The 252,183-nt window shown below is 44.5% G+C and overlaps 2 protein-coding genes and 1 long non-coding RNA gene across 18 annotated transcripts; 1 reads left to right on the top strand and 2 right to left on the bottom strand.

The window, feature by feature from the left end:
• LYVE1 (lymphatic vessel endothelial hyaluronan receptor 1) lies at positions 30,549-47,398 on the bottom strand. 2 transcript variants are annotated; one of them, XM_003480736.4, is made up of 6 exons: positions 47,109-47,398; positions 41,907-42,078; positions 41,657-41,796; positions 34,220-34,534; positions 32,497-32,575; positions 30,549-31,975 (listed from the first exon to the last, which is right to left on the bottom strand). In XM_003480736.4, exons 1-6 carry the CDS (start codon positions 47,194-47,196, stop codon positions 31,789-31,791), a joined length of 981 nt encoding a protein of 326 aa, XP_003480784.2. In that variant the 5' UTR covers positions 47,197-47,398; the 3' UTR covers positions 30,549-31,788. The 2 variants fall into 2 exon arrangements, with proteins under 2 accessions (XP_003480784.2, XP_005661187.1); XM_005661130.3 differs by lacking the exon at positions 30,549-31,975 and having other exon boundaries at positions 32,241-32,575.
• MRVI1 (murine retrovirus integration site 1 homolog) lies at positions 53,870-239,380 on the bottom strand. 15 transcript variants are annotated; one of them, XM_013994558.2, is made up of 23 exons: positions 238,959-239,380; positions 236,772-236,989; positions 149,144-149,301; positions 143,806-143,959; positions 128,184-128,284; positions 125,973-126,043; positions 123,296-123,469; positions 121,869-121,946; positions 120,852-120,904; positions 120,615-120,659; positions 118,267-118,884; positions 115,642-115,720; positions 103,483-103,606; positions 96,343-96,373; positions 92,978-93,118; positions 92,392-92,523; positions 90,213-90,354; positions 83,187-83,236; positions 82,566-82,673; positions 80,035-80,099; positions 68,317-68,436; positions 66,840-66,974; positions 53,870-57,490 (listed from the first exon to the last, which is right to left on the bottom strand). In XM_013994558.2, the coding sequence occupies exons 2-23, from the start codon at positions 236,796-236,798 to the stop codon at positions 57,247-57,249; spliced, it is 2,850 nt and encodes a 949-aa protein (XP_013850012.1). In that variant the 5' UTR covers positions 236,799-236,989; positions 238,959-239,380; the 3' UTR covers positions 53,870-57,246. The 15 variants fall into 15 exon arrangements, with proteins under 15 accessions (XP_013850012.1, XP_003480783.2, XP_013850014.1 ...); XM_003480735.4 differs by lacking the exon at positions 143,806-143,959 and adding an exon at positions 138,257-138,371; XM_013994560.2 differs by lacking the exon at positions 143,806-143,959.
• On the top strand, positions 203,108-209,305 carry LOC110259302. The gene is made up of 3 exons (XR_002341576.1): positions 203,108-203,739; positions 204,401-204,518; positions 208,567-209,305. It is a non-coding gene; the product is annotated as an uncharacterized LOC110259302 (long non-coding RNA).

The following is a 252,183-nucleotide window of genomic DNA, read 5'->3' as shown; positions in this document are numbered from 1 at the left end:
TATTGACCCTGTTGCCTGTATGCTTAGCAGCTAAATTAAACTACTGTTTATGCTTGTTCCTGTTTCCACATTCATCCTCCCCCCTGTCATTTGTTGATTTACCTTGTAAAGAACTAATCCTGCCTTCTGATAATAGACATGTGTAGACAGTTTACTACATGCCTTGCTCTGTTCTAAGTAGTTTGAACGCATGAATTCATTTAATCGTCACAACAATCCCATGAGGTAGGTATTCTTAACACTTATATTTTACAGTTGAAGAAGCAGGAAAGTCAATTACGTTTTCCACGATCAATCAGTAAGGAGCAGAAGCAGATTCAAACCCAAGCTGACTGAACTCTGATCCTGCGCTTTTAACTCTTGTTCTAAATTGCCTGGGTGAGACTTCATTAGGGCCAGGTCCATGTGTCTGTGTACTCCTTTTTATACCTTATGGAAAGGGTACTGAGGATTGTCTCCCTGACAACCAGGGCAAAACCTGACATGCAATAACGGAAGAACAAATCTGACTCCATATTAGGTCTGTTGCCTGTGCTTAGTCATGCTCTGCACCTTTTGTAAAAGAATATTGCCTATAGCTTGAAATATGCAGATAACCTGACCACGACCTGACCTGAACAGAGAAAAACAGGAACATCGTGACCTGACCTACATGGACAGCTACAAAAACAAAGGATCCAGACACCAAGAAGTTTGCAACAACTCATCATGCCCCTCCCTCAGCCTGCTTTTAAAAGGGGGTTGCTGAAAGCCTTGGAAAATTTCCATTTTTTTAAGGCATGAGCTACCCATATCACTGAAAGGCCTTGCAATAAATCTTTCTCTGCTTCAAATTCCGACATTCCGGTTTTGTTTAGCTTCATTGTGCATCCAGCACACGGACTTGCATTCAGTAACAGAAATTGTTCAACATTTGAACATTTGATGAATATTTGAAAGTGGGGAAAACTAAAAGCCTAATAATGAACTATATATAATTATTTAGTAAGTTTTTTAAAATCTGCTTACATTCCACAAGTCCTGTTAGTTGAGCTTAATCTGGGCCAAGAGTCAGGAATAGTTCTCTGAAAAAATTGCCTTCAATTAAATATAATGTTAGAGTTTTTTTTTTTTTTTTTTTTTTAAGGGCCGCATCTGTGGAATATGGAGTTTCCCAGGCTAGGGGTCTAATCAGAGCTGTACTGTAGCTGCCGGCCAATGGCCTACACCACAGCCATAGCAACGCAGGATCCAAGCCTCGTCTTCAACCTACACCGCAGCTCACGGCAACGCCAGATCCTTAACCCACTGAGCAAGGGCAGGGATTGAACCTGCAACCTCATGGTTCCTAAACGGATTCATTTCCGCTGCACCACAACAGGAACTCCAATGTTGGAGGTTCTAATCAGTGTTAGAAAATAAGACAAATGTTGGGAGGGGAAAAAACATATCTATTTAAATTTTAAGAGACTTTATATTTTAGCATAATCTGAGCCTGGGAATTAGGAACGTCACTCTACAAATTGCCTCCAATTCCATAAAATAGGACCAGTACTCTTATATACCTCGTGGAGAGGGTAGTAAAGATTAGGCAAGACTCCAGGACTAAAATATTTTAAAAGTAGTATTAACTTAGTGTTATTATGGACATCTCTAGGTAGTTCTTTCTCATCACTACAGCTTTTTTTTTAGTTTTGCATAAGAATAATGAATTAGCTAAAATGTAAAACAGAATAAGACATTAATAAGGATTATCTTAAAAACCATAATGGAAGAGGTTAGAAATTCTCTCTGGAATAGGACATAGGAAGTTGTTTTGTAGCAAGATAAGGAAAAAGTTTTTTTTTTTTCATATATAGAGTGGAAAAAACATGTTTATAGGAAATCATAAATATAAGTATTGACGGTTATATGGGAGGGATAAATTAGGACTTTGAGATTAGCAGATACAAATTACCATATATAAAACAGACAAGCAACAAGTCCTACTGTATAGCACAGGGAAATATATATTCAATATCTTGTAATAACCTATAATGGAAAAGAATCTAAAAACAAATATGTGTGTGTGTGTATAACTAAGTCACTTTGATGTACACCTGAAACTAACACAACCTTGTAAATCAACTATACTTCAATTAAAAAATTTTTTTAAAGAGAGGAGAGACTTCTAAGTTATTCCTTTTGTAAGATGCATCCTTTTGTAATGAATCTTGCAACTTGTAATATGTATTCAGATTGTCATAATTTATATAAGTATTTTCCATTTAAAAGACAGAGGCTTCAATAAAATTGTAGTAAACACAGTCCTGTAGTCAAGACAGGAAAATTTGAGAGACTTCTGAAATATTTTTCTAGGAAATATGTCCAATGCCTCCTGCTTTTCATAAGGTCACTAAACATCTGTGACAGGACTGTGGGAATATATGAGGAGGGCTTTTAGTGGTTATGAGTTGTAAACATTTTTAACTTCCTGTATGTAATTCATAAAATCATAAATTTGAAAGAACTGTCTAATAAATCATCTGGTCCAACATTCATTTTTTTCATTTTTTAAAGTTTTATTGAGGCATAGTTGATTTACAATGTTGTGATAATTTACGCTGTACAACAAAGGGTTTCAGTGGTACATATACACACATCCATCATTTTTCAGATTCTTTTCCCACATAGGTTATCACAGAATTTTGAGTAGAGTTCCCTGTGCTATACAGCAGGTCCTCATTGACCATCCATTCCATGTACAGTAGTGTACACATGCTAATTCCCACCCCCAATCCATCCCTCCCCAATGTTCATCTTTTACATATGAATAAATTGGGATCCAAAGATGGGAAATTATTCACCTAAGGACTAAAGAGCTGGTTAACTAAACTGGGTTAGAATCTAGAGTTTTCTAGCCACTAGTCTAGTGCTTTCCCTCACAATTACTACTTTTGATTAGATCAGTGTAAAACATGGTGGACGAACAGTGAGTTAAGATTACAGCTTCATCATCTTCAAGGATGCTGCACTTTTAGCTTAGTGATCCCTCCTTTCTGGCTGCTGCTTCTCCAGCTCTGGCCTCAGGGCTCTACTTTTTTTTTTTAAATGTTTGGTGAACTCATGCACTCATAGCTTCAATTATCACCTATATATACCAATGATTCCCAAATCAACATTGCCAAGTGATAACTTTCACTGATGTTTCAATCCTGTACTTCTCTAAATATATAGAATATCTCCCAAAGGAATGAATACCACAGTATTCACCTGAACTCAACAATTTCGGTATCAAAGGAGCTTCAATATTCCTTCTGGTCTCCCAGTTTAAATCATATGAAGAGATTTCCTTCTGTTTCCTAAAACATTCTGTCATGGTCTCCTGTACTTTCTTTAAAATTTCTTATCTTGGAGTTTCCGTCATGGCTCAGTGGTAACAAATCCATGAAGATGCCGGTTTGATCCCTGGCCTTGCTCAGTGGGTTAAGGATTCTGCATTGCCGTGACCTGTGGTGCAGCTTAAAGACACGGCTGAGATCCTGCATTGCCGTGGCTGTGGTGTAGGCCTGCAGCCATAGGTCCGATTCACCTGACCCCTAGCCTGGGAACTTCCATATGCAACAGGTGCAGCCCTAAAATCCTCCCCCCCAAATAAAAGTTTTTTCTTTTTTTTTTTCAATTCCTAGTGTGTGCCAGGCCCCAAAGTGTTCTATATATATCATTTCCTATAAGCCTCACAATGATCCTAAAGGGCAGGTAAGATTAATCCAATTTTACAGAAGAGAAAACAGTCCTGGAGAGGTGAAATAATGTGCCCAAGTTCACGGCAGAGGAAGAATTCAAATCCAATGTTTGATTTCAGAACCTCAGGTTTTACCTTCTGGACTTTACTACTAGGTTTAACCATTCTCGTTTATTCCACACTATCATCTCAGTCCAAGTTCCATGTTATTTCAGAGATAGATTAGTATAATAGCTTAGCTTATCAACTTATACTGAAACACATTTATTCAGTCTATCTTGTATCTTGCTGCTATACCAAGCAACTTAAAATATTATTTTTTAAATTTAATTTATTTAATTTTTAAATTTTTTTATTTTTTCCCGCTGTACAGCATGGGGATCAAGTTATTCTTACATGTATACATTTTTCCCCCACTCTTTGTTCTGTTGCAATATGAGTATCTAGACATAGTTCTCAATGCTACTCATCAGGATCTCCTTGTAAATCTAAGTTGTATCTGATAACCCCAAGCTCCCGATCCCTCCCACTCCTTCCCTCTCCCGTCAGGCAGCCACAAGTCTATTTTCCAAGTCCCTGATTTTCTTTTCTGTGGAGATGTTCATTTGTGCTAGATATTAGATTCCAGTTATAAGTGATAGCATATGGTATTTGTCTTTGTCTTTCTGACTTATTTCACTCAGGATGAGAGTCTCTAGTTCCATCCATGTTGCTGCAAATGGCATTAGGTTGTTCTTTTTTATGGCTGAGTAGTATTCCGTTGTGTATATATACCACATCTTCCGAATCCAATCACTGTTGATGGACATTTGGGTTGTTTCCATGTCCTGGCTATTATGAATAGTGCTGCAATGAACATGCGGGTGCATGTGTCTCTTTTAAGTAGAGTTTTGTCTGGATAGATGCCCAAGAGTGGGTCATGTGGAAGTTCTATGTATAGATTTCTAAGGTATCTCCAAACTGTTCTCCATAGTGGCTGTACCAGTTTACATTCCCACCAACAGTGCAGGAGGGCTCTCTTTTCTCCACAACCCCTCCAGCATTTGTGACTTGTGGACTTATTAATGATGGCCATTCTGACTGGTGTGAGGTGGTATCTCATGGTAGTTTTGATTTGCATTTCTCTTATAATCAGCGATGTTGAGCATTTTTTCATGTGTTTGCTGGCCATCTGTATCTCTTCCTTGGAGAAATGTCTATTCAGGTCTTTTGCCCATTTTTCCATTGGTTGATTGGCTTTTTTGCTGTTGGGTTGTATAAGTTGTTTATATATTCTAGAGATTAAGCCCTTGTCGGTTGCATCATTTGAAACTATTTTCTCCATTCTGTAAGTTGTCTTTTTGTTTTCTTTTTGGTTTCCTTTGCTGTGCAAAAGCTTTTCAGTTTGATGAGGTCCCATGGGTTTATTTTTGCTCTTATTTCTATTGCTTTGGGAGACTGACCTGAGAAAATATTCATGATGTTGATGTCAGAGAGTGTTTTGCCTATGTTTTCTTCTAGGAGTTTGATGGTGTCCTGTCTTCTATTTAAGTCTTTCAGCCATTTGGAGTTTATTTTTGTGCATGGTGTGAGGGTGTGTTCTAGTTTCATTGCTTTGCATGCAGCTGTCCAGGTTTCCCAGCAATGCTTGCTGAATAGACTTTCCTTTTCCCATTTGATGTTCTTGCCTCCCTTGTCAAAGGTTAATTGACCATAGGTATCAGGGTTTATTTCCGGGTTTTCTATTCTGTTCCATTGGTCTGTCTGTCTGTTTTGATACCAGTACCACACTGTCTTGATGACTGTGGCTTTGTAGTATTTCTTGAAGTCTGGGAGAGTTATGCCTCCTGCTTGGTTTTTGTTTCTCGGGATTGCTTTGGCGATTCTGGGTCTTTTGTTGTTCCATATAAATGTTTGGATTGTTTGTTGTAGTTCTGTGAAAAATGTCATGGGTAATTTGATAGGGATTGCATTGAATCTGTAGATTGCTTTGGGTAGTGTGGCCATTTTTACAATATTGATTTTTCCAGTCCAGGAACATGGAATATCTTTCCATTTCTTTACATCTTCTTTGATTTCTTTGATTAAAGTTTTATAGTTCTTGGCATATAAGTCCTTTACTTCCTTGGTCAGGTGTATTCCAAGGCATTTGATTTTGTGAGGTGCAATTTTAAAAGGTATTGTACTTTTGTATTCCTTTTCTAATATTTCATTGCTGGTATACAGAAATGCAACTGACTTCTGAATGTGAATCTTACATCCTGCTACTTTGCTGAATTTATTGATCAGTTCAAGTAGTTTTGGGGTTGAGTCCTTAGGGTTTTCTAGGTATAGTATCATGTCATCTGCATACAGTGACAGTTTTATCTCTTCTCTTCCCATATGGATGCCTTTTATTTCTTTTGTTTGTCTAATTGCTGTGGCTAGGACTTCCAAAACTATGTTGAAGAGCAGTGGTGAGAGTGGGCATCCCTGTCTTGTTCCAGATTTGAGTGAGAAGGCTTTCAGTTTTTCCCCATGGAGTATTACATTTGCTGTGGGTTTATCATAAAGGGCTTTGATTATATTCAGGAATGTTCCCTCTATACCCACTTTGGGGAAGGTCTTGATCATGAATGGATGTTGGACTTTGTCAAATGCTTTTTCTGAATCTATTGAGATGATCATACGATTTTTGACTTTTCTTTTGTTAATGTGGTGTATGACATTGATTGATTTGTGTATGTCGAACCATCCTTGTGAACCTGGGATGAACCCAACCTGGTCATGGTGTATAATTTTTTTGGCATGTTGTTGGATTCGGTTGGTTAAGATTTTGTTGAGAATTTTTGTATCTATGTTCATCAAAGATATTGGGTGATAGTTTTCTTTTTTGGTGTTATCTTTGTCTGGTTTTAGAATTAGGGTGATGGTGGCATCATAGAATGTCTTTGGGAGTATTCCTTCCTCTTCAACCTTTTGAAAAAGTTCAAGGATGATGGGCACCAGTTCTTCTTTATATGTTTGATAGAATTCGTCTGTGAAGCCATCTGGTCCTGGACTTTTATTTGTATGACTTCTTCAGTTTCATTTCTAGTGATCAGTCTGTTCAGTTAGTCTGTTTTGGCAGGCTGTAAGATTCTAGAAAATTGTCCATTTCTTCCAGATTGTCAAATTTGTTGGCATATAATTGTTGATAGCATTCTCTTATGGTTTTTTGTATTTCTGCTGTATCCGTTGTGATTTCTCCTTTTTCATTTATAATTTTGTTTATTTGAGTTCTTTCTCTCCTCTTTTTAGTGAGCCTGGCCAGGGGTTTGTCAATTTTGTTTACCTTTTCAAAGAACCAGCTCTTGGTTTTATTAATTTTCTCTATTGTTTTTTGAGTCTCTATTTTATTGATTTCTTCTTTGATCTTTATAATTTCCTTCTTTCTGCTGACTTTAGGTCTTTTTTGTTCTTCTTTTTCTAATTTGTTTAGGTGGAGGGTTAAGTTGTCAATTTGGGATCTTCTTTTTTGAGAAAGGCCTATATCGCTATAAATTTCCCTCTGAGCACTGCTTTCGCAGCATCCCATAGATTTTGAGAGGTTGTGTCTTCATTATCATTTGTTTCAAGGTATTTTTTAATTTCCTTCTTGATTTCCTCATTGACCCATTGGTTTTTTAGTAGCATGTTGTTTAGTCTTCATGTAGTAGGTTTTTTCTCTTTCCTTTTCCCATGGTTGATTTCTAATTTCATGGCATTTTGGTCAGAGAAGATACTTGAGATAATTTCTACGCTCCTAAATTTATTGAGATTAGCTTTGTGTCCCAATATGTGGTTGATTCTTGAGAATGTTCCATGTGCATTTGAGAATGTGTATTTCTGATTTTTTTTTTGGATATAGTGTCCTGAAGGTATCAATTAAGTCTTACTTTTCTATTGTTTCCTTTAGGATCTCTATTGCTTTATTGGTTTTCTGTCTAGAGGATCTGTCCATTGATATGAGGAGGGTATTAAAGTCTCCTACTATGATTGTATTCCCAACAATTTCTCCCTTTATGTCTGTTGATATTTGTTGTATGTATCTGGGTGCTCCTGTATTTGGGGCATATACGTTGACGATAGTAATATCCTCTCCTTGGATGGATCCCTTAATCATTAAATAGTGACCTTCTTTGTCTTTCTTTATGTCTTTTGTTTTAAAGTCTATTTTGTCTGATATGAGTATTGCAACTCCTGCTTTCCTGTCATGTCTATTGGCGTGAAATATTTTTTCCCACCCCTTCACTTTCAATCTATATGTATCCTTTGTCCTAAGGTGAGTTTCTTGTAGGCAGCATATTGAAGGTTTTTGCCTGTTTATCCACTCAGCCACTCTGTGTCTTTTGATTGGAGCATTCAGTCCACTGACATTTAAGGTGATAATTGGTAGATGATTATTTATTGCCATTTTGAACCTCGTGTTCCAGTTGATTCTATGGTTCTCCATTCTTCCTTTCTTTTTTTGGTTGGATGTTCTCTGGTTATTATCTGCTTGAGTGTTTTTTTGTTGTTTTTTTTTTCATTTTTTGCAAACGCAATGTTTGGTTTTGGCTTGTGGTTGCCCCGTTTTTTAAGTATGCTAACCCCTTCGTATAATTGTGTGTTTTAGCCTGATGGTCCTGTAGGTTCAAACACTTCATTACTATATTAAAATTAAGAAGAGAAACAAACAAACAAACAAAAGGGTCTATTTATTTCCTAACATCCCTTGCCCACATTTTATGATTTTGATGACTCTTTTTTTTTCTTTTTAATTTTATTTTGTTTGAAACATGTTCATGATTAAATCTGTATGCTGGCTTATTTGAGTGACTGCTCTCTGATTTTGGTTTCCTCAATCCTAGTTCTTCCTCTTCTTTCTTTTTCTTTTTTCTCCCTTTCTTTCCTTCCTTTCTTTTTGGTTTAGAGAAGCCCTTTTAGGGTGATTTTGGTTTCCTCAATCCTAGTTCTTCCTCTTCTTTCTTTTTCTTTTTCCTCCCTTTCTTTCCTTCCTTTCTTTTTGGTTTAGAGAAGCCCTTTTAGTATTTCTTTTAGCCTGGGTTTTGTATTGCTGTATTCTTTTAGCTTTTGTTTGTTGGAAAAAAATTTTTATTTCCCCTTCTATTTTAAATGATATTCTTGCTGGATAGAGTATTCTAGGTTGCATATTTTTTCCTTTGAGCACTTTAAATATCTCTTGCCATTCCCTCCTGGCCTGTAGTGTTTCTGTAGAGAAATGAGCTGATAATCTTATGGGGGTTCCCTTGTAGGTAACATTCTGCTTTTCTCTTGCTGCCTTTAGGAGCCTCTCTTTATCAGTAACTTTTGCCATTTTTATTATAATGTGTCTTGGTGTGAGTCTATTTGGGTTCAACTTGTTTGGGGCCCTCTGTGCTTCCTGTATCTTGAACTCAGTATCCTTTATCTTTTTCTCAGTATCCCCTTATATTTTTCTACTCCTTCTGGAATTCCTATTATGCGTAGATTGGCCTGCTTTATATTATCCCATAGGTCTCTTATATTGCTCTCATGTTTTTTCATTTGGTTTTCTGTCTGCTGACCTGATTGGGTGATTTCCAGTATTCTATCTTCCACATCACTGATTCATTCTTCTGCATTATTCATTCCAGTTTTTACTGCCTTTAGTTCAGTTTGTATCTCTGCAAATGAATTTTCTAGTTTTTCTTGGCTCCTCCTTATATTTTCTAGTTCCTTTCTGAGGGTGTCTGCATTACTGCTCATATCTTCTCTTAATTCCTTCAGTATTTTCACTCTTTCTCTTTTGAACTCCAGGTCTGTCAGACTGCAGAGATCTGTTTCATTATTGACTGCTTTAGGTGAGGTCTCCTATTGGTTTAACTGGGGGTGGTTTCTCAACTTCTTCATCTTGCTTGTTGTTTTCTTTTTCCTGGTGGAGTTGTACTCTCCATGGCCGGGCAGTGTTTGCCTTGTCACTGCTGTGGAATGTTTCCTGAGGGCTGGCATTGTTGGTCAGTCTTCTTTGAGGCAGTGTGGCTTTTCTGGAGGGTGGGCGGGGCTGGCAGGGTCTCTCTGAAGCAAAGGAAGACTTCCTGAGGGCAGACAGGACTGGGAGGTCCACACCACGATGGGAGCAGATTTCACTTGGCTGGGCAGAGCTTGCTCTGGTGTTTTTGGGCTGTGGGGCTCTTGCAAGGGGCTGGTGGTGCTGGGCAGCTGGTCCACAGGAGTGCAGCACCCCCCCAAGGGCTGCAGCAGTTATCTGGGTCACTGAGAACCCAAGAGGCTCTTCCCCAGGGCAGCCCTACTCAGAAGGCCTAGACCTCCCAAGCAGTCTCTGCTCCACACCCCCCGCCCCCAGCCCTTTCCCAGGGACTAACTTCCGGAGCCGAGGTCTTGGTGCCCAGCCCCCACCCAAGCATCTCAATTTTTGGTGACTGTGCCAGTAGTTCAGATGATCTGTTCGGTTCTCGATCTGCTTTTCAGAACTCCGACTTACTGCTTCACTCTTCTCTGCATCTGGAGATTCCTCAGGTTTTGTTGATCTTTCCATCGATTAGGTGACTTTCCAGGGTGTGGGATCCCTTTCTCCTCTACAGTTCCCTTTCGGAAGCGCCTCTCCAGCTCAGATTCACCTTCTCTCACTCTCCTCTTTTCTCTTGTTTTACCTAGTAATGTCATGAGATCCTTGCCATTATTAGAGTTTAGGTTCTTCTGCCAGTGATTGGTTGCTGTTCTGTGTGAGTCGTTTATCCTTGTAGATGTGTTTTTTGTTGTTGTTGTTGTGTTTGTGGGAGAGGGCAAGCGTGTCCCCCTACTCTTCTCCCACCTTGCCTCCTCTCCTAAAATATTATCTTTATTAAGCCTATACTATAAAGGTGCTGCTGCTCAGTATTAGGCCAGAGCAGTGTTTGGGAACCTGTTTTAAATGGATGGTTTCACCACCCCATTACCCAGAATGTCTCCCTGGATATTAGGGAGAGTCATCTCTGTATATTCCCTATTCCCATCGTTATCACATCAATCCAAGCCACCTTCCAGCACCCTGCCCCATTATCTTTCATCATGATGTTCTATGATCACTGATCTTAACACACTTCTTCATGGCCCACTTTTCTTTGTCACAACTCATCTTCTCTCACCTTAGGCAAGTTTCCTCTCTGTCTCAGCCATCTCAGTTTGACCTCAGAAATTCCCATTTTCCTGCCAACAGCTCCTCTGCCATTATTTACTTTTTTTTTTTTTGGAACACTTTCTGCTTTATTGAAACCAGAGGAATCCACTTCCCTGACAACCATTTTGGCTAGGAAACAAAGTAATATTCTCTTCTCCAGCTGTCAGATCCTGTCACATCGATGATTTGCTACTATCAACCAGCCATCTCTACTCCTCCAAGCTCTTCCATCTGGAAGTCTGTTTTTTTTCTAAACCAGCTGGGCCTAATAATACTATGGATCAAAGAAGTCAAGTTTATCCTCATGCAAATGCAAGGGCCAAACCTTACCATTATCATGTCTAATGCAAGGAAGTATCAATCTAATGCATATAGACAGGGCAAGGGGAAATAAAGTGAGAAAGTTCAAGAATGACATAGAGACTACTCTCTCCAATCCTGGGAGCTATCCACCCTGGTTTGGGGGGTCTTTGTTTTTATATAGACAGAATAATGGGAAATGACGACGTCTACTCTATTACTCTCTCTACTCCAAGAGAGCAAAAGCTAGGTCAATTTATCACTCTGCTACATGGAAAATAAGGACTAGAAGCAGCTGGTCCATAATTATGTTTCCCAGATTATGTAAAAAATATCTTTTGACAGGTAGTAAGTTTGTACTAATTCGTTTTGAATTAGGATCCAAACAATCCTTGGTTGCTATGTTATATCATCACTGATCTCAGCCCAGAGATCCTATGATGTCTTTATGACCTCTCATTGCATTCAGTTGTTAAAATTTAAGTATTTTATTTATTTATGTTTTTAGCCACACCTATAGCAAGCAGAAGTTTCCAGGCTAGGTACTGAACCAGTGCCACAACAGCAACCAAAACCACAGCAGTGACAATGCTGCATCCTTAACCCACTGAGCCACAGCAGTGACAATGCTGCATCCTTAACCCGCTGAGCCACAGGGAACTCCATAAGTCTTTTAATTTAGCATAGTCTGCCTCTCCTGCTTTTTTCATGCTATCAACTTGTTACAAAAACTGGGTGTGTTAGAGTTTAACCAGAGAAGTAGAATAGGAAATATATACTAAGAAATTTTATTGCAAGGAATTGGCTTACTCAGTTGTGGAGGCTGTTAAGGCAAACTGGAAATTCATAGAGCAAGCCATCAGGAAGCTGTAGTGAGTTGAAACTACTGCTCACAAGCAGAATTTCTCCTTTTGGAAAGGCTCAGTTTTGCTCTTAAATTCTTTCAGCTGATTGAATCAGACCAGCCCAGATTATCTAGAATCATCTCCCTTACCAAAAGTCAATTTATTATGGACTTTAATTACATTTAGAGAAGAGTTAACACCTATCCTTCTAAAATTCTTCCAAAAAATTGCAGAGAAAGAATAGTCCCAAGCTCATTATATGAGGCTATTATCACCCTGATACAAAAACCAAAGACACCACAAAAAAGAGAAGTTTTTAGGGCAGTATCAGTGATGAATATAGACACAAAACCCTCAACAAAACAGCAAACCAAATCCAACAATATATTAAAGGATACACCATAATCAAGTGGGATTTATCCCAGAGATGCAAGGATTCTTCAGTATTTGCCAATAAATCATGCAATAAACCACATTAGCAAACTGAAGAATAAAAATTATATAGTCATCTCAATTGTTGCAGAAAAAGCTTTTAACAAAATTCAACACCCATTTTTGATAAAAACTCTCTAGAAAGTGGATATAGAGGGAAGAAATTCCACTCCTGGGCATATATGCAGAGAAAATCTTAATTTGAAAAGATACATGCACCCCAAGTTCATTGAAGCACTATTCACAATAGCCATGACATGGAAGCAACCTAAATGTCCATCAAAGAGGATTAGATAAAGAAGATTTGGTACATATACACAATGGAATATTACTCAGACATAAAAAGAGTGAAATTATGCCATTTGCAGCAACATGGATGGACCAAGAGATTCTAATACTAAGTGCAGAAGTCAGAGAAAGACAAATATTATATGAGATCACTAATATGCAGAATATAATTAAAATGATATAAAAGAAACTGATTCACAAAACAGAAACAGACTCAAAGTTTCTGAAACCAAAGAGTTCTTGGGGGTATAAGACCTACGTTATAAAGCAAGGGTGTAGATTAAATAAGATAATACATGTCAAAGAGTAACAGAGACTGCCACATGTTAGCCATTTACTGTGAGCCAGGAATTGTGTTTTAAGTTCATTGTGTGGATTATTTCACCAGACCCTTACAGCTGCCCTGTGAAATATGCATATATCCTCAAGTTCAGATGAGGAAATTGAGACTCAGAGAAATCAAAGCACCTACCTGAAATCACACAGCTCATAAGAATCAGAGCTAGAGCACACACCCTGGACAGTCAGACTCCAAAGTCCTAGTCTCTGCTCTGCTGCCTGGTGTCTGATAGGTGCCCAAAATACATTATTTAAAACATTAATGCTGAACTGGGGGCTGCTGGCTCTCCACTCAGGAGGCATATGGAGAAGAGAGGGGGAGTTTTGGCAGAGAGAGTTTAGGAAGGCTTTCTGAAATAGGCAGAGCTTAATCTCGGCCTTAGAGCATGAAGATGGAGAAAGGTCAGAGAGAAAAGGAAAGCACTGCAGACTGGAAAAACCACAGCAAAGAGCTGGAGGCCAAGATGACCCAGGTAGGCAGGCAGAGTATGGCAGTAGCGACTGGTTGGGCTGGAGGAAGAGAGAAAGGGGCACTGGTCTGAGTGAGGGATGGCTACCTGAGCCATCATCTTGGTGGCTGTTCTATCTGGGATCTTCCTTGCCCACACCCCAGAGTTGTTCTTTTGCCTAATCCTTTAGTCATATAGTAATCCCAGAGGGAAATAACCATGACTAGAAAGTCCCAATAACCCTTCTGTCCCCACAGCAGCCCCAGCCATCAGCTAACAGGCTGTTTAAAGACCCCCCCACCCCGGCCAGGCACAGAGCCACCTCTAATCACACCCAGAGACAAAGCTCCACCCACCAGAGGGATAAAAATCAGCAGGTACCAGTCCCTCCCATCAGGAAGCCTGAAGTAAGCCCCCATACTAACTTCAACCACAAGGGGTGGGAGGCAGACATCAGAACCAAGAGAGGCAACAACTCTTTGTCTGTGAAAGGAGACCACACCGAAAATCTACAAAAAATGAAAAGGCAGAGAATTATAACTCAGATAAGGTAACAAGAAAAAACCCCAGAAAAACATCTAAGTGATCTGGAGATTACCAAACACCATGAAAAAGTGTTCAGATTAATGATAGTAGAAATGATTCGAGATCTTGGAAATAACCTGGAGGCAAAGACTGATCAAGTACGAAAAACATTGAACAAAGAAACAGAAGACTTAAAGATTAAGCAAGAAGAAATGAAAAATATAATAACTAAAATAAAAAATTCACTAGAAGGAAACAACAGCAGAATACAAGAGGCAGAAGAACAAATAAGTGAGGCAGAAGACAGACTGGTGGAAATCACTGATGCAGAACAGAAAAGAAATAAGATTGAAAAGAAATGGAGACAGTCTAAGAGAATCTGGAACAATGTTAACCACACCAACATCTGTCTTATAGGGGTACCAGAAGGAGAAGAGAGAGAGAAAGGGCCAGAGAAAATATTTGAAGAGATAATAGCTGAAAACTTCCCTAATGTGGGAAAGGAATCACTTATTCAAATTCAGGAAGCACAGTGAGTACCATATAAAATAAACCTAAGGAAGAACATTCCAAGACACATATTAATCAAACTGACCAAAATTAAAGACAAAGAGAAAGTATTGAAAGCAGCAAGGGAGAAGAAACAAATAATATACAAGGGAATCCCAAATAAGAAGCCTGGGAATCTCCATAATCCATGATTGTGGCCCTAAAAATAAAAAATAAGTTTTACAAACAAGAATAAGCTATTAAAATTCAGCACCACTAAACCAGCTTTACAACAAATACTAAAGGAACTTCTCTAGGTGGAAAAGAAAAGGCCACAACTAGAAACAAAAATATTACGAATGACAAGGTTCACCAGTAAAGGCATACATATAGTAAAGGTAGGAAATCATTCACACAAATATGCTACCAAAACCAGAAATTGTGAGAAGAGTAGGGTACAAATGCAGGATACTGGAGATGCACTTGCAAGTAAGAGAGCAACAACTTAAAACAATATTATATATATATATAATATATATATATAATATATTATATATTATATATATATTATATATAATATATATAATATATTAATATTAATATTAATATTATATTAATATTAATATTAATATTTATATTAATATTAATATTATATTTAATATTATATTTAATATTATATTTAATATTAATATTAATATTAATATTAATATTAATATATATAATATATATATTAATATTAATATTAATATTAATATATATATAATATATATATATATGTATATATATATATATATGTATATAACTTTATCAAAACTTCATGCTAACTGCAAACAAAAAAATCTACAATAGATACACACACAAATAAGAAAAAGTGATCTAAACACAACATTAAGATAGTCATCAAGCCACAAGAAAAGAGGACAAGAGAAGGGAAGAAAAAAGACCAACAAAACAAATCCAAAATAGTTAATAAAATGTCAATAAAAACACACATATCAATAATTACATTAAATGTAAATGGACTAAATTCAACCACAAGATTGGCTGAATGGATACAGAAACAAGACCCATATATCTGCTGTCTTCAAGAGACCCACTTCAGTTCTAGGGACACATAAAAGCTGAAAGTGAGAGGATGGAAGAAAATTATTCCATGCAAATAGAAATCAAAAGAAAAAAAAAAAAAAGGAGTTCCCGTCATGGCACAGTGGTTGACGAATCCGACTAGGAACCATGAGGTTGCGGGTTTGGTCCCTGCCCTTGCTCAGTGGGTTGACGATCCGGCGTTGCCGTGAGCTGTGGTGTTGGTTGCAGACGTAGCTCGGATCCTGCGTTGCTGTGGCTCTGGCGTAGGCCGGAGGCTATGGCTCCGATTCGACCCCTAGCCTGGGAACCTCCATATGCCGCAGGGGTGGCCCAAGAAATAGCAAAAAAGACAAAAAAAAAAAAAAGAAATCAAAAGAAAACTGGAGTAGCAATACTCACATCAGACAAAATAGACCTTAAAATAAAGAATATTATAAAAGACAAAGAAGGACAATACATAATGATCAAAGGATCAGTCCAAGAAGAAGATATATAACAATTAAAAGTATATATGCACCCAACATAGGATCACTTCGATATTTGAGGCGACTGCTGACAACCCTAAAAGGAGAAATTGACAAAAACACAATAATAGCAGAGGATTTTAATACCCCACTTACAGTAATGGAGAGATCATTCAGACAGAAGATCGACAAGGAAACACAGGCCTTAAATGTTGCATTAGACCGGATGTACTTAATAGATATTTACAGAACATTCCACCCCAAAACAGCAGAATACACATTCTTCTCAAGTGCACATGGAACATTCTCTAGGATAGATCACATTCTAGGCCACAAATCAAGCCTTGTTAAATTTAAGAAAACTGAAATCATATCAAGCATGTTTTCTGACCACAAAGGTAAACTGGAAATCAACAACAAGAAAAAAGCTGCAAAAAACCACAAACATGTGGAGACTAAATGACATGCTGCTAAACAACCAATGGATCACTGAAGAAATGAAAGAGGATTAAAAAATACGTAGAAGCAAATGACAACAAATACACAACAATCCAAAACCTATCAGATGGCGCAAAGCAGTTCTAAGAGGGAAGCTTATAGCAGTATAAGCCTACCTCAGGAAAAAAAAAAATCTCAAATAAACAACCTAACTTTACACCTAAAGCAACTAGAGAAAGAAGAACAGACAAAACCCAGAGTTAGAAGGAAAGAAATCATAAAGATCAGAACAAAAATAAATGAAATAGAAATGAAGAAAACCATAGAAAAGTTCAATGAAAGTAAAAGCTGGTTCTTTGAAAAGATCAATAAAATTGATAAACCCTTAGATTCATCAAGAAAAAATAGAGAATTCAAATCAATAAAATTAGAAATGAAAAAGGAGAAATTACAACACACATCACATAAATACAAAGGATCATAAGTGGCTACCACAAGCAACTATATGTCAATAAAATGGACGACCAGGAAGAAATGGACAAATTCTTAGAAAAGCTCAATCTTCTAAGACTAAACCACTACAAAAGAGAAAAGAGTGAACAAACCACTCAGAAGTACTGAAATTGAAACTGTGATTAAAAAAACTTGCAATGAACAAAAGTCCAGGGCCAGATGGCTTCACAGGCAAATTCTATCAAAAATTTAGAGAAGAGTTAACGTCTATCCTTCTGAAACTATTCCAAAATATTGCAAAGGAAGGAGCACTCCCAAACTCATTCTATGAGGCCACCATCACTCAGATACCAAAACCAGACAAAGATATCACAGAAAAGAAAATTATAGACCAATATTACTGATGAACATAGATGTAAAAATCTTCAACGAAATACTAGCAAACTGAATCTAGCAATACATAAAAAGATCATACGCCATGATCAAGTGGAATTTATACCTGGGCTCAAGGATTTTTCAATATCTACAAATCAATCTGTGTGACACACCACATTAACAAACTGAAGAATAAAAACCATATGATCCTCTTGATAGATGCAGAAAAAGCTTTTGACACAATCCAACACTGATTTCTGATAAAAACTCTTCAGAAAGTGGACATAGAGGGAAAACCTCAACATAATTAAGTCCATATATGACAAACCACAGCTAACGTTATTCTCAATGGCGAAAAGCTGAAAGAATTCCCACTAAGGTCAGGAACAAGACAAGGAGGTCTGGTCTCACCACTGCTATTCAACGTAGTGTTGGAAGTCCTAACCGCAGCAATCAGAGAAGAAAAAAATAAAAGGAATCCAAATTGGAAAAGAAGTAAAACTATCACTTTTTATAGATGACATAATACTATACCTAGAAAATCCTACAGATGCTACCAGAAAACTGTTAGAGGTCATCAATGAATTTGGTAAATTTTCAGATTACAAAATTATTACACAGAAATGAACTGCATTTCTATATACTAACAACAAAAGATCAGAAAGAGAAATTAGGGAAACAATTCCATTTACCATCACATCAAAAATAAGAAAATACCTAGGAATAAACCTACCTAAAGAGACAAAAGACCTGTATTCTGAAAACTATAAGATGCTGATTAAAGAAATAAAAGATGACCCAAACCGTTGAAAAGATATGCCATGCTCTTGGATTGGAAGAATTAACATTGTCAAATGACTATGCTACACAAGGCAATCTACAGATTCAAATTACCAATGGGCATTTTTCTCAGAACAAGAATACAATAGAAATGAAGAAAACCATAGAAAAGTTCAATGAAAGTAAAAGCTGGTTCTTTGAAAAGATCAATAAAATTGATAAACCCTTAGATTCATCAAGAAAAAATAGAGAATTCAAATCAATAAAATTAGAAATGAAAAAGGAGAAATTACAACACACATCACATAAATACAAAGGATCATAAGTGGCTGTCAAGAGGGAAATCCCTGTCAAATTACCAATGGGCATTTTTCTCAGAACTAGAATACAATATTTTAAAATTTGTTTGGAAGCATAAAAGACCCAGAATAGCCAAAGCCATCCTGAGAAAGAAAAATGGAGCTGGAGGCATCAGGTTCCCTGACTTCAGAGTATACTATAGAGCTACAATCACCAAAAAAGTATGATACTGGCACAAAAACAGAAGTACAGATCAGTGAAACAGGATAGAAAGCCCAAATTTAAACCCTCGCAACTGTGATCAACTAATCTATGACAAAGGAGGCAAGAAACTATCCCTTTGCTAAGCGGTGCTGGGAAAACTGGACAGCTACATGTAAAAGAATGAAATCAGTACACTCTCTAGCATCAAACACAAAAATAAACTCAAAATGAATTAAGACCCAAATATATGACTGGATACTATAAAACCCTTAGAGGAAAACACAGGCCAAACACTCTCTGACATAAACCACAGCAATGTCTTCTCAGATCCACCTCCTAGAGTAAAACAAATAAACCTCCTAAAATAAAAACAAGAATAAACAAGTGGGACCTAATTAAACTTAAAAGTTTTTGCACAGCAAAGGAAACCCTAAACAAAACAAAAAGACAACCCACTGAATGGAGAAAATATTTGCAAATTAAATGACTGATAAGGGAGTAATCTCCGAAATATATAAACACCTCCCATAGCTCAGTACCAAAAAAAAAAAAAAACAAACAGCACCATCGAAAAATGGGCAGAAGATCTAAACAGACAATTCTCCAAAAAGACGTACAGATGGCCAAAAAACCACATGAAAAGATGTTCAACATCACTAATTGTTACAGGAATGCAAATCAAAAGTACTATGGGGCACCAATTTACACCAGCCAGAATGGCCTTCACCAAAAAGTCTACAAACAATAAATGCTGGAGAGGGTGTGGTGAAAAGGGAAACCTATTATACTGTTGGTGGGAATGTAAATTGGTACAACCACTATGGAAAACAGTGTGGAGAGTCTTCAAAAAACTAAAAATAGGATTGCCATTTGATCCAGCAATCCCACTCCTGGGAATCTATGCAGAGAAAACCATGACTCGAAAAGATATATGTACCCTAGTGTTCATTGCAGGACTATATGCAATAGCCAAGGTTTGAAAGCAACCTAAATGTCCATTGACAGAGGAGTGGATAAAGATGTGGTACATATACACAATGGAATATTCCTCAGCCATAAAAAGGAATGAAATAATGGTATTTGTAGCAACGTGGATTGATCTAGAAATTATCATGCTAAGCAAAGTTAGTCAGACAATAAGACACAAATGTCATATGCTATCATTTATAGGTGTAATCTAAATAAAAGGTGCAATGAACTTATTTTCAGAAGAGAAAATGACTCACAGTCTTTGAAAAACTTATGATTACCAAAGGAGACAGGTTGGGGGTGGGGAGGGATGGGCTGGGGGTTTGGAACAGAAATGTAAAATTAGGTTGTGATGATGGTTGTACAACTATAATAAAATTCATTTAGTTAAAAAAAGAAAAAGCCAAATACATTATGATATCATTTATATGTAGAATGTAAAATATGGCACAAATGAAACTATCTACAAAACAGAAACAGACTCATGGACATAGAGGACAGATTTGTGGTTGCCAAGAAGGAGGGGGTTAGTGGGATGGGCTGGGAGTTTGGGGTTAGTAGATGCAAACTATTACATTTAGAATGGATAAACAAGGTCCTACTATATACACAATCTCCTGGGATAAACTATGATGGAAAATAATATTAAAAAAAGAATGTATATGTATGTATAACTGAGTCGTTTTGCTGTACAGTAGAAATTGGCACAACATTGTAAATAAACTATAGCAAAATGTGGCAAAAATGATCCTACCTACAAAACAGAAAGAGATCACAGACATGGAGAGCAAACTTGTGCGGGCAGGGTGGGGGGGGAAGAAGTGGGATTGATGGAGAGTTTAGGGTTGGTAGATGCAAAATATTACATTTAGAATGGATGAGCAATGAGGTCCTACTGCATAGCATAGGGAATTATGTCCAATCTCTTGAGGCAGAACATATGGAAGATGGTATGAGAGATATTTTATATATATTTTATATATATATATAAAACTGGGTCACTATGCTATACAGCAGAAATTGACACAACATTGTAAATCAACTATACTTTAATTTAAAAAATTACAACATAAATGACCTCTCTGGCACACTTCTCACTCAGGTGGAGGCCCACACCTACACTCACGCTCCTTTTGGGGGAGTATTACTGCTTTGCTTCTGCCTTAGATAAATAGCCTGCTTCTTTGTGTGCTCTCCCACATGTTGTAATGTGTTTCTAACAATAAATTTTATACCTGCTTTTGAAGTCTTTGCCTCCTTGAAGCATTCTTGCTATCAACAGGGGGCAAGAATCAGGGTGATTCTGCTTTTAGCTTCTAGCTAGTCTAGGGGCTAGGATTCCTGGTTTTCAACCAGGCTTCCCAGGTTCAATTCCAGAGCAGAGGCTTAAGATCTTGTCTAAAGGGAGTTCCCATTGTGGCTCAGCAGCTTATGAACACAACTAGTATTCATGAGGTCGTGGGTTCAATCCCTGGCCCCACTAAGTAAAGGATCTGGCATTGCTGTAAGCTGTGGTGTAGGCCTGCAGCTGCAGCTCTCATTCGACCCCTAGCCTAGGATCTTCCATATGATGAGGGTGTGGCCCTAAAAAAAAAGAGAGAGAGAGAGAGAAAAGATCTTGTTTCAAGCCATCCCTCACTGTGTCTCTGAAATCAAAGTCAGTGATGTTTTGTGGATGTGGCAGCTCCTTGAGGAAACAGAAGCAGTGCTTAGTAGAGACCATGGTGCCTGATAGGCTTATTGATACTTAGGGGAAATAATCATGGTGTTTGGTGGGAAAAGGAAGAAACAAGCAAAAGTGGCCAGTGTGCCTGATGGAAGATATGATGGCACTCAGTGGAGTGGAGTTAGTTAGGAAAAACTCAATGCCAAGTGGAAGGTGACCACACTTGCTTGTCAGCACTTTTGTGTTGTCTGCTTCTGGGTAAAACAGAAGGGTTGCCTTTTTTCTCCAGGAGTAGAATTCTGCTTTAAGAGAGCCAGAGAAATGCAGATTACATTGGTGCTTCCCAAGCCCTTATTCTAGGAAAGGAGAATAATGGAAGTATAGCGAGTGTAACAAAAGTAATAATCTCTGCCCCTACCCATATTTTACTGATGTCAGCCAATAACTCCCAATGCAGGGCTCTTTAGGGAAACTGCTTTGAGCATAGGGCTTAAGTCTGGAGGCCTAAACAATATCCAGAAAGAGAAGGATACAATGGAAGCTACAAGTCCACTTATCTACCCACATAGAGAGAGTAGAAGTGCTGGATGAGGATGGCTACCCTGACTTCAGGGACCAGCCCCTGAGGCAGGAAGCAGAGAGTTGGGTGCCAGGATTAAGTACTGAGCTTTAAAGCAGAATAACTCCACCCACCAGCAAAATCAGGCCCAGGAGAGGTCCTGATCTTCATCGATCATGTAAGCAACTACGAGAGGTATTCCATGGCGGACCGGCAGAGATGGGAGTAAGGAGAGGCATATCCTCTTGCTGCCATTAAAATTGATGTGTTCCCCAGTCCTGGCTGCCACCACATGACATTTTCCCCCATGCAGATGCAGGCTCACTGCCCCAAGCTTACTCACTGAAGTATTATTATATCATTTTTCACTGAGCATCTTAGGGCTTTGATTGGCTTACACTGGGGTTTCACACAGAGAAGTCAAGATCTTCTACAGACAAAGCCCTATTTCAGTCCAAATTGGCAGCAGGGCAGTCCAGATTGCCTCTGCTCAGATACTAGTCAAAACCCACCGTAAATTCACAACATCTCTGATGTAATCTGGTGGCATATGCCGCATCCCAACCTCCTTGCCAGATTTATAACCCAAAAATGTTCCCATGCTGGATCTACAGATTTAGACGTCTCCTCCCCATACCTCTACTACCCAGAAGTTCCAACTGATGGTATACCTTTAATAGAATCCTTTAGGAAATCTAGTAATGGAAAAAACAGGACATGACTTTAAGATATTGTATTGTAAGATATTGTAGCTTTATGCTGTTTGTAACATCCAAGTTTTTGTTATTATTACTATTGACAATTTTAGCTTTTTATCAAATGATAATCTTCATTGGTAGAAGAATATGCACAATGGAGTATTCTGTTAATTATTTTTGTATTCATAGAGATTTTACTTTTAATTGATTTTGGCTTGTTAAATTTTAAAAAAATATTTATTTATTTAGTTAGTTAGTTCTATTTAATGGCCACACCCATGGCATATGGAAGTTCCTGGGCCAGGGATTGAATCCAAGCTGCACCTGCAACCTACCTACAGCTGCAGTAATGCTGGACCCTTTTAACTCACTGTGTCGGGCCGGGAATTGAACCGGCACCTCTATAGCAGCTCAGCTGCTGCTGTTGGATTTCTAGTGCACTGTACCACAGCAAGAATTCCAGTTTTTTTCCTTTTTTTTTAATCACAAAAGAATGTCTTCAATTTATCTGAAGATAAAACCCAAACAAAATAACAGTAATGATTAGAGTAGTTAAAAAAAGAGTCTGGGCATTCCCACTGTGGCATGGTGGATTAAGAATCTGACTGCAGCAACTTTGGTCACTGTGGAGGCTCAGATCTGATCCTGGGCCTGGGTGCAGTGGGTTAAAGGATCTAGTGTTGCTCAGCTGTGGCTCAGACTTAATCCCTGGCCTGAGAATTTACATATGCTGTAGGTTCAGCCCCTAAAAAAAAAAAAAAATCCTCGACTTCAAAGAGTAAAGTAAAAATCTGGAGACCAAAGAGCCAAATTTTGCTGATATTTATTGGTTTTGTGGCTTTTGAGCTCAATTTTTTTTTTAACTTGACCATAGTCCAAAACACACTGCAGTTTCCTTGTTAAATAAATATTAATACGAGATTACTCATAGAGGTGAACCAATGGCCAAATAATTGAGTAAAGTTCAAGTACAATAGCCTTTCTGTATTCTTCTGACCTGTTCACAACTGCACTCTATACCAAGAGAAATTCATCAGGAAGAACAATATTTGGGTGGTCAGGAACAACTGGCCCTGTATTAATGACCTTAACATTTAATACAGATAGTTGGATAAAGGTATTGAGTTGGAGCTCATGAAATCCGAAAAAGTGAATTCATTCATCATTTCAGCATTTACTGAGAACCAGCTATGTGTGTGCTAACTTTGGATATATGTATATATAAAGAGAGAAAGTGAGAGAGAGAGAGAGAACGCACATGTGCACACGAGAGAGTGAGCAACATCAGGGTCAGGTTCAGGCACAGAACTCCTAAAACCCTTGCAATTTTCTCAGTGATAAAAGCACTAGGAACATCTTTTGTTCTAATATTTGGTTTTTGACCCTAGTTCCTGATACAGAGTTCCCAAATCAGTTGGAGTTTTCTCCTGGGTGATAGCAATGTTATTTTGTTCTAATGAGGTAACTCTTGGTAGGTTTCTAAATGATGGCTGGTCACTAGAAAGACCAAGGCATGATCAGAAGCTTGGAACTTTTAGCCCCTACCCCCAACCCTCGCCCCAATTCTCCAAAGAGGGACTTGAAATGGATTTAATGCCTATGTGATGAGGCCTCCATAAAAATCCCCAAAATACAGGTTTCTGAGACCTTCCAGGTTGGTGACACCAGTAGATGCTGGGAGAGTGGTACCCTGCAGAAAGTGCAGAAACTCTAAACCCCTTCCCACATACCTTGTCCTGTGTATCTCTTCTATCTGGGTGGGCATCTGTATCCTTAATCATATTCATTTATGATAAACTGGTAAACAGTAAACTTTTCCTGAGTTCTGTGAGCCATTATAGTAGATCATCAAACCCAAGGGGGAGGGATTGTGGGAACCTCTGCTTTATAGCCAATGGTGCAGAAACAAGGGTAACAACCTGGACTGACTGGTGTCTGAAGTGGGAAGGAGGGACTGGCTTGTAGGACTAAACCTTTAACCTGTGGGACCTTACCCTATCCCCAGGCTGATAGTGTCATAATAGAGTTAACTTGTAGGATACCCAGCTGATGTCCCAGAGAATTGCTTGTTGTGGGGAAAATTCCACACACATCTCATGTCAGAAGCGTTGTGAGTGTGGCAATAATGTGAAAGTAAAGGAAAGACACACAGGAGGAAGACTGAGTTTTTCTAACACAAGCAACAATAATGCTATGGTAGCATATACTAACAGGTATAAATAAATTACAAAGAGAGGGAGTGAAAAGAATTGTTAAATGGCTCCGAATGATCCCTTACCTCCTGGTATCCATGCCTTTATATAATCTCCTCCTCTTAAGTGAGAGCTATACATAGTGATCTCCTTATAATGAACAGAATATGGCAAAAGCAATGGGGTGTCATTTCCAAGATTAGGTGTAAAAGATCTTGATTTCCAACTCACCAGCATGCTCTCTCTTTGACTCTTCAACCTTGCTGGCACTGATGAAACAAGTTGCCATTTTGTGAGCAGCCCCAATAGTGAATTTCACATTGGAAAGTCCTGAGAGCCATGTTTGGCCAATAGTAAACAACGAACTAAATCCTGCCAACAACCATGTGAATGAAATTGAAAGTGATTCTTCTCCTAGTAGAGCTTTGAGAAGAATACAGCCCTGGCTGACATTGATTGCACCTTTGCAAGAGCCCTGCAGCGGAGCACCCAGTTGGCCACACCCAGATCCCTGACCCAAAACAACTCCAGATAATAAGTGTTATTATAAACCATTAAGTTTGGGGGAAATTTGTTACACAGCAACAGATATCTAATACAACTGGAAAGAAAAGCAAAGGTAATTGAAACAGAGGAACCGCATTGGCAAAGATGAGAGGGCTTAGTACTGATTACATTCTGGAAAGCCATATGACCTTGTGTAGTTATATCATGAAGCACCCTGTGGGAATGACAGGAGATAGGGTTTGAAGGAAGGATTCAAGGCCACATTGTAAAACATGATCAAGAATCATTTGTATCAGTCAGCACTCTCTCAGAGCCAACAGAAACCTCTTCAACTATTATAAGCAGAAAAACCTTAACATGAGGAATGGGTGTTTACAACATGGTTGGGAGGGCCTAGAACCTATGTCTGAAATCCACTTTGTAGTAATTGTCTCTCACCACCCGTGAAGTTAGGCTAGCATCTGGAACTTCACTACAGAAAACCCAGTATCTCCATGATCATGCTTGCCTATAGCAATAGCTAAAGTAGTATAAAGCCAGTCTCTTCTTCCTTCTGCCTTGCAACTCCTGTGGGTGTGCGTTCATTGGGAGAACCTAATTTGTATCTGGAAACCTAGCTGTAGGGAGTCTGAGAAAAGTAGTTTTAGTTTTCCCTATTCTTCAGTTGATGAAGGCACACTTTTGAAATAACTGCCAAATTACATACAAATTACATACACTGTATCTACTCAGGATAGGAGTGTGTTTGGACTTCTGGAAGAAGAACACTCCAAGGTTGAAGAATGACATAATAAGCTCTGTATTGGAGGAAACTCATGTTGGTAAAAGGAAAGGATGAATTGTAGGTGTGGTGGAGAGGCTGCTGAGTGGTGGAGAGACGCTAAGACTGCAAACTGGGGAGCTCCCGTTGTGGCTCAAGAGTTAATGAACCTGATTAGGATCCATGAGGATGCGGGTTTGATTCCTGGTCTTGCTCAGTGGGTTAAGGATACGGCATTGCCATGAGCTGTGGTGTAGGTCGGATATAGATGCGGCTCGAATCCCAAGTTGCTGTGGCTGTGGTGTAGGCTGGCGGCTACTGCTCTGATTGGACCCCTAGCCTAGGAACCTCCCTATGCTGCAGGTTTCAGTCCTAAAAAGACCCAAAACAAAAAAGATTGCAACCTGGAATGGCAACTGTACAAAGAAAGTGATGACAGCATGAACTTAGGTCTAGGAAATAGCAGGATGAGGTCAGAGAACATGAACATGAAAGGCAAAGTCCTAAATTGAGTTCATGCCAATTCAGTTCATATTTAATGCCATCATTCAAGCATCATTCATGCACCCTGAGCAATATTACACTAGGAACTGTATTTTCTTTTTTTTTTTTTACTCTGATTGTATTATCCAGTCTAATAAATTTTTAATTTTTTAATCTTTTTTTCTTTTTAAAAATTTTATTTCTTGCTTTTTAGGGCCGCACCTGTGGCATATGGAGAGGTTCCCAGGCTAGGGGTCTAATTGGAGCTACAGCTGCCGTCCTACACCACAGCCACAGCAACATCAGATCTGAGCTGCATTTGTGACTTAACACCGCAGCTCACAGCAACTCCGGATCCTTAACCCACTGAGCGAGGCCAGGGATTGAACCCACAACCTCATGGTTCCTAGTCAGATTTGTTTCCACTGCGCCACGATGGGAACTCCAAATTTTTAGTTTTTTATTAGGCTTAGATCTCTGTGGTTCAAGTTTGGAGGGATGCCGAAGTGAAAGAAACAGCACAGCAAGCAAAATTAACTTCAAAATAATCACTTTCTTGCATTTCTCAAAAACCGTGAGAGGAATTTAAATACACATGCCACAGCCTTCAATTGCTCTGGGCACCCTCCGCAAATTCCCCAAATCGACACCTAGTTCCATAAGCTTCTTTCCTGTTCCCGAGCCGTTCCTGCATCTTCTTATTCCTTTATATGTAGGCTCATTTAGACTCTCAACAGCAAGGTACATCCTTCCTTCCCAGGGAACATTGCTGCCTCTTTGACATCTCTGTGCCTTGGCAAGACCAAAAAGCTCATGTGATTGTTCTTTCTCATTTTTTCCTGTCAAAAATCTCACGTATCCCTAAAGATGTTGCTCAAACACCACAACTTGTGTGAAGTCTTTCCAGATAAAATAAATCAGGGGCGGTGTCCCCTCTGAATTCCCAAGCTGTGCATAAATAATAGCACTTAATTTATTTGGGTTCAAAGTCCCGTGAGTTATAAACTGTCTCTCCCTTTCCAGATCCTGAGCGCTGCCTAATGGTAGTGGTATGTGTACATAGGAGGCAAGACGGGTTGGGGAAGGAATGTGGAAAGACAGAAAACTGGGAGGCTAGAAGGAATTAGATCACAATCATTGAACTTGTGTCCTTGCTCTCAGTATGTCCACATTATCCTAAAAGGTCATCTTCATTATAGCTCAGAGGTCTGTTTCCTCCAGTTGGTTAGCAAACACCAGCCTTTGACTGGTTCTTAACAATGAGTGAGTCATCACAGGTTAATAGTAAAATGAGGAAAAAAAAGGTCTGTGTAATGAATTTTTCATCAAACTAAGCTTATTTAGAGGCTTCTCTTTATTCTGGATTTATATTTTATATAAATATCTTTATATAAAATGTTCTGGATTTATAGTTATATTATACTCCTTCCTCTTGGTTATTTTTCAAAAAGTAGTAGAGCTATTAGAGAGTAGTATAATTTTCAGATGTCTTTGTCTGGAAGAATTTAAAAGTTGGAAAGCCTATTTTGTTCACCAAATTTATTATTATTATTATTTTGTCTTTTTAGGGCCGCACCTGCGGCATATGGAGATTCCCAGACTGGGGGTCCAATTGGAGCTGTACGCCACAGCCGCAGCAATGTGGGTTCTGAGCCGCATCTGCAACCTACACCACAGCTCATGGCAATGCCGGATCCTTAGCCCACTGAGCAAGGCCAGGTATTGAACTTGCATCCCCATGGATGCTAGTCGGGTTCGTTAACCACTGAGCCACTATGGGAACACCCGTTCACCATATTTAAAAAAGAATCATTGGTCTATGAAATTGGAAAATATTGAGGCTGCTCTTGGCCAGGTTCCTGGAAGAGGACCTGGAGGCAATGACATCCCAGAAGCAGTGAACACACCTAGGTTGTGGTTACTGATACCATTCTCAAAATAAAATAAAACAATAAAATAAAACAAAAAACCTAGGACCAGGGCTCCCTGGAGAAATGGCTGGTTCTAGCACTGGGACAGGAAATGTGTAATATGGACCTGGATCATTGTATAGTACCAAAAATAAGGAAGAGCTCCACAAAAACACAATGATGGGGGTAGGTCAAAGGGACATAGGAGCAAATGGAAAGAGTTCCTACTGGTCAAAGCTGGAGCAGTTTGAGCAAAAAATAAATAAAATAGCATTGGGTTCATACTGATAGAAATAAGTGATTCAATAAATTAATGATAGAGGTTGATAAATGAATATCCCATGCAAGAGAATTACAAATATCTTCTGTAATCATTCCAATTGCAAGGAGGCAGAGCATAACTTCCCTATTCAAGTATAGGCTGGAGTTCTCATTATGGCTCAGCAGGTTAAGAACCTGACTAGTATCCATGAGGATGTGGGTCCAATCCCTGGCCTCGCACAGGGAGTTAAGGATCCAGCATTGCCATGAGCTGAAGTGTAGGGCAGAGATGCAGCTCAGATCCAGCATTGCTGTGGCTGTGGCTGTGGCATAGGCTGGCAGCTGAAGCTCTAATTCTACCCCTAGGCCGGGAACTTCCTTATGCTGCAAGTATGGCCCCAAAAAGAAAAAAAAAATCCAGTTTTCTAATTAATAAAAGATGGTAGTAATAATCCTTCTCAGAGAAGAAACAGTGATTAAACAGAACATGTGAAAAATGACTGTCACTTATTAGATGCTCAAGAATGATAATTTTCTTCCTTCCTTTCTTCCTTCCTATTTTCTTTCTTCCGTAATGATGAAAGTTACACATTTTCATCCATATTTTTGCAATTGATATTTCGGCTGTCTAGCAATTATATGTGGTGTGGTATGGTTTATTTTTTTCCTCCTTCCTCCTCCTGAATTTGTTCTGCTGACATTTATTCCTGTATAAATTGATAGAAGATGATAGTATCGTAATATATGGCAGATGTTCACAGATGGGAGACCCTGTGTGGGAGATCTGATTATTTTCCAGCTAACACACATAGAAGGAAGACCACTAGTTAGTCTCATTCCCCCTTTTTCCTTCTTCACTCTCTGAGAACTGGTTGAGGCTGAAAAAATTTAAGGACTGACAAACCAGAGTCTGAACTCTAGACCTCAAGGCCAGGCAGGTTGCAAATAGTGAAATGGGCTGGGTGTGGGGAAAAAAAGTGATAGTGTTAGAAAATCCACAGGAAATGGCACCTTTACTTTGGTGTGAGGGTGCGATAGAGAGTAGTGAGGGCTGCGGTAAGATAGAAAGAGCATTGCCCATTTAAATGAGGCAGCCACTGCTCTGTATCAGCAATGATGGCTATGAGGGAATACGGGTCCTCCAGTTCCATATCTTGGTTGTTTTCAGGGGAACAGAAATATAAATAGGTGAAATCTCTTGATGTTAAATTCTTGGCAGTTAAACCAGATTTTATTATTATTATTATTATTTGCTTTTTTTTTTCTTTCTGGGCTGCACCTGTGGCATATGAAGGTTCCCAGGCTAGGGGTCAAAATGGAGCTGCAGCTGCCAGCCTATACCACAGCCACAGCAATGCCAGATCCGAGGTGTCGGCAACCTACACCACAGCTCATGGCAACGCCGAATCCTTAACCCATTGGATGAGGCCAGGGATTGAACCTACATCTTCATGGATACTAGGCACATTTGTTTCTGCTGAGCCACAACAGCAACTCCCTAAACCAGATTTTAAGATAATACTCGAGGCCAGCCATGAAAGACTCTGTCAGCAGGTTATGGCCTCTGAACTGAAAGGCTTATGGAATTGTGGGGTGCCTGATGTGGAGAAGAAGAAATTAGCAGTCTAAGAGGGAAAGGCAAGAGAGAGAGAGAGAAAGCTAGAGAACCAGAACAAATGAGCTATCCTGAATCACCAGCTCCCTGTGAACTCTGAAACAGATTGCAATATAGGACCTGAACCTGAAGTTAAGGACTAATTTATGTGTGTGTACTCGACCTACGTAAATAAGCCTATCTGAAGCAAGAATAGCCCCACTTGATGATGTGATGAATGTACTACTGGGTTTACAAATGTATTTCAGTGATCAAAGTTGTCTCTCTTACTTTGGCAAACAACAGATTACCTCAATTTTGCATGAAAGGTATAATGCATCTATGTAAAAAAGAAAGCAACGAAATTTTCTAAATGCTTTTATTTTTTCAGCACAAATGTTTCTGCATCTCTCAGGCTCCTTTTGCTGGAAAATAGGAAAACTAGTGATACATTTAGTAATGACTTTAAAAAATGTGCTTCAGTGTATAGAGGTAATAAAGTAGTTTTCAGATATGCTAATAATAAATTAAGGTTATAATGGTGGCCATATTAATGAGAAAATAATGAGTAAGTTAGTCTCACCAAAGAAAAATTGGTTTTAGAAGTGGATAAGCTGGGGATATCAACATTGAAGAAAAATTAGCTTCATACTTCATTCCACTATATGCAATTTTTGATGAATAATATTCAATTGCAGAATGTAGTAACTTGCACAGCACCTGACATAGAGTAGGCATTTAGCAAACGTTTATTAAATTTGACTTCTTTTTAACACTAATTTTTTTTTCAGTAATAATTTCTATAACTTGGCAAAAACAGACATTTGTAAGATTTGAGGGGGTTTCATGTGAAAGTATATTCTTCTAAAGAAAATAGCAGCAGGAGAAAGAGAGCACAGTAAGTGTATATAGGTTTTAAAAAAGTGATTCCAACTCAGTTATTCAGAGATGAAGACTTTGACCCTGTCTGTATTTATAATCCTTACTGATAAACACTATCAATATCCTCAGCCTCATCCTTTTTCTCTATTTCTTTTGGCTATTGGGTTGCAAGTCACGGGAATCTCCATGGCCTTCAGGTGCTAAATTTTTCCTTCCTTCTTTTGCTCTTGCCTGGCTCAGAAAGACATGCCAGGTGGTGTAAGTGTTTCCTTTCCAGAGCTGAAGAAAGGATCTGGGCCATGGAGTCAGTCAATAGTCAAAGCCTTGATCTCAATGATTTCTTGGCTCTTGACTCACCTATTCTCAGGCAGCCTAAAGGCCTCTTGACAGACACGTTCTGTTGAGCTGTTATAGGTCCCCGTGCTTTGCACAAGCACCTCTCTCCCACTGAGATTATTTTTAGGACATGACCGGGCTAGAAAGGTAGTGGGAAGCTTTGGAGGTAGCAGAAAGAGGATCCAGAAAGGACTGCAGTGAGAAAAAGGGAATTCCCTTTGGTGAATTCCAGAGTCCAACGGTAGCCCTGAGCTGATGTGATTTAGGACCCAAGGGTGGACTTTCTTGTTTGGGTCCCTGACCCTTTTAGTTTCCCCGGCTGGGACCAGGATGTGTATCAGGAAGGAAATCAGCCTCAAGTGTGTCCTCTCATTTCTTTTTCATTTAAACTTCAGCTTCCAGGCACCTCACTGTGGTTTTGGGTGGACTCTTGAGCTCCTCTGGCTTTTTATCCAGTGTCTTTGATTCCTCATTCAGGTTGTTATCATCGGCCTTCTCCTCCTTCACCACTTTAGTTTCAATCATTTCCTTCTGCTGATTTTTGTTTGTAAAAGGGAACGCCTTCACATACCTGCGGGCACAGACATAAACTGAAAGTGAGGGACTTCTATGGATCACATAGAACAACAGATAACGTGTTGTGATGGCCCGTATTGGTATAATACACAGGGTACGTTTATTTCAGAGAGATGCTAACACACGCACACTCAAATACCTCAATCCATCCCCACCTGAATGGGTTCCTTTAGGGGGGCCGAAAGTTCCCAGGCTAAACTCACAACCCTCTCATCAAAAACGAAGACTTGAAAATCAAATAAAGCAAATACATTTTCCCCTAGATGTTAATGTTTTATTTTTGTTCTTTTACATTCAAAGGAACAGCCATTGATCTGTATCTAAAGGCAGGATAACATACACATGCTGAAATAGTAGGAAAGTCTGGGTGGATCGGTGAGGTAGGGGAGAAAGTCTACAGTATAAGAGGACCACCATCTCCATTTGGACCAAGGAAATGCTACTAACGACCCTGGATAAACACAAGATATGGATGTGAAAAAGATGACAAGACCAACCGTGTGCCAACGACCCCACCTTTTGACGTAGCAAACTGCGAGGCCAGCTGCAGCAGCAAAGAAGAGGAGCGCGAGCACCAGCAGGGCTGTGGGAATACCTAGGGGAAGAGACAGACATAGGGCCTGTTTGTCCTTCAAGTAGATGTTGGTGTGATTCATCCCTACACATGATGGAAAACAGGGACAGAGCAGAAGAAGAGCCTCCTCTGTGGCCACACAGGGGTCATTAGGGTGTTGGGCCCAAATGTGCTTCTTGGCTTCTTGCTCATAGAATCCTTGGCTTTGCCTCTCCTGCTCTATTCTATCTGTTGCAATATGACGGAGTCCATTTCCTCTGTGGCTTTGAGATGACAGGTTTGGAGCAAATTAAGTGTAAGACCCTTCCTTTTAAATAGGAAAACAAATCATAGGCATTTAAGGTGTGTATATATATGGACTTAAAACTTCTACCTAGTAATAGAGAGTAATTTCTTTTTAAAAGTCTTCGCATTTTAAAAGTAAAGTTAGAAAGAGTGTAAAGAAAAGGCAACCTGCCTACACTGTTGGTAGGAATGTAAACTGGTACATCCACTAGGGAAAACATCATGGAGGTTCCTTAAAAAACTAAAAATAGAGTAACAATATGACCCAGCTATTCCACTTCTGGGCATATATCCAGACAAAAGCATAATTCAAAATGATACATGTACCCGCGGTACTATTTACAATAGTCAAGACATGGAAGCAACCTAAATGTCCACTGACAGAGAAATGGATATCGAAGACGTGGTACATATATACAATGGAATATTACTCAGCCCCAAAAATGAAATAACATCATTTGTAGCAACATGGATGGACCTAGAGACTATCACAGTAAGTGAAGTCAGACAGAGAAAGACAAACATCATAGATCATTTATATGTGGAATCTAAAATAATGATACAAATGAACTTATTTATAAAACATAGACACACAGACTTTGAAAACAAACTTGTGGTTATCAAAAGTGAAAGGTGAGGGGTGGGGAGGGATAAACTAGGAGTTTGGGATTAAGGAGTTCCCATCATGGCTCAGCAGAAATGAATATGACTAGCATCCAGGAGGATGCAGTTTTGATCCCTGGCCTTGATCAGTGGGTAAGGGTCTGGTGTTACCATGTGTAGTGGTATAGGCTGGAGACACAGCTCAGATCCCTTAGTTGCTGTGGCTGTGGCATAGGCCAGTGGATGCAGCTCTGATTCGACCCCTAGCCTAGGAACCTCCATATGCCATGGGTGCAGCCCTAAAAAAGATTTACACACACACACACACACACACACACACACACTACTATATAAACTAGATAATCCACAAGGACCTAATGTACAGCACAGGGAACTCTACTCAATATTCTGTAATGACCTATATGGGAAAAGAATATGAAAAGGAATAGATGTATGTGTATGTATAACTGAATCACTTAGCTGTACATTTGAAACTAACATAGCATTGTAAATCAACTATACCCCAATATAAAATAAAATTTTGAAAAAAGTGAAGCCACTTTATACTCATGATTTTTAGTTTAATCATTAAGGTTTTTTAGACACCTCAAGTTCTATGACTTTATAAAATTCAAATTGCATTAAGATTTTATTTGTATTTGGCAGGCCCTGAGCACCCAGTCGGGATATAGATTAGCTTCTCTGTTTTATACACATGTGCACACACACACACACACACACACACACACACACACAATGCAGACAGAAAATTTTTACCTCCAAACCCAATGGCTTCATTCTTGAATGCTGTCCTGTTTTCAATATACAGTTCAGTTTCTGTAGATATGGTGCTAGTTTCCATAAAAGCTTCTGTTATGCAAATTAATTTTCTTTTCCGTGGAGTAGAAGTGGTAGCCAGAGGAAGACTAGTGGTTGCCACAGTGGACATAACAGAGGAAGAAGGCCCATTGGTAGATGATGATGATGTTCTGTCATTGACAGTCATTTCCGTTGTGTATGGTGCAGTGTTGGTGTTGAATGTGGGATCATTGGTGGGGATAATTTCTGGAATGCATGAGTTAGTCCTAGTATCTGTCAAGGGAGGGAAGAGTGAAATAACAAGTAAGTATTGCAACAGCCTCCTAACTCATCTTTCAGCCTCTCGTCTTACTCCTCTCCAACCCCCTTATACTTCAGCTGAAATGGTCTTATAAAAATGCAAATTGATATTGCTGCAAATGGCATTATTTTGTCCTTTTTATGGCTGAGTAGTATTCCATCGTATATATGTGCCACATCTTCTTAATCTATTCATCTGTCAGTGGACATTTATGTTGTTTCCATGTCTTGGCTATTGTGAATAGTGTTGTAATAAAAATAATGCCATTTGCAGCAACATGGATGCAACTAGAGATTCTAATACTAAGTGAAGAAAGTCAGAAAGAGAAAGACAAATATCATATAATATCGCTTATACATGGAATCTAAAATATGGCACAAATGATCCTATCTACAAAACAGAAACAGATCACAAACATAGAGAGCAGACTTGTGGTTACCAGGGAGGAGGGGGGAAGAGAGTGGGATGGACAGAGAGTTTTGAGGTGGTATATGCAAACTATTATGTTTAGAATGGATAATGGGTTCCTATTGTACAGCACAGTGAATTATATCCAATCTCTTGGGTTAGAATGAAAAAAAAGGATGTATATTTATGTGTGACTAGGTCATTTTGCTGTACAGCAGGAATTGAAGGAACATTGTAAATCAACTATATTTTAACAAGAAAATTTTAAAAAATGCAAATCAAATCGTATGGCTTCCTTCTTTAGAATCCGTCTATGCATGGCCTCTACAGCATGGCCTGTAAGTCTCTCCATGATCTGGCCCTGCTGACATGGCCAGCCTCACCTAATAAGTCCTCCTCTCATTCCCCCACCAGACTGCAATTCCATCAGGTCTTTGATATGCTTTCTGTCACATCCCAGCCTTTGACCAGGATGCTTTCTTCACCTGTAAGACTCTTGGCACCCTGTTTATTTAGCTCTCCCTTGTCCTCCAGGTCTCATATTGAACATCTCTTCCTTAGGCAGACTTGATGACTAGACTGGGTCCCTAGACATATGTTCTTGTACCTCTTTGTGTTTCCCCCATCATGATTCTCATTACACTGCTCCCCTCTGGACAGTGAGCTCCCTGGGGGAAGGACCCCTGTCTGTCTTGGTCATTATGGTATATGCCTGGCACATAGTACATGCTCGATAAATTTGATGAATAAAGGAAGGAAGGAAAAATGAAATGAAGAAAGGGGTAGATGGGGAGACCAAATATACACATCTACAACTTCAGGACAAAGATCTATGAAAACCAAATTTTTTCATCAAACATTTTCTCTGTTCTCATCAAAAAAATCTTTTAAAAAAGGAGGGAGGGGGCAGAGGAGGGATGTAGGTTTGTTCTCCAATCTTTTGAATGTGGTAGAAAGGAAACTAACATTGGTTGAACATCTTGCTCTGAGTTAACCATGACACTTCATTCAACAATTTTATACAACCCTCACTGATAGAGGAAGAAAGTGACATTCAGAGAAATTGAATAACTTGCCCAAAGTCACATAGCCAGTAAATGACAGAGCCATGCAATATAATACAATATGCATTTGCATCTATTTTACACCCCTAGTTATGAGTGGCAACGGGTAGCCTCAGCTGGAATGTTAGTTATGAAAAAAAGATTATTCTATTATTTTTGAATATTAAGTAAAAATTACCATTCAAGGCTGTCGTAAATATGATAAAACATTTCGACCATATACACACATTCAGTCAGTATTTTATACTATTCACTTTACTTTGAACAGACCTCCACTCAAATAGACATCATCCTTGACCTCTGCCCTGAATTTTAGCTACATTTCCCATTCTCAAGCATGTGCTTCAAAAAGTGAACATTTTTTTTTTATATCTGGGGAAAAAACATACTGAACACAATATACTGTGCTGGGCACTGACAAGACAGAGGCAAATAAGGCATGATTCCTGTTTCCAGGAGGACAGAAGGACTTTGATGAGGGTAGGGGAAAGTCACTGGGGATTCACAGAGGAAATGGCATTTGAGCAGGTCTGGAGGGCTAACACGCTCCTTCAACAAATATTTGTTGAGCTCCACTCTGTGCCAGGCACTGTGCTAGGTGCAAAAAAGGCCAAGTTCCTGGTCCTAAGGGTCTTCTATGCTACTGAAAGGAAGAATAGGGATGATTAAAAAAAATAAGCCAAGAAATTTCTGAGGATGATAAATGCTGAGAAGATAATGAAACAGGATAAGGATCACACTGGAAGGGGTTGGATGGGATCAGATACTTTGGATAAGGTGGTAAGAGTAGGTCTCTTTGGGGAGATGATACTTAAGCGGAGACCTGAATAATGAAAAGAAGTCAATCATTGAAGATCTAGGGCAAAAACCTTCCAGGTAAAGAGAACAGGAAGTTCAAGAGCCTGCAGTTGAATAATCTCAGCATGTCAGATGAATAAAAGGCCAGAATGGCTGGAATAGAGCTCCAGCTCATATAGTATAGAAAAGAGAATAGGATGTCTCAGTCAATAAGACTAGCACGACCCAGGGATTCCCTCGTGGTCTAGCAGTTAAGCATCCTGTGTTGTCACTACTGTGGCTTGGGTATGAACCCTAGCTGAGAACTTCCACATGCCACAAACGCGGCCAAAAAACAAAAAAAAAAAAACCAAAAAAACAAAAAACCTAGTGTGACTCAAGAATCCAAAAGTTGAAAGTGTAGGTGTGCTCGAAAATGATAAGAAGAAAAATCTGGCTAGAGTGTAGAGTGTGTGTATGGGAGGGAGCAAGAAAGACTGCAAGTAGGAGATGAGTCTGGAAAGATAGGAATTGGAGCCGGAATGTAAAAGAGTCATAATTGCCATGGTCAAGGATTTGGAATTTACGCTGCAGGAGAAGGAATTTTCAGCTGGTGTCCGCAAACCTCCCAACTGATGTACAAAAGTTCTCATACATGCCTAGTTTAATGTGCAAAAGAGCAAAAGGCTTCAGAGTTCCCATCAGATTCTGAAAAAAGGAAGCCCCACAAGGCTGGGGAGCAGAGGAGCAATAGAATCATCAGTGGAGGTATGAAACACTGAGGAGAACACAACCAGGAGTCAAGAAGGAGAATATTGTAATAGCACAGAAATAGGGGAACCTGGAAGTACCTGGAATTCTAAGACTTATGTCATAGAGAGCTTCTAGAGAAAAGTGATTCTCAACTCTGACTGTGGGTTAGAATAATCCAGGGAGCTTTTAAAAATATTCATGCCAAACAACTATAAATATAATAAAATGCATTGAGTTAATAAAAGAAAAAACTCATGCCAAAAACCCATCCTTGGCCTGGTATATTGCTGATGTGTGGTCCTTACCAGGGAAGATGCAACATGAAAGTGGCAGGGCTCGAGATTTATATCCTGGCTCTGTCCCTCACTGACTGCGACCACAGCAAGGTACATTCTAAGCATCAGTTACCTCTCCTGGAAAGTAGAAGTGATACACTTGACTTGTATCATTTTACCAAGGACTGATGCAGCAGTAAATGTGTAGGGCCTAGCCGAACCTATGACATAATATGTAAGATCTGTAAGAATCAGTTCCTTTGCATCTGTGTTCCTTAAGTGTAGCCAAGAAGGATACCATGTGAGAGATCAGCAGCAGTCTGGTCCTGTAGTCCCTAACTGGTTGAGAATACAGGGTGTCTCTTCTGGAAGTGTTAGGACCTGGCTCTCTGTCCCTCCAGACTATAAATACAATTTCTTTGGAATGTGCCAAGTGTGCTGATAAACATGAAACACAGTGTGATTGGAATCCAAGAGGATATATAGGCATCGGGAGTAAGGGAAGGCTTCCTGAAGAAGATGCACTTGAAAGTGAATAAAGAGGACAAATTAGCCAGATGATGAGGAAGAGGGGCATGTAGCAGAGAGAATAGCATGAAACAGATGGTACACACAGAGCATTAAGGGCTCTTTGGTCTGATCCCCAAAGCTCACAAAGATAGCAATAGAAAGATAATTAGGATAAGGTTTAAAGTCAGATATAAGGTTACTCTGTTCACCAGAACTCACAAGATAGCAATAAAAAAGAAAGTAAAGAAAACAAACCAAAAAACCATATAGGGTGAGTTCAGGATTAGTGTTAGGATAAGGGTTAGAGCCGCTCTGATCGTCACGAAGATGGCAGGCAGAAGCAGGTGAATCTAACTTATTTCAAAACAATAACATAACCACACAGAGTAGCAAATTTTCTCAAGTCATTTTTGCACACAATTTTCCGACAGTACATCCTTAGATGGCTATCTTCTGAGTATGAAAAGAAATGCAAAGGAATCTCAAATTCCATTCAGTAGGGTTATTATTCCTAGTAATGGCTTTATAATTTTGAAAATATTGTAGGATAAGAAAATACATTAATATTATTTATTGGGAAGAAAGATTTTCCATATTAGAGAAAAAAAGATGCAAGTATAAAACAAAATAAACAAAGAAAAAACTTGAATTATTAAATTTGAGTTGGAAATATAAATGCAAAATGAATATATATATTTTCTAGCTTACCACTCAAAAGAAGCAATAAAAATGAGAATAGTTATTAAAAAGAACTAAGGACCATTAAAAAGAACTAAGGACCATTCTCCATTCCCCCCTTGGAGAAATAAATGACTGATGCCATGTCTGGAAAAGAGAAAGAACAAAGTGAGCCTGAGAAGTGTTATTATGACTTACTCAAATACTAAAGGGATGAAGGACACAAGAGTAAACTAGAAGGGACTCCCACTTGTTGAACTGGGGCCAATTTGAGCATCAAAAAGAATGCAAGAATAATAACTGTAAAGCTTATTACAACATTGAACACACAGACTAAGTAAAATGCCATGTGCCTATGATAGTATAAGGGGGAAGGGGGAGGGGTGTGTGTGTGTGTGTGAGAGAGAGAGAGAGAGAGAGAGAGAGAGAGAGAAGTGGGGGAGGAAGGGAGGGAGGTAGAGTGATTCTTCTTTATCCAAGATTGCCCGCTAATAAATGTAGAATGAAGAATGGATTTAGAAAAGTATCATTTTAGGAGTTCCTATTGCGGCTCAGTAGTGGTGAATCTGACTAGTATCCATGAGGACATGGGTTTGATCCCTGGCTCTGCTCAGTGGGTTGAGTATCCAGCGTTGCCACGAGTTGTGGAACAGGTCACTGATGTGCCTTGGATCTGGTGTTGCTGTGGCTGTGGTGTAGGCCAGCGGCTGCGGTTCCGATTTGACCCCTAGCCTGGGAAACTCCATGTGCTGCAAGTGCAGACCTGAAAAGACAAAGAAGAAAGAAAGAAAAGAAAATTAGCATTTTGCAGCCCTGTATGTAATAATTGATTCGAGCAGGAATCATCAATATTTGCTTGAACTACTAGGTAAAAAAATGATTGAGGGGTCAGAATCTTTGCATGGTGCCAAAATATCACACTCTAGGTTTGATACTCATTACAAAGGGGAAATAGATATCTTTCGGAGTTAATTAGAACGTCTGGCAGCTGCCATCTTATTTAAATGATCAAAGTTAGCATATTAATAGTGGAATATACTGACATGAAATGCTTTACGATATGATCTAAAGGACATGATATCATCTATGAAGTATTTTTGCCCAGCATAGTGGACAGGAGTCTAATCAAGATTCTGCCCTTCACTTTAAGTATATGGGAAGTAGGGAATGACAGGACAAGTTAAATGAATCCATGAGAAAACATGCAAATCCAGGTCATCTTCCCTGAATCCTTTTTTTTTTTTTTAATAGTGGTGGGTGGTCCTTCACAGTCACTACCAACCAGGCAGCAGATAGGACAGGGTTATCTTTTTTTAAAATTTATTTTCACACACTTTTTATTCCTATACACAGAGTTTATTTTATGCCTCTCCTCTTACTACTAACATGCCCCAACTCCTTTTTGTTGAGCCCAGAGGGCTAGGGGTCCTATCATTTGCACAGATAGCAGGCAGGAAGGTCAGACTGCTAAAAGGCCAGGCCACTTGACAGGCATGGGCTGGCTATGAGATTAGCAGGCAGGCAGACCACCAATTCTCTAGCCAAAAGTGACAGGCAGAAGAGGCAGAGGAGGGGAAAAAGGATGCTGGGGGTGGGGGGGGGATGTGGGAAGAAGCTTTATATTCCAGTCTTGACTCTGCCACTGACTGACTGCAGGACTTTGAATAAGCCAAACCTCCATTCTGAGCTACAATCATTTCATCTGTGAAGCGAGGGAAATGGACAAAGCCTCTTTCAGGGACCTTCGTAGGTCAAGGCCCCCTGATTCAGAGAACTCCTTGGACCTTACGCTGCCTTTAGGCCACAAAAATTGCTGGTATACTTTTATCCCCTGGATCTTAGAGAATGAGCCCTGAGCCATCTGACCTTTAGAAGGTCCGATTTATGAGTACGTGTGAAGAGTACTCAAACAGAGATTTTTACAATCAAGTAAGGGCAAGCATTCAGGCAAAGGAAAACTTTCTGAGAAGTTACCTAGGTAGAGCACTTGGGCGAAGGTGGCTGAGGTCCCAAACACAGTTAAAGGGATGACCATGTGACCTTTGGCAAATCTGTTCTGTTTTCTAGCTTTAATTCCTCCCTTCACAAACTGAAAATTGGGTCTTATTCTTAAAAAACATCAAATGTAGCATCTGAACTTCTACTCCTTAGTGGAATGTGGGATAATGGGAAGAGATCTATGTGTGAATCTTCATAGCAAGGAGACCTCAGACAAACATAGTTATGTCCTCTGAGCTGAGCTTTTTCATCTGCAAAATACATGGATGATAATGCCCATCTCCTAGGGAGACTGTCAAGGTTGGGCGAGATAACTTTGTGCATTGCACTGTCCATTGTGGATGTTTCTTTTCCCTTCTTGTTTCTCTTAGAAGGTGGCAGGGGCTGGGTACCGGACCCTCTGGGCATGCCCTCTTCCTATGTCGCCCATCTGTCATATTTTCCCTGTTTCCTCTGATGGGCACACTGCCACCTCCAGCCTGGTCAAAGAGGCAGTCTTAGGAGGATTCAACAGCCATCACTGTGATTACTTCTGCTGCTGCTCAGGCCAACTCCTCCTAGCCAGGTCACAGAGCTGGAGAAACTTGGAGAAAACATGCCACAAGGGAGAAAACACGTGGATCGGACTTACCAGATGAGTTGTGACAATAGGCCTTGAACTTCTGACTGAGGGAATGTCTCCAAACCAGGACGCCCTTCCCATTCTTCCCACACTTGGGGTTCGGGTAAATCCGAGGGATGACCAAGAACTGATCTTTCACCCATCCATAGCTGTAACAGAGCACACACGAACTGAGTGGAGGCGTTTGCTCTCTATGGCTGAACAAGAACACAGAGCCATAAGAGCTCCCGCTGGGTTTGGGAATCCAGCTGTTTCTCACCTGCAGGTCTCAAAGCCAGATTTCCTTGCTGCTTCAACTTGGTCTTTGCTGGCCAAAGTTAGTCCCACCAGCCTACAGGCCTCCTGGGCTTCTGTGAAATTCAGCTGTGACTGTGTGTTTTTGTTCACCAGGGTGACCCCCATGATTCTGCATGGTCCTGAGATGGAAAGCTCTGCAAAGGAATCACAGAGGCCCTCAGTGTGCCGCTGTCCTAGCCCCAGCCCTCAGGCTCTCCTTCCTAGCGGAATATAATTGTCTCGACATAGCAGCTGGGATTAAGTTTAGAAATAACAAGACAGGGAGTTCCTCTTGTGGCTCAGCAACAGGAACTCGACTAGTATCCATGAGAACCTGGGTTTCAGCCCTGGCCTTGCTTAGTGGGTTAAGGATCCGGCATTGCTGTAGGCTGTGGTATAGATCGCAGATGTGGCTTTGAATCGGCGTTGCTGTGACAGCTGCAGCTCCGATTCATTCAACCCCTAACCTGGGAACATTCATAGGCTACAGGTGTGGGCCTAAAAAGCAAAAAGCAAAAAAAAAAAAAAAAAAAAAAAGCAAAAAGAACCAACAAGACATAGACCAGGCATTTCCCACAAGGACATCCTCCTGAGTTAGGAGGGTGCTTGCCCTGATCTACGCTCTACCTCTCACCAGGCCTGAGTCCATCATCTCTCACTGCATTAAAGTGCCTTGTTCATTACACAGAAACTTCGGCTACTAGTTCCTGGGGCAGAGTCTAGGGGATGCTAGTTACTTCATCTCTTTGAGCCTCAGTTTCCAAATTTAGAAAATGAAAGATAACAGCAGCTATTGTATAGGGTAGTGAAAGCTGAATGAGTTAATTCGAATAAAAATGCTCATCAAAGTGCCTGACACATAGTAGATGCTCAATAAATCACAACATAGTGGCATTACGTTATCTTCAAAGCACTTTGGTTGAACAATTAAGATATGAATAATATCGTACTCAAAAACTAATGAATCTGAGCATTCTTTTGATTTCTTCCCTCTGGGTTCCGGGATTCATATATCTGTATGAAGTTGCAAAGTTGCATTTGCATTCTGCTGCTTTATTTCTGTTGGACTTCATCCACAAAAGCCCATAAAAGAGCATTTCAATCTCCCAAGTAATTGCTTGAACATAAATCTGTGCACTGGATGCCCAGTAAAATGTTTTGACTATTGTCCAAGTTGGTATTTGAAGGAAGTTTCTTATAATTACTAGAATAAAATGATACTTTAAAAAAAACTATTTACCAATTCAGTACTAAAATATACTTATCCTTGGAGTTCCCATCTTGGCGCAGCGGAAACGAATCCGACTAGGAACCATAAGGTTGCGGGTTCAATCCCTGGCCTTGCTCAGTGGGTTAAGGATCCAGTGTTGCCATGAGCTATGGTGTAGGTCACAGACGTGGCTCGGATCTGGCATTGCTGTGGCTTTGGCGTAGGCCAGCAGCAACAGCCCTGATGAGACCCCTAGCCTGGGAACCTCGATATGCTGCGGGTGTGGCCCTAAAAAGACAAAAGACAAAAATAAATAAATAAATAATAAAATATAGTTATCATTTAAAGGAGAAATACCAATACTAGATATCTGTATTAATGTACATCTAATATATTTAGAATAATGGTCCATCTTTTTCACAATTATTTTTCAACTAGTAACTTATACCTCATTATTAAAATGACTTTCAAATAACTGAAGTAGATTATAGCATTAAGATCTACTTGGGGTTAATAGATGCAGATTATTGCCTTTGGAATGGTTTAGCAATGAGATCCTGCTATGTAGCACTGGAAACCATGTCTGGTCACTTGGGATGGAGCCTGATAATGTGAGAAAAAAGAATGTTTATGTGTGTGTAACTGGGTCGCCACGCTGTACAGCAGAAAATTGACAAAACGCTGTAAACCAGCTATAATGGAAAAAAAATTAAAATCATTAAGAAGGATCTAATATTGGAGTTCCTGTTATGGCTCAGCAGGTCAAGAACCCGACCTAGAGTCCATGAGGATGTGGGCTCAATCCCTGGCTTTGTTCAGTGGGTTAGGGATCCAGCATAGCCACAAGCAGATGTGGCCTTGGTGTGGCTGTGGCACAGGCCTGCAGCTGCAGCTCCAATTTGACCCCTAGCCCAGAAACTTCCATATGCTGCAGGTGGGGCCGTTAAAAAAAAAAAAGCTAATATTAAGTAAAATGTACTTACATAAGTGGTAAGCTTTGCTATAAATAAAATATTTATAGTGAAAAAAAAGGAAGTTTCTTTTTACAAACACGGAAGGAACATTTCTAAGTCCTCTGTGCTCTGGAGCAGGGAGTAAGAGAAGCGAAATGAATATGATGTATGGTATTTGTGAATAGCTTTGTTTGCTTCCAGACTCTGCTCACAGCGGCAGAGAGCCAACACCCCAATATGGGTGTTTGTGACAGACCAGCCTCTTACGACTGTGTGCACTAATACTATACCTACACCAACACTGATGTTAATATCAATGCCAATGTTAATTGAAACTTCTATCACCTGTGGATGCTACTCTTTGCCAAAGCCTGTCTCTTTTAATGGAAAATTGAGGCTCGGGGAGATTAAGTAACTTTGCTGAGCCCAAGGATATAGAGCAACGAGGTGGCAGTTTGGGGGCATGAACCCAATTATGATTGAGGCTAAAATCCCAGTTCTTATCTAGGATACTGTTCTGCTGCCCATTGTGCAATGGGAGAAGAGGAACACACAGACACACACAACTAGAACTGACTCTTGGAACACACCCTTTGTCCTGAAATTTGGCTCCTTTAACTCAGAAGCTTGCTATTGCTCAAACCTCTATGGCTGCTTCTTTGGGAAAACCTATAGAGAAGGTATATTAATTACACTGTGATGTGGTCTTGGTACTCTTTTATCATACATCATATATCATTTTGATATATTTACATGTAAATAATGTAAATATTATTGTTATGAGTAATGACAGTCCTATCCCAGGCAACAGATCTAGCTTTAAATATTTCTTTTCTTAACTGGCTCTGGGACTTTGGGCAAGTTAGTGTTCTCACCTGTAAAGGAGGGATGGCTTCATCTTCTTTACAGAATTTTTTTTTTTTTTTTGGTCTTATTGCCATTTCTTGGGCTGCTCCCGCAGCATATGGAGGTTCCCAAGCTAGGGGTCAAATCAGAGCTGTAGCCGCCAGCCTGTGCCACAACCAGAGCAATGCGGGATCTGAGCCACATCTGTGACGTACACCACAGCTCAGGGCAATGCCGGATCCTTAACCCTCTGAGCGAGACCAGGGATTGAACCTGCAACCTCATGATTCCTAGTCAGATTCGTTAACCACTGAGCCACAACAGGAACTCCTTTACAGAATTTTTATCAGCGTTTTAAAATTACATAACTTGTACCTAGAGGAGGCTGGGTCCACAGTAGGCAGTCAAAAAATAGTAGATATTATGCTTTCCTATTTAGGGACAAAAACGGAGAGCTAGAATCCAAGGGCTATTCCAGTAACCCCTTCCTAAAGTTTCCTTAGGAAACAGCCAGCATAATAGAAAGAGTATAATACCTAGAATTCAGACAGTGCTGAAATCTAGCCCAAGCTTTATTATTTACCACCTTTATGACATCCAGCAAGGTACTCGGCCTCACTGAGCCTATTCCTTCATCTATGCATCTACATATGATATCTATCATCTATCTATCTTTCTAATTTTTTTTTTTTGGTCTTTTATCTTTTTAGGGCTGCACCCGTGGCATATGGAGGTTTCCAGGCTAGGGGTTGAATCAGAGCTGAAGCTGCCGGCCTAGGCCACAGCCACAGCAATGCCAGATCCAAGGCACGTCTGCAACCTACACCACAGCCCATGGCAACACTGGATCCTTAACCCACTGGGCGAGGCCAGGGATCGAACCCACATCCTCATGAATGCTAGTCGGGTTCATCAACCACTGAGCCACGATGAGAACTCCCTGTCTTTCTGATCATAAGATGTTATATAATATATATATATATGTGTGTGTGTGTATATGTATATATATATAATATATGTGTATATGTATATAATATATATATCTGCAACACATACACACACACACACATCCTCAAAAATACTAATCTCCATCCTCATTTAACTCATCCTCATCAACCACCTTTTCCACAATCATGGCTCTGTAAAACTGTCAGTTGTTCCCCAAATTTTATTTCCCTCAGAAAAAGTTGGCCATTATTGAGGATGGTCCAAAGAGTGTGAGGAGTCAATATCAAAATCGAGGGTCACAATAGTTTGAGTGATGGCAGTATTTTGGGGAAAAGTGAACAGACCTCCCAGGGGGATTCAAAGAGGGCTAATCTTATTTGAATGTAACAGTTGTGGTATTTGAAAAAAATCAGTCATATAACTCTAACTTCCCTTATAAAAGTGAATACAACAATATTTCAATCAACTCTGGATGTCTGTTCCCAACATATTTTATACCTCAGTATGGGCATCGTCCAGCATGGGAATACATAATTTTCCTTTTAAAGTGCTCAGATTTTCATTTGCTCAGAGCTGTAATGAGTACTTGGTGGTTACAAATTTTTCTGCCTACAATGCAGAATGAGGTTACCATTTAGGCATTTCAAAAGCCCAGAAGTCATTTCAAGTCTTTTTTTTTTTTTTTTTTGGTAGGGAGCTGAAGGCTAATTTTTAAACCTAAATTTTCACAGATTTTTTTTCAGTTAATTTGCTATTTATTGCATATTAAAAACATGCATTCCATGGTAGTAAAACTGAAATTAAAATAATTATACTGATACTTTCAGAAATATAAAACAGGCCAATATTCTGTGAAAGTTAGCCATTACCTCCAGGCTTAGTGATTGTTCAACATTTTTCATCATGTTGAAACATTTTTGTTTATTCAATGAAACATTTTTTTAGAACAAGTGCTCTCTCCTCAACGTTTTGTTTCAAAATATTCCCATTAAAAATATCACATAACCAAACGATAAAAAGCAAGATGATGTAAAGGTAAAGGAGAATCATTTTTGTGAAGTTGACAATCTGGTGAAAACATTTCTGGCAGAGCAGTACTGCCAATGAGATCTTCTGTTGATATTGAGGGCCACCCCCACCCCAGAAATTCAGTCACGGATTTAGCAGGCTTAGGACAGCTTGCAAGATCTTGCCTTGCCTCAGGTTGGCAATCTGGTAAGAAACCTACCTTCAGTGCGGAGAGCACCTTGGACCAGAAGCCGAGTGGTCCAGAGGGAAGCAAGAAGTAACAGCAAGTTGAAGTATTTGGCCATCATGCCTTTAGAGCCAGAGAAGCACCTCAGTGGGGCACCGGTTGTAACAGAGGCAGACAGTCACCCGTCTGGATGGAGAATTCTGAAAATATGTTGGGCACCCCCCCCACTGCTCCACTTCATAACGGAGACAGGCGGATTTCCCTGCTTTCAAACTTCTGACTTGTCAAGGTCACTAGGGGAAATGAGTGACGTCCCTTGAATGCCCAGGCTGTGCTTTGTGGATGGCTTTCTGGAAAATTTAGCTAATGCTGACTCAGAAAACACACAAATGAGGAAGGCAGATAGCACAGGGTGAACTGCTGAAGGTTTCCACAATTCCCATCTTCCCTGTCACCACCTCCTCCCACCACGAGCTCACTCCTGACCCAGTTCATTGCTATTGACTGTGGAGCCCATTCATTAATATACTCCTAGGAATGGCTCTGTCTGAAGGAGACTGAGCATAGGCTGCGATTTTTTTCTTCTTACAATCAGGATGGTTTTTATTCCCTCCAAATGCATATCCTTGTGATCTGTGGGGAATGAGGCTGAGACTTATGAAAACAAATGATACTATTACTATTATTATTGTTGTTGTTGTTGTTGATTTACAATGTTTCATTGAGTTTTGTTGTACAACGAAGTGACCCAATCACACTCATTTCCCTGTGTTGTACAGTAGGATCCATTGCCCATCTATTCCAAATATAACAGTTTGCATCCAAAGAACCCCCAAATGTTACTCATCCATAAAAAAGAGAAACTAATGCCATTTGCAGCAACATGGATGGAGCTAGAGATTCTTACACTAAATATGCTCTTATACTTAGTATATAGAGTCTTAGCATAAGACTTAGTATAAGCTTATAGTAAGCCAGAAAGAAAAAGACAAATACTATATGATGCCACTTATTTGTGGAACCTAAAATATGGAACAAATGATTTTTTAAATACCAAGGACAGAGTCTTCACTCTTCTCTTTGAGGTTTCTTAGTACATTTAAAATTTCTATCCCACTACAGGTGATTCCTTCTTAAACCAGGCACTTTAAAAATTCATACTTAATTCATACTTAAGGAATTCCCTTCATGGCTCAGTGGTTAATGGACCCTACTAGGATCCATGAGGATGCGGGTTTGATCCCTAGCTTCACTCAGTGGGTTAAGGATCCGGCATTGGCGTGAGCTGTGGTGTAGGTCGCAGATGACTCGGATCCTGTATTGCTGTGGCTGTGGCATAGGCCGGCAGCTGTAGCTCCGATTCGACCCCTAGCCTGGAAACTTCCACATGCCGAAGTCGCAGCCCTAAAAAGAAAAAAAAAAAATTCATGCTTACAAAGTCAGATAAAGACAAATATATTACTTACATGTGGAATCTAGTAAAAAAAAAAAGAATGAAAGAAATGAACTTATTTACAAAATAGAAACAGAGTCACAGTCTTCAAAAACAAACTTATGGTTACCAAAGGGGAAATATGGTGGGGAGGGATAAATTAGGAGTTTGGGATTAACATATACACACCTACTATATCTAAAATAAATAATCAACAAGGATCTACTGTATAGCACAGGGAACTACAAAATATTCTGTAACAACCTATATGGGAAAAGAATTTGAAAAGGAATGGTTATATGTATATGCATAACTGAATCACTTTGCTGTACATCTGAAGCCAACACAACATTGTAAACAATTGTATTCCAATAAATGAAAATTAAAAAATTCATACTTACAAAACACAACTAGGGGGACAATTTATAAAATCAGTCAATTTATACTTTATAATAGTAATTGTAAGGGTCCTTTATATAATAGCACCCTCTTTAATAACTTCTTTTGTATTCTGATAGATCAAAACTCCATCTAGACTTCCCCTTTCTTGTTTGATTACAGTAAGATTTATCTGCGCTGTGTATGAGCAGTTTGCATTCTCTGTTTTCCCTGCTGGAGTTTCAGTGGTTTGTGTTCCATGGTAAATACGGTATTCTGGTTTGAGAGTAATACGTTTCACAAAGGTGTGTTAGTTTTTTTTCCGAAAGGAATATCATTTATAAGTACAGTGTATGGATAACTAGTTCTTTCCAATACAAATAGTATTGGTCATAAATTTAGATATTGGGGTGGAAAATACCAATAATGAAAGGAGAATCTGCTCTGCACTTGGAGAGCATCTAAGAAACCAGGGGAGGAGTTCCCATCGTGGCTCAGCCATTAACAAACCCGACTAGCATCCATGAGGATGGGGGTTTGGTTAAGGATCCGGCATTGCCGTGAGCTGTGGTGTAGGTCACAGACGTGGTTCGGATCATGCATTGCTGTAGCTGTGGCATAGGCAGGTGACTACGGCTCCAATTCAACCCCTCCATATGCCACGGGTGTGGCCCTAAAGAGACAAAAAGAAAAAAGAAAAGAAAAGAAAGAAACCAGGGGAATATCCCTTAAGTACCCCTTTAGAACTCATTCCTTGGGTAAGCACAAGACCTAGACTACAGGGACCTCAGTAGCATAGAGAACCTATCACCAGGGAGCCAGATGGACAGGAAAGCAGGAACCATGTCCTCTTCATCATTAACCTTAAAGCTAGCATCACATTGGAAAGCGAGTTAGCCTTCAAGCATTTGCTAAAGTGTGTTTGAAAAGGAAGAAGGAAGGAAGACAGGAAAGGAAAAAAATGAACCATGCAAGCACTTGGAGAAATAGCTTAGGAGAAATGAGAAGCTTAGGAGAAATGAGAAGACTGACCTAAATTTTGGAAACAAATTCCTGGAAGAGAAATTATTAGATAAAAGGAGTCTGCGTGACTGCAGTGGTGTTTAATAAAGAATTTCTGGAAGAGGACACAATTTTATTTTAATGGCTCTCCCCATAGAGAGAAGTCAAGCTACCCCTGGAATGTTCCTGAAAATCTTGCTGGGAACTTGCTGCCTCTCTTGTTAAGTGCAAATATGCTCAGTCCCAGCTTCTAGGCCTTTCCGCCAAGATAAGTGCCTAAAGAGTTCATTGACAAAAGCTAAAAGCTAAAGTGGGGAGATATGAACAAAATATTGCCAGGTAGTCTGTGTTCGGGGTATGGAAAGAGAACCCGCAGCGCTGCCCATTTTTAAAATAATAGCACCAGCTGTAACTCAGGATCCAAGCTGCATCTGCGACCTACACCACAGCTTACAGCAATGCCGGATCCTTAACCCACTGAGCATGGCCAGGGATCAAATCCACAACCTTATGGTTCCTCGTCGAATTCATTTCCACTGCACCACAATGGGAACTCCGCAAATGAAAATTTAAATAGAAAATTTGAAATGTGACATGAAAGAAGGAAATGTGGCCCAACCCAGAGTCCTGGACTGAGGGGAATAGCTAAAATTTAAGTTTAAATATTAATTATCTGTGTGACCTTGAGCAAGTCATGTACCTTCTCTGGGCCTCAGTTTTATCATCTATCAAATAAAGGAACTGAATTATGTGAATTTAAAAGTAACACAGCAGTATAATTCTATGGTCCTGATATTACAGGAATTAGTTGTTTTCTAAAATGTGTAGAGTGTTGTGCCAACACTGTAACTCAACTATAACTTAATTTAAAAAATTTGCAATCAAAAATAAAATAAAATGTGTAGAATGGCAGTTGTATTTGTCAATGTAGTCTAGCTGCTATAATAATCCCAAATCCCAATGCCTTAACAAAATTGCAGTTTGTTTTTCTCATGTTACAATCCAATGGCTGACAATGGTGGTGGCAAAGGGTGGGGGATTTGCCATACACAATGATTCAGAGACCGTGTAGCTTAACCATCACCTAGTACCTCAGAGTCCTCCCCATTGAGCCAGCAACCAAGGGAGGCGAGCATGGAAGCTTGTGGTGGAGGAGGTGGCTTTAGGGGCCAAAAGTGGCCTTTCACTTCTACCATATCTCATTGGCCAGAATATTGTCACATGGTCCCATCTAACTGCAAAGGAGTCTGGGAAATGTAGTTTAGCCATGTGCCCAAGAGCAAAGGGTATAATAATTTGGTGAACACATAGCAGTCTCTGCCAGAGTTTACCCTCTGATCACCCAGTATAGGGTTCACTGTTTCCAAACATAGAATACAGTCACTCTGTTCTCAGTGGAAGGAATGCAAGGTCCATCCAGCTCAAAATCCACCATCTCTAAATTACATTCAGTCTTTCCCATCAGGTCTGGTAATCTCTGAACTAAACAAGTTATATGCTGCCCTCTAAATGTAAAGGAGAAGAAGGGTCTGGATAAGCTCAATTAAAAACTCCCATGTATAAAGGAGAGGAGTGCAAAATACGGCAGCCACCCAGCCACAGAAGTTCTAGAATACCCAGTAAGGAGATATTATAAAGGTTACTCTATCAATTTCCTATCATTGCATTAAAAAAATTACTGCAGATTTTTTAGCTTCCACCAACACTATTTTTATCTCATAGTTGTATGGGTCAGAGGGGCTGTGTGGGTGGGGTACTCACCTGGAGGCTCTGGGGGCCTCATTTCTGTGCTTGTTCAGGTCGGCGGCAGAATTCATTTCCTTAAGGTTGCAGGAAGGAGGTCCCCATTTCCTTTCTGGCTGTCAACCAGGGCCCATTCTCTGTACCTATACCGCTGTCTGCATATCTTCTCACAGGGTTCACTCCATTTTCAAAGCAGCCGTGATTTTGGAGCCCTTCAAACCTCTCTCATCTCTCTGACTTCCACTTCCTCCATCAGCCAGAGAAATCTCTCTGCTTTTAAGGGCTCATGTGATTGCGTTGAGTCCAACCAGATGATACCCCTATTCAAGGCCACCTAAGGCACGTAACACAATAGGAATGAGCAGCATATGCACCTGTTTCAGGGATGGAGGCGCATCTTGAGGGGAGAGGTTTGCAGAGGCATTCTGCCGACCACAGTTACCTACCTTTGATTACATCCTGATCCTGCTTTCTAGGAGAAACTCCCTTGTCCCATGTCCTCTGTAGCCTGTTATTGCATGTGATCTTTCTTGGCCACATTTATAGTAGGAATGAGGGAGTTGCCTCCTTGGGGGTAGCACATCTTGTGCACTCTGCTTTCTACTGAGGTAAGCTTAGGACCCCAAAAGTTATTTTCTTTTTTCTTTTTTTGGTCTTTTGTCTATTTAAGGCTGCACCCATGGCACATGGAGGTTCCCAGGTTAGGGTCCATTCAGAGCTACAGCCCCTGGCCAATACCACAGCCATAGCAACACAGGATCCGAGCATGTCTGCAAACTACACCACAGCTCATGACAATGCCAGATCCTTAACCCACTAAGTAAGGCCAGGGATTGAATCTGCAAACTCATGGATCCTAGTCGGATCCGTTTCCACAGTGCCACAACAGGAAAACCCCAGAAATCATTTTCTAACTTAAAAATTGAAGGAGGTTTTAGTCCTGGCTGGTATTTCTTTGTAAATACAATTCCCTCGCAGACTTAGGTTTCTGAATTATTTGCTTCCATCGAAATCCATGTGCCAATAATCAGACCCTAAATCATCCTTTCCCAGTCACAATTCTCAAAATGTATTTCTTTTTCTCAGCCCCATGCTCCCCATGCCCCCAATTTAGTGGTGACCACACTGAGTTCATTAGAAACCGAAGATGAAAGGGCTGTATCCTTAATCTGGCATTTACCATAGAGCTGAAGTGAAGCTGAATTCCACTGAAACGTCTTATTGGTTTTCACTCAAAGCTCTTTTTAGTCTGGGGTTTAGAAGCAGTCAGGTTTTCTAATGCTTCAATCTAAGCATTCTGTACCCTTTTCCTTTTCTGACTCCAAGTAGCCAATTCTTTCCTGAGCATTTCCTTTTCTTGCAATACCTTTCAAAAGACAGTCAACAAAGGCTCACATACTTCAACATGCTGATTCTTTCCAGCCACTTCTCCTAGAGCTCTAGGCTGACCATGCACCGTCTTTCACATTATCTATCTATAAGACTTTACCAAATGTTTTTCTTTTCTTCATAACCCAGGTCACTGTATTTCCAGCCCTTGAGATCCATTTTCTGATTTCCTGCCATTTGGCTTCTAAGCCCGTGTCTCATAATTTGAAAATTTGTAATTGGTGTACCCCATTTCTGATTCAAACTTATGCACTAGTCAGGGTAGGCTAACTGCTATAACAAACATTCCCAAATTTCAGTGGCTTAATACACAAAAATTTTATTTCTTGCTCATGTCAGCTTGAATCCTGTGAGGGCCCATTCAAAGACATAGCTTCCACCTAGTGGTCCTGCCGTTTTCTTGGGCCTTAGGTCCTCAACTGAATCCTCTGAATCTGATTGGCAGAGAGGGGACTAAAGAGGATGTAAAGTCTGGGCAGGAGAATCTGTGTTTAGGAAACTGAATCTGGAGGATCCACATTCACCTGCCACAAGAAAAGACTGAAAAATATAGTCTAGCTGTGGAAATCAGATTGGTGAAAACATAGCAGTCTCTAGCAAAATGTATTCATTATTATGTTTTTAAAAATCATAGGCAAGGAAGATACAAGAAACTAGGATTGAGGAATGAGGATGAAGAGGAGAAGAACTGATTCAGCTCCGGGAGGGAGCCCATAGGCCAGGGTCCCAGGGGCTGGGGACTTTGGTGGGGATGGGGGGGGCACAGTTATCCAAAGGTGGATTCTAAATTCAGGGTTGGTCAAGGTTGGGGCAGAGCTCCAGAAAATGAGGAGGCATTAGGCTACCACCAGAGGTTTGGAAACGTGCTTTTATTTTCAAACTCAGGTATGTGACACGCTATAGTTCAAGGCTAGCACACCTGTGTGAGGTTTAACACCATTAGGAACTGACAGCCAGTGATACACAAATCCAGCATCTCCCTCTCCATTGACTCGGCCAGACTGTACGTGGGGAGTGACACATCTATGGCATTCAACACATCTGTGGCAGCCAGAAAGTAAAGGTCCTTTTAGGAGGTGACATCAACAATGACACCAACGACAGAGGCCTAGGGCCAAGGAGAAATGTCAGACTTCAGAGGCGTTTTTGAAGGGAACTTTTATTTCTGATCGATATCACTGTTGGGAATACAGGGCCTGTTTCTCTCCATTTCGCTGACATTTTGGCAATAGTACCAATCGCTTCAGGTCCATCTTTGCTTCCAGCAAAGAAATACAAAAAAAAAAAAAAAAAAAAATCCCCTTTTTTCAGGAATGCCCTTGGAAATGTGGTTGGTCTTCGGCACCTTCTGGTCTTCAACCTCCCTTACTCACAGAGTAGTTTGGCTAAGGGCCTGGTCTTAGAAGCTTTCGTGCAGGACTTTCTCACTGGAGAAACTGGAGCTTCAAGAGCTCATTGCAGCCCCTCTCCTGGCCTTTGTCTCAACTGGAAACAAAGATGGGACCCCTATGGCCAAGTGGGCAATGGGTCAGCTCAGCCTCGCCCTTCTTCGAGGGAGGCTGAGGTTGGAGACTTCCAACCTAGAGTTGTCTCCTACAGCCTCCCTCTCTGGACCTCCAGGTGCATCCTGTCTTTGGCTGCAAGAGCCTAAAGCTCCTTCAGTGTGTCTGGTCCTCCTGGAAGAGGCAGAGCAAACCATCCATGCATGCAGCCAATGTCCATCTGCCTTGATCTGCTCCTCTTTACCTTAGTGGCACATCCTTGGTCAACCCTAACTGGGACTTCTCTCAACAGTGGTTTTCTAGCCACTGGGAAGGATGCTCCCCTTAAAACAACGTGCTCTTTTACATTGGGGCTTGATCTAGGTGGGGCTTTCTGAAAGGAGTGATTGCATCAAGCCCATCCCTTGAGCTTGGATGCAGTGTTGGGTCACAGAGTAGACTGAAAAATATTAAGAGTAAGCTGAAGCTGAAAAAGATGTTATTTTTCTCATTGAGATGGTGGTGGTGGTACCGATATGGGGACGTATGCAAATTCGTCAGCTGTTTCCAGACTGCTTTCCACCACCTTAAATGTTCACTTGCTCTTTTTTCTTTTCTTTTCTTTTTTTTTTTTTTTTTTTTTTTGGCTTTTTAGGGCCACACCTGTGGCACATGGATGTTACCAGGCTAGAAGTCTAATTAGAGCTGTAGCCACCAGCCTACACCACAGCCACCGCAATGCAGGATCTGAGCCTTGTCTGTGACCTACACCACAGCTCACGGCAACGTTGGACCCTTAACCCACTGAGCGAGGCCAGGGGTCAAACCTGTGTCCTCATGGATACTAGTGGGTTCGTTAACCACTGAGCCACGACAGGAACTCCTCATTTGCTCTTTTGATCAACATTTAATGATGCCCTCCCAAGCATCAGCCATCATGCTAGGCACTTACCCAGAGAATGGGTAAGATATGGTTCTTGTCTTTGAGGAAAAATGCTAGGGGAGACGGACAGATACATCAATAAGTTATTATGATACACTGTAGTAACTGTCATTGAGAGTAGTAATGAAAACACTTTTAAAAATGTCTAAAAAGTGCCAGAAAGCACAGAGCAGGGTGTAGGGTATGGGGGGAGTTTGAGGAAGGCCCCTAAAGCTGTATGGAGGGGATGATTTTTGCACTTGGTCCTGAAGAGTGATCAGAAGAAAAGAGAGTGGCGGAAGAAAAACTAGTGAGAGAAAACAACTGAGTCTGGGAACCAGAAATGACTCTGAGTGGCTGAAGGGCCACTCAGAGGAGTGGGACTGGAATATGACACGTCCCAGTTAGGAGGCTTTTTGAAGTGGCAGTTTAGGGCAGGGGTTGAGAGTCCAGCTCCTGGTCAGCCTAGCTGGGCTGGACATCCAGTCCCATGATTTACTAACTGGGTTCCTTGGCAAATCACTTGCATTTTTGGCACTTCGTTTTCCTTATCTGCAAATGGGAGGAGGCATCTTTTTTTCTTGTTTCTTGAGGACTCAATGAATGAATTCCTATATAAGACCCAGAACTGTGTTGGGCTCATAGTTTAAGTCCTGTGAGTGTCAGCAACAGAGACAAAATGCCAACAGCCAAACAAAAACAGAGGCAAAGCCACCACCATAACACCCACACAGAAACCAACACCCCCTCCCCAGCCCCCAAGAACTGATGAGACAAGAAGGAAGGCAGCAGCTGTAAAGGTGGAGCAAGGGGTCTGATCAGAGGTGGGATGTGCTCTCAGTTCTCTGTTAAACGATGGGATGCTAGGAGTCCCATTGGAACTGGAGCACTGCACAGCAGCTGCACACCTGCATGGAGGCACGGCAAAGCTGAAAGCACATTGTGTCTCCTCCTTCCCTGGAGAGCACAAAGAGGGCCTAGACAGCAGCTGAGAATTAGCACTGGAAATGAAGACCAGCAAAAGTTTACTGTGGAAGCCATGAATTTTCAGTGTTTCTCAAATATCTTAAGACCATGTGAGAGTTCATTGAGGTGTTTGGTGACCCACGCCTAGTGACAATCTATGGGTTGGCTTTATCTTGAACACACACCCAGAGCACACGTTTGGAGGGTAGTCGGCTTCATGCACGTGGGTGCTGTGTGTGTAGTGTGCAACTAGAGGCATATATACGGTAATTTACACCTTCCCATTTCACTTCAAGCACTGAGCAAAAATCGGCCTAGGGAATGTTTTTCCGAGAAAGCTTTTCAACTTCTGTGAAGAGAAGCTCTGATTCCAAAGCGGAGAAGGGAATGGCTGAAGGAGAGTCAGGAAGAATGAGATGGGAAATGGGAAGATATTCATGCTTCGACTCCAAATTCCAGGTGTGATCCTTGGGGTCAGAGTTAGCCTTTAGGCACAATCCTTCCTCATTTCTAATCAGGGAGAGTGGAAAGGGGGAGAGTGGGCTTTGCACTGTCCCCATAAGGAAGGGGTTTTGTTTCTCCTCAGCTGTCTGGACTAGGCAGGTGCAGGCAACCTCTCCTTCTGCTGGAGTTCACTGCTGAAGGCCACTTCTTTGTCCACTGATGCTTTTTGCTGATCCTCCAAGAACATCAGTTGCTGTGTGTGAAGAGCTCGCAGGGGTGCCGGGGGTTAAAGAACCCCTGCTTGTTCCCTGATGGCAGCAGTGGCGCACCCACCCTGGGGCCTGACATGTCATGCTTGGGGAAAGGGCGGTAGGCTGTGGGCTGGAGCAGGGTGCTGGCTGGGTGTCCGATTTCCTACTGCTCCATAGGCTGCTCATGCTGGAGTCCTGAGCTCCACCAGGAGTCCCGTTGGTCTGCTGAGCAAGTGGATTTTCCAAGGGGCCCATCGGCCTGCTCCACACAAGAGCTATAGGAACCATAGAGCCCCAGCACAACAGTCAGGACCAGCATGGCTGCGGCCATCATCCAGAAGACTTGCCAGTGCTGACACAGCTTGGGATATAAGACTTGTAAGAAGTGAACCAAGTCTTCAAGTTTGCTGTCAAGTGAAAAATACAGGTGAAGGGTTTAGTAGATTGGACACATATAGGATTTCCAGACACCTACTTCTGTCTGGAATACTTTTTATGCTGTTGTGAGCCATGGTTCTCAAACCCAGCTGTGCCTACAGTTAGTTGGCAGCAGTTATTCAAAATACTTCAGGCGTACTGAAGAACAATCTCCAAGGAGTTCCTGTTGTGGCTCAGTGGAAACCGGACTAGTATCCATGAGGATGCAGGTTTGATCTCTGGCCTCGCTCAGTTCGTTAAGGATCCGGTGTTGCTGTGAGCTGTGGTATAGGTTGCAGATGCAGCTTGGATCTGGCACTGCTGTGGCTGTGGCTGTGGCTGGCAGCTGCAGCTCTGATTTGACCCCTGGACTGGAAACTTCTTTAGGCTGCACCTGCTGCCCTAAAAAGCAAAAAAAAAAAAAAAAAAAAAAAAAAAAAAGCATCTCCAAAGGAATGGTCTAAGAATCTGCAGTTTAAAATTTTCCCCAGGTGATTTTGATGTCACCAGTCCGCAGCCCTTACACTGGGAGCTACTGGGCTAGAACACTCCATGTGGGTGATCATTTATCTATTCACACGTCTCCATCTATTCATGAGATGATTGTTGATACCTGAATCCTCCCAAGCCCCAAAGTCCAGGTTGGCTTGACCCACACTGCCATGCATCCAGACAGGACCAGCACCTTTTCTGTACTTGGCAATATTAGTGATCAGTTCCAAGTTCCAACCTACCCCTGCCTCCATGCCCAGATGCACAATATGCTGTCTTCAGTTGCACATCTGGATGTGTCCAGAGTGGAAGGGCTGTGATAAACTCCTAGAAGATTCTTGATGTCAAGTAATAAGTGACAAGGAACAAGACCTTCACTTCAAACCATCCCAGGGGCCTCCAGAGGACCAGCAGCCTCCAGAAACCTCTGGGTGGCTTATGCCAGATATTTATCTCAGTCCTATTCATTCTCATTCTCTAATTTCCCCTCCACCTCCTTCTCTGCTCTGTCCACAGTCTTCTCTCCCTTAACTCTCTCTCTTCTTTCCTCCCTCCTTCCCTTTCATCCCTCCTCCTCTGTTTTTTGCCTGCTGTACTCCTGTTTTCCCTCTTTCCTTCTTCCCAACTGCCTTTCAACTTTTCCACTCTTTTTTGTGGTCGATTGAAAAGACATTTGGTCAGATGGCCTGCTTTGACGAGTTCATTCTTAGCACTCTCTGGGGGAAGCCCTGGACACATTCATTAATCTAGAATTTCTTCCTCTTTCTAATGCCAGATCTATTTTTTAAAAATAATATAAAAATGAGGAGTTCCCATTGTGGCTCAGTAGTAATGAACTTGACTAGTATCCATGAGGACACAGGTTCGATCCCCGGCCTTGCTTGGTGGGCTAAGAATCTGGCGTTGCTGTGAGCTGTGGTGTAGGTCATGGATGCAGCTCTAATCTGGCACTGATGTCGATGTGGCAGAGGCCAGAGGCTGCAGCTCCAGTTTGACCTCTAGCCTGGGAACCTCCATAGCCACAGTGCAGCCCTAGAAAGACAAAATAATAATAATAATAATAAATGAGAATACCAGGGATCACCAAAGGGAGGTGGGAAGAAAAGTGAGGGGAAGGCTTTCAGCAGATCTCGAGGCTCCACAGACACTGAGACATGCAAGCCACTTGCTGAGAAGTAGAGAACTCGAATTCAGAGCTAGATGCCTTATGATGGGTAGAAAGATTCAACAAATACCATCCATAGAAAGGCATCAGATGCTTGGAGCTCCTGCCTTGGATGCTAGAGCACTGGTTGCCTTCTTTTCCGTGTAGGAACCCACTGGTGATTGCTTCGGGAACAATTAAGCAAAACTAAACCATGAGCACATGAGCTGAGTGGAAAATCACTGGCTCTTTTTACAAATAAAGGTTGGGAAGGGAGAATTTGGAAATTGAAGCTTATTTTCTTTCAGCCTTATTTAGATTCTCTTTAGATACAATTAGATGCTAAGATATAGTCTGTCTGTCCTTCCTTCCTTCCTTCCCTCCTTCCCTTTTCCTTCCTTCCTTTCTTCCTTCCTTCCTTTCTTTCTTTCTTTCTTTCTTTCTTTCTTTCTTTCTTTCTTTCTTTCTTTCTTTCCTTCTTTCCTTCTTTCTTCCTTCCTTCCTTCCTTCCTTCCTTCCTTCCTTCCTTCCTTTTTTAAGGGCCACACTCATGGCTCATGGAGGTTCCCAGGCTAGGGGTCAAATTGGAGCTACAGCTGCCGGCCTACACCACAGCCACAGCAATGCGGGATCTGAGCCACATCTGCGGCGACTTACAACACAGCTCACAGCAACGCCAGATCCTTAACTCACTGAGCGAGGCCAGGGATTGAACCCACATCCTCATGGATGCTAGTTGTGTTTGTTAACCACTGAGTCACCAAAGGATGTCCAATATAGACTTTATTTCTGTGCTCCAAAACAAGCTGCCAGAGCGAGGAGGACACTTAAACTGGTCTGCAAAATAAGAAGGCAAATCTGACTTCACGACCCTTAGCTGGTCACCCATTTCCAGTTTGTAGAAGAGGTTAGAAATGGGATTAGATGAGAAATAGAATTCCGGGAGTTCCCGTCGTGGTGCACTAGTTAACAAATCCGACTAGGAACCATGAGGTTTCGGGTTCGATCCCTGCCCTTGCTCAGTGGGTTAAGGATCCAGCGTTGCCGTGAGCTGTTGTGTAGGCTGCAGATGCGGCTCGGATCCCGCATTGTTGTGGCTCTGGTGTAGGCCAGCGGCTATAGCTCTGATTCGACCCCTAGCCTGGGAACCTCCATATGCTGTGGGAAGTGGCCCCAGAGAAAGACAAAAAAAGACAAAAAAAAAAAAAAAAAAAGAATTCCGTTGGGAGTTGATTTTTGGTTGTTCTGCGTTCTCTCCCATGGCCTACTTCCCCAATCACAAGGGGTGGGGTTGCTGGGCTGAAAAGAGGGGCTCAGGGATGCTGCTCTGGAGCTTGATATGTGGCAGTTTGGGGGCTCAGTGAGTAGATTGGTACGTGACTCCCAATTGAGAGGTCTGAACCGTGAGACTCTTATTGAACTGGCTGGTGGCATCAGTGCAGGGGGCCATGGTAAGGAAAACCATATCCCACAACCACTGGCCCAAAAGTACATATTCACCTTAATGAGATATAATCAGGAGGTGAGCTGGCATGGGATGTCATAGGCCCTGCCCAGAAAAGCTACGTAGTGGCTGAGCAAGGAAGGTATACTTCCAGCTGCCCAAGGACTGGGAGGGGGGCTTTAAGTAGCCAGTCAGAAGAGATGCATTCAAGGAGTTCCCTTTGTGGCTCAGTGGTAACAAACCTGACTAGTATCCATGAGGATGCAAGTTCGATCCCTGGCCTTGCTCAGTGGATGAAGGATCCAGCATGGCCATAAGTCACGATGTAGGTTGCAGACATGGCTCGGATGTGGCATTGCTGTGGCTGTGGCATAGGCCAGCCGCTGTAGCTTCGATTCGACCCCTAACCTGGGAACTTCCATAGGCTGCAAGTGTTGCCCTAAAAAGAAAAAAAAAAAAAAGAGAGACATGCATTCAATCTCATAGAGGGACCTGCGGTTGTGAGATTCTCAGTAATGGTGTGAATGTGTGCACACTGGGGGGATGGGAGGGGTGGTTTTCTCTGAAGGTCCCATAAAGTGCCACACCAAACAAAATCCAAAAGTCAGCCTTAAATCCCTGCCAAGGCCTGGAGACCACTCACAACAAGGCCTGTCAAGCAATACCTTTCCTACCCTTAATCTCCATTCCTTTCCCAGGAGTCAACCCTGGAAAGTTCAGGCAGTGCATTAGAAAAGCTGGTGTGGGAGTTCCCGTCATAGCTCAGCAGTTAGCAAACCTGACTAGCATCCATGAGGAGGCAGGTTCAATCCTTGGCCTCGTTCAGTGGGTTAAGGATCAGGCGTTGCTGTGAGCTGTGGTGTAGGTCGCAGATGCGGCTCAGATCTGGTGTTGCAGTGGCTGTGGTGTAGGCCAGCAGCTACAGCTCCGATTCCACCCCTAGCCTGGGAAACTCCATATGCCCCAGATGTGGCCCTAAAAGACAAAAAGACTAAATAAATAAATAAATAATAAAAGCTGGGGTGCAGGGCAAGAGTGACAAGCCAGCTCCATCCCCGCTACAGGCTTCCTCCCTGAAGCAGAGCAGAGCTTGGGGGAGAGGCGTGGGAGTGGGGAGAAGGCTGAAGTTCAGGCTCTTGAGTCTTTCAGGGAACTGGCCATTTTAATTACTGAAATGAGGTTATTCTTGGGACTTAAACTTGACCAGAGTATTTCTATTTTCTGAGAGTTATTAGAAAAGTTAAGGAATCTGCCTAATATCATTTTTTGGGGGGGGTCATTTTGCCTTTCCTGGGGCTGCTCCCGTGGCATATGGAGGTTCCCAGGCTAGGGGTCGAATCAGAGCTTAGGAGCCAGCCTACACCACAGCCACAGCAACTCGGGATTCAAGCCGCGTCTGCAATCTACACCACAGCTCATGGCAATGCCGGGTCCTTAACCCACTAAGCAAGGCCAGGGATCGAACCCGCAACCTCATGGTTCCTAGTCGGATTAGTTAACCACTGCGCCACGACAGGAACTCCGCCTAATAACACTTTAACCCCAAAGAGCAGGTTTGAACAGGTAGTTGGAGAAAAGACAACAGTTTTTTGTCACATCTTAGGCATCTCACTTGTTCAACCTATCAAATAAATGTCAGAAGACCGTGTCCTCTGTTTAACATGGTTAAGATACTGGGTTGACACAGAATGGGAGAAAACATTTGCAAATGAAGTGACCAGAAAGGGATTAATCTTCAAAACATACAAACAACACATGAAGCTCAATATTAAAAAAAAACCCCAATCAAAAATGGCCAGAGGAGTTCCCGTCGTGGCGCAGTGGTTAACGAATCCGACTAGGAACCATGAGGTTGCGGGTTCAGTCCTTGCCCTTGCTCAGTGGGTTAACGATCCGGCGTTGCCGTGAGCTGTGGTGTAGGTTGCAGACGTGGCTCGGATCCCGCATTGCTGTGGCTCTGGTGTAGGCTGGCGGCTACAGCTCCGATTCAACCCCTAGCCTGGGAACCTCCATATGCCGCGGGAGCGGCCCAAGAAATAGCAACAACAACAACAACAAAAGACAAAAGACAAAAGAAAAAAAAAATGGCCAGAAGATCTAAATAAATATTTCTCTGAAGACATAAAGATTGCTAAAAAGTACATGAAAAGATGTTCAATATTGCTAATTATTAGGGAAATGCCAATCAGAACTACAATGAGATACCACCTCACACAAGTCAGAATGGCCACCATCAAAAAGTCTACAAATAATTAATGCTGGAGAGGGTGTGGACAAAGAGGCACCCTCCTGCACTGTTGGTGGGAAGGCAAGTTGGTGCAACTATTATGGAGAACGGTATGGAGATTTCTTAAAAATATATAGAACTACCATATGATCCAGCAATCCCATTCCTGGGTATACACCCAGAGAAAACCATAATTTTAAAAAATATATCCATTCCCCCTCCCTCCCCCCGCCAGGGTTCACTGAAGCACTGTTTACAATAGCCAAGACCTGAAAACAACCTAAATGCCCATCGACACAGGAATGGATAAAGAGGATGTGGTACACATATACAATGGAATATTAGCCATAAAAAAGAATGAAATAAAGCCATTTGCAGCAACGTGGGTGGACCTAGTGAAGTAAGTCAAAGACAAATGTCATATAATATCACTTACATGTGGAATATAAAAAATGACAAAAATGAACTTATTTATAGAACAGAAACAGACTCATGGACTTTGAAAACAAACTTATGGTTACCAAAGGGGAAAGGGAGTGGGAGGGATAAAAGAAGAGTTTGAGATTAAGGTAGACATACTGATACATATAAAATAGATAAACAAGAGGGACCTACTGTATAACACAGAGAACTCTACTCAATATTCTGTAACACCTATATGGAAAAATAATCTGAAAAAGAATGGATATATGTATATGTATAACTGAATCACTATGCTGTATACCTGAAACTAACACAGCATTATAAATCAACTAAACTCAAATATGAAATAAAAATAAAATTGGGTTGATTAAATTAATTTAGGTTGATTTACCCAAAGTTCATTTAAGCTGATCCTCCAGAAAGTAATATTTATAACATTTTTACATATATTATAACAGAGGAAAGATTCAGACAGAAGGACTCTAGTGTTTGAAGTTGAATCTCTCTCTCTCTCTTTTTTTTTTTTTTGTCTTTTCTACGGCCACTCTTGCAGCATATGGAGGTTCCCAGGCTAGGGGTCGAATCGGAGCTATAGCCGACAGCCTACACCAGAGCCACAGCAATGCAGGATCCAAGCCATGTCTGTGACCTACACCACAGCTCACGGCAACGCCGGGTCCTTAACCCACTGAGCAAGGGCAGGGATTGAACCTGCAACCTCATGGTTCCTAGTCGGATTCCTTAACCACTGCGCCACGACGGGAACTCCTGAAGTTGAATCTCTTAAATAAGGGGTCAGCCGCTGGGCTTAGCCTTAGTGTTTTTAAAATGTACTAAGCAAGACATGGAACTGTTTGTCTTTTTTTTTTTTTTTTTTTTTTTTTTTTTTGGTCTTTTGTCTTTTTAGGATCCTTAACCCACTGATCAAGGCCGGGGATTGAATCCGCATCCTCATGGATACTAGCAGGTTTGTTAACCACTGAGCCATGACGGGAACTCTGCAGGACATGGAACTGGTTTTTTGTTTGTTTGTTTGTTTGTTTTTTGTCTTTTTAGGGCCGTACCTGCAGCATATGGAGGTTTGCAGGCTAGGGGTCTAATCGGAGCTGCTGCCATCAGCCTATGCAAGAGCCACAGCAATGCCAGATCTGAGCTGCATCTTCAACCCATACCACTGCTCATGGCAATGCTGGATCCTTAAACCACTGATGGAACTGATGGCCAGGGGTGGAACCCACAACCTCATGGTTCCTAGTCAGATTTGTTTCTGCTGCACCATGATGGGAACTCCAACATGGAACTTTTAATAATTTCAGACGTTGCTTGTTAGTGAGATGCCAAAATTTCATGGGGGCACAGAGGCTGGGATCCTGCTTGAGTGCAGCTGCCTGCAGGCAACTGTGTCCATGAGGGACCTGTGTCCATGAAGGTTGCCTGGCACTGAAGACAATGGCTCTCAGTGCTAGTCTGGCTTGGGTGACAGTGAGGCAGGGACCCTGTAACTGAGTAGGCAGTTTCTAGGTGATCAGTATCAGTCATCACGGAGAAGAGGCCACACTGCTGGGCCTGAAGAGGTAAAGCTGTACCCTGTGCTGAAGGCCAAGGACACTTCTGAGTGCTGAGCTGATGCCTGGTATTTATTACCTGAGGTACAGGCATGTTCTCCAGACCAAAAGGTGAATCTAGAGGAAGCAGAGGTCACAAGAGAGAGAGAACAAGGTGTCTCAGAATCGGCAGGCCAAGAGGACCCTCTCGGACAGTGGATGGGAAGGGCGGCCACTGCCATGCACTGCTGACTGGGAGCTGTTCAGAGAGGGGGCCAGGCACACTTATGTCCTCTGGGGTTGCACAGATTGAGAGGGAGCCGCCAATAGCCTGAGATCAAATTAGCTAGATATGGATTCCAGTCCTGTGCTTTGTGAACCAGATTGTTTATACTCCATGTACACGCTGTTTAGCTATCTTTTGTTCTTTCTCTGTGTTTGGAAGGGTACGAGGTCCCAGCCTGTCTTTGTGTTTTGAAGGGAGACAAAGGAAGGGCTGCTGTCCAGGCCTGAGCTTGACGGCCTTAAAGGGGAGGAGGCCATGTGGCAGCCCGCACAACAAGGGCAAAGGACGCCCGGGAGGGACAGAACTCCAAGGAGGACAGACCGGGTCATTTAGAGTAGGGACTGTGTGTTCCCAGGGGAGGTGCTGCCTCTTTGCACAAGTTTTTTTCCAACAGTGAAGCACGTTCTCTTCCCTTGAGCGCTGGGGTTGACGCATGCAGGCTGAGACCTCTCCCTCTGGTTGAATCTTCTGCCAACTAGGCTCTCCCGGTTATTCCTATGTACTTTGAAATAGCCATCTCATTTTGAAGCTGCATTTTATTACCTTATTCCCTCCATGCCTGTGATTTTCAGAGCCTGCTAGCAACAAGGCACAGGCACATACCCTATCCCAAGGGTAGCAGCTGATTAACTGGTCATTTTTGGCTGAAGCCACCTGTACCCCAAGATAGCCTGGGAGTCTAAAACCAATGATTTCAGTGAAGTGATCCGAGTTTGACGTCATCACATTTAAAAAAAAATCAAAATTCAAGTCTTCCTGTTTGAATGTGCTAATAGAGACAGTAGAGCTGAATACATGAAATCGGGGCCCTTTGTAAAACGCTAGGACATCAATGTATCATCGTGCTATCCCTTACTTGGGAAATCTAAAAAAAGGACACAATGAACTTCTTTGCAGAACAGATGCTGACTCACAGACTTTGAAAAACTTATGGTTTCCAAAGGAGACAGGTTGGGGTGGTGGGGGATGCACTGAGGCTTTAGGGTGGAAATGCTATAAAAATTGGCTGTGATGATCATTGTACAACTATAAATGTAATAAAACTCATTGAGTAATAAAAAAAAGAATTTGAAAGAAAAAAAATCAACCATACTTCAATTAGGTCAAATAAATAAAGTGAATAAAAAATGCATCATCGTATCCATAGCACACAAGTAGGACAAGAGGCAGGATCTACATCACCTTTATCTACATGTTATTTAAATATATATATTTTTTCATGATTTAGTGGGAAAGTCACTTGAAATACAATGTATATTAAAAAGAAAAATCCAAGTGCTTCCAATCCAAAGTGAAAACAATGTCTAGTCAACCAAGTTTGTTTGGTCACCGTGGAAGGAAATTGTTTCTGACTCACCTTTGCCACAAGTTGAGTTTGTCCCTTACCTCCCTGTGTTCTTTTTGCCGCCACCCCCATCTAGGGCTTCAGGCCAGCTCCCATGACCTTGGGCTCTTTCATGGGGATGGCTGGGAAATGAGCTAACTGCGTCTCGGCTGGGAGGGACCCCAGTCAGGGTCCCTTGCTTTTTCTTAGCTCCTGAGAACTTCTGGTTGGTGCCAGCCCCACCCTTGACCACCCCTGACCCCTCAGCTCTTGCAAACATCCCTCTGTTAACTCTTTTGGCTCTTTGAGATGTCTCCTTCTGCCTCCTCCTATACAAGTGCCCTCTTGGTTTCTGTTGGCTGCTCACATGGGCCCCAGACCCACCACCACCCGGGACTGACACCTCCAGGGATGTCGTGCAGTGAAGTAAATTCAGCAATGGTGAGGGTTCCAACCTGCTTCTCTGCTCCTTTTCCTCTTCCCCAGTCTCTTCTGCCTCTTCAGGTTCCTCAGGACTCTCACTCTTCTGTTCTTCTTCCTCCTCTGTCAAGTCTTGAAGCTCCTTGGTCTTCTTTAGAACTTCCTGGTACCTAGAAGGCAAAAACAAGCAAGTGAGGCTGGAAAGGGCAGGCATGGAGCATCCTTTCCTGAGCTGCTAGAGGAGGACACTGAGCACCTCTGATGATCACACACTCACTTCCTGTGCTTCCACACAAGAGGAAAAAGCTGGGAAGCTCCACCGCACCCCACGGTGGCTCATGTCAGGACAATTTCCCCTCACCCCTCAGCCGTTCTTCCTGTTTATGTGAAAGTGGGACAGAACAGGCAGGGGGAAAATGTGGGTGCAGTCTCCTGGCTGGATTCTTCTCCCAACCATTCAGGAGGGCAAAGGACTACACCTGCTCTCTGTGTGTCCTTGGAATGGCAGCTCCTCCCCTGTAAAATGGAGAGGCTGGCACCCATTGTATGGGTGTTGGAAGTGCCAGGCACATGACTTGACCTGGGGAAGGTGACACTCATCACACAGACTTGGGGAAGCTTTGCGGGAGTGAAAGCCACACGACTTGGCGCAGTAAGGTACTTCACAAATGTTCACAAAACCAGTGGAAGCATTCGCTCCCCTGTATTCTAAGAACTGAGGACAGATGTGGATGGAAAGGCAGGCTTTCCAAGAGAAACCCTCTGACTTCCTTCTCCCAGGATGAATATTATGCTGAACACATTTTTGTTTATCCCACAACTGAATGTTTAAGGCCAGCACGGTTCAGCTAGGGCAAGCCCACTGCAGTGCAGGTGGCCACCACACCAAAGCCCAGTCCACAGGCTCGGTGTCTCCCTCAGGAGCTTCAGGGGAGGAAGCTCAGGATGTGGTGTCCGGTCAAAGGTAATTCCCTACCTGGCTGTGCTAGGGCCCTGCTCAGCATTCTGTCTCATCAGTGACTGACTAATCATGGCCACAGGTACTATGGAAGCTCCATTAGAGAAGGGGATACTGGAAGCTGAGGGAACTCCTTTACAGGAAGAAGGGATGGCCCAGGCAGTTCCAGGAAGTGGGGTTACAGCTACCCCTGAGCACTGTTGGCAGCAAGAGGACTGCGCTCTGGGCATGTGTCAGGAAGCCTCAGGCACCACCAAGAGGAACCTATGCAGGGCCTGGTGATTTCCAGACCATTCTGGGCAGTGGCGTCCTCGTGGCTTTTTGCCCAAAAAGAGGGCAGTCTAGTTACTATCTAACCACACCCTCTTGTCCCGTGTCCCCCTGCCCTTCCTGTGGAACAGTACTGCTCTTTCCTATGTAGTTCCTTACTGAGGCAAGGAGGTCCCGGGGCCACGAGGTGCTTCCCTAAATCCTCTAAGAGACAGGAAAGGCCTGTGGGAAGGTATCTTTTGAGTCATGCCAGGTGACCTCAGGGCACCTCAAGTCTGACTCACCCCTTGTTGTAGGCTTCTTCCTCCATCCTGGCCTTGGTCTCCTGGCTAATCCCCTCCAGGCAGCTTGGAGGCGGCACGGGAGCAGAAACTTCACCATCTGGGTCCCCGTTCGTCTTTCCACTATGAGAAGGGGGAAGTACAGGACGTCCTTTCAGGGACAGATGGGGCATCTGAAAACCAAACCATGCCTTTGGCCTGTTCCTGGCCGGAAGTGGGGACACTCGTTCTAAATTGAACTTATTTCAATCATTCTACCTTGAGATGAGATATTATAAAGCCCTAGTCCATGAATCCTTCTGCGATCACCCCCTTAACATCATGTACTGCACCAGCTCTCCCTTCTATCATTCTCTCATATCCATTTTTATTCTTATTCCAGGAGATGCTGTAAGTGGACAGACAGCTACTGGGAGATTCAGAGCATTAAGAAGAGGAAGATGGAGATGAACCAAACATTCAGAGTCATTCCATTCCTTCAGTCCAACTTCTGCTTCATTCATTTAAATATCTACCAAATGCTAAGTCATCACAAGCATCTTTTATTGGGCTGGGGGTACATTAATAAACAAAAGAAATGGTCTTTGCCAACATGGAGCTCAGCAGGAGAGAATGCTCCCAAAAGGAAAGCAAAAAAAAAAAAAAAACCCCAATGAGGGGCAGAGATTCCTTGCCTGCCTGCTCACATCTTTCACAAGCATCCTATCCTAATCTATTTATTGCCCAGCAACCCCCCACAAAAAAAAACCAACAAGGGAGTTTCTGTCATGGCTCAGTGGTGATGAACCCAACTAGTACCCATGAGGACGCAGGTTCGATCCCTGACCTGACTCAGTGGGTTAATGATTGGGCATTGCCGTGAGCTGTGATGTAGACCATAGATGCAGCTCAGATCTGGTGTTGCTGTGGCCATGGTGTAGGCTGGCAGCTGCAGCTCCAATTCGACCCTAGCCTGGGAACTTCATATTCCATGGGTGCAGCCCTAAAAAAAAGACAAACCAACAAACAAAACAAACAATAAGGTTAATTACAAATTGTGATAACTTTTGTGAGAGAAACAAATTCTGTGCAATGACAGAAAACAAGGGGATGGAGTTCCCACTGTAGCTCAGTAGGCTAAGAACCCAACATAGTCTCTGAGAGGATGTGGGCTCAATCCCTGGCCTCGCTCAATGGGTTAAGGATCCAGTGTTGCTGCAAGCTGCAGCATAGGTTCGGATGTGGTGCAGATCCAGTGTTGCTGTGGCTGTGGCTGTGGCTGTGGCCAGCAGCTGTGGTTCTGATTTGATCCCTTGCCTGGGAACTTCCATATGCTGCAGGTACAGCCATAGAGAAAGGGGGGGAATCTGCTTAGATTGAGTAGTCAGAAAAGACCTCTCTCTGAGATGGAGTAACTGAAGCAGAGACCTGAAAGATGAGGCCAGCCTCATCAATAGCAAAGGGAAGATCATCCCAAGTAGAGGAAGCAGGATGTGTGAAGACCCCGGGGCACAAAAGATGTGGAGATGTTTGAGGAACAGAAGAAAGGCAACGAGCTAAGAGATAACGTCTAGACAAGATAAATTTTTGCTGCTGTGAAGTGTCCAGGTGGAGATATCAAGTCGGTAGCTGGACATACTAAACTGAGTTAGGAAAGAGCTCTAGGCTGGAGACATTCAGAATAGAGATGGTATTTAAAGCCAGGGTAATGGAGAAGACTGTCTAGAGACATGGTATGAGGAAAGATGAGAAGAGGACCCAGGACCAAACCATGGGCATCACCACCTTTAGCTCAGGTAGAAAAGGAGGAGCCTGAAGAGGAGGCTGAGAAGTAGCAGCCAGAGATAAGAGGAGAACCAGGAGAGCATGGAGTCCTGGGAGCCTGGAGAGGAGAGAATGTCTCAGAGGGAACGTTACGTGTGTCGCACATACAATTCTGAGCGCCAGGTCGGATGAGTACAGAAAAGCCACTATTAGATTTGACAACATGGAGGTCAAGAGGAGCTTTGGTGACATGGTAGGAACCAAAGATAGACTGGAACGGGCTGAGTCAGAAATGGGAAGAGAGAAAGAGGAAGACATAGACATGGGAATGTGACAAGGACAGGAGGAGAAGACTGTGTTGGGGGAATGGGTGGCTGAAAAAGTAGGTTAAGGAATGAAAGCACATTTGAATGTAGATAGAAATGGTCCAGTAGAGGGAATGAGAGAAAGGGGTTGACCAAAGGAATCAACTCTTTGAAAAGGAAAGAAGAGACAGACCTTAGAAAGGCGGAGAAACTTCTCCATGGTTATAACAAAGGGAGGAAGGAGATGGAGATGGTGGGTTGGGAATCTGGCAAAGGAAGATGATGAGATGGATCCTCCTGTGTGACAGCTTAAGTTTTCCTCCATAAAATGGAAGACAAGATCATCTGTTCAGAGTGAGAGGTAGGGAAGCCTAGGCATTTTTGAGAAAGGAAAAGAAGGCAGAAGAATCATGGGGGGAGGGGGCGGGTGAAGGAACAAACCTGCTAGATCACGGTATGATGGCTGACAGTGCTGGGAGCCTGTTTGAGGGATGAAATCACAAGTTTAAAGGAAGTAACCTGGATAAGCAATGCAATTCTGCTACATAGCACAAGGAACTATATCTGATCACTTGTGATGGAACATGATGGAGGATAATGTGAAAAAAGAATATATGTATATGTGTAACTAGATCACTTTGCTGTACAGCAGAAATTGACAACATTGTAAATCAACTATAATAAAACAATTTTAAAAAAGGAAGTATCCTAATGGCCATGCCTTCTTTATAAATCCTACAGCCCACCTAGGTGTCCAGAATCCCAATGGGAACCTTGTCATGGAGGAGTCTTTGAACAAGGCAGAACAGCAAGCAGAGTTTTTAGCCAGGACTCTGCAGGATCACAGCTGCCACACTCCCCGTCCTCTCAGGCCACAGCAACACAGGATCCGAGCCACATCTGCGACCTGCATCACAGCTCACGGCAATGCCGGATCCTTAACCCACTGAGCGAGGCCAGGGAGCGAACCTGTGTCCTCATGGATGCTAGTAGGGTTTGTTACTGCTGAGCCACACCGGGAACTCCTTCTCCTCAATCTTGACATCAGTTTCCCATCTCTTGGTTTTCCTCAGACCTTGTAAAATTTATATTTCATTGGGTTGGAAACCAAGACCCATTGTGAACAAGGACGATAACATTCTAAAAATATCAGCTATTCATAACATTTCTCCTTTTTAAAATTACATTATACACTCCCATCCATGTGACCTTCGCCTAATGTGCAGTTTCCTATTTGTCTGAACAACTGGAACAAGAGCAGAAAAACAGAGCTACAGCCAAGAGCAGGGAAAGCCATTCTTTTATGAAATAGGGTAGGGTGTAAAATGTTTACTGTTATTTCCTGACCTCTAGACTGAGCTTATAGTTCCTTAAAAATCTTCTCCAACTATCTGGATGTTCCTCCCTGTGCACTTTAAAGACTCAGTTCAAATACCATTTCCTCTGTGGAATCACTGCCAATATTTTCCTCTCTTTCACACCCTCGGATTAAAATTGATCTCTCCCTCCCCAAACACCCTCATCACCCTTCTTTTATAGCATAACTCAGAGCTAGGGCACTTTTATGTTTTATACACACATCCATCCCTCCATGACGACTGTGATTGCCGGGAGAGAGACTGGGTTTCAGTTCGAATGGTGCTTGGCACATAGTAAGGGCTCTAAATATTTGCTGAGTTGTACTGACTTCCCTGTGGCTCATCTAGTCCCTGCCTGTCAATCCTACAAACTGAGCAGGTCCTCTATGTAAAAAACTATCTCCTGAGAACTCAGTGTTTGGATTGAATTGAAGGAATCACTATGCATGGCTGTGAACTTGGGGTTGAGCACAGCCTGTGCCCATACTAGGGATTTCTGGGCCAGATGCTCCTGGGGCTTGGCATCTGTTCCGGGTCCCAAACCTCACATGCTTTCTTCCTGGGATGATTGATTAGAATGAGGCTCATTGTTCTCTGATGTCCACTGGGTCAAAATGTTTGTCATTAGGCTCAGTTCTCAGTAACACGAGGGCCTATTTAGTCAAAATGTGTTCTTTGACTTGCAGATCTATTCAAGTCTATTTTTCCACATGGTCAACAATATTTGAAGGTGATTCCAGTTCTTTGCAATGGACAGATCTTACCTTCTCAGGCTTAGCTATGTCCCTAAGCCACCCCCACTGCAAAGGCTCCCTCAGACAAGCCTGGCCCAGGGGACCCATGCTGCAAGAGCTTCCTTACTCTCTGTTACTCGGTCCCAGATTCCTGGGATCCACTAGTAGTTGATGGAGGACTAATGCACCCCAGAATGCCATCTGCAAAGGGGAGTGGTTTACTATAAATATTTAATGTCATATAAAACCTTTATACAATGTATCCTGTTTCAAAAGTGTAGACAATGGTTATTTTACAGATTATAGTGAAAATGTGCAGAGTTTCCATCGTGGCTCAGCAGAAACGAATCTGACTAGCATCCATGAGGACCCAGGTTTGATCCCTGGCCTTGCTCAGTGGGTTAAGGATCTGGTGTTGCTGTGAGCTGTGGTGTAGGTCACAGATGCACCCCAGGTCCCACGTTCCTGTGACTGTGGTATAGGCTAGCAGCTATGGCTCTGATTTGACCCCTAGCCTGGGAACCTCCACATGCTGCAGGTGTGGCCTAAAAAGACAAAGGAAAAAAAAGAAAAAGAAAAAGTAAATGTGCTCTGTGGTTGACCAGTATAATGGGTCCTTTTATGAAACCTGCCCTGTGTATCATCCACAGCACAGAATGGCTGTGCTAATCCCTTAGTGAATGGCTCTGTGTGCAACCCTCTGCTCCCACCCCATTCCACCCTCTACTCCAGGCCCAGGCAGTTACCACGTAATTTCATAATGGCTTACAGGAGATTTTTTTTTTTAACTAGGTCTTAAATACATACTCTTCTTATCAGTCATACTGAACTTCTTTCTGTTCTTCCAGTTGGAATGTCTATTAATAGGTTAAGAGCATGAGTTCTGATATCTACTAGCTGTGTAACCTCAGGCAATTGATGATTTCTCTGAGTTTCAGTTTCTTCCTCTATAAGATATTAATCCCATGTCTTGTTCCCGATCTCAGCAGGAATTTGCTCAGCTTTTCATCATTTAGAATAATGTTAGCTGTGGGTTTGTCATATATGGCCCTTATTATGTTGAGGTAGGTTCTCTCTATGCCCACTTTCTGAAGGGTTTTTAATTGGAAAGGGGTGTTGGATTTTGCCAAAGGCTTCTTATGCATCTATTGAGAGGATTATACGGTTTTTAGTCTTCAGTTTTTTAATGTGGTGTATCACACTGATTTGCGGATGTTGAAGAATCCTTGCATCCCTGGGGTAAATCCCCCTTGATTATGATGTACAATCCTTTTAATGTATTGTTGGATTCAGTTTGCTAGTATTTTGTTAAGGATTTTTGCATCTATGTTCATCAGTGAAATTGGCCTATAATTTTCTTTTTTTGTGGTATCTTTGTCTGGTTTTGGTATCAGGGTAGTGGCCTCATAGAATGAGTTTGGGAGTGTTTCTTCCTCTGTAATTTTTTCCTCCTGGGATTGTTGTAAGGATTAAATGAGAGTGTTAATGTAATAAATTCCAAGTGCAATTAGAATAGCACTTGGCATAAAGTATGCAATAAATAATGAGTAATTCTCAGTATCATCATTATCATTCCTTGACTGGAATGTTTTAACTTCCTATTCACTTGGTTAACTATATAACCTTTGGGTTTCACTTTCAAAGTAAATTCTTAGAAGAAACATTTTCTAAGCCTCACCCTCTCCCATTTTCTTGTGTGTTGTACCCTTAGCAATCTGCCCTTCCTTCTGATATCACTCACCACATTGTGTTAGAATAGGCTGTTTTCCATCTGTCTTTCCCATTATACTGTCAGCTCCTTGAGTGCATTCTAGGTGCCCGGGCCGTGGCAATTAATCATCGAATGAAAGACTGTGAATAAACAGCTCTACCTACATGTGGCACTCTTATTGGGCTTTGTACTATTTTAAGACTAACTTTAATAACACTCTATTTTTTCTCTAAATCTATAGGTTCCTAGACCCTCATTGAGTGAAGAGCAGGTTACTATGAAGTGACCTACAAGAACAAAGCTCAGAATTCTCTTAAGTCATACTGGGAGTGCTGTCTGTGGTCAGGTATTTGCTTGTGGACTATCCACAGGCAATATAACCTTCTCATCTTTCACATGCTTATCCAATTCTCTTCCTGCTTAGTCACTGCATGCTTATGGAAATGTTTCATTTTAACATCAAACTAAATACAACAATCTTGAAAGCCATCCATATTAACCCGTAATGCATTGTTTCTCTTTGATAGTATGGGAAAAGGTAGCTTCTAGCTGTATTTCTGTTGAAATGGAAGATATGAGTTCATTTTCACTCACATATTGTCTTATTGTAAGCCTTGTGGCAATCTATTACATGTTCCCAGTTTCACAAATTTAGATAAAAATTACTCAGCACATTTTAGAAATGCAGAAGGAGAAGCTGTTGTTAGTCAGAATCCCTTGTCCTTTGAACATCCCCTTCCCTTTGCAACTACCTTTATAGGTTGGGTGTATTCCCAACAGGCAAGTCAGCCACAGCATGGATAATGTATCATGGATGTCTCTTGGAATAGCTCATGAGAATGAGTAGCAGACATCTTCTTGGGAGCTTCTTACTTGACTCACCTAAATCCTCACTCTCGCCCTATCTCTCCTGGTTCTAAACCCTCAGAATGGTGACACCCCCACTGACCCTCACTCATTGTCACCCAGATTTGGGGTTGCTGCCTGCTATCCCAAATTTTGCACCTCACTTTATCCTACCAAGGATGGATAGTTCAGGTTCTTGATGATTTCCACTGCCTTAGATGGAAGCCCTCAGTTGGCCTAAGCATTTGTCCTACAGAGTCCAGGCCCCACCCCTTCATGAGAGTCTGTTGTGGACAAAGGTATGTATCTCTTCTGCCTTGGCTGGCTCTGCAGGTAGAGAGTTGGAATGGAGTCTTGTTGGGGCCCTCCTGCAAAATGGGTTAGTGTGTTCAGAGGCAGGATTGGAAGGGAGCATTTTAGTGAGCTTCTCACTCAGGGCATCACCATTTCTGGAGAGATTCAGAGACCAGGGGCTAGATATTGTGATTCTAGGGACTTGGTAAGATCCTGTAGCCTCAGTTACATCCACATAGTTGTTAGTTTATCACCACTTTATAATTTCCCTGTAGTGATCAAGAAAACAAGGAAACAGGAGTTCCCATTGTGGTACAGTGGAAATTAACCCAAATAGTATCCATCAAGATGTGGGTTCAATCTGTGGGTCAGGGATCTTGTATTGCAGTGAGCTGTGTTGTAGGTCACAGACAAACCTCGGATCTTGCATTGATGTCACTGTGGCATAGGCCAGCAACTGTAGCTCCGATTCAGCCTCTAGCCTGGGAACTTCCATATGCCACAGGTGTGGCCCTAGGAAAAAAAAAAGCAAAAGAAAGAAAGAAAACAAGGAAACAGGCAAAAACACCAGACACAACATAAAGGACCTGTAAGCCTTCTGGGGATAAGTGGCAAAGTGAGTAATTTCAGGGAAAACTACAACATTAATGGGCAGATACAAAAAACTAAGAGGCTACTATGAACAATCATATGTCAATAAATTTGACAACCTAGAAGAAATGGACAACTTTCTAGAAACATACATCCCATCAACACTGAATCCAAAAAAAATAGATAATTTGAACAGATTAATCACTAGAAATGAAATTGAATATGTCATTAAAAAAAACTTCCTACAAACAAAAGTTCAGGGCCAGGTGGTTTCACAGGTAAATTCTATCAAACATATGAAGAACTTAATACTTATCCATCTTAAACTCTTCCAAAAGACTGAAGAGGAAGGAACACTGCCAAAGACATTCTATGAAGCCACCATCACCCTAGTACCAAAATCATACAAAGATACTACCAAAAGAGAAAACTGTAGGCCAATATATTTAATGAGTATAGATGCAAAAATTCTAAACAAAACTTTACCAACCAAATCCAACAATACTTTAAAAAGATCATACACCACAACCAAGTGGGATTCATCCCAAGTTCACAAGGATGGTTCAACACGTATAAATCAATCAATGTAATGCACCACATTAACAAAAGAAAACTCAAAAACCACATGATCATCTCAATAGATGTATAAAAAGCATTTGACAAAATTCAACATCCATTCATGATAAAAACTCTTACCAAAGTGGGTAAAGAGGGAACATATTTCAACATAACAAAGTCCACTTATGACAAACCTATAGCCAACATAATAGTCAATGGAGAAAAGCTGATAGCCTTCCTGCTAAAACTGGAACAAGACAAGGATGCCCACTCTCACCACTTTTATTCAACATAGTATTGGAAATTATAGCCACAGCAATCAGACAAACAAAAGAAATAAAATTTATCCAAACTGGAAGAAAAGAGGTAAAATTGTCACTATATGCAGATGACATGATCCTGTATAAAGAAAACCCTAAGGACACCACACAAAATCTACTTGAACTGATCAGCAAATTCAGCAAAGTAGCAGGATACAAGATTAACATTCAGAAATTGGCTGCACTTCTGTATACTAACAGTGAAATATTACAAAAGGAATATTTTTTAAAATGCCTTTTAAAATCACATCCTCAAACATAAAATACCTAGGAATAAACCTGACCAAGGAAATGAAAGACTTATATGCTGAGAACTATGAAACATTAATCAAGGAAATTAAAGAGGATTCAAATAAATGGAAACATATTCCATGCTCCTGAATTAGAATAATGAATATCATTAAAACGGCCATATTACCCAAAGCAATCCACAGATTCAATGCAATCCTTATCAAATTACCCATGACATTTTCCACAGAACTAGAATAATACAGAAGTATATATGGAACCATAAAAGACCCGGAATTGCCAAAGCAATCCTGAGGGAAAAAAAAATCAAGTAGGAAGTACAACTCTACCAGACTTAAGACAATACTACAAAGCTACAGTCATCAAGACAGTGTGGTACTGGTTAAAAAAAAAACAGACATATGGCCCAATGGAATGGAATAGGGAATGCAGAAATAAACTCAGACACCTATGGTCATTTAATCTTTGACAAAGGAGGCAAGAATATAAAATGGGAAAAAGACAGCCTTTTCAGCAAGTGGTGTTAGCAAAAATGGACAGCTGATGTAAATCAGTGAAACTGGAACACACCCTCACACCATGCACAAAAATAAACTCAAAATGGCTTAAAGACTTAAACATAAGACAAGACACCATAAAACTCCTAGAAGAGAACATAGGCAAAACATTCTCTGACATCAACCTTACAAATGTTTCCTTAGGTCAATCTCTCAAGGCAGTAGAAATAAAAACAGAAATAAACCAATGGGACCTACTCAAACTTACAAGCTTTGCACAGTAAAGGAAACAATAAAAAAATCCAAAAAGACAACCTATGGAATGGGAGAAAATGGTTGCAAACTATGCAACCAACAAGGGATTAATCTCCAAAATATACAAACAACTCATACAACTCAACAGCAAAAAACCAAACAACCCAGTTGAAAAATGGGCTAAAGACCTAAATAGACATTTCTCCAACAAAGACATACGGACGGCTAACAGGCACATGAAAAAATGTTCAACATCACTAATAGAAAAATGCAAATCAAAATTACACTCCGATCAGAATGGCTATCATTAATAAGTCTACAAATAACAAATGCTAGAGAGGGTGTGGAGAAAAGGAAACCCTTCTACACTGTTGATGGGAATGTAAATTGGTACAACCACGGTGGAAAATAGTATGATGGGTTCCTCAGAAAACTCAGTATAGAACTACCATATGATCCAGCAATGTCACTCCTTGGAAAACATTCAGACAAAACTTTCATTGAAAAAGATACATGCACCCCTATGTACATTCCAACACTATTCACAATAGCCAAGACATGGAAACAACCTAAATGTCAATTGACAGATGATTGGATTAAGAAGATGTGCATATTTACAATGGAATACTACTCAGCCATAAAAAAGAATAAAATAATGCAATTTGCAGCAACGTGGATAGAACTAGAGATTCCCATACTAAGTAAGTCAGAAAGAGAAAGACAAATACCATGTGATATAATTCGTACGTGGAATCCAAAATATGGCACAAATAAACCTATCTACAGAACAGAAAGAAACTCATGGACTTGAAGAACAGACTTGTGGTTGCCAACGGGGAGGGGAAGGGAGTGGGATGGACTGGAAGTTTGGGGTTAGTAGATGAAAACTGTTGCATTTGGAATGGATAAACAATGAGGTCCTGATGCATAGCACGAGGGACTATATCTAATCACTTGTGATGGAACTTGATGGAAAACATGAACAAGAATATGTATATATGAATATCTGGGTCACCTGCTGTAGAGCAGAAATTAACAGAACATTGTAAATCAACCATAATAAAAAATAAATAAATAAATAAATAAATTTTTAAAAAGATTAATGAGCAGAGAGTCACAGAGCAGTATGTTGGTTGCTACATATACTGAGAGGCGAGGAAAACAGGATGAGTCTGGGGGTGGGGAGCTTGGAGCTTGTCTGTACTGAAAAGGGGGCCCAACATAGACAGTCCTTGCCAGGTCAAGCAAAACTATTCTAACAGCAATGAAAAATGAAGGACCAAAGCTGTCTCAAGAAAAAGAAGAAGAAAGAATAGAGGGTGTATGTTCTACCAATTGAGGAAAGACACAAGGGGAAAGTCCTGAGAGGTGGCAGCTGTGATCCAGATGTTTCTCGGCAAGCAAATGAAGGAACTGGAAAAGCAAATAATAAACTCCTATGAGTGCACAAAAACAGTCTGTCTTGCTCTGGCTGAGGATGAAAAGACCTGCAAATTGCACAGATGCCTAGAAATGTTAGGCGCAAGAGACACTGTTGCCAATCCAATCCTCACTCTCCTTCTTACTTCCCAATAGGCATGAATTTGTTTGGGAATTTACACTTCCTCGTGGAGCCATTTTGCCCCATGGGAAGCCAACTCTTCCCATCACCAGGGCATAGGTTAAACCCATTATTCCCAAAGCCTTAAGCCTCCAAATTTGTTTAAGTAAGAAGGAAAATGGAAGAAAAGCTTTGAGGTTTATTCCTAAGAAAGAAACATGGGAAGAGATGGTCCCTTTCTTCCTCTAGATACTGTCTTGTCCGGATGAGATACATGGAACTAGTAGCCAAGTGCCACAAATGAGCTGATGCAGTCAATATACAAAGTGGGAAGAGACCAGGAAATTGCAGAGGCCGAGCTGGGGCCCTGCTGTACCACACCTGGAAGAGCCTTACCTGTGGTCTTACTATTTAAACCCCTTTGAGTTGGGGCTTTCTTGTACCTGTAGGCTAAAGAATCTCAATGAACAAAGAAGGCTTTTATCTCTTCTGGGCTCTTCTGAGATTGAGGCACGCTTGGACTCAGCCCCAGGAATTTCCTGTGGTCCAAGAATTTTGCAAACTGGGTCTGAAATCTCTGTGGATCATAGGGTCCCATTCATTCTCCTCAGAACTGAATTTGCTTTCCATGGCATTTGAGAGTGAGGATGGGAGGAAAGGTGAGTTGGGGAAATCTTCCTCAGAGATCCTCAAAGTTAAAAGGAAAACGGACAGACTTACTTTTCCAAAAGTGCAGGCAGTGCTGAGGTGACAGGTGGGTTGCCTTTCCCATTGGGCGATTCTGCCTGAATGGAGAACAGGAGACAGAGAATTGAGGGTCAGCTAGGAAGGATGAAGCCAGGACCAACAGGTCTCTGATGATGCTGAGGAGGTGCTGCTGCTTCTCTTTCCCCTTCTCCCTCCCCAGGCTTTCTAATCTGCCTCTGAGCCCAGGCACTGGCCCTTCCTCAGGCCTTCTCTGTCCTCCTTTCCAAGGTGTTTTTCCTTCTGGGGCACAGGCAGTGTGCACATTTTCTTTCTCATCCTGCACGTTTCCTTGAGTGAAGAGTGTACATCTTGAGGCTCCGTTCTGGAGTGGAGCCATTGGTTTCTCTCTGTCACCCATTCACTGGTTTGGACTCAATTCCAGGGGGCCTCCTACCAAATGCAGGCCCCGAGGCCCCTGGGATAGATCTATGCAAACCCATCAATGCCCTAGAGATGCAGTTCCAGAATCCGATGCCTTATCCATTAGGCCACGTGGCCATCTTAAAGATGCAGTTCTAGGCACAACACTCAGGAGATGCCTGCTATTACTGAAAACTCAGGGCATCAGAAATTTTTCTTTCTTCCTTCCTTCCTTTCTCCCCCCCCCTTCCTTCCTTCTTTCTTTCTTTCTTTCTTTCTTTCTTTCTTTCTTTCTTTCTTTCTCTCTCTCTCTTTCTTTTTCTTCCTTCCTTCCTTCCTTCCTTCCTTCCTTCCTTCCTTCCTTCCTTCCTTTCCTTCCTTCCTTCCTTCCTTCCTTCCTTCCTTCTTCTCTTCTCTTCTCTTCTCTTCTCTTTTCTTCTCTTCTCTTCTTTCTTCTCTTCCTTTTTTTCTCAGAGCTACTCCCACAGCATATGGAAGTTCCCAGGCTAGGAGTAGAATCAGAGCTATAGCAGCCAACCTCCGCCACAACCACAGCAATGCAGGATCCAAGCTCAGTGTGCAACCTACACTGCAGCTTACAGCAATGCCGGATCCTTAACCCACTTATAGAGGCCAGGGATCAAACCCATGTCCTTATGGATCCCAGTCAGGTTCGCCACCACTGAATCACAATGGGAACTTCAGAAATTTCTGTATAATAAATTCCCCAGGACTACCACGTGGTTTCGTGCAATAGATTTGGTTTAAACCATGGGTCTCAACTCTGGCTGCATGTTAGAATTGCCTGGGGGAGATTATTTTTAAAGTACTGATCCAATCCAGAATCTTGGGGTGAGTCCTAGGCATTGAATGTTTAAGAAGTGCCCCGTGTGACTTTAATGGATAGCCCTGATCGCCAAACCCTAGTCTAAAGAAATATATATTTTTGAAACCACTTTTATATATTTAGAATAGTATGGGAGATAGGCCTGGTAAAACATAATAATTAGCTCTCTCCTAGCTCCTTTTCAAAAAAATTTTTTTTCAAGTTGCTTTATTTTAGTGAGTAATTTGTTTTTTGTGGACTTCATAGATAATTGAAATGCTCAGGGAAGGAAGAGGCGAAAGAAGTTTAAAAGTTATTGCTACCTATTGGTACTACAATAGAATTTGAAGCCATTTTATCTATTGCTTACAGATTAGATCCTTATAGAATAGTGCTGGTCACAGACGGGGCATAGAGAAGTAACTAGAGAAATAATTAAAAGAGTTTTAGATAGAATTAACCAGATTCAGAAAGTTCTGGGAACTAGAACATACTTGGTTTATAGGAACAGTCTTTGTTTAAAAAATTGAAATAGAGTTTTATTCTTGATTATAATACATTCTTACTATAGAAATACAAAAAGGCATCAAGGAAATTAAAATTTTACCATTGCCCAGAGATCACTGTCATTAATAGTTTTGCACATATTCTTTTAGAATTTTTTGTCTGCACATAGAAAAATACTCTTTTTAAAAAATATATAAAACAGAGTTACATTGTATATACTAGGGTTTTGCTTTTTGTTAATAATAAATTACAGATTTTTTCATCTCGATATATAAAGATTCATATTGTAATAATTATAATTAGCAGCTGCATAGAAACCCCTTATAGAGATATTCATTATTTATTAAAGCAATATCTTATTAATGGAAATTTTGGCTATTTCCAATTTTTAGTGTTGCAAACAAGGCTGTAATGGATCAAGACAGTTTAACATTTGGTTTAGGAACTCAGGCCCAGGAATCAGAATGCCTAGGGTTCAAAGCTCAGGTTACCACTTATCCTACAATACAATCTTCAGATGCTTAAATCTGCTGCGGAGTGAAAAAAAATCACCCCCTCTTGGAAGGCTCTATTTAAGCATGAAAAGAGATATGCTTTGCAAGGAACACTCTCTGAGCTGCTAGCCTTTTGCTCAAGGATGCTGAGTCTTCCTTTCAGAGCAGGGCAAGACATGGGGCCTTGTCTATACTGAGCTTTCTGAGCCTGCAGCCCAACATCTGTGCTGGGAACTTCCTCTCCTCAGTGACCCGGCACCATCCAGGTCACCCCCCCAGTTGTGAGCCTGAGGAAAGTCAGGCACCCTTATACTCACCAGGGTTGGTAAGGAGGGGGTGGGGGATGAGCTGGGTGATTGGCCAGGCAGGTTCAAGATATTAAACTTGGGAACCACAGCAACGCTGACCCTTCGGCGAGGCATATTCTGTGGGAAGAGAAGGAACCAGGCTTACTGTCGTGGAGGGAGCAGGACTCCAGTTCAGAAAGACTTGAAAAACACCTACTAATTCCTAATGCTGTATTCACTCAATATTCTGGCTGTAGGGTACTGATGGTAGTGGAGTTGGTACAGAGAGAGTGGCCAAAATTAACATCAATTTTTTTTATTAGTGATGAGTGATTTCTCAATCTGTTCTGATTTTAATTGATCAGATCCTGAAGAGATGGAACAGAAATGGACCCCAGTCATTGGATAGTGTTTGAAAACTACCTATGGTGATACCAAAGTTTGTGCTTCCTTTCATGTTCATTAAAGAGATGGTACAGTCTGAGAAGGTGTGAGCAAGGGAAGGTTGGAGGATGAAATAGCATGGGTGGGAAGCTAAATGAGACACTGTCCAGAGGTTTTCTGGAATCTGTGGATCCAAGAATGAATGATTTCCTGGGTGACTGTGGAAACTTCTGTCTTGCTTGCCCAGTAATCCTTGAACACACATACCTTTCCCAGAGTGAGGGACATGGATCTTGATGTGCGAGGGACCCCATCTTCTGTAGAAGGAGGGAACAAAGAATAAAAGTCAAGTAAGTTTCAGAGTAGGCTCCAGCAGGAAGCAGACAGCAGAAACTAAGTCATGGTATCTATGGGCCAGAACTAGCCCTCAAGGGGTGCCCTAAGGGCCTAGGCACTGAGGTTACTGATTTTGACATTTCACCTTTTGAGACAATCATCCACAGAGTGGGGGCTTTCTTGGACAGAACCTTCACCCTAACTCCTCTGGGCACTTTGAGAAGCCCCAGTCTTGCACCTCTGGTCTCCACAGGATGCTGCTACACAATCTCTGGGTGAGGCCCTGGAGAGTGTGTGAAGATTCCTCATAGTGGAGTTCCCGTTGTGGTGCAATGGAAATGAGCCCAACTAGTATCCGTGAGGATGTGGGTTCAACTCCTGGCCTTGCTCAGTGGGTTAAGTATCCAGTGTTGCCGTGAGCTGTGGTGTAGGTCACAGATGTGACTTGGATCTGGTGTTGCAGTGGCTGTGGTGTAGGCCAGCAGCTATAACTCCAATTCAACCCTAGCCTGGGAATTTCCATATGCCGCAGGTGTGGCCCTAAAAAGCCAAAAAAAAAAAAAAAAGATTCCTCATATCAACACCAAGGCTTATGGGGTCATTTCCTGCTCATTCAAGGAATTTACAGTCACGGAAATCATGAGCCAGGAAGTGTAGTGTCGATTAAAAAATGGAAACTGGAGTTCCCGTCATGGTGCAGTGGAAATGAATCTGACTAGGATCCATGAGTTTGCGGGTTTGATCCCTGGCCTTGCTCAGTGGGTTAACAATCAGGTGTTGCCATGAGCTTTGGTGTAGGTTGCAGATGCGGCTCAGATCTGGCATTGCTATGGCTCTGGCATAGGCTGGCAGCAACAGCTCCAATTAGACCCCTAACCTGGGAACCTCCATATGCTGAAGGTGAGGCCCTAAAAAAAAAAAAAAAAAAAAAAAAAAAGGAAACTTGTTAACAACAGTAATATCAATATGTCATCTACAAAATAATTTGGAACAAAGGAAACTAGCAGCCCTAGATTTTCTTCTCCTTAGGATACATATTAAGTGATAAAAATTCATGGAAAATATTTAGCACCACACCTGGATAATACTGCCACCAGAAAACACCAATGTGTACAGAGAAAGTCTTTTGAAACCTCAATTCAGATTGATTCCGTTTGACCAATACCATCTAGTCTACATAGCTGTCTATGCTTCATATTCATGTATTTTAGGTGTGTCTCTTGAAAAGCACGTAATATTTTTTCTTAATTTAATTTGAAGTTTTTTATTAATAAGTCTAAGTTGTTTATATTCCTTGTGACATATATTTCTATCATCTTATTTTGTATTTTCTATTTATCTTGCTTCATCAATTGATTTTTTTAACCCCCTCCCAAAATTGGTTTGGAATTTATGTATTTTAATTCTAATCTTCAGTGTTCCCCATTAAATTTTTTTTTTGTCTTTTTGTCTTTTTTTGTTGTTGTTGTTGCTATTTCTTGGGCTGCTCCCGCGGCATATGGAGGTTCCCAGGCTAGGGGTCCAATCGGAGCTGTAGCCACCGGCCTACGCCAGAGCCACAGCAACGCGGGATCCGAGCCATGTCTGCAACCTACACCACAGCTCACGGCAACGCTGGATCGTTTAACCCGCTGAGCAAGGGCAGGGACTGAACCCGCAACCTCTTGGTTCCTAGTCGGATTCGTTAATCACTGCGCCACGACGGGAACCCCCCCCCATTAAATTTTTAACATGTTACATGATTTTAAATTTTAAGTGAATCGAGCTCTCTGTTCTTTTTCTGAATCAGTCTTAAAATAATGATCATCCCATTGAATCTCAAATTATATTGCTTTTCAGTACTTTTATTTCACCTTGTTTTTGTAATTCCAAATTATTACAATTGTTGTTTTACACAGGGGATGTTTGTTTAGATTCACCTGCATGTATAAATGTCTTTGATCATCATCCCTCTTGCATCCTAATTCCTTTTGATCTCAATTTTATTTTTCCCTAAGCACATCCTTTAGTTGCTCTTTTGGCAAGGGTCTGTGAGAGGCCAACCTTCTCAGTTGTCATAAAATGCCTTTACCTAGGTTTCAAGCTCACATGATAGTTTAGCTGGTAGTATTATCTCCAGGTTGACAGTTATTTTTCTCTCAGTATTTTGAACACTATATTTCATTGCTTCCTGGTACTGGTATTGAGAATTGCCATTCCTCTCTGAAGAATCTGTCTTCTCTCTCTCGTTACTTTTATTTATTTTTTTAATGATTTTTTTCCATTATAGCTGGTTTACAGTGTTCTGTCAATTTTCTACTGTACAGCATGGTGACCCAGTTACACATACATCTATACATTCTTTTTTCTCACATTATCATGTTCCATCATAAGTGACAAGACATAGTTTTCAGTGCTACACGGCAGGATCTCATTGCTAATCCATTCTCTCTAGTTACTTTTAAGATCTTCACCTTGTCCTTGGTGTTCTAAAGTTTCTCTTTGATGTGTTTTTATTTTTCCTGCTTGGGATTCACTGCATTTTCTTAATGCAATGATTTATGTCTTTAATGCTGGCAAATTCTCAGATCCTGGGAAATCCCTTTGAATATTTTCACTCCCTCATTCTCTCTTTATCGCTCTCCTAAAAAAGGTACATCAAAGTTTCTCATTCTGTATTCCATATCACTTATCTTACTTCTTTCATATTTAAAATTAATGTACCCCTCTGAACTGCAGAGGGAACTTCCTCAAATCTATCTATGGGTTAACAAATTTTTCCTCAACTGTTCCTAATACGAGTAAATGTTATACCAATCAGGATAAGCTAGTTATGCTACAATAATAAACAATCCCAAAGTTGTAGTGGCTTATAACAACTAAAATATATTTCCTGCTTTTGCTACAGGTCCATTTGCTTATGAGTTGGCAGTAGGCTCTGCTCTGCATTTCATCATTCAGGACTAAGGCTGATGGAGCTTCTACTATTCTGGAGCAGTTGTTATCATGTTCAGAGGAAGAAACATAGGCAAATTGCACAGTGGTTCTATGGACCATAGCTCAAATGTGACACCTATCCTTTGGTTCAGATTTAATGCCAAATCACATGGCCTCACCTAACTTTGAGGAGATGGAGAAGTGTGCCTAGAAGAAAGAGATATGGAATATTGAGGAACAGCTTCAACTATGGTAACAACAATTCCCAAACACCTTTTTGAATTTCCATGCCTCTATTCTTCATTTTTAAGACTCTTTTACTTTTTGATAATTATTGTATTCTTTTAGTCTCATATTTCCAATTTCTTCTTCTATGCCTCTAATAATTTTACATTTATATTTTCAAAAAATTATCAGATTGTTTATTATTTGCTATCCTTAGGATACAATCCTGTTGTTTGGGTGTCTAATGATTCTTGCTCATGATAGATTGTTTTCTTGTTTATTTTAAAATTCTATATTGTAAACTCATCTTCTGTAAAGCATTACTTAGAGGAATCCTGTGTATCCTGGGCACAGGGTGTGTCTCTCTGGAGTGGTTTGTATTTGTTTCCTACAGTATTCTTAGGAGCATCACTGTTATGTTCTTTTCAGAGTCTGCATACTGCATCAGCCCTTCTGTTGTGGCATGTGCTTTGTGGGCATGCACTTTTCCAATGAGGAAGGAGAAAGTGGTTTTTCCTACTAGAGCCCAGGGTGAAACAAACAAACTTCCTTGATTTGTTCCATAGGGGGTTGGTGATTCTTCCAAAGGTGCAGTTCTTGGAAAGTCTTAACTCTATACAGGAGGCTCAGAGTCAGCTCTCCGCCTTGGGTACTTGAGGCCTCATCTCAGATTGCATGTGAGTGCAAAAGCCCTGAGCCCAGATCGCTGAGGCTGACTCTTATCCCTAAGGAAGCTGCAGGGTCAGCTTGGTTTCAGTTCTCTTTTCTTTTCTTGGATCTGAGTATTTCCATTTCTTTTCTTGTGGAATCAGCTATTCTTTTAGACTAATGTTTGCTTCACTTTATCCAGCAGAAATTTCTAAGTATTTGTAGTCAAAGGACTTTCAAGTGTTCCAGTCAGCCAAAATAGGAGAACCAGAAAATATTCTTTATATAGGAAAAGTTCAGACAATTCATAAAATACCAATCTCCTAAGCTGGCAAAGGATATCGTTAGAGAATTTATACAAGTGGAAATACAAATGCCCAAGAAACATTTGAAAAGGTCAAGAAATATAAATTAAAACTATGAGAAGAGATACAATTTTCATTCCTCAAAGGCAAAAATATTTTTAAAAAGAAAAGACAAGTCCGTTGCACACTGAATTGAGCATTATTGTTACCCATTAAGTGGACATATCAATGGGTTATTTGGAAATAATGTGCTTTAAGAGCCTTATAAATATTCCTTTCCCTTGAGCTAGTATGTACCCTCCTAGAAATCTACCTGAAGGAAATAATCCAAAATGCAGGCAATCGGCATGTTTCATATTAAAAAAAAAAAAAAAGCTGTTTTTGTTTTTGTTTTGCTTTTAAATGTGTATCCCTTTCTTGAAATTGGAGGCATTTTTCTTGCACTGTGGTCTTCAGAGTCTCAGGCATAAACAAAGATTGCATATGTGACAAAGAAGTCACATAAAACCTTAAAGAAGCAGCACCAGCAGGGAGTGGTCACAGAGTATACGAGGGCTACGTCAGGTTCCACTGCACCAGCCCAAGCTGAGGTGTTGCTTAGAAGAAAGCAGATTGGGAACCAGTATGTAAAAACCACTCATTCATCATCCAACATGCAGTTACCATCTCCTGGCTTCCCGTGAGCACTTTCTCATGCCCCAAGACTGAATATGGGCTCCTTCAGTGTGCACCCTACAAAGTGTGCTTACTTCTGTCCTGCCAGTTACACCTCCTTGTCCTCACCACAGGTTGGGTGCTCCCTTGGGTCAGGGGCTGGGTACCCCTCCCCCCTCTATTCTACTATCACATGGGGCACACCAGAGGTGCTCAATACATGTCTGTGGAATGAATGAAAGAGACTCATGGGCACCCATAAATTGTGGGTAAGGTGGTTTGCAGAAGACCCTGCACCTTGCAGGACAATGATTCAAGAGCCAGTGTGTTAGTATTACTTTGATGGCAGCTTCTCCAGCTTCCAGAACTGACAGAGAGAGGTTTGTTCGCAGCCCAGATGCATGTAGGTCAGAAGCCTTGCTGCCAAGATCCAAAGCAGACCGTCTGGAGCGTGTGTATGCTGCCTTCAGACTCTGGGACGTGTCACTGATATTCCCCAGGAAACTTGTGAAACCTCCTGTTTATAAAGGTTTCTCCATCTGTTATACTTTCTGTACTTTCCCTCCTCCTGCTCTTGGTAACACGGATGTTTGCATTCCACAGGGATTCCTGTCACTAAAAGGCCTGGTTTCTCCTGCTAACACCTCCCTCACTAGCCAGAGCCCAGACCCTGGCAGCTGCCAAGGAGCATTCCTGGTCCAAAGCACTGTCCTCCTTCTCTGGCGTGTGGCCAGCCTCCTAACTCCCGTCTCCATCCCCCAGTGTCTACACTCTCCTAATGCATCATGCACGCTGAAGTCAGAGCAGTTCTTCTAAAAATAAAATCAGACCATGGCAGCCGTTGTAAACTCACCAGTGCCTTTTCATTGTCTGCAGGACAAAAGCCCAGTTTGTTTGCATGGCCTGGCATGTAGCCCTGGTTTAACAAGCCTCACCTTCAACCTGTCATGGTCACGCTCCAATGCTATAGCCACATGAGACTGTTTGTTTCCTAGTCTTCTCTGCCCAAGCTCCACATCTTTGCATATGCTGTTTCTTCTACCTGGGATGTATTTCTGCCTCTAGCCCAGAAAACTGCTAATTTTTTTTCTTTTTTTTTGGTCTTTTTAGGGACACACCAGAGGCATATGGAAGTTCCCAGGCTACAGCTGCTGGCCAACGCCACAGCCACGGCAGTGCTGGATCTGAGCCATGTGTGTGACCTACATCACAGCTCACAGCAATGCCAGATCCTTAATCCACTGAGAAAGGCCAGGGATCGAACCCACATCCTCATGGATACTAGTCGGAATCATTACCACTGAGCCACAACAGGAACTCCTGAGAACTCCTATTTAAAAAAAAAAAAAATGTTGGCCACAGCCCCGGTATGAGGAAGTTCCTGGGCCAGGGATAGAACCCATACCACAGCAGTGACAACACTGGATCCCCAATCCACTGCAGCACTGGGAAACTCCAAGAATGCATATTTTTTACTTTAAAACCCCACAACTCATTATCAGGCAGAATCAGGGGGCTCTTTCTCTGTCTCCATAGCAATTTGTATAGAACTTGTTTAAAAAAGAATATTTCTTTAAAACATTTGTCTTTCTCACGAGTCTGCTAGCTATCTCAGCAGTCTCTGCTTTGCCAGGCTTTCACTCCACCCCACCCCACTCCCACTGCCCAGACTCCATCTCTCACCTGGATTATTGTAGTAGCAGCTTTGTGGGTTTTCCTGCCCCTGGCTTTGCCCCAGTAATGTAGCTGGCACATCACTGTCAGAGGGAACCTTCAAAACTATATATGATCATGCCATTTCCCTGATTAGAATCATTAGTTGGATTCCTAATGCTTTCCAAGAAAAATTGCAAATTTCTTAGCATGTGCTATGCAAAAGGGAGACCCCAAAACACAAAGACCATAAAATCTGGGGTCTGTCACTCTCACAAAGGAGGTTGAATTCTTGCAGCCTAAGGGTTTTGCATCAGTAATCAGCCACTCTGGGTAACTGTATCAGGGGTCACTTGAGAGCCATTCATGTTTTCTGGTTCCAGGTCCCCTGGCTGCAATGTCCCTGTAGGCAGCATTGTTAGCAGAGGGAAGGGGGCTGTGAGCTTGGTTGCCCTGATACAGGACCTGGGGCTGCCCCATAGGTGAGATCCTAGCCTGGATCCATTAGGGACCCAGATCCCGGGACCAAGGAGGGGGCAGGAGCCCAGTTTCTTACCAGAGGGGCCACAGCTGCGGCTTGAATTCTGATTGGCAAGTTTTTTAAACTCCATGAGCTCTGCGTGGTCCTTTTCATACGTCCTCTTTAGGTTCTCCACATACTGCATCATCACTTCTGTTGCTTTGGACATGCGCTTTTCCTGCAGGGATGAAGAGCGTGAACACACAGGGCCTTCGGAGGAGAGGCTTATTGGCGCTGTTTGCTCCGAGCCAGGCTCTGGGTTGGAGGATTCCAAAGGATATAGAGACCCATCAGACATAGCTCTGCCCTCTAAGAGTCTGCTGTCTGGGACATGAGCCAACACAGGGTCTCAGGCACCTGTCCTCAAGGAGAATAAGAACAAGCCCAGTCACAAAGCCTCAGGAGATGAGAGAGGGCAGAGTCCTCTCTGCGTGCAGAGAATGGGTCGGGCAAGGCTTCATGAGATGGAGCAAAGTACTGTAGGGTGTGGGCAACATCTGGGCATGTGGATATGGGCAGGAGGGACTAAGAGCATCCAGGCCAGGGAACTCCAAGAGCCAAGGTCCACAGGCAGGAGAGCACAAGGCTTGTATCTAGGAGAGGATTTCCTTCCAGACAGGATACTATGGAGAGAGAAATGGGGTGCCACCAAGAATTAAGCTGAGACAATAGGCATATACCGGGACTGTCTGCAAAATCAGGACAGTACAGGTCATCTTATATGTGGGAATCAGCATGTGGTTGGGTTTGTTTACAGGAAGAAAAGGGGAGCCGGGGCTGGGGTGTGAAGAGCCTTCAATGCTAGACTAAGGCATGTGGACTCATTCTAAAGAAAAAGAGCAGCTGTTGAATGTTTTAAAGTAAGGGAATGACATAATCAGGTGGCCAGTGGAGACTGGACTGAGGGAGTAAGACTGGTGGTAGCCAGAACGACAAGGGAAGAGAGGATGAGTGCCTGAACCAGCCCCGTGGAACCAGAGAGAATGATGTGGACCGAGACACAGAAGCCCTTGGGAGAAGGGTGAAGGCTGGGCTGAGCCGCACATGGTCTGAGAAACACATTTCGGAGAACTGTGTGAGGAGGAGTCTTCTCTGCTGACATCCCCAGGATCCCTCAGGGGGACTTACCCAGGGTCCGTCTGTTCATAGAGGGACACACTTAGTGACCGTCCCCTGGACAAAGTTCTCACAGCCATAAGCAGAGACCAGACACTTCCCTAAAGCTCTCCCCTTGTTCTGCTCCCAGCTGGAGTGGCTTCCTAGGTGCTGCTGCTGATTTAGGTGCCCTTTTCCCAGAAGCAGGGGTGAGACAGACCAGCCACTTGTCTTCTTTTGTTCTATAAGAAATGCCCAAGGCTGGGCCCCAGGAACACCCCTGTCATGCAACCCTTGATCTCAGTGCAGGAGAACACAGGCCCGTGGTAACAGCAACAGTGATAATGACATCTAGGTGCTTTACAAGTATTACAGCAGCTGTGTACAGCAGACACTGTCAGCATCCCCATTTTATGGTTGGAAAAGCTGGAGCACAGACAGCTTGGTAATTGGCCCAAGGTCAGACAGTGAATCTTGATAGAGCCAGGATGAGAACTAGGGCAGTCTGATCCAGCAACACCATGCTGGATCAGAGAAGCACCCTGTGTGCCTCAGGATTTCAAAGTGGCTGCAAGGGAGCCAAACTTGGACCTTCATCCCAGTTTTGTCCCTCACTAGTGCTATTACCTTTCTGAGACTTCATGTCTTCATTGGGAGATCAGGATATTTACTTTATAGTGCTGCTGGGAGGATTAATTAAACAAAATGGTTTTTCCTAAAGCATGTTTTGCCACAGACCAGCTCCATGGGAGTTGAACAAGTATTTTGTGAAAAAATAAAAGAGGGGGTGGGTCTTTATTCAAAGACATGAGAAATACATGGGTGGGTAACATTAAATAGGCTTTTTCATTATAGGATTTCTTAAAACCTTGATTGTGCCAACATGCATTGGAAATTTCCAAGAAAGAGAGGTTCCCAAAGCAGAAAGATTCCCAAATAGAAATGTCCACAAAAAGTTTTTCCCAGGGAGCAACTCAAACATTTCATGGTCCACCAAAACTACTCTGAAGAACAATTAGGAATGTAGACTGCCTGGCACAGAGGAGCCATCAATAAGCGGTATCTTAGCTGTCACTGCTTACGTTGCTGCTCTAGTTACTGCGGGCGGAGCACAGCTCACCTGGCGGACAGCCCCTACCATCTCAGCTCGGCTCGAGAGGCGGGCAGCCAGACGGTGCAGGACTGCGATGTCCTCCAGCAGCTTCTGGTAGGTCTCCCGGTGCTCACAGTGGTGCCAGAGTGAAGCTGAGGACTGAGGAGGGAGAGGGAGCATCACCTGGGGTCCTCTCGGACCAGGACTTGACTCAGGCTGTCACAGGGTGGGCACTGGTCCCATCCTGGCTGAGAGAAGGGGCCTTTGCAGGGCCCGGGCTTCTGATGCTTCTGGGATTAAATAAGCGCAATGCAGATGCTCTATACCTGGCTGGCCCGAAGGAAGGGAATCATGTCTGGGCCTCTGGTCCCCAAGGTGCTCCTTAGCCATTCCAGGGAAACCCCCAACCCCCACCCCAAGAAGCCTCCACATAGCCCTGATGTAACCAGGCCTTCGGATCTCTGCCTCAGCTCTTCCCAGCTCTGCGGAAGACAGCCTGGCTCAAGGCCTTGGCCCCATATCTCATTTCAGCAGGCTCAACGTGGTGACTAAGAAATGTGGGACACCTAGCATGGGCCTTGGGGACAGTCCATCCTGCAGGCTCCACAATTACCGTAATGGAAGCTTTGAAGTTTTCCAGTTCCTTCTCTGTGTTCTCCTCTGTCAGGTTGCGTTCCCTTTCTGCCTGGTGAATTCTAGATTCCAGGGTGTAGCTGTCATTTCTAAAGGCCAAGGACAGTTGTACAAACACGTTCTGTTGGGAACAAGAGTGTGGGAGAGCTGCTAAGAGGAGTCACTGCAGGGAGCAAGGCTGCAGGTGGGTTTTTTGCACGAGCATTTCACATCAGCTCCTGGAACCAGTCCCCAAAGCAGCCATGTATAGACGAAACTCTCTCTTTGTGAAGAAAACTGCACAAAAGATGGTGAAATAGTAACCTGAGGTCTTGTGCTAGGTCCTTCTCAGGACCAGAAGACTAAATGCATTTTACCAAAAAATAATGAGGGACTAACACTTTGCTTACCCCTGAATGTCAAGAAAATAACATCCTGTATTTGGGTTTAGATAACCTTTAGGCCAACACAGTTGATTATGTAAGCAGTTTGGATTCATGCTAGGATTTACAGCATGTGGGTTTTGGAGGTTTCACATGAAACCACTGTATTTAAAGAAAGCCCACTTGAGATGTAAGCCTGTTGACTCAAAGCAAATTTCAACTAGCAGCTTACCTGAGTATTCCAAATCCTACATTAAAAGCAGCTTTTATGTACCTAAATTTTTTTTATCGTTTATTTATATATGTATTTTTTCCCTACTGTACAACTGAAGAAATCGGGAAAAAGAGTCCTCACCAGCAATTCACAATTTCATAGATAAAGATAATTCTAAAAAAAAGTAAAATTATGTGTTCAATCCAATTGCATTGCTTTCTGAAACAAATTGAATGTAATTTAAAAATTAAATAAATTTATTCAATTAAAAAAAGCAGCTTTTAGAAGCTCCCGGGAGGTTTCCCTTGTGGCAGAGAAGGTTAAGGACCCAGCATTGTCACTATAGCAGCTCAGGTCACTGCTGTGGCATGGGTTTGATCCCTGGTCTGGAAACTTCCACATGTCAAGGGCATGGCCACAAAATACCCCTACCACCACCAAAAAAAAAAAAAAAAAAAAAAAAAAGACAAACAACAACCCAAGCAACAACAACACACACACGCTCAAAAAAATCCCATAAAGGAGCTGCCAGGAGATTAAATAAGGCCAGGTATGATTCTGTTAGGAGAAGCTTTCTGGAACAAATATTCCATGCCAAAAATGCAGTCTGCATGAATGAACTTTGAAAGGTGGTGTTGATCAGACACGGAATTCCTGGCCTAATAGGAAACTCCTGGAGAGGAGAAATAGATGGGCTCTTACACAGGAAGGAAGCAATGGCCTTCATTTGTACAGCCCTCATTCACCTTGCCTGCATCAAGCGGTAGCAGATTTACACTTTTGGTGAGAACTGATTCTGGCCAAGCTCCTGAAGTTTATGTAACATGGCCCACAATGGGCCAACATATCCAGATGGAGAACCGAAGACCCTGAACTGCTCAATAACAATGATGACGGCAATGTGAAAAGCAACCCCTTATGGAGCATCTATTATATGCCAGCACTGGCAGGAGTTTCATGCACCGTAGTTCATTTAATGCCTCAACAACCCTGTGTGTTAGGAACTATTATATCCACATTATGGGGAAAGAGATAGAGACCAGAGAGGTCGCTGACTGGTTCAAGCTGACCCCTGGGAGCAGGAGAGCCAGGATCCAGTCTCACACTATCGCATTCCAAAGCCTGCATTCCTTTCACAATGTGAGCATGGACTGCAGGGCACACACCTGAGGACGGAAGTGCTCCATTATCCACACCGCCCACGGCATCTTCAGCAGTGTTGATGGGTGAGGATGTTCTGTCCTGCCCAAGTCTCAGTCCAGTTTATTAATAATTCCCACTGCTTATTTCTCTATACCTGAGCTATCCCTTTAAAGGCTGAATGCAGAGCCCTGGATTCAGTCAGAACACGTGGATCCAAATGTTGGTTCTGCAAAGCACTGGGTCTAGGATCTCAGGTAAGTTATTTCCATCTCTCAGTTTCTTCCTTTGTTCTGCTTCCTGCTCTACCTGTTTCTCAGAGCTGATGTGAGAGTCAGATGAAAGGATGGATACGTGTGCCCTAATGGCCAGTAAGTACCATGTCTATGGCAAACCCATGCTATTAAAACTTCAGCTTTGCAGTTTTTTTTGTTTGTTTGTTTGTTTGTTTTTTTAAGGGCTGCACCTGCAGCATATGGAGGTTCCCAGGCTAGGGGTCAAATCAGAGCTGCAGCTGCTGGTGGGATCCGAGCCACATCTGTGACCTACACCACAGCTCACGGCAATGCTGGATCCTTAACCCACTGAGCAAGGCTAGGGATCGAACCTGCGTCCTAGTCAGATCCATTTCCACTGAGCCACGATGGGAACTCCCCTTCCATCCTTCCATCATGCCAACTTGGAGTGAAAAGATTCTGGAATTGTCCATGTTCTTGCTTCCTTCCGTCAATACCAACATGACTATCATGGAAACAAACTGCTGCTGCTGGTGGAGGTCCTTTCTGTCTCACTTTGGAAGCATTCTCTCTGTCCATCTCCTCGTTCACCAGAATGAAGTGCCAACAAATCCCTCTCAGTTCACTCGCCACCCTCATCAGGACAACATCTCTACAGAGACAAGGAGGCCCCATAAGGGGACAAATGGGGGAGATTGAGGAAGGTGGGAGAACAGACGGCATCACCTCCTGCCTTGGCTGAGCTGACTTTCTTATGTCTGAAACCCTCAGAAGGCAGGCACCTTCTTCCTCCAGGCCAAAGTTTGAAATGTGAAATCTGACCACCTATCAGTCACTTTGAAAAAACTTGATTCAGTTCTATAGCCTCTCAACTGACTTTGCATATCACCTAAGTCATATATATACATTTTTTTTTTTTATTTTTAGGGCTGCACCTACAGCAGACGGAGGTTCCCGGGCTAGGGGTCCAATCGGAGCTGCAGCCACTGGCCTACACCATAGTCACAGCAACATAGAATCCTTAACCCACTGAGTGAGGGCAGGGATCGAACCTGTGTCCTCATGGATGCTAGTCAGATTCATTTTTGTTGAGCCATGATGAGAACTTCACCTAAATCATACTTTTAAAGAACACAAACAATCCTTAAAAAAAAATGTGGAATTTCCACCTACCTTCTCCTCTCTGACCAAATGTGTCAAAATCTTTCATTCATTGGGGTGGGGTGGCCTCAGCAGTCCAATAGGGCTGATTGCAAGGCCCATATTCTCCCCATGGTCACTCATTCTCCTTCTTGTGTAAAAACATCAGGAGCAGAGGCTGGAGAAGGGAATGCTGTGAATAAACCCACTCAAACCCAGACGTTCAACTTCTTAAAGCAATGGAAGTACTTACCTCAACTTCCTTTTCAGTGAGTGGAGGGGCGCTGTGAAAAGAGAAAAGACACGCAAATGAACTTTATCCGACCTACAAGCTAAACTGAAAGGTGCCTTTGAACAACCAGCAACCAGGTGTTTTCAGGCATAGAGTCAGCGGGGTTGGTGAGTCTGTAACCCATGAGATGTTCGCCCAGACAGTGACTCCGACAGAGGAAATGTGATAGAAAATATTAGATCCTAGGGTCAGCACTCCACGAGAACCTCTACTACCTATGACTTCTTTCTAAGTGTGTTCATCTGTAACATGTGAGTGGTATCTCTACCTTGAAGGAGTCTTATAAGGAATAGATGTATGTATGTCTATATTCATATATATGGCACCCACCTATGTATTTATGTGTGCATATGTATACATGTATATACATGTGGTACAGATGTGTATATACATATGATATCCACACTCGGGAGATGTTAGCCATTATTAGGACCAACACACAGGCTTGTTGTGAGGACTTAAGAGAATACATAAACTGTGGGCTTTATAAACTGTGTACATCTGAACAACTGTTCTAATTTTTCCAAGGTTGCCCAGGTCGGCAAAGCCTATCCCTTCTCCTGCCTCTGAGGGTTATGACAAGAGGGCATGTGAGCCAGAGGATAAATGGTAGGAAAGAGTGGCCAGCATTCCTCTCCGCCGCAAGGACCTCCTCTCATAGCTGGAATCAGAGATCCGGCAAGAGAGTCCCAGCTGGTGCAGAGGGTGTGGTTCCCACAGCCAGCATCCTCTGCACCCCATGCTTGCTCGGCTGCTCCTGCCTCTCTGGTTGGTGACTAAAGCGAGACACGCTCTGAAACCTCGACAACGTAAATAATGCACAGGCCCTTTCCTGTGCTGGGGTGGGAGAATGGGGAGGGGTTCTACCTGCATCACAAGACTTGGCAACAGAGCGTGCCATCAATAAGATTCTCAGGAAACACAGCTTCCTCCCTTTGACGGGTGTGGAGGGACCCTGAGAGCAAAGGTAGGGGTCAGTTCTTTCTGCAAGGGGCTGGTTCTCACCCCTGACAAGGGACTATGAGAAGCTTCCTGTCAGGATGAGTCAACAAGACCCCACGGCCATCAAGTCAGCAGAGGACAGAGCACGGGATAAACAAGTGCAAAGATGTTTGATGCTTAGAATTCTTGCCACAACCCCACCCATCAGGCCCTTTCCTCTGTGGTTCAGCCAGCACAATCTCAAACATCATAAAGAACACGTACATTTTTCTTAGGCGACTTAGCAAAACTTGCTGAGCTTGCCTTTAACTCCTGACTTTGTTTGGCTATTATGTGAAAACTGCATATTTTCATCAATTATTAACCACAGTTTTCTATTTTGATTACTCTCTTTCTTCCTTTTTTTGTTTTGTTTGTTTGTTTGTTTTTTACTATAGAACACACGTGTTATAAATGCACAAGGGCCCAAGGACTCAAGGAGGTGTGGTTTAGATAAAGAAGCCACATGACAGGACCAGCTCCCAAAGCAGAGAGCTATGCCTCCTGAACTGGCACAGGCAGCTTGGGGGCAGAGCCAGTGCCCTCCAGAAAGACAGAGGCCTAGCAGGTGACTGACAAAGGGACCACTCTGTCACTGCATGCCTCAGAATACAAACTGCCTTAATTGGCCTTAGAATAAAATCAAGGCCCTCTGTGTGGCCCCTACCAGACTCTCTTCCCAATCTTTAGCCACTTGGCCATTTTGCTCTTCGAACATTCTTAACTCACTGTGGCCCCAGGACCTTTGCATATACAAAGGTTCTTTTTCTCTTTCTCTTCTGTAACAATTTTATTGAAATATAATTCACATACCATAAAATTTACCCTTTTACATTTGCAAATCAGTAGTTTTTAGTATATTCATAGAACTGTACAACCATCATTACAGTCAACCTTAGAACTTTTTAATCATCTCCAAAAGGAACCCTGTACCAATTAGTAGTAACTTGTTCAATCAGCAGCCCCAGCCTTAGGCAGCCACCAATTCATCTCTATGGAGTTCCCAATTCTGGATATTTCATATAAATGACATCGTACGACATGTGATCTTTTGTGACTGCCTTTTTTCACTTAGCATAATGTTTCCAAGGTTCATCCATGTAGTAGTGTATACAAGTGTTTAATTTTCATGGCTGAATAGTAATCCATTTATGGATATCTCATTTTATTTCTCTATTTATCAGTTGATGGACATTTGACTTTTAGCTATTTTGAAAAATGCTATTATTGAACATTTATGTATAAGTCTGTGTGTGGACATATATTTTTATTTCTCTTTGTTACATAGCTAGGAGTGGACTAGTTGGGCCATATGGTAACTGTATGTTTATATTGTTTGTTTGTTTTTTTCCATTTTTCACAGCCACATGGCACATGGAGCTCCCAGGCCAGGGATCAGATCCAAGCCACAGCCGCAAACTAAGCCACAGCTGTGGCAACACCGGATTGTTAACTCATTGTGCTGGGCTGGGGATCCAACCTTCATCTCAGTGCTCCCAAGATGCTGCCGATCTCATTGCACCACAACAGGAACTCCTGTATGTTTGAATTTTTGATGAACTGCCAAACTGTTGTTCTAAAGTGGGTGCACCATTTTACTGAGAATTTCAATTCTTCCACATCCTCACCAACATTAATTACTGTCCCTCTTTTTCATTGTAACCACTTTAGGGATATAAAATGATATCTCATTTTAGTCATTTATGATAAATGAGAAGTCATTCATTTAATAAGTTTATCACTTATTATTCATGATAAATCATTTAAATTTGCATTTCCTTAGTGACCAATGATGGCGGGCATCCTTTCATGTGCTTATTGATCCCTCATGTACATTCTTTGAAGAAATGTCTTTTAAATCCTTTGCATATTTAAAAAAAATTAGTTGGAGTTCCTGTCATGGCTCAGCAGAAATGAATCTGACTAGCATCCATGCGGACGCAGGTTTGATCCCTGGCCTAACTCAGTGGGTTAAGGATCCAGCATTGCCGTGAGCTGCGGTCAGTGTAGGTCGCAGATGTGGCTCGGATCCAGCACTGCTGTGGCTGTGGCATAGGCCAGCGGCTATAGCTCTAACTTGGCCTCCATATGCTGAGAATGTGGCCCTAAAAAAAAAAAAAAAAAAAAAAAAAAAAAAAAAAAAGAAAGAAAGAAAGAAAAAAAAAGAAAGGAAGAAAGAAAGAAGGAAAAAAAAAGAGAAGAAAGCAAAATTAAAAAAAATTAGTTAATATTACTCAGCCATAAAAAAGAATGAAATTTTGCCATTTTCAAGAATATAGCTGGAGCTGGAGGATATTATGCTAAGTGAAGTAAGTCAGAAAGAGAAAGATGGCGTTCCCGTCGTGGCGCAGTGGTTAACGAATCCGACTAGGAACCATGAGGTTGTGGGTTCGGTCCCTGCCCTTGCTCAGTGGGTTAACGATCCGGCGTTGACGTGAGCTGTGGTGTAGGTTGCAGACGCGGCTCCGATCCAGCGTTGCTGTGGCTCTGGCGTAGGCTGGAGGCTAGAGCTCCGATTCAACCCCTAGCCTAGGAACCTCCATATGCCATGGGAGCGGCCCAAGAAATGGCGAAAAAGACAAAAAAATAGACGACAAAAAAAAAAGAAAAAGACAAATACTGTATTGAAGTCATTTATACGTGGAATCTAAAAAGACAGCAAACTAGTGAATATGACCAAAAAAATTATGTGAAAAATAAGCTACAAGGATATACAGGACGACACAGGGAATATAGCCAATATTTTATAACAACTAAAAATGGAGGGAGTATAACCTTTAAAAATTGTGGCTCACTATACACCTGTAACATATAATATTGTACATCAACTACAATAAAAATATTTAAAAATTAGTTGTCTTTTTATCAAATTATGAGTTCTTTATATATTATATATTATATTCTAGAAACACATCCCTTATTATATATATGATTTGCAAATATTTCCTTCCATTCTGTGGGCTGTCTTTTTTACTTTCTTGATAGCACGGTTTATATCATGAAAGGTTTTAATTTTGATGACATGCTATTTATCTATTTTTCTCTCTTATTGCTTGTGCTTTCGGTGTCATATTTAAGAAAACATGGACTAGCTGGAAGTCACCAGGACTTGCTCCTATGTTTTCCTCTGACAATTTTATAGCATTAGCTTTTACATTTAGACCTATGATCCATTTTGAGTTTATGTTTGTGTGTTGTGGGAGGTAGCAGTCCAATTTTACTCTTTTGCATGTGATTTTGCATGTATCCCATCATCCAAGCACTATCTATTGAAATAACTGCTTTATTTTATTTATTTATTTATTTATTTTTGCTTTTTAGGGCTGTACTTGCGGCATATGGAGGTTCCTGGGCCAGGGGTTGAATCAGAGCTGTAGCTGCTGCCCTATGCCACAGCCACAGCCACACAGGATCCGAGCTGTGTCTATGACCTACACCCCAGCTCACGGCAACACCGGATCTCCGACCCACGGAGCGAGGTCAGGGATAGAAATCACATCCTCACAGATTCTAGTTGGATTTATTTCCACTGCACCACGAAGAGAACTCCCAATAACTGCACTTTTAGTCTAGAAATCTCTGCACCAAAATCTTTGCATGGATGTCTTCTTTTGGTCATTGGCTTGTCTCAAATTAATTACTACTTTATCATGGAGGCCTTCCTTGACCCCTACCCAATGTTCTATTCCCATGTCAATTCTCTACATGTGCCCATTTTGTGGTTTTCCTGGCATCTTGGCCATCTGAAATCATTCATTTGTTACCTGAATGTCATTTATCTCCCCATCTGTCATGAGAACAGATAGTGTGTCTTCTTTTTCATCCTAATGTTGGCACATAATACTCAATGAATATTTGTTGATTAAATGCGTATGTGTTGCTTCCATTGGTGTTTGACCCTGGGCTACCTCATTCAGGGTCATCTACTCTTTGCACTCTTGTTAACCAACCACTGACCGTTGGTGTCTATTCCGTGTCCCTATTTTGATTCCAGACCTGGTTTTTCTACTGAACCCATTCAACTTGCAGACCCTATGAACTTCATCTTGGTATGGTCTAATCCTGATTCACATATTCAACAGAGAACACGAGGAGTTCCCATTGTGGCACAGTGGTAACAAATCCAACTAGAAACCACGAGGTTGTGGGTTTGATTCCTGGCCTCGCTCAGTGGGTTAAGAATCTGGCATTGCCATGAGCTGTGGTGTAGGTGGCAGGAGTGGCTCAGATCCTGTTGCTGTGGCTGTGGCTGAGGCTGGCAGCTACAGCTCTGATTTGACCCCTAGCCTGGGAACCTCCATATACCATGGGTGTGGCCCTAAAAAGCAAAAAACAAACAAACAAAAACCCAAAAAACAAAACAAAACCCCCAAAAAACAAAAAACAAAAACCACCAGAGAACATGAAACCAACTCCTCCTTTATATTAAAATTCAAGTGTTGTCTTCCCATATTTCTGCTGGGGGAAGGAATCCTGAAGCTCTGACCTACTCTTGTTGGAGAGCATCTTAGGATACATCTATCCCAAGCCCCAAACTAGGGCTAGAAAGTTCTGGGCCCAATGGCGGGTCCAGGCTGGAAGTAGCCTCTATTAAGGCCAAGAGCAGGGAGGTTGGGAACAGGCATTGTAGCTACTGACACAGTGCATGGCAGCATGGACCTCAATCCGAGAGTCTAGACCACATGCTCCAGAGGTGAATCCTATTCATTGACCATGCAGGTCCAATATAGCCTCATGGTTGGTAATTAGGAGTTTTCAACTTACTCAAGGAAGATATAACTGCCCAGTCACCCTCTTGGGGAAGCTGGGGGAATTTAATTAGCTGGGGCTCTAATCACACTAATTATCTTCCACTTTGAGGAAAAAGAAGCCAATCACATTCCTGACCAGCCCTGTTCCTTGCAGGCTGAAGCAGCCCCATGATTGTTGGGGTATTTATGATAGGCCTTTGGTATAGATGGAGAGGCATTAGGTCTGGAATCACGTTGCTTTGCTTCTCTGGTCCCTCACTAAAGATAAACAAAATAAAATCTCCCTTTTCTGCCTCACTGGCTTGTTACAAACACTAAAAGACACACAGCATGTCAATTTGCTCTGGAACCTGCAGTGTACTTGGGGTGCTTCTCCTTTGGTTTCCTGCCTCTGGACACCCTGCTCTGCCTTCCAGAAGGTGAAGTGATTTACCCATGTCCTCCTCCAGCAGTGGATGCAGATGGCTTCTGACTTGTCTCCAGCACTTTTCCTGATGTTGGTTTAGTTGCTAGGTCCCTGAGTGTGGCTCTCTCTGTTTTAGCTGATTACAGTGTGGAATTTGAATACATCACACCCACTGGCAAAACTTATCTTCCTTTCATATTTACCACCAAGTTGGGGAGCTCTGTTATGTCTGATTGTTCCTCCTCAAGGCCCTTCCCCCTACCTCCCCCAGTGGTTCAGTCTCTAGTTGCAGAGCCTGGGAGGACCCCTGTCACTTGTGGGCACTCAGCCTATTCCTATTGCTTGGCGATACCCTCTCTTCTTTCCTTTGTACACCAAACACTGTTCAATCCAATGATCAAGGGCCGCCATGTGCTGACAGGGTCCTGAGTTACTGCTCACTTGTGATCTCCGCTAGCTAGAGCAGCTCCCTATCACTGACAGAGCACTTAGGCCCCTCTTACACAGGTAAGGAGGCTGAGGCTCAGGAAGCAAAAGCACCTTCTCCCCATGTGTGAAAGAGCCTGGCAGGTTTTCCAAGCAGTCCCGCCTCATCTGCTTCCCAATATTCTACATCTCTATCCATACAGATATCTCACCTACAGCCTCCCAGTTAGAGGTAAATGGCAGATCTGAGATTGAAACCATTTCCCCTGGCCCAACGCCCCCTCCCCACTGCTATGAGCCTCTGGGACCCTCATACCCACCTATGAACCCCACCTGCTCTTTGAGTGGAAACCACCTCACCTGGCCCTTTATTATTCTTTTTGTTTTCAGTGCATTAGCCCTGGCTGCACTATTAGATTTTTGATTCTTCTGGGGTCAAAAATCGAGCCTGGTGCTCCTGTGTCCTACCAAGAATCAAACACAGGGCCACACGCCCTCCCCAAGGTGGGTCTTGTGCAACCCATGCCCCGATTTTACCTTCCAGGGAGAGACTTGTGGACCCGAAGTTTGCGAAGCAGCACATCAGAAATATTGGGCATGACATCCAAACCACACTTGGACTCTTCTTCCTCAATAGCTGGGGAGAGTACAGAAGAGGGCCCTGGAAAAAAGTGTTTGGCTTATAAGATGTCTCTTTGAAATCACAGCAGTAATCTTGGCAACTTCCGTCAGGGAGGTAAGGAAGGGCTTTAACATTGATTAGAACCTAGTTACATGCAGGGGCTTTATAATTATTCTTTTACCCTGGCAATGACCCAAAGGCTAGATCTTAATCATCCCATTTTACAGGTTGGTAAACCAAGCAAGGCTAATAACTCACTTAAGGTCACAGAACTAGTAAATGGTATAGACTTAAAAAAATTCTTTCTGCTCCATATTCTATGTTCTTCCCATTGCTCTCCACAGTACCGAGCAAGCTCTTGTGTCTGGAATCTGACATTGGTTTTTTACCAACTGAAAGCTGCTTGGCTCTTTGGCTATAATGTTTGGAAAAGTCCCTTCTCTTTGGTAGGCTTCTTGGGAGGCCTGCTGCCCAACTATGCTTCCTCAAATGAATTCAACAATTTCATCATCTGTCCTGTGTGGAAATCAGCATCTGGTTCCAGATCCCTATAGATAGGAGTGCAAGCAGGGTTTTTCCAGAGTAAAGCTAAGGCCACTATACTTTGTACAGATTTCAGAAATAGATGCCTCCTAGTCAACAGAACCAATGAGCAGCCTTAAAAAAAATCTCCTAAAACTACCCTGGGTCTGTGCTCTGAAGGCAGAAAGAACAAACTAAGGGTTCTCTTTCCCACCCATCTTTCTCCTGTTTGAAGACCATTTGTGTATCTCTCCAAAGCTTCCTTTCTTCAGGCTGTAGCCCCATTTTCCCACCTGTTCATGTGGCTTCTAGATACCATCCCCTGCCTGCACACATTTTGGTCGTTGCTCTCCCAGAGGCCCAGATGTGTTCTATCAAACTCCTAGCTCAGGAGAACATTGGCAAATGTCTTTGGCATTGACCTTATTCATTTGGCATAGACTTGCTGTGCCTTACCATGGGCCCATAGCACATTTAGGATTAAAAGTCTCAAATCTCGGAGTTCCCGTCGTGGCACAGTGGTTAACGAATCCGACTAGGAACCATGAGGTTGCGGGTTTGATCCCTGCCCTTGCTCAGTGGGTTAACGATCCGGCGTTGCCGTGAGCTGTGGTGTAGGTCGCAGACGCGGCTCGGATCCCGCGTTGCTGTGGCTCTGGCGTAGGCCGGTGGCTACAGCTCCGATTCAACCCCTAGCCTGGGAACCTCCATATGCCGCGGGAGCGGCCCAAGAAATAGCAACAACAGCAACAACAACAACAACGGACAAAAAAAAAAAAAAAAAAAAAAAAAAAAAAAAAAAAAAAAAAAAAAAAAAAAAAAAAAAAAAAGTCTCAAATCTCTTTTACTTGAGCCAAATTGGGCATCTTCATCCCAAACAATGGTTACTTTCCATTTGCACACAGGACTTTATCGTTATCCCTGGCTTACCATCTTTCATGGGTTTTGACCCAGCAGATTTCCAAAACTGTAGTCCAAGCCACAGATCAGAACTATGGGCAAGTTGTGGTGGTCATCTAAATGGAGCTAAGATTGGAAGTCATGTGAATTAGAAGCCTCCCAAGGGAGACCATGCAGAAAGAAGAGGAGGTATAGTCAGGCTAAGGTAAAGAATGTTTAAATACTTTGAGCTTTCCAATAACCAAACGGTGTTCATGAGTTTCCTGGTACTCAAGGCATCCAGAAAAGTCCTGAGGGCCATCTGTCAGAGATGGTGCAGTCAGCAATCCTTCTTTGGAAATGAGTTTGGATTGGATGTTCTCTTAGCTACCTGTCACCTGTCGGGTTCTATCCTGGCACTGACTGCCCTCTGACACTTCCATGTGATGGATGGCAAACCCCAAGGCGCCTCTGGCCTCACTCTACCTTTAGATAACCCCACTGCACCCAGAAGAGAGATTGTGAAGCAGGGGGCTCCTGAGAAATCTATATGATTGACTGAAACATACAAGTCTAATAATCATGGGAAAGTCATATGAGGGGCTTTTGCCTAGAAAAATATCCTAGGTTGACCCCTACCCCCTAAAAGGGAACTAGTTAGGGCTTCTAGTCCTGCTAAAATGTCTGTCTTAAGAGTGATCCCAGAACAAATAGATCCCAGAATCAGCCATCCTCCCCCTGAATGCAACCAAATTAACAATAACAACGACAACATTTTAAACCATCCGAAAATACATTGACAACTCCCAAACACAGGAAAAGGCAATAATCAGTTAAAATAATGGCCAGAGAAAGACAGAACTTACTAGGAATAAGTGTAGAGCTCCCACCCTTCATAACTTTCTCTTCTTCCTTCAGAGAATCAGTACTGAGAGGAAGAGGTGAGAGGAAAGTTGTGGCAAATGTTTGTAGCCATTTTTGTCGCTACAGAACCAGATGAAAACTGGATAGAGGGGTGAGAAAGCTGCCTGTGGATGTGGTTCAGAAAGTTTCTCTAGAGTAGAAGGCTCTCCAGTCCACCAGAACCATACTCCAGCAAGACCAAAAAACTGCCTATGCTGCTATTTGCTTTTCGTACTGAAGAGGAAGGAAGAGGAAAGGCAGAATGATAGCACAGTGTCCTACCAGGGCTGATTATCTCCAGTAATATAAAGGGATTTACCAGGAAGGAAGATAAAAGAGAAAACAAATAAAACAAGCCCCTTTCATGGATTAAGTGGCAGGAGACATATGGAAAGCCCCAACTCAAGCTGTCACTCCCTCTACCCTGCACTTCTGAGAAACAGCAGAGTGGCCCAACTCCTTGGATTTTGTCCATACTTTCTTCCTCTTTTCGGCAGGGGAGTGATAATAGGTGCTGGGAATAGTTGGGTTAGGCCGGAAAATAAACACCTGGGCAGATTGTCCCTGTGATTCTACCTAGAACTGGTGAAAGATTCTATGCCCTACATCTACCTGCCCAAGGGAATAAAAATATGCCCCTACTTGGGTATAATAAACTCAAGTGTTGGACTATGAGCAAAGTTATAGAAAAAAAGCAGAAACCAATCCCCCAAGCACCACTACCCACAGCTCCAGCTGAACTTCCCCTTTTCCCTACCACCTAAGCAGTAACAAAGCAGACACAAAGTATCCAGTTCTCAACTAAGCACAGAAGAGAAGACAGAGATCTTGGGACAAGATAGGAAAAACAATGAACACTGACCTACACAATGTATTTAGGTAAAGAGAAAATCCTGGTAGAAATTTCTGTATCAAAAAGAAGCTAAATGAAAACAAAGGGCATGGCAACTACACAAAAATAGTGTAGTCAAAAGAGGAAGGAAAGAGGGGAGGGAAGGTACAAAGGAAAGAAGAAAGGAAATATGCAGGAGACAGATGTTAGCATGGAAATATAGATGCAAGAAACACATCAAAAATGCATTTTTGTGCAAAATGTATACCACAAATGCTTTGACTCAAGGAAAAATTAGAATCCAAAAAAAAAAAAATGAAAATAGGAATCAGAGGTGAGATGAGAGGATTGCACAAAATGAAAGATTACAATCTAAGGAAATAAATTGAAGACCAAAATAATAGAATTAAGCACAAAATTATAAAAAATATAGAACGAACAAATATGTTGGAAATATGAAGAAAAAAACAGAAAAAACCTCAAATTGATTTAGTGGGGATAGACTGAGATGCGAACAAGAAGGTAAAAAGAAGGAAAGAAAACCAGACAGCTACATGCAAAAGAATGAAATTAGAACACTCTAACACTATAAAAATAAACTCAAAATGGATTAAAGCCCTAAACATATGACTGCATACTACAAAACTCTTAGAGGAAAACAGGCAAAACACTCTTGACATAGATCACAGCAATATCATGTTGGATCCACCTAGAGTAACGAAAATAAAAACAAAAATAAACAAATGGGACCTAATTAAACTAAAAACTTTTGCATAGCAAAGGAAATCCTAAACAAAACGAAAAGACAACTCACAGAATGGGAGAAAATCTTTGCAAACAAAGCAACTGACAAAGGATTAATCTCCAAAATATACAAACATCTCATACAGCTTTATATCAAAAAAACAAACAACCCAGTTTTAAAATGATCAGAACAGACATTTCTCCAAAGAAGACTGATGACCAAAACACACAGGAAAAGATGTTCAACCTCACTAATTATTAGAGAAATGCAAATCAAAACTACAATGAGTTATCACATTACCGCAGTCAGAATGGCCATCATCAAAAAGTCTACAAACAATAAATGCTGGAGAAGTGTGGAGAATGTTGGTCATGGGTCGCACTGTTGTGGCAATGTAAGCTGGTGCAACCACTATGAAGAACAGTATGGAGGTTCTTTAAAAACCTAAATAGTAGAACTACCTTATGATCCAGCAATCTCACTCTTAGGCATATATCCAGAGAAAACCATAATTCAAAAAGATACATGCATCCCAATGTTCACTGCAGCACTATTTACAATAGCCAAGACATGGAAGCAACCTAAATGTCCATCAAAAAGGATTAAAGAAGATGTGATACATATATACAATGGACTCTTACTCAACGGTAAAAAAAAGAATGAGACCATTCCATTTGCAGCAACATGGATGGACCTAGAGATTCTCATACTAAGTGAAATAAGTCAGAGAAAGACAAATATCTTATTAGATCACTAATACATGGACTCATAAAAATTATACAAAAAAACTTATTTACAAAACAGAAACAGACTCAAAGAATTCAAAACCAAACTTAGGGTTAGCAAAGGGGAAACACAGCAGAGAGCAATAAATTGGGAGGTTGGGACTGGTATATACATACTGCTATATACAAAATCAGTAAGTAGCAAGGACTTAGCGGATAGCACAGGAAAATTTACACAATATTCCATAATAAGCTATATGGCAAAAGAATCTGAAAAAGAATGGATATATGTATATGTATAACTGATTCACTTTGCTATGCATCTGAAACTAACACAACATTAAACACATTAATGTTTCTAATTAAACACATTAATTAATCAAACACTCAAGTAAGTCAACTGTACATACTTCAATGAATTTTTTTTATTTGTTTGGTTTTTTTTGGGGTTTTTTTGGTTTTTTGGGGTTGTTTTTGTTTTTGTTTTTTTTGTTCTTTTTAGGTCCACACTTGTGACATATGGAAGTTCCCAGGCTAGGGGTTGAATGGGAGCTATACAAGTTGGTCTATGCCACAGCCACAGCAATGAAGGATTCAGGCCATGTCTGTGACCTACATCACAGCTCACAGCAACCTGGATCCTTAATCCAATGAGCAAGGCCAGGGATTGAATCTGCATCCTCATGGATACTAGTTGGTTTTGTTAACTTCTAAGTCACAACAGGAACTCCTCAATACATTTTTTTTTAAGAGAGGGACAGAAAGATTGAAGTATTTAGAGGTAGAATAATGGACCTGTAGTTGAGAGATTGATGAAAAATTTACAATCACGGTGTCTCTGAAGTAGTGAAAAAACAAAGGAACAAAGAACCAATTCGAAGATATGAGAAGAAAAATTTTTCTCTACTGAAGGAAGAACTGAACTTGTAGAATGGAAAAGAATACCATGTTAAGAATACATATATATATGATCTATATACACACACACACACATATATGATAAATGATATGTAAGTATACATATATGTATATATCATATATATAAAAGGAGATATATATCTATGATATATATTATGGATATGTAATATATATAAGAAGATATATATATATCTCTATGTATGTATATATATCTTATAGAGATCTATATATGGTTATAGAAATGCTTCTCCAACCACCTGATAGGAAGAGTAAGTAACCTACAGGGGAAGGGGAGGGTTGAGGGGTGCTGAAATTTGGCCAGTGTCTGACTTCTCCACAACACTGTATAGTGTAGCATCTACAAGTTCTAAGGAAAAGAGTGATACAGAATTTATAACCATTCAACATGTCCTTCAAGAATAAGAACAGGAGTTCCCATCGTGGCTCAGTGGAAATGCCATTCTCATCTTTCCCTGCAGGAAGTTAATCCAAACCTCAAACACGTATTATAAAAAAGTACCTCAATGACTCCAAACCCTTACTACATTTCATAATGTATATTTAAAAACTTTAAAAAGACTGATCTCTTTTTTGGAGGAAGCAATTACCAAAATTCAACAAATCCTGTGGTTTCATTTCACTTTAGTTCAAGTTAAATTAAATTTTAATACTTTTTATTTTTAGAAAAAGTATATTGAACAATCTACAATCTCCCTCCTTCTGAATTTGTGGGGAAGGGGATATTTGGTGTAAATAGGTGGGGGGTTTTTTTGTCTTTTTTTAGAGACAAAAAGGTGCTCATTGCCTGGAGCATAGTAAGCACTCAGTAAGTATTGAATAAATGAATGTGCAAAATGAATGTGTCACTGTCCTCTTGGAGTTTATCTAGCAGGACAGAGAATAATTAGAGAAATACCCAAACATGACTTTTCATGCTGGGTAATAGATTTTATTTTTTTTAATATATTTTGCTTTTTTAGGACCCCACCTGCAACATATGGAGGTCCCTAGGCTAAGGGCTGAATTGGAGCTGTAGCCACCAGCCTACACCACAGTCACAGCAATGCCAGATCCAAGCCATGTCTGCGACCTACATCATAGCTCACGGCAGCACCAGATCCTTAACCCACTGAACAATGCCAAGGATTGAACCTGCATCCTCATAGATCTTAGTCAGATTCGTTTCCACTGTGCCATGTCGGGAACTCCTGTGATAGATTTTATAAGGGAGAATGTGGAGATGCTGGAAAAATCTTTCCTAGGAAAGTCACACTGAGACAGATATCTAGAGACTGAATGGGAGTTCATTAGGCAAAGAGGAAGAGAGGAGGGACATTCTAGGTAGAGGACACAGTATGTGCCAAGCCTAAGAAGGAGGAGGACTAAGTTGAAGGAATGCCAAGGTGTTGAGAGGGAAGAGGACAGTGGTCTTAGAAGATCCTGGGGAAGTGAGCATAGTTAACCTCTGAGGGCCTTGTAAGATCTACCAAGGATTTCAAGGACTCATCCTAAAAGCAGAATGAAGCCTCTGGGGATGCTGAGCCAGATTTGCATGTCAGAGATTCCTCTGGCTCTGTGTGAACAGTGGATTGAACTGGGGAGGAGGTCAGGAGTGCAGGCAGAGGGACAGGATAGAAGGTTGTTGAGGGAGACAAGGGACTGATAATGACAGCAGGACCTGAGATTTTTTCACCTCTACATCCCCAACATGCAGCCCAGGAACTGATCCACAGTCAGCCTCATGTCTTTAGCTGTAAATAATTTGCAAATGACCAAGACCCAAACATCCTACAAATGATGTCAAGAGAACTCATTGGCTTGTTGGAAAGATCAGATGCAATAGGGAAGAGAGCCTCCCAGTCCTCAGAAACTGAAAAACAGCCTAAGTTCTTAAGATTTCAGAATGTTCTAGATTTTCCCCATCTCCCAAAGGAACAGCCAGAAATCATTAGGAGAGCTGAGTTTTCCCCAGTGAGCTCATATGTACTGTTAAGGGGATCAGCCTCTCCAGCTCCCAGGGAGGGCTCAAAACACCTTTGGTCCATGAGGACGAAGCTCTTTGATGGTGCTTTCAGAATGTAGGAAAAGGCAGACACAACTCTGCCGTCAAACACATGCGGTTGCCCACCATATCCTCAGCCCTACACTATATACTGTGGAGCAAGAGTACAACATCCCCATTTAGCTGGCAAGGAATAGTTCCCCAACCTCAATGACAAGAATTAAAACATATGCCAGGTTCTTGCTAGAATAAAGACCAGGATCACGTAAAAATATCCTATCAGCTCAGTGAAGTAGGAGCTGTTATTACCCCATCTTAGAGATGAGCAAATTGAGGCATCTAGAGAATAAGAAACTTCCCCAAGGCTATGCAACTGGTAAGTGGGGAAGCTTGAGATCTTTTCCACTCAGATTCTGGAAATGAATGACAGAAGAAGAGTACACTATGTTTAATTTTTCATTTTTCGATTTGGTATTTTCAGGAGTCAAATTCATTTACTTGGTAATTTTATTTCTAGGATCCATTTTGTTCCCTGTTCGTATTAGATAGTAGGGTTCACTCTGTGTAGTGGATGTCTACGTTGATATAATTTTTTGTAAGTTAATTTTGTTGTATATATATATATATACACACACACACACACATACACCTTTTAAACAAGCAATTCCACTTCTAAGATACTATCCTATAGAAAATCTTATGCATTTCTAAAGATATATCATAGAGAATATTCATTACAACACTGCTTATAGTAGAGAAAGAGTATAAACAACCTAAATGGTAATCAATAAGAGATGAGTCAAACAAATAATATAGCTCCTCTTACCACAGAATACTACAAAGCAATATTAAATTTTATTTAAAAACTAAAAGATCCATATGTATTAAATGAGAAACTGTCCAAAGTATATTGTTATATAAAAAAGACAATATGATAGAGGCCCCTGGTCATCCACCCAAATCTGCCCCTCCTCTGCTTTCATGTGAATGGGGTTTAATCTGGGCTTATGGCCAGCAACCCAGCGAGTACAAACACCACTTGCTGCTAGGTATGGCCACAACCACATCATCACCAATGAATTTGGACCTAAAAAGATGTGTGCAACTCCCACTGTATTTATTTTTTTTAAAATCTGCTCTGGACTTTCATTATTTCCTCTTCCTACAAACTGGAACACAGATCATGATTCAGCTTCAAGCATGTAGACAAGTAAAATACCTCAGGTGATGGCAAAATGACAACATAGAAGAAACCAGGTCTCTGAAAGGAGCCACCTGCTAACCTGAAAGCTCACTTTCAGGATTGTTACTTGAGTATGAAAAATCTCTCTCCTATAGGCTATCATAATTGGGGCCTAATGTCACAGCAACTTAGATTTTATCTTAATTAAAGCAGGAAGGTTGTGGAATACTTTTAAAAGATAATTACATGGAAAATTTGGTACCATATATAAGAGAAAGTTCATCATGACCAAATGTGTTTTATTGCAGGACCACAAGGGTTTATTTCTATATATGGAAAATTATTAATTAATATATGAAGTCATATAATTTATATGATTCTTTCAGTAGCTATCCAAAGCAAATTGATAAAATTCAACACAAATCTTGAAACTTGGATGAGAAGAATATTTCCTTAAAGTAATAAAAAATAAAAATATAAAATATTATATGAAATAATACATTTTTATATTTTACATATTTTTATCTTTTCACATATTATGTCTTTTTATATTTAATAATAATATACATATGAAATAATAATAAAAATTTAAAATAGTGCTTCTATTTGATAATCAGGTACAACATGGTCCTTGAAAGAAAAACACAGAAAGCAATTCAATTAAACACAGAAAAAAAGCCAAGAGTTCTTACTGCTATCATCCTATTAGAGAACATTGCCAAAGTAATAAAACATGCTCAGATATATGAGAAACACACATACACATGCATAGGTACACTAAGACAAATAGTGAGTTTGATAAAATAGCAGATTGTGAATTGGAAAAACAAGAGGCATTCTGCAAAGCAGTCAAGAACGCTTGGATTTAGACACATCTGGGTTCCAATCTTGGCTTCAACAATTAATAATCATATTAACTTAACACCCCCAAGCTTCAATTTCCTCATTCACAAAATGGGTATAATAAGGCCTACCTCCCAGGGTTGTTATAAACATTCAGTGAAATATTGTCAAATGCTTAGAATAGTACCTGGTACATAGTAATCAGTGCAGTTACAATAATCATGCTAATCGCTATATCACTCTACCATTTGTTAATAGTAATATTTATTTATACAAGAAACATGTATCATACAAACAGCATGCATCTATGCCACTTATTATCAGTTAGGAAAAGCTAAAAAAAAAAGAATCTTCTTCATAAATAATTGAAGATATAAATCATGTAGAATTTTCCCCAGTAAGAGATATGGAAAGCTTATACAAAGAGCCTGAGCAGCAGAAACGAATGCGACAAGGATCCATGAGGATGCAGGTTCGACCCCTGGCCTTGCTCAGTGGGTTAAGCATCCAGCATTGCCATGAACTGTGGTGTAGGTCTCAGAAATGGCTTGGATCTGGCATTGCTGTGGCTGTGGTGTAGGCCGACAGCTGCAGCTCCAATTTGTCTCCTAGCCTGGGAAACTCCATATGCCGTGGGCGCAGCCCTAGAAAAACGAAAACAGAACAAAACAAAACACAATGTCTAGTGCAGTAGTGCTTGGGGGGAGACCTCTCACTCAGTCTTCTGGGGGTTAAGACCCATTGGAGGCCATTTGGTAAATGCAAATACTCCTACACTTTGACCCAGTGACCCTCAAAAGCCTGAAAATTTATCCCAAGGCAATAACTTAAAGGAAGAAAGAAAAAAAAAAGAAGCCTACAAAGTTGTTTACAGTAGGGTTGTTAATCATAGTGAAAAGAAATGTAAACACCTGAAATACTCAACAATAGATACATCAATACAAAAGGAAACCATGCCCCCATTAAATGATGAATTTGAGGCCAAGTCAAAGTATATGGAATTAGTCATGAAATAAGTATTTTAAAAGTGGAAACAGGAAGTTATATCTATACCACCAAATCCATTGTGAAAAAATTGTAAATAAGGCTAAATACCGGAGAGAATAAAAATTGTTGCTTTTTCAGAATTTATGAGGCTGTGGGTGAAATTTTGAGATAAATATTTTCCTAGTGTTCGAAATCGGCTTTAATAAACAAATTAGAAATTAGAGAAGTATATCATATTTTTCCAAAGATTTCATATAAAGATGACTTTTTTTTTAATTAGGGCTTTTAAAAATTATTAGAAATTTTACTTCTGGGAATCTTCTTGTCAGTGTTGAACAGGTAGGTGTTAGTTACCTCATTTCAGACCAGGGGCTTTGAATGTGGTTAGTGGTACCCTAGACACAGCCACCCAATAATCCTTAAGCAGAAGGCTTCTGTGCTTAAGACTGACCACAAGTAGTGTAAGCCATCAGGAGAGGGGAGTCAGGAGATGGGGGTTAGGATGGAAGGGAGGGGAGAGACCTCAAATCCTGTTTTTTTTTTCAGAGGAATGGTTTTTGTTCTTATTTTTAAAAAATGTTTGGAGTTCCCGTTGTGGCACAGTGGTTAATGCATCCGACTAGGAACCATGAGTTTGCAGGTTCGATCCTTGGCCTTGCTCAGTGGGTTAAGGATCCGGCGTTGCCATGAGCTGTGGTGTAGGCTGCAGATGCGGCTCGGATCTGGCGTGGCTGTGGCTCTGGAGTAGGCCGGCGGCTACAGCTCCAATTAGACCCCTAGCCTGGGAACCTCCATATGCTGTAGGAGTGGCCCTAGAAATGGCAAAAAGACAAAAAAAAAAAAAAAAAAAAAAAAAAAAGAAAGAAAAGAAAAAGTTTATTATAGTTGATTTACAAGGTTCTATCAATTTCTGCTGTACAGCACAGGGACCCAGTTATACATATACATACATTCTTTTTCATGTTCTATCACAAGTGATGGGATATAGATCCCTGTGCTTACAGCAGGACATTGTTGCTTACCCCAAATCCTACTTTCTCAAGATGAATCTGGCAAGTGGGTGGGTAGGGCCTTGTGGTCACCAGAGGGGAAGGGCTGGGGTCTGGACTTTGTGGTGACAGCAGATTAGAAAGCAAGAGATGACTCGGATGTCTCAGAAAGAGGAACTGCTCTATTTGGGTGACTTCCTGGGTGTGAGAGGAAAAGGAAGCAGCAGAAGTTCAGGCCCGGGTTACCCTTCCAGATCCTCTAGGTGCTAACAAGGCTGACGGAGGGATGGCCGGGTCCAGAAGAGGGGCTGGTTGAAAGGAGACACATTTAGAGGTTCTTTGAGTGAGCAGGAAACACGATCTGATTCATTCATTCATCCATCTGCAAATATTTACCTAGGGCCTGCTCTGCGTCCGGCCCACGCTCGCCACTGGACGGACAAAAGTCCTGCCAGGAAGTCCAGTGTTTACACGTTCATCTTCTTTGATCTGGAGAAAATGAATCCAGCCAGAGCCTGAGGAGAGCATCTCCTGGCTCCTACCTACCTTTTTCCTGCTCAGCCGCTTCACTGAGGTCTGGAAGCTTGAGCCCCACTAAGTTCTGGTTTCTTAACAGGATATGTTCCTTTTTGCAAGAGAAAGACAGAATTTTAGATGGTGACCTCCGGCTGGACTCTTCTCTCGCTTCTGTCTATGGCTCTGTGAACACTCAGTCCCGGGGGAGGCACTGGGGGGCGTGGACAGTCACCGACATAGGAGGAGGACCACTCCTCTCCCAGCCTGTAAAGGTGCATAAACCCCACGACTGAACCGTGCCCCATTCCTCAGGTCAGGAATGGCCCTGGGCATGACTGGCTTTTTAAACGGGCCTCAGGGCTGCGGACTGGAGGACAAACAGAAGCAGAGCCCGGGGCTCTGAGGACAGGAGGGTCCCCTGGGTGTGTACGGAGCAGCCAAAGATGGAAACAATCTTTGGGATCTCATGGCTGTGCTCCGAGCTGGCTGGAGCTTCCTGCCTTGGAGTTCTGGGCAGTGAGCACCCACTTTCGGGATGTGTGACCTCCCCTGTCCCCAGTTGCTCAGTGACCCGTGATGGCAACCTCTTGAGTAATTAAAGTCTCCAGACAAATGAGACCCGAAGATTGCTACCCCAAGGCAGCCAGCCAGTGGCCTGGGGCCTCAGCTGGCAGAGCTGCGGGGAGATGGGGACACGGACCGCAGGCTTGTGGCACAGGGAGGCTCACGCCTGCTCCAAGCCTCCCATCAGCACCAGACCAGCTCCCCCAAGTGGAAATGCCTGACAGACCTCCCAGTCCCTGTGACTTGCGTTTCTAAGGGGATTTTCAGTATCCCTGTAAGCAGAGGCCACTTGGGTGTTTTACCACCTGGGTAATGGTGGAAAGGGACCAGCAGAGGGAGCTCTGGCTCACAAGGAAGTCACAGCCAGAGTCCTTTACCTGTTTCCTTAGCAAGCCAGAGGCCCACAGCCAGGCAACTCTCAGCACCCTGACTTGGGAGAGAGGTAGGGAGGGTTACGGTCAGATGCGGGGCAGTGGCTAGTGGGATGGAGCCTCCAGGCCTCTAGGTTCTCTGTGACATTTTTTTTTTTTTTTTTTTTTGCTGCAGAAAGAAACTTGCAGGGGTCTGGGTGTGACCTGTCACCCGGGCTGGACCTCCTACACCAGAGGCCCTTGAAGGCAAATGTCTGATCCCCTTGGCATCACTTCCTCCAGGGGTCTGGGGCTGTGGCCCAGCAGGGGTGGCCCTGGCTCCCTAGTTAGTGAGGTCTTCCTGGCTGGGTGGGCTTTTTATGTAAAATGATGTTAAGCTCAGCAGCCACCAGGCCCCAGCTCTCCCAGAGCCTCTAACTCAGAATGTTTCTGAACAGGACAATGGCCAGCATTGGAATTTCCGGCTGGTGTAGACCCCCCTGCACTTGCTCTTCACTCTCAAGTGCCTCTTTTCCTTCCCTGTCCCACGCCCCTCTGGAGGAGAGCCTTGTCCAGCTCCAGCTGTGGGGGCACCAGGCTGCACCCTGCGGTGTCCCGGCTGCCTTGACCCACGGCCTGGGTTCACCCTCTGGGGAAAGACAAAGATTTCTTTGTCCTGTTAACCTCTTTGTTTCCTCACCCCCTGGGCTCTCTCTCCAACATCCCTGAACCCTCCCCAGTCATGCCCTGTGCAGGGGAGCAGCCCTATAAGACAACACGGGGCTGGGTTTGATGGCCAGTGAAAGCTGGGAATATCATGAATGCTGGAAGAAATTTACCCCAAGGGGAGCAGCCTCTCATGGCTGCTTGGATGGACTGGTTAAAACTTGGATGTTTAAACTTGGATGGACTTGAGGCTCTTTGTTAACAGGCATTAGGAAGGAAAGCTCAGGGCATGACAGAAGGAAAAGCCATTCCATTCTTGCCCCATCCTTGACACAACAAGGTGCTCCATCAAAGGCTTCTTGTTAGGGAGTTCCCGTGGTGGCTCAGCGGTAACGAACCCAACTAGTATCCATGAGGATGAGGGTTCAATCCCTGGCCTTTCCCAGTGGGTTAAGGATCCAGCGTTGCTGTGGCTGTGGTGTACACTGGCAGCTGCAGCTCCAATTCGACACCTAACCCGACTAGTATCCATGAGGACGAGGGTTTGATCCCTGGCCTTGCTCAGTGGGTTAAGAATCTTGGGTTGCTGTGAGCTGTGGTAGGTCACAGATGTGGCTTGAATCTGGCATTGTGGTGTAGGCCAGCAGCTGCAGCTCTGATTCAACCCCTAGCCTGGGAACTTCCGTATGCTGCGGGTGTGGCCCTAAAAAAGAAAAAAAGCAAAAAAAAAAAAAAAAGGCTTCTTGTTCATAACCCACCAGCACTGGCTGGGGGTTGAGGGGAAACAGCCAGGACTGAAGGCCCACATGCCCTCCACATACCCACATTCCCCTTGAAATGTGACTTTGCATGGCAGCTACATCCCAGGTGGCCCCACTCAAGTTAGCAGAGTAAAAGGATCCAAAGATGATGTTTACGAAGGACATGCAGCCCAGTGGGCCTGGTTTATCAGGGTGGGGAATTTCAGGGTGCCTCAAGGCCCACATTCGGGCCAGAGATGCCCTCACCCAGAGATCCTCAGTCCAGGTTGGGGACCCGATTGCACGCCCCACCCAGCAGGCCCCCAGGAACCCACCTCACGGAGTTTGGTGAGCTTCTGCATCCTCACAGGCTGCACTTGTATCTGAAAGTCTTTGAGTCCAGGCGCCTTGGCCAGCTTGCTGCCAGCTTTGCCTGAAAAACGCTTCTCTTCCTCTGCCAGCGGCAGCTTGGCAAGCACTTTCTGCAGCCGGGGGCCGGGTTCTTCGGGGCCGCTGTCCCAGGAGACTCCCCGAAGCAGGGGTGGCCGGGACACTGGGGGCCACAGCTCAGCTTTGGAGCCAACCTTGGACCCTGTGGGCTCTCCAACTGTACTTTTTCCCTGGGGGGCCTGGGGAGCTGGCCCTCCAGAGCCCTGGGCTGGACTTCTGGGCAGAGGGCTGCCTTCCTTGGCTGTCTTCGGAAGCGGCTTCCCCAGCTCACTCTCAGCAGGGCCAGGCTGGGGACTGTTCAGGGCCATTTTCCCACCACTGCCTGTGCCAGAAGTCGGGCCCTTGGGTATGGCCTCAGGGCGCTGGAGGGGATCGAAGTTTTCCTTTTGTTCTATTGCAAGCTCTTTGGACTTCTCAACTGTGGGAGAGCAAGGGGTCAGCCTGCCTTGAGACACTTTCCTCTGGTCATTCTGCTTCCAGTCAGCTAGCCCTTTGAGGACATTCTGAAAGAGATAAGGTAGAGCTAGGACCCCAGAAGCAGGCTGGGGAGAAGATAGGAGATGCTGCTTCCACTGTGGGAAGCCTCTGCCCCCACGGACACTGTGTGTGTGGGGGGGGGGTGAAGGCTTGGAGGGGTGTGGACTAGATGGAAGGGGAGTTATTCTCAGTTAAGCCTGAGCCAGGAAAGGGGGCCCACAAACAAGCCCGAGCATCGTGAAACAGGCCAAGAGGACCTCCCATTCAAAACCTGCTAAAAGGAGTTCCCATCATGGCTCAGTGGAAATGAATCTGACTAGCATCCATGAGGATACAGGTTCACTCCCTGGCCTCGCTCCATGGTTTAAGGATCCGGCGTTGCCGTGAGCTGTACTGTTGCAGATGTGGCTCGGATCTGGTGTTGTTGTGGCTGTGGCATAAGCCCAAGGCTACAGCTCCAGTGCAACCCCTAGCCTGGGAATCTCCATATGCCTTGGATATGGCCCTAAAAAGACCAAAAAGAAAACAAACAAACAAACAAAAAAACCTGCCAAGAACTTCCCATGGGCTTGGAGCTGCAGAGGACAGAGGAATAGAGGGCAGCTTTGGGGGCAGTCACAAGTTTGGCTTTGACTCAGTTGCCCCAGAGTCTAATCCTGGCTCTTCCGGGCACAGCCCTTAACTCTTAGGGACTCAGATCTCCCATCAGGTTTGTGAACTCTCTGAAATTATATGCAAATGTGCATGTGTGTTTCATGTTGTATATACTTTTCTGAGAAGAGAATTTATACCTTTCAACAATTTCTCAGAGAGTTCCTTGATCCATAAGAGGCTATGGGAGTTCCGGTCATGGCGCAGTGGAAACGAATCCAACTAGGAACCATGAGGTTGAGGGTTTGATCCCTGGCCTCGCTCAATGGGTTAAGGATCTGGCGGTGCCGTGAACTATGGTGTAGGTCACAGATGCAGCTCAGATCCGGGTTGCTATGGCTGTGGTATAGGCCAGCAGCTGTAGCTTTGATTCGGCCCCTAGCCTGAAACTTCCATGTGCCACAGGAGCGGCCCTAAAAAGCCAAAATAATAATAATAATAACAACAACAGATCACTGAACAAGGTGATTCTTGCAAAGCTAATATCTTACCAATCCAGAAATGCTAAGATCCTGCACTCTTCTTTCATTTTCCAGAGAAAATCTGCTTTGTGAGGGACAGGTGGACTTCTCTGGGTGTTTGTGTGGCTGTCTTGTGCATGAGCTGAAACTCTCCCAGAGGACTCTAGACCCAGTTCTAGAGGACACTGTTTTCTATGCAGCCCTTGATACCACCTTGAGCTGTTGGCTCTGAGCAGATATGGGGCCCTTCTTTTGCTTTTCAGCAAAGACGTGGCTTTTCCAGGCTGACCCTAAGAAGAGTCTCACCTAGGGGCTGGAGCTTTCCTGCAGTTTTCACAAGAGCAGCAGTCTTGCCTGGTGTTTGCTGGGCCCAGATGTCCCCCTGGTCTCTGGCAGTAGCCTGACTATGGGTGTAGAGCTATGGACAGGTCCACCCTGGTGGTCATCCTCACTGAACCCCACCTCCTCATCCCCCCCCACCTCAGATGTCCAGTCACCTTAGGGCAGAGGAAGCTTCCAGCTTCCTCAGCCTCTATCCTCCACTCACGTGCACCCACTCACAGGCTGCGCAGGGCAGCCTAGGCTTCTGGGACACTGTGTCTCCTTCACTCAAATCATTCAACCTGGGAAGAGCTCAAACTCACAGGCTCGCCAAGGTGAGGTGAAGAGACTTCGGCCTCATCCCCCTTCTGTTGGAAAAAGTAAATATGAGTCAGTCAGTAACATGACGAGCCCCCATCTCTTACTGAAATACCCCTATAGTGGTGTCAATGCCTCCCCCACCCAACCCCCTCACCTCCTGTGGATCATGGAGGGGCCTCTAGGTGTGGAGGGGTAAGAGGGACTGGTTGGCATAGAAACCCTACGCAGGGCCCTGTTACCTGTGGTGATGCTCCGGGCAGAGGGGACTGTGGGCCACCGCATGCATCCAAACCTAAAATGGCCCGGACACTGGTGAGCGATGCCCAGACCCCAGACGCACAGCTGTCCCTTTAGAAAAAACACATCTACCTCCCCAGAATGTTCTCCTCTGCTCTCTTGGGCCTGGGGGCCAATAAAGGCAGAGTTTGTTGAATACCTCTCACATGCCAGGTTCTGGAGTGAGCTGTTATTTAACCATCACAGAAACCATATGAGGGAGTTCCCGTCATGGCTTAGTGGTAACAAATCTGACTAGTATCCATGAGGACACGGGTTCGATCCCTGGCCTCACTCAGTGGGTTAAGGATCCGGGGTTGCCATGGGCTGTGGTGTAGGTCACAGATGTGGCTCAGATCTGGCATTGCTGTGGCTGTGGCACAGGCCGGCAGCTGCAGGTCCAATTGACCCCTAGCCTGGGAATTTCCATATGCTGCAGGAGCGGCCCTAAAAAGACAAACACAAATGAACGAAAAAGGAAACCACATAAGGAGGCCAGGCAGCTAGGAGTGTCCATGGTGAGATTTGAACCCAGCCTGCTTGGTCCAAGCCTGAGCCTGCCCTGTAGCTCTGACTAGAGCAGGTGGCTCTCTCTGCCCCTTCCCCAACTGAGCTGAGGGTATGGCCCTCAATACAGCCTAAGAAAGGGAAGCAATCAAAACACAAGGAGTGGCCAAATAAAGGCCTTTGCAACTAAGCTCCCAGGGGTCCTCTTTCCAGGTCCTCTCTGGGCAGAGGGCCCCAGGCATAGCCTGCTTCCCACAACTGTGCCCCTGTCCTCACCAGGGACACCCCAAAACCCCCAAAGAAAGCACATCCTCCTCCTCTGAGGCACCCCAGCCAGGCCCCCAGGGAGGGGACCAAACAGGGGTCCTGAAGGGGAAGACAGCCGGATGGGAGTCCTCAGGACCAGGGGAGGGGCTGAGCCACCACCCAAGCAGAGAAGACAGGGCAGGAAATGCTGGGGGGCTGGACCTCACCAGGCGTTGTGGGGACAGTCAGTGAGTTGCTCTGAGAGGAGGCGGAAGACACTCCGGGGCCAAGGTTGGAGGAAACAGCTGTGGAGACAGACAAATTGGCCAGCCTTCAGGAAGGTTCGGGACTTCAGCCTAATAGACATCCTTTCAGGTATCTCTGAGCCCTGGATACCGCCTCCTTGGGGTCAAGGGTGGATTCTGGACACCACATAAGGTTCCTACCACAAGCCAACCCCTCCCTGCTGCCAGTGCAACAGAAGGAGCACCAGGGTTATTTGGGAGAGACCTGCCTGGCTTGACCCCAAAGCATCTTCTAGAAACAGAGGACCTGGTATTGTTTGGTAGGTGCAGCTCCAATGCTGTACCTCCTGGACTTGCCAGGATGGCCCTGATTTCAAATGCGCCCCTTGCCTCCTAAGTACATTTAGACTTAATGTCTAACTACCCCCAATTTTTCGCTCAGGAAAAAGAGTGACTTTTGGAGTTCCCAGGTGACTCAGTGGGTTAAGGATCGGGTGTTGCACTGCTGTGGCTCTAGTTGCTACCGTGGTGCAGGTTTAGTCCCTGGCCTGAGAACTGAGAACTTCTACATGCCACAGGCATGGCCAAAAAAATAAAGTGGAGTTCCCGTTGTGGCACAGCAGAAACGAATCCAACTAGGAACCATGAGGCTGTGGGTTTGATCCCTTGCCTTGCTCAGTGGCTTAAGGATCCAGCATTGCTGTGAGCTATGGTGTAGGTCCCAGATGACTCAGATCCTGCATTGCTGTGACCGGGGTGTAGGCTGGCAGCTGTAGCTCTGATTAGACCCCTATCCTGGGAACCTCCATATGCCTAGCCAATCCAGAAATTCCATAAAGACACCAAAACCCACCTTCCCTTCCCTGTAATACCTAGATCCTTCCCGGGGCCCAAAGCTGGAGCTCAGGGATGGGGAGTCCAGGGCCGGCCTCTCCTGACCTTTGCAGAGGAGGTGCCCATTGAGCAGGGCCTCCTGGGGACAGTGGGAGGCCACACACATCCCGACCATGCAGGGTGACCTGGGAGTCTGTGCACAACAGCATCACACAGGGTTCCTCTCCATGCAGGGTTCAGGGCCAGGGGAGCCCAGGTCAAGTTCATGGGTATCCTTATGGGCTGGCACTTCTTGGCAAATCAGGAAGACGCAATGGTCACATACACAGGCCCAAAACATGAAAAGCAGAGTTTTCTGGGCTAGACTTGGGTCCATAATTCAGAACTTCTGAAATGGGGCGAGATGTACTCTTGTCACAGGATCCTTTTCCAAGAGGCTTTGTCCTCCTGGGGCCTGGAGGCCTGGGGACAGGTGCATCGAGGGTCACCCCTTGGAAGCAGGGTTCCCACTGCAGCTGGGGCCGGGCCCTCCCCACCCCCTTGGAGAGGCTCAGGGCGGCCCCCCTGTGTCCTACCTGATGGGGAGTCTCCAGGGCTGCTCCTGGACTTCCTTCCACGGCGGGTCAGGAACCGCTCACTCACCGACTTGGCTTCCTCCAGCAGCGCCAGGTTTTTCTTCTTGTCCTCCTCTGAGATGCTGATGTCTGGCAGCTGATCATTTACTAGGTCAATGACGTGCCCTGCAGGGTCTGCAGAGGGAGGGTGAGCTCAGGGTCCCCCGCCTCAGCCCTGTCCCCAACCCCCACAGCTCAGCCCAGGGATGCTGCCCAGAGTGGACTCAGCCAGTTAAACCTTGTCCCTGGAGAGGGCTTCCTGGGGAGAGACAAGGCTTCCTCAGCAGGGCTGGCACCTCCAGCTTGTAGCTGGTGCCTATGGCAGGTCCTCTGTCACAAATGGTCATGAAGTCACCGAGGTTCCCAGTACTGTCCTAAATGCTGCTGTTAGGGAGGGCCATCAGAGCTCCCCCACTCCTGCCCCCCTCACACCTTCCCCCTCCAACATGCACCCCCCCACCCTTGCTATCTGCTCCCCTAGTGTTCTTCTCTCAAGTCTCTATTTCCTCAATGAGCTAGTGAGCTTAACAGGTGTGGATAAAGGGAGTTGCCCAGAGACCATGGGCCAAAGGCAGAATCCCCTGGCCACTTTACCTCCTGGTCCCCTCTACTCACAGTGTGCCTTCACCCCCCCCCTCCCCGCCAGACTGCCCCTTCTCCAGGGAGCTTTACCTGGATGAGTGATACCACCTCTCACCCAGCTGCTCAGAAAACTGGGAGCACTCCCCCCTTCTCCCTCTTCCTCACCCCCGCCCCCCACATCCAACCAATGCCTCATCAAGTCCTGATCATCACTTACCTTGTAAATATCTCTGGCACTTGTGCCTCATCTCCATTCTTGCTCATCAGCTATAACGCATCTGCACAATTACATCAACCACCTCGTAGGTCCTCCACCTCCAGGCTATCAGCTCCATCCCATCTTCCATGGCCTATCAGATTGACCCTCCTAGGAGCCATATCTGACCATGCAGTTCTCCTGCCTCACCTCCCCAAGATGCCTCATGGTCCCCAATGTGAGGTCCAGATGCCAAACTAGGCTCAGCCACTTTTGCTGATCCCACAGGCTCTTCTCCTTACAGCTCCGGTGATGAATGGCCCCCACTATGCAGCCTTCTTTCCTGCTGCTTCTGGTCTTAGCTCCCCAAGTTGCACTGGGTGAAACTCATCTGAGTCCCAATCACGTTAGTGAGGACAGGGTTATCCCTACCACCACCTCCTCTCTGGTGCCAGTAACGGAACCATGTACCATCCTTGGCCAGTCAGTGAGTTCAATACCTCTGGGTAATTGGCTCAGCAATGGCCATGCGAGGCCAGTGAGAGGCAGTTCTGAGAATTATGCTGGGTCGATGGGGAGGAGAAATTCTCTTCCCACTGAAGGGATATAAGGTGCCGGTAGCCATTTGCCAGGAAGAAAGCCAGGCACAGAAGTAGAGATTCAGGAGATGGGGTGGGATAATTGTAACAACCCAAACTGAGTACCTGGATTTAGCACTCCCTGAAAACACAGACCCTGGCTTTTGTGGGGGGTTTTTTGCGGTTTTTTTGTTTGTTTGTTTTTAGGGCTGCACCCACAGCATATGGAAATTCCCAGGCTAGGGGATGAATTGGAGCTGCAGCTGCCAGGCTATGCCGCAGCCACAGCAGCACAGGATCTGAGCCACATCTATGACATACACCACAGCTCATGGCACTGCCGGATCTTTAACCCACAGAGCAAGGCCAGGGATCAAACTCATGTCCTCATGGATACTAGTCAGATTCGTTTCCACTGAGCCATGATGGGAACTCTTTGGCATGCATGCAAGTATGTATGTATGTATTTTGGCATAAGCTAGTTTAAACTGTGTTTCCATCATTTGAAAGAGTCCTGACTGATACACACAGCAAAGCATTCAGTTGCTTTGTTATGGTTCCTGCTCCCCAGCAATATTGCTTCTTCCACCTAGATGGCCCTTCCTCGCTCTTGTCTATCTGTCTAGCTCTCTAAGGCACAACTCAAAACATTCTCTTGTCTGGAAGGCCTACCCAACAATCCCCATCTCTAGCCAGAACTGGTCCCCTTCTTGCCTCAGTTTCCTTAACACTCTTGTGAAGGGCCTTACAATCCAGTGTCCTGATTCTGTTCCCTTCTCAGTCTCCTCATAGACTATGCAACATGAAGACAGAGCCCAAGCCTGTACCACATCCATATTCTAATGGTCCAGAGCAGATGCTGAGATACCCCTGGGAAAAGAGTAGAGTATTGGGGTAGCCAGCCTTACAGCCAAGCCCACCAAGCCTACCTGGATGTGGGCCTCTCTAGAGGGGGCAGAAGGTTCTGCCCCCTGAGCCCTGGAATTGAGCCTCATCCAGCTGTTCTGTCTCTCTTTGACTGCCTCATTTTCCTCTTCATGCCCTGGACCTGTCTTTTTACCAAAGCAAATTAAATCAGATATTTTACCTCTTCTGTGCTCAAACACAGAGGGCTGGTCAACTTTGCCCTATTGACCTTGTAGGGATGGCCTTATCTGAGAAGAAGAAGGAAAGGGGCCAAGCCTGGCCCAGCTGCCAGACCCCAGTCTTCCTACTCAAACACACCTTCAGCTGGACCCCTACCTTTGGTTGGAGAAATAAGATAAATCAGCCTGGCCCTTACCCACAGAAGTCAGTGAAGCAGTGGAAACTTTCAAGTGTCGGTGAGAAAGCCTCCTGTGGGGACTGTGGGCTCTGAAAGACAGAACAGAGTCATCTTGTTAAGAAAATTTATCCACAGCTTGCAAGTAGGCAAAGGATGTCTCTATATCCTTTTTTTTTTTTTTTCTTTAGGGCCACACAGAGATTCCCAGTCTAGGGGTCCAATCAGAGCTGTAGCCTCAGGCCTATGCCTCAGCCACAGCAATGCCAGATCTGAGCCACATCTGTAACCTACACCATAGCTCACGGCAACGCCAGATCCTTAACCCACTGAGCAAGGCCAGGGATCGAACCTGGGTCCTCATGAATGCTAGTCAGATTCATTTCCGCTGCGCCATAATGGGAACTCTATTTCCTTTCAAAGTCATTCTAGAGCATCATCTTAGAAGCTTGTCTATGCTTGGGAATTTGTTAGAAATGCAAATTCTCAGGCTCTACCCACCAACAGGATCAGAAACCCTGGGGCTGGGGCCCAACTGGCTGTGACTGAACAAGCCCCCCCGCCCCCGGCCCTAGGTGATTCTGATGCTTGCTAAAGTTTTCCAACTACTGCCCTTTGTAACTTTGACTATTTACTATGGATTAGGGCTCAGGCTCTGAGGGACCATCTAACATGCAGAAAACTCATAAAATGTGAATAATTGCCTGATAGAGAGGCAGATGATTTCTGTTAGGGAGCAAAGATAAAATATAAGGTTTCATTGCCCCATGAAACATAAAACTATTTTATATCTAACTGAATCTCATTCCAGCATTCTTTTCCTCCTCAATGATTCTATATCCATTTCTTGAATCCTCTGTTGAACTGGTTTTGTTATCCTGATGGTCCTCTCGTTAATGAGTGAAATAAGCCTTGACACAGGCTCACTTTATATCTATGTTAGAATTATCTTCATAACCTTTTGGAAATTACACTCAGGCAACCTCATTCCAGCTAGACCAATGCAGAGGCTAGTGGTGTGTCAAACCAAGACAGCCAAACAAGGGCACCATGAATGTCAGTATAGACATTGTCTGTAAGGCAAACTTCTAGAGAATTGCTGAGACCAATGGTATACAAATTAAAAGTTCCCCAAATACTGTAACATTGCAAAATGAGAGACTGTTATCATGTGTGATCCCACTGATTATGTATGGAAGTTTACAAGGACACCTGGCCAAAATGGGTGTTTTCAAAATTTTTGACATTTATCAGACTGGTAGGTGAGAAAAGGCTAATTTATCCATGTATTTTTTTTTTTTTTGTCTTTTTAGGGCCACACCCGCAGGTTCCCAGGCTAGGGGTCTAACCAGAGCTGTAGCTGCTGGCCTACACCCAGCCACAGCAACACCAGATCCTTTACCCACTGAGCAAGGCCAGGGATCGAACCCGCAACCTCATTGTTCCTAGTCAGATTTGTTTCTGCTGAGCCACGACAGGAACTCCAAAAAAAAAAAAAAAAAAGAAAGGCTAATTTATATCTCTTTAACTGTTAAGCAGGTTTTCCTATACTTACTGGGGATTTTTATTTCATTGTCTTTTCTTGTTTACCTGTTTTTCTTTCTTTTTTTTTTTTTTTTTTCATCTATTTCTAGTTGACTTTCAGGAGTACTTACTATGCTAAGGGAATTTGACTATTATCACAAATGTCATAAATTATTTTCCATTTTGTTATTTGCAGTTTTAGTCATCAAATATATTTTTCTACATAAACTACTTCCTTTTTATGTCAAACACACACATACACACACACACACACACACACACACACACACAAAACAAAAAACCAAGGCAGCAACATCTCCGTGTGTGTGAGCTGGGTCCTTCCAACAGACCATCTTCCACACAGGACCCATGGTGGCCAGAGGCAGGAATCTACAGTCAAAGACTCATATCTTTCAGGTTGGTTTGCAAACATCTTGGCAGCTATTATAGGAAACTCCGCTGCCATGACTTGCGCTTTTCTTAAAGGTCAGCAAAATGCAAAGAGCCAAATCCAGGAGCGAAAAAATAATGTAGGAGAGGGAAAGATAGTGGAAAATTCCAAGCGCTCTCTCTTCCATTTTGAAAAACTGCTTGATTGTATTTCATCAACAAAATGATCCAGAAAGAAGAAAAGATGTATCAAAGAGCTGTCGAATCCCCACATGCTAGGAAATACTGCTCTTTACAGCACAGAGATGTCGGATGTACCTGTTGACCAGGTTTTTGTCGGTCTCTCCTTCTGGTGAACTGGCATCCCCAGTCAGGATGATGGTAGGTGGACTGCAAGATATTCCTGCGGTGGGAGAGCCCTGGTGGTTTAGCACAAAAACATAGATGCAGTTAAGCTTCCATATGGGTGTGTGCTTTTCAGGCCCTCTGTGAATATGCTACCCTTCCTGACAAAGGTCTGTCTCCCCTTGTTCCTGAGCTTGTTGCACCACCTCCCACTATTGGGGCAGCCTCCTGATGCTTGAGAGTAGTGGGTTCCCATGGCCACTTTCCCTGGAAGTCTCATAAGCCCCTGGGCATTAGATGCTTTTATCTGTACTGGGCCCCCGAAGCCATGGCCTGGGGGTTGCCCTCACAGAGCCAGGCTGAACTATGTTCTTGAGCCCTTGATAGGCAGGTATCAGCTTCTTGCAAGACAGGGAGGAGGTCCTCTCTCCTTTTCACAACATTCCCTGTTGTTAAGTGGGTACTATATGATGCTGCCTGGACTTCATAAATCCCACACCTTCTAGTGAAACAAGATCTTCCCATTTTTATTTGCATTTCTTTCCTCCCTTGGCCTTAAACATAAGGCCAGATGAGCTGGGGAAGGGTCTCTGAACCTAGCCAGGGAACACCACTTCCCTGTATTCTGGGCCTTTCTGTTGGAGGTAGCTATAGTGATGGGAGGAGGGGGACACTCAGAAGCCCTGCGTACAGGGGAGGGAGGTTTGGGAAGGGCCTTTGGCTGGGAAGGAGGTGGAGGAAGCAGCATTGCCTATTGGAAGAATCACAGACCTGCACTCAAATTTCTGCTCGTCATCTACCAGTTGTGTGTCCCCGGGCCATTTATTTAACCCCTCTGTGTCTTATGATCATAAAATCTAACTTAACATGGTTGACGTGAGGATTACAAATAATGTGGAGAAAGCACCTAGCTTTTTTCAAGAAATGGTTTAAGTACCGTTAGATTACTTTTCTCTCTCATTCAATAAGCACATTTTAGTTATCCATTATGTGCCAGGAACAGCTTGAGATACAAAGACCCTCAAGAGCTCACAGTCAAGCAAGGGATACAGAGAAGTAATTAAAACTTATAATAAGTGTAAGGTGATAAGGGATGGACCACCTCCTGTGAAAGGTTAAAGGAAAGGAAACTCCTTCATGAGGAGAGTTGGAGAAGACCCTCCAAAGAAAGGGACATTTGAGCTGTTTAAATAGGAGTTTTTGAGCATTTAAGGGAGAGGTTTTGGCAGAGGTAAGAGTAATAACAAAAGGCATACCTGGCCATCAGGGATTCATCAGTGCAGCTGGAGCATGGACTATGGAGTATGTGAGATAGGAGGACCCAGGGATAGGGGACTGCGATATTATGACTTATAAGTTCCCGTCGTGGTGCAGCAGAAACGAATTTGACTAGAAACCATGAGATTGTGGGTTTGATCCCTGGCCTAGCTAGTGGGTTAAGGATCTGGCTTTGCCATGAGCTGTGGTGTAGGTCACAGATGCAGCTTGGATCTGATGTTGCTGGGGCTGTGGTGTAGCTCCAATTGGACCCCTAGCCTGGGAACCTCCATATGCCATGGCTGCGGCCCTAAAAAGCAAAAAAAGAACAAAGGGTATATATTTGGTCATTCAGATGACCAAAATATATTCCTCATATATATTTGGTCTTTATCCATAGTTCCTGGCTCCCAAAGCTCTTGGAATTTCCTGAGCGATAAAAGCATTAAGAACAACTTTTTGTAATATTTGTCCTTGGTTCCTGAAAATGTTTCAGAGACATCAAGGTGAAATGAGTGTCTTGTTGTTCATAACAAGCCCCTTTCCACCATAACTGGGTTTATGTCTACAAGGTGACTTTTGGGAAAAAAACCTAAGAATGGGCACTGGCTGCCAGGGGAACGAATCCTGAACAGACAGTTGGAACTTTTAGTCCCACCTCTTGAGAGGAGGGGAGAAGGGCTGGAGAAAGAGTTGAATCACCAATGGCTAGTGAGTTCATCAATCATGCCTATGTAATGAAGACTCCATAAAAACCTGAAAGGAAGGGGCTGGGAGAGCACTGGGGAACCAGAACACTTCTACGTGCCACCATATCAGGTCTCAAGCTCCACAAGGACAGACGCTTCTTTATTTGGGATGTTGCCCCAGGTATCTCTTCATCCAATTGTTGATTCATATCCGTCCTTTAATATTCTTTGTAAAGAATCAGTAATCTGGAGTTCCTGTCGTGGCGCAGTGGTTAACGAATCCGACTAGGAACCATGAGGTTGCGGGTTCGGTCCCTGCCCTTGCTCAGTGGGTTAACAATCCGGCGTTGCCGTGAGCTGTGGTGTAGGTTGCAGACGCGGCTCAGATCCCGTGTTGCTGTGGCTCTGGCGTAGGCCGGTGGCTATAGCTCCGATTCAACCCCTAGCCTGGGAACCTCCATATGCCACAGGAGCAGCCCAAGAAATAGCAACAACAACAACAACAACAACAACAAAGACAAAAGACAAAAAAAAAAAAAAAAGAATCAGTAATCTAGTGAGTAAGAGGGTTTTCCTTGAGTTCTGTGAGCCATTCTAGCAAACTAAACAAACTCAAAGAGAGGAATGTGGAAACTCTGCGTTTAGCCAGTTGATCAGAAGCACAGGTAACAACCTGGGCTTGCAAGTGGCATCTGAAATAGAGGACAGCCTTGTGGGACTGAGCTCTTTACCTGTGGATCTGATTCTACCCCTGGTAGAAAGTGTCAGAATTGAGTTGAATTCTCAGACAACCTTATGGAATTGCTTGTTGGTGTGGGGAAGCTTCCACACATAAACATGTTATAACTGGGTCCAGGAACCTAGTTTAGGGGCAAAATATGAAACCAGAATAAGAGATTGAGCCAGCTTTTGAAGGACCTTAGGTGGTACTTCAGTGACTTTGGTTTTAGTGGTTTGGGAGATGGGGGACATTGAGGATTAGACTTGGGAATAACTTGACTGCCCAAAGCGAAAACATAGAAACGTTGACAGCAGATCCATCCATGGATCCTCATAATTCCCACTGGTTGAGATGCTAGAAGCAGCCCTATTATTAAAGCACCCCCCCACCTCATAGGAGTATTGAGGAGCTCCTTAGTAAACTGGATCTGTGTCACTCTCCAGTTGGACACCCACAATTGGCCAAGATAGATTGACAGGGAGTTAGCATGATGCTTGTGGCTGGAACCAGAACTGGCCAACCTGTCCTCATGACCCCAGAGCTCCATTCCCTCCAAGAACATGGCTATCCATCCTTCTGTCAAGGACTCCTCTCCTAAGAGTTGCTCAGGGATTTTCCCAAAATGCAATCACTCCTTCTCTGGATAGTTCTGCTTTGCTGGGCTGATGGTGAGCTAGTTACTTGCTCTGTCCTCTTATTGCATTGTGCCCCAGTTCCCACAACTCCAAAAATAAATAGTCAAAGGCCTGCTGTCTCAGAAGAAGTTAGTTCAAATAAAATACTATTCACAACAGCTAAGACATGGAAACCACCTAAATGTCCATTGACAGATGAATGGATTAAGAAGATGTATATACACACAGTGGAATACTACTCAGCCATAAAAAAGAACAAAATAATGCCATTTGCAGCAACATGGGTGGAACTAGAGACCCTCATACTAAGTAAAGTAAGTCAGAAACAGAAAGACAAATACCATATAATATCATTTGTATCTGGGATCTAACATATGGCACAAATGAACCTTTCCACAGAAAAGAAACTCATGGACTTGGAGAACAGATGTGTGGTTGCCAAGGGGGAGGGGGAGGGAGTGGGACAGACTGGAAGTCTGGGGTTAATAGATGCAAACTATTGCATTTGAAGTGGATAAGTAATGAGATCCTGCTGTATAGCACAGGGAACTATATTTAGTACTTATAATGGAATATGATGGAGGATAACATGAGGAAAAGAATGTATATATGTATGTGTGACTGTGTCACTTTGCTGTACAGTAGAAATTGACAGAACACTGTAAGCCAAATATAATGGGGAAAAAATCATTTAAAAAAAAGAAGTTTGTGCAAATAAAATGAAATAAGGAACACGTATGCCCTTTGATAAGTGTCACATGGTCTATAAATACCCATTCATCATGTTTACCACTCAAATGAACAGTAATTCTCTCCACCTTTTTGTCCACCAGGCTCCCCTGGTGGGAGGCCAGCAGGCAGTACAGGGGCTGGGGACTTCCTAGGGGCCAGGAAGGAATCAGGGGTCAGTTGGGTTGTGGGGTGGGGCCTGAGGACACACAGTGGAACAGCATCTCAGGGGAGATGCTGAGGTCAAGAAAGGGAAGCAGTGTGTCAAAGTGGCAAATGAAGGAATGGAGCTGGGTCAGGTCAAGCTAAATGGGAGAGTCAGTGAGGAGGAAGGAGTGGGGGGATGTTCTATTGTGTGGAGCAGGAAGGGCTGAAGTTTTTCCAAAGGCTTCCCTCCACGTCACCAGAAGGGTTTCTTGCTGATGTGGCCTCTTGGATCTCAGAGAAACAGCATCCTCTGAAGCCTAGTCTCTGAGCTAAAAGGAGCAAATTAGAAATTGGGGTGGGGGTGGGGCTTGTTTGCTGTGAGTCGTGTTTATAAGTTTTCATGTTAGTTCCCAATTTTTTTTGTCTTTTGTCTTTTTAGGGCCCACCCATGGCATATGGAGGTTCCCAGTCTAGGGGTCGAATTGGAGCTGTAGCTGCTGGCTACACCACAGCTTCAGCAATGCCAGATCTGAGCCATGTCTAAGACTTAGACCACAGTTCATGGCAATGCCAGATCCCTAACCCACTAAGCAAGGCCAGGGATAGAACCCGCAACCTCATGGTTCCTAGCGGGATTTGTTTCTACTGCGCCATGATGGGAACTCCAATTACCAATATTTCTTAAGTGGAAGAATTCCCATAAAAGCGTGAATTTTCTGCTTTTCCTGAAAAAGCAAGAGGTCAAGCAATCTTGGGTCCATAGTTCTGCAGAGTAACATTTGGTGGGAGTCAGCTTCTGCTGGCCTGCTTCACTCATTTAAGCTTCCTCTCTGGCCCCAAAGACATCTGATTTACTGCCCTGTGACCCATGATTCTTAGCCTGCCTTGGTTTTGTGGAGCATAGGTTTGTGCCTAAAGTCTCTTCCACCCATGTTATTTTTGTTATTCAAACCACTTTATTAAGGTATGTTTGATATGTGAAAAGCTATATATATATATATATATCTTTTATTTATTTAATTTTTAAATTTTTTTTAAATTGTTTGTCTTTTTTAAGGCTGCACCCATGGCATATGGAGGTTCCCAGGCCAGGAGTCAAATCGGAGCTGTAGCTGCTAGCCTACACCACAGCCTCAGCAATGCTAGATCCAAGCCAAGTCTGTGACCTACACCACAGCTCACAGCAATGCCAGATGCTTAACCCACTGAGCAAGGCCATGGATCAAACCTGTGTCCCCATGGATCCTAGTCAGATTCTTTTCCACTGAGGAACTCCAAAATATATTTCACAGAAATAACTTGATGAGTTTAGAGATATATATGTACTGGGAAACTCTCACCACACTCTGTAAACCCATCTGTCATTTCCAAAAGTTTCCTCCTGCCTTCTTACTTAGTATTAATGTTATCATTGTTATGATGATGATGATGATGATAAGAACACTTGCAAGATCTACCCGCTTAGCAAATTTGGGGTACCCAATATGGTCTTGTTTCCTCTGGGCCCTCTGCTGTACAAGAAATCTCTGAGAATTTGTGAACATGTAACTTCCATGACCTCTGGATGGGGCTTCTTGCCATACGGCCTCATGGGTGACTGTTACCATGGAAATGCCGATCAAAACACCAACTGTGCTTACAGTATGTGTGAAGTTTCTTCCCTGGCTGGAGTTTGCCTCAACAGTGAAAATTTAAGCTCCGAAAATTACCTTTTCCAAGTTTGTCATATTTAGAGAATTTCTCTCTTGGGTAAATCCTCTGGTGAACGAGAAGAAATGCACTTTGGCTACAATATCATTTTCATATTTGTTATATCATATGGCTCCTGCCCTCCCTGAGTGGGGGCCACTTTACAAATTCCCAGCATGCACTGGTGCAGATAAGCTCAGTCTACATAAGGAGGCAGGAGGGGCCAAACATTAATTTCTCCATGATGTGTTCCAGAAATACAACTGTGGTGATGATGCTGGAGTTATACTCTATGCCCATTTCCAAGAGTTCCCTACATTCTGGCTGCCACATACATAGACTACAGTCCATTTATGGATTGATTTTTGTTGACACACTACTTATTTCCCAAAGCAATCTGAAGTCACCAACAATAAAATATATGATATAAAAACACGATAGTGTAAAAATGGGGGAACAGTTTGTTTAATTAAACATCCCTAGCAGATAATGAGAAATACATGCTCCTTCTAACCACATATGATTTGACTCTGAAGTTAAATTCTTTGATATGAAAGCTAATGAAGCTGTGATCCTCCTGGTCCAGGATCTGAGAAAGGCTGCCTTAAAGAATTACTCAGCAGAAGAAAAACCAACGTATTCAGAGCTCCCTTTGTGGCTCAGTGATAATGAACTCAACCAGTATCCATGAGGATGTGGGTTCAATCCCCGGACTTGTTCAGTGGGTTAAGGATCTGGTATTGCCGAAAGCTGAGGTGTAGGTCACAGACACGGCTTGGATCCCACGTTGCTGTGGCTGTGGTGTAGGCCAGCAGCTGTAGCTCCCATTTGACCCCTAGTCTGGGATCCATATGCAGCAGGTATGGCCCAAAAAAGACAAAAAAGAAGAAGATGGAGGAGAAGGAGAAAGAAGAAGAAAGGAGAAGGAAGAAGGAAAAAGGAAGAGGGGAGAAGGAGGAGAAGGAGAAGGAGAAAAAGGACAAGGAGAAAGAGGAGAAGGAGAAGGAGGAGAAGGAGGAGGAGGAGGAGGAGGAGAAGAAGAAGAAGAAGACGATGACGAAGACGACGATGACGACGACGAAGAGGAAGAAGAGGCAGAAGAAGAAGAACCAACATACAGAGAGCTCCCTGCTTCACTCTTACCTCAGAGGACACAAAAGGGCAACCAGCCTTAACTCCCACCCTCACCTCTCCTCTCCCCTTTGACTCCTCTCTTGCTTATCCCCCTCATCTCCTCTCTCTCCCTCCCTCCCTCCTTCCCTCCCTCCTCAGCTGACTCCTCCAGCTCCATCCAATTCTTTATTGTGCAGAATGTCCTACCCTTTCTTTTTATGATTGACAGCAAACTTTTCAAAAGTCCTAGAGTCTAAGAGAAGGGCCAGTCTACAAACATGCACACATTATTAGGCTTTATTTTACCCATTCACCCAGCAAACTCTTATTGAATACCTATTGCCTGCTATGGTTTATTCTAGTGCCCAGGCAGACAAAATTGAACTAGGTGGGACTCTGCAATGCTTCAGATCACATTAGGATATGCTCTGTGTGATATAGCGCAATGGGATAGGGGAGGGAGTGAAAGTACCCTCTTCCCCATCCCCTCCCATCCCAGGTAGCTCCTGGGCCTGATACACTCAGTGTTGACACTGTGGGGTAAACCCTCCGCAAAGCATTGGGGGAGCTGCTTTCTGGTAGACGTTTCCCTGCCTCCTGGCAAAAGGCCACTGTCAGCAAAGCTCTCCCGAGATGACTGTCATGCATGGGGCCGCAGGCACCCTCACTCACAGGAAGGTTGGGGCAGAGGTGCCCACACAGACAGGCAGAAACAAGCCGGGGATGGCATAGTGCCAAGCATATAACCACGGACACACACAGTTTAAAACTGCTTGAAAAAACAGGAGGCCTGGAGCAAGTGGGGAGAAATCTTCTAATCCCCTGTTGAAATATCCTGGCATGTCCTCACTCTCTCCTTCCAATGTGTACAAAGTATACGGCAATAAAATCAAATTGTCCTCTCCCTAATCAGCTCACAGAAAGCTCTGGGAAACATCTAATTTTCTGAAAAGCTGTCTTCATGGGGAATATTCAGTCTTGCACTGCCTGTTTCGCTTTAATAGGCACTGGGATATGGGAAGATTCCAGGGGCCCTGTGGGCTGAATTTGGCCAGGTTTTATTTTATTACTTATTTATTTTTTGCTTTTTAGGGCTGCACCCATGGCATACGGAGGTTCCCAGGCTAGGGCTCGAATCGGAGCTGTAGCTGCTGGCCTACACCACAGCCATAGCAACACAGGATCTGAGCCACATCTGTGACCTATACCACGCTCATGGCAATGCCAGATCCTTAACCTACTGGACGAGGCCAGGGATCAAACACGCAACCTCATGGTTCCTAGTTGGATGTGTTAACCACTGAGCCACAATGGGAACTCCCCTCAGCCAGGTTTTAAAGCAGTATAAATACTTCTGCTCCCATTCTGAGCTGCAAAAACAGAAGGCCGGGCCTTAAGAACACCGGCGGCCACTGCATTCAAACAGAGTCTGCCAGGCAAGTGACTGACTTTGTGACTTCAAGGGCCTCAGACTCTAAAGCCACATTAATTCACAATATAGCTTTTCACTTACTAGCTGTGTGACCTTGGGCAAGTGACCTTACCTCTCTGTGCCTTGCTTACCTCCTCTGTGAAATAACCATCTCACAGGGTAGTTCTAAGAATTCAACAGATTGATATAGAAGTAGGATTTCCAGATAAAACACAGGATACCCAGGTATATTTGAGCTTCAAATAAACCACACATAATTTTTTAGTATAAGTATGTCCCAAACATTGTGCAGATATAACTGTATTTTGTCTTTTTTTTTAGAGCTGCACCCACCGCACATGGAGATTCCCAGGCTAGGGGTCGGATCAGAGCTATAACCACTGGCCTACACCACAGCCACAGCAATGCCAGATCCAAGCCACTCCTGTGACCTACACCACAGCTCACAGCAACATCTGATCCTCAACCCACTGAGCAAGGCCTGGAATCAAACCCACGTCCTCATGGATACTAGTCAGATTCATTACTGCTGAGGCATGATGGGAACTCCAGATATAACTGTGTTTTCATTTGTAATCTGGCAGCTCTAGATGGAAAGCTCATGGAAGGGCCCTTGACAGCTTGTAAATAAATGCTCAGTGAGTGTCAGATATTATATTCAGTTATTGGCAACTTTGGGGCTAAATTAACGACTTTGCAATTACTTTTGAGGGGGTTGTTTTTAGTTTTGAGTTGAACAACCTTTGGAGTTAAACTGGGAGGCCCTCGCTCTTCTGGTCACGAAGCCACAGCGGATGTTCACTGGGGCATCCAGCCACACAAGCCCACGTTATCAGTGAGCCCCAAGGAAGCCTACCTGTGGGACCACCTTCATTTCCCCTGGATCCACTCCCTCTCTCCCCATCTGCTTCTCAGACCAGGTAGAGATGCTTTTCACACACAGAAGCCCAGAAACGAATGTGGGAAGGGGGAGTGACATTGGCTCGGACCTACTGCATGAGGGGCCTGGCCCAGGTGCTTCTGCTGTCTTTTCTCATAATCCTCCCAGCAACTCCTCGAATGAACCTCGGGCCACCCATGTATAAAGGAGAGATGGTACCTCCTGACCTCAGAGAGCCCGGCAGAGGAAGCGAGAAGGTGAGAGCAAAAGCCCTGCATATGGAGTAGAAGTTTAACTCATTTCTTCTCTCTCCCGTCTTTTCCCATTCAATCTCCACTTTACCACCACCACCAACAAAAAAACCCCAGACTTGTCCAGGGCTGCACAACTGGTAAATAGGAAAAGGGCTTAAACACCAGGCCTGGGAGTTCCCATTGTGGTTCAGCGGTAATGAACCTGACCAGTATCCATGAGGACGCAGGTTCGATCCCAGGCCTCACTCAGTGGGTTGAGAATCCAGTGTTGCCATGAGCTGTGGTGTAGGTCGCAGACATGGCTCGGATCTGGCGTTGCTGTGGCTGTGGTGTAGGCCAGAGGCTTCAGCTCTGATTCGACCACTAGCCTGGAAACTTCCATGTGCCATGGGTGTGGCCCTAAAAAGACCAAAAATAAATAAATAAATAAAACTCAGACCCATTGGCCTACCCACTGCACACGCTGCCCGTAAGAGTTGTCACGAGGTCTTGGGTCTCACCTCCCCTGGTTCCTGGTGCCCTGCAGGCCTCTTGACATTCCTCTCTGATTCTTCCAAGTTGCACCCTCCTTCACAAGCCCTTTCCTCCAGGAAGCCCTCCAGGCTGAACACACAGCTGCAAGAAAGACAGCAAGGGCACCGCTCTGACCCTGCCAGGGGCCCAGCCTCCCCAAGGATCCATTTTCCTTCCCTGGAGTCAGCCAAGCACTGGGAGTGGCAGGGGGTGGTGGTAAGGGGAGGGCAGGCCATCTCCCGGCAAACTGTCCCTATAATAAGCCAGGGGTCACATTTTGTCCGCCTTAAATAAACCTTATAGAAACATTTAAATGTTTATTTCGCTCATAAATTCCCAGGAATGCACAACAGTTTCCTAGCTGCCTGGGTGCAGGGATAAATATAGGCCAGTGTCACAGACGGGAATATGGGCTTCCTTTCCCCAATGTCACGTGACTGGGTCTGGCCAGGAAGCGCTGAGCAACAGCCCAGCCGCAGCTCCAGTCCAGCCGGGAGTCAGGAGACGGGAGTTTAGCTCCTGCCCTTGGGGCTTGGCAGATGGCCTGGGAGAGGGCTGTGCAGGAAGGCCATGCCAGGCGGCCAAGCAGGGAGGTCTAGACTAGAATCTCACCTGGGTGACCTTGGGCGAGTTACTAAATGTCTGAGTTTCATATTCTCAAACACCATGAAGTGCTAATAATGCTCATTTTCCAGGCTTGCTTTAAGGGTTAGATGAAACAACACAATCATGATAATAATAATAACAGTAATAATAATGATGATGGTGAGGGTGGTATTGGAGGGTTGGCACTGTTGCTGTATCCCCAGGTCCCTCTCCCACAGCCTGGAGGGCAAACAGGGACTGCCTTTGTAGCGGGGGTTGGGCGGGGGCGGTCTGGCTGCAAAGAGGACTTAGCGCTCTCAGGACAGACTAAAGGACTCTCTGGGGACTGGCAAGAAAATGACTATCCCAGCAGCGAGTCCAAAGAGCATGGGAGAGAGTGGAAGTGACTCCCCTGAGCTCGGCTGGACCTGGGGTTCCTTCCTGCCAGGCACTGAGGACCAGTTCCTGGCTCCCCAGTGCTGCTGTGTGGCTCTCCCTAGGCACACATGGCCTGCCCTGCCTCTGGTGGACTCTCTTTCCTGCCATTGTCCACTCTACTGCCAGCAGTTGGGGACCAACCACCCCCAGATTATCCTGCCGTCTTCATCACACTTCATCACACTTCATCACACAGCAACTGCAGGAGTGTGAGAATACACACTGTGTCTGTTGGACTCAATCTGGGGTGGGTGGAGGATACACTTAGCCAGCTGGCCATTTGTCCATCATCATCTTCTATCCTCTCCTCCCCGCTTAAGCGCAGGCATTTAAGCATCCATACAGCCAATTATCCACCCAACCTATCACACAACCATCCATGCATCCATCCATCTATCCATCTCTCCCTAAGCTCCTACCACATGCTAGAGCCTATGCTATGGGTTGGAAGATACACACATGAAAGACATAGCCCCTGACCCTAAGTAGCTGGCATGCAATCTGACAGGGGACTCAAAAGAAACAAAAAACAAGCTACAAGCTACTCCATTGCTCACAATAGGAAGGCGGCAAAGGTGGCAGGAACACCCCAGCAGAAATGGCTTAGAATCTCCACTCAACCCTGACCCAACCATGTAGCCTTCAGCAATGACCCAACCTCCCAGAGACTCTGTTTCTTCTTCGATAAAATGGAGATAATATCTACCTTGAGGGGATGAGACCCCATAGCAGGTGCCCAAGAGATGTCTCCAGCATCTCGTACTTCAGATCCTAAGGCTTTCCTGATAAGTTATGGGAAGATAGTTCACTGAATATCTGAATGGAGGCTATTCTTGCAAAGAATGGGGTGAGGTGAGGATGAATTCAAAATCCTCAAGGGGAGCATTCAAGGTGCTGCCTGGAGTCTAGTGATTAGAGTATACTTCCTTGCCTCAGTTTTCTCATCTGTAAAACAGGATAACAATCATACCGTCTTCCTGGAGTTGTTGCGGGGTTACAAGGTGTAAAGTGCTTAGAGTGGCACCTGCCACATAGGAAGCATGGTCTGAGGGCTCTCACTGGGAAGGGAGGGGGTCTCCCCTCTTTGCAAAGTCCTCACCAGGTTCCAAGTATTTTGCATGCATTATCTAGTTTGTCTTCATCTGATTCCTGACAGAAGATTGACTGAGTCCTAAACCCTCCTCCCCCACTGAAGGGCACACTTTTCTCCAGACGGCTTCCACAGAGGTGTAGACTGGACCCCAGTTCACTGGCCAGTGAAGACAAGCCCTGTCCAACCAAGGGGAAGTGAACTAGAGAGTACAGCTGGTGATCCAGTTTATATAGTAAAGCGTGTTGTTAAGCTCTAGATATTCTGGATATAAGTGAAATCATATGGTATTTATCTTTCTCTTTCTGATTTACTTCACTTAGTATGAGAGTCTCTAGTTCCATCCATATTCTAATATAGGACATAAATGAACCTTTCCACAGAAAAGAAAATCAGGGACATGGAGAACAGACTTGTCGTTGCCAAGGGGGAGGGGGAGGAAGTGAGAAGGACTGGGGATTTGGGGTTAATAGACGCAAATTATAGCCTTTGGAATGGATAAGCAGTGGGATCCTGCTGTATAGCACTGGGAACTGTCTGGTCACTTGTGATGGAGCATGATAATGGGGGAAAATAGAATGTGTACATGTATGTGTGACTGGGTCACCTTGCTGTGCTGCACACTGTAAATCAGCTATAATGGAAAATTTTTTTTAAAAGTTTAAAAATAAACAAACAAACCAAAAAAGGCTCTAGATATTCCTGGGGAGAGAACAGAACACAGCTACTCTGGTTCCTTATCAGAGAAGGTCATGCAGGCCAATCAGAGGAGAAAGAACCTGTCATTCAACTGTAAACCCACAAGGAAGTAAACTCCCTGAGAGGGAGGCCTTGGTTGGTGCTCAATGAACACTTGTTGAATGAATTCAATAGATGCTTATTGAGTAAACTCGATTCAACCCCATATTTATTGATTTGATTCAAATTCAATTCAACCCCATATTATGATTATTATGTATTACTGACCACATGTAAGGGAACGGTCATCCTTTTCCTGTGAGTTCAAACTCCACTGCGGTACAATGGAGGTAATTTTGAACTAGAAAGAAGAAAAACAAGAATTCTAGGCCTATTTCTTCAGCTTAGAGTCATAAGGCAGTGGAATCCAGGCCTTGTTACTTCCTTGTTTTGTGACTTGGGACAATTGGCTTAACTTCCCCAGATTTTGGTTTCTTAATATATAAAATGGGTATAGTCATTGCTAATCTACAGGGCATTAGGAAGGTCATCTGAGACAATGTAGCCTAGAACACAGAAGGAGCCCCATATGTTTCTTTCCTTGCATCTGGATACAGTACCTCGTGGGCTTTGAACCTCCTGGTTCCCTGAGGATGATAATCTCTGTCCTCACAGGGGTGTTAGGGCACCAATTGCAAAGATCCCTGTGAAAGCTTTTTATAAACCCTTGTGTGCTGTATTGGGGACTGAGCTCCTACTGTGAGCTGAGGATGTGGCTTAGACCGTGTATACATAGGATCCTGATAATAAAGCCAAGCTGCCTGGGTTTGAATCCAGGCTCTTTCAATCTAACCACTTTGCTGTGTTACCTAGTGCACATTTCTTTTCTGTGCTTAAATTCTCCACCTGTAAATGGAAGACCAATAGGACCTACGTTGCAGGGTAGGTCAAATGGGAAAACATAGGCACCAAACCTAGCATGGTGCCTGGAACATGGTAAAGGTACCTTAAAGGTCAGCTGTTTGGGAGTTCCTGTTGTGGCACAAAGGAAACAAATCCGACTAGGAACCACAAGGTTTTGGGTTTGATCCCTGGCCTTGCTCAGTGGGTTAAGGATCCAGCGTTGCCATGAGCTGTGGTATAGATCACAGATGCAGCTTGGATCCTGTGTTGCTCTGGCTGTGGCATAGGCTGGCAGCTACAGCTCTGATTGGACCCCTAGCCTGGGAACCTCCATATGCCACAGGCGTGACCCTAAAAAGACAAAAGACAAAAAAAAAAAAAAGTTAGCTGTTTTGTTAGCAGCCATTACTGTAACACTGGGCTTATAGATGAAGAAACGAAGGCCCAGTGAATAGCTTACCTGGGGTCGCACTCAGGGGTGTGAAGCCCAGACCCCTTCCTCTCTGCCACACAGCTTACATCACCTGTTCCTTTGAAACAGAAGCTTCCCAAACTCTCTAGCTGTTTGGGAAACCCCGCTTGGAACTCTTCTTTTCTTTTCTTTTTCTTTTTCTTTTTCTTAAGAGCCGCCTGCACCTGCAACATTTGGAAGTTCCCAGGCTAGGGGTCAAATTGGAGCTGTAGCTGCTGGCCTACACCACAGCCACAGCAATGCTGGATCCAAACCACATCTGCCACCTATGCTGCAACTTGCAGCAACACCGGATCCTTAACCCGCTGAGTGAGGCACACACCCACATCCTCACAAAGACGACCTTGGGTCCTTAGCCTGCTGAGCCACAATGGGAACTCCAGAAATATTCTCATCTAAAAGGACAACCAAGGAGGACAGCCTGGATGGGTCTCTTCCTACGCTGACCCAAGCAGGGAGAGAGCTCCCGATTGGTTTTACAGTGGCAGCTACCGTGCTCTCCAGTTCTGGGCTTAAAGAGGGGGGAGACCCACAGCTCCAGGGTCAGAGCTTCTAGAGGCTCCATAAGCAGATCACTTGCTGTTGGAGCTACCTGCAGAGGGCTGCTTCAACAGAGCACACTCCAACCTCATTTTTAGTTAACTAGCCATTGGGGATAGGCGTTGGGATGGGAGCCAGGATGCCACGGGGGAGATGAGCACTGATGTGATCTTGTCACACAGATGCTGCTAAATATGAGGGTTAAGCATCAATTTCTGTCTAGAGGATTGGAAAGCGTGGTACTACGTAGGTGGTCTGGGAGGCCTGGGGTGAGAGTTACGAGTGTGTGTAGCCTCAAGCAGGAACAGCGTGGTGGCCTGGGTTTCTAGGGGTCAATGTGCCTCCAAGTCTATTTCATCATCAGCTGAAGGAGAATGAGGAGGGGGATTGCACAGGATGGGGCACAGACAGCTTGGGTCCTTGGGAGGATCTGTGACATGGAGCTTCATTCCCTGGCCCCATGGGCTTGCACACCTGAGAGAACGGCAGGAATAAGGCATCTGGTGAGACCCAGGGCTGCAAGCTGTGGTGCTTCGGGGTTTACGTGGCAGTGATTTCTGCAGGGTCCCAGTCGGCCCTCTCAGACCAGTAGCTTTGGGAGCAGGGACCTCTTGTCCCTTTGGTTCGGGCACCTTCTCACAGAGGGCCCCAGAGCCAAAGCCTATAGTGCTCAGTGCAGGGCAGAGACTAAGACTACAGGCTCTGGGGCTGGGCTGCCTGAGTTCAAATCTTGGGCCTGTCACTTACAAGCTGTGTGGCCTTGGAGGAAGGTGCTTAACTTCTCTGTGCCTCAGTGTGCTCAGCTGTGAAATGGGGATGAGGATACCTACCTCATAAGGTGGCTTGGAAGTGTTGATAGAATAGTACCTGGCAGCACGAGGTTGGCTGTTATTAGTGGCTTTGTGGATAATGGAGATCGGGGTGAGGGGGTGGTCAGGGAGTGGACCCCTGACCAGGGAGCAGAAGGATGCTGGCGCAGATGATCTGAAAGATAGAGGTCCACTTATGAGCTCACACTGACCTGCCTCTGAGGGCTTCCAGAAACCCTCAGAGGAGGAAGGAGGTTGTCCAGGGAGAAGCGAACACCAGTGAAAATTGGGCTCTTCGAGCTACTATGAATGTCTTCACACCTTCAGGTTTATCCGGCCCCTCTGAGGAGGCCATGCTGTCCCAGGGAGTGGAGTTTCTGAGATGGCTGCTGGCCACAGGCCTGTAAAGAGCTCGTGTCCTGGTCACACTGCCTCCAGGGACCCCAAGGCTGGGTCTGGTGCCCCACAGCGAGGCAGAGACAGGCTGCTATGTGGCCAGGGCAGGGTTTGGAGGAAGCTGTGAAAACTGTCATGGCAGCAAAGCCTGGAAAAACTGGAGGAAAAGAGGCTCTGGCAAGATGCAGTAACTGCCTTCCTGCATCGGTGGGTCTTCCCCCAGGACAGGCTGTTGGGAGGGCAGCACGGAGGGAGAGTCAGGGGGAGGCAGGCTCCCGCTTGGCCAGGAAGCAGAGCTGCCAATCATAGGCGGGGATGGGGGCGGGGAGGGGGGGAGGTCCCGGGCATGGAACTCCTCCCACGCATTCCCAGACCCACCCCAGGGGATCTGGTTCCAGGGCCTTAGGCTGGAGGAATCTGGGGTTAACGAGTTCCCAGGTGCCCGGGGGCTCACACTATGCAGAATTTTGCCTGCCCTTTGGAGGAAGGGGCTTCGATGTGACCTCAGATCCCTTCTAACTCGGACAGTCTGTCATTCTGTGGTTCCCTAAGGTCCCAGGCTTGTGTCCTGACTGCTTCTCTTCCTGCCAGAATCTCAGCGAGACGCTCATTCCTTTGAGCCCCTTCCTTGTTCAAGGGCCAACCCAGCAAACACGGCTCAGGACTCAGCCTCTTAGAGCGCATTGCCAGGAAGCCTTATTTCTTGCTGGGTTTTGATTACAGTTTCTGATTAGGGTCCTAAAGTGCGTGTCTGTCTGCGTGAGTGGGTCTGTGTGGGTCTGTGTGTATGCATGAAATGAAAGTCTCTTTATAGAGTCTGAGTGTATGAGCGTGTGTGTATGCATGAGCAGAAAGAAAAACAGGATCTAGGCCTGCAGCTTTTGTGTTTTTGTGTGAGAAGGCTCCGCGAGTGCTTGTGTCAGTGATGGGAAATGGGGGCTGGGGCCTGAGGAATAAGAAGTAGAGCTGGGCCCGGGGGAGCTGTAAAGTCAGAAGGATGCTCTGTTCTTTGCCTGCTTCACAAAGTGGGATTTCACACGGCACCCAGAGTTCCAGCCCCGTCCTCCTGGCCAGCCCTGCTTCCCTGGCCTCTGTGGCTCCCAGGGACTCTAGCTTTAGCCCCTGGAGGCTCCAGTCCAGCTCCCAAGGCCTGACCCTCCCCTGAGGCCGTGGCTGCCTGAGAAGTCCAATGTGGGATGTCTGATGAGTACAATAGAGGGCGGGGCTTATCCCTGATGATGCTGATGGATGCACAGTGGAGAACTGGGGAACTCTGGGAGGCCCAGTGCCTGTCTGTCAGGGCAGAGAACAAAGGGATGCTGAGTCTGATGTGGCCTTCCCTCTAGGGTCTAACCTGCCCCAGTTCCATGGTCCCTCAGGCCAAGGGAGGTCCTCAAGGACTGGGTTGAGAAAAGTCCAGGAGGCAGTGGCTCATACTTGCTCTGGGAGGAGAGGAGGAATCAGAAGCACAGGAAAGTTAAGAGATTCAACCTCAGGTCTCTTGGCCAGGATGTGGAGGAGCTGTGCCTTGAGCTCAGCTTGGTCTGACCCTAGAGTCCACGTTCTTAAATCCTGTGCTAATGGGCTTCCCTTTATAGGACCTGGGCATCCTGGCTTCCACTCTCCTGAATTTCTCCTGGGTCCTTCTCCTGCTGGACTCTGGTGATGCAAAGGCTCTCAGGGCCCGCAGACAGTCTCTTTATTGTCTTGCCTTCTCATGAGCATTTGAAGGACTTTTAGAGACCATGGGGGTCCATCCCCTCATGTTAAAGAAGCCAGGTTCTGGCTCAAGGACACAGGGAGAGTAAGCTTGCAGGGCTCTGGAATCTAGTGTTTCTGCTCTTCAACTCGGGTTCTCTGACCCTCGGCTGTGAGCTTCTAGGGTCCTCCCCCTGCTTAGCTGCCACTGGAAACTCACCCTCACCTCTGACCCAGTGAAGTTACACCTAGGTGTAGTTTCAAGCCCTGATGGTTGAAAGGGCCAGCAGGTTTTTGTGCTGTCTAGCTCTGTGCCTCTTGAAGAGAAGGTTTGAAGGGTCTTGAAACTGGAGAGGTTTGGAACCAAGAACTGAACCCAGTGTAAAAGGATCTCTTCACAGAGGGCGAGTTACACTTTTTAGTTTTATTTTTTTTTTTGTCCTTTATTTAAGGGCCACTCTCTAAATTAATTTACTTTCATCATCTTCTTTTTTAGAAATAAAATCTCCCTGTGGCATATGGAAGTTTCCAGGCTAGGGGTCAAATCAGAGCTGTAGCCACCGGCCTCCACCACAGCCACAGCAATGCCAAATCTGAGCCAAGTCTGCGACCTACACCACAGCTCACAACAATGCTGGATCCTTAACCCACTGAGCAAGGCCAGGGATTGAACCCACAACCTCATGGTTCCTAGTTGGATTCGTTTCCTCTGCACCACAACGGGAACTCCGGAGGGTGAGTTATATCTTTGCCCATCTTTCACTTATTTATTTCTTAGTAACACTTGTATTCTTCTTCTTGAGCAGGGGCATGGCAGGTGTTTGGGGTCATTGCCCAAGATTCAGGAGCCAGATTTTGCATCAGAATCTTGCTTAAAGGCTCTATCACTGTGAGTAAAGCAGAGGGGATCAAGGTTGGCCATAGCCAGAGGTGGTCCAGGGCTCGGGGGTATAGATGCTATAGAGACAGAACCTGGGAATGTTGTGACCTGAGGATGGGAGCCGTGACATTGGAATCCAGACGGGAGTGCTGTGCTCTGTGCTCTCCTCCCCTTCTTTATTTTATTTATTTATTCATTGTCTTTTTGTCTATTTAGGGCTGCATCCATGGCATATGGAGGTTCTCAGGCTAGGGGTCGAATTGGAGGTGTAGCCACCGGCCTACGCCACAGCCACAGCAAGGCCAGATCCAAGCTTCGTCTGCAATCTACACCACAGTTCATGGCAATGCCAGATCCTTAACTCATGAGTGAGGCCAGGGATGGAACCCGCAACCTCATGGTTCCTAGTCAGATTTGTTTCCGCTGCACCACGACGGGAACTCCAGTCCTTCCCTTCTTCAATCTCCAAGCTTCCGGTAGAGTAGCAAATTTTTTGTTGGTTAAACATTGCAGTCAACTGTCGGCAACTCTTTGGGGAACTGTCCACACGTGGCAAGGAGTAGCAGCAGGAAAGGGGCATCGGCAGAGCACACAGCTTGGGGAAGGCTAGATGTCACCATGGAGGAGCAGAGGAATAACCCAGAGCCACTGAAAGCAACTGGCAAGCAGCACCCACAGTGGCCCAGGATGTTCCTGGGAGGGGGGCTCAATAAATAAATCCCTGAGCTGGTGTCTGGGGGCTTGAATTTGTCATTTAGAAATTCAAGGGCTCTCAAGGCTGCCAAGTTCTGCAACATCTCAATCCCACGAGCCTGGGATGTGGAGATCCAAGAGGCCATTCTTTTCTAAGTATTTATTATCTTCGTTCCCACGGTTATGATGTGTAAGAAAACAAATGTCATCATAACTTGAAACTGTTCACTAGGAATCTGCCCACTTGTCAAATTTATGCTCACTCAAACAACCTTCCTTCGCTTAAGAAGTGTCTGTCCCTCTGGCTCAGAGCAGTTGGGAGAACTATCAGACACAACAGGATGATATAAGTGCAAAGGTCATGAAGTTTGGAAAACCATGTCTGAGACTTTCATGGGCAAGGTTTTTAACCAATGAGGAGCAGATGGAGCTGATCAGTTAATAAATGAAGACAAAATTACGAGGATGGAGTTCCCATCATGGCTCAGTGGTTATCGAGCCTGACTAGTATCCATGAGGATGCGGGTTTGATCCCTGGCCTTGCTCAGTGGGTTAAGGATCCTGTGTTGCCGTGAGCTGTGGTGTAGGTCACAGACATGGCTCAGATCCTGAGTGGCTGTGGCTGTGGTATAGGCTGGCAGCTATAGCTCCAATTCAACCCCTAGCCTGGGAACCTCCATATGCCGTGGGTATGGCCCTAAAAAGACAAAAGACAAAAAAAAAAAAAAATTACAAGGATGATGGGCAAGACAGGTTCTTCATGAGGGAATGATTTGAATATGGAGAGACTGAAAGAGGTCCTTTGGAAAATGAACAAAACCCTTAAACATTAAACATTTCTTAATGAAGGTGCTATATGGCAAAATGTGAAGGTTATGATATCATGTGAACAGGTCTTTTTGCTAGCATAAAAAAAAGTACCCACACCCAAATCAACCACTTGATGAATTCTTTGTTCATTCTAAAAATAAGCACATAAGCTATATTTTGTGATATGAATGGCTAAAAATAACTTGTCTACCCAATTTCATTTGTACAATACATCCTCAATGAGACCCTTTAAATTCATTTACTTTCATCACCTCCTTTTTTAGAAAAATAAAATCTCCCTGTGGCATATGGAGGTTCCCAGGCTAGGGATCCAATCAGAGCTATAGCTGCCAGCCTATACCACAGCCACAGCAACGTGGGATCCAAGCCAAGTCTGCAACCTACACCACAGATCACAGCAATGCCAAATCCTTAACCCACTGAGCGAGGCCAGGGATCGAACCCGCAACCTCATGGTTCCTAGTCAGATTTGTTTCTGCTGCACCACAACGGGAACTCCCTGATCTTCATTCTAAGTGGATTCACTTTAAGTGACCTTGTGCTGATGCCCTTGACCCCAACCTGATGAAGCCCTCTGTACTGATAGTTTTCCTCCAAGTCTCTCTCCATCCTAGGGGGGCGGTGTGACTTCCCACGAGGCCTCAATCAGACATACAGCCTAGGAAGTTCCACTCTCAGGGCATGCGGGGATCTTGGTCAATTCAAACACCCTTTGGGTATTTATTCCTCGGTGTGGAAGCCACACACCTTCCCCAGGCCCACGGTAGCCTATTCAGGCTGTTGGCAAATCCCGTGGCCTCAGCCCAGGGTGCTTGGCATGGCCCGGGCCAGGCTGGTTGCAGGCAGGGAGGGGGCACTTACTTGGCTGGCGGGGCTCTGGGCTGCCTGTGGCTCTCCGGGGGGCTCCTCGTCCTCGGGAATGTGGGGCATGGCAGCCTCCTGGCGGGAGTGGCTGCGTGTGCCCGGAACCTCCGCTGCGTCAGCCCCAAAGATGCTCCAAAAGGCCTGGGCTCCACAGGCTGAGGAGACGCCAAAAGGACAAGTCAAATCCACTCCCATCCCTGACTCATGCTGGGTCCCGTTTCCAGGAGCCACATGCTGCAGAGAGAGCCTGCTCGAGTTTGCATCAACAAGGGCTAAAATAGGCGAACTGAGGGCATTTGGAATTGCATTTCCTCCTGCTCTCTGGCTCTGTTTATGAAGTCAGAGGTGACCTTAGAGATTTTGCCTCTAATTTGGGCCGTACAGTAAACACAGCCATCCCAGGAGGGAAATGAGTACTTCAAACTCCTCAAAACCATAGCCCATGGAGGACACTCCATTGGGAACCAGTCTTGTATCTGTCAACCATTTATTGAGCAGCTACTGGGTGCCAGGGACCCTCCTAGGAGCATTTCCGACATGGACTAATTTAATCCCCACGATGACCTCTGAAGCAGGCATTGATATTCATATTTTCTAGAGAAGAGAACTGCTTCAGAGTGTAGAAGCCGCTTTGCCGAAATCATACAAAGAACCAAACATTTTAATCCAGATCTTTCTGATTTGGAGGCCACTGGACAACATAGCCTTGCTTGGCCTTGGCTAGGTGGTGGAGGAGAAAGGGATGGTGGGTCCTGACTTCCTGCCCCATGGCTCATCCTATGCTTTTCAGCAGCTCTTCTGACCGTCAGGCGGGGCTCTCTGTCTTGGCAACAGCCCTCATTGGGCCTGTCAGGCCTGCTACCATGACAATTCTGGATGTGGGTCTTGTGTGCCTCGTGCACTGATTGCCCCCAGCAACCTTGGGTTGCTTTCCCTAAAGCCACACTTAACCCCTTCCCGTGGTATAGCACCCTTGAGGCCTGGCTGGGGTTGACCCCAGTCAGCACAATCTCATCCATCTCACGAAGATCCAGCCTAAGCCAACCAGCGCATGGCAGTATCTGGGACCTTGATGCTCTCTCTTGCTCTGAGTGATGGAACATACAGATGTGAGACCCGGTGCTGTGGACACCACTTTGTGGCCATGAGGAAGGCAAGACTGAGGAGGAAAGAAGCACACCCAGAGGAGAGCATAGCCAGAAGACCTGCAGACAAATGGAGCTGGAGCCCTACTCAAAGCTGACCTGAAGCCAGAACTCTTTCTGGACTAGCCAGTTACACAAACAACTACATCTCTTAGCATTTAAGTCAGTTTGGATTGGGTTTAGTACTAACTTGTAACTACTGACTACTTGTAACTACCAACTACACTTTCATGTTTCTTGTCAGTCAAGAGGCATAGAACCAAAATCTCTCCAATAAACCTCTACCAATGGGTCTGGCTCCTCTGCTTCCTCTTAGAAAAGGGGCCATTCTTGTCAGGTCTCCATCTGGAAAGGCAGGATAGCAAGATAGGAAGACCATAGGTTTGGGAAACAGACACCTGGATTTGAGTCCCTACTCTGCCATTCACTGGCTGTGGGGCCTTGAACATTGGCTTCACCTCTGAGCCTTGATTTCCTCATCAGGGAGCAGAGATAAGACTGTCTACCATGCAGGACTGTCCTAAGGATAAAAAGAGAGGGAGCACCCAGCGTGGAGTAGGTGCTCCCAGAGACAACTACAGGCTGGTCTGCAGCCCAGATGCTTGGCCAGAGTCCAGACGGCTCTTCCCACCCCTAACCTCCCTCAGGCCCCCTGCCCTAGGGAGGTGGGGGACACCTCCAGAGACCCGAAGAACCAACCACCAGCCTGGTTCTGACTCCTCAGAGGTTTCCTGAAGAAGCTGCTCTGGGGGGCAGCAGACGAAAGCCACCAGAGGCAGATGTCATGCTAAGACCCTGTGCTTTGCCAAGGTCAGGGCACTACTGGGACACACATACAGAGCAAGCAGAGGACACTGTTCTGTACTGAGTACGTCCTGGTCCTAGGCGAGGCGCTATCTGTTGGAGGCTGCAGAAGGAGGAGCCAGAAATCCCTGCCACCACCCACGACACCAAGTGTTGGTCCCACAGAAGGGGCTCAGGAGGGCCCCCGAGACTGAGTGCCCTGGGGAGGCTCGATGAGGTGTCAGCCACATCTCTGACAGACGCTCCACCAGACACACTCCTCTGCCTGAGCTCCCTGAGGAGGCAAGGGGTCCGACTGCTCATGGATACCCAGCCTGTTCATCCAAAAGTGCTTATTGACTTGTAAAGAACTAGAGAAGCTTAGCCCCAAGGTTAGTTTCTGGGGCCACCATTTTTGTCATTGTCTGCAGTGGAAAGGCAGCCCCATCGAGCTCAGAAACAGCTGGGGTGACCCCTGCTGGTCAGCTCAGGAAATCTCATCTCAAGCAGATGATCACGAACAGAGTCCTGCATTCCCTCACCATAAAGGCTCACACCTACTCTACCATGAAAATGATGAAGATGTGGTCTTGGCTCTCGAGGAGTGTGGAGTCCAGTGAGAGGAGGCAGATGGAAAACAAGATGGGGGATAAAGACTTTGAAAGTGAGAAGCTGCAGGAGCCCAGCAAAGAGTCCCTACCTCTGGAGATTAGAACAAGTGGAAGATGGTTTTAGAAACGATTCCGCACTAGAAATTGTGGTTAGACTGAGCCATGAACCCTGAAATGCTGAATGAGTTTCTTTGAAGAGAAGAGCTGGAGGCTTAATGAAGGAGGTGAGACAGGAAGTTGGGTCATTGCCAAGAAGACAGATTTAACCTGGCTCTTAGGAATGAGAGGGTATGGCTCCCAGTCCAAATGGTTTCTTTTTCTTTCTTTCTTAGGGCTATACCCACGGCATACGGACATTCCCAGGCTAGCGGTCCAATCGGAGCTGTAGCCACCGGCCTACACCACAGCCACAGTAACTCAGGATCCAAGCCATGTCTGCGATCTACACCACAGCTTACGGCAACACCAGATCCTTAACCCACTGAGAGAGGCCAGGGATTGAACCTGTGTCCTCATGGATGCTAATCAGGTTTATTAACCGCTGAGCCACAACGGGAACTCCCCCAAATGGTTTCTATATGAGTAAACTGAACAACAGGTTTGCCCAAAGGTGGGCTCTATGATTAATTTCTATCACATTTACTCGGATTTCAGCAGCAGTGACAACCATGGTGCAGGACAAAGTATGTCATAGAAGGGTTTGAGGGCAGCAAAAGAACATCCACAAATCCCAATTCTACCAGCAAAGTTGACTACGCCTCCCAAGAAAATTCTTAAAATGATGTGGGATGTGTGTGCAGGTACAGGCTGTCTTAAATGGAGTGAGGTTTCCAGAGTTCCTGCTGTGGCTCAACAGAAACAAATCTGACTAGAATCCATGAGGATGCAGGTTCAATCCCTGGCCTTGCTCAGTGGGTTAAGGATTTGATATTGCCATGGGCTGTGGTGTAGGTCGCAGATGCAGCTCAGATCTGGCATTGCTGTGGCTAAGGTATAGACTGGTAGCTGTAGCCCCAGTTCAACTCCTAGCCTGGGAACCTCTATATGCTGTGGGTGGGACCCTAAAAGCCAAAAAAAAAAAAAAAAAAAAAAAAAAAAAAGAGTATGGTTTCCAAACATGGGAACTTTTTCTTTTGTGTCTTAATCTATATGAAGTATATTGTACTCTGCATGCTAAGAGGGATTCAGACAAACTGGGGCATGTTCAAAAAAGGGGGAGCGGGACAAGAATTTGTGCTTAAAGAATTAAAGCCCTTTAGGCTAGAAACGAGAATGTGCAGGAAGAAATACAATCTCTTTGCAGATGTTTGAAAGGCATGCATATATATCTATTGTCCCCAAGGACAGATGCATGGCCAGTGACTGAAAGGTCAGATCAGGGCAAGGGAAAACTTTCTAGTGATCTAGTGATTGGAACCATCAGATAATGAAATGGGCTGCTCTGTGAGGTAGGGAGTTCCCCATTCCTGGGATAGTTTCATCAAAGGCAGGGTCAAGGGTCATAAGATTCCTAACCCACTTCAGGGGCCTTTGCCAACCCTGGGCATCCCTGATCCTGAACTTCTAGTTGTAACAAGCCACAGGTGTGAGGGCCCCATCCCATAGGATTCTGGGATCACGGTTTTCCAAAGTGGCATCAGAAATATCTCCACCTCATTTTCTCCACCTCCTGTTCCTCAGGAAAAGACCTTTAGTCAGTCCCTGGGTCAGAAAGCAAAGTAAAACAGAAATGAGTTAAGTCAGACACACGCGAAGAGGTGTCAGCTGTTGCAAGATAGAGCAGAGTGGAGGCTGGCTGAGGACCCACCCTCAACAGGACAGAACCCCGAGGTCCTCAGGGGGAGCCCCAGCAGTCCAGGCCATTCCCACGCTGCTCCTGCCCCATCGCTTTCTCTCCCTTCCATTATTATAAACTCACTGCTTAAAATAGCAAGGTAAAAGCCGAGTCCCTCCCCCAGGGTGACATCTGAGTTCCGCTGGAGCTCGTGGGCACGCGGACCTCGCATCCATCATGGCAAAGTTTAGAACACAATCTCCAGGAAGTGGTGATCTAGAGCACCGATCCAAAAAAGGAAAAAATATTTAGTAATGCTTGGTCTCTGAGCTGCTCCTTCTTCAACTCATTTTCAGGGCCCTCTCACTGCCTCTCCAACCTGGTCAGTAAAGGGTTAGGTGGGTCACTTCCAAGAGCCAGCAGCACTTTGAACTGTCCTCTGCCCCCAGCCAGTGCTTAAGCATACAGCTTGGCCCATTTTACAGAAAGGAAAACTGAGGTGCAAAGATGAGAAGCAGCTTGACTGGTCCAGTTACCTTGGTACCTAGTGCAAATTACCTAAGCCTCTGCTGGAATAGCTGTCCAATCATTTGTGTAACCAAAAAGTCCCAAAGTCTCTAAACCGCATTTAAATATTTTTTTATCTGCCCCTGGCTATGCAATTAGGAAAGCAAACTCATATGCTTTTATTCTTTTTTTTTTTTTTTTGTCTTTTTAGGGCCATACCAGCAGCATGTGGAGGTTCCCAGGCTAGGGGTCCAATCGGAGCTGAAGCTGCTGGCGCACGCCACAGCCACAGCAATGCGAGATCTAAGCCAAGTATGCAACCTACACCACAGCTTATGGCAACTCCAGATGCTTAACCCAATGAATGAAGCCAGGGATAGAACCCACATCCTCACGGATCCTAGTCGGGTTCGTTAACCACTGAGCCATGATGGGAACTCCTCATTCGTTGTTTACATTAGATATTTCTAGGTTGCCTACTGAGTATCGGACACTATGCGAGGTGCATTTCAGGTGATATCTTGTTATTTGCATTTTATACCTTAAGGCACTAAGGATCCGAGAGGTATAGCAACTTGCTCGGGATCACACAGCTAATAAGCAGCAGGCCAAGGATTATAACTGAGGCTAGTTTGATTCAAGGCCCCTCATCTCTCCCCTCCTCTACTGGGCCTCCTCCACCAGGAGTTCTGCTGGAATGTAGCAGCTGAACCCAGCATGGGGATCCTGCCCTGCACAGGAGCATCAGAACATGCATTCCCAGGGTGATAAGGATAGTGGTGGGCAAGGGAGAGGAAGCAACAGGTTGCCAGGCCAGGAGTCTTAGCAGGACAAAAGAAAAGAGTGAGCCACCTGTTTGGGGCTGCATGGCCCCTGCTGTGTGTAAGACAAATGTACCCATTCATCCATCCATCGGTCGGTGGGTCCATGCGTTCGCCCCCATGCCTTCTGACTCTTCCACTCATACAACAGCCTGTTGGAAGTGTATACATCTGACCTTTCACCCCAGAAAGACCCACACTTGTTAGGTGAGCAGCGCAGGCTCTGCCCCTGGGAATAGCTGCTGCAGGACCCTGTGGGCTGTGGGGAGAGGGCAGGAGGGGGCTGCTCTGGCAGAGGGCTATACAAACATAGGCATGCCCATCCACAACTGGCAGGACACCTCCAGCCTGCACACCTCAGCCACGGGAGGGGGGTGGCTTCTTGTGGGGCTGCCTACATCCCTTAGGCATGGGGGCCATCATGCAAGAGTCAGGAGTTCACAAGGGCCTTTACAGAGACCATTCCCTTCGGTGCTCTCAGCAACCCTTGAGGTGGGTAACGAAAGTACTATTATTAACAATGTTATGATTAGTCCCATTTTCCAGATGAGAAAACAGAGGCTCAAAGGCTTGCCCAAAGTCACATCACCCATGAGCAGTAGGGCTGGAAGTCAACCACAGGTCTGACTCCCCAGCTCCCTGCAGGGTGAAGTCCACTAGCTCATGGGTAGTGTTCTTGGCAAGCAATGGCCCCTTAGTAGGGTCCCAAGGATGCCTCTCTCAAAGCCTTGCAACCAGTTCAGAAAAGACCAAAGCCCTCTGAAACCAGAGTCCCAGAAGCACAGCCTACAGCCACTCAGCAGCTCTCCTGCTCCCTCTGTTAATCTTTGGGTGTCGGAAGAGCCAGAGGCCCTTCTGGGAAACAGCGGGTTAACCCAGACTCCACTGACCTTTCTGGAGTGACTCAGAATTCTCAGAAGGGAGGTTTTTTTTGTCTTTTTTGGGTTTTTTTTTGTTCTCCCAGCTTTGAATTTTTGCTTTCATTTTAGCAGCACAAAGAATTTGAAAGAGATTAGCTTGCTATTAATACCACTGTTCTATCTCTAGATGAAGAATTTGATGGAGGGAATTGTTTAGGCTGACTGCACACATAGGCCTCTCAGCCCCTTTGCAAACTCAGAGGATGACAGGGAGGCCAGTGTAGAAGAGCCAGTCCTGACCCCGGCTCCCATCCTATAGGCCCGGACAGGGACAGGGACTCCACCAAGGCCACACCTGTGAGTGAGGAGCAGCCAAAGTCCCAGAACCCCTGCCTCCCAGCCCCACTACACACATCAGCCTTCTGGCATCTTACTTTGAAAAGTTTGCTTTTAGGAAATAATAAGCTGGTGTGTCCTGCTGTGAAAGCAGGCGTCCATTGGCAGTGCCCCTGATCTTGGGCAAGTGAAGATGCTCCCAACTTCCAGGCACCTTGGGACACACTTGGAAAATCTCCTTGGGCATCAGAGATCAGCTCCAAGTGCTGAGTGGTATGTTCGTGGGACCCTGGGCCTGGCCCGCTGAAGAGCTGGATTCTGTACCCCCAGAAGTGAGCCCAATGGGAGTCTCCCTCAGGATAGCCCCATCCTACTTCCCAACCTTGGGATGCTGCGAGAGGGCTGTGGACCTTGGCAGACTGGGTTCTAATTCTTCCTTGCCTCTTTCTTGCAGGATTAGTCTCTTCCTGGCCTCAGTTTTCTCATCTGTAAAATGGAAGGAATAGCGCCAATTTTTCAAGTTGCCATAAGGGTTAAATTAGCAACTACACACAGGGCACCTGCACAGAGTATACACTCAACAAGCTCCTTTCCCATCCTCTGAATCAGGCAGCTGAGTTCTTGGAGCCACAGCAACACCAAAACCCAGAGTTTGGTGTTCATTCTGGGTGGCAGAGTTCTGGGCTTTGTCTCTTGCAAGTTAAGGAGACACAGTCCTGGCCTGGCCGGGGCTTCTCCTCTGTACTGACAAACAGATAAAAGAGCACCCAACAAGCCTGGAATTAAACCCATGAGGGGTCACGCGCTCTGGCGATGCTGGTATTCATTCTGCTGCTGAGCAGCCAGAGGCTGCAGCAGTGGGTTTAGAGAGAGAGGGTACAGTGCTGCGGTAGCCCCAGGTTCGGGCTGTGGCCATCCTAGGTCTGGGCTGTGGTCAGTCCCAGATCTGTCTAGTTCCAAAGCCCCAGACCTTTCTGCCACAGTGTGCTGACTCCCAAAGGACAGAGGTTTTCATTCTGTGAGGGAGGTTTCATCTAACCCTAACCTGACGCCCATAGCTGCACAATAAATGGGAGAATGAATGACTGAAGAAGGGAGCACAGCCCTCGGCATATCAGGGGGAGCCCCACATTTCCATCCTGAAAGCAGATCTGGATTGAAAGGGGGAAGTGAGTAGCCAGGGGGGTTTATAAAAGATGAAAGGAAAAGGCCTTGGGGGCAATGAAGAGGGGAGGCACTGGAAGAGACTCCCTCAGTGACTTCTCACCCTCATCAGGCCTTCTGGGCCCCTGCCTGGAAGCACAGAGGCTGTCAGCAGGGCTGGCCCTGAGCACTCCTGACACTCTCTGGGGTCTGGACCCTCTGGCCATGCTCTTCAGCCCTGAGGCTCTCTTACAGGCTCTGTTGGCTGGGGGTGGTGTCCTCCTCGGATTCAGAACCCCTTTGAGCCCTGAAAGAGGCAGCGTCTGCTGAGACCAGTGGCAGGACAACATCTAGGAGGGGAGGCAGGGCCAGGACCCAGGGCAGGAGTACAAGAGTGGGCACGAGGCTTGGCTGTGGGTTGAGGGGGGAGGCTACGCCAGATAGACGGCATGTCTGGAACTGCAGGAGACTCCTATCTGTCACATCTCCTTTCCCCCACAGGCAAACAGCAAAGCCATCTCACTGTCTGGGAGGGTGAGAGGAGCACTCGTAGCAGCTGGAGGTAGAGAAAAATGAGCCCAGCTCTGCCTTATGTATCACAAAGGGCTAGCCCTGTAAGGAGATGGGAAGGGTTCTTGGCACAGAAAAAAAAAAAAAGGTGTGGGGAGTTCCTGTCATGGCTCAGAGGTAATGAACCCAACTAGGATCCATGAGGATGTGGGTTCGATCCCTGGCCTCGCTCAGTGGATTAAGGATCTGGCGTTGCCATGGGCTGTGGTGTAGGTCTCAGACGGCATTGCTGTAGGCTGGCAGCTGCAACTCCAATTCGACTCCTAGCCTCCTAAAACTTCCATCTGCCACAGGTATGGTTCTAAAAACCAAAAAAAAAAAAAAAAAAAGATTTGGGCAAAGACATCCTAAGTGTAGGTCAGTCTCCCCTCCCCCCTTCCAAGACCAGCCAGGATTATGGTGCAAAAGAGAAGTGAGAGAGGTGGAGTGGAAGCAGTGAGAAGGAAGATGCTAGTTGAGTCCTGAGAAAGGGGCCTGTGCCCTGTCCCCTGAGAAGGTGGGAAAAGATCCCCCAGTTTGAGAGCAGAGAGGTCTTGGGCCCCATTTCCCAGGTAGAACCCAGAGGAGAAGACCCCAAAGAGAAGAAATGTCTCTCTTTGGTACAACTTGATGGATGAGGCCCATTAAGACACCCATCTAGGGTTTCTCACATCCTTGGGGGCGAGTGGGGGCACAGGGCAAGAGCGCAGTGACTTCTGTGTGCCTGGGAGTGACTTCTGTGTGCCTGGGAGCAGAGAGCTGCCAGACCTAAGGCGCCTTGAGAAGGTGGATTCAGAGGTTACCTACCAAGCAAGGACTGATAGAAACATGAAAGATGACTTGTCACCTGCTGGGCACACTCCGCACCCCACTGTCCGGCCTTTGGGAAGCCCTGTGGCTTAGATGGCACTCTGGAAGAAGGGGAGGACTGGAGAGACCCTGAAGTGCCAGGGATCCAGGATCTATACCCCCTGAAAAACAGCCAAGCCCCAGCCAGACCTCCACCCACCCCAGCGCCAGCCCCAGCCAGGACAGGAAGGATGCCAACATCTCCCCAGCTTTCCTTGCCAGCTTGTTCAGTTCAGCAAGTCTTTTTTTAAAAATCAGTCCACTTGAAAAACTTTTTTTCTTCTTGGAAATATGTGCAATTGCTTAATCGGAAGCAGTTCAAAGGCACCGGGAACAGCAGAAAAGGATCTGAGCCTCCCATTTAGTTCCCAGGAGAAAGAAATCTCGCCCGGGTCTTTGTTCCAGGCCGCCCAGCAGCCTCTTCCCTGAGTCACTCACTCCAGGGTGACATGAGTCATCATCCTGGGGTCAAGGACCACACGGTGTCCCCCAGGGTCTGTGAGGATGGCCAGGGCACCAAGGGACCATCAGGAAAGAATGAAGGACCGCACACTGCCTCCTAGAGATGCCAGGGCTGGCTCTGCCCTCCTAGGTGTGTGACCTCAGGGAGTCACGAAGCTCTCTGGGAACGAGGTGGATTTTTCTGGCCCCTTCCATCTTGTACTTTGTGGGAACTTCTCCAGTGGTGTGCTGGCACCTGCTCATACAGGCTCATGAGAGCCCAATGTAAAATTGTCAAGTTGTTTCATGGGCTGGTCATTAAACACAGACAGTACTAAAAATTACATTAGAAACGAAGGAGATAAATACCCACAGTAACGATGTCCCTTTTTTGTACTACATTCTATTATTACCTCGCTCTTGAGGTGATTTATTTCTAGTGTATCATATGGAGGGAACACCATCTATGATGCTCTTCCCAATTCCACGTTCAGTGATGTTGAGTCAGTAGCTTAAAATTGGTCATGATGGGAGTATTTATACCACAGGAATCAGTAAATGCAATATATATATAAAAATCTTTTTTCCCCCAGAGAGCTGGCTGTTAAACATTGACTAGTGCACCACTGCCTCTCAGGGCCAGGCACCCTGCTCCTCAGCTCTGCCAGGGAAGAGAAGGAATGCAGGTGGCTGGCACGTCACCCCAGATGGCAGGGCTATGGAGATGGGATTGACAACTGCCTTTGGACCACTCTTCCCAGGTGCATCATGAGCCCTTCACACTCACCATGTCCCAAACAGAACCCACCATTTCTTCCTGAACCCCAGCTCTGCTCTCCCGCAAGCCCACTGCTATGCCTTAATGAACACACTCAAGCTAAAACCCCAGTGGTCAGCATCCCTCCCCATGTTCAGTTAGACTCCGAATCCTGTCAATCCTAGTTCAGATGTCTTTGGTCACTTTCCTCCTTCCCATGACCATCCTTGCCATGGCTCTGATCTGAGTCACTGCAACGGTCTCATGGGTCTCCTTATCTCTGGTCTGGCCCCTTCCAACCACCTTCCACAAGATGCCAGAGCATCCAAAACATATATTGGATCATCCTTGCCTTTCTTATCATCTTTGAGGACTCCCTTTTCCCATGGGACCAGTTCTAAGTCATGATCCCAGCCCTTCTCCCTGGCCCCATCTCTTATTTCAGCCTTCATACACCTTATGGTCCAACCACCATGGACCAACAGCCAACCTCCAAATATGCCCTGCTTTCTTACATCTTGTGCACAATCCTCTTCCTTACGCCTGGGCTGCCTTCCACCCCCTTTCTATACCTGATGAACTCCAATTCATCCCATTCAAATATTTCCTCCTTCATAAACCCATTCCTTCTCTTCAGCCCAAGCAAAAATGTCTCCCTTCCCATATTAGTTCTATATAGCTGCTGTGATAAATTACCACAAACTTGGTCTCTGAAAACAATTCGGATTTATCATCTTACTGTTCTGGGGATCTGAAGTCCAAAATCAGTCTTGGTGAGCTAAGATCAGCATCAGCAGGCTGTGTTCCTTCTGCAGAGTCTAAGGGAGAATCCATCTCCCTGCTTTTCCAGCTCTAAGAGGTTGCCCACGTTCCTTGGCTAGTGGCCCTTTCTTCATCTTCTAAGCCTGTAGTGTAGTGTCTTTTCTCTTCTCTCACCTCTGCTTCCATCCTTGTATTTCCTTCTTGTCTGACTTTGTCCTGCCTCCTTCTTATAAGGACCTGTGGGATTTCACCGGCCCCACGCAGATAATGCAAGATGATCTCCAAATCTAAGTAGCCTTAACCTAATCATATTTGCAAAGGTCCTTTTTCCATTTAAGGTAACATATTCACAGGTCCAGGGATTAGGACACAGGCATCTTGGCGGGGAGCAAGGGAGGATTATTCAGTTTCTGTTCTCCCGGAGCAATTTGCACAGACCTCAACTCAGCTAGAATTTGAGCACCTCAACAGCAGGGAAGATTCATATTTTTATGACTGTTTTAAGAAGTATCCTTTTTTTTCTTTTTATGAATGCACCTACAACATATGGAAGTTCCCAGACTAGGGGTCAAATCAGAGCTACAGCTGCCAGCCTATGCCACATCCACAGCAACACCAGATCTGAGCTGCATCTGTGACCTATGCCACAGCTTGTGGAAACACTGGATGGTTAACCCGCTGAGAGAGACCAGAAATTGAACCTGCATCCTCACAGATACTATGTCGGCTTCTTAACCCATTGAGCCACAACAGGAACTCTGAGAAATACTCATATTTTTATGATGCACATCCAGTACAGGGTGAAATGCAAAATGACCCACTCAATAAATGCTGGTTGAATTAATGATGACTAAAACCATGTCACTAATAAACAGAGTTAAGAAGCCTTTGGTTTACCTGGCAACCAGCTTCTATAAAAACAGGATTCATGCAAAGGTGGCAAGTTCAAATCCTTCAGGGTCCAGGCAGGTGAGATGAATGACAGCTTTTATGGAATATGGCTGACCACAGAGCACAGGCACCATCTAACGGGAGTGGTTATATTCAATTTGGGGGTCATAGAAGTATACCAAGCTTTGTTGGCTAGAGCTCCCAATTTTTTCAAGAAAAGCCAAAATCCCAAATGCTTAAGTATGAAATCCCCCAACTGATAAATGTTAAATCTAATTCAAAAAGTTAGAGAAATAGCATGCTGGCCAAACAAACACATTGCTGGTCAAGATTTAGTCTGCAGTCACCAACTGTCACCTCTAATTTAAACCATGAGAAAATGTTCCCTTGGGCTTTTTGTGCTAATTACGCTAATCCAAATCAAGTCCAATAAGCAGCGCCGACTACGAGCACTATTTGAGGCCAGTGGGCTAAGCAGAGTCTTCCCCTCCCCACCCCTCCATGCCCAAGACTGATAAGGCCCCATCCCACGTGTTCTCTGGGTTATTTGCAATGCTATGAATCTCTCCTTGCAGTCCAGGCCCTTTGCCTGGCCTCACAGCTTCGTGGGAGGCTGAGCCCTGCTCCATGCAGAAGCATCTCCCCAGCCCAGTGGCCCTGCCTCTGGCCACGTCATCAAACTAATTCCAGCCCAAGCTTGGCAGCCAGCATGAGACATGGTAGTGAGAGGGGCGGGGATTTGGGAGTGAAACAAACCAGGTTCCATCACAGTGCTGGCACTTACAGCTCAGCGGCCCTTGACAAAGTCATGAACTTCTCTGGGATCAGGCTGCTGTTTGTCACCCAGGGTTAAGATACTTCTCTCAGAGCACTGTTGTGAGATACAAATAAAATAGGCCTGTAGGAGTTCCCATCATAGCTCAGTGGAAACAAATCTGACTAGCATCCAGGAGGACAAAGGTTCAATCCCTGCCCTTGCTCAGTGGGTTAAGGATCCAGCATTGCCATGAGTTGTGGTGTAGATCGCAGACACAGCTCGGATCTGGCATTGGCCGGTGGCTATAGCTCTGATTTGACCCCTAACTTGGGAATCTCCATATGCTGCAGGTGTGGCTCCAAAAAGACAAATAAAATAAAATAAAATAAAACAAAACAGGCCTGTAAAATATCCAGCACACAGTAAATACATAAATAAAATAAAATAAAATAAAATAAAATAAAATAAAATAAAATAAAACAAAACAGGCCTGTAAAATATCCAGCACACAGTAAATACATAAGAAGTATTTTACTCACATCTGAGAAAAAGAATATTGATAACACAAGTCGCCTGGGCCTCATATGACAGAGGTGTACTCCCCTTCAGGCTTGGTTTCCTGGTTTTGGTTTTCTGGTTTTCCAGCCCACAGCAGATTAAAAGCAGTGAGAAGTGGAGTTCCTATCGTGGCTCATTGGAAATGAATCTGACTAGTATCCATGAGGACGTGGGTTCGATCCCTGGCCATGCTCAGTGGGTTAAGGATCTGGTGTTGCCGTGAGCTGTGGTATAGGCCACAGACATGGCTCGGATCTGGCATGGCTGTGGCTGTGGCACAGGCCAGCAGCTACAGCTCTGATTGAACCCCTAACCTTGGAACTTCCATAGGCCGCAAGTGCGGCTCTAAAAAAGACCCAAAAAAAAAAAAAAAAGTTATCTTCAAATGGAATTAGGAATAAATTCAATCTAGCATCTTTTAAATATTTATGTCTATATTTTCCCTTTTTCCAACAATACACCTGACTTACTTGCATAACAAATAATGGAGTTGTTAAAGGGGAGAAAAAGTCTCCTTGGTGTCCTGAAAAATTAAAGGGAACCATCAGGAGCAGGCTGTCTGAAAAGCCAGGATCAGCACCCTATCACCTTGGGAACTTTGTTCCAAACAAAAACAAAATTTCTTCCTTGACTCAGCGACACCCTTACCCCCAAAGAAAAAAAATAAAATGAATGAAATCCAGTTCTCAGTGTGTCTCTCTTTGCCATTCCTTCCCTCTTGACCCCTCCTTCTCCCCTTCCCTTCCCAGCTTTGTTCTGGGGCGTGACCATCAGGGTTTACATGTGGGAACTGGTTTGGGAAAGTCGGAAAGAAAAGATGGCCTGCAGGGTGCCCAACTCAATCACCCATTCGTCCCAAAAATGCTTGTGTCTGCTCAGTGTCAGTGGTGTGCAGGGTGCCTGGGTTCCGAGTGTCTCCTTCAAGGCTGCCTCCTCAGGAAACCTTCCCTGACCTCTTCCGGATGCTATGTGCTCTCGGGTCCATGATAGCACCCTGTAGCTGCCCCCATCTGCCAAGTAGCAGTTTCCTGGACACTAACCACATCTGCCAAGCCTGAAGGCAGAGAGCTTCTGTCTAGTGCCCCAGCTGTGGGAACAAATCATGGGTCCAGAACTTAGTACCTGCGAGCCCCTCCTTTTGAAAGAAAGGATTCTAGGAATCAAATCTTGCTTTTCATCTGGCCGGCTACAAACACAGTGCACTACATATGATGTTATTGATCAGCATGTGAACCCTCTCAGCTCTGTGAAGAAGGTATTATCTTTCCATTGCACCAATGAGAAAGGCAAGTCTCACATGGGTAAAATGACTTGTTCAAGGTTACACAGTCAAGGACAGAGTCAGGACCAAAACTTGGGTCTCCTGTGCCCAAATGGGGTCTTGGTTCTTTCTCAGGAGCAGAGTCACTCCTGTTCTTCTCTCACCTCAGGGGACCCAGAACGAGAGTTATCGGGAGAGGTTTCCAGATGGGGGATCTGGATTGTTCCAGATGACAGCCCTACCTCAGGTCCAGCCAGGGCTGTCCTAGCTGAGGTGCAGAACTGAAAGTCCTTCCCACAGCATCCCCTGGGGCAGATAGGAAGCAGCTGCAGCATTTAAGACAAACAGAGAAGATAGCTTTTCCCTCTGGGTGGGAGCACCCAGCTCAAGCTCCGCCCCCTGTTTATCTCTGCGTGCTGGGAATCCCGGTTCTCAAGCTGTGGAAATAGGTCCAGTAACCTGGGCTGGGTGGCGGGAAAGTGTAAGGCCCAATGTGTCCTTCAGGAGACCAAAGGAAGGATTGCAAGGAGTTGGTGACAGGGGACTCTTCGAGGAGTGGAGAGAAGACTGTGACATTAGCAGCCTGAGGGGGGATGAGTTCCTTCGCCAGTCGGCCCTCAGTCTCCCCATCTTTACAGTACAGAGTCGGGCTAAGTTGCCAGCCTGTGCCCTGCTTTCTGTTCCATGAGTCTAGGGTCCACATGGCCTATTGAGAGCAGTCATACAATCAGTAGTCTGTCAACCCCAGGGCTGGAGGCAGCCTGTGGCCATCTTTGCATCACTTTCCCCACTACAGTGATTGGCTCAAGGGTGAGCATGTGAACGACCAGAGCCAATGAAATACAATCAGACTTTTGCTGGGCATCCTGGGAATAAGAGTCTTATGCTTAAGGGTTGACCTTTTACTAATGTAAGAGGATGAAAACAGAACACTCGTTGTGATGGTAAAGAATTTGTCTAAGAATGGAATCAATGTGAAAGAGAACACAGCAAAGAGCCAGAAAGAAACTAGGTTCTGAGGCTATCATCTAAGGCCCTGATCAAGCTGTGCCTGATATCCCTGGCCTTTTATGGTTCGAGAACCAATGGATACCCCTTTCTGCTTAAACTGGCTTATGTTGGCTTTTTTGCCTCTTGCAGTATAGAGTTCCAACTGGGACACACAGCTGAGTCTTTGTAAAGCAGGCTGTCCAGGGTCTTTCTCAACACCAAAGACTTCGCTCCCCTCACCAGTCTGCTGCCTAAATGAAAGCTTGATCTGGAAAACAGACCTGAAGCAAATGCACTTGCCCTAAGTTTTTCCCTCATTAAACATCACCATGTCTGTTTCCTCAGGACCTGCTCCTCATTCTGCTTTCCCTGCTCCCATTGATGGGCTCAGCATCCTCCCAGAATCCCCAGCCCAAACCCCACCCCCACAATGCCCATCCTCCACCCTTTGCCATACCCCCCACACACTCTTTTAAACTCAGGCTCCAGAAGCAAGACTAGGTTTGAACAGCCTGCATGTTCCTGCCTAAAAGACAGCATGGTGAAACACAGAAACATGTTTGTTGAGTCAAATTTCAACCTTCAAATGATTTTCAAATGTTGTTGCCTCCAGCACATTCATGCCACCTACTCTGCAGCTCAAAGTCAGACTGTTCACCCTCCCCAGGATAGCAGACATGAGGCTGTGTGGACATGATCGCCGCTCTCTGTCCTGGACCCCAGCCCCAGAGTTTTGGGTGAGGACTCCAGTTGACAGGACCAGGAGGAAGCTCACACCTTGTCTGCCGAGGCCTGGAGAGGGACAAGAGCAGTCGTGGATCTCGGCTGGGATCTTTTTTTCACCCAGGAATCTGAATAGAACTGCACTTGTAGAGTTCCCGTCGTGGCTCAGGGGAAACAAATCTGACTAGCATCCATGAGGATGCAGGTTTGAGCCCTGGCCTCGCTCAGTGGGTTGAGGATCTGGCATTGCTGTGAGCTGTGGTGCAGGCAGCAGATGTGGCTTGCATCCTGCATGGCTGTGGCTGTAGTGTAGGCCAGCGGCTACAGCTCCAATTTGACCCCTAGCTTGGGAATCTCCATATGCAGCAAGTGTGCCCCCCCCCCCACGCAAAGGCACTGCATTTGCAGTTTGGTCAACTCAAAAGATGCTCCTTGGGCAGAGGCTGTGGCCACAGGAAGCCATATGCCAAAGTAAAATGGAGCAATTCCCTTGGTGTTCAGATCTATGCAAATAGCTCCAGGACTTGAGTGTTTAAGCGCAGCTTGGGAACAAGGTAAACGGTGATGTAAAAAGGCCTGGGAGGCTGGGGATGGGGAGGGCAAAAGCAGGAGCTTGGGGAGTTCCCGTCATGGCTCAGCAGTTAACGAACTGGACGAGCATCCATGAGGACATGGGTTCCATCCCTGCCCTCGCTCAGTGGGTGAAGGATCCAGCGTTGCCCTGAGCTTGTGGTGTATGTCACAGATGCAGTTCAGATCCTGCCTTGCTATGGATGTGGCGTAGACCGGCGGCAGTAGCTCCAATTAGACCCCTTGCCTGGGAACCTCCATATGCCTTGGGTGCGGCCCTAAAAAGACAAAAGACCAAAAAAAAAAAAAGCAGGCACTTGGAAAAGGCTGTCCCAACAGCAAACTCTGGTGGCCTGAGGCATTTGACTTTCAGTGTGCTGCTACTTGAAGAGGCATGAGCAACCACAGCTGCTTTATGGTCTGAGACTGGAAATAACCATAGAGACTCCCTCTCCGGGACAGTTGTCATCTTCCCCCAGTTGAAAGATGGCAAGTGCGTGGAAACAATTCTGAGGCATCAGCAGAACAGAACCTATATTTCTTGGACCAGGTACTCTGTCCGGCTCCTTACATGCTTTTATCTTATTCAGTCCTTACAACAGCCCTGCCTGGTACTATGATTCCCATTCTACAGATGAGAAGCTGAGAAAGGCTGAGTAATTTGCTCCAGGCACTACAATGACTAAGCACTGTAAACAGAGGTTGAGTTCAGGGTAGTCTGGCTCCAAACCCAGGATTCTGTTCAACACACCATAATGAGGCTTCTAGGGCCAAAGAGAACCCAGGAGCAGTGGTGGCATAAAAGAAACACCAACACAGGACCAGGAGAGATTTTTCTGGCTAAGTATTCACTGATTCACTCTGGAGAAGATATCTTTAACATCAGATTCACAAATGTTCTGTCTGCTAAATTGCAGTTTGTTGTATGTATAATATTTCTCCTTAAGTTAACTCTTTGGTAAACAGCATAGAGTTCAATCTAGGGTTTAAGTTGAGTTGTTCTTAAGACTTCTGGTGGAGTTCCTGTTGTGGCTCAGTAGGTTAAGAACCTGACTAGTATCCATGAGGATGCAGGTTCGATCCCTGGCCTCACTCAGTGGGTTCAGGATCTGGTGTTGACTCAAGCCGTGGGTTACATGTGGCTGGGTCCACAAGTGTGACTCTAAACAGCAAAAAAAAAAAAAAAAGCTTCTGGAAATTCTTTTTTTTGGGGGGGCCCCACACCCACAGCATATGGAGGTTCCCAGGCTAGGGGTCAAATCGGAACTTGTAGCTGCCAGCCTACGCCACAGCCACAGCAATGCCAGATCCCAGCCACATCTTCAGCCTACACCAGAGCTCACGGCAATGTTGGATCCCTAACCCACTGAGCAAGGTCGGTCAGATTTGTTTCCACTGAGCCATGATGGGAACTCCCAAGAAATTCTGAAGCTTTGGAAACGTCTTATCTGCACTTGCAGGTGAGAGAAGCTAATAAATGCCCCAGGAAATGGACCCCCAGGAGGGTTGGTTCACTAAAGAAGTAATCCATCTTCCAAGTGGAAGTGGTCTTCCTAAAACCTAGCCTTGGTTAAATGTCTCCCTTGATTAAAATCACTTCAATGGCTTTCCATGCACCAATCCTCGACTTGGGAATGTTTACCAGAATCATCTGCAGTGCTTGATAAGATGCATATTCTCAGACCCATCCCAGATCTACCAAATGAAAAATATCTGGTGTTGGGGCCCTGGGAATCTACACGGTTAGTAGTCCCTCAGGCAATTCTGGTGAAGCATATCTAAGAACCAGAGCTGGAGAAACCCTGATCCATAATAAAGTCCAGGTTCCTTGGCACCCAGGCCAGACTTTTTGCCCTGAGCTTACCCACCTCTCGTTTCTTCCCCAGCCTCTACCATCAAGATGTCCCCTGCCCCACCCCACCCCCAATCCACACATATTGCCCCAGTTTCCAGAATATTCCCTGAACTTCCAAATCTCTGTGCCACTCCTTCTGCCTCGAAGGCCCACATCTGGCACCTGTCTCCATATTCCTCATGCTTTAAGAGCCCTGACACAACCTTCACCAGAGTAACCCCTCTGCCCATTTCCCATCAGAATTTTTAATTGTTTAGTTGGCAACATATACTGTAGAGCCAAACAGGGTTGGATTTTATCTTGAACTGCACTTCCTAGCTCTGCGACTTTGACTCTTGAATCTCAGAGTCTCCACAAGTTGTTGTGAAAGATAAGGATGCATATATACATAAAATGTGTATACAGTGTCATGTAAGGGGATGGCATAGAGTAAGCTATCTGAATGGCAGCTTTCGTTATTATCCTTAGTAATATCAATATTCCCATATTATGACATTCCTCAAACACAGGGCTCAGCAAACTATTTGGCCTATGGGCTAAATCTGACCCACTGACTCTACTTATAAATAAAGTTTTACTGAAACACAGACATAGCCATTCATTTATACATTGCCTACAGCTATTTTTGCACTAAAAGAGTGGATACTATTAGACTCACAAAGCCTAAAATATTTACTAGCTAGCTTTTTTATATAAAAGCTAGCCAACCCTACTCTAACACAGAAAGGTTATTTATGTTGAGACTGATCTCCCCTACTCAGCTGATAGCAACTCAGTGGACTTCACAGCAGACTCCTATTCATCCTTCAAAACCCAGTCTTTCTCATCTTTGTATCCCTAGTGCTACATATATAAATAGGGTTTGGTAAATGCTGAACTCAATCGAATAATTATATAACTCAAATTCAATACAAATGTCTCCTGAAAGCCACTAAGGGGAGAACAGACAAGATTTCTTGGAGGGCCAAAGATGCACAACTTGACAAAACCAGGACTACCTGGGAAGTAAAATCAGGCCTCCAAGGGATCTGAGTCCTGCTTCTGAGCCTGATTCTCCCTCCTGCTCTCAAGGGCAACATGGACGGTCTCATTGCTTCCCACCACCCAACTCCAACACCCTCGGCCTTGCAGTAGAATATTGGCAGGGAAAGGGATAGCCCTTTCTAGGAAATTCTCTTTTCAGTGGTTAGTATACTCCCATTATCCAACAGGACATAAAGAGTTGATCTGAACGGTTGAATGCTCCTTACAATAGACAATTTGATGTATTCCTTTTAAATAAATGGACTAGCTGGAGTCCCTGTCGTGGTTCGGCAGAAATGAATCTGACTAGCATCCATGAGGATGCAAGTTCAATCCCTGGCCTCACTCAGTGGGTTAAGTTTCCAGCATTGCTGTGAGCTGTGGTGTAGGTCACAGACACGGCTCGGATCTGGCATTGCTGCAGCTGTGGTGTAGGCTGCCAGCTACAGCTCTGATTCAACCCCTAGCCTGGGGAACCTCCATATGCTGTGGGTGTGGCCTTAAAAAGACAAAAAAATAACTAAATAAAAAAATAAATGGACTAGCTAATTGGTATTTTTTTCCCTGTAGTTTTACCTTTTTTTTTTTTTTCAGTTCTGACTACCCATGAATTTGCATTTCCTGAGCAAAGCTCCTTTGGGGAGGAAAACTAGGATTTCAAAGCTGAGGCCATTTCTTTGTGACCTCGTTACGATACCACTCTGTGACCTTGGGCCAGTCTTGCCTTTCTCTGGGCCTAGCTTTCAGCTTCTGTACAATAAAGTTCAGACTTTTGACTCCCTGGAGCAGAGTGAAAGCAGTGGCCTGACAGTAGATAGCTTGATAGAGCCTCTTTTCTCTTCCAGGCCTCTGTGCTATAGAAACACACTCTGCCAGCATCTCCCCCTGACCCCACCCCAGCAAATCCGGCAATTCATCCCTCCAGCCTTTTCTTGAGACTCAAAGAAGATACTTTAGGTCTGAAGCAGATCCTTAGAAGATAAGAAAATGCCACTGATGTAGTTGGAAAAAATCTGAGCTGGATGAAATGGAAACACAGAGCTGTCCCCAGAGGCCAGAGGAGAAGAGCATGAACGGAGGCCAAAGCCCATCTCTTCCCTGAGCTTCTGGGAGCTGGCAGCCCACCTCGTCTTTCCAAACACGATGCCTCCTTACCCTTCACTCTCCTTGCAGATAGCCCTATGGGCATAACTTCTGAGCTGTAGGATCCCAGTTATCTGGGAGTAAATCAGTCTTTCTGTGGATTGAACTGGCTTCTATTGATTTCCCTGTGGGTGATTTAGAACTGCATGCTTCCTAAAAGGGTTTGTGGCCAGATGTCAATAAAAACACTCAGAGGATAAGAAAGTTAAAAATAAAAGACTGAAAAAAGGAGCAGAGAGCATGCAGAGGAAAGAGGGAGATAATTTTACCAGCCGAGGTGGGATGTGTCCTCAGCCCAGATGACTTGGAGAGAATCTTGATTTTCGGTTTCTATTGACCTAACTAATTTTGCTTTTGGCTATTGTAAGAATTAAAGAAAAAAAAAATAGCTAGCATCTTGAGCGTCCGAAGCTGACTCTTTGCTTTAAAAAGTGCAAAATTAGAGTCAGCTTTTGCATTTAAGAACTTTAACGTTCATTTTACAGGAATCTTTCCATTTAAGAACTTCAAATCCTCCTTCATAGAAGGTCCCTTCATGCAAGTATGTCACCATACTGTTTACGCAAGGTCTGGAATTACTTTTATTTTTAAGCAGGTCGTATACATAGAGGTTCTAGGTATTATATGCATGCCTGAGTCTGATGGCTGGTCACTGACCCTCCTCCATGTGGCTCTAGCATAGATTGGCTAAAATGAGCTCAAGGAACATAGAAACCACAGGTGAGGATCCCTTAGTTCAGGAACTAGAGACAGTGGCTACAGGTCACTGTCATTTGCTGGTCTCGTGAATGGGTTATTTAAATAAATTCTGGGAGTTCCCATCATGGCGCAGAGGAAACAAATCTGACTAGGAACCATGAGGTTGTGGGTTCGATCCCTGGCCTTGCTCAATGCGTTAAGGATCTGGCATTGCCGTGAACTGTGGTATAGGGTGGCAGCTGTAGCTCTGATTGGACCCCTAGCCTGAGAATCTCCATATGCCACGGGTGCAGCCCAAAAAACCAAAAATTAATTAATTAATTAATTAATTAATTCTGGCTTTGCTAGTTGCAACCAACCAGAAATCAGATCTCTCAGAGGAAAACCAATAAGGCTATTGCTATGGGCTGAACTATGTCCTCCAAAAATTCTTATACTGAAGCCCCAGCACCCAGGACCTTAGAATGTGAGTGTAATCAGAGATAGGGTCTTAAAAGAGGTGATTTTGCTAAAATGAAGCCGTTAGCCCTTAATTCAACCTGCCTCACGTCCTTACAAAAGGAAATTTGGACACATGGAGAGAGACGAGGGATGTGCAGGCACAGAGGAAAGGCCATATAAGGACAAAGCAAGAAGGTGGCCATCTGCGTGCCAAGGAGAGAGACCTCAGAAGAAACCAGACCTTCTGACACCTTGATCTCGGACTTTCCCAAAACTATGAGAAAATAAATTTCTGTTGTTTAAGCCACTCAGGCTATGGTATTTTGTTATGGCAACCCTAGCAAACTAATACGGCTATTGATAGAATTTCTTAGCCATATTAGGTTTAAATTCAATTCTTTTTCAAATGCTAATCTTTGGAATTGGAGTCAACGAATTTGGGGGAATAATTGTTTTAGTATTTTTCTAAGCCATCCACAAAGCTCCTTTTAGGAACTTCTAATGAAATAAAAATGCTCTGGAGTAGGCCTCAAGAATTCTAGTTTTGAAGAAGTAAAACCATCATGATTTACATAATCTTGTGTATAGAAAATCCTGAGGAATCCACTAAAAATCTACTAGAACTAATAAACAAGTTCAGTAAGGTTGCAGGATACAAGATTGATATACAAAATTCAACTATATTTCTATACACTAGCGGTTACCAATCCAAAAATGAAATTAAGAAAACAATTCCACTTAAAATAGCATCAAAAAGCACAAAATAATTAGGAATACACTCAACAAAACAAATGAAAAACTTACACTCTGAAAACAATGAAACTGTTGAAAAAAATCAAAGAAGATTAAGTAGATGGAATGCCATCCCATGTTCATAGATCAGAAAACTTAATATTAAGATGGAATATTCCCCAAATTTATCTACATGTTGAACACAATCCCTATCAAAATCCTATTTGTCTTTTTTGGCAAAAATTGACAAGCAGATCTTAAATTTCATACGGAAATGCAATAGACCAAGAATAACCAAAATGATCTTGAAAAGAGGGAGAATGGGTGATTCACACCTCTCAGTTTCAAAACTTAAATATATAAAACTACAGTAAGATAGCATGAATCTGGACACTGTACAAGGACAGACATATAGATCAATGGAATGGAATTGAGAGGCCATAAATAAATCTTTACATATATAGCCAATTGATTTCAACAAGGGTGCCAAGATAATTCAATGGGAGAAAGAATGGTCTTTTCAAAAAAGAGCTCTGAGACAACTGGATATCCACATCCAAAAGAATAAAGTTGGACCCCTTCCTTCTACCATATACAAAAAAGTTAACTCAAAATGGATAAAATTCCTAAATGGAAGAGCTAAAACTATAAAACTCTTAGATGAAAATGTAGTTCTTGGGCTAGTCAATACCTTTTTAGATACAGCACCAAAAGCATAGGCAACAAAAGAAAAAATAAGTAAATTGGACTTCATCAAAACTAAAAACTTTTGCACTGCAAATGATACAACTAGAAAGTGAAAATATAACCAAGAGAATAGGAAAAATATTTGCAGATAATAAGGGACTTGTATTGAGAATATATAAAGAACTCTAACAAATCAATAACAAAAAGACAACATTTTTAAATTTTTTATTTATTTTCTTCCTTTTTGGCTGCCCCATGACATATGGAGTTCCCAGGTGAGGGATCGGATCCGAGCTGCAGTTGTGATCTACAACAGCAACACTGGGTCCTTTAACCCAGTGGGTTAAAGGGGATCAAACTTGTGTCCTGGTGCTGCAGAGACACTGCTGATCCTATTGCACCACAGTGGAACTCCAAAACACAATTTTTAAATGGACAAAATACATTTCTCCAAAGAAGATAGACAAATGACCAAAAAACATGTGAAAAGATACTCAATATCATTAACCATCAGGGAGTACAAACCAAAACAGCAATGAAATACCACTCCATAGTCATTAAGATGGCTAAAATACAAGAGACAGATAAGGACAAGTTTTGGCAAAGATGTGGAGAAATTGGAATGGTTATGCATGCTGACAGAAATGTAAAATGATACAGCCACTTTGGAAAACACATTAGCAGTTCCTCTAAAGGTTAAACATAGATTTCTCATATGATCTGCCAAATCCCCTCCTACAGATATACCCAAAAGAAATGAAAACATACATCCACACAAAAACATGTACACAATGTTCACAGCAGCACTATTCATAATAGCCAAAATGTGGAGACAAACCATATGTCCAACTAATAAACAGATTAATAAAATATGGTCTATCCATACAATGGAATAGTATTCAGCCATAAAAAGGAATAAAGTACTGATACATGCTAAAATATGGATGAACCTTGAAAATTTTAGGCTAAGTGAAAGAAGCCAGTCACAGGAGTTCCCACTGTGGCTCAGCAGTAACAAACCTGACTAGTGTTCTCAAGGATGTATGTTCGATCCCTGGCCTTGCTCAGTGGGTTGAGGATCCAGCATTGATGTGAGTTGTGGTGTAGGTCACAGACATAGCTTGGATCCTGAGTTGCTGTGGCTTTGGTGTAAGCCAGCAGCAGCAGCTCCAAATTGACCCCTAGACTGGGAACTACTATATATTGTGGGTGCAACCCTAAAAAAAAAAAAAAGAAGCAGCCAGTCACAAAAGACCATATATTACTATATTGCATGATTGCATTCATATGAATTGTCAAGAATAGAGAAATCTTTAGAGACAGAAAGCAGTGGTTGCTTAGGGCTGGAGGGATACTAAGGAATGGGAGTAACTATTAATAGGTACAGTTTTCTTTTTGGGTGATAAAAATGTCGAAATTAAATAGTGGTGATGGATGCACAATATTCTGAATGTACTAAAAAACACTGCATTGTGTATTTTATTTAGTTTAGTGTAGTTTTAGAGCTGCACCTGCAGCATATGGAAGTTCCCAGGCTAGGATTAAATCAGAGCTGCAGCTGCTGGCCTACACCACAGCCACAGCATCATCAGATCCGAGTCACATCTGTGACCTATGCCACCGCTTGTAGCAACACCAGATCCTTAACCTGCATGCTTGTGGATAGCCTGGTTCTTAACCCGCAGAGCCACAGGGGAACTCCTTATTTATTTTTTGAACTGTACATTTTAATTGGGTGAAATGTATAATATATGAATTCTACCCTATGATATATGAATTCTGTCTTAAAACTGTTTAAAAGACAAAACTTTTGGAGTTCCTGTCGTGGCTCAGTGGTTAATGAGGTTGCTGGTTCGATCCCTGGCCTTGCTCAGTGGGTTAAGGATCTGGCGTTGCCATGAGCTGTGGTGTAGGTTGCAGACACGGCTCCGATCCTGTGTTCCTGTGGCTCTGGTGTAGGCCGGTGGCTACAGCTCTGATTCGACCCCTAGTCTGGGAATCTCCCTATGCCACGGGAGCGGCCCTAGAAATGGCAAAGAGACAAAAACAAAAACAAAATTTTGCCTAGAAAAAAACAACAACAAGGAAATTTTGGTCCTTACTACATTGTGAGCTCTCTGGACAGTTTCTTCAAACTTCAGGGGTAGAAATTAAGTTAGATGATTTCTTAGAGGATTTCTATGTTTCCTTCTATCTCTCAAATTCCAGAGAGTAGGTAACTTAAGAAAACAGGTTGAAGAAAGGAGGTGGAATATATGTACATATGGGGTTATGTGGGGAGAAAAGCAGGAGGAAGAAACAACAAAAGATGAATAGAAAGAGGAAGAGATGAAGGGACAAGGGACATGAGTTCAGGGAGACAGACACTTAGAGACATGGAGACAAGACTATGCCCCAAAGAAAGAGAAACTCAGCAAGAAGCATGTGTGGATCATAAATTTAAGTTAGATGATTTCTGGAATTCCCAGCGTGGCACAGCAGAAACAAATCCAACTAGGAGCCATGAGGTTGTGGGTTCAATCCCTGGCCTCACTCAGTGGGTTGAGAATCTGGCATTGCCATGAGCTGTGGTGTAGGTTACAGATGTGGCTCGGATCCCGCATTGCTGTGGCTGTGGTGTAGGCCAGCAGCTGTAGCTCTGATTTGCCCCCTAGCCTGGGAACTTCCACATGCTGAGTGTGGCCCTAAAAAGCGGGAAAAAAAAAAAAAAGATGATTTCTCAGTTTCTTTCTATCTCTCAAATTCCAGAGTGTAGGTAACTTAAGAAAACAGGTTGAAGAAAGGAGGTGGAATATATGTACACATGGGGTTATGTGGGGAGAAATGTAGGAGGAAGAGACCACAAAAAGATGAAAAGAAAGAGGAAGAGATGAAGGGACAAGAGACATGAGCTCAGGGAGACAGACACATAAAGACAGGGAGACAAGACTATGCCCCAAAGAAAGAGAAACTCAGCAAGCTGCATGTGCGGATCACTCATCCATTCTTCCATTTAGCAGATGTTTATGGAGCATCTACAGAATCTTGCTCTGTGTGCACTAGTGAGCCCGGTAGAGCAAGCCCTGAGCTCCACGATAAGAAACAGCCATCACGGAGCCCTCGCAGGCATGGACAGTTGACAGCTGGGGTTCCGCAGCTGTTGATGCCCCAGAAGTACACAGGGCACATGCCCACCCACAGACATACCTGCGTGCAAACACACATATTCCTCCAGACCACACGCAATGCATGCACCATTCCCCAAAGTCAAATCATCTCTGCAGGGTGCACCATTTCTCACCTGAGGCATTTAGAATTCTGCTATCAAGGATGTTCAATTATACCTTGTAATTTTACAAGTACAGGCACAAATGGGAATGACGGTCCCCCAACGTCGCTACGAAACGAGGCTCAAGGACAGGATTCTTCCTCGGGAGAGCCTGTGCCCTTTCCCCTTCCTCAGTAAGGACTGGCCTTGGAAACAGAGAGGAACTTGAGCTACCACAAGCACACTAGCGCCGCTCCTCTGGCCTTTCAGCTATGAAGTTCCCAGAACCCATTCTGTTCCTCTCTCCTTTCATCCATCCAGATCTAGACCCGATGAAGCCATCCTGTGTCGCCCACTCCCCTGTCCTGTGGCCCCTCTACTGCTGACCAGCACGTGAGGCACTCTCAACTCAACGGGAAAAGTGACTCTGTTCCCTGCAGTGTTGACTCCCTGCCCGATTCGGCCAACTCTAGAGGGGAAGGCCAGTGAAGTTTCTGGACGTCTCTTGCTCTGATCCCTATTCTCCTAACTCAGCCAGAGTCCAAGCTGCACAAGAGCCCTGAAATCGCCTCGAATCACATCCTAAGATGGTGGTTTACCCCTTTGTGTTAATGTGGGAAGGATTCTCTTTGGAGAAGTTGGTATCAGGTGCTTTGGGCGCTGTGTACCAGCATATAACTAGGAGATGCACAAACCCCTGAGTGGGGCGGGTGGGGTGGGCTCTGGTCTGCAGACTCTGGGCAGGCTGAGCCAGAGCCATGCTGGGAAACAGAGTTTGGGCTCCCTGCAGGCTTCATCGGCTGCTCACCATTTAGAGCAGTAGTGAACTAAAGTGATCCAGGCTCCAAAAATAGTAGTCAGAGCATCTAAAATTGCCTTCCACCCTGGGCCGGGCCCATCCCCTGGGAGTGTCAACATTTCTAAAATGTCCCCATTCACCCAGAGTGCCTTGTGTCAGACCCAGTGGGGATCCGGGCAACAGCTAAGTCCCGCTGGCTGTGTTCGCTCTTGCCCGGGGCCCTCTGGACACTGCACCACTCACCCAGTTTCCCAAACAGGAAATGCTCAAGATTTATGCCGCTTGCTTTAACCATGTCAAAGGCCTTTAACCTGGCACATGGCTTGGGAGGGCGGAGAATGACCTGGGTGACCTCGGTTATAAATTAATTCCTCAAACTGAAGACAGGGGAAGTGGAATCACCTGAGAGGCCTGAGCTTCCAGCCTGGTGCTGATGCCAAAGGAAGCCGTTTCCACAGCAGCCTGGGCCTCTCTGATAAAATTATTCTAGAGTCCCAGGGAATTTATCATCATAAAGACTTGCCACTCCAAACCTGCCTCAGTGCCTTTGCACATCCTGGGCTCTATACATGGGTGCTCTTTCTTTTCTTCCTTTTCTTTTTTTTTTTTTTTTGCTTTTTAGGGTGGGACCCATGGTGTATGGAAGTTCCCAGGGTAGGGGTAGAATCAGAGCTGCAGCTGCCGGCCTACACCACAGCCGCAACAACACAGGATCTGAGCTGTGTCTGTGACCTACACTGACTTTTAACCCACTGAGCGAGGCCCCCTGGCCTGTGTCCTCATGGATACTAGTCAGGTTCGTTACCACTGAGCCATGATGGGAACCCTGTGTGGATGCTCTTTGCTCCCTCTTCCCTGCCTGACAAATGCCCCATCACCCTCTTCTGCCATGGGGTGCTAGGGGCAGGGAAGCTGTGGTGGTCTTGAAGTTTGTCTGCAATGAAAGCTTTTCAAGCACCACCAGGTTGTAGTCGGTGTCTAGAGGGCACACCCTCTGCTCTCACATCCCTGCACCAATCAACAGGGGACTTGTCCATGGGACCAGTGATGCAGGGAAGAAGTAGCTCCCCTACCTCATGGAGACTGACCTCCAGTCCTTCAGCAACTATGAGGTCAGGATCTCCGGCCGCTGCAGGAAATGTCTGACTGAATGAAGTGTGTCTCTCTCAGCTTAAAGATGAGGCACTGTCATTCTCCTTTTCTTGGCTGTGACCCTCTTTAGCGGCTCCACTTTGCCTCCCGAGGAGATGCCCATGCAGCATAGAACAGAGAACGTGCTGGAGGGCAGAGAGGGAGGAAAAGTTAGCCTGTACCTCTGTTTCCTCCTCAGTAAAAGGGAAATAACTGATTCCATCTCAGGGGGTTGAAAGGATGAAATGGCATGTGTCAATGACCCAGAGACATCTTCAATGTGTGCCCCTTTGGCACCCGGTCCCCTTTCTTCTGGTAACAACAGCATCTTCATCATCCCAGTGCTTGGGGTGGGGTGCTTGACCCCACTGTGGGGTCGGGCCTGGCCCATCAGAACACACCTCTCCCCTGGCCTTGGTGATTAATTGAAGGATGAGCAGGACTCAGAATGGGCTGGCTAATAAATTCAACTTGGCAACTTTCATTGGAGTTCTTGCTGCCAGGGGTTCTGAGAGGGGAGGATGTAAGCTGGGAACTATGAGCGAACCAGGGTGCCACTGTGAGGCAGAGGCTGCCCAAGGAGAGACCCGACACCAAGGAAGTTGAGAGATGCAGCAAATGAGTCCCATGGAGCCAGCCATTTCTGGAGTGGCCCTAGACTTCTCAATTACGTGACCCAGAAAATTCTGGTTACTGTCTAATCTAATTCGAATGAATTTCTGTTCCATGCAAGAGAGAATCTTGGCTAATGCAAAGCTCACCAGATTTGGTTACCCTTCCTGCTGCCATTGCTGGGGGGTGGTGTGGGGGGTCCTTGACTCCTGCAGAGACGATGCCACAGCTCACCTCCCTGTGCTTGGCCTCCATCTCTTCCATTCATCTTCCACCACACTGACCATTCAAACATGGGCCCAGTCATGTAACTCATTCAGAAGACTCCTTGGCTCCCCCTACCTGGAAAGCAAGTCCCTGTTCCCCAGCTCCACCTTCCATGCCCTCCACAATCTCCTCCCAAACCCCTTGAAGCCTATCTCTCAGGACTCTCCTCTCCAGCTCCATAGATACTGCACCCAATTCATAAGAACCTGTTCCCCATTCCCCTACCCCGTGTCTTTCCCTGGAAATCCTCCCGCTTCTTACCAGCCTGCCCAAATACCCCTCTTCAACCATCTTCTCTTCCCAGAAGCCTACACAGATGGCCAAGGCAGAATGAATGTCTGCTCCCCCTGCACTGGCTCCCTTGTTCTGTATAGTGCTTGTCAGTCTGTCCTCAAGTGAGAATAATAGATACACATTTTGAGAGCAGGAAGCATGTCACACTCCATCTTGGATCCCCCTGGGGCCACTGCACGAGGACTGACTGCCATAGGCTCTTGGTCAGTCCGTTGACACAAGACCTCAGCTTCTAGCTGACAAGCTCTGAAGCATCCACCCCACCCCTCAGCCACTCTCGAGGAAAGGGGATCCTAACCTTGGGGTCAGGTTTCCTCTTCACCAGGAAACTTTTTCAAAAATTGTGGCAAAATACACATAACATAAAATGTCCAATTCAAACCATGTTAAAATGTACAGATCAATGGCCTAAAGTGACTTCACAGTATTGGGCATCGATCATCATGATCCAGTTCTAGAACTTTCTTATCACCTCAAATGGAAACCTGACACCTGTGAGTCATTTCCCATTCCTCCCAGGACCCATCAGCCACTCATCGGCTGTCTCTATGGATTTGCTTGGTCTGGATATTTCACATCAATGGAATCACACAATATGTGGCCTTTGTGTCTAGCTTCTTTCACTTAGCATCATGTTTTCAAGATTCATCACTGTTGAAGTATGTGTCAGTGCTTTGTTCCTTTTAATGCCTGGATGATACTCCACTTCGTGGATATATCACATTTGGTTCATCTCTTCAACAGCTGATGACTATTAAGTTGTTTCCACCTTTAAGCTATTGCAAACAGTATAAATGTTATTGTACAAGTTTTTGTTTGAACACTTGTATTCAATTCTCTTGGGTATGTACCTCAGAGAGAAATGGGTCATATGGTGATTCTGTATCAACTGGGAAGCCTCTTACCTTGCTGTCTTTAATCTTCACCAACATCCTCAGTCTACTTGGCTACTGGGTCTACTTTCATCTTGGGAGAGTCCATTAGGTTTTCTTTTTTTCCTTTTTGGCTGTGCCCATGGCATGCAGAAGTGCCCAGCCAGGGATCGAGCCTGCACCACAGCAGCAACCTGAGCCACAGCAGTGACAACCTTAACACACTGCACCACAGAAGGATGCTATTTCAACCTGATGGTTGTCTCCAGATGGTAATTCTTTTTTCTTTGTTTTATTTATTTATTTATTTATTTTTGTCTTTTTAGGGCCACACCCGCTGCATACGGAGGTTCCCAGGCTAGGGGTCTAATTGGAGCTGTAGCTGCTGGCCTACACCAGAGCCACAGCAACACCAGATCCGGGCCACATCTGCAACCTACACCACAGCTCAGGGCAACACTGGATCCTTAACCCACTGAGCGAAACCAGGGATCAAACCCACAACTTCATGGCTCCTAGTCAGATTTGTTTCTGCTGCTCCACAACGGGAACTCCTGGATGGCAATTCTTAAGGGGGTGTTCATAGTTTTTAATAGTAACCTCTTGCTGTTTAGAGCTTTCCATTGTCTACGATATTTCAGATCCATCTACCAAATTTGTCCCTCACAGAAATACTACAGGATAGACACTATTCTGTCTGTTTTTCAGATGAAGAGACTGAGCTTCAGTGGTGTGATATGACTTGACAAGGTCACAGCCATTAGGGGCCCTACTGAGATCAATCCCCAGTCTGGTGCCCTTTCCACACAACCAAGTGGCCCTTTCTGTCCAAGGTGTTTTTTTTTTTTTTAAATAATCACTCTCTGAAATGTATTCTCAGATCCAGTATTGTTTAGAAATGCCCCTTGCTTGGTGACTGGTCAGTGCTGGCGCAGACTTCTGCACACATCTGCCAGCTGGCACCTCATTTATAATCAAAACTTTTTTCCTGGGGCAGATTCTGCCTGTAGCAAGGAGCTCAACTTTTTCCTTTTCTGGATCTTCTGGGACCTTCTGGCATCCTGGGTTAATGCTCCCCTTTGATGCTGAGCTGAAACTAAATCTGAGTGTGTCCTACAAGCTCAATCTTACCTCCCTATTCTTTGGTCCAACCCAAGTTCAACCCAAGAGCATCTCCCTTCTAACTTCTCAGGAGGAAACAATCTCTTGCAATGGGGAGTCCCCTGATCTCTTCTGAGCAGAAAAGAGGTACAATGACCTCCAGCCTATCAGGGTGGAATCAGGCCCAGTCTGTTCCTTGGAAGCTCCCAACCTTATACCCTAGTTCCACGTGGAACCACATGGAAGACTGTAAGAACAAGACAAGCAAAACAGCCAGAGGATGACAATGACAGAATTCACCATTCATCATGGCCCTGACGCTTTCTCACTCAATTCCCCTGACTGTGCTAGCAGGAGAATGTTATTTTTCAGAAAAGGATATATTGTGCAGGATCGTGACTTCTCCAGAGTAACAGAGCTGAGGGTGGCCAGGCAGGACTGGAAACCAGCAGATCCCAGGCCGTCCCCACTCTGACCACCTCCTGCCTCCTAGGGAGAAGCTTCCTCGGCTGACCCTGCCCACTGAGAGCCTGCTGGAGCAGTCCCGCCAGTGGCGAGGGAATCCAAGATGCCACATGATCTACATTGCACCCACTCGAGCACAAATGTCCTTAGCCAGCTTTCCCCAGTGTATGTCCTTGGCAACCCTCCTCCTGGGTGATGGTAGGAGCTCTGAAAAAAGTCCTTGTTTTGAAACACTTGGGCATATCAGTGTGAGGCAGGGTTCTGTCCTCCAGATCTTCTCAGCCCTTAGAAAGCAAAAATGAGATATAAATCCCTGAAAGGGAGAAAAAATAGAGATAATTTCCCAAACTTACTTAACTATGGAATGTCAAATGGAATGACTAGGGAATGACTGCTTCTTCAAGGAGTATCTCAGTGTGTCCTCTTCAAAGCACTGATCAGTGAGTTCCCTTCATGGCTCAGCAGTTAATGAACCCAACTAGGATCCATGAGGATGCAGTTTGATCCCTGGCCTCACTCAGTGGGGTAAAGATCCGACATTGCCATGAGCTGTGGTGTAGGTCACAGACGTGGCTCAGATCCCATGTTGCTGTGGCTATGGTGAAGGCCAGCAACTGTAGCTTCAATTCAATCCCTAGCCTGGGAACTTCCATATTGCTGCAGGTTCGACACTAAAAAGCAAAAAAGAAGCACTGGTCAGAGATGCCCCCATGTCCTCTGATTAGTGGGTATCCAGAGCTAAGGGAGCATGGCAGTTGGGCACAGGGGCTCTGGAGCCAGGCTGCCGGGATAACATCCCCTCCCTGCTGACTAGTAGCTGTGTGACCTCAGCCAAGTTCCTTCATCTATCTGTGCCCCGGCTTCCTCCTTTGAAAAACATGGATGATGATAACAATGTGGGTTATATTCTACCCATAAGTTTCTTAGAGCAATGTTCAGCACATAGTCAGTGCTCACTAGATGTTCAATGGCATTTTCAACCCTACCTGAGCCTTGCAAGTAGGAGCAGGAGTCTATACATCACACTCCCCACCCCCAGGCCAACAGCAGCCTCTTTTTTTTTTCTTTTTTTTGGGGGGGAGGGGGGAAGTACACCCATGGCATATGGAAGTTCCCAGGCTAGGGGTCGCATTGGAGCTCACATGACACAACCACAGCAACACCAGATCCGAGCCACATCTGTGACCTACACCACAGCTTGCAGCAATACCAGATCCTTAACCCACTGAGCAAAGCCAGGGATCAAACCTGCACCCTCACAGACACTACATCAGGTTCGTAATCTACTGAGCCACAACGGGAACTCCCTATAGCCTCTTCTTTGGTAAAACCTCTCAGTGAAGATGGGAGGAAGCCCATGAAAAGACAGCCACAACTCCCTAGGAATAACCCTTCCTGTCCTTGACGGCTGTAAACGCCTCCTTCTATTTCACTTCATTTTTTCACCTTCACAGACACATACTAGTCAGAAGGCCAAGATTCTGCACCCTACTTATTTTCCAGTAGGATCTCGAGTTTCCCTCCCTATAACGTGGAATGTATCAGGCTATGTATCCAGGCGCATGGCACAAAGGGGGTGGGGATAGAGGCAGAGGCCACTAAGCAGGCAGAGGCCGGATGGCCAAGCCACAGGGGGAAGCCAGCACAGGTGACAGGTGCCATTCCCTATTGGGGAAATGGGACAGGGTACCTATGATGAGGGCGTTTGGGGAGTAAATTAAGATAATTCACAGCAGCTGCAGCAACATACCTACAATCTCAATGGCTCTACAGGTACATCTTAGGGGCTAAGTCTAATGCACATTGGGATGCCTATCTCAATCTTTTGGCAAGAAGTTCCAGAAGAGTGGGGAGGTGAGGGGCAGATAAGGGAGAGGGACATGGTGGGAGGGAGCCAGCAATGTTTTGCTCTGGAGTCCGTGCCCCAAAAAGAAAAAAAAAAAAAGGAGTTCCCGTCGTGGCGCAGTGGTTAATGAATACGACTAGGAACCATAAGGTTGCGGGTTCGGTCCCTGCCCTTGCTCAGTGGGTTAACGATCCGGCGTTGCCGTGAGCTGTGGTGTAGGTTGCAGACGCGGCTCGGATCCCGCGTTGCTGTGGCTCTGGCGTAGGCCGGTGGCTACAGCTCCGATTCAACCCCTAGCCTGGGAACCTCCATATGCCGCGGGAGCGGCCGAAGAAGTAGCAACAACAACAACAACAACAACAACAAAAAAAAGGAAGTTCTAGAAGAGACCATCTTATATGGAATATGCAACCATCATTAAGTGGGCATATGGATGCCAAGAATTCCTGGATGACCTTGGCTGCAAAAGCCCTTCTCTCTTGCCCAGTTGACGCTCCCCTTCCCCTTCCTGGAGCAGACCTTGGAGGAGGGCATGTGTTTGCCTCTGAGTTAATTCTTTCAGTTTTTAAGGACCTCTCTGTAACCTCTGAGTCTCCAGCTGTCCACATTCCAGTTCTTAATCTTTTGCCTCTGGGAGGTCTCAGGATCTGCAGGAGCTGTTGCTTATCTCATAGATTCTCCCCCGGGGCAGGAATGGCTGGTCCTCCCTGAATATCCTGTGTTGCCCTGAATTTACCAGCCTCCCTTGCAGCTGGCTGGGCCATATAACCAGCTCTGCCCAAGAGACTCTGTGTCACTTCTGAGTTGAGGCACCAAGGGCCATCCTTCCAGCATCTGTCCATGTTAAGATGGCTCTAGAGGCTTCATAGAAAAACTGGAAGAACCAACTCAGAAGCAAATGCATCCCCTCCCAGGAGTTCCCTTTGTGGCTCAGTGGTTAACGATTAGGATCCATGAGGATGCGGGTTCAATCCCTGGCCTTGCTCAGTGGGCTAAGGATCTGAGTTTGCCATGAGCTATGGTGTAGGTCACAGATGTGCCTCCGATCCTGCGTGGCTGTGGCTCTGGCTGTGGCTGGCAGGTGTGTGGCTCTGATTCAACCCCTGGCCTAGGAATTTCCATATTGCCACAGGTGTGGCCCTAAAAAGCAAAAAAAAAATAAAATAAAATAAAAAAATAAATAAAAAATGCATCCCCTCCCCCTGGGTCTGACTTCTCCACTGAGTGTGTGAATGGAGTGAGGGCAGGGGATGGGAAAAGAAGGTGGACATCAGTTGGCTAAGAGAGGAGAACGGCATTGGCACCCAGGGTGGCCCAGGAATTCTTGGCATTTGCATAGCCATTTAATGCTAGATGTGTCTTCCCTACGGGGTTTTGTTTTGTTTTGTTTTTTTTTTTTGATAGGCAAGAAATGGATTTATTAAGATAGCACACCTGTGAGAAATGCAAGTGGGCAGGCAAGGAGGCTCTTGGATTTTCTGTTACCAAACATCCTGCTGTAATTTGGGGTAACAGTGTGACTGTAATAACGATATACCCAGTGGTAGTATGGGACAGTGTGTCAGACAGCATGTCTCAGACTTTAATGGACACACACAAATTACCCAGGGGGCGGGGGGGTCTCATTAAGCTGAAGATTCTGACTCAGTAGTTCTGAGGCGGTACTCGAGGGGCTGCATTTCTAACAAGTTCCCAGGTGATGTTGACGTGGCTGGTCCCTAGACCATGACCTGAACAGTAAGGCGATGGGCCAGGGCTACCTTGTCCATTTTATGGTAGGAACAGTGCCTAGTGCCCATGAAAGTGTTTTAATTGCTTTTAAAAATCAGAAGGAAAAAAATGAACTTTGAGGTCAAAGAAAATATTTTAAGAGATAAAGTTAACATATTTACCCTTGTACCAACAGAGTTATAAATTTTGTAAGCAATAAGGCACTTGAAGGCAAAAAAAAAAAAAAAAAAAAAAATCCTGGAATTCCTGTTGTGCTGCAGCGGAAACGAATCTGACTAGGAACCATGAGGTTACAGGTTCGATTCCTGACCTTGCTCAGTGGGTTAAGGATCCAGTGTTGCCGTGAGCTGTGGTGTGGATTGCAGACACAGCTCAGATCCTGTGTTGTTGTGGCTATGGCATAGGCTGGCAGCTATAACTCTGCCTGGACCCCTAGCCTGGGAACCTCCATATGCTGCGGGTGTGGCCCTAAAAAGCAAAGCAAAGCAAAACAAAAAATCCTAATGTATCCCTGGGGGTAGGGCAGGGGGGGCAGTGGAAGGGGCTATGCAATCTATCATGCTTGAGACTGTGAAATCTGGAAGATTCATGAACGGTGACACAGACAGCAGGGCTCCACAGTCCTCTGAGAGGATCACATAAGACACAGTATGAGAATGTCCTCCTGGGCAATAGAGAATGGCTTTGGCAGCCAAGGTCAACCAGGAATTCTTGGCATCCATACACCCACTTAATGCTGGCTATATATTCCATATAGGATGGTCTCTTCTAGAACGTCTTACACCCGATGGACGTGGGCATCCCAACTTGCATTAGACTCAGTCCCCAAGATGTAGTTGACTGCTCAAACCATTTTTCAGAGTCTCTTCAAGATCCCCAGATCACCACCTAGGAGCTCTGAGGAGTACCCAATGCTTCTTGGAGGCCCCCAAATTCTGGTGCCTCAAATCTCTTCCAAGAGACTTCCCTGCTTTTTGTCCTGGCTCCCCACCCATAGGACACACCCATCTTCTCCCAAAGCTGGAGAGTGGAGAGCAACTGGCCCTTCAGTGTAAGGAAAGAGGGACCAGGATGCAGATGCTGCTTTTGTTAGTGATGAACACAAGACTGTCGTCTCTGATCTCAGCAGCAAATGTCCAAAGCATGAGTCAAATGCCTTGTTAACAAGAAAGAATGAATAAGCATTCTCTTCAGCATCAATGTTTTCTTAAAAATGCAGACAGCCATTCACCTTGGACCTGATGCCAGTTCTGACTGCCTCCAAGATCACTGCATGGGCTTTTAGAAAATGGACAAGAATAGCTGACTCTTCTAACACACTTGCAACCCTCCTCTGTCACAGATGCAGTAACTGACACAATTATCGCTCTGGGTTCATCTCAATCATACAACTACTGGGGTGAACCATTGGACCTGGGAGGATAAACGGTTCACAGATGAGAAAACCAAGGTCTCGAAAGGGAGACGTGATCTACTCAAGGGCACAAAATAAGGTGGAAGCAGAGCCAAGCCTAGGACCTGTGACCATTGCTCAGATGCTGTCTTCATGTCAGCACCAGGGATGGATATAGAAAGTCCTTCACCGTTTTCAAACCTGAGATGCTTTGTTCATTCATTCAGTCACTGAATGTCTATCTACCAAGAACCACCTTGAACTTGCCATGGTTCTAGCCTCCCTTAATATCTCTCAACAAACCCATAATGATCTAACATTAAAAAAAAAAAAATCTTACTGGCTCAGCCTCTACCTCCTCCTGGACTGAGAGCTCCAAGTGTGAGATTCTGTCTGTTGACAGGTTGCATGTACTTCACATCAAGGGCAATCGAGGAGTTCCTGTCATGGCTCAGTGGTTAATGAACCCAACTAGCATCCATGAGGATGTGGATTTGATCCCTGGCCTCACTCAGTGGGTTAAGGATCTGGTGTTGCCGTGAGCTGTGGTGTAGGAAGCAGATGTAGCTCAGATCCTGTGTTGCTGTGGCCCTGGTATAGGTGCTACAGCTCCGATTGGACCCCTGGCCTGGGAACTCCCACATGCTGTAGGTATGGCCCTAAAAAGACAAAAACAAAACAAACAAACAAACCACTATGTAGCTGATGCTCAATAAACAATAGCTACTATAGCAAGTGGAAACTCTGAAACCTATGAAAAATCAGGCTTTCTTTGTTCACATGCCTAAGCAACTTCTGTGGTTTATAGACTGTAGGGCTCATGATTGAGAGACAACTTGCAAGTGTTTCTGGATCTAATGCACCATATCCTTGAGGTCATCACCACATCCATCTTTCTCTGCTGAACTAGCTGAACAGAGAAACAATCCGCTCTATCAGCATAAGGCCCTGTGAAACTTAGAATTGTTGGGAATGTTTGCTGGCCATGGGGACAAGAGCAAGGAAACATGGCTGCCCCCTGATGTACAACCATGGGAAAAACCACATGCAAGGGACATGATTCCAAGAGTCCTCTATGAAAGTAACTCAAGAAATTGTCTGTAAATGCAGCTAAAGAGTTGGAAAGCTTGACCAGGATCTCCACAAGGCAGGACAGGAAGACATGATAAGTCAGCAGGTAACAACATCCTTTGGAAAGACTTATGCTTTCAACAATTTCCCCATCTCTAGGAGGAAGCCCTATATACAAGGGATGGTTCCCATGGCCACATCTATACCCCCACAATCCTGTCATCCAACCATGGCTGATTGATACTGATGCAAGCTGGGCCCATTGAGGTCTCTCTCCCAAGACCTTGGACAGAGTCTAGGAGACACTGGAGCCTCGCCGAGCTAGGAGCTGAGCCCTAGCACACTGGTCTTCAGGGTGGAGTATGTGTGCCCAGGAAATGTGTGAGATGATCCAGGGGAATAAGGGAGGAAATTGGAAAGTGTTATTTATTTTCACTTCCTTGTATTAAAGAAGCAGACTGGCAATGGTGCCTTCATTCAGTCATATGTTGAAAAGTCACTGTCACATCCAGTTGGTGAGATGTCCTGAGGGAACAGGGACATTCTCCAAAGCTCAGGGACGGACATCACACCCTCAAGGACTCATTTGCTTCCTGTGAAGTATGACACAGTTTGTATGTGCCCAGTTGGATTTGTGAAATACATTTATCTAGTTTTAACCAAACCAACCATCATAAAATGGGCAAGCGGCTTAAAAGTCCATTTGCAAAAGTGGGGAGTGAGTATACGATGACTCCTAATACCACAAGCACTTCTCAAATGGTTTTGCCTAAAAAAGGAGAAATAAAGAAGGAGAGAGAGAAAGAGAAAGAAAGAAAAATGAAATTGGGTCAAATTGAAAATTTCACTTATAATTCTGTAAGTAAGGATGCCTTTCTTCAACGTGAGCTCTGAGCTGGTTATCCTTTGCCTGCCCTCCCTCTCCTTGTCTCCCTGTCCTGGCCCAGGATCCATTCTCTGCTCTGTGCTCCCAGATGACACCTTTGGGGCACATCATTTGGGCTTCCATACTTGCTGGCTGAGTTTGGCCAATGGACCAGCAGGAGGTGGAGGACAGGTTGGGCATTTCCTTCCCTGCCCTCTCCTTGCTTCAGTGCTACATCTCCGGCAGTGGCTGTATCCCTCCCCTAAATACAGCTCATCCTGGGGGATGCCTCTTCCCTGGCTCCCGATGTCCCTGGCCACCAATCACACTCTTTCCTTCTCTCGCCCCTCCTGCCTAGGACTGGTAACAGCTGCCGGCTGGTGACTGTCTACCTGGGCACCATCTCTTGTGGTTCCCACAACTCCATGACTAATCCTTCTGTTAAAGTCTCTTGAGCAGGGAGTTCCCATTGTGGCGCAGTGGAAACAAATCCAACTAGGAACCATAAGGTTGCAGGTTTGACCCCTGGCCCTCGCTCAGTGAGTTAAGGATCTGGCATTGCCCTGAGCTGTGGTATAGGTCGCAGAAATGGCTTGGATCTGGCATTGCTGTGGCTGTGGTGTAGCCTGGCAGCTATAGCTCCGATGAGACCCCTAGCCTGGGAACCTCCATATGCCACAGGTGCAGCCCTTAAAATAATAATAATAATAATAAGTCTCTTGAGCAGATTGAGTTGTATTTGGTTCCTTGCTGGGAGACTGACTGGTATAGTGTCTCCTTTAGCCATGATAGTCAAAGCCAAGGATTATCCAAAGTGCTGAGATCTTGAAACATAATGAGGCATAATTAATCTCATTTCTCTCACTAAAGAATACTCTTTTAAAGAAAGAAAAAAAAAGCTGGTAATGCTGTTAAAAACAATTTTCAAATGGCATTTTATCTTTCTCAGCCTTTAAAACATAGCTATTTTTATGTGTTTTATAAAATAACTCTCATATTAATACAATAGCTCATGAATATAATTTAAAATAAGGAAATATACATAAATTAGAGTTGCGTGCTAATTTTTTTTTTTTTTTTTTTTTTGCTTCTTAGGGCCCTACCTGAGGCATATGAAAATTCCCAGGCTAGGGGTTGAATCAGAGTCACAGCTGCTGATCTACACCATAGCCACAGCAACATGGGATCCAAGCTGCATCTGTGACCTACACCATAGCTCATGGCAACACCAGACTCCTGACCCCATGAACAAGGCCAGGGATCGAACCTGCATCTTCATGGATACTAGTTGGATTCATTTCTACTGCTCCACGAAGGGAACTCAAAAGAAATTTTTTTAATTGATGCAATGAACCACCAAAAACCCTTTGCCAAGTTCCTGCTGTGGCACAGTGGGCTAAGGATCTGACTGCAGTTACTTGGGCCCCTGGAGAGGCACAGGTTCAAGCTCTAGCCCTGACTCAGTGGGCTAAATGATCTGGTGTTGCTACCCCTGCAGCTCTGATTCAGTCCCTGGCCTGGGAACTTCCAAATACTATGGATGCAGCCATTAAAAAAAAAAAAAACATAACAACCTTTTGCCCTAGAAAAGACCTCTGCTCTGAAGAAAGCAATGGCAAGTTCCCGCTGCCAGGTCCCTAGCACTGCCTGTCATCCTGGGGCCGGTCTACCTCTTCCTTTGAGTCACTGAACTATCTTCCAACAAATTCCATATTTCTACAGAAGACAAAGGGAACTCCAAAGGGAAAAGCTTATCTAAACTTTCCAGAGGAGAGACCCCTCCTGGGCTCTGGGGGACTCTTTTACAGGCAAAGATGGCCATCAGGCCACTTTATGGCCTCTGTGAAATATCCCCTCAGAAGTTTCTACCTCTGAACAAAAAAATCCCCATCTCCCTGGCATTTTGGTCACTGGAAAGGGTAATCCCTCACCATACAGGAGCACACAGACATTCAGAATTATATACATTAGTCTCTTATGAGTTTGTTTATCATGAGTCAGTCTCCATGTATATAATCAACTCCAGGCCACTGACCAGACTTAGAGATAGGTGCAGGATCCCAGAATATCCCCCCCCCAGTAATGCTCTTTAGGGAGTCCTCCTGGCATCCAGCCATCTAGATTCCTCCTGACAATACTTAGCCTCATCATCATCACCTTCCATCAGGGACCAGGTGGACCTTGGCTGGGAAACAGGAAAGATATCTTAGGTAAGAAGTCCAGGAGAACATTACAGTCTTCCTACCAGAGAACCAATCCCCAAACAAGTGGTAAATATCATGGCAAAGGCAGCCCTTAGGGAAATCTGACCATTTGGAACCACAAAATAGAGGTGTTCCAATTGCTTGATGTTAATCTGAGCTTAAACCATAGTTATTATTTATTGAGCACGTATAAGAACTTACAAGAACTTTAACTACAGCAATCTAGTTCATCTTTATAACAACTCCTTGAGCAAGTTATATGGTTTCCATCATCAGCTTCATTTTCTAGGTAAGAAAAGTCAGATGAAAGTTCAATCATCTCCCCCAACTCACACAGTAAGCTGCAGAGCCAGGACCTGAATTCAGGTCATTTTGATTTGAGAACCTGAGGTCCCAACCACTACTCCATGCAGCCTCTGAGACAGACTGGGTGACCATGGCAATGTCGATGAACTTTTGGGACACAAGCCTTGGTGAGTCAGAGAGAGTGACTCAAGATTCCCAACGTAGGACATGGTATTTCCTGCCAATAGAAAGCTCGTGGTTCTAGACTTTATTTCCCTACTAAACAAAGGAACATGTTTATGGACAAGATTATGAGACCTAATAAAGATTGTTACAGACCAAAAGGAGACAAAATAGATGCAAAGTAGAGCTGGCCAAGCAGAACAGCTTCCCCAGACCTCGGCCCCCAAATCTCAGGGCCTCTGCTCTGTGCAGCAGTGCTGGGGCCTCCTGGGCTCCAACCACAGAAGCAGGGACAAGAACTGGGCATTCTCACTCTGCCCTGTGGCCTGATACATTAGCCACAGAGTGATGGGAATCACTGCAGTTTGGGGTATGTTGGTTTTTATTTGATGCCTCATTCTTCACCAACTAGTTACGTGTTGGTCGTCTTGAGTAAATGGCCTGACCTCCCTGAATCATTTGTTCAAAAGTATCTCCCTTTGGAGTTCTCTTGTGGCTCAGCGGGTTAAGGATCTGGCATTGTCACTGCTATGGCATGGGTTTAATGCCAGGCCCAGGAATTTTGCCATTGAGTACAGCCAAAAAAAAAAAAAAAAATATATATATATATATATATATATATATCTCCCTTAGATAGCTGCAGGATGGATTTAATGAGATATTACATGAAAAATGCCTGGCAAGTGCATCATGGTCAAACCAAGGTGGTTCCCTTACCTCTTTTCTCGTGTCTCTCTGTATGAAATATCCCAGGGAAGGGGGGAGTTGAAAGGTCATTTGCTCCCTGGCTGGAGCTGCCTAAATGCAACTTCCATTAAAAAAAAAAAAAAATCACACCGGTTACTTCTAGTTGGAAATTTAACTTGTTCAAGGAAGGATGTGACTTTGAACAGATGCCCCTTAGGCATCTCAGGAGGAGAAAGGCTGAGGTTCCATCAAGCACAAAAGAGAGCTGGGTGCCAGCCTTGTGGGACTACTTGGCAGCCTTCAGCCTGAGTGCTGGCTGTCTCTCACGAGGACACCATGTCTCCTAGGTCCCCACCTGCCACAAGACCAGCTTGGCAATAGGACTTGGGCCAGGCCTTTGCTTCAATTCCATTGGAAGCACAACACTGCTTCTCTATACGCGATTGTTTCCCTCTGTATGGAAGGAACCCCAAGAGTGTAAGACTCCTGGCTCCACCCCAGGGGAATGGCTGTCTGATGGTGAGCTCAAGAAGCATTAACGTAGCAGTTCCCATCGTGGCTGGGTGGTTGATGAACCCGACTAGCATTCATGAGGATGCTGGTTCGATCCCTGGCCTCACTCAGTGGGATAAGGATCTGGAGTTGCTGTGAACTGTGGTGTAGTTCACAGATGCGGCTCGGATCCCTCATTGCTATGGCTCTGGCAGAGGCTTGTGGCTATAGCTCTGATTCGACTCCTAGCCTGGGAACCTCCATATGCTGTGGGTGCGGCCCTAAAAAGACAAAAAAAAAAAAAAAAAAAAAAAGAAGAAGAAGAAGAAGCATTAACATAATTATCAGCCCTTTCCTCCTCCCCTCCTCTTGGGTTCTGTGTTCCTTCAGCTCTGCTCCTCCAGGCTCTAAGATTTAAAGGGGTCTGCCTCTACCAGAGGACATGACATAGGGCTGGGAGGGGATTAAGTTTGCTTAATTCAATATTAGAAAGTCTGCTCGCCTGCCAACGTAACCACATTCTCCACTATTAGCTTTATCCGTCATAAGGGTGATATTAGACTGATTTCCCGAACTTAAGTGAAGGAAGAAAGTGTTTTTACTGAGCCTCCTTAAAGACCCCACCAGGGACCAATGGCCAGTCATCTAGAGCTTAGTCTGCCACTCTCCTTGATATACTAATGGAAGTAAGACTGGGACCCAGAATTATGGGCCCTCAGAGCCTCACACCCAGTGCAGGAATGTCCTTGGTGGAATCTCTGAGCTGGGGGGAAGAGGTTAGAAATAATAATAGTTAATATCTGCTGGGTGCAAAGGACAGACACCAGGCTGAGGGATTTAATTATACAAAGTGGGCACCATCATTATCTCTATTTTACAGGCGAGGAAGCTGAGGCTCAGAGGAGTTGGGTGTGGCTCAAGGTGTATAGCCGGTCAGTGGTGGAGCTGCATGGTTACATCAGGGCCTGAGCTCCCCACCAGGGCAAAAGGCTGCCTCAAGCCCCAGGCGCCAGCTCCCTCTATGATCAGAGGGAGGAGCTGGTCCAGGCTAAGCCCCGCCTCCTGACTCAGAGCCAGCGCTCTTTTGGCCACACCCGTATAAGCAAAGTCAAGGGTGTCTTCAGGCCTTCCTCTGATGAGCCAGGAGCTTCGGGCTCTCTGGAAACATCCTGTGGGTTAGCCTATCAGGGGCAGACTGCCGGCAGCCTCTGTGTATCCCTTCCCTAGGCGACCACCGTGCCCTCTGCACCGCATGCCAGCCCTGCAGCCTTGCAGCCCTACTAAGATCACTGGGTGACCCCATCCCTTTCAGCCCCTCCTGCTGGCCCACAGGTTCCTAAGTCTCCCTTGGTTTTGCTAAGGAGACTCAGCTTCCTCCTTGCCCCCACCATCCTCTACTCACTAATACACCTGCTCACAGAACCTGTTCCCTCCAAGCTAACATTTCCTAAACCTGAGTCATCTGCACGCCACCCTCATATTTTCAGACGCATGCCACCTGCACATTCATTCCTTGAGTCTTCTTTCATTTGACCGGCAGTGAGCCAGAAAGCCAGGACTACCATCCTGTCTGGGCCATTTACCAGCTTTGTGTTGCTGGGCAAGTCCTTGACCCTCTCTGTGCCACAGTTCCTTCATCTGTACAACAAAGATAACAATAGTAACTTCTTCAGGGGGCTAAAGTGGGTACTGCAGGAAAAGCATTAGAACAGCGCCTAGCACACCATAAGCACTCAGTAAGTGTTAGCTACCCCCGTCATCACATTTATTCAAAAAGGAATCTTTAGATCCCTACCATCCGTGGAAACATCAGTTCCACTTATACCACAAATAGAGAGGAGTCCGTCATAAAAATAAATTTAGTGGAAACCGTTATTAAATTCTAGCTATTCCTGGAGTTCCCGTCGTGGCGCAGTGGTTAACGAATCCGACTAGGAACCATGAGGTTGCGGGTTTGATCCCTGCCCTTGCTCAGTGGGTTAACGATCCGGCGTTGCCGTGAGCTGTGGTGTAGGTTGCAGACGCGGCTCGGATCCCGCGTTGCTGTGGCTCTGGCGTAGGCCGGTGGCTACAGCTCCGATTCAACCCCTAGCCTGGGAACCTCCATATGCTGCGGGAGCGGCCCACGAAATAGCAACAACAACAAAAAAGACAAAAAAAAAAAAAAAAATTCTAGCTATTCCTGACCAAGGCTCCAAGCCCAAGACTTGCTTTGATTTTGTCAAGAAGAAAGACAAGGAAGCAACTGAAAAATATTGAAAGCGCCCTAGGTCCAAACCTGGGAAAACAACTTTCCCTGATTTGCCTGGAATGTCTGGTTTTAGTACTGAACGTCCCTCAGCACCCGCCCTCCTCGGCTACTGCAGATGGACAGAAAAGAACTTAAAAGGCAATTCCGACATGAGTTTGTGTGTCCAGGGCTGAGTCAGTATCCCCCTTACTGTCCTCTCACAGACCAAGCCCACACCCCAGGGCGCACCGGCACAAGCCCACTTGGGAACAGTGAGCTTCCAACCACCACAACAGATGGAAAAACTGTCATGTGTGTGCCCCTGAGATTGCCACCCCCCCAAGAAAAACCACATTTGGAAATGCCCAACGAGAGGAATGATGATTAAACTGTTGCATAGCTAAAATTATTCGGTAGCATACAACCGCTGAAAAACCAAGATTTAAAGTATCTTTAATGGCATGAGAAAACAATCATGATAGAATATTCAGTTTAAAAAAGCAAGCTACTATTCAGTCATAAAAAAAAAAATGAAATTTCACCACTTGCAACAACCTGGGTGGACTTGGAGGGTGTTATTCTAAGTGAAATAAATCAAAGACTGTATCACATCATGTATATGTGGAATCTGAAAAATAAAACAAACTAGTGACTATAACAAAAAAAGAAATAGACTCATAGATATAGAGAACAAACTAGTGGTTACCAGTGGGAAGAGAGAACTGGAGAGAGGCCGTACAGGGGTAGGGGGTTAAGAGGTACAGACTATTACATGTAAAATTAATAAGTTACGAGGATATAATTTACAACACAGGGAATAAAGCCAATAGTTTATAATAACTATGAATGGAATATAACCTTTACAAATTATGAATCACTACATCATACAATATTACATGAGTTATAAGTATACATCAACTACACTTCAATTTTTAAAATATCAAAACAAAAAACCCAGGAGTTCCCATCATGGCTCAGTGGAAATGAATCTGACTAGCATCCATGAGGACACAGGTTCGATCCCTGACCTCACTCAGTGCGTTAAGGATCCGGCTTGGATCTGGTGTTGCTGTGGCTGTGGTGTAGGCTAGCAGCTATAGCTCTGATTCAACCCCTAGCCTGTGAACTTCCATATTGCCACAGGTGCGGCCCTAAAAAGTCAAAAAAAATTAAAAAAATTAAAAACCAGACTAAGATGTCCTTCAGTGGGTGAATGGATAAATAAGCTGTGGTGCTCGATACTGGAATATGATTCAGGGCTAAGAAGAGATGAGCTCTCAAGCCATGAAAAGACATGGAGAAATCTTAAATGCATATCACTAAGTGAAAGAGGCCAGTCTAAAAAGGCTACCTAGTGTTTGACTGCAACCGTATGTCATTCTGGAAAAGGGAAAATTATAGAGACAGTAAAAAGATCTGTTAGGGGTTGGGGGGAAAAATGAATAGGAGGAACACGGAGGATTTTTAAGGCAGTGAAATTACTCTGTATGGTATAATGGTGAATACACGTCATTATACAAGTTGTCCAAACCCACAGAATGAACGATACCAAGAGTGAACCCTAAGGGAAACCACGGACTCTGGGTGATTATGATGTGTCAGCATAGGTCCATCAATTGTAACAAATGTTCCACTCCAGTCCACCTGTTATACTGGGGGAGGCTTTTGCGTATAGGGGGCAGAGAGTACATGGGAAATCGCTATGCGTATCTTCCTCTTAATTTTTTTAGAGCAGTTTAAGTTCACAGTAAAATTAAGTCTTTAAAAAAATGTAAAGCAGGCAGAGCTTCCTTGCCTACCACCTTGCATTTTTCACAAGGGTCCTATTTTAATAAATTGATTTCTTGCTTATCAAAAAAAATTTTAAAGCAGACTACAAAACCATATGGTAAGGTGCTAGTTTTATAAAATATAAACACACCATAATATTAACAATATTTATCTCTGAGTAATAGGATTCCAGAGGGATCTTTCATTTCTTTATATGTATATCTGAATTTCTTATTTATACTTATTTCTGTATTTTCCAAGAAAGATTAGCAAAGACTATACATAACTTTTATTACAAAGAAAAAAAATGTGGATAAGAATTATAAATTTAAAAGGTACTGGGAAGAAATTCACCTGAGCTGATTAAGCCCAGCTTCCCTCACTCTGTTTTACATCTGTGGCCAGCTAGCAGAGAGGTTTTCTGTTTGTTTGACCGACTGTCATCTGTTTTCCTTCTCCCCTGGGGAAAGGCCCTCGCAGAGAAGGGAGGGCTTGTCCAAGGTCACGGACTCATGTTGCCTCTGTTTCATCCACTGAGGCTGCCCTGGATGTCACCTGAACTCAGGGTCTGCCCTCCAAGGTCCATGGGGCAAATGCGATCCCCTCGATTTTCCCATCATTTGGACGGTAACACTCAATAACTGTCCTGAGACCCAGGCTACTAACTCAAAGCAGGGTGGCATCAAACCCCAGAGGTCCCCATGTTGGACCAGGCTGGGCTGAGCTGGAATCCCCACTCACCAACAGCCAACTGTGTGCCCTTGGGCATATTGCATCACCTCTTCCAGCTATAACGTCCTCATGTCTATCACAATGATTAAATTAAATAACAGTTCTAGAACAGACCCCAGCACAAAGGCAATTCATATCCATTTTCCCTCCTCCCTTTTACATTTACTGTAAGAGAACTCGGATCTCTGTCTCCCACCCCCTGACTCAAAGGGCAGAGTCTGAGGGTGCCTACATCTCTCCGCCCCATCCATCCAGACCCCATCCCTCCTTGGTGACCAAACAGTCCCTCTGCTGACTGCCCAACCACAGAGAGGACGGCTGAGGGGCAGCCCAGAGGCTCCATGGGATGGGGATGGGGGGTACCCAGGATAGGTGGCGGGGGTGGGGTGGGGAGAGGTGGATGACTTAAGAACCACCCCCGCCAACCTCGCATCCTCTTAATCCAGACTAGAAGAATCTGATCATCAGGCACATATACTTAGTAAACCCAGGATCCTGTTTAACCAGAACATGCATTATGAGCATTACATCCATTTCTTCAAAAGAAAAAGAAAATTGATGCTGAGCACTTCATACACTCCCTGCATCATTCTGGGTGCCAGACACACAGTGGAGAAGGAGACGGGGTCTCTGCCCTCACAGGGCTCAGCCTCCACTCCCGCTGGAGGCGTGGGTGCACCCACCCACCTTTACCCCCAGGATGTAGAGGAAAGAGGTTCAGACTGTTTGGGAAGCTGAGAACCCGCAAGGGTAGCTCAGCCCATCCAGCAGGGAATCTAGCATCCTCTCACTGGGATTCACAGAGCCCCTCACCTTGAAATTACGTGCCCACGGGTCCCCCCGAGTGAGTGTGTCAAGTAAAAGGCATTCCATGGCCCTAACGATCCACATCCAAGATAGTGAGTCCCCTGCTCTGTCACTTGGTGGCTGGGTGACCTTGGACAAGTCCTGTAACATCCCCTGGTCCTAGTGTCCTCCTCTGAAACTGAAGTAAAGACACATCCCTTGTAGCCTTGCTGAAAAGAGTGCATGAAATCACAAGTGCAAAGCCTTAGGCGCAGCCCTGGAAGAGTGGCCGCTTCCTCCTCTGCCCTCTCAGAAACAGCACCAATCAGAGACAAACAGTGTATCATGGGTAAGGGAAGAGCCTCAGAGGTGGGCTTCCTGGGGTCAAATGCCAGCACAGCTGTGTAACCTCTCTGTGCTAAAATGTCCCACCTACAAGATAAGGGTAGAATCGTAACAACCCCAGCTTTGCAGAGTTGTAGACGTTTGAATGACAACGTGGGAAGTGCTTAGAACAGTATTCCATGCATAGTAAGAATGGCTTGTGTGCTTTTTTTTTTTTCTTCTAGAAAACATGTTTATGGGGATCATTGATCATGTGGTAGCAATTAGCACATGATTACAGCTCCCAGACCGTCTTGGACGGTATGCGGGAACATCCCACTTACTACCAAGCACAGAGGAAGGTACATCATCTGTGAATACAAACAACCACCCCCAACACACACACACACCAAATCATGGACCGAATGCAACTATGACAATTGTACTGTCCACCAAGTCAAAAAAAAATATATATATATATATATATATCACAAGACACTACCCAAGGCAGGAGTGTACCAGCATACTCGCAGCTCTGTTGAGGGCCAGGAGTCCTGGGGCCCTGGAGTCATGCACACTTGAATTTGATGCCTCGCTCTGCCCATTCTCTTTTTTTTTTTTTTTTTTTTTGTCTTTTTGCCTTTTCTAGAGCCACTCCCTCAGCATAGGGAGGTTCCCAGGCTAGGGGTCGAATCGGAGCTGTAGCCACCGGCCTATGCCAGAGCCACAGCAACATGGGATCCGAGCCGCGTCTGCAACCTACGCCACAGCTCACGGCAATGCCGGATCCTTAACCCGCTGAGCAAGGCCAGGGATTGAACCCGCAACCTCATGGTTCCTAGTCAGATTCGTTAACCACTGTGCCACGAGGGGAGCTCCTCTGCCCATTCTTAGTGGTCTGACCTTAAGCAAGTCATTTAACTTGAGTTTCCTCCCCCCTAAAAATGTGAAGGTGAGGTTGGGGGTAGTTAACGCCACCTGTCTCACCAGCATGTCACTGCCCCCTGGTGGGGACAGTGGAACCATCCACAGGCTCTGGCTTCCCAGAGCTCCCAGCCTAACAGCCCCTGGAAGCTGCCTCCTTTTTCCTGCAGGAGACCCAACTCAGACAAGCCCATGGGCTGCTTTATTTCCCCTGAGACCGCCCCCCGCCCCCAAAGAGCAGCCTGAAGAGTGAATGTTAAGAGCACAGCTGCTGCCACGCTCTGGGACGCGAAAGCTGTTGCCCCAGATCCTAAACTCTGTTTACTCAGTCTGCAGAGCATCTCCAGGCTTTTATAACCATTTACTAGGCAGGAGGGAGCGACAGCTGGGCCCCTCTCTGGCCTCTGGCTTCCACTGGCCTTTCCTCTGGAGATAGGCAGCCTGAGTGCCGCTCACTCTAAGAATAGCTCTGACCCCGAGCTCCTGGAGGTGAGCAGGCTTGGGGCTCACACAGGGTACATGCAACCCCTCCAGGGTGCAACGAAAGGGTGGCATGGAGCGGAGGAACAAAGCTGGAGGCAACAGAGATGGGGACAGGATCAACAGCAGGGGCTGCAGCCAGAGCATAGGATAGGGGGTGCAGGCACAGAAAGAGAGGCAGGTCAAGAGCGGAGACGGGGCTGGGCCAGCGCAAGGTCCAAGCTGGACAAGGTGGGCAGTATGGGGTGGGAGTGGGGAGCAGAGTGAGGCACAAGTGAGCACACAGCAGGGCTGGGGAAGGGGAAGCCTCGGTGGGCGGGGGAGGGGGAAGAAGCCCTGCCAGGCGGGCTTATGGAATCTGGGGACCCTCTATAGCTCCAAAGGAGCCCACACGAAATCTGGCGGTGGAGGTCGCCAGGCAGAACGCACACTGTCACCTTCACCTGTGTGTGTTTTCCAACAGCCAGCAAAAGGAACACAATTTAGTTAAGTCAGGACGGGCACGATTCACTTCTTATTTTAAAACTGTGACAGCAACAATAAAAATACTCAGCTGAAATGCCACCCGACAGAGCCAACTCTCTTGGAAAGTTAAATTCAGGCGCCCCCATCCCAGCACCCTGTACCTTTAAGGAGAAGAAGGGTTCCCTTGCTCCCGGCTGAAGAAGCAGGTTATTCTTGGAGACAGCGATGACTTACCTAAAACTGAGTTATTCCCCTTTCCTCCTCCGGCCAGCCTCTCTTCACTCTGGGGAGCTTTTACCATTTAAGGTCAATGTTACATCTGGCTCCGGAGCTCAGGGCTGAGAAGCCTCTGGCTGCCGAGCCTAGCCGCCCGCCTCCTCAGAGAGGGGCTGGAACTTAGAGCCCAGAGCTCCTCGGGGACCCCTCTGGCCCTGCTCAGGGGGCCAACGGCAGGGAAGCTGGCCAGGCCACCAGGGGCTCAGCTCAGGCTGGGCCTGGGAGGCAGCAGCTCGCCCGGGGCCCCTCCCACGGGCACCCGCAGAGCAAGGGCACTGGCAGCTCGTGCCACTGGGCAGTCCTGGCCAGCTGGGGACTGAGGGAACTCGGCAGATCTGCCTCCCAGCCTGGAAACTTCAGCAAGCATGGGAGCCTGGACAAGACGCTGGCCCAGCGCCAGAGAAACCAGGAATATTTCCTGTGCCGCGGATTCGGAGGCAGGGGCTGCTCCCACCTTAAGCCCTTGGGATTAACAGAGAGAAGGGCCTGGAAGATTCAGCTAATCCCAGACCTGGCACCAGCCCCAGGGACTTCAATCCCTGCTCCTCCACTCAATAGCCCTGGGTTCTTTGTGAAGCTTCAGTCTCCAGTAAGTGGGAAGCATAGCGATCACACCTGCCTAATGCCTAGGCTCGCAGGATGATTCAATGAGATAACTTGGAAGGGCTGCGCACAGTGCCAGCGTCTCATACCTGCTGATCAGCACAGATTACTTTCCTGCCCCTGCCAGACACAGGTGAGGAAGGGCTGCCTCTCTCCTGGAGGTCCACACCCTGCCCTGCCCCCACTCTCTCCTCACCCACCTTGGGTGCAGGGCCCCCAAGAGAAAGCTCCGAGTCAGTCACATGGAGGTTCCAGGCCCACTTCTTCAGTTAGAGGCAGCTCAGAGAGGCCCTGAGTAGGATTGCCAGTAAAATGCAGGCCACTCACTTAAATCTGAATTTCAGAGTAACAACATATATCTTTTTTTTTTTTTTTTTTGCTATAAGTATGTCCCAAATATTGCATGGGATATACTTGCATTAAAAAATTTTTTTTTAATCTGAAATAATTTAACTGCTTATCCTGCTTTTTTTTTTTTTTTGCTTTTTAGGGCCACACCCACGGTATATGGAGGTTCCCAGGCTAGGGGTCTGATCAAAGCTACAGCTGCCAGCCTACGCCACAGCCACAGCAACACCAGATCCAAGCTGCATCTGTGACCTACACCACAGCTCATGGAAATGCCGGATCCCTAACCCACTGAGCGAGGCCAGGGATCGAACCTGCATCCTCATAGACACTAGTTGAGTTTGTTTCCCCTGAGCCATGATGGGAACTCCTATCCTATAGTTTTGTTTGCTAAATCGGGCAACTCTAGCCCTGGACCATCATTTGCCACCTCAGAAAGTATTCGTCAGTCATGCTGAGAGCTCTAGAGAGTGGTGCTTCAAGGCTTGTGGCCTCAAGGCCTCCTTATGTCAGCTGCCTGGCTGTGCACAGTCCTTATGCCCAACTCCTGGCCAAGGGTCAGTCAACCCAGCAACAGCAGACTTTCTCCACTGAATCTGGCCCACCGGGCCTCCATCCCAGCCCCTTCCGCTGGCATCCAGCCCTGGATTGTCTATCCTCCCTGTTTGAGTTGAGGAAGAGTCCAGATGAGACTGCAGGCCATGCTGTCTGTTACACCCATAAATATCTGTATTGTTGCAAATGGAACCAGAGGAAACTCTCCTGGATAAGAGCCATGCTTTGTCTCAGGTGTGGACACCTCTCCATCTGCTAGAAACAGGCTCCCACTGGCAAAACCACAAGGTGGTAACATTACAACTGCAGGTATAGGGACTAAAAGGAATTTGACAAACTCTTTAGCACTGTTTCTTCAGCTTCATTGGGCATGAGAATCCCCAAGTGCGAAGCTCTCTGGACCCCTCTTCCAGAAATTCTAATTCCATGGATCTAAAATGGGACCCAGGAATCTACATTAATGAAGACCCTCCGGCAATTCTTATGTAGTTGGTCCAAGAACCTCAACTTTAGGCAATGATGCTCCGAAGGTTAATTTTGTGAATCCAGCAGCAATTACTACAGAGACAACTAGAAACACAGGGTGAAATGAAACCAAAGGTTTCATGTGCATGTGAGAGAAGGTGTGTGTCTGTGTATTAACCCTGCATTAAGCACCTACTGTATTCCAACCACTGTATCAGATGCTCTACATAAAAACGTGTATGTATCCTAAGCACCCTATGAAATAGAATTATTTTAAACATAAAATAGATAACCAACAAGGTCCTACTGTATACCAGAGGGATAAATATTTTGTAACAACCTATAAGGGAAACGAATCTGAAAAAGAATGGATATATATATATATACATTCTGAAACATTGAATCCAAACTGAATCACTTTGCTGTACACCTGCAATTAATACAACATTGTAAATTAGCTCTTCAGCAATTTAAAAAAAAAGAATCTCAAGAGTTCCCTTATGGAGCAGTGGGTTAAGGATCCAGCATTGTCACTGCAGCAGTTTGGGTCACTGCTGTGGTGTGGGTTTGATCCCTGGTGTAGGCCTCGGACACAGCTTGGATCTGGTGTTGCTGTGGCTGTGGCGTAGGCCGGCAGCAACAGCTCCAATTCGACCCCTAGCCTGGGGACCTCCATATGCCGTGGGTGTGACCCTAAAAAGACAAAAGACAATAAATAAATAAAATATAAAAAATTTTTTAAAGAATTTCAATGCCTCAAAAAAGAATTATTTTACCATTCTTACAAAAAGGAAACTGAGGCTTGAAGAGGCTGACTTGTCTGATGTTCCACAGCTGGTAAGTGGTAGGATTAAGGGGCAAATTTAGGTAGTTTGGCCCTAAAGCTCTTCCCCCTTACCATACTTCCTTCCCTTCAGCCAGGGTTTCTTAAATTAGGGTTCATGGAGAGCCTTTGGGGATCTCTGAGCCAACTAAAATTATATGCAAAACTGTGTGTGATTTCTGTTTTTTTTCTTGGGCCCATAGCTTTTACCAGACTTGCGACGGTGTCACCTAATAACTTTTAAAATCATTGCATGAATACAAGCATTTCCTAAAGAACAGTACTGACAGGTGTGTGAAATGGAACACACTCTAGAGAAGACAATTTAGCACAAACAAAATTATAAGGCTCGTATCCTTTGACCCAATTCCACGTCTAGGAATTTCATTCTACAAACACACTCCCACACTTGGGAAATGACAGATGATCATGATTATTCATTGCAGCTTTGTCTACAAAGGCAAAAGGATTGGAAACAACATAAACGTCCACCAACTGGGGGCCATAAAAGATGATGGGTATAGCCACAGCGAAGGATGAGAAAGCCCTTTGTGCAGCGATATGAAAAGCCTCCAAGATCACATGGTTAAGCGAAAGAGGTAAGATAGCAGAACAGACATAGATACACACAGAAAAGAATATATTTATATCGACACATACACATTCACAAGTATGCACGTGTGTGTGCCCATAATCTCAGTAAAATTAGAAGACACAAATAACATCAACATTAGTTGCCTGTGGGGAGAGAATCTAAGTGGCTAAGGCCAGGTAGTATCCACTGTATGCCTATTTATACACGTAAAGTTTTGTTGTTGTTGTTGTTTCACTTTTTATGGCCACACTTGCAGCATATGGAAGTTTCCAGACGAGGGGTTGAATCAGAGCTGCCGCTGCCCACCTACACCACAGACACAGCAATGCAGGATCTGAGCTGCATCTGCAACCTACACCACAGCTTGTGGCAACGCCAGATTCTTAACCCACTAAGCAAGGCCAGGGGTGGAACCTGCATCCTCATGGATACCCGTCGGGTTCTTAACCCACTGAGCCGCACTGGGAACTCCATTAAATTGTTGAAGCATATGAATAAGTCATGTGTTTACATTCAGAAATAATAATGAAACAAAAGCATTGCTGTGAACAGGGATTTAACCAATTCATCTTCCAGCACTGCCTCCCCCAAGTGTCAGAGTATTGGCATGGGCCCAACTAAAGGTTATTTTTGGCTTTTCATTTTTTATTTTGGAATAATTACAGACACACAGGAAGCGGCAGGAATAGTCCAAAGGGTCTCATGAACACTTCACCCAGCTTCCCCCAGTGGTGATGTCGTATATGGCTGCTGTACGATGTGAAAACCAGGAAGTGGACATTGGTACGTTATTGTTAACCGGACTACAGATCTTATCCTAAAGGTTATTTTTAAAATATTGCCTTCAGGGGAGGGAGGAGGAAGTGGGATGGATGGGGAGCTTGGGGTTAGTAGATGCAAACTATTACATTTAGAATAGATAAGCAATGAGATCCTACTGTACAGCACAGGGAACTATATCCAATCTCCTGGGATACACCATGAAGGAAGATAATATTTACAAAAGAATATATATATGTGTATATATATATATACACATACACGACTGGGTCACTTTGCCGTATAGCAGAAATTGGCACAACACTGTAAATCAACTATAATTTAAATATATGGGAGTTCCCATTGTGGTGTAGCAGAAACAAATCCAACCATGGGGTTTCGGGTTCAATCCCTGGCCTCACTCAGTGGGTCAAGCATCCAGCGTTGCAGTGAGCTGTGGTGTAGGTCGCAAATGCGGCTCAGATCCTGTGTTGCTGTGGCTGTGGTGTAGGCCAGCAGCTGCAGTTCTGATTCGACCCCTAGCCTGGGAACCTCCATATGCCGTGGTGCGGCCCTAAAAAGCAATATAGGTATTTCTCACCTACATGGGGAAAGAATCTGAAAAAGAATGGATATATGTAGAAGTATGATTCACTCTGTTGTACCCAAAATTAACACAACATTGTAGAGAATTCCTGCTGTGGCCCAGTAGGTTAAGAATCCTACTGCAGCCACTCGGGTGGCTGCAGAGGCGCGGCTTTGATTGCTGGCCTGGCACAACAGGTTAAGGGGTCTGGCGTTGCTGCACCTGCAGCATAGGTCACGGCTATGGCTTGGATTTCAATCCCTGGCCCTGGGGATTCCATATGCCATGGGTGCAGCCACTGGAAAACACACACACATACACACATACACACACACAACAATAACAACAACATTGATTATAAGTCAACCATACGCCAACAAATTTTTTTAAAAGGGCCGTAAGTCCAAAGTGTATATATACATGTATATATGTACACATATATACATATATATATAGCCTTCTCACAGCTAGGCTATTCATTTAAGATGTTTATTGAGTGTGCCAGACTAGGGCTGTATGATGGGATGTGGTAGGGACACTTCAGACCCAACCCTGCCCTCATGGGGTGTAGACTAGTGAAGGTGACCCCTGTGTAAATGGGAATAGCATTTGGAGGCCCGGGATCCAGCAGTGCACAAGGAGTGCTGACCATAGCTCTAAAAAAGGCATTGTGTCCCTTGCTGTCCTGGTCATGGAGCTTCACAGCTTGCCTGAAAGCTGACTTTTAATCCTTAAAAGAGCATGAGCAATTACTCGGGCTATATTTATCCCTGTTCCTGGAGCCACACAGGGATTTGGCCTCACTCTACCCAAATCTCCAGCTCATAGCTCATTTCCATCAGAGATGATCCCGTATCCTCGGCATCAAAGCAGTGGGCTGGTGGAGGCGCACAGGCACACAGCTTGGGGGAAGCTCTCCCCACAGGCCCTTAGACTCAAGGCCGGGGAAGAAGTTGAAAAATCTCAGGCCAAAAGCATGACCTGGGGCCGAGGGAAGCCAAGCCAAGAGAAGCAGCAGCTTGCCAAGAACACTGCCAGCTCAGGGACTGGCTGCCGGGATGACCACACTGGGGGCATCAGTCTCCCTGTTCCTTTTATACTTAGGGACTCTGTGTCATGCCTGGTACTCAGGAGGCCCCAGAGGAGAACATGAACAGATAAGTGGCCAAACCAGCAGAATGGCACCCAGGCGTCAATGCAGGTGATACAGCAGGTGTCACTTACCGAACATGGTGCCAGGCACTGTGTCAGCTACTTTATATAGAAGGTCTAGTTAGTCCTCACCAAATCCATGTGATGTAGGGCTTCTCACCACTGCATCCTAGATGAGGAATCTGGGACATAGAGAGGTCAAGGAGCCTGCCAATGCCTCACAATCTGCAAACCCAGATCTTTGTGATTCTAGAGTCCCTTTGTGATTCAAGAGAGCTGACGGGTTAACATAAGGTGTTTCCTCTCCCTCCCAGGATCCAGTTTAAATGATAGCAAAGGGGAGTTCCCATGATGGCTCAGCTGAAATGAATCTCACTAGCATCCATGAGGACATAGGTTCAATCCCTGGCCTTGCTCAGTGGGTTAAGGAACCGGCATTGCCATGCACTGTGATATAAGTCGCAAATGCGGCTCATATCTGGCATTTCTGTGGTTGTGGTATAGGCCAGCGGCTACAGCTCCAATTTGACCCCTAGCCTGGGAACTTCCATATGCTGCAGGTGCAGTCCTAAAAAAAAATTAATAATAATAATAATAATAGCAAAGTACTCCTTAGAAAGGAGTAAATCCTTAGCCACAAAGGGGATGGGAAGAGGCAGGTAGGGGATAAAATGAGACTTGGGCTCTTCCCCTAAGCAGATCACCACCTGGCCACTCACAGGAAGACAGGGCAGAGCTGGGACGTCTAGTGGCCCCATAGAAGCTCAGGGGAGGAAAAGAAACCTGTGGGGCCTGGGTTGGTCGGCAAGAGCTCAATGAGAAAGGTAAGAACTTCAGCTGGGCCTCGAGTGCTGAGTAGAACAGGGGAAAGAATTGCAGGTTAGGCCAAGAGGGGAGCAGAGCACAGGGAGCAGAGCCTAAAGGCCAGAACGGATGGGCCAAGACTTCCCGTCGTGGCTCAGTAGTTAACGAATCCAACTAGGAACCACGAGGTTGTAGGTTCAATCCCTGGCCATGATCAGTGGTTTTAGGATCCCACATTGCCGTGAGCTGTGGTGTAGGTTGTAGACACGGCTTGGATTCTGCATTGCTATGGCTGTGGTGTAGGCTGGTGGCTACAGCTCCGATTTGACCCCTAGCTGGGAAACCTCCATATGTTGTGGGAGCAGCCCAAGAAATGGCAAAAAAAAAAAAAAAAAGAATGGATGGGGCAAGTGGCAAGTGTAGACCTTTTTAAGTTTCAAAGAACAGACACCCAATGTGGCTGGCTCAAGTGTAAATGGGACTGCGCCAGTGATCACTGAACCCCCCCACAGAACCTAAGGACAGGAAAGGAAGCATACCCAGACCTCAAAGGAGCAGAGAGCTGTCAGGACCCAAGGGCCCTGCTCTGTCTTATGTCTCTATCCGTCTGTCTCCCACAGGCCACATAATCCTCTCTGTCTGCCTGTCTCTGACTGTCTGTCTGTCTCTGTCTCCCTCCCGCGCCCCTCTCTCCTTCTCCTTCCTCTCTGTGCATCTCCTTCTCCTCTCTCCACTCCTGCTTTTGCTGACACCTGGCTGTGGTTCACATGGCCTCTCATCTCCAGCTGTCTCCTTCCCCCAGCCACCTGACAAGTGTCTTGTTTCAGACTTTCAAAGGCATCTGACTGGCCCAGCTTAACCGTTTGTCTTTTTATGGCTGCGCCTGCGGCATATGGAAGTTCCCAGACTAGGGGTTAAATTGGAGCTCCAGCTGCTTGCCTGAGCTGCAGCTGCTGGCCTACGCCACAGCCACAGCAATGCCAGATCCGAGCCGCATCTGCAACCTATGCAGCAGCTCGAGGCAGTGCCAGATCCTTAACCCTCTGAGTGAGGCCAGGGTTTGAATCCGCATCCTCACGGATACTAGGCAGGTTCTTATCCCGCTGAGCCACAACAGGAGCTCCCATGGCCTAGCTTATCTGTTAAAGCCAAGTCTCCAAAGTCATTTGCTACCTTTGGAGCAGGTATCTCTCTCTAGGGGTCACAGTGGGGGTGGGAGGTGGGGGGGGGAGAAGGCATGTGTTAAATACAGTGGCCTTTTTTAGAGGCCAGCAATCTCAGAAACTGTATGTCCACTAACCAGCAGCCTCTTTATTCAGTGGATTCTGATTTTCTATGGCCAGGACCTCTTTGAATTCAACCTACAATTGCATCGGCTTTTATAACAACCAAGACATTCCTGGTTCATCGAAAACCTTTGGTCCACTGAGACCCCCAGATCTGTATCACAAAAATTGAGGTATCCCTACCTTTCCCTTCCCTAAACTCTCCTGAGTAACACTATAATCTCAACCTGTTCTTCACACACAGGATTTCGGTGCTGGCGCCTTGACACAACAGATTGTTCATCTCACCAAAAGAAGAGTCAAACCTTTCTCAGATTCTCCCTCCTGGCTTCACATAGGCTTTTGGATGTTGCTGGGAGGCGGGAGGTTGGCTTTTTTTTTTTTATGAAAAAGGGAAAGAGATGTGAAGCATAAAAGGATTTTTGCGGTTTGCAAGTTGACATTCCATCATTAACTTAATGCTAACACAAGCTCGATTTCACTAATCCTGAGAGGAACTTGATCTCCAGAGACACTGACTTGCTGGTTCAATGCCTGCACCATGAGGCCTCTTCCACAGCCCAGAGTTGGGTGTTTTTCCCTTTTAAAAGACTTTGAAGTTGCAAAAAGTACATATCGCTTTTAAAAAGCAAACCCCAAAGAGATCTTGCAAACAGTTTTGCTCAAGTGAGGTTGAGTTAAATAGAGCAGTCCCCTTTTCATCACAATAAGAGAAGAGGAAGGGGGGGTGCATTTGTTCCTCCTCCTCTCCCCAGTATGGAACACTGGGCTGCTCCAGGGCTTGGTTCTCAGACCTAGATTCTTCTCTATCCACCACTCACTTCCAAGAGGATCTTATTTGAGCTCATTATTTTACTTATTTGGAGGTGGGAGTGGGGTAAGGCGAGATCTTATTCAAAGGTATCATTAAAATAAGGAGAAGAGAGCGTTCCCATCGTGGCTCAGTGGTTAACGGATCCAACTAGGAACCATGAGGTGGCGGGTTCGATCCTTGGCCTTGCTCATTGGGTTAAGGATCTGGCGTTGCCGTGAGCTGTGATGTAGGTTGCAGAGGTGGCTCAGATCCTGCATTGCTGTGGCTGGGGCTGGGGCCGGTGGCTACAGCTCTGATTAGACCCCTAGCCTGGGAACCTCCATATGCCGTGGTGCAGCCCTAAAAAGACAAAAAATAAATAGATAGATAGATAATAAAATGAGAAGAAAATGATTTCAGGAGGGAAAAAGCCCCTGTTACAATAGGGGCATCACCTCGACCATAATATCTCCATGCATCTCAAAGTTTAGGTAGGAATAAAGCTTTTCTTTTATAGCGAGGAGTAAACAAGACTAGAAAGAACCCACTGTGGGGGAATGAGGTAAACAGGTAAGGTGGAGCTCATGATTTTATTTTATTTTATTTTATTTTATTTTATTTTACTTTATTTTATTTTGTTGTCTTTTTAGGGCCACACCTGTGCCATATGGAGGTTCCCAGGCTAGAGGTCTAATCAGAGCTACAGCTGCTGCCCTGAACCACAGCCACAGCAACGCCAGATCTGAGCTGTGTCTGCAAACTACACCGCAGCTCATGGCAACGCTGGATCCCTGACCCACTGAGCAAGGCCAGGGATCAAACCCGTATCCTCATGGATGCCAGTCAGATTCTTTTCCACTGAGCCACAACGGGAACTCCAGAGCTCATGATTTTAAATACCATCTATTGGAATTCCCATTGTAGTGCAGCAGAAACAAATCCCACTAGTAACCATGAGGTTGCCAGCTCGATTCCTGGCCTCGCTTAGTGGGATAAGGTGAGCTGTGGTTCAGGTCACAGATGCGGCTCAAATCCTGCGTTGCTGTGGCTGTGGTGTAGGCCAGCAGCTGTAGCTCCGATTGGACCCCTAGCCTGGGAACCTCCATATGCCGTAAGTGTGGCCCTAAAAAGTAAAAAAAATAAATAAATAAAAATTTTAAAAAATCTATTTAAATCTCTGAAGACTAGAATATTCATGTCCAAACTCAAGCTCAACCTCTCACCCCAAATCCAAAGACATACAGACATATGTCCAACTGCCCACTCAATACCTCTTCTTGAGTGTCGCACAGACAGTGCCAAGTTAACTCATCCAACCCCCAAGACCTATTTTGTCCTCAGTTTTCTCCATCTCGGTAAATAGCAAGTCCATTCTTCAAGCTGCTCAAGCACAAAACATGACTCATTCATAAGTCCCCACGCACCCCACAGGGAATCCATCAGAAAGTCCTGTTGGCTCTATCTTCAAAATACCTCCAGAATCTGACAGTTTCTTGCTATTTTTACCACTACTACTCCTGCCTAGGCCTCCATAATTTCTTGCTATGTCATCAACACAATTGCCTCCTAACTGCTCCTCTGCACAAGGCAAGCAGAGTGAATCTTTTCCATCATGAGTTATATCATGTCTTACAAGACTTACTCTGTACCACGTACCATACATGGCAATTTATATCCATCACTTATTCTTAAAATGTATTCCTCCCAAATGTTCGGTCTGCATTTTCCAGTTAAGGCAGTGAAATGAAATACCTTATCCAAGATCACACAGCTGTTCTTGGAAAGATCTGGACCTGAACACCGCAAGGCCCAGCCAGGCTCTTTCCTTCAATCCAGTCGCTGGAGCATAATTCAATTTTCACCCCCAGGCAATCCCTTTCTCAAAGCTGCCTGAGGAAGTCAATGCACCCTAAAGTCAAATTCAGAAGTTCCTGTTGTGGCTTAGCAGATTAAAAACCCGACATAGGGTCTGAGAAGATGCAGTTTCAATCCCTGGCCTTGATCAGTGGCTTAGGATCCGGCGTTGCTGCAAGCTGTGGTGTAAGTCACAGATGCAGCTGGGATCAGTGTTGAAGGGTCATGGTGTAGGCCGGCAGCTGCAGCTCCAATTTGACCCCCTGGGAACTTCCATATGCCTCAGATGTGGCTGTAAAAAAGAAAAAAAAATGTCAAGTCCATAAAAAGAGACTTTAACAAAATCGGGTAGGTAAAAAATAGAAGAAAAGCAGGAAAACCATTTCTGTAGGTCAATTTTCTTGACTGCAGTTTACCTGCCCAGTTTATTCCATTCAATCAATAAATCTATCCAACCTATGATGTGCTATATCAGAAAGAGGCTTTTCAAACAGGTACCCAGAGGCTGTGTGAGGATAATACCAACCAAGGCCAAGTTTACTCTCCTTCCCTTCCTTGGGATTCGGGGCCCTGTACCCTCATTTATTTATTTTTCACATCATTCTGGAGGCAATGTTCCTTGGGCTCAGTACCTCTTTTATTTCAACAATCACAAAATTTGCACAAACAAATATCTGAGCACATCCTCCAAACATGGTGAAATGTCTATGCCTCAGAATTCACAAATGCCCCCATCCAATCCATTTGTTTTTGTAACCTTGAACTTTCACATTTAAAATAAACCATGTACTAGACAAAAGAATTCACTTTGGATCTGAGCCTTCCTTTGTGACCATCCTTCCTTCTTCTGGATTAAAAGCAAAAGACATCTTCTTAAAGCATCTCGGCCTGTTTTGGATTCTCCGAAAACTAGTTTTGAGGGTGCTAGGGACCTCCGCTATCTTTCTTGGGTGGGAATGCTGATCAGTTTTTGCTTTTTTGTTTTTTTTTTTTTTCCCCGTATGTTGAAAGCATTCTGGGAATGAAAAAATTCAAGGAAGGACCCTGAGGACAGGGCGCTTGGGTGATGGGTTCCCAAGAGCAAAAAGGGCCTGATTGGAGAAGGCATCTCCTGAAGAAGCATAGCTTTGGGCACCACCTTGGCTCTACATGGAAGCTGTCACCCCATGGCCCACAGGAACCTGCTTTTGTTTTAAATGTGCATACAGGGAGTGGGTGAGGATTCTGGTGGGCTAAAAATGTGATGTGAACCAGAAAGGCTCTCAGAAGAAGCAGTGCCTGCTATTAAGCAAGATACAGCTGGGAGTTCCCATTGTGGCACAGCAGAAATGAATTCAACTAGGAACCATGAGGTTGTGGGTTCGATCCCTGGCCTTGCTCAGTGGGTTAAGGATCCTGTGTCACCATGAGCTGTGGTGTAGGTCACAGACGTGGCTAGGATCCCAGGTTGCTGTGGCTGTGGCATGGGCCAACAGCTGTAGCTCCGATACCCCCTGCCTGGGAAACTCAATATGCCATGGGTGTGGCCCTAAAAAGAAAAAAAGAAAAAAAAAAGCAAGACATAGCTAAAAACTATGAGAGGTGAAGAAGGGAAGTACATCAAAGCCCAGAACCAGACTTAATACCAGCTTGTGATCAAGCTCCAAAAACACCCAATTTCTCAAAGGAAAACAGGATAGGATCTCAGAGACTACAGCCAAAGGAACCTGCCAGGAAGGGAGAGAGTGAGGATCCATAGGGTCAGTGGAAGAAAGCAGTAAGGGCAGGGTTTTACTCTTCCAGAAGTCTGAAAGCTCACATCATCCTTAGGGAACATGATGCACACTACAGAGAATGGCCTTTGGCCACAGGACTCAAAGCCACAATTTAAAATCCACAGTTTAACATTCATTCATTCATTCATTCATTCAATAAATATGGATCTTTTCTACTTCATCTAAATGAATCTCCTTGTCTTTACTCTTGCCTTTATCCAACCCAATCCAGTCCCTCTAGAGCAGCCAGAGAGACCCTTCTAAAATGCTACTCTGTTGCTTACACCCTCTGGCAGAGGGAAACCAGACACCAGAGACTGAAAGGAGTCTGCTCTCTGTATCAAAAGCTCCTCTCCCTGAGCTCAGCTAAGTCTGCCCTCCTCCTTCCTGCTTTAAAAGACCCACTGCTGACCTTGGACCCTTCATATACCTCCTCCAGTTGTGTTAATATGAAAGCCTGAGCAATGGCTCCTTTCATGTTGTATTAGAGTAATTCTTTGAACTCTCAGAGCTCAATGTTATTTTTCGGAGTGTTTAAAAGAAAAAGGAGGATGGGGTAGAACAAATGATACTGCCTCATTAGGAGTCATTTACCTCCTCTGCTCCCAGGCCCTCTTTTTTTTTTTTTTTTTTTTTTTGGTCTTTTTGCCTTTCCTAGGGCTGCTCTCGTGGCATATGGAGGTTCCCAGGCTAGGGGTCCAACCAGAGCTGTAGCCAGAAGCCTACAACAGAGCCACAGCAATGAGGGATGGGAGCCGCATCTACAACCTACACCACAGCTCACTGCAACACCAGGTCCTTAACCCACTGAGCAAGGCCAGGGATTGAACCACAAACCTCATGGTTCCTAGTCAGATTCATTAACCGCTGCACCACCACGGGAACTCCCCAGGCCCTCTCATTAAGACCGCCATAAAAACATCACCATATAACAGAGGGACTGCTAATATAGACTTCAGAAAATGCCCTGTAATTTTTGCTATGGTTAGAAATGGGGATGGCAAACCACATTGGAATAGATTCTACTGTGGGGGAAAAAAAATCAATGGAGTGACCTCCTCTAACAACTATAAGGTAAATAAGTGCTTGCATGCAGGAAAGAAACATAAGAGAAACTCCTGTAGCCTGACAAAGACTACTTTACCCAAATATCTATGATATGCCTACTATGGTAAATCATCATAGGAGGCAAGGTCCCTACCTCTCTCCTTTTGCAAGAATATTATTACAACCTCACTGATGTATTGGAAGGGCCCCAGTTGGAATCTGTGAGCAGAAAGGCATACCAAGGGCCCCAGAGGGCAACACACCATTAGGGTCTATGCTGGCAATCCAGCTGATGCTAAGATCCTAAATGTTCACAGAGGAGCAGGGGTTGCTCTAGCGCACAGCTATGACTGCGGGTCCCTCCCAACCAAGCTGCCCTGACATGGAGGTGTGCTTTGGGTGTAATCCCCACATCCAATGTATGAGCTAAAGGAGCGATAATTTCATTTATTTTTTATTTTATTTTTTGCTTTTTAGGTCCATACCTGTGGCATATGAAATTCCCAGGCTAGGGGTCGAATCAGAACTGCAGCTTCTGGCCTACACCACAGCCACAGCAATGAGGGATCCAAGCAGCATCTGCAACCTATACCATAGCTCATGGCAATACTGGATCCTGAACCCACCAGCGAGGTCAGGGATCGAACCTGCATCCTCACGGATACTAGTCAGAGTCATTTCTACTGCACCACATTGGGAACTCCAAGGAACAGTAACTTTAGAACCTAAATAAGAGTCACTCCAGTGACCCAAGGAAGTATATCAGTCACCTAGAGAAGGTTATGCCACAGTAACCAAAAACTCCCAAACCTCAGTGGCTTACAACAATAAAGGTTTGCATCATAGTCATGTCACATGCCGACTGTGATTTGGCTACAGTTCTGCTCCATGAACTCTTCACTCCAGGACTCAAACTGAAGGAACAACCTTTATGGCAGAGGGAAAAGACAGATAGTGATGGCTCTGGAAGGTTCTCATTGGAAGCAGCATGTGTTACTTCCATCTCATTGGCCAAAAGCAAATGATAGGGTCAAGTTAGACAGCAGAGAGAGAAAGACAGTCCTTTCATAAGGCAGGCTTAGTTAGGATAATCTACCACAGAGAGTTGTAGACTAATGAGGGCCTTATCATAGCCACACTCCACAACTACATGAGACCTGTTTTCAACTCTGACACCATACAATGGCAATAGAAAGAGTGGCACTAACATCATCATTGGACCAATGAGACTCAAGAGTCCTCTCTGCCTGGCATTTGACAGCAGGATTGTCCCTCTGGACTGCGTAAGCCTCTGAGGTTATTAAAAAATTCAAGGGACGGGATACTTCAAGTGGAAGATACTTCAGGATGGACTTTCTGCTAAAAGACAAACATGTGGGAGCTTGGAAATTTTAAGGGAGATGATTTTGGTTGTACTCCAAGATGGGAAGGCAATTCATAACAACTAAATGCAAAATCAAGAAGATGGCCAATGGGAGTTCCCACTGAGGCTCAGCAAATTCAGAACCTGACATAGTGTCCCTGAGGATGTGGGTTCAATCCCTGGCCTCACTTGGTGGGTTAAGGGATCCAGCATTGACATAAGCTGTGGTATATAGGATGCGGCTCAGATTTCAGTGTTTCTGTGACTGTAGGCCTCAGCTGCACCTCCGATTTGACCCCTAGCCTGGGAACTTCCATATGCTGCAGGTGCAGCCCTACAAAGAAGAAAAATTAAAAAGGTGGCCTATGGTTGTTAGAGTTAGCACCAATCAATGGTAACCATATGCCAGATAAGCTGTGTTAAGCACTTTGTGCAAACTACTTGAATTCACACAAGAATTTATTTATAGGTAATATTATCACCCTTATTCTGCATAAACTAAGACTTAGAAAGGTGAAGTATCCTCCAAGGATATACAGCTAGCAGGGGCAGAGTTTTGATTCAAACCCAAACCTCCCTAACTCAAGAATTGTCTCTGTAAACCACATCTGCTTGCCTCCCTCCAATGCCTTTGCTCTGACACTCGCCTCAGTAGTCCCTTTTTCTCTTCTAATGTGATTTCACTTCCTTTTTCATGTCTTTCCCTGTTTTCCTATGGGACACTCCCTCTGCTACTGCAGTGCCAGAAGCCTCTCTAAAGAAGGACCCCCACTCGCTAACTCCACATCCTGAAAGTCAAAATTTAAACCTGCCCAGGAATAGCCCTAAAGGTCAAGGTTGTTCTAGAAGGTCCTGAATTCCATGCCCCTTCCTCATCTGTCAAGAATGGCCACCTCCCTGCCTCAAGGCCATCTCTGGCTGCAACTCTCTGCCACCAACCCCACCCTGGGAGCTTCCAGTTCTGGCTAGAAGAGCGGCAAGAGGGGCAGAGTCCCAAAGCAGACCCTGCAGCAAGTACTCAGCAAGCACAAGGCTAATTTGTCCTAATTCACAGGGAGAGTGAATTTCTAGAAGAAGCAAATCTATTCAGGAAAGAACAAATCAGGAATTTGAAAGCACTGAAAATACTCCAAGTGCCAGAGTCTTTCTTTTGCAGGCCCAGACTGTTCAAGGCCTTAAGCAGCCCCACACTTGGCATTTGGAGGGTCAGCAATTACCATTTCATCTGAACAAATGACATGCAAAATTTACCCTCAGAAGAGTGACCATAGGCTTTGAACCAAAACCTAGGAGAATACTTTGGTGAGAAAGATTTCTTTCCTGATTTGTGAATGTACTTAAAGGGAAAGTGACCTAAATAGCCTATTGTATTTGTTTTTTGGTTTTGGTGTTTTGTTTTGTTGAGGGGTTTTGTTTCATTTTTTTGTTTGTTTGTTTTGTTATTCATTTAATGTCCACACCCCCAGCACATGGAATTTCGTGAGCCAGGAAGTGAATCCAAGTCACAGCTGCAACCTACTCCACAGCTGCAGCAATGCAGATCCTTTAAGCCACTGCACTGGGCCAGAGACCCAAGCTGTTGCTACTGGATTCTTAACCCATTGCACCACAGCAGGGAACTCCTGGATTTGGTTTTGCATTCAACAAAATCCCTTGTATAAACAGAAATAAAATTGTATGAAATTGGAATCGTGTACCCTCCCCTCATTACTGTCAAGGCAAGTTTACATCTAGAAGCCTATCCTAACATAGTACTTCTCAACATGTGATCACCAACTATGCACACTTTATTTTTTTTTTCCTTTTCTTTTTAGGGCCACACCTTCAGCATATGGAAGTTCCCTAGGTCACAGCAACATGGGATCTGGGCCACATCTGCAACATACACAGCAGCTTGCAGCAATACCAGATTCTTACCCCACTGAGAGAGGCCAGGGATTGAACCCATGTCCTCAGTGACACTGTGTCAGGTTAACCCACTGAGCTACAGCCAAAACTCCTACTATGCATGCTTTAAATTGAGGTTCCTGGATTCTACCCCAGACTGGGGGTGGTAGAGCAGGGAATTCTGTCATTTCTTTTTATATATATATATTTTTTTTTTTGGTCTTTTTGCCTTTTTTTCTGGGGCTGCTCCTGCGGCATATGGAGGTTCCCAGGCTAGGGGTCTAATCAGAGTTATAGCCGCCGGCCTACAGCAGAGCCACAGCAATGCAGGATCTGAGGCATGTCTGTGACCTACACTACAGCTCATGGCAATGCCAGATCCTTATCCCACTGAGCAAGGTCAGGGATCGAACCTGCAACCTCATGGTTCCTAGTTGGATTCGTTAACCACTGAGCCACAACGGGAACTCCTCTGTCATTTCTAATGCAAGCTTTCTCAGAAATTCCCACTGAAATTTGAGAACAATTGCCCTAAGGAAAGGCAAAAAAAACAAACAAAAAACAAAAAGAGAGACTAATGCACTCAAGTGAAATAGAAGTTTTGGAATCCTCCAAATGCTTCTAATTATCCATGTCATTACTTGCAAAAGATTGCTAGTAAGTGGCCAAGGTGGTGGAACAGGAAGATACTGAGCCCACCTCCTATCACGGGCACATGAAAATCCCAACAACTTACAGAAGGGAACTCATACAACTCAACATCAAACAACCAATCTGATTAACAAATGGACTGAGGACCCCAAGAGTCATTTGTCCAAAGAAGATATACAAATGGCCAACAGACACATGAAAAGATGCCCAAAGGACACAGAACACTTGGGTTGGAGGTAGAAGGAAAAAGAGGTGAACAGAGTCAGGATTTGGGCTCAGCCCTCAGTCCTAGGGCTCCGACATGGACACCATGCTCAGGTATAGCTTGTCTGATCCTTGGAAGTCCACACTCAACATCACCACCCCACCACTACTGCCACCTCTGTAAGATAAACTCCTATATGTGCACTCAGAGGCTTGTGGGGTCCCATAGACCTGCCACTACCAGTGTGTGGTGGATACAACAGGTATCTCACTAGAATGTAATTCATTTAGAATGGTTACCATTTTTTTTCCTTATCTTTTTAGGGCTGCACCTGTGGCATATGGAAGTTCCCAGGTGAGGGGGTTGAATCAGAGCTGCAGCTGCTGGTCTATGCCACAGCTATAGCAACTGCAGGATCCTTAACCCACTGAGCAAGGCCAGGGATCGAACCCACGTCCTCATGGATGTTAGCCGGATTCATAACCGCTGGCACAATGGGAACTCCTAGAATGGTTATCATTTAATTTCACTAAAATTTCATTGATTTTCATTGATTATAAGAGCTTCTGACAAATAATGATAGTTTACTTGCTATAATGGGTTGAATTGCATCATCCCAAAATTCCTCCCCTAGTACCTCAGAATGTGACCCTAATGGAAATAGGACCATTGCAGGTGTAATTAGTTAAGATGAGGTCAGTGGAGGGGAGGGGCACTAATCCAATGACTAGGGCCTTTTTAAAAAAAGGAAATGTGGGAATAAGAATCTGACTAGTATCCATGAGGATGCGGGTTTGAACCCTGGCCTCACTCAGTGGCTTAAGGATCCAACCTTGCTGTGAGCTGGAATAAGGACAAGACAGGGGTAGAAATGTAGATTCTGGGACCCACAGAGACCAAAGTGGCTGAAATTCAAGGCCAGAAGGTGGGTAGAGGCCACAGGATCCCCTTGGGGAAGATGCTGCCCAAGGTCAGGAGCAACTGGTCTCTGAGGCTGATGCCCTTGGACCTGACATTGGTGGGAACAAGGAAGAGAAGAGAAGAGAAGAGACTTCTTGTCAAACTGCCCAAGAAATAATGCCCCTTGGGCACATGAGGCAAACGGGGAAAATCCCACGTAAGGCAGTTCACCCAACTGCAGGTTTAGAGTTGGGTTTAGTTGAAGTTTAGAGGCTTACATGTGGGGTTCCTCAGCCCCTACTATATCTGGTTCAAGTCCAAGGGTCATGAAAGGCCTTTAACAGCTCTGGACAGGACATGCCTTCCACATTGCTCTTCTGATTCTGAGCCCTGACTTCCTATCAGAGAGGGTACAAAGGCCAGCAGATGTGCCCCAGCCACTTCCCAAGTGTTTCCCAGGCACTATCAGCCGGCCACCATTGCTTCTCCAAGGGTCTGGGGTCTCAGATATGAGCTTATGGACCCACCAATTGGGACCAAGGCCAGCCTTCCAGAAAGTGATGGCAGAGGACTTGCTTCACTTCTGAGCTCTGCTCACCCATCTTCTCACCAGGGCAGGACCTCCTCAAGTGCACAACCTACCTTCTGAGAGACATGGATTAGCATTTTAAATGTCATTAGTTGTATATTCTAATCTCACATATATTGTGAAAGGGCAAAATTTTATTTATTTATTTTTGCTTTATTTTTTTTAGGGCCACACCCACAGCATATGGAGGTTCCCAGGCTAGGGGTCGAACTGGAGCTGTAGCTTCTGGCCTACTCCACAACCACAGCAACATGGGATCTGAGCTGTGTCTGTGACCTACACTGTAGCTCACAATGCCAGATCCTTAACCCACTGATTGTGGCCAGGGATTGAACCCTCAAAGTTATGGTTACTAGTTGGATGCATTTCCACTGCACCACAAGGGGAATTCTGGCAAAATTTTAGAGTCCCACTTTAGGTTGAGCCTACAAAAGGGAAGGTAAATATGTCCCATTCAATTCAATTCCAATCTACTGGTAGTGGCTGCCTGGAGCACTGTATTGAGAAAGATTCTGATGTGACATCTGGGCCCAGCAAGGAAAAATCCTAAAATCTATCAGTGGATGAAAGTGTGGACATGGGTAGTGGGGCATATGCCATATATCTGCTACATCTGGCCTATGGCTTCACTAGTGCTTCTGGCTACTCTCTGCGCACATGCCCTGATCCCCAGGCTTTTCAGCTCCATGGGGCTCGGAGCTGAGTTGGATACACTGAGCCAGCTTGGCCTCTCTGGCATCAGAATGTAGCACAGGGACTGGTACACAGCAGGCATCCATATTTATGTGTTCATCTGCAGACCTTGTGGAGATCATCTCAACTGTCAGATTCTAGAAATGAACACACCAAACTGGGATTCCTTTCAATCTCCCCACACAGGGAAACATTATTTGTCAATGTCACAAAGCTATAAGTCATTCATCACTTCTGCCACAATCTATTCATTAGAAGCAAGTCAGTAAGCCTAACCCAGACTTAAAAGGAGGAGAACGAGGCTCTACTTTTTGAAGAAAGAAGAAACGATGTGTGGGCATATTCTAAAATCATCACGGTTATTACCTACCAGGCCACATATAGCTGCAAGAGACAGAGAAATGAGTCATATAAAATCCCTGTGGTCAACCACAAATCAGTCAATGAGATACACCACAGTAAGAAATTGAAGAATAAAAATCATACGATCATCTCAATAGATGCAGAAAAAGCTTTTGACAAAATTCAACATTGAAATATGATAAAACAGAGTTCCTGTTGTGGCTCAGCAGATTAAGAAACTGACTAGTATCATTGAGGATATGGGTTCAATCTCTGGCATTGCTCAGTAGGTTAAGGACATGGCGTTGCTGCGAGCTGTGGTGTAGGTCGCAGATGTGGCTTGGATCCCACGTTGTTGAGGCTGTGGTGTAGGCTGGCAGCTACAGCTCCAATTTGACTCCTAGCCCAGGAACTTCCATATGCTGCAGATGTGGCCCTTAAAAAAAAAAATATATATATATATATATATAAAACTCTCCACAAAGTGAGTATAGAGGAAAACTATCTTAACATAAGGTTATATATGATAAACCCACAGCTAACTTCATATTCAGTGGTGAAAAACTGAGAGCATTTCCTCTAAGATCAAGAACAAGACAAGGTACACACTCTCAGTTTTCCCAACATAGTATTGGAAGTCCTAGCTATAGCAGTCAGACAAGAAAAAGAAATAAAAGACATCTGAATTAGAAAGGAAGAGGTAAAAGTATCACTGTTTGAAGATGACATGATACGATACATAGAAAATCGAAAAGATGACTCCAGAAAATTACTTGAGTTCATCAATGAATTCAGTGAGCTGCAGGATACAAAATTAATATATAGAAATCTGTCACACTTATATACACTAACAATGAACTATATAAAGAGAAATTAAATGGGAAACAACCCCATTTACAATCATGTCGAAAAGAATAAAATATCTAGGAATAAATCTAACTAAGTAGGTAAAAGACCTATACTTGGAAAACTATAAGACAATGATGAAAGAAATTAAACACAGATGGAAAGATATACTCATTTTTGAGAGAATTAATATTGTTAAAATAATCACAAGATCACTCAAGGCAATCTACAGTTTCAATGAGATCCGTGTCAAAACACCAATGGCATTTTTCATAGAACTAGAATAAATAATTATAAAATTTACAAGAAAATACAAAAGTCGCTTAATAGCCAAAATAGTTTTAAGAAAGAAAAGAGCTTGGAGTTCCCATTGTGGCACAGTGGTTAATGAATCCGACTAGGAAACATGAGGTTGCGGGTTCGATCCCTGCCCTTGTTCAGTGGGTTAAGAACCCGGCATTGCTATGAGCTGTGGTGTAGGTCGCAGATGCGGCTCGGATCTGGCATTGCTGTGGCTCTGGTGTAGGCTGGCAGCTAAAGCTCTGATTCGACCCCTAGCCCAGGAACCTCCATATGCCGCACGTGCGGCCCTAGAAAAGGCAAAAAGACAAAAAGAAAAAAAGAAAGAAAAGAGCTGGAGGTAACACACTCTTTGCCTTTAAATCATACAACAAAGCTACAGTCATCAAAACAGTATGGTATTGCCACAAAAATAGGCACATAGATTAATAGAACAGGATAGAGAGCACAAAAATAAACTCATGCACTTGTCAGTTAATCTAAGGCAAAGGAGGCAAGAAAATACAATGAGGAAAAGACAGTTTCTTCAATAAGTTGTGCTGGGAAAACTGTACAGTTACGTGTAAAAGAATGAAATTAGAACATTTTCTCAATCATATATAAAAATAGGAGTTCCCGTCGTGGCGCAGTGGTTAACGAATCCGACTAGGAACCATGAGGTTGCGGGTTCGGTCCCCGCCCTTGCTAGGTGGGTTAACAATCCAGTGTTGCCGTGAGCTGTGGTGTAGGTTGCAGACGTGGCTCGGATCCCACGTTGCTGTGGCTCTGGCGTAGGCTGGTGGCTACAGCTCCAATTCGACCCCTAGCCTGGGAACTTCCATATGCCGCGGGAGCGGCCCAAGAAATAGCAAAAAGACTAAAAATAAAAATAAAAATAAAAAATAAATAAACTCAACATGACAAAAAATCAAATACCTGGAAATACACCTGACCATGGAGGTAAAGGATTTATATGCCAAGAACTACAAAACATTAATCAAAGAAATCAAAGAAGATGTAAAGAAATGGAAATATATTCCATGCTCCTGGATTTGAAAAATTAATAGTGTAAAAATGGCCATACTATCCAAAGCAATCTACAGATTCAATGCAATCCCTATCAAATTACCCATGACATTTTTCACAGAGCTAGAACAAACAATCCAAACATTTATATGGAACCACGAAAGACCCAGAATTGCCAAAGCAATCCTGAGAAACAAAAACCAAGCAGGAGTCATAACTCTTCCAGACTTTAAGCAATATTACAAAGCCACAGTCATCAAGACAGTGTGGTACCAGTACCAAAACAGACATACAGACCAATGGAACAGAATAGAGAACCCAGAAATAAACCCTGACACCCATGGTCAATTAATCTTTGACAAAGGAGGCAAGAACATAAAATGGGAAAAAGAAAGTCTATTCAGCAAGAATTGCTGGGAAACCTGGACAGCTGCATGCAAATCAATGAAACTAGAACACCCTCACACCAGGCATGAAAATAAACTCAAAATGGCTTAAAGACTTAAATATAAAACAAGACACCATCAAACTCCTGGAAGAGAATATAGGCAAAACATTCTCTGACATCAACCTTATGAATATTTTCTCAGGTCAGTCTCCCAAAGCAACAGAAATAAAAGCAAAAATAAACCAATGGGACCTAATCAAACTGACAAGATTTGCACAGCAAAGGAAACCAAAAAGAAAACAAAAATACAACTTACAGAATGGGAGAAAATAGTCAAATGATGCAACTGACAAAGGCTTAATCTCTAGAATATACAAGCGGCTTATACAACTCAACAACAAAAAAGCCAACAACCCAATGGAAAAATGGGCAAAAAACCTGAATAGACTTTTCTCCAAGAAAGATATACAGACGGCCAACAAGCACGTGAAACAATGCTCAACATCCCTGATTATTAGAGAAATGCCAATCAAAACTACTATGAGATACCACCTCACACCAGTCAGAATGGCCATAATTAATAAGTCCACAAATAACAAGTGCTAGGGGTTATGGAGAAAAGGGAACCCTCCTACACTGTTTGTGGGAATGTAAGCTGGTACGGCCACTATGGAGAACAGTATGGAGGTACTTTAGAAATCTATACATAGAATTACCATATGATCCAGCAATCCCACTCCTGGGCATATATCTGTACAAAACCTTCCTTAAAAAAGACACATGCAGGAATTCCCGTTGTGGCTCACTGGTTAACAAATCCAACTAGGAACCATGAGGTTGTGGGTTCGATCTCTGGCCTTGCTCAGATGCAGCTCAGATCCCGAGTTACTGTGGCTCTGGCATAGGCCGACGGCTACAGCTCCGATTGGACCCCTAGCTTGGGAACCTCCTATGCAGCGGGTGTGGCCCTAGAAAAAAAAAATATATATATATAAAAAAGACAAAACTACTGAATGAGAAAATATTTGCAAATAATATGACTGATAAGAGTTATTAGCCAAAATATATAAATAGCTCATGAAAGTCAGCATTTAAAAAAATCTGATTTTAAAAATGGGCAGAAGATCAGAAAGGACGTTTTCTTCAAAGAAGAGATACAGATGGCCAATAGGCACTGAAAAGATGGTCAACATCATCAGTTGTCAAGAGAAATGCTAATCAAAACCATAACATCACTTCACATTGATCAGAATAGGCTATCATGAAAAGGACCACAAATAGGGAGCTCCCCTTGTGGCTCAGTAGGTTAAGAACCCAGCATAGTGTCTATGAGAATACAGGTTTGATTCCTGGCCTTGCTCAGTGGGTTAAGAATTCGGCATTGCCACAAGCTACAGTGTAGGTCATAGATGTGGCTCAGATCCAGCTTTGTTGTGTCTGTGGCTGCAGCTGGCTGCAGCTCCGATTCTACCCCTAGCCCAGGAACTTCCATGAGCCATGGGTGCAGCCCTAAAAAGACCAAAAAAACAAAAAACAAAACAAAAAAAAAAATTGCAAATCAACCATATCACCATTTAAAAAAAAAAAAAATCCTTGCCCTCAAAAAACTTTCTGCTTAACAAAGGAAACTGACATGTCACATAAGCTGTGGGAGCACAGAGGAGAAAGTTTTCTCCTGTGTCAGGGGGGCGGTGGAGGAGGTGGGAGAGGAGTCTAAGAGGAGGCAGCATCTGATGTGGGCCTCCAAGTAGGAGTAGGAAGGAGTTGCATAAGGTGAACTGATGCTCGAAGTTCCCATTGTGGCACAGCAAAAATGAATCCAACTCACTCAGTGGGTTAAAAGATCCAGCGTTGCCGTGAGCTGTGGTGTGGGTCGAAGATGTGGCTTGGATCCCATGCTTCTGTGGCTGTGGTGTAGGCTGGCAGCTGTAGCTCTGATTTGACCCCTACTCTGGGAAGCGGAAGGCACAGCCCAAAAAAAAAAAAAAAAAAAGATTAATTATGCTTAATGCCCATCCCAACCTCCTTGGGGTGTTTCCTGTACTACAGCAGCTAAGATAAAACTACATTTCCCAGACTTCCTTGCTGGCTACATTCCGGATAGGATTGAGGTTAGAGGCACAGGAGCAAGATTTGGGGGCAGGAGTCAGGCATGAGCCAAGTTCTCATCCTTTCTGCTATTTCTGCTGACAAGTCCCCATGGAGGGGTTTGCTTTTTCTACGCCCCATGAAAAAGCAGTGGCCCCAGGTTTTGCTCATTGGTATCCAGAGAAAGGAGGAAGGGATATTCTTTTGCTAGTGAGACTGTGGTCAGTGTGGCATGCTTCTGGAGCGGCAGCTGTGTGCTTCCTGAAAATGCTCAGGCCTTCCAGAACCTCTTCTCCAGTTGTAGCAAGAGGACTCAGAACAGGGACAGCTTTTCTCAAACTTACCCTCCCATGCGTGCTCCTCTGGGGGCTCCCTCAACTTCAGCTCTTTCATATCCTTAAATGAGCAAGGGTCCACCCTTTTGCAAAGACTCAGAGGTGATCTTACTTTGGAAAGTGCCAGAATCTTGGAGCCTGAACTACAACTGGGAGTGAAGCCATTTCATTTTAACAACCAATCATTCCAAGTTAAAAACCATAAAATGGCAAGAAAAACTTAAGCTGGTCCTCTCCAGTCTTTTCCCATCTCCCTCACTGAAACCATCCCTATATGCAAAGTTGTCAGCCAAATGGATGTGTCACTGGATGCATTCAAAAGATAAATGTGGGATCTTTAGAAAGTCTATAAACTCAACAGTTCTCAGGAAGCGGCTTTACTTCACTGATGTTCATCTGTGGTTTTTTTTTTTCTTTTGTCTTTTTAGGGCCTCATTTGTGGCATATGGAGGTTCCCAGGCTAGGGGCCTACACCACAGCTACAGCAATGCCAGATCCTTAACCCACTGAGTGAAGCCAGGGATCAAACCCACGTCCTCGTGGATGTTAGTCGGGTTCGTTAACCACTGAGCCATGATGGTAACTCCTACCCATGGTGTCTGGGCTTAGGTGTGCAGTTAGAGAAGAGCTGATCTTCCCCTATCATGGGCTGCAGAGACACTTACTGTGAGGCAATTTTTTTTAATCTTTATTTTTTATAATGATTTATATTTTTTCTACTATAGTTGGTTTACAGTGTTCTGCCAATTTTCTACTGTACAGAAAAGTGACCCAGTCATACATACATACATTCTTTTTCTCATATTATCCACCATCATGCTCCATCACAGGTGACTATAGTTCCCAGTGCTAGACAGCAGGATTTCATTGCTTATCCACTCCAAATGCAATAGTTCGCATCTATTAACCCCAGATTCCCGATCCATCCCACTCCCTCCCCCACCCCCTTGGCAACCACAAGTCTGTTCTCCAAGTCCATGAGTTTCTTTTCTGCTGAATTGTTCATTTATGGCATATATTAGCTTCCAGATATAAGTAATATCATACAGTATTTGTCTTTCTCTCTCTGACTTACTTCACTCAGTATGAGAGTCTCTAGTTCCATCCATGTTGGGGCAAATGGCATTATTTTGTTCTTTTTTATGGCCTAATATTATTCCATTGTGTATATATACCATATCTTCTTAATTCATTCATCTGTTGATGGACATTTAGGTTGTTTCTATGTCTCGGCTATTGTGAATAGCACTGCAATGAACATACGCACGTGTCTTTTGCAAAAAGTTTTGCAGAAAGTTTTGTGCAGATATGTGCCCAAGAGTGGAATTGCTGGGTCATATGGTAGTTCTATATTTAGTTTTCTGAGGTACCTCCATACTGTTTTCCATAGTGGCTGTACCAATTTACATTCCCACCAACAGTGTAGTAGGAGGGTTCCCTTTTCTCCACAACCCCTCCAGCACTTGTTATTTGTGGACTCATTAATGATGGCCATTCTGACTGGTGTAAGGTGGTATCTCATAGTAGTTTTGATTGGCATTTCTCTAATAACCAGTGATGTTGAGCACTTTTCATGTGCTTGTTGTCCATCTGTTGCTGGTTTTTTGCTGTTGAGTTGTATAAGTTGTTTGTATATTTTGGAGATTAAACCCTTGTCAGTTTCATCTCTTGAAACTATTTTCTCCCATTCTGTGTGATAGAGTTTTTACTGATCTTGTCTTCATTCATTAATGCACCAACATCACCTGCCAGTTTAGGAGAGAGCTGATCTTCCCCCAGTCCTGGGCTGCAGAGACACTGACTTGTGATGGAGTTTTTATTGCTCTTGTCCTCTATCATTAATGCACCAACATCACATTCCAGTTTCCACAGGGCTCTCGCATCCCCACAGTCTCTCCCACTGTTCACGCGTGCGTGCGCACACACCCACAAACACCCACAAACACACACAAACACACCACTCCAGATACTCTTCAGAGACTGACATCCCCACGCTCATTTGATAAATATTTATAGCTTAAGAGACAATAGGCTGGAAAGCCCACAGTGGCCATGGATCCTACCCACAGTGGGACTCGCCTGATATCAGCTTGGCTGGTGAACCTCTCCGACAGCAGGGCAAGGCATTCTGGGCAAGAGGCAATAAACACACACTGCTTGCCTAAGCCCTTAATTGACAGAATCATGAAACCAGAAACTGAGTCTAGGTGTCCTGTGTAGCCTGTGAGCCTTAGATCTCCATGGGTGCTCAGCCTCAGTGGGAGACAAGCATGAGGATAACAGGGATTTCACTTTCAAAAAAAATGGTGCCTTTTAAAAAAAATTTTTAGGGCCATACCCATGGTATATGGAGGTTCCCAAGCTAGGGGTCGAACTGGAGCTGCAGCTGCTGGCCTATGCCACAGTCACAGCAACACCAGATCTGAGCCGTGTCTGTGACCTACCCTGCAGCTCATAGCAATGCCAGATCCTTTAACCCACTGAGCAAGGCCAGGGATCGAACCTGCATCCTCATGGATACTAGTTGGGTTCCTAACCTGCTGAGCCCTAAAAAAGACTCTTTTTTGAACTGCAGTAAAGAGTCTGTGTCCTGGACTTCCCATTGTGGCTCAGTGGTAACCGAACCCAACTAGTATCCATGAGATGTGGGTTTGATCCCTGGCCTTGCTCAGTGAGTTAAGGATCCAGCACTGTCATGAACTGCAATGTAGGTCACAGATGCAGCTTGGATTGGCAGCTGCAGCTCTGATTCGACCCCCAGCCTGGTAAGTTCCATATGCTGTGGGTAAGGCCCTAAAAGACAAAAAAAAAAAAGAGTTAGTGTCCAGATGATCCCAAAAGACCTCCTTATGCAGCTTCTAAACACTTTCTAGATCCTGGGCACCTTTCAGAATGTGATTAAAGTTCTGGCTACTCTCCCCAGAAAAAAATGCATACTGGCCCATACATACAACACTGTGCATGTAGTAACTTCAAAGACAGGTCTTCCAGAAGCTAAGAGTCTCACAAAGAAAGTAAACAAATAAAAATGCATATAAATATAGATGACCAAGTGACAGATGCTCTGAAGGATTGTGGCACTTAAGTGTTTTGAGAGTTCATGGGGAGAGCTATAAGGTAAAGAGCCACGCCGGATACGAAGGAACCAGTCCAAAATAAATTCCTGCATCCTCCAGACTCTGCTGAGGGCCCCTGCACCTTGATGTCCAAGTGAGGAGGCCTGGGCTAAGGAGTCCCACACCTTCCCCAGGATTTCTGCTGGGTCCCTGTGGGGGCCTCGGTCTCCCAGCCCTCAAAATTCTAGCTTCCAGAGTTTCCATCATGGCTCAGTGGTTAACAAACCCAACTAACATCCATGAGAACTCAGGTTCCAGCCCTGGTCTCACTCAGTGGGTTAAGGATCTGGCATTGCCATGAGCCAGATGCAGTTTGATTCCCGCATTGCTGCGTCTGTGGCGTAGGCTGGCAGCTATAGCTCCAATTCGACCTCTAGCCTTGGAACTTCCATATGCTGTGGGTGCAGCCCTCAAAAGACAAAACAAAACAAAACAAAACAAACAAAAAACCCCACAATTCTCGCTTCCCCATGCGCCACTTCTGTTCCCGTACAACATCCTCCCCAACATGAAGTTCCGTCACTCCTTTGGCTTTCACAATAGAAAAATTTGATCTCACCAAGCATACATACATACAGGTATTGCTTTGAGGGTGGGTTATTCCCCATGGTATACAGAGGTCCTCAGCCCAGGGATGGACCCCACGCCACAGCAGTAACAAGAGCCACAGCAGGAGTTCCCGTCGTGGCGCAGTGGTTAACGAATCCGACTAGGAACCGTGAGGTTTGGGGTTTGATCCCTGCCCTTGCTCAGGGGGTTTAGGATCTGGTGTTGCCGTGAGCTGTGGTATAGGTCGCAGACATGGCTTGGATCCCTCATTGCTGTGGCTCTGGCGTAGGCCAGTGGCTACAGCTCCGATTAGACCCCTAGCCTGGGAACCTCCATATGCCATGGGAGCAGCCCTAGAAAAAGGTAAAAAGACCAAAAAAAAAAAAAAAAAAATGAGCCACGGCAATGATAACATTGGATCCTTAACCCACAGAGCCACCTGGGAACTCCATATACACAGAGATTTTACAAAATATGGGAGAACTGGTCCTGGTAAAAGGTCATGTGACAAAGCACTTGGCCTTCTGCCATCCACTGAGTACCTGGGCCTTCTCTCTACACTTTGGTCTCTTTCCCACTCTTTTTCAAAAGCAGCTTGGAAGGTTCCGAGCCTTTGCGTCAGCTGACTCCTAGGGTGGGTCGAGGGTTGGTGAGGGAGGAGAACTATCCCGGCTCCAAGGACTGACCAAGGCAGTCTTCCAAAGCACACCCACAGCGCCTTCTCCAAGAGCAATTCGGCAATAAAAGTCTCTCTGTCCCATTTGCATTGGTGAGTTGCAGAGCAGAAAATCCACTCCAGGCCCATGAAGCAAGAAAGGATTTATGACAGGATATTAAGTGTCATCCAAAGCTACTAGGAGGAATTTAGAAACGACTTTAGGTTGAGCTTTCAGAAAAGCTTTCCAAAGAAGATCTGGGCCACCAAGGAAGCTGCTCACACACAAACCATCACTGTTCCTACGACCAGGGCCACCAGCAAAATGCATGATCTTGGCCTCCCAATATCCATGAGGCTCGTAACGGGACAGCAGATATCCGCTTGTGCCACCAGAGAAGGTCAGTCAGTCCCTCAAATGCCAGCACGAAGAGCAGGAGCAGCGGAAAGGTCACTTTGCTGTACAGCAGAAATTGACAGATATTATAAGTCAACTATACTTTGGAGCTCTTGTTGTGGTGCAGTGGAGATGAATCCGACTAGTATCCATGAGGATTCGGGTTCAATCACTGGCCTCGCTCAGTGGGTCGGGGATCTGGTGTTACTGTGAGCTGTGGTGTAGGTCGCAGTCTCAGCTCAGATCTGGCATTGCTGTGACTGTGGTGTAGGCCAGCAGCTGCATCTCTGATTCGACCCCTACACTAGGAACCTCCATATGCTGCAGGTGTGGCCCTAAAAAGCAAAATTTTAAAAAAGTCAACTATAGTTTTAAAAATTTAGGAGATCTCCTGGTGGCTCAGTGGGTTAAGAATCCAACTAGTATCCATGAGGATGAGGGTTTGATCCCTGGCCTTGCTCAGTGAGTTAAGGATCCGGTGTTGCCATGAGCTATAGTGTAGGTCACAGACATGGCTCAGCTCTCATGCTGCTGTGGCTATGGCATAGACTGGCAGCTAAAGCTCCCATTCAACCCCTAGCCTGGGAACCTCCATATGCCGTGGGTGCGGCCCTAAAAAGCCAAAAAAAAAGGATCCAGCATTGCTGCAAGCTGCGACATAGGTGTTGCAGCTCAGATCTGGCTTTGCTGTGGCTGAGGCATAGGCTAGCAGCTGCACTCTGATTCGACCACTAGCCTGGGACCATCCATATGCTTCATGAAGGGCCCTAAAAAGACAAAAAATAAAATAATAATAATAATAAACTATCATAATTAAAAACTGTCTTACCCAATTAAAAAAAAAAAAAAAAAAAAAAGACAGCGTCTGCCTGGCTTCTGCCCAGATTGCCCACAAGTGCACCTGAGGGCTGAGCCTTAATTACCTCCCGATTGCATGGGCCTCTGGGAAATGCAGTTGTTAGCATTCCAACCTTTGTAATAGTGGACAGTCCACTGGAAAGCAGATGGAATGAAGGTTGAATGGCAATCGACTGTGTGTATATATACCATGGCGGGTTATTTTGATTGAGGGGAGAGAGGAAGGCCTCTATTATATACTAGGTAATTTATATCCATCGCTTATTTAATTCCTACACCACACTACGAGTAGGTATTATCGTCACATTAAAGGTCTGAGAACTGAGGTTAATAGTGGATACTTTAGTTGCCCAGTTCACATCAGCACAGATGTCTCCTGGGATAGTAGGAAAAATCACACCCCCACTCTCAGAGCTCATACAAGTTAAGGAAAGGTCAACAGAAGGGTTCATCCATCAGAAATCCCACATGTCCTCCTGCCCAGTCTCCCCTTGATGTCCTCTGTGCACAAGCTCCTCCTATCTTGATCAGCATTCACTGCCACCCATGACCCCAGGAACTCCCTCATCTGCTGGCTTTAGCCTGGGGCTGTCATTCCAGGCAATGCTCTGCTGGACTGATGTAGCCGCTGCCCCCTTCTGGAAGTACATAGGCTATGTTTAAGCTCCCTTTCTCTTGAAGAAATCTTTCACTACCTCTTCCAACATCAAGGTCAATTCTGGAGCAGGGGGGCACTCTGACTCGAACTCTCATCCTTGCAATGTGAGCCACACACCCTGTGTGCCCTTCTCCTTGGCCTGGAGGTCACTGGGGGCACAAGTCGAAGGAGGCACTCGCTCTATGACTCATTCAAGGACAAGGTCAATACCCAGCACATGTGTCTCCCTAAACATTTGAACAGTCAGTGCCTTACTTGCCTCACCTTAGCTCCAGCCGGCTCCCAGGGAGACCAGTCTACACTCCTCCCCACCCTTGGCAATCTGGAAACAGCTCCTGACCAGACACAAAGGTAAAATGTCCTACCATCTCCAGCTTGATTCCCAGGTAGATGTCAGAGGGGGAACCAGGCTCTCTGAAAGCCAACCCTTCTCTGCCCTGCTTCCTTAATTCCATAGTCTTAAATAAACAGAAGTAGTTTGTATTGTGTACTTCTTAATCCCCTAAGCCTATCTTGCCCCTCTTAAGTATAAAACAGGGAAGCGATAAGGATATATTGTGCAACACAGAAAATATAGTCCACATTTTATAATAACTTTTTTTAAAAAAATGGAAGTTGTAGTTCTTTTTTAAAATAAATTGTTAACCTTTAAAAATTGTCAGTCACTGCACTGGGAGCTATATCTAGTCAGTCATGATGGAGCATGGTAGAGGATAACGTAAGAAAAAGAATGTATATACGCATGTGTGACTGGGTCACTTTGCTGTACACTAGAAAATTGACAGAACACTGTAAACCAACTATAATGGAAAAAAATAAAAATCCTTTTTTTGTGTGTGAATGTTTTTAGGGCCGCACCCATGGCACATGGAGGTTCCCAGGCTAGGGGTCTAATTGGAGTTGTAGCCGCCAGCCTACACCACAGCCACAGCAACATGGGATCCGAGCCACATCTGCAACCTACACCACAGCTCACGGTGGCACCGGATCCTTAACCCACTGAGTGAGGCCAGGGATCAAACCTGCATCCTCATGGATGCTAGTCAGGTTGGTTAACCGCTGAGCCACGACAGGAACTCCTAAGAATCATTTTTAAAAAGTTGTCCATCACTATGTTGTACATCTGAAACTTACATCATATTGTACATTTCACTATACCTCAATTTTTAAAAAATGAAATCAAAAATAAACAGCTGTATTAAAATCCCTCTGTGCTGATGTTTAAAGTTAACTGTTTTTTTTTTAATCTTTTTTTTGATAGGCAAGAAATAGATTTATTAAGATAGGATGCTTGTGAGAGATGCAAGCACGGGCAGAGATGCTGCTCTTTGGTCTTATGGAGTTAGAAGCTCCTCGTTTTCACACCAGTAGGCAGTGCAAGAGGGAGACAGGGCTAAGCTCAACCTACTTTCCACCAACTTGCTCGCAAAGGGGGCAAAGGAAGAAAAGCACGTGGCAAAAATAGATTAGATGGCATCAAAAGTTAAAATGTCTGTGCATCAAAGGACACAATTAACAGAGTGAAAAAGCAACCCACAGAATGGAAGAAACTATTTGTAAATCACATACTATCTGATAGAGTTAATAAACAGAATATATAAAGCACTCATACAGCCTGACAACAACAAAGATAAACAACCTCATTTAAAAGTCAGCAAAGGGGAGTTCCCATTGTGGCTCAGGGGGGTAAGAACCTGACTGGTATCCATGAGGATACCAGTTGATCCCTGGCCCTGCTCAGAGTGTTAAGGATCCAGTATTGCTGGGCTGTGGTGTAGGCCCATAGCTGTATTTCTGATTCTACCCCTAGCTTGGGGACTTCCATATGCCATGGGTGTAACCTTAAAAAAATAATAACAAATAAATAAATAAAATAAAAGTGGGCAAAGGACTTGAATAGATATTTATGCAAAGATACGTAATTGGCCAATAGTCACATGTAAGGATGCACAACACCACTAATCCTTAGGGAAATACAAATCAAAACCACAATGAGACACCATCTCATATCCATTAAGATAATTAACTTTAGGCAGAGCTTCTGTGCCTGCCCGCTTGCATCTCTCACAAGCGTCCTATCTGAATAAATCTATTTCTTGCCTATCAAAAAAAAGGATTAAAAAAAAGACAGTTAACTTTAAAAAAACGAACAACAAAAAAGCCACAAAAAATAAGTGTTTAGCAAAGGGGCAGAGAAATTAGAATCCTTGTGCACTGCTCATGGGAAGGTAAAAGAGCACAGCCACTATAGTAACAGTATGGCAGGTCCTCAAAAAATTACAAATAGAATTACCATATGATCCAGTAATTCCACTTCCAGGTATATACACAAAGGAATTAAAAGCAGGGTCTTGAAGAGACATTTGCATTTGCACACCCATGTTCATAGTGGCATTACTCACAATAGCCAAAAAGTGGAAGCAACCCAAGTCTCCGCTGATGCATGAACGGATAAACAAAATGTGGTGTATTCATACAGTAGAATATTATTTAGTCTTTTTTTTCTAATTCTTGTTAGGGCTGCACTCGCAACATATGGAGGTTCCCAGGCTAGGGAGCTTTAGCTGCTGGCCTACACCATAGCCACAGCAACAGCTGGATCCTTAACCCACTGAGCAAGGCCAGAGATCGAACCTGCGTCCTCACGGATGCTAGTCAGATTCCTTAACTGCCGAGCCACTATGGGATCTCCTATTCAGCCTTTAAAAGGAATGAAATTCTGAAACAGGCTACAACGTGGACGGACCTTGAGGATGTTATGCTAAGCGAAATAAGCCAGTCACAAAAAGACAAATTCTGGGAGTTCCCGTCATGGCGCAGTGGTTAACGAATCCGACTAGGAACCATGAGGTTGCGGGTTTGGTTCCTGGCCTTGCTCAGTGGGTTAAAGGATCCGGCGTTGCCGTGAGCTGTGGTGTAGGTTGCAGACGCGGCTCAGATCCCGCATTGCTATGACTCTGGCAGAGGCCAGTGGCTACAGCTGTGATTAGACCCCTAGCCTGGGAACCTCCATATGCCGAGGGAGCGGACCTAGAAAAGGCAAAAAGACAAAAAAAAAAAAAAAAAAAAAGACAAATTCTGTATGATTCTACCTACCTAGAGTGATCAAACTCATAGAGACAGGATGCATAGAGACTCAAAGAAGGGTGGCTCAGGAGCTTGTGAGGGGGGTAGTGGAGAATGAGGAGTTTAATGGGTAGAGAGTTTCAGTTTTAAGAGATGAAAAGAATTCTGGAGATTTTTTTGTTTTGTTTTGCTTCTTAGAGCCGAACCCAAGGCATATGGAGGTTCCCAGGCTAGGGGTCAAATTAGAGAGAGCTATAGCTGCCAGCCTAAGCCACAGCAACAGCAACGCCAGATCTGAGCTGCTTCTGTGACTTAGACCACAGCTCACGGCAACCCCAGATCCCCAATCCACTGAGCAAAACCAGGGATCAAACCCAAATCCTCATGGATACTAGTCAGATTTTTTTCTGCTGCGCCACGACAGAAACTCCTGAAGATTTTTTTTGCACAACAAATAATGAATATACCTAACACTATTCAACTATACACTTAAAAATTGTGAAGACAATAGATTTTATGTCATGTACGTCTTACCACAATTAAAACTTAAAAAAAAATTTTTTTTGTCTTTCGTCTTTTTAGGCCACCCCCTCGGCATGTGGAGATTCCAGGCTAGAGGTCTAATCAGAGCTGCAGTCGCCGGCATACACCACAGCCACAGTAATGCGTAATCTGAGCCACTTCTGCGACCTACACCACAGCTCAGGGCAACGCTGGATCCTTAATCCACTGAGCAAGGTCAGGGATCAAACCCACAATCTCATGGTTACTAGTCAGATTCATTAACCACTGAGCCACGATAGGAACTCCTTTTTTAATTTTCAAATAAGAAAAGCATTGTGGCTGAGCTGCCTTCCTCTCCTCTATATTATACAGTGTTTGAACACAACAACTTGGATGAGAAGTGGCCTTTAGAAGATATGCCTAAGTCTGCAGAGCACTATGTATTTTAATATAGAATGGTAACTGCTACCATTGGGGGGGGGTGGAAAGCAAGCACTGCGCTAAGTGCTATTCTTGCGTTTTCTTTCTTTCTTTTTTTTTTTTTTTTTTCTTTTTAAGGCTGCACCTGCAGCTTATGGAAGTTCCCCGGCTAGGGGTTAAATCAGAGCTGCAATGAGGCCCATGCCACAGCCACAGCAATGCCAGATCCTTAACCCTTAACCCACTAAGTGAGGCCAGGGATTGAATCCACATCCTCGCAGAGACTACGTTGGGTCCTTAAACCTGCTGAGCCACAAGGGGAACCCTCTTGTGGTTTCTTATTTAACTCACATGAACACTCTTGGGAGTAGGTCTCAGTATTAGGAATGAAACTCAGCTTCAGTGCCTTAGGAAACTCAACAAGAGTTCATGGAGCAAGCACATCAGTGGCCCTGAGACCTGACCCTGGGTCCAGCTGTGCTCCAAGGCTGTGTGCCCAGCCACCCCTGCCTCCTGGCAGAGGCTGACTTTTCTTTCTTTCTTTTTTTTTTTTTTTTTTTTTTGTCTTTTTATCTTTTTAGGGCCACACCCGCAGCACATGGAAGTTCCCAGGCTAGGGGTCCAATCAGAGTTGTAGCCACTGGCCTACACCACAGCCATAGCAACACGGGATCCGAGCCACATCTTCCACCTACACCACAGCTTACGGCAACCCTGGATCCTTAACCCACTGAGTGAGGCCAGGGATCGAACCCAAGTCCTCATGGATGCTAGTCGGATTGATTAAACCCTGAGCCACGAGGGGAACTCCTGAGATTGACTTTTCAAGGTCCATTTTGGCGCTCCTTCTCAGCATGATCAGAACTCTGGTGTAAGAGGTTCTCTCTCCTCCCCCTTCCCACTGCCCGCCCTATGAAATGTTAAATAAAAATATGAGGATATCTTCCCTCTCATCCCTTACAACACCCTCCCCAAGAGGCCCACTGAGACTGAACCACACAGATGAGGTAGCCAGGAGTGTGGTGGGTGTGTGCTGCCCTAAAAGGGAGACCCTGATCTTCAGAGCTAAAGGCCCTGGGTTGGAAGCCCAGCGTCCTCCCTACGTAGGTAGCTCTTTGACACCGAGCAGGTGACACCCTCTCTGAGCCTCATGCATTATCTGCGAGATGGGGTAAGGGATACTCACCTCTTTGAGGGGCCAAAGGGATGACATGAGTATGTATACAGTGCTTCCTCAGCATCCACAGGAAGTTCCGGGAGCTTCCACAGACACCAAGACCCACAGATGCTCCAGTTGCTTATATAAAATGGTGCAGTACTGGAGTTCCCTGGAAGCCTAGCAATTAAGGATCCAGAGCTGTCACTGCTATGGCTCAGGTTGATGCTGTGGGGCAGGTTTGATCTCTGGCCAAAAAAAAAAAAAAAATGGTGCAGTACATGAATACAGCCAGTCCTTCATATCCATGGATTTCTCATCTATGGATTCATCTAATGTAGGATTATCTGAAGATGCAAAATCCAGTGGATTCAGAGGGCAAACTGAGCATATAAAATTGTTGTCAGCCAAGGTAGCCTGCCCTTTGATATTCAGAAACACTGGCTTGAATCTCATCTCAACCTCTGCCAGGAATGAGGTCCATTTAGAGATTTATTCCTGCACAAATCAGGATTGTGTCACTTTCCTTCAAAGGCAGAGAAGCTCCAATTGGTCTTGGGTTTAATTACTGTTGTCTTCTCTGTTATCCATGAAAATCTCTAAGAACCATTGTGGTCTATCATGGTCATTTTGAGACAAAGGCCACTGGAGGGGCAGAAAGGAACAGTCTCCCTTAGTAAAGCAGAGGCTAGACCTCTCCCAGGTCTCCCACAGATGACTTCCAGAAGGAGTTGAGCTGTTCTGAGGTGTTTTTTTGTTTGTTTGTTTTTAGGGCCTATGGAGGTTCCCAGAGTAGGGGTCGAATCAGAGCTGTAGCTGCCAGCCTACACCACAGCCACAGCAATGCCAGATCCAAGCCTTATCTGTGACCTACACCACAGCTCACAGCAACACCGGATCCTTAACCTACTGAGCGAGGCCAGGAATCAAACCTGCATCCTCATGGATACTAGTCAGATTCTTAACAACTGAGCCACAATGGGATCTCCTGTTTGAGGTTTTCTTATCTAAGAAACAGAAAACCCAACCTGAAGGCCTTTAAACACCAAGACAACAACTTATCACTTCACAAATCTGAAGTTCAGAGGCAATGTGGTATTTCAGTATGGGTTGTTCAGAGGCTCCCAAAGTTTGAAGGGCTACACCTCTGTTTGCCTGTGAGTCTCTCCCCTCCCCTTCCCCGTCCCCCTCTCCCTGTCAGCCCTTTCCAAACTTGCCTTTTCTTGGGGTAGCCAGACAGCTGCTGGCAGCTTTCAGGGTGACATGTTTCCTCAATCACAGCTAGTGGACCGATATGCTTGAATGCCCACTCCTAACCATCACTCTGGCCAAGCGAATGCCAAGGGGGTTGGGATTATATTGATGACTTAGACCAGTTGGAAGCTACCCCTAAAACCTAAAGTTGATTTGATCCTTGGCTTAAATCCACATTGGTTTTATACACAGTGGGAAGGCTACTGGAGAGGCAACAAAATTATCTGCTACAAAAACCCTTTATCTGAGTTCCCTGGTGGCTCAGCAGGTTAAGGATCTGGTGTTGTCACTGCTGTGCTCGGGTTTGATCCCTGGACCTGGGAACTTCTGTGTGCTGCAGGTGCAGCCAAAAAAACAAAAAACCCTTTGTCATTGTGGATGCAGGTATGCGGTGTTATGTGTGTGTGTGTGTTGATATGTCAGTGTGAGTAAAATGTGCATATGTATGAGTGTGATATGTGTATGTGATGTGTCTGTGTAAGCATGTGTGTGAGATGTGCGTATATAAGCGTATGAGTTCTTGGTAATCACTTTGCAATATAAAGTCAAATCACCCTACTGTGCCCCTTAAACTTATACAATGCTGTATGTCAATCATATCTCAATAAAACTGGAAAAATTAAAAAGCATATGTATTCTGTATGATTGTGTGTATGTATGTGTGTGTAAAATGTGTGTGTGTGTGTGTGTAGAGCTGAGAAGACCTAGGGCCCAGATTATCATTTGTATTTGGGGGCCTTTCCCTCGGATCTCTGATGCTACCACCTTCATGGCCACTAGGGGGCACTGTGCTCCCCTTTGACACTGACCAATGTTCGTGCAAAATCCTCTCCTCTGAGTACAGTTGAGAGGTTGGGAATTTTAAACACAACGATACTAACCAAAAATGACAGCAAAGAAATCAATTCAGAGAGCGTAAGAAACATTCAAAGTTACTTCTGACAATGCACATCGAATAATTACCTCCTGTTTTTCCCCAAAGCGCTGCCTGCCTTTGAGCCTTCCCAGCTCCTGCCTGGCTGTGACTGAGGAACACCGCCTTATTCCCTGCTTTGCAGAAGAGTCTCCAGGAAACTTGTTCCATTGAAGCCACGGCCAAAATTCCCATCTGTGCTCACCATTTCACCGCCACGCCCTTCCTCCTCACCCCTGCCTCTCCCCCTGCCCCCATCACTGTTCCAGGAGACTCAGCCCTTCCCAACAGCAAGGGCCTCAGTAAAACAGCTTCATTAAACTCTGCGTGGTGGGAAGCAGAGCAATTTAAACAGGTAGAAAGGTGGTCTCGCGCTCTTCATCAGCGCATTTCAGACTCCCAGGAAGGACCAGAAGGTCACCTTCTCCCCAAGCCTAGCCTAGTGCCTGTTTAGTCGCCAGGCCTGCTGCCCAGCCCCTCCCCCTTGTACCCCCGCCCTGGCCGGAACCAATCGAGGGCCAGTCAAGAGGAACCAGTCCTGTGCATCCCTCTACTGCCATCTGCTGGGGTCCTGCTTACACAGCCCTGGGTTTACCAGCAGCTGGGGTCCCCAACTTTTTCACAGTTCCGCTTTGATAGGCCGCTGCCGTAACTTACCTATATTTTAACCCAACCATGGGTACTCGGATGTTTAAACAATTTTTTAACTTGCAAGGAATTTGAAACTCTCACTTTACAGGACCTGGATGAAAATTGAAAGGGCTTATTCATTCATTCATTCATGATGAAAATGTTTATTGCAGAGTTCCCTGGTAGCCTAGTGGTTAGGGATCCAGCATTGTCATTGCTGTGATGCAGGTTCAGCCCCTGACCTGGGAACTTCCCCATGCCATGGGCACGGCCAATAAATAAATAAAATGTTTATTGCATGCCGTTTGCTAGACTCCATGTTGGCACTAAGATACAAAAAGGAATTAAAAAGAAACTATCTCAAAAAAGAATAAATAAGATGCTGGGTCACTTTGCTGTACAGTAGAGATAGGCACAACATTGTAAATCAACTGTACTTGAATAAAAATATATATGTAAATTAAAAATAGAACAACTGGAGTTCCCCTCGTGGTTCAGAGGTTAGTGACCCGACTAGCATCCATGAGGATGGGTTCGATCCCTGGCCTTACTCAGTGGGTTAAGGATCTGGCGTTGCTGTGAGCCATGGTGTAGGTCACAGATGCAGCTTGGTTCCTGTGTTACTGTGGCTGTGGCATAAGCCACAGCACATACAGCTCCAATTCGACCCCTGGTCTGGGAACTTCCATGTGGCACAGGTCTAGCCCTAAAAGAAAAAAGAGAGAGAGAAAAAAAAAATAAGGTGAGAGAAGAAGAAGTATGATTCTCCTTTTTGGTTTTGTATTTCTCTGCAGTAAATTTGAAGGATGTGGAAATTTTTTAATACTCTTTTTTAAAACTTGGCACTCAACTGTTTGTAATCAAATTATGGTCTCTCAGCTCTGAATGCACCTTTCAATATGTGTTCTATGCCACAGAACAGATTTCTCTAAGTATGTCTCCCTTAAAGTAAGATGTGGAGTTCCCGTCGTGGCTCAATGGTTAACGAACCAACTAGGAACCATGAGTTTCGGGTTCAATCCCTGGCCTCGCTCAGTGGGTTAAGGATCTGGTGTTTTCATGAGCTGTGGTGTCGGTTGCAGATGCGGCTCGGATCCCGCATTGTTGTGGCTCTGGTGTAGGCCGGTGCCTACAGCTCCAATTGGACCCCTAGCCTGGGAACCTCCATATGCCGCAGGAATGGCCCAAGAACTGGCAAAAAGACAAAAAATAAAAATTAAAAAAATTTTAAAAAATAAAGTAAGCAAGATGTGAAAACTTTCTTAATTGAGTGCCCTGGATGGATGTTGCAGGAGAAAAAGTCTTCCTTGCCATTTTCGGGTGGGTGGAAGGGTGAGTGTGAGGGTGTATGCTGGAGCCATGGCTCAGAGTACTGTCATCTGAACCCTTCAGCCGTGGCCTTACAGATAACCTTTCCGCAAAACTCAGAAACTGAGCCTTGGTGCAGCCACATGTTCGGAAGGCCTCCTGCCCAAGCCAGGGTCCCAGATCATCCACTCTGATACTCTGTGTCCCCTTCTGCATCCCTGAAGGTGGGCTGTGCTTGTCCAGCGTCTCCAGAACAGCTCTAGTCTGCCCCAATCAGCCAACTTCTCTGCTACCCTCTGGCAGAGCCACACTACTATGGACTGAGTTGTCTTCCCCCCAGTTTTATATATGAAGCCCTAAACCTCAATGGGATGGTCTGTGGAGGTGAAGCCTTTGGGCGGTAATTAGGGTTACATGAGGTCATGGGGGTGGGGTCCTCCAGAGGCTTGCTTTCCTTTCTTTCTCTGTCATGTGAGGACACAGCCACAAGGTGGCAATCTGCAAGCCAGAAAGAAAGCCCTCATCGTGTAACCTAATCAGTAGACACCTCAATCTTGGACTTCCAGCCTCCAGAACTGTGAGATAAATTCCTGTTGTTTAAGGCCCCCCATCTTGGAATTTTGTTATGGCATCCTAAGCTGATAATAGACACACACCACTTCCCCAATGAAAGCTGAATCCCTCCCAGGTTCATTGGTACATTCTTTGGGTACGTTCCCTCAGCCCTAGGGTATCAAATAGAGTCTCCCTACATCATAGAGTTATTCATGTATCACAGTTTAAAATTCTTTGTTATACTTCCTCTGTGTAACCTACTGTGTAGTTTCTTTTTTGTTTCTTTTTCCTTTTTTTTTTTTTTTTTTTTTTTTTTGTCCCTTTGTCTTTTTGTACTCATGGCATATGGAGGTTCCCAGTCTAGGGGTCCAATCGGAGCTGAAGACACTGGCCTACACCACAGCCACAGAACATGGTATCCAAGCCTCATCTTTGACCTACACTGCAGTTCAAGGCAACCTGGATCCTTAACCCACTGAGCAAAGCCAGGGTTCGAACCTGAGTCCTTATGGATGCTAATCTGGTTCGTTAACCACTGAGCCATGTCAGGAACTCTGACCTGTGTGGTTTCTGTCTCTTGATTGAACCCAAAGTGCTTCACCAATATTTTCTACCTTAGCACCTATTTATTTCATAGCATTTATCCTAATTCGTAATTTTTTTTCTTTTACTTAATTACTTGTTCCTGTGTCTCCCACTAGACCATACACTCCATGATGGGAAGGACCGTGTCTCTTTTTACTCAGTGCATAGCACATACTTAGTAGAGCCTCATTGACTGAGTGGAAAGCAGTAAAGTGTAGGGATTAAGAGTGTGGATTCTGGAGTTTCCACTATGGCTCAGTGGTAACGAACCCGTCTAGTATCCATGAGGATATGAGTTCAATCCCTGCCCTCGCTCAGTGGGTTAAGGATCCAGCGTTGCTATGAGCTGTGGTGTGGCTGGCAGCTGTAGCTCCCATTCGACCCCTAGCCTGGGAACTTCCATAGGCTGCAAGTGCAGCCTTCAAAAAAAAAAAAAAAAGAGTGTGGATTCTGGAGCCATAATCTGTGGGTTAAAATCCAGGCTCAGCCTCTTAAAAACTGTGACCTTGAGCAGAATACCTAACTATGCCACAGTTTCCCCATCTGAAGATAATATGGAGATAATAATAATACCCACTTCATAGGACTCTTACAAAGTCCTATGTAGGACTAATATAGTATTATGTATATTAATTAATATACATAAAACACTTAGAAAAGTTCCTGACACAATAATAAGTACTATATACACTACATTATGTGAAGAAAGGTCAAAAGGAATGATGACAGCCTGGAGATTGATGGAATGATCATTGTCTTCAAATATCTGCAGGACTATTACATACTCGACCCTACAAAACTACAACAGAGATAGAAATGTATAGGAAGGAAGGTGGGCTCATTATAAAGCATTTGAAATGATTGAGCCATCCTCGAGTGCCCAGTCATTCCAGCTCACTACAATTAGCCCAGCACTGTCCAGGCTTTAAAATTGAAAGTCCTTGGAGTTCCCATCATGGCGCAGTGGAAACAAATCTGACTAGGAATAGTGAGGTTGCAGGTTTGATCCCTGGCCTCACTCAGTGGGCTAAGGATCCGGTGTTGCCATGAGCTGTGGTGTAGGTCACAGACGTGGGCTCGGATCTGGCACTGCTGTGACTGTGATGTAGGCCGGCAGCTGTAGCTCCGATGAGACCCCTAGCCTGGGAACCTCCATATGCCGTGGGTGCAGCCCTGGAAGAAAAAAGTCCTAGTAGTACTATTTACAATAGTTAAGACATGGAAGCAACCTAAATGTCCATCAACAGATGAATGGACAAAGAAAATGTAGTGTGTGTGTGTGTACATATACAATGGAATATAACTCAGCCATACAAAAGAATGAAATAATGCCATTTGCAGCAACACAGATGGACCTAGAGATTATCAAACTAAGTGAAGTATGTCAGACAGAGAAACAAATATCATATGATTCACTTATATGTGAAGTCCTTTTTAGGAAAAGGATAAGGAGTTCCCATCATGGCTCAGTGGAAACAATCTGACTAGCATCCATGAGGATGCGGGTTCAATCCCTCGCCTTGCTCAGTGGATTGAGAATCTGGCTTTGCCGTGAGCTGTGGTGTAGGTCGCAGGCACAGTTCAGATCCTGCGTTGCTCTGGCTGTGGTGTAGGCCAGCAGCTACAGCTCTGATTTGACCCCCACCTTGGGAACCTCCATATGCCATGGGTGTGGCCCTAAAAAGACAAAAAATAAAAATAAAGGACATGAAGGAATTTATTTACAAAACAGAAATAGACTCACAGACACAGAAAACTAAGTTATGGTTACCAAATGGGATAGATGCGGTGGGGGATAGGATAAATCATGAGTCTGGGATTGACATAACACGATACTAGATTTCCCGTTGTGGCGCACCAGAAACCAATCTGACTAGGATCCATGAGGATCAGTGGGTTGGGAATCTGGTATTGCTGTGAGAGCTGTGGTGTACATTGCAGATGTGGCTCGGATCCCTTGTTGATGTGGCTGTGGTGTAGGCAGGTAGCTGTAACTCCAATTTGATCCCTAGCCTGGGAACTTCCACATGCTCAGGTGTGGCCCTAAAAAAATAAAATAAAATAAACACTATATCAAATAGGTAAACAACAATGATCTATTGTATAGCACAGGGAACTATACTCAGTATCGTGATAACTTATAATGGAAAAGACTCTGAAAAAAAGAATATATATATGTATACATATATCTGAATCACTTTGCTGTACACTTGAAACTAACACAACACTGTAAATTAACTATACCTCAGAAAAAACAAATACAAAAACCTGAAAGCCCTACCCTGGGAGACCACTTGGCCCAAAGCAAAATGAGTGGTTAATCCCTCTAGCTGTCCCCAACAAGACCTCCTTCATGAAGTAACGAGTACCCCTCTCCAACAGGCTTGAGCAGAAGTCAAAGAACCATAGTCGAGGGATGTTGGAGAAATTGTTCCTGCATGAGAAAGAAACTGGGGCTAGAAGGACTTTAACCTAGATTAAAAATGCCTATTTAAACAGAAGCAGCATGCATCTGAAGACAAAAAAATCCCTGGTTCAAATTCTGGCTCTGCCACTCACTAGCTGTGTGATCTGGATAACTGATAAACTTTCTGAGTCTCAGTTCCTTGACCTATGAAATAGGAATAATCCTTCACAACTTGTAAGGTTGTCATCTGGAGTAGACATATTGGCTCTAATGACACACACAGCGTCTGGCACAATATAGTGTTCAAGAAACTAAAACTTTTCGGGAGTTCCCATCGTGGCTCAATGGTTAACGAATCCAACTAGGAACCATGAGTTTGCGGGTTCGATCCCTGGCCTCGCTCAGTGGGTTAAGGATCTGGCGTTGCTGTGAGCTGTGGTGTAGGTTGCAGACTTGGCTTGGATCCTGAGTTGCTGTGGCTGTGGTGTAGTCCTGAGACTATAGCTCCGATTAGACCCCTAGCCTGGGAACCTCCACAGACCACGGGAGTGGCCCTAGAAATGGCAAAAAGAAAAAAAGAAACTAAAACTTTTCTTTCAGAGGTCCGACTCTAGGATTCTCTAATTCTGGTTTCTGAGCAGTGGTTTTTCAAAGTGAGGCTCTTCGACCAATAGCATCAGCAGCACCAGGAACTTATTAGAAATGAAAATTCTCCATCCCACTTACACCTACTGAGTCAGAAACGGGTGGAACCTGAAAATCCGAGTTTTAACTAGCTCTCCAGATGATACTTGTTAGACTAAAGAGCTTAAAAAAGCACTGCTCGAGTTCCCATTGTGGCTCAGTGGTTAGCCAATCCGACTAGGAACCATGAGGTTGCAGGTTTGATCCCTGGCCTTGCTCAGTGAGTTAAAAGATCTGGCGTTGCCGTGAGCCGTGGTATAGGTTGCAGACGCGGCTCAGATCCTGCGTTGCTGTGACTCTGGCGTAGGCCGGCAGCTATGGCTCCAATTCAACCCCTAGCCTGGGAACTTCCATATGCCGCGGGAGCGGCCCAAAAAATGGCAAAAAAAAAAAAAAGCACTGCTCTAAGCAACAGTCCTATCTCTGAAAGAGAAGAATGGAAAATTTCTCCAGGCATTCCTGCCATGGCTCAGCAGAAACAAATCTGACTAGCATCCATGAGGACACAGGTTCAATCCCTGGCCTCGCTCAGTGGATGAAGGATCCGGTGTTGCCCTGAGCTGTGGTATAGGTCACAGATGCGGCTTGGATCTGGCATCTCTGTGGCTGTGGGGTAGGCTGGCAGCTACAGCTCCCATTCAATCCCTAGCCTGGGCAACTTCCATATGCCAAGGGTGTGGCCCTAAAAAGAAAGTACATACATACATACATACATACATACATAAACTACATGGTTGAGTTGATTCTCTGCACTCATAGAGGGAGTCAGTAGGATAACTGGAAAAGAATTTCTTGAATTATGACATACTTCTTTAGATAGAAAGTCACCCCAAGAGAAAATCAGTAAAAAGAATTCTCATGGGAGTCCCCATTAATTTTTATCTCTGCCTTAACAAGTCTCAGAATACAGTGAAATGTTTATCTCATACATAAAGATGGACAGAGAATCAGGTAAGAGTATTTTAAACAGTTCTAACAGTCATTTTATAAACAAAAAAAATTCTAATATATAAAAATCTAAGATAATCCAGTTAAAATAACCCATTTTTTCTTGAATTTGAAATGCTTCTCATGATTTGGGGGATGAATGAGCTTCACTTTTCAAGGTTCTGAGAATGTCTCCAAAATACTTATTCAAATATTCAAACAGAAAGATTCATCTACCCCAAGCAATAATCTGCAAATTCCCTGTATACATTTGTCTTTGGGAGCAGTATCTTTTGCTCTCTTTCCAACTATGGTTTTTATCAAGCAATTCAAAAATCTATGTATTGAGAACTTCTGGTTTCCTTACACTGGGAGAGGGGAGTATTCAAAAATTCTTCTGACCTTCAGGAAGGTCAAGAGTCAAAGGGGAGCAAAGACTACATTCAAAATAGGGTATTTAAAATATGCTATCCAAGTTCCTGTCATGGCTCAGCAGGTTAAGAACCCAACATAGACTCTGTGAGGATGTGGCTTCAATCTCTGGCCTTGGGGCTCTGATCTGGGGTTGCTAATCGGTGAGGATACAGGTTTGGTCCCTGGCCTTGCTCAGTGGGTTAAGGATCACTTTACACTTCAATTCCAGGAGACAGATATGACCAACCCATTGGCCTTACACCAAGGACAGATCACTGCACCTGAGTCATAGGGCTATTTTGAAGATTAAATAAGTTTCAGCAGGTAAAGTGCTGGCACACAATACCTATTAGTTACTATTATTGAATTCCCACTAGTGCTAAGTAAGGAGCAATTAATCAAAAATACTCAGTCAGGAGTTTCCTTCATGGCTCAGTGATTAACAAACCTAACTAGGATCCATCAGGATTCGGGTTCAATCCCTGCCCTGGCTCAGTGGGTTAAGGATCCGGCATTGCTGTGAGCTGTGATGTGGGTCACAGACCATGGCTCGGATCCTTGTTGTTGAGGCTGTGGTGTAGGCCAGCAGCTACAGCTCCAATTTGACCCCTAGCCTGGGAACTTTCATATGTCATGGGTGAGGCCCTAAAAAGCAAAAAAAAAAAAAAAAAAATTTCACTTGCCCAGGTGTGCCAGGGATACCACAAACTTAGAAATAATTATTATGCTAATTTCTTGCCTTGGGAATTCCCAGATTGAGTGGGAAATGTCAAATATCCAATCTACCTGAAATACAGATGTGTGGTTGCAACTTCTCCAGGGAGACCCTCCTACCCATCTCCCAACTGGTCTCTACCACCAGTTGCAACTTTTTTTTTTTTTGCCTTTTTAGGGCCACACCTGAGGCATATTGAGGTTACCAGGCTAGGGGTCGAACCAGAGCTGTAGCCGCCAGCCTATGCCACAGCCACAGCAACATAGGATCTCAGCTACGGCCTGCGATTTACACCACAGCTCACAGCAACGCCGGATCTTTAACCCACTGAGTGAGGCCAGGGATCGAACCTGCATCCTCATGGATACCAGTCAGATTCATTTCCCCTGAGCCACATATGGGAACTCCAAAACTTTTATACCCAGAGGCTAGATTATTATCTGTATTGGTGAGATTTTTATACCCTTTAGGGATTTTTTCCCTTCCCCCTCTTACTTAGGGAGTAGCCATGTAAGGATTCTAGCATATACCAAAGCCTCTAATTCTATCTCCTGTGTGAGCACTAAACCTCCACACACACATCAACCCTTTCCCCCCTCCCCAAAGTAATGGAAAACAGAATCTAGCTTGTCCTCATCAGTAACTGGGTAGTTAGCACAAGTTTCAATTTCTTTTATTCAAATTCATAGGTCTCTCAGCCAGACATTTACTTATTTATTTATTTGGATGCACCAATGACATTTGAAAGCTCCCAGGGCAGGGATAAACCTGAGCCACAGCAGTGACCTAAGCTGCTGCAGTGACAATGTCGGATCCTTAACCCACTCTACCACAAGAGAACTTCATTGATTGATTGATTGATTTGGCCATGCTTGCCATATGCACAAGTTCCAGAGCCGGAATATAACATACGCCACAGCAGTGAGAACACCAGATCCTTAATCTGCTGAGCCACCAGGGAATTCCATAAAGTTAAAAATTTTTTTTTTGGCCATGCCCACAGCATGTGGAAGTTCCCAGGCCAGAGATCGAGCCCAAACCACAACAGCAGCTCAGTGACTACACCAGATCCCTAACCATTGCACTGCAAGAGAACCCTTTCAGCTGTGCATTTAAAAGAACATTCACTATGCTGTTCTTTTTGATTTTTAGTTCAGCATACCCAGGCAAACACTTTTTTATTTTTATTTTTTTACTGACAATCAACTTAGTTCTGTTAATCTTTACATTCTCAACTCTTACCTAAGGGAGCTTTTTTTTTTTTTTTTTTTTTTTTTGTCTTTATGCCTTTTCTAAGGGAGCATTTTATATAGATTCACATTCCTAAAAATAAGCTCAGGAAAAAAAAGATAAAAGAAAAAAAACTCACATTAAAAAAAAAAAAACTATTGGAATGGATAAGCAATGAGACCCTGCTATAGAGCACTGGGAACTATATCTAGTCACTTATGATGGAGCATGATAATGTAACAAAAAAAATGTATACATGTATGTGTGATGGGTCACCTTGCTGTACAGTAGAAAATTGACAGAACACTGTAAACCAGCTATAATGGAAAAACAATAAAAATCATTATTAAAAAAACAAAGGGAAACTATGACATAGATTATAGAAAAACTGCCCAGACAGATGTAATGGCAAATTACAACTTTAGAATATTTTACTAATCATCATATGTCCTACTGCTTCAGTAACACGATTTATTTTAACAAACGACAGGGGAAAGCATAATTTAAAAATTCAGCTTCAGGAGCTCCCGTCATGGCGTAGGGGAAACGAATCCGACTAGGAATCATGAGGTTGTGGCCTCACTCAGTGGGTTAGGGATCCAGCGTTGCCATGAGCTGTGGTGTAGGTCACAGATGCTGCTCGGATCCTGCGTTGCTGTGGTGTAGGACAGCGGCTATAGCACCGATTAGTCCCTGAGCCTGAGAACCTCCATGTGCTGCGGGTACAGCCCTAAAAAGAACAAAAGAGCAAAAAACAAACAAACAAAAACTCAGCTTCAAATGGGGTTGTCATGATTGTTGCACAACTATAAATGTAATAAAATTCATTGAGCCAAAAAAAAAATTTCAGCTTCATGGAAGTTCCCCTGTGGTGTAGTGGGTTAAGGATCCAGCTTTGCCACAGCTGTGGTGCAGATTGAAACTACAGAGTGAGTGGGATCCCTGGCCAAGATCTTCCACTTGCCATGGGTGTGGCCAAATAAATAAGTAAATAAATATCCACCTGCAAAGACTTATCCTATTGCTAGGTTCTGTGAGGGGCTGAATTTCGTCCTCCCAAAATTCTGGTGTTGTAATCCTAACCCCCAGTACTCCAGCTTTTGACCTTATGTGGTGATAAGATCTTAAAAGAGGTAATTAAGGTAAAACAAGGTCATTGGGGTGGGTCCTAATCCAATATGATGGGTATCCTTATAAAGAGGAAATTAGGACACAGATACACCCAAAGGAAGACCAGGTGACCACAGGGGAGAAGGCATCATACTCAAGCCAAGGAGAGCAGACTCCTCAGAAGAAACCAACTCTGCTAACACCTTGATCTTGGACTTTCGGCGTCTAGAATTATGAGAAAATAAGTTTCTGTTGTTTAAGTCACCCAGTCTGTGGTACTATCTTGTGGCAGCCATACCAAACAAATATAATTCCTATTCTTTCTTAACAATGTATACAAACTACTTAAAATATATCCTTTTGCGTCTTTTTTTTTTTTTTTTTTTTTTTTGGTGGTGGTGGGGGCCTGCACCTGAGGCATGTGGAAATTCCCAGGCCAGGGACTGAACCTATGCCACAGCAGTGATGCCAGGTCCTTAACCTGCCAAGCCACTGGGAAACTCCTGGGTCATTTAAAAGATATCTAATTTAAGATCACAAATATTCTTTGCCAAGTTCAAGTATTTTAATAATTAGCATATTTGAGCAGCATATAAAAATAACTCAGACCAGGAGTTCCCGTTGTGGTGCAGTGGTTAACGAATCTGACTAGGAACCATGAGGTTGCAGGTTCGCTCCCTGGCTTTGCTCAGTGGGTTAAGGACCCAGTGTTGCCGTGAGCTGTGGTGAAGGTTGCAGACGCATCTCAGATCCTGTGTTGCTGTGGCTCTGGTGTAGGCTGGTGGCTACAGCTCCAATTGGACCCCTAGCCTGGGAACCTCCATATGCCGCAGGAATGGCCCAAGAAATGGCAAAAAGACAAAAAAAAAAAAAAAAAAAAACCTCAGACTGGGGTATTTACCAACACTACAATCAATCACAGGTTCAACAACAGAAAACTGAAGCATCTTAGCCATCTGTTTGGAATGTATACTCAACAAAACTTGCACTGACCAAACACATGAGTTGCTTTACCTTGATCTGGTGCACTCAGCTTCAACGTGGAGCACAGCATTTGTGAACAGACATTGCACAACCAGTCAGCTGAAGGCACATCTCTGTACTCACTCCAAAACTAGATCCACAGCTTAAAAGCATCTCATTTCACCAGCGTCTGCTACAGTTAGATAGCCTGTAGCTATCTGTATCAAGTTACAGTTTAAGTGCCAATTGCTGCCAAGTGATCTCTCCTTCTACTCCTGATTCCTTACAGAATCAGTTCTCCCACCTGCCTGCTGTAAGCTAGAATTCCTCAGAACTTGATCCTTTCCTTGTCATTCTACATTCTCTCTCTAGTTCATCTCAACTCACCCCATTATTTCATTTTTGTCTTTTTAGGGCGGCACCCATATGGCATACGGAAGTTTCCAGGCAAGGGGTTGAATCAGAGCTGCAACTGCTGGCCTACACCACAGCCACAGCACCTCAGGATCTGAGCCTCGTCTGCAACCTACAAGACAGCTCACGGCAACATGGGATCCTTAAAGCATTGGGCAAGGCCAGGGATCGAACTCCCAGGTCTTCATGGATACTAGTCCAGTTCATTACTGGTGAGCTACATCAGGAACTCCCTACAACATCCTTTGTTTACTGATATGGCAAGCAGTATTTTTCTTTTTCTTTCTTTTTTTAAAAATTTTTATTTATTTATTTTACTTTTTAGGGCTGCATTTGTGGCATGTGGAAATTCCTAGGCTAGGGGTCGAACTGGAGCTGCAGCTGCCGGCCAACACCACAGTCACAGCCATGCCAGATCCCAGACACGTCTGCGACCTACATACACCACAGGTCCCAGCAACGTCGGATCCTTAACCCACTGAGCACCCCTGAGCAAGGCCAGGAATTGAACTGGCATCCCCATGGATAATAGTAGGGTTCGCTACTGCTAAGCCACAAGGGGAACTCCGAAAGCAGCATTTTTCATTCACACTTTCCAATCTGTTGTCTACAATGTAGCCAGAACAGTCTTTTAAAACCGTAAAACCAATTCTCTTTCATAAGAACATATTCATTGATACATACACATCACTTCAAATTTTCAGTTACATCACACCCAAGATAAAAATCCAAATTTCTTAACATACTCTATGTGGAAAGAAGTCTCAGAGGGAGTTCCTGGTGGCCTATCAGTGAAGGACCTGGCATTGTCACTGCTGTGGCTTGGGTTACTGCTGTGGTGCAGATATGAACCCTGACCCGGGAAGTTCTGCATGCTGCAAGTGTGGCCAAAAAAAAAAAAAAAAAAATGTTCAGAGACAAAAGCATTAGAAAAAAATTTTCTTAGAAAAATGCTTGCGAAAGTTTACAAATGACTTAAAGCTTTGGAAGGACAGGTTCATCAAACACTTCACCCCCCCACCCAAGGTTATAAGTTTTATAGTTACCTAGTTCATGACTGAAAAAGAGCGATTTTCTCATATGATGGCCATATTTCCCCAAATTCTCGCATATCTTCAGACTTCCAAAAACCAAGAATTGAATTGTTTTTATGTGATCAGAAACATGTGGGTAACACTGAGGGTTTCATCCACTTCAGAGACTTTTAGGTAGTGTGACACTAACTTTGGGGGGGTTACCTTCAGAGTGCAAATGTTATATTTTTTCTAACTGTGGTATCTACACGTCCACTGGAAGCAGGGTAAGTTTCCAGTTTTGCATTACACGGATAAAC

The sequence above is a fragment of the Sus scrofa genome, chromosome 2 (genome assembly GCF_000003025.6).
Source record: "Sus scrofa isolate TJ Tabasco breed Duroc chromosome 2, Sscrofa11.1, whole genome shotgun sequence".
NCBI lineage: Eukaryota > Metazoa > Chordata > Mammalia > Artiodactyla > Suidae > Sus > Sus scrofa.
The sequence above is the reverse complement of the archived record's forward strand: the minus strand, read 5'-3'. Positions and strand labels throughout refer to the sequence as shown.

Bases quoted from the DNA above. Each gene is read 5' to 3' on its own strand.
- MRVI1 (XM_013994558.2), bottom strand. From the start codon at position 236,798: ATGTCATCCCTTTGGCCCCTCAAAGAG. The intron at 115,721-118,266 runs GTGGGTTCCTGG...TCTTGCAAAAAG, and splicing joins AGCTCACCAAACTCCGTGAG to GAACATATCCTGTTAAGAAA. The intron at 93,119-96,342 runs GTAAGTACTTCC...TGTTCCCAACAG, and splicing joins TCACTGAAAAGGAAGTTGAG to AACGTGTTTGTACAACTGTC.
- LYVE1 (XM_005661130.3), bottom strand. From the start codon at position 47,196: ATGATGGCCAAATACTTCAACTTGCTGTTACTTCTTGCTTCCCTCTGG. The intron at 34,535-41,656 runs GTAAGTCCGATC...CTCCCTTGACAG, and splicing joins CTATTGTCACAACTCATCTG to ATACTAGGACTAACTCATGC. The intron at 32,576-34,219 runs GTAAAAATTTTC...CTCTTCCCCTAG, and splicing joins TGAAGCCATTGGGTTTGGAG to GTATTCCCACAGCCCTGCTG.